The following is a 234,206-nucleotide window of genomic DNA, read 5'->3' as shown; positions in this document are numbered from 1 at the left end:
CCTTTCCCCAAGACAAAGTTGATGTTTGCCTTCCCTGAGACTCAATTTCCTCATCTCTAAAGTGGGATGACACGTAAGAACATCTTGTATATGTGAAACATGCCCTGTGCAAAAGAAGGGGAGCAGGAAGAGGGATACAGGGAGAAAAAGGGCCCTGGAAAAAGGGTCCTTGGAATGTACGGGTAGATGTTCTAAAGAATGTATCGGTCAGAGCATTAGGATAGGTCAGTGGTTCAGAAAATAATTACTGAATATATTATTTTGATTCTTAGATGTTATCTCTCACTATTTATCTCTTCTTTCAGAAGCCTAACATTCTCTTCTCAGAGGGCCAGATCGATGTGTGTTCTGTGCATTTATCTGTGCTGACCACTGCTGTGACGGAGGTGGTGGGGCGTCCATTCACAGGCTGCAGGCACAGGGACAACGTAACTGTGGAATCCTAATTAGAAAAAAGGAGTTAGGCTGGCTGGAGCAGGGGAAGGCAAAGAGAGAAAGCAAATAAGCCATAAGTTTGTCTTTCTTCATGGTCCAGAACATATAAACAAAAAGAGGAAGCAGATAAGCTATAGGTCTGCTTTTCTTTATGGCCCAGGACATGTGGCTTCCTGCGCAGATAACATACATAACTCACAAACTTCCTGCTCACTATCAAACGCCTCAATTTATCAAACACCCCAGCTGACAGAAGAATGCAAGCTAGCTCCCTACTGCCTTAGTTTTCTCAATCAGCCCAAAAACCATCCTATAAAATCTCCAGCAAGCCTTTGTTTCTTTGCAGTCGGCTCCTCTCTTGCAGGCTGCCCGTTGCCTTCTGGAAACGTATTTTCCTACTTTCTCTAATAAATCTGCCTTTACCTCCAACTGTCTTGGTAAATTATTTTACCCCTGCACCACCATCCCAGTTAGTCGACACTCCCCCGCGACGATAACCCCTCACCTTCCCAGCGGAGTCCTGCACCATGCTAACCTGGGCCCCTTGGGCATGCCTGCTTTGCACTCATGAGAAGACAGTTTTGGTCATTGTGGGAGCAGCTTGTAAAGGGCTCTTGTGACACTCCCAGCCTGGTATAAGGCACAGCAAGTGGAATTTCCTTCCATCAGCAGCTGTTTTGCAATAGCCCTGGAGGCCCATCTTGGAGAAATCTTCATTTTAGCTGACAGTGCTAGGAATTCTACCTGATGGAAAAGGAGCTTGATTTATAAACATATTCGCAATACATTTTCATATCATTTTGCTGGGTAGAGAAGGCAGAGAAGATATGTCATGCTTACACTTGGGATTGTCTCTGTTTTGGTTACCTCCTTTAGGGTTGGATGAGTGAATGCAGGAATCAATGAATGGGTGGATAATGGAATCCATGTATCCATCAGCCAGTAGTTTCCTGCAGCAGAACCACCCTGAGCACTTGTTAAAACACAGCTTATTGGCTGGACAGAGGTTCACACCTGTAATCCCAGCACTTTGAGAGGCCGAGGCAGGAGGATCTCTTGAGCCTAGGAGTTCGAGACCAGCCTAGGCAACATAGTGAGATCCCGTCTCTATAAAAATCATTTTAAAAAATAACTGGGCTCGGTGGCACTCGCCTGTAGTCCCAGCCACTCGAGAGGCTGAGGCGGGAGTATCACTTGAGCCTGGAATTCAAGGCTGCAGTGAGCTGAGATCTTACCACCGCACTCCAGCCTGGGCAAGAGCGAGACCCTGTCTCAGAAAAACACAAAAAACAAAACACAACTTGTTGGGCTCCACACCCAGTTTCTGATTCAGTCGTTGGGGGAAAGGGACGAGGCGGGGGGGGGGGGGGGCAAAAAGAATCTGCATATCTCACAAGGTGGAGGTTCATGCTGTTACTGATCAGGTACCACACCCAGAGAACCACCGGCACAAGCCATCGGATACTTAGACCACGATAACTGTGGCTGCAAATTTTCTGCCTGATCCTGCCAAATAGCTCACACACGCAGTTGAAAATAAATCCTCTGACTCAGTGTTTGGGGGGTGTTGTGGGTGGACTGCCCACTCGACCTCCCATCACTTTCCTGGGTAGTAGTGTTAGATGTGAGTGTTGGAGCACGAATGGTGGTGGGTGTGCACGCGTGTGCACACCAGCTGTACTGCTGTCCCTTTGCACACCTCTAGTGCTGACCGCTGACCTTCTCCAGGTTCTCTCTCTTTTGCTCCCCAGAGCCCTTCTGAGTCTTCTTATCCAGCGAAGAAGAGTAAGTGAACATCTAAGATCACAAGGAACCCTCTATTGTCTCCTGGGATTTGGTGCCATCTAGTGGCTAACTTGAGAATCTTTGCTCAGACTTAGAGAAACTTCTGGAAAATTAACTAAGTAGCCTGGGAAGGCAAAAACACCTACTTGTTTACCCTCTGAGAAAGGCTTCCTGAAGGGCAAGGACTGGCTCAACATGATAGGAGTCAAAATGGATTTCTTGCTCTCCTGAAAGCTGTGATAAAAATTAGAAGTCATCAAAGAATCTCAATCACATCTCACTGCATCTTCAGCTTGAATGATTTTCTAGAATTGATTTTCATTTCCTGAATGAAACGGAGTCAGGTAATACCAACTTGGTATTTGCCTCCCATCTCATTTCTCTGGGCCCCAAGCCCTGAACAGCCCAAGTATAGCAATCCAGTCCCCAAGGGGTCAGTGAAACTACAAAGAGATCTGTAGTTCACGGTACAGTTGGTACTGATAAGAGGGACATCAGGGCCTTAAAGTTATTGAGGGGTGGAATTGTTAATGACCACTGTGATCCAGACAGAAATCTAAGATATCAGCACACAATGCCACAGGAGCTCAAAATCCTCATTAAGAGGTGCGAGGTATTGTAAATATGTGGTTTGGACTTTAACAGAAAATTTAAACTACTTGTTATGGGAACAAAGGGGAGGCAATCAGGGATCATAAAGGAAGCTGCTCCTTAAAGTTGCTGTTTGGGGAACTGTGATGGGTCTCAAAACGTGGTCTTGAGACCAGCAGCATCAGCACATTCTCAAGCAACATCCCAAAACTACTGAATTGGAAACTCTAGGGATGGGGCCTAGAAATCAATGTTTAAACAACCCCTGCAGATGATTCTGATGCACATGAAATGTTTGAGAACCACTGGTTTAAGATAAGCTTTAGATGCCCTAAAATACACCTGAGAGTGTTTAGAGAATCTACTAATGAATTCATGGAGGAGACAATTTATTTCCATAACATAAACCTGCTTCTTTTTTATGTTTTGTTTTTAACACATAATTGTAAGCCTACTTCTTTTTAAACATACAAATGTGCCTTCTAGTTTGTGGTGAAATAAAAAGGATTATTTATTTGCTTTCACTTCTTTGGATTTTAGAGAATACTATCTTGGTAAGTACAGTCTCCAAAAGTAGCTCAATAGTCCTGTAGACATGGTAAGTTTTTTTAAAAAAAGAATGTACAACTTTAATATTAATCAAAAAAATACAAATTAAAATAGCAATGAGATACCATTTCTCAACTAAAAAACTGGCAAAGATCAAAAAGAATAATGTGCAACAATAAGGAGGGTATAAGGGGGAAAATAAAACACACACTCCAGGTAGAAAGATAAAGTACCAGAATCTTTCTGGTAACACAAATCAGAAGCCTTAAAAATGAGTATATCTTTGACTCAGCAATCCCATTTCTGGGATATACCTTAAAAATAATTAATGATATATGCAACAATGAACATATAAAGTGCTAAATATCGTTTATAATTTTAAAATTAAAAATCTTAATTTTGAGGGAATTGTAAAGTCAATCAGTGTGCCCATATGACAGAACATAATAAAAATCAATCAGTACAAGATTTTTTCCAGTTTTTAAAAGGAAGATTTATTTAACAAGTTTCACTTAGTACAATACATCTAAATGGAAATCACGATACAAGGAAAGATTTAAACCAAAGCCTCAGATTTTCATACAAACGACACGACCAAACTTCTAAAGTATTGGTATTACATCTTAAAATTGTCCCGTATCCTTAAAAAAAAAAAAAGTGTACACTCACGTGCCTTACAGGATATTAAACCAAAAAGCTAGAATTAACAAACATGCCAAATGTTTTCACTTTGAATCGTAGACACAGCTCCTATATTTGAGTTTTACAGAAAAGCATGTTTCTCAACATGCATCCGAAGTTTTCAATGTATTTGTGGTATAAGAGCAACATTTAACATAAGTGAAACTGCATTAACCTAAATACGCTTACTGCTTAGGTACACTCCTACAACATAACTAACTTGAGGAAAGCTAAAAATTGTTTTAACAGTTATGGTCAATACTGAACTTTGTTATTATGTCCTAGATGAATGTTTCAGTGTTCAAAATTACTGAGCTTGAAGTTTTAAAATAATCTCAACTTCCACTTTACAGTAAGCATGAATCACAAGCCTGTAATGCAAAACTGTTAAACTTAACTCGTTTTCTTAAAAAAGGAGAAAGAAAGATAAAGAAAGAGAAGCTGACCAAGAGTGATCAGAATCAATTATATTTCCCATTTACCAACCATACTGGATATACTAGACATCCCTCCCATTCTATTCAACTCCCACAAATGTACAGCTTTTATATCTGGAGTAGCTATTTAGTGCTCCTTCTCTACCTAAGCAAGGTTTGACTGATAGTCACTGGAGTTTTCCTGCAGAACTTGGTCATATCCACTCATACTGCTCTGACCACCATAACCACCTCCATAACCACCACTCAGCTGCTGGCTAGCAGGACCTCCATAACTAGACTGGTTGGATAAGCCCATCCCTCCCATCATTTGGCTACCATAAGCGCCACCACTTGCCCCTGCTGTAGAATTCAAAAAAAGTTCTACATAGCTGTGATCGTAAGCACCCCCACTTGTTCCTGCAGTAGAATTTAAGAAGAGCTCCACATATCTGTGTTGCATATTAGCTTTGTCTTTTGCCATAGCTGCCACAGCATCTTCATGAGTAGCAAATTCAACATCTGCCTCACCGGTAACTCTGCCATCGGGTCCAATTTCAATATGTACTCTCATGGGATTAAGAGGTGAGAAGAAATTATAAATATCATTCTCAGTGGCTCTGTAAGGTAACCCCCTCATGTGTACACAGTGCCCTGTGGTGCTCTGGAAACTGGACCCACCATCTCCGTATCTATGATCAGACATTCCTGAAAAACAGTAATTGAGGTCTCTTCCAAATCTATCAGACCCAAAGCCATATCCATCATTATAGCCACCATAGTCATCATAGCCTCCATACCCTCCACCATAGGCACCACGCCTCATCCTTTCAAACCCAGCTCCTCTGCCAATGCTATTATACCCTCTGCCAGCCCCCGGCCTATCATAGGGACCTGGCCGCTGCATAGCCATGAGCTTTCGAGGGGGATCATAGTGGGTTCGAACTTCGGCTCGGCTACTCTTGAAGATCTCAATGTACCTGTGCCCTATTCTTTCCTTGTGTTTCTTTAAGGCCTTCTCAGCTATCTCCTGTGAAGCAAACTGCACAAAGGCTTCCCCTGTGCTTCGCCCCTGAAAGTCCACTGGCAGTGTCATCCCATTTGGCACAATTTCCAACCCTGAAAAGAACTGAACAATCTCTTCCTTGCTACAGCCAAATGGGAGTCCTCTAAGCCGGACGAAGCCATCGTTGGCAGTATCAGGGCTATTCGGACCTGTATGCTTCAACACCCAATCCATTTCAACACTGTTAGACTTGAATACTTCAACGTATCTGTGTCCCATGGTTTCTCTGTCCTTCTTCAAAGCCAATTTCACTTCCTCTTCAGATTCAAGTTCAACAAATGCTTCACCACTTGGTCTGCCTTCTCTGGTGTAGATGAAACGAATACCTGATGTGCCATTTTGGATCTTGCAATCAGAGAAGAAGCGCATCACTTCATCGGCTGAGCAGGACCAGGGTAGGCCCCTGACCTTCACCACGAACCCCTCCCTGCCTTCCGTGCTCAGCATCATGGTGATTGTTGGGCTCTTGGTGGCAAGTTTGGCTCAACGCAATTTTGGTGTAGCTGAAAAAAAAAAAAAAATTAGAAGACCACTGTCATGGAAAAATGTTCGTGATACAGTAAGAGAAAAAAGCAAACTATTAATAGAAAATTCAATTATGCTGACAGCTTTTCTGTAAGACGTCTGTATAAACAGAAAGAGTTCACCAAATTTTTAACTCATTCATTTTTTAGCAGTTATTTATTCAATGCCTATTACGTGTTAGATACCATTAAAAATTAACAGCAATCGGCCGGGTGCGGTGGCTCACGCCTGTAATCCCAGCACTTTGGGAGGCTGAGGTGGGTGTATCACCTGAGGTCAGCAGTTCAAGACCAGCCTGGTGAACATGGTGAAACCCCGTCTCTACTAAAAATACAAAAAATTGGCTGGGCATGGTGGCAGGTGCCTGTAATCCCAGCTACTCGGGAGGCTGAGGCAGGAAAATCACTTTTATGTACCCAGGAGGTGCAGGTGAGCCAAGATCACGCCACTGCACTCCAGCCTCCGCGACCAGAGCGAAACTCCGTCTCAAAAAAAAAAAAAAATTAACAGCAACAAATCAGTGGGAGATGTCAACAAATAAAAGATGGCTATATCTGAATATATAAACATAAAAAACTTCACTAGATCAAAAGATTAAACAACAGTTAAAACACAAACAAAACACAGGTTATGTAAGTTCTTTATATAATATTCTCATTATATAAAAATGTATGCAAATCAATAAAATCAGGGAAATATTTGGGCTCCAGAGATAAATGAAAAAAAGACATTATTGGGAATTCACACATTCATTTTAGAAACATTTTTTAGTTGCCATGTCCAATATTCGGCTCTGGCATACAAGAATCAATAAGCCCAGAATGGGCTTACGGTCCTACAGGAGCACCGAATGTCATTATTAAAGATGTACATGCAAATATACATTATACTTGCCATGACCCTCTGAGTGGAGTGTAAGCATAGTATCAAAGAGGGACTAGTTGATCAGTTCTATTGGTTGGAGGCCAAATGGTTAAATGAAACAGACTAATCTGCCCAGGGATCCATAAACATTTTTTTTTCTTAATTATGATGAAGCACAAATAGGAGAGGGAAAAGCAAGAGAAAAGACTGGCAAGGCATAGATCAGATCCCAAAGACTTTGATATACAAACACTAAGCGCCTTTTAAGACTTTTAAACCGGGGAGTATGTAGGGTGACTTCACCAAAACTCTTTCAGACAGATCACCCTGGCAACAGCGTGGCGGCACTCAAACAGAAGGGGGTCGACGTGGAACTAGGGAGATTAGTTAGAACTTGTCTCATAAATATATGTTAAAGGAATCGCCTAAGGCAACAGGAGTAAAATGGAGAAAAGATATATCTACACATACCAAAAAAAGTGGAATCTGCGGGACTTGATAACAGATTAAGTATGAGAGAATACAGGTATAGGAGGATACAGGAGAGGAATCTGGGAAATGTTCAAGTTTAATCAATCTTCCAGCAAGTTAAAATCAGAACTAATCGTTATTTTTCACCCATCAAGATAATGGAAATTAAACAGCAACAGTAAATCAGTGCTATGCAGTTCACAAACTAATACACTACCAGAAGAGTGATAATTGATATAAACTATTTCCTTTTTGATAAACCCCACTATATCCTGAAAGCAATTTGATAATATGTATCACGCCTTTTGACAGCAAATACATTTCAGTTATGTGCCCTAAGGAGATGATCTGAAATTCAGACAGATTTATGGAGCTATATATTCTTTGAAAAGTACTTTATTAAGAAAACGAATATTATGCATTTAATTTTAAAAGTTACAAAAATATTTAATAACGTGAGAAATTACTTATGTTATAATTGTAAGTGACCCAAGAGCACAACTGCTTTACAATATCAACTGTGTACAAAATACATGTTCCCATACCCTTTGACACTGCTAGAATCCTTCCAGGAATCTAGTCAACAGAAATACTTACAAATGTTCCTTGCAGCACTGTTAGTAATGGCAGAAAACTGGAAACCTAAATAGCCATCTTTAGAGGAATGGCTGAATGAATTATACTTTATCCTTAAACTGGAATGCAATGCAGCCATTTAAAAAAAATCTATCTGCCTTGACCCAGAAAGATCTCCAAAATACATTAAATAAAAGAATATACATAGTATGATCCTACTTATAGTAAAAGATTGGCATGCATGTATATACGTATGTAAATAAATAAAAGAAGATCTGGAAGCAAACTTGTTTTTGAGAGAACTGAAGGGTAGGGGGGGTGAAGTGGGCTTTTCGCTTTTTACCCTATATACTTCTATACAGTTTTAATTCTTTACATTTGCTGTACTGGGATTTTTTTAAGTTAGAAAGAACATATTAGTAGTTACTCTGAGTGGGAGGTTTATGGATTTTCCATGTTATTTTTCTAATTTTTTTATGCAGCCTTAAATTTCTACAGAAATAATTACTTTTACTCCAGCAAAAAAAGTAACATAAAACAAATTAAAATGTTTGCATTTCTGGGATTTGGTATAGGAAATTTTATAAAATTTTCTAATTTTGTATGTGGATGGTTTATCTGAAATGGTCTGGGAGCACTGGGCCTCTTGGAAACAAAGTACAAAGTGTAATAACGGCCATAAAACTACACTGAGGAAACGATTTAACAAACGTTTACTGATTGCCTATTATGTGCCTAGCACACTGCATCTGCAGTGATAACAGTTTTCCTATTAACCATCCTAAGGTCTCAGTGACAGATTTACAAGTTGTTTTTTTATTTCATTTTGCAGGATTTTTTTTTTTTTTTTGCTTGCCTTATCCCTGGGATAACCCGTCCCATTTAATTCCCTGCACCGCTCTATTCCTTAAGAGCCCTTCTGTAGGGGCAGAGAGGTTCTACTTCATTACTGCGTCTCCTGGGAAGGCCATCAGGACTGCTGGCTAAAGTGGGAACCAGGACTCTTTGTGAGTTAAGAATTTGTGTATTTATATGTGTGTTATACACATTTTTTAAAAAACTGTAACGACATCAGGTTGAGCAGTCGTCTCCGGGTGGTGAATTATGTGTATTTTTAAATTTTATACTATATTGTTATTTTTCAAATGTTCGAAATTGAATATGTAGATTGTTATCAGCAGAAAAGTAAACATTATTCAAATACTCAATTCAGTAAAGTAATTTATTGGGCGCCTTTGTCAAGCACGCATTTGCCTAGATGTGACTCTACAGATAAAATTCACTTGGGGCCTCCCCCTACAGACAATCAGGCAGTGGAGACTGAGTGCCTGAATGGATAGACCAGCACTCAGACCACTATTTTCAGTATCTGTTTTTCTTAACTCAGGGCCGTGGTTTTCAAACGTTTTTCGCCTTACGGTCACCCTTAGGGGTCCCCCGAGACCGGCCCAGACAGACAGATATACAAAAACACATACACAGTCATGAGCGTCCACCATTTCCCCACCAGGCGCAGCACAGGCGGCTTCCCGGCACTGAGATGGGGGGGAGGAGGGAGAGAGCGCGAGGGGGGAGGGGAAAGCAGAGAACGAAAGAGGCGGAGGCGGCCCCCGAACCCCGCTTTGGTCTTCATCATCACCACCCCTGGGTCCCCAGTTCCCACCCACACACCAACCTCTAACGATACCGGGTAATTTTCCTCCTTCTTCCCTCAAACGGCTATAGCGAGACGGTAGACGACGACCAGAACTACTTCTGCTCACGTAAGCGAGTAATCACGTGAGCGCCTACGTCATGTGAGATCTCGGTCACGTGAGCAACTCTCGGCTTAAACTCGGGATCACTAAGGTGCCGCACTTCCTTCTGGTATGGAAATAGGGCGGGTCAATATCAAGAAAGGAAGAGGGTGATTGGTTAGCGGAACGTCTTACGTGACTGATTATTGGTCTACCTCTGGGGATAACCGTCCCAGTTGCCAGAGAAACAATAACGTCATTATTTAATAAGTCATCGGTGATTGGTCCGCCCCTGAGGTTAATCTTAAAGGCCCAGGTTACCTGCGGAAATTTATGCTGTCCGATCACCGTGACAATGCAGCTGAGGAACCCAGAACTACATCTGGGCTGCGCGCTTGCGCTTCGCTTCCTGGCCCTCGTTTCCTGGGACATCCCTGGGGCTAGAGCACTGGACAATGGATTGGCAAGGACGCCTACCATGGGCTGGCTGCACTGGGAGCGCTTCATGTGCAACCTTGACTGCCAGGAAGAGCCAGATTCCTGCATCAGGTATCAGATATTGGGTACTCCCTTCCCTTTGCTTTTCCGTGTGTTTGGGTGTGTTTGGGGAACTGGAGAGTCTCAACGGGAACAGCTGAGCCCGAGGGAGAGCTCCCCCACCCGACTCTGCTGCTGCTTTTTTATCCCCAGCAAACTGTCCCGAATCAGGACTAGCCCTAAACTTTCTGTGTGTGACCTTTCCTGGGATGGGAGTCCGGCCAGCGGCCCCTGTTTCTTTCTCTCTCTCTCTCTCTCTTTCGTTCTCCTTCTCTTTCTCTTTCTCTTCTTTCCTCTCTCTTTCTCTCCCTGCCCGGTTCTCTTTTTTCACTGCTCCTTGCAGAGCAGGGCCACCCCATAGGCAGTGTGCCCAAAGTAGCCCTGCCCGGTTCTATTCAGACCCTTCTTGTGAACTTCTGCTCTTCCTCTGCCGGGTGCTAACCGTTAGAACATCTAGGGTGGGTAGGAAGAATGGGGAGCTAAGATTTGTGCCATTTTTTCTCCTTTTGGGGTCGTGGATTTCTCGGCAGTATCTCGAGGGAGTTAGAGAGACCATAAGGTCGCTGAGATCTCTCCCACCTCGCCCATGAGCGTGGCATCAGGCTGGAAGGTTGACATGGAGGAACTTTATACATTTACACCTTTGGGTGAGGGTTGAGGCTGGATTAGATAGGTATTGAACATATCTGACCCTCACAATCCTTATCTGTAAATTGGGATTACAACCTTTTAATTTCAGGGAGCTGACAAAAAAAATCTGAAAAATAGTTCTTATCTCACACAGGTGAGCTTTCAAGGAGATAACCTATTTAAAGTACATAGCACAGCGCTTGACCATTCAATTGCGCTTACAGAGTAAATGTTCCCTAACCTGGAATCAATGGGAAAATGAATATAAATCTACAAATCTGAATGAATATGTGTATTTTTCTGGAGAGAGGATATTTACCTTTCTTCAGATTCTCAAAGGGCTCTGTGATTTAAAAAAGGTTAGGAATCACTGATAGATGTTGGTAAAAGGTGGCAGTCACAGTACATTTCTGTGTCCATAAGTTATTCCTATGAATATCTTTACAGATAAAGTCAGGATGTTGGTCAGACATCACAGAAGAAATTGGCCTTCTAAGTTTCATGTGACCCTGTGGTACAGTATGTGTGGCAATTTTGCCCATCACGGATTTTTTTTTTAGTGGTATTTGCATCTGATTGTAAAACTAATGCATGATCATTGCAAAAAATGTAGATAAAGAAGAGCAAAATGAAAATAAAGATTTCCCCCCACCGTTCCACCACCCAGAAATAATCATGGTTAAAATGTTAATATACAACCTTACACTTGTTTTCTATATAAATGAAAACATAGATTTCTTTATTTCATTATTTTCCATAAAAAATGGATCATGTTTATGTCATGTTGGCTAATGGCAAGACCCTGGCACCCAGCCTGGGCTCAAATTCTGCCTCATTGTTACTTAGCCCTGTGACATTGGGTAAATTACACTTTTTTTTTTTTTTTTTTTTTTTTTGAGACAAGGTCTCGCTCTGTCACCCGGGCTGGAGTGCAGTGGCACGATCTCGGCTCACTGCAAGCTCCGCCTCCTGGGTTCACGCCATTCTTCTGCCTCAGCCTCCCGAGTAGCTGGGACTACAGGCGCCTGCCACCACGCCTGGCTCATTTTTTTTTTTTTTTTTTTTTAGTACAGACGGGGTTTCACCATGTTAGCCAGGGTGGTCTCAATCTCCTGACCTCGTGATTCACCCGCCTCAGCCTCCCAAAGTGCTGGTGTGAGCCACCGCGCCCAGCCTTACTTTTTTTTTTGAGAGGGGGTCTCACTCTGTCACCCAGGTTGGAGTGCAGTGGCGCGATCTCTGCTCAGTGCAAACTCTACCTCCCGGGTTTAAGCAGTTCTCCTGTCGTAGTCTCCTGAGTAGCTGGGATTACAGGCACACCACCACGCCCAGCTAATTTTTGTATTTTCAGTAGAGACGGGTTTCACCATGTTGCCCAAGCTGGTCTCGAACTCCTGGCCTCAAGTGATCTGCCCGCCTTGGCCTCCCAGAGTGCTGGGATTACAGGTGTGAGCCACCGCACCCGGCCTCTTTTTTCTTTTTTAGTCTATCATACCTTGCAAATACGGTGGTTCTTCCTATGTGTTGGTTTTGATATTTATGTAATCAAACACATCAATTTTTCCTTTCTGATTTCTGACTTTGGGGTCATGCTGAGAAAGTCCTTTCCTACCTGAAGATAATACAGTATATGCATTTCTTACTAGTATTTTTGTGGATTTTTAAAATATTTAAATCTTTAGTCCATCTGAACTTTGTTCTTCTATCAGAAATGCCACATTTAATAAATAATAAGTCCCATGGTATCAGATGGCTGGAAGGACCTCTTTCTAAACTTTGTTTAATTCCATTAATCTGTGTATTCTTATTCTAATGCTAATAGTTCCACACTAGCTTCCTTTATCTTTTTTTTTTTTTTTTTTTTTTTTGTGCTGGAGTTTCGCTCTTGTTGCCCAGGCTGGAGTACAATGTCACGATCTCGGTTCACCGCAACCTCCGCCTCCCAGGTTCAAGCAATTCTCCTGCCTCATCCTCGTGAGTAGCTGGAATTACAGGCATGCACCACCGCGCCTAGCTATTTTGTATTTTTAGTAGAGATGGGGTTTCTCCATGTTGGTCAGGCTGGTCTCAAACTCCCAGCCTCAGGTGATCTGCCTGCCTCGGCCTCCCAAAATGCTGTTATTACAGGCGTGAGCCACCACGCCCAGCCTTCATCTTTTAATGAATGTACATGTATGTAATCTTTTAGGTAAACTTTTTGTAATGTTGTGCCAAGTTCCTTAAAAAGCCCTTTTGGAAGCTGGGCAGGTGGCCCACGCCTGTAATCCCAGCATTTTGGGAGTCCGAGGCAGGTGGATCACTTAAGGCCAGGAGTTCAAGACTAGCCTAGCCAAAATGCAAAACCCTGTCTCTACTAAAGATACAAAAATTAGCCGGATGCGATGGCACATGCCTGTAATCTCAGCTACTCGGGAGGCTGAGGCAGAAGAATCGCTTGAACCGGGGAGGCAGAGGTTGCAGTGAGCCAAGATGGCGCCACTGCACTCCAGCCTGGGCGACAGAGGGAGACTCCATCTCAAAAAAAAAAAAAAAGATAAAAAGGAAACCTAAGTACTCTTGGGCTTTGTTAAGGATTTTGTTAAATATACAAAGGATTGCAGGGAAAATTAACTTATTTTTAATATTGAGTATGCTTATCCAAGAGCAAAATAATATTTCTCCATTTATTCAAATCATTTAGGAGCATCATAGTTTTAACGTACGGGCCTTGCACATATCTTAAATTTATCTCTAGGCATTTTAGGTTGTTCAGTTGTTCTTGTGAATGGGATCTTTTTCTCCAAATAGGATTATTGTTGATATCTGTTGATTATGTTAACTTTGTAGTTTCTGACTTTACTGAACTGTCTTCTTAGATCTAATACTCTTTTCAATTTCATCATATATTTCTCATTCCTATTTTGTTTGGGGTTTTTAGGGCGGGAATATTAAGGGGATAACAGAGACAAAAGAAAATCTGGAAAAACAATTCATTTTACCTTACATTGCTTGTGATCACTACCACACTATTACTGGGTTGGAAAAAATTGTGAAATCCCAAGGTGCCTAATAAATAGGAGGTACCTAAGTGTTCACTTAATGAATTGTAATGATTATTGGAATTTCTCTTTCAGTGAGAAGCTCTTCATGGAGATGGCAGAGCTCATGGTCTCAGAAGGCTGGAAGGATGCAGGTTATGAGTACCTCTGCATTGATGACTGTTGGATGGCTCCCCAAAGAGATTCAGAAGGCAGACTTCAGGCAGACCCTCAGCGCTTTCCTCATGGGATTCGCCAGCTAGCTAATTATGTGAGTTTATAGATAATGTTCTTGTTCATTCAGAGGACTGTAAGCACTTCTGTACAGAAGCTTGTTTAGAAACAGCCCTCATGGCTGGGCGTGGTGGCTCACGCCTGTAATCCCAACACTTTGGGAGGCCGAGGCGGGTGGATCACCTGAGGTCAAGAGTTCGAGACCAGCCTGGCCAACATGGTGAAACCCCAACTCTATTAAAAATATAAAAAATTAGCTGGGCATGGTGGTGAACGCCTGTAACCCCAGCTACTTGGGAGGCTGAGGCAGGAGAATCGCTTGAACCCAGGAGGTGGAAGTTTCAGTGAGCTGAGATCGCGCCATTGCACTCTAGCCTGGGCAACAAAAGCGAAACTCCATCTCAAAAAAAAAAACAAGAAAAGGAAAAAAAGAAACAGCCCTCATGACACTTAGAAAGTAGAATAGCTGGCTGTTATCTGAACATTGAATTGTAAGGCTTATCAGGTGGACTTTGCATTCCATCAGCAGACAATTTTTTTTTTTTTTTTTTTTTTTTGAGATGGAGTCTCATTCTGTCTCCCAGGCTGGAGGGCAGTGGCGCGATCTCGGCTCACTGCAAGCTCCACCTCCTGGGTTCACGCCATTCTCCTGCCTCAGCCTCCCAAGTAGCTGGGACCACAGGCACCCGCCACCATGCCCAGCTAATTTTTTGTATTTTTAGTAGAGACGGGGTTTCACCGTGTTAGCAAGATGGTCTCAATCTCCTGACCTCGTGATCCGCCCACCTCGGCCTCCCAAAGTGCTGGGATTACAGGCATGAGCCACCGCGCCTAGCCTACAAATGTTTTGTAATAGCTCTTGAGGCCCATCTTGGAGTTCTCCTTTTGCTAAAACCACTGAACTCTCTAGGAGGAAAAAGGAACTTGGTTCTTGACATATGTGTGCATGTATTTCCATATAACCTTTAGGAAGCTATTGCAATGGTACTATAAACTAGAATTTCAGAAGATAGAAGGAAAATATTCTGGAGATCATTGAAGAGAAATGGAGTCCAACACTAGTTAAAGATGATGAAGACAGATTTTTTTTTTTGACGGAGTCTCACTCTGTCGCCCAGGCTGGAGTGCAGTGGCACAATCTCAGCTCACTGCAACCCTCCACCTCTTGGGTTCAAGTGATTCTCCTGCCTCAGCCTCCCAAGTAGCTGGGACTACAGGCGCACACCACCAAGCCCGGCTAATTTTTGTATTTTTAGTAGAGACAAGGTTTCACCATATTCGCCAGGCTGGTCTCGAACTCCTGACCTTGTAATCCGCCCACCTTGGCCTCCCAAAGTGCTGGGATTACAGGCATGAGCCACCATGCCCGGCCGATGAAGACAGATTTTATTCAGTACTACCACAGTAGAGGAAAGAGCCAAGTTCAATTCCAAATACAACAAAGACAGATGGAGATTTATAGCCAATGAGCAGATTGAGGGGGTCAGTGGATGGAATATTTAAGAAGACATCAAGGGTAGGGAGCTTCTTGCTAAAGGCAGACCATGTACTTAAACAAGAAGGGTGGGGGATGAGGGAAATTGATCAGATATCAATGGTGGCAGTATTGACTTAGCAGGATTCTTGCTAAGAGGTCTTGCTAGGACAGACATAGGAAGCCAAGGTGGAGGTCTAGTCGAAAAGAAGGCTCATCAGAGAAGTCTAACTAAAGTTTGGTCAAGAAGAGTCTTTGTCAAGGTAAATCTATCATTTCCCTCAAAAGGTAATTTTCAGGATCCCATCAGGAAGATTAGCATGACTGCTAGCTTTCTCCTCAGTTCTGGACTATAGCTCACATGCCTAGTTCGAACTAGCTCAGCAGAACTGGGGGATTTATTCTTTGTCTTCCAACAAACTCATCTGGATGATTTTGGGGGTTTGTGGGGAAAAGCCCCCAATACCTGGTGAAGTAACCTTGTCTCTTCCCCCAGCCTGGAATGGTTCTCTCTTTCTGCTACCTCACGATTGTGCTTCTACAATGGTGACTCTTTTCCTCCCTCTCATTTCAGGTTCACAGCAAAGGACTGAAGCTAGGGATTTATGCAGATGTTGGAAATAAAACCTGCGCAGGCTTCCCTGGGAGTTTTGGATACTACGACATTGATGCCCAGACCTTTGCTGACTGGGGAGTAGATCTGCTAAAATTTGATGGTTGTTACTGTGACAGTTTGGAAAATTTGGCAGATGGTATGTTTCATTCCAGAGATTTAGCCACAAAGGAAAGAACTTTGAGGCCATGGTAGCTGAGCCAAAGAACCAATCTTCAGAATTTTAAATACCCTGTCACAATACTGGAAATAATTATTCTCCATGTGCCAGAGCTCCCATCTCTTCTCTTTCAGTTAATTAATTAATTAATTAATTCATGTAAAATCCATGCATACCTAACCATAGCTAATATTGTGCACTTATAATTCAAGAGGGCTCTAAGAGTTAATTAGTAATTGTAACTCTCTATAACATCATTTAGGGGAGTCCAGGTTGTCAATCGGTCACAGAGAAAGAAGCATCTTCATTCCTGCCTTTCCTCAATATACACACCATCTCTGCACTACTTCCTCAGAACAATCCCAGCAGTCTGGGAGGTACTTTACACAATTTAAGCACAGAGCAACTGCCTGTCCCTGCTGCTAGTTTAAACATGAACCTTCCAGGTAGCCTCTTCTTAAAATATACAGCCCCAGCTGGGCATGATGGCTCATGCCTGTAATCCTAGCACTTTGGGAGGCTAAGGTGGGTGGATTACTTGAGGTCAGGAGTTCGAGACCACCCTGGCCAACATGGTGAAACCCCATCTCTACTAAAAATACAAAAATTAGCTGACTTTGGTGGCACATGCCTGTAATCCCAGCTACTTGGGAAGCTGAGACAGAAGAGTCACTTGAACCTGGGAAACAGAGGTTGCAGTGAGCCAAGATCGCACCACTGCACTCCAGCCTGGATGACAGAGTGAACTCCATCTCAAAAAATTAAAATAAAATAAAATAAAATAACTATATATATAGCCCCAGCTGGAAATTCATTTCTTTCCCTTATTTTACCCATTGTTTTCTCATACAGGTTATAAGTACATGTCCTTGGCCCTGAATAGGACTGGCAGAAGCATTGTGTACTCCTGTGAGTGGCCTCTTTATATGTGGCCCTTTCAAAAGGTGAGATAGTGAGCCCAGAATCCAATAGAACTGTACTGATAGATAGAACTTGACAACAAAGGAAACCAAGGTCTCCTTGAAAGTCCAATGTTACTTAATATTATCCTACCATCTCTCCCAGGTTTCAACCACTTCTCACCATCCCCACTGCTGTAATTATAGCCTAAGCTACCATCACCTGGAAAGTCATCCTTGTGTCTTCCCCTTTATTTCACCATTCATGTCCTGTCTATCAACAGTCCTTCCACCAGTATCTCTAAAATATCTCCTGAATCAGCCCACTTCCTTCCATCTTCACTACATGCACCCTGGCCTTCCAAGCTACTATCAGCTCTCCACCAGACTGCTGTGACCACCTGATCTCTCTGCTTCCACTCTGTCTCAACCCCCATCTATTTTCCAAGCAGCACTAGAGTTATCATATTAAAATGTAAATATCAGTTTTTTTTTAAAGAAAAAACCCTGAGACTTAGCAGAGTTATAAAAAATATAAATGTCATCATCAGTTCCCTGCTTAAAACCCTTAACTCGCTTCCAATTGCACTTGGAATGAAACCAAACTGCACTGATCCAGCCCTTGCCTGCCTCCCCAAAGTCCAAGGGGTCATGGCTCTTTCCCTGGCTACACTGGTTTTCTTTCTGTCCCTCAACACTGCAAGCCTATTGCTGCCCCAGGGCCTTTACACTTGCTTTTTTTCTGCCTAGAACAGTTCTTCCCCAAAGATTTTTAAAGGGCCGGGCTCCTTAACATTGAAGTCGCAGACCAAACGCCACATATGCAGACAGTTCTTCTCTAACTACTTTAAAATAGCCCTCTGTCCATTCATTCTTCATCACATTAACCTGTTTAATTTCCTTCTCAGAGCTCCACACTATTTGGAAGTATTTGTTGACTTGTTACCATGTCTCCCCACTACAGTGTAAGTTTCATGAGGGCAGGGACCTTGTCTGACTTTGACTGTATCCCTCGCATATGGTTAAGTGTTGAATAGTTATTTATGGAATGAATCCCTATTATTCCCTCATTATCTCTGCAAAATAGTCTTTTTTCTCAACATCTTAAACCTGATATCCCACCTGCCTATCTACAAACTTTTTTTTTGCGACAGAGTCTCACTGTCACCCAGGCTAGAGTGCAGTGGCGCCATCTCGGCTCACTGCAACCTCCGCCTCCCGGGTTCAAGCGATTCTCTTGCCTCAGCCTCCCAGTAGCTGGGATTATAGGCGTGCACTACCGCATCTGGGTAATTTTTGTATTTTTAGTAGAGATGGTTTCACCATGTTGGCCAGGCTTGTCTCTAACTCCTGACCTCAGATGATCCGCCTGCCTCGGCCTCCCAGAGTGCTGGGATTACAGGCATGAGCCACCGTGCCCAGCCTCTACAAACTTTTTATTCCATTAACAAACTATATGCCTAGGATTTAAGTTTTCTTAATACTTGATGGAGTCCTATGTAATTTTGCAGCTTTTAATTTTACTAAGATCATTTTAGTTCTGATTATAGAAGTAAATTAACTTTAAGGGATTTCAAGTTATATGGCCTACTTCTGAAGCAAACTTCTTACAGTGAAAATTCATTATAAGGGTTTAGACCTCCTTATGGAGACCTTCCATCTGTAAACTCAAGAGAAGGCTACAAGTGCCTCCTTTAAACTGTTTTCATCTCACAAGGATGTTAGTAGAAAGTAAACAGAAGAGTCATATCTGTTTTCACAGCCCAATTATACAGAAATCCGACAGTACTGCAATCACTGGCGAAATTTTGCTGACATTGATGATTCCTGGAAAAGTATAAAGAGTATCTTGGACTGGACATCTTTTAACCAGGAGAGAATTGTTGATGTTGCTGGACCAGGGGGTTGGAATGACCCAGATATGGTAAAAACTTGAGCCCTCCTTGTTCAAGACCCTGCAGTAGGCTTGTTTCCTATTTTGACATTCAAGGTAAATACAGGTAAAGTTCCTGAGAGGAGGCTTTATGTGAGAGTACTTAGAGCAGGATGCTGTGGAAAGTGGTTTCTCCATATGGGTCATCTAGGTAACTTTAAGAATGTTTCCTCCTCTCTTGTTTGAATTATTTCATTCTTTTTCTCAGTTAGTGATTGGCAACTTTGGCCTCAGCTGGAATCAGCAAGTAACTCAGATGGCCCTCTGGGCTATCATGGCTGCTCCTTTATTCATGTCTAATGACCTCCGACACATCAGCCCTCAAGCCAAAGCTCTCCTTCAGGATAAGGACGTAATTGCCATCAATCAGGACCCCTTGGGCAAGCAAGGGTACCAGCTTAGACAGGTAAATAAGAGTATATATTTTAAGATGGCTTTATATGCCCAATACCAACTTTGTCTTGGGCCTAAATCTATTTTTTTCCCTTGCTCTTGATGTTACTATCAGTAATAAAGCTTCGTGCTAGAAACATTACTTTATTTCCAAAATAATGCTACAGGATCATTTTAATTTTTCCTACAAGTGCTTCATAGTTCTGACATTAAGAATGAATGCCAAACTAACAGGGCCACTTATCACTAGTTGCTAAGCAATCACTTTCTTGGTTTTTCAGGGAGACAACTTTGAAGTGTGGGAACGACCTCTCTCAGGCTTAGCCTGGGCTGTAGCTATGATAAACCGGCAGGAGATTGGTGGACCTCGCTCTTATACCATCGCAGTTGCTTCCCTGGGTAAAGGAGTGGCCTGTAATCCTGCCTGCTTCATCACACAGCTCCTCCCTGTGAAAAGGAAGCTAGGGTTCTATGAATGGACTTCAAGGTTAAGAAGTCACATAAATCCCACAGGCACTGTTTTGCTTCAGCTAGAAAATACAATGCAGATGTCATTAAAAGACTTACTTTAAAATGTTTATTTTATTGCCAACTACTACTTCCTGTCCACCTTTTTCTCCATTCACTTTAAAAGCTCAAGGCTAGGTGGCTCATGCCTGTAATCCCAGCACTTTGGGAGGCTGAGACCGGCAGATCACCTGAGGTCGGAAGCTGAGGCAGGCAGATCACTTGAGGTTAGGATTTCGAGACCAGCCTGGCTAACATAGTGAAGCCCCGTCTCTACTAAAAATACAAAAATTAGCCAGGTATGGTGGCGAGCTTCTGTAGCCCCAGCTACTCAGGAGACTGAGGCAGGAGAATCACTTGAACCCGGGAAGTGGGGGGTGCAGTGAGCCAAGATCACGCCACTGCATTCCAGCCTGGGCAACAGAGCAAGACTCCATCTCAAAAAAAAAAAGTTCTATTTCCTTGAATAAAATTTTCCGAAGTTTAAACTTTAGGAATAAAACTATTAAACCCGTATTTACTCATCCAGATACCCACCCCCCTTGTTGAGATTCTCTCCCAATTATCAAAATGTGTAGCATATTTAACTACCAAGAGCTAAACATCATTAAGACTGAAATGTATTAAGGATGTATAGGCCAGGCACGGTGTCTCACGCCTGTAATCCCAACACTTTGGGAGGCCAAGTCGGGCGGATCACGAGGTCAGGAGATGGAGACCATCCTGGCCAACATGGTGAAACCCCCTCTCTACTAAAAATACAAAAATTAGCCAGGCAGGTGGCAGGCACCTGTAATCCCAGCTACTCCAGAGGCTGAGGCAGGACAATCACTTGAACCTGGGAGGCAGAGGTTGCAGTGAGCTGAGGTTGTACCAATTGCACTCCAGCCTAGGTAACGAGCAACACTCCATCTCAAAAAAAGAAAAAAAAAAAAAAAGATGTATAATTTGGAACTGTTAAGAGGCATTTTAAAGAATGGATATTTTGTCTCTTAAGATTCTTCCACCGGGGGGGGGGGGGGGGGGGGTTTGGCCAGACCTGGTGGCTCACACCTGTAATCCCAACATCTTGGGATGCTGAGATGGGAGTTTCACTGAAGGCCAGGAGTTCCAGACCAGCTGAGTAACAAAGAGAGACACCCAACACAAAAACTAAAATTAGCCAGGTATGGTAACAGGCACCTAAAGTCCCAGCTACTCAGGAGGCTGAGGCAGGTGGACCACTTGAGCCTGCAAGCTCAAAGCTGTAGCAAGCTATGATCCACACCACTGGCACTTACGAGAGGGAGACCCTGTCTCAAAAAAAAAAAAAAAAAAAAAACTCCACTGGGGGGTTTCATACACCAGAAAACCTATTCTTTGTAGTTATTTTGGTATGATAAATATATCTACTTTAAAATGTGAGGGGGAATGTCAAAATGTTTAAAAGAGTTTAAGACCAAGTCCACAGACAATGTTATATATGTTACAGTGTACTGTGTCTGGAGAACAATGCCAAAATTCTTTATTAAATTAACTGTTATAACAAAGATCTGACACTTAACTCTTAGCAAAGACATCTCATATTCACTATGAACGTGTTACTGACTTCTCCCTATTAGCCTGAAATGTGTCTACTCACATAATAACCAATAACCATCGCATAACGACAAACTGCCTCATAAGGCCCCTAGTGATTGAAGTGCCAAATTAGAAAATTGCAACATATGATGTGAACTCAACCAGTCAGCTTCAATGCAAAACAAGTAGTACCAGTAAGAGGCATAAATTTCCCCACAAGCGGAATTGTATTGATGGCTCTAGCTTATTCCCTCCCAAAAGATGAACGGCAAACAAATGAAGTGAACATAAACTCAAGATTTTATTGTCTTCATAATAAAAGATGACACTTAGAACTGGATCACTTGGCCCTGTAACAGAACAGAAAAAAGTTGTTTTGTATTTTGCCATGAACTACTGCCCCATTAAGAACATTATCTGTTCCTAAAATACTCACCATGCTGTTAAGCTGCCTCATTCTTCCTTTCCTCCTTGTAGCAAAAGACCTCACATATCTTTAGCTACAGATCTAATATTTTTAGAGGATTACCCCTGAGCTCTATGCCACAATGAATAGATGTTCACCTTTTCAAATAATAAAGCTATGAAAAAGATTGCACCTTCCACCCATAATTATATACCTTTCTCTTCTTATCTCCTCCCAGTTCAAAATGCTTGCATCTTTTAATAGCCAGCATTCTCTTAGATCTGCAGTTGGGCTCAACGCACTCAAGCCTTAGCACAATCTTCTTTGTAGTTTTAGCCTGAAAAAAAATTAAATTAAAGCCTTAATAAATAACTACAGAAGATCACTTTCTTCAAAAATGACTACTTTAAGTACTATTTAAAGCAAAGCATTGCAAATGAATAGTGGGGCAACTATTCATTTGCAATGCTTTGCTTTAAATAGTACTCAGTATACTCTTAAGCCATAGGGAGAAAATAATCTAAAAATCAGTGAATTTAAGAGAAAATGTGTAGAACTTGTGGGCTAAAAAAAATAAAGAGAAGGCTGGGCACAGTGGCTCATGCCTGTAATCCTAGCACTTTGGGAGGCCGAGGCAGGCAGATCATGAGGTCAGGAGTTCGAGACCAGCCTGACCAACATGGTGAAACCCCATCTGTACTAAAAATACAAAAAAATCAGCCGGGCATGGTGGCACGTGTCTATAATCCCAGCTGCTTAGGAGGCTGAGGCAGAAGAATCACTTGAACCCAGGAGGTGGGCGGAAGTTGCAGTGAGCAGAGATGGCACCACTGCACTCCAGCCGGAGCAACAGAGTGAGACTCCATCTCAAAAAAAATATATATATATATATATAATATATATATTATATATAAAAACATTATATAAAAATATATATAATATATATTATATATAAAAATATAAATATATATAAAGAGAAAATGTGGTAATAGCAAAGATGGCATGTCATCCAGTTGTCATCAAGTTTGAATCCAAACCCCATTCAGATCAAACATCCTAGAGCTTCCTATCAAATGGGCAACTCATCTTGCCACCCTGAACTTGTGGCCATTCAGCAGCTCTGCATAGTTCTTTAATCCCAACAGTTTGTGAGGCTGAGGCAGGATCACTTGAGCCCAGGATTTTTAGACCAGCCTGGGCAACATAGTGAGAAACCCATCTCTATAAAAGATCAATAAATTCTAAGACTACCTACAATTATGTCTAGAATTTATGTCCATTCAACTGAATTATTTAACTCAAACTACACTCCCCACTAATCCTCAACTTTTTTTATTGTTCTTTTTTTTTTTTTTTTGAGATGGAGTTTTGCTCTTGTTGCCCAGGCTGGAGTGCAATGACGTGATCTCAGCTCCTTCTCCTGGGTTCAAGCAATTCTCCTGCTTCAGCCTCCTGAGTAGCTGGGATAACAGGCGCCCACCACCACGCCCAGCTAATTTTTTCTTATTTTTATTAGAGATGGGGCTTTCATCATATTGGACAGGCTGGTCTTGATCCCCTGACCTCGGGTGATACACCCGCCTTGGCCTCCCAAAGTGCTGGGATTACAGGCGCGAGCCACCACGCACGGCCTTGATTGCTCCTTTTACCTAAACAACAGAACTATTGTTTACAAGTTTTCTATTTACCAAAAAATTGCAAACATGCTCCAGAGTTCTTATAAACCTTACCAGTTTCTCATCTTACATCAGTATGACTCATTAACAAACCAACACTGATGCCTTATTAACTCAAGTCCATACTTTTTTTCTGATTTCCTTATGTTTTCCTAATGTCCTTTTTCTGTTCTAGGACCCCACCCAGGACACCACCTAACATTTAGTCATCATGTCTCTAGACTCCTTTGGCTGTGGCAATTTCTCAGACTTTTTTGATGACCTTGACAATTTCAGCACTACTGGTCAAGTATTTTGTAAAATGCCCCTCTTGGGATTTGTTATTTTTCTCATGATTAGATAGGGTTATGCATTTTTAGGTTAAAGTGTCATTTTCATCACACCTTATCAAGGGTATATATCAACATGACTCATGACTGTTGATGTTAACCTTGATTACCTGGCTGAGGTAGTGCTTGTTAGGTTTCTCCACTGTAAAGTTTTATTGCATTTTTTCTTTGAGGTACAAACAATCCAATTACACTCTAAGTTATTTTAAAATATGTAACTAAGTTATTGACTTTAGTCACGCTGTCGTGCTATCAAATAGTTGGTCTAATTCATTCTTTTTTCTTTTTGTACCCATTAACCATCCCCACCTCCCGCCACTACCCTTCTCAGCTTCTGGTAACCATCCTTCTACTCTCTATATGACAAGTCCACTTGTTTTGATTTTTAGATCCCACAAACGAGAACATGTGATGTTTGTCTTTGTGTGCCTATTTCACTTAACATAATGATCTCCAGTTCCACCCATGTTGTAAATGACTGGATCTCATTCTTTTTATGGCACCATTGTGTATAGGTGCATTTTCTTTTTCCCTCTTTTTTTTTTTTTGAGATGGAGTCTTGCTCTGTCGCCCAGGCTGGAGTACAGTGGCGTGATCTCGGCTCACTGCAGCCTCTGCCTCCCAGGTTCCAGCGATTCTCCTGCCTCAGCCTCCCAGGTGGCTGAGATTACAGGCCCACATCACAAGCCCGGCTAATTTTTGTATTTTTACTAGAGACGGGGTTTCACTATCTTGGCCAGGCTGGTCTCGAACTCCTGACCTCAGGTGATCCACCCGCCTTGGCTTTCCAAAGTGCTAGGCACAAGCCACCGTGTCTGGCCGCGTATAGGTACATTTTATCCATTCATCCCAATGGACACTAAGGTTGCTTCTAAATCTTAGCTATTATAAACAGTGCTACAACAAACATAGGAGTGCAGATATCTCTTTGATATACCGATTTTCTTCTGGGTATATACCCAGCAGTGGGATTGTTGGATCATATGGTAGCTCAATTTTTAAATACTCAATTTCTTAATAAGCTTGCCCCTTTAGCCAGAGTTCTGCTTCTGCTAGTTTGCAGTTCTTAATAGGCCAAAACCTAGTTAGAACCTCTGTCTTCTAAACAAGTTATCCGAATGTGAAAAGGTATAAAAAAAGCATTCTTTTTGCCACCCTGAGATCAAACCACTTACTGCATCCAAATGAGCACTAAAGTCATTCCTTAATACTTTCTGGAGCTAAACTGCACAAGAAGCGAAGTGCCAAAAGAAATGCTGTGTTGGAGAGAATGCTCCATTCCAATCGTGCTAATTACTTCAAGAGTTAGCCAAATCACCTAAGGTTTGAGAGTAAACAGAAACTCGCTCAGCCTGAGAATGCAGAATTCAGGAGGCTAGCAGAAAGGCCTAAATGGCTATTCTATAAGAGTTTTAAGACTTCACGAGAACAGGTAGTTGACTGCAGGTTTCTGTGATGAGAAACAACAGAACAATTCTTAGTGCAACCAACAAGCGAGGATTCAAACATATTGACAGATAAGGAACAAGGCAAATGAAAGGATTTACGAGTGTACTCACACTTCAGTTCTTAGGAAAGCAGGGCACATTCCTCAATTTTTTGCCTCTTCAGAAGGGAAAGGATAAAAAATCGTAAACACTGAAATAGTGCAGTATTGTGGACCAGTCAGACATGAGTTGCATTCCCAGCTCCATCACCTACTAGATATATCAGTGCAGTGAAAACTTCGCTAAACTAACGCTATACCTATATCATGAAGTGTGTGGACTAGAGACAAGTGCATATCCTTACGGCAATTAACTGGGAAACGTCAAATAGTAACTACCACTCACCTTTTTCCGGAAAATCGGCTTAGTTTGCCCACCATAGCCACTCTGCTTCCTGTCATAACGCCGCTTTCCTGGGAAAACGAATTGGTATTTGTTATAAAATACTGAAGATCAGCAAGTAAGTCTTACAGGTTTTATCTTAATTTCGCAGCAGAAATATTAACGCTCAAGCCAGACGTGGAGGGAAAGAGACCCGGACTCGTATGTTATTCTACAACACAAATGTCACATTAACACCAAATTATGCGGAATCCATCTTACCCTGGGCGTACAGAGAATCCTTGCCCTTCTTGTACTGTGTCACTTTATGGGGTTGGTGCTTGCCACACTTCTTACAGAAAGTCCGGCGGGTTTTAGGAACGTTAACCTAGTAAAGAAACAGTTCAGAACGTGCAATGTTATTTGACCACAATGGCACAACGCCCTACCTTACCCAGCTAAAGCTGAGGCACTCCAGGACTCCTCATTACTTGCTACCTCTGACCACAGGGTGGGCCAGCCCCATGTGCTTCAAGCAGAGCTTCCTCCCTCCGTCGAGCCCCAAAGAGGGAAGAGACCTTATTAACTCCACCCCCGGCTAACTCTACCTCTTTGAACCCATCACTTCAATTCCTGGCCCCGTAGCCCGGTCCCTTTAGGGTTGATCCCGGCAAGATTGGGTTGCTCTAGTATATCGAGTCCACACAGGAGCCTGGACCCATCCCGGCATAGCACGGGCGACGAAGGGGGGGGAAGATTAAGCTGGATGTTACTCGGCCCCCACCAGCAAGTCCTACCATGCTTGCGTGAGCGCTATCGGCACGGAAAGAAAGAAACCGCGCGGCAAACGGAAGTATATAGGAGGTTCCCGATCGCACTTCCTCATGGGAGTCGGTAGGAGCAATCATAGAGTGTAAGGCTCAGCGCAGCGCCCTCGGGCGGCTGAGAGGACTCAGTTCGGAGCCGCGGGCGGGAGCTTAAGGAAGGACTCCGCCTAAAGCGTGGTCAACTCACCCCGACTTCCTCCCGCCCCGCAGCTTTCAACGTTTCGTCACTTTATCTCTTTTGGTGGACGCTGCTACGTAGTGGCGTTCAGTGAAGGGAGCAGTGTTTTTCCCAGATACTCTGGCCTCCCCGTCCCCGAGGGAAGCCAGGACTAGGGTCGAATGAAGGGGTCCTCCACCTCCACGTTCCATTCCTGTTCCACCTCAAGGTCACTGGGAACACCTTTCGCAGCAAACTGCTAATTCAATGAAGACCTGGAGGGAGCCAATTGTTCCAGTTCATCTATCACATGGCCAGTTGGTCCATTCAACAAATGGTTATTGGATGCCCATTATGTGGCAGGCACTGTTCCGGGGGAGGGGTACAGTAATCTAATAGGCTTATAAATGTACAATTATGAACTAAGTACTTTGAAGAAAAGGAACAATGATTGGCATTAAAGCAGCACCCTTCTGTTGAGGGAGTAAGTCAGCAGCTCTAGGTTCTGAAAAGTGACAATGAAATTGTTTGGCTCCTGTAATAGCAATCATCAAGCCTAAAAGTAGAAAGTACCTAGCGGCTCTTCCCTTCCTTGCAAACCTGGCAGAAGGCATGTACTAGGTCTCAAGAGAGTCCAGCATAGAAAGACTTCAGGGTGCTAAACATTTTAAATAGATTGTGTCATACAATTCTCACAATAATTCTAGAAGACAGCTGGTACTATTATTCTCATTTTACAGATTAAGAAATTGAGGCTGTAGGATGTTAAACGATTTGCCCAATGTCAACGGTATTTAGTGAATCTAGGATACAAACCCAAGTAGACTGACTCTAGAGCCCGCGTTCCTTTAACATTATAAAATATTGCTGTTGTGGCCTGGTAATTATAATAGCTAAAAAAATTATGGCGCACTTACTATATGCCAGGCATTCTCCTAACCACCTTACATACTACCCCTTTTAATCCTGACAGCAACCCCAGGAGGTATATACCAGTATTAGTATTTAACAGGTGAGGAAACTGAGGCACAAGAGATGTTAAGTTTACTTACCTGAAGTCACACAGGTTGTTATTTTTTTGTGGAGCTGGAATTTGATCCTAGGTAGTCTAACACTATAGCCTTGCACTTAACCACTACATCATACAAAGGAAGCAGGGGCATCTGCAGTGTAGAGGATGGTGAGGAGACAGAATTGGGCTGAGACACAGGAGGAGGTGGCAGTGGAATAGGGGCTGAAGAACCGTGAGAGTCTGGGGTATCTTGCTTGCACAACCCTCCAGGAACACGCGTGGGACCTGAGCTGACACTCTGATCACCCCCTTTTTTGTTGGGTGGTCTCTGGGAATGAGATAATAAATATATTACCACTACCTGCTACATTTCCTGAAAATTTCTTTGCCAAACTTCCAGCATTTTCTTTTTCTTTCCAGATTCTTAAGCAATCTCACCGGCCTTTAGGGGTTTATGTTAGTAACATGGAAATATGAAGACCGTGAACATGACCCCTCTTCATTTAATCAACCTTAGTTCTTTCTATCATACCTGGTGTTATGTGGCTTTGTGGGGGTTTTGCTTGTTTTTGTTTACTTAAAAATATTTAATTGACAAAAATTGTTTATATTCAAGGTGTACAACATGATGATTTGATATGTGTATACACTGTGTAATGATTACCACAGTCAAATTGATTAACACATCTATCATCCATTACCATCCATAGTTACCATGGGGGTGGTGAGGACACTTAAAATCTGCTCTCTTATCAAATTTCAATAATACAGTATTATTAACTATGGTCACTATATTGCACATTAGATCCCCAGAGCTTATACATCCTATAAGTGAAAGTTTGTACACCAATGCTGACACTGAGGTGGGAGGATCGCTTGAGCTGTTCTCTGTTTTGGACATGCTCCTGCTCATTAATTTCCCCTAAGACGAGGCACTCAGAACTGAATGCAGGACTCTAGGTGTGGTCTGGCTTTGCAGAGTAAGTGGCATGTTACCTTCCTCTGTCTAGATATTTTACTTCCGTAAGGAAGCCTCAATTTCACCTTGGCTTTTCTGGAAGCCATGTTAACTGATGACATGCCTTTTGATTACTATCAGCAAAAACCCCTGAACCATTTTCACAAATGCTACTGCTACTCCACTTTCTCCTGGAGTCATTTGAAGTTCAAATTTGGGGCCCAATTATGAGACATCACCTTTAGCCCCGGTAAAATACACTTTGTGGAATTTGGCTTCTCACACCAGATAATCAAGATCTTTTTGGGAACTAATTGCCTTCTTCTGTCATCCAGTCTAGCACACAGAGCCTTGCACCATTCATAGACTAACCGGGCTACTTTTTATATTTTCCTCAAAGATCATCAATAAAAATGCTGAACAGGATAGCACCAAGAATAGAACCTTATATTGCATTGGGAATCTCTTCAGGTGACACTCAGCTGTTTATTTGCACTATCTGAGTACAGTCTTTCTGTCAGTATGGATGAGTGTGCTAGGGGAGTGGTCATGGGCAGAGGGTAAAGAAAAGCCTACGTCTACTTGCTCTTTTCCCTTGTGCTCCTCTCTCTCTCTTGTTTAGCTCTCCCATTGGATGCCTATCACCTCCCAGTCCCCACCCCAAGATGGATCTTGAGAAAGGACAGGGCATGTGACAACAAGTGGCATAAGACTGAAGAAAAGAGGCTGGGCACGGTGGCTCACGCCTGTAATCCCAGCACTTTGGGAAGCCGAGGCGGGTGGATCACGAGGTCAGGAGATCGAGACCATCCTGGCTAACATGGTGAAACCCCGTCTCTACTAAAAATACAAAAAATTAGCCAGGCGTGGTGGCAGGCACCTGTAGTCCCAACTACTCAGGAGACTGAGGCAGGAGAATGGCGTGAACCCGGGAGGTGGAGCTTGCAGTGAGCCGAGATCATGTCACTGCACTCCAGCCTGGGCGACAGGGCAAGACTCCGTCTCAAAAAAAAAAAAAAAAAACTGAAGAAAAGAGGAGGGAAGATGAATGCCTGTGGCCAACCCTCAGCCAGGTGAGTGGAACAGCTATTGGGGGTGACTAGCGAAAGGATAGACGTTGTCAATAAAGTAAGGCAATCATACAACACATGCTGTCCATCTGTCTTGTGCAAATGTGAGTATCAACCACTCTATCATCAGTCTACAAATACTTTAAATGTTTTTATTTAAAGTCCTGTTGATGGCTGGGAGAGGTGGCTCACTCCTGTAATCCCTGCATTTTGGGAGGCCAAGGCAGGAGTATCGCTTGAGCCCAGGAGTTTGAGACCAGCCTGGGCAACATAGTGAAACCCCATCTCTACAAAAAGTAGAAAAATTAGCCCAGCACAGTGATGTGTGCCTATAGTCCCAGGTACTAGGGAGACTGAGGTGAGAGGATCACTTGAGCCCAGGAGGTGGAGGCTGCAGTGAGCCATGATCACGCCACTGCACTCCAACCTGGGCTTCAGAGCAAGACCCTGTCTCAAAAAAAAAAAAAAGGTCCCAGGGCCTGTTGGGGCTTGGGGGTGAGGGGAGGGATCTTAGAGGATGGGTCAATAGGTGCAGCAAATCACCATGGCACACATATACCTATGTAACAAACTTGCACCTTCTGCACATATACCCCATTTTTTTTGTTTGCTTGTTTGTTTGTTTTTAGACAAAATAAAGAAAAAAAAATAAGGTCCTGTTGACTTAAAACTTCGGATGAAATTGTAGTGGGACCTGTGATCTGTTTCTACATTAGGATACAGTGCCTTGGGGCAAGGAAATATGGCAGTGCCCGAGGTGTCAAGGTGGGCAGGCAGATCAGTCAGCAGGGGCTCCACCATCATGGTCTGTATTCAATACTGGCTGCATTTCCTAGGAGAATCCCTGGGAGGATCATTGCAGTTGGAGCATAATGTAGGGGGCCCCTGAGAAAACCTCCAGGCTTCAAGTGACATACCTAGTCTGCTTTACCGGTTTACAGGACTCAAGAGAGAGGTGGACATTGAGAGTTAATCCCTGAGGCCGAATCTTAAATGGAGAAAGTCAACATCCACAGAAAATGGGGAAGGGCACAAGTATTTCTGTGGGCTTATATTCCGACATTTTTATCTGTAGGGGAAAAATGCTTTCTTAGAAAATGACTCAGCAGGGGGAAGTCTTGTCTCTACCTCTGTCTGGTTTTGTCCTTTGGGGTCCCTTCACTATCAAGTTCAACTGTGTGTCCCTGAGACTCCTCTGCCCTGGAGGACAGGAAACTCGAAAAACGCTCTTCCTGGCCAGTCTCTTTGCTCTGTGTCTGCCAGCCCCCAGCATCTCTCCTCTTTCCTGTAAGCCCCTCTCCCTGTGCTGACTGTCTTCATAGTACTTTAGGTATGTTGTCCCTTTACCTCTGAGAGGATAGCTTGATGACCTGTCTGCTCAGGCCAGCCCCATCTAGAGTCTCAGTGGCCCCAGTCATGTTGAGAAAGGTTCTTTCAAAGATAGACTCAAGATAGTAGTGTCAGAGGTCCCAAGCAAATGAAGGGCGGGGACAGTTGAGGGGGTGGAATAGGGACGGCAGCAGGGAACCAGATAGCATGCTGCTGAGAAGAAAAAAAGACATTGGTTTAGGTCAGGAAGCAAAAAAAGGGAACTGAGTGGCTGTGAAAGGGTGGGGTTTGCTCAGACTGTCCTTCCTCTCTGGACTGTAAGAATATGTCTCCAGGGCCAGTGTCTGCTGCGATCGAGTCCCACCTTCCAAGTCCTGGCATCTCAATGCATCTGGGAAGCTACCTGCATTAAGTCAGGACTGAGGTGGGTCTGGGGTATGGCAGGGGCTGGGCAGCAGCAGCAATGTACCTTGCTTGGGACCCCTAAAAACCAAAGAGACAGCATGGCTGGTGCCATTTATCAGCTAGTGGAGGAGGCTGACGGAGGGTGGGAGTGTCATCAGCACAAGGCCCTGGCAGTCCCTTCTGGTGATTAGAGAGGCCGAAAGGGTCCTTTCCGACAAGTGCTGAGGGTGGGCGGAACAGGAAGAGAAAAATGTGACATGAGGTGACCATCCGAACAGGTAGCAAATGTTAGAAAGGGGTACCTCTGGCAAACTTAGTGGAAAAGTAATATTGCAGGGAGCAGTCAGATAAAAACAAGCCCTTCTGTCAAACAGTGCTTGAAGACTCAATAGGGATACATGGGTCAATGAAGCCCTTAGAAAAAGAAATACTAAGAGGCAGATTATCTGAGAACATGGTAAAAGCTCACGCTCCACGTTATGAAGTTGACCTTTGTGAGCTAGGGAAAGGCCTGGCTAGGCCAGGGTGTAGGCTACCTGCCTTGAGCTGTACCAGGCCAAATGTCGCCAGGGTCAGAGCTGGCTTATTAAAGGACTGTGTGGAAGCTGTGCCAACCTCGTGGTAACAATGGGTAAAAGACTGGGCCAGGAGAAAGCAGCCTCTGCCTCAGCCCAGACAGTGCAGCCAACCCTTGAGGTTGTGGCAAAGGTTTCTCCTCTTACCATTGCCCTCCATGTGCATGGCTTGCTTTTCTCTTGTTTTCATTATTTCTCCTTTCCTTTCCTCCTCTCCAACCTCCTCCTCTTCCCACTCATCCTCCTTTCTCTACCTATATCCCCTCTTCATTATACCCTCCTCTATTCTGTTGATTACCAGACCCTGACATACAGTTAGCACTTAACAAATAACTGCCGAATTGCATTGACTTTTTCTTGCTCCTTTCTTCCCCCGCTCTTTTCCCTTTTCCTTTCCCTTTCCATTTCCTCCTCCCTGCCTGCCTAGTACCTTCCCCATAAGGTGGTTGTGAGCAGTAAATGTGCAAATACATGTAAAGCTTTTAAAACAGGGCCTGGCAATAGTAAGTGCTGGATCTCAGTATTTGCTATAATTTTTACTCTGCCTCAGACCTGCCAATGTCCCCCAGAGGGCCTACCTAGAGCAAATAATACGACATTTAGAATAAAAGTGATTGGTGACCCCAATCAAGACATCCTTGGATAAGTTTCCCAGACTCCAGCCTCTCTGGAGCCTCAGGTATTTGATAAAACAATGTCACTTTCCAAATAAGCCACAAAATGCGAATACTCATGGCAACCTAAAGCATTATACCCAAACAGTGTCCCTTAGGGCTTGTCCTGTCTATTCTGACTCCTTTTATATTCAAACTATTTAAACTGCTTGCTTGTGTTGAAGTCCAAATTTCCATTGTATATGGCTATTGATGTTTTTGTTTGGAATTTTTTTTTTTTTTTTTTTTTTTTGGACACGGAGTTTCACTCTTGCTGCCCAGGCTGGAGTGCAATGGCACGATCTCGGGATCTCAGCTCACCGCAACCTCTGCCTCCCGGGTTCAAGCAATTCTCCTGCCTCAGCCTCCCAAGTAGCTAGGATTACAGGCATGTGCCACCACGCCCAGCTAACTTTGTATTTCTAGTAGAGACGGGGTTTCTCCATGTTGGTCAGGCTGGTCTCGAACTCCCAACCTCAGGTGATCTGCCTGCCTGGGCCTCCCAAAGTGCTAGGATTACAGGCGTGAGCCACCGCACCCACCCTGGAATTCTTTGTAAACTCCTTATGGTGCGAACTAATGTAACTTTCCATCCAGTTATGGGGGATTGGTGCAATTTTAAATTATCACTATGATTTGCTATTTCCATTCGAGCAAATTTCCTATAGAGTTTCCTTTCAGTGGACTAGACCCATATCAGGAAGTGACTTAGGTATAAAGGGAAGATACAGCTTTCGAAAACCAAAGTTTGGGTGTTCTCCAAAGAGTTATCGGATACCCCCTTCTACCCCCACAATGATCTGATTGCTGAGATCTGATTGCTAACTACTGAAAATAAGGAAGAACTAGAATTTTCAGTGACACAGTGCTCAGCAAGAAGCTAGAAAAGAGGCCTTGACATATTTGACTCCAAAGCTACTTGGTTATGCATGAAGCCATCTGGGGAGGGGAAGGAGGAGGGACAACTCCTCTGAGGACCCTGAAACAATTGGGCCACGTGTGACTTTCAGTTTCTATGGAGATTCATGTGCAGTGGCTGAGGGCAATGTGAGAGCATTGGAAACCCAGAAGCTTTAATACCAGGCTCTTCTCTCCGCTCTTAGAAAGTTCTCACAAGATGTCTTTAGGATTATATTGGTTATTTGAATCTCAAGGAGAAGCTCCTCTCACTGCCCTACCTCCCTGAACTGAAAACAAACTGTAGTCTGTTAGCTCACCCTAGAAGAAGGAAATTCTAGAGTCAAGAGAAGTTAAGTTTTAGACAAGCTGGAAGTTGGAATATACTGGAGTTTAAGATCATTGACTCAATGAAAAAAAAAACAGATTTGTCTGCGGTAAAACCAGAGTTTTAAAAATGATTAGAAATGGACCAGAAAAGAGATAAGGATAATGAGAAAGGGGGCTCTCTAAAACTATTTGGAACTGAAATTGGGACAATGTTTCTGGAAACTATTTTGGCAGTATGTATCAAAATGCAAAATGCACATACTTTTTTGACTCTGGAAATGATGCTTGTATAGAGATCCTAATAACATGGGAAAATAATTAGGAATAATGTTAAATAAGAACATTAGATATTTTTTTGGAAAAAGGTACCTTGAACAGATGGATGGATGAATATATACATACATACATACATACATACATAGATGTTATGAAAAATAGGTAAATTGAATCTGTAAATGACCTTGGGCAGTATGGCCATTTGTGCACATGTACCCTAAAACTTAAAGTATAATAATAAAAAAAAAAGAAACTAAACAACAACAACAAAAAAAGAAAAATAGGTAAATTAACTGAATGTGCAATATGATCTCAAATATTATAAGAAACACACACAGAAAAAAATGGAAGGAATATGCCGATATATTAATGCCTCTGGATGAGTTTATGAATGATTTTTTCTTTTTTATATCCCTGTACTTGACATATTTTCTACAATAAGCATGTTTTATTTTACTATATTTTGTTTTATTTTGAGATGGGGGTCTCCCTATGTTTCTCAGGCTGACCTTGAACTCTTGGGCTCAAGCAATCCTCCAATATCAGCCTCCTGAGTAGCTGGGACTACAGGTGCACACCACTGCACCCAGCTGCGTGTGTCATTTTGATATCGATGGAAAAAATAAATAAAATGTTTAAGCCAAGGAAAACAAAAACTAGGTTGAAAAAGAAGGCCAAAAGGGGACACAAGCCCAGAGTGAAAGACAGACACCCCAGCAGTCACCCTCAGAGCAGAGGGAGAATATTGAAAGTATTACCACCAATCTGATCTGGCACTGACTATAAACTTGCAGATTGGCTCTCTGGCTCTCCTTCCATCATCAGTTGGCCAGAATATATTGTCGCTAATGCAAGACAAAAAGAGATGATGAATCACAGAGACCTAGAAGTTTCCAAAACCACAGAAGAAAAATGTAAAATGCTAAAAACATAAGGCCAGGCGCGGTGGCTCAAGCCTGTAATCCCAGCATTTTGGGAGGCCGAGGCAGGCGTCATGGTGTGCGGCTGTAGTCCCAGCTACTCAGGAGGCTGAGGCACGAGAATTGCTTGAAACTGGGAGGTAGCAATTGCAGTGAGCCAAGATTGCGCTACTGTACTGAAGCCTGGATGACAGAGCGAGAATCTGTCTCAAAAATAAATAAATAAATAAATAAATAAATAAAACATGAACTGCTGTGGAAGAACCAGAGAGCCCTAAGGCCTCCTGTAAATGACTACAGCAGGATAGTTTCCCTGGTCAGCATGCAGCCAGAAAATCGAGTTTGGCTTGATGCCTTCATCACAAATTTGGTCCCCTGTAGCCTTGACTATGAAGCTTATCATAAAATAATTAGGTTTCACTGGGGCCCGAACAAAAGCATCTTGGGAATTTAACAAGATTAAAGGTTGCTTTGTTGCTGTGGGTATGATTTTTTTTTTCTTTTTTCTTTTTTTTTTTGAGACGGAGTCTCACTCTGTCACCCAGGCTGGAGTGCAGTGGCACGATCTCGGCTCACTGCAGCCTCCACCTCCTGGGTTCAAGCAATTCTCCTGCCTCAGCCTCCTGAGTAACTGGGATTACAGGTGCGCGCCACCACGCCAGGCTAATTTTTGTATTTTTAGTAGAGACGGGGTTTCTCCATGTTGGTCAGGCTGGCTGCTCTCAAACTCCTGACCTTGCCATCCACCTGCCTCAGCCTCCCAAAGTGCTGGGATTACAGGCATGAGCTACCGCACCTGGCCATATGTAAATTTTAAACATGTAAACCAGTACTGTATATCTTTTATAGATATTTACATCTGTAATAATAATATGAAAACGTACCTAGGAATGATAAACACCAAATTCAAGATATTGGTAATCTCTAAGGAGGGAGAAGACTAAAATTTTGGAGTACATAAAGGGGTCTTGATTATATACATCGTATTTCAGTTCTTAACATGTTCTCTTCTGGTCCCAAGGCCAAGGAATTCTCAACTGAAATCTCAGTTAGAACGTGAAGGATGCTTCTTGGGACTGGGAAGAGATTTTCCGTAGGCCAAATTTAACCTCCCACTAGAGATAGTTGATAATTCTACCACATTTCATAGTGAAGCATCAGGAAGACAGGACTGAAAAGGCAAGAAGGAATGATGCAAAGTGCATAGTCCAAAAGATAAGCTGGACCTAGGTTTGCCACTTTGTCTAAGTAACTGAGAATTCATTCTGAGATCAAAAAATCAAAATAATGTTCACAGCAGCATTGTTTATCATTGAAAGCAAACAACCTAAATGTCCATCAACAGGAGAATGAATAAATAAATTGGAATGTATTCATCATATAGAATATTTTATGCATATAAAAATGAATTAAAACATATGAAGTAGAACTAGCTAGATAAATAAATCCTAACATATTATATTGAGGGGAAAAAAGCAAGTTGCTGGAGAATGTGTACCATATATATATATATATATAAATTTTCTTTTTTTTTTTTTTTTTTTTTTTTTGCGACCGAGTTTCACTCTTGTTGCCCAGGCTGGAGTGCAATGGCAAGATCTCGGCTCACTGCAACCTCTGCCTCCCGGGTTCAAGGGATTCTCCCGCCTCAGCCTCCTGAGTAGCTGGGAGAGTAGCGTTGGCCCAGCTAGTTTTTGTATTTTTAGTAGAGACAGGGTTTCTCCATGTTGGTCAGGCTGGCTGCTCTCAAACTCCTAACCTTGCCATCCACCCGCCTCAGCCTCCCAAAGTGCTGGGATTACAGGCGTGAGCTACCGCACCTGGCCATATGTAAATTTTAAACATGTAAACCAATACTATATATCTTTTATAGATACTTACATCTGTAATAATAATATGAAAACGTACCTAGGAATGATAAACACCAAACTCAAGATATTGGTAATGTCTATGGAGGGAGAAGACTAAGATTTTGGAGTACATAAAGGGGTCTTGATTATATAGATTGTATTTTAGTTCTCAACACGTGAGGCAATATGGCACAATTTTAGGATTTTGTAGAGCTAAGTGGTGAGTCCAAGATTGTAATGTTATAGTCCCTGTACTTTCTATTTGAAATATTTCATAATATAAAACAAAGTATATTTGAGGCCAGGTGCAGCAGCTCATGCCTGTAATCCCCACACTTTGGAAGGCTGAGACAAGAAGATCACTTGCATCCAGGAGTTTGAGACTAGCCTAGGCAACAAAGTGAGACCCGTGTCTCTACAAAAAAAATAAAAATTAGCTGGGTGTGGTAGTGCACACCTGTAGTCCCAGCTACTTGAGAGGCTGAGGCAGGAGGATCGCTTGAGCCCAGGAGGTGGAGGCTGCAGTGAGTGGTGATCTTGCCACTGCACTCCATCCTGGGTGACAGAGTGAGACCCTGTCTCAAAAAAATAGAAGGTATATTTGATCAAAGTTTTATATTCACAGTAAGCAATAAGAACCCTAGGGACAGAGAAGGGTGGATGTTCCACCTAAACACTGTGCTTTCGTTCCATCAACAATGAAACATCCAGGAAAGGAAACAACAAGTGACTCTAGAAATTCACTAGTTAGACAGAATCTCCTTGGGAATGATTTAAAGAGGGAAAATGTAAGAAAACCTGGCAAGACTAAGAAGAGTCCTCAAGTGCAAAAAAAGTATAGTTGACAGTTAACAGAGACAGATCATCCTTACCAGCCTGGAGGAATATTGCAGAGGAAAGAGCTTAGGATCTTGAATACTCTCTTATCTCCTGTATTTACCACCATTTCCTCTCTTGCTGAACATTCCTAGAAAATGGAGAGGAGTTTGTCACAGCTGCTGTTTGATGATAGCCATGGAGAATGACAGGGGCCCCAAGGCAGATGGCATCAACCTCATCAAAGACCAAAAAACAAATAAACAAACAAAAATCCCTCTGGTAGGCAATGAAACACCACAAAAAAAGCAAGGGCTATAGATGATATACCAAGAGCTACAGATGGATGAGGTTGGACAAGTCACATAACCTCTGTGAGTGTCAGTTTCCTCATCTGTTTGTTGTGAGGAATAAATGAAATAATGCCTGTAAAATGCCTGTCAGGTAGGAGTCACTGAAAGGAACAGAAGTTCCATTCCATCCCCCTAAGGAAAGACAGGGAATGGCCAGAATCTTCCTAGCCAATTGAGTAGTGCTTTCAAGGAGAAATCAAGAGAAAACACTACTTCTTGGATATTTTGGCTAAGTAGTCATTTGAAGTACAGTTGACTGGTTATTTTATTTTAAGTCGTATCTCATAGACTCTTCCCATTCATAGGCTGGCTGTGTAGTTTTCTGAATTTTGCTCTGGTATTCTTCTTCTTCTTCTTCTTTTTTTTTTTTTTTTTTTTTGAAACTCCAGGCTGGAGTGCAGTGTCACGATCTTGGCTCACTGCAACCTCTGCCTCCCGGGTTCAAGCGATTCTCCTGCCTCAGCCTCCTGAGTTGCTGGGACTACAGGCGCCTGTCACCACGCCCAGCTAATTTTTTGTATTTTTAATAGAGATGGGATTTCACCATGTTGGCCAGGCTGGTCTCTAACTCCTGACCTCAAGTGATCCGCCAGCCTCAGCCTCCCAAAGTGCTGGGATTACGGGCGTGAGCCACTGCGCCTGGCCTTATTATTCTTAATAGTATTTTATCTTATGAGCGAAGATAAGAGCCCAAGATGGTTTAGTTTACTGATTCTGCAAGTGCTATTTCTATTAATTCCTTGGCATACTGCAGTTTGTATGATGGCTGAACTCTTGTTAATAAGCTTCGTCTTTCTGAATTCTGTTGCTCCATAGGGAGCTGGGAGGCTGCAAAAGGTGGCCCTGTAAAAATCTTTGCATTTATAATTTAATAAAGGGAACATTGTAACACTGGAACTCCATATTTTAAATGAAGAGCTCTGTGTCTATTTTTTCTCCTCCCCCATTTCTTTCTTTCTATAAACAACAGTGGTGTGTGTGTGTGTGTGTGTGTGTGTGTGTGTTTGAGACATTCAGGTCACTTCCATTTCCACCCTTCACCCTGAGTGGAGCTCAGGGTCAGCCATCATTGTGCATATTTTGTGGTCAAACCGACTCTGTAGGCTACTGAAATTGTTTAAAAAAAATTGGGGCCTTTACTGGCCAGGCACGGTGGCTCATACCTGTAATTCCAGCACTTTGGGAGGCCAAGGTAGGCAGGTCACCTGAGGTCAGGAGTTCAAGACCAGCCTGGCCAACATGGGGAAACCCCACCTCTACTAAAAATACAAAAATTAGCCAGGTGTGGTGGCACACGCCTGTAATCCCGGCTACTTGGGAGGCCAAGGCAGGAGAATTGCTTGAACCCAGGAGATGGAGGTTGCAGTGAGCCAAGATCGTGCCACTGCACTCCAGCCTGGGCAACAAAGCAAGATTCTGTCTCAAAAAAAAAAAAAATGGGGCCTTTCACAATAAGTACCCACAGAAGCTTTACCCTCTAACTACTTTTTAACTCAGAGCTGTGTGTTACACACCAACCTTCTGGAGGACTCAAAAATGGATCCCTTTCCTTTCACATTATTAAGTGATGGACCAGTGGCACCTAAGGAAGAGCTACCACATTTTCAGGCTGTGTGAGTCTGGACTGGATCACAAGAAATAGGAGAAAAGCAGTCAAAGAAGGTGGTACCAAATCATGGCAATTCTGGTAGACCTCTAGCTCAATGATCTAGAGGTGGAGGCCATTTCACCTTTTGCTCAGAGGGGCGATGGCTAGTGAGAGACTTGCTTACTTCCTCATAGTCAGAGCAGCACTAAACCCTGCCCAAACACAGATACTTGAGAGAGAGGAAGACTTCCTCTTGTACAAACTGGATTTGTTCTAAAACAGAAAAAGAGTAGAGGCAGCTTCCAGAAGGACCTGTCTTATAGGAAGTAAGAGCAGGGGACAAGAATGAAACAGATGGTGGGTCTAAGCAGGGAATGTATCCACCAAGAGCCTGCAACAAAACTAAAGATAAAATGTTGCCTGCGATTTATTCGGCTAAGAGAAGTACACCAGACGTGGTTTGTTGGGATGCTTCTGACCCCATTTACTGGTCATGGTACTCAATTTATTTAGGGTTTTATTTTTTATCCTGTAATTTGAGTCTTTGATTGTGAAGAGGTACTTAATTATAATTTGCCACAAGAATAATTGTGGTATGATTACAGGGATCTCAATGAGTTGGTAGTTCCTGAGAATAGAGTAGTATTATTTGGTTACCACTACTCCTGAGTAAATGCATAATTGTAATGTTAAAATGAACCTCTTTGAGTTTAGAGCTAAAACTGAGTGTTGGGAAGGGCTGATTGTAAACTCATCAATTTGTCACTCCAGTGAGAGACCATTTAAACCAGGGAGTCAGGGTGTGTGGCAGGGTGGAGGGAAAGGTTTGCACTCTTGCCCAATTTTTCTCAAAATCTAATTTACAAAATATTGAATTAATCCACCTCCAGAAGATAGTGGCATACACATGGTAGATAAGTGGCAAAGCGATCTTCCAGAACACCCCTGGTGTTCCTTTGACCTATTTTCGTCTCCCCAGCATGAGAATAGAACCTCCTACACCACAGGAAAGAGCAAAATAACAGTGTGGATAGCCCCCAGGCTTTGATAAAATTCACTCCCTTGCTTTCCTAGTGTGAGCAATAATCTGCTTAAAAAGTAGAAAAAAACTGCTGGCTTTATTCATTCTGCTTCCACGGTGCCACCAAAAGCATAAGGAGTTTACTTAAAAATAGACAAATTCCCACTCCCACCCCCCCACCAGAGGAAAAATCCCTACCACTAATTAAACTTGAGTGGAGGGCTGGTGGTTTTTTCGTTACTTACTTAGTGTTTTTTTGTTGTTGTTTTTGATTTTGTTTTTTGAGACGGAGTTTTGCTCTTGTTGCCCCGACTGGAGTATAATGGCACAATCTCGGCTCACTGCAACCTCCGCCTCCTGGGTTCAAGCGATTCTCCTGCCTCAGCCTCCCAAGTAGCTGGGATTACAGGCATCCACCACTATGCCCGGCTAATTTTTGTATTTTTAGTAGAGACGGGGTTTTGCCATGTTGGCCAGGTTGGTCTTGAACTGTTGACCTCAGGTGATCTGCCAGCCTCGGCCTCCCAAAGTGCTGGGATTACAGATGTGAGCCACCGCGCAGGCCTAGTGTTCTATTTTTATGACAGCATTTGTTTTCACTTTATCTTTCCAACGAAAGTTCGGAATTAGTAATAATATTACACTGTGCATAAACTGTAAGTGAATAACTGATATGAAGTGTTGCTTGGTGTGAATAAAAAAGCCAGTGGTGACTTTGGGAACTTTATTTGTCTTTCTGTGTTTCAGTTACCTAAATTGAATCCTTCTGGAGTATTGTAGGTTTGGGGAGGCTAAATAAGTTGTGTTTCATAAATGAACAGAGGTGGCATCTATATCAGTAAGACAGTTGCATCACTTTTGCATGATGCTGTCTAAAAGAACTAATTTAAGCTAAATGGGGAAAAGGTCAGAAAACAACAACTACCCCCCCCCCCCCACCAAAACCCACCAAAAAAAAATTATGTTTTCAACTTTAGAACAAAGCTTCTATCCTTTGTAGCTCAGTCAGTGGGTGTGGGCAAAATCAGTTGGGCAGCAGTTAGTGTGTGTCCAGAACTGCAGGTGCAGCCTCCATATCCTTATTAGTTCCCTTGGTTACAGACCCCAGTGGGACAATGTTTGAAAAATTATATTCACCGTCTAGGAAATTGGGAACTGAAAGTCCGATATCTGCCTCAGTGGAGTTCTGGCACCTGCATTATCCCTTCTGGGTATATCAAGATCAACAGCTGCACAGATACTTTTGCTTTTCACAGATTCTACACATATCATATAAAGGTGAATAGTGTAAAGCTACCTCTACACCTTACCAAGCACACAGGTGCGTGCCATTTAACATCTAGAGCATTCCATTGCCTTATACAAGAACTCAGTTTATATGAGCTCACAACATCGAACCAATCCCCCCCCTAATTCAGTGTGCATCCATTATACCTGAAACCTGACAGAGCTGGGGGCTGTGGGAGGAGGTTGGTAGGAAGAAATTATTTTGTGAGCTGTGCACATTTTTGTTCCATTTGAAACTAGGTAGCTAGGCTGAGGGGGAACCAAGAGGGATGAGGATTAATGTCCTGGGTCCTCAGGAACTTTCATTATCAACAGCACACAGGTGAACTCCAGAAAGAAGAAGCTATGGCCGCAGTGATTCTGGAGAGCATCTTTCTGAAGCGATCCCAACAGAAAAAGAAAACATCACCTCTAAACTTCAAGAAGCGCCTGTTTCTCTTGACCGTGCACAAACTCTCCTACTATGAGTATGACTTTGAACGTGGGGTAAGTTTCTCGACTATGAAACCTGAGTTTCAAGATATCAAGGACTTGGCCTTAGATCTTTCTTGGGGAAGAGGTAAATTTTCGTTGGTAGGAGGAGGGGAGTAGAATGGACCTAAGTTCTTTCAAATTCAGCAAAATATTTCCTAGCCTATAACTAGCTAAAGCCGGAAAGTCAAAGGTCCTAAGAAGCCACAAGGAAAATATTACCATGGAATCTTGGAATTGATGAGCACTCATTAAATGATTGTTGAGAATGAAATCGAAGAGTTGGAAATTGCTTCCTTACTTCCTATGAGGAAGGTACATACAGTCATTCACTCTTCCATGGTATTTGCCCTCCATTTGGTAGTCACAGATTTATAGATCTGGAAGGATTTTTTTTTCTTCCCCCACATGACAGGTCCTGATGTAGCCTGTGGGTGCCACCTCACTTTGTTGAATGATTAGATAACAAAATCTAATCATCTGGTTGCTTAATCCCTCTTAATCTTTCTCCGTTTTCTTCCTCATTCTATTTCTCAGAGAAGAGGCAGTAAGAAGGGTTCAATAGATGTTGAGAAGATCACTTGTGTTGAAACAGTGGTTCCTGAAAAAAATCCTCCTCCAGAAAGACAGATTCCGGTAAGAAGAGACCAATGTCTGAGATGGGGAACAGCAGATTTGAAGAAATTTGCAACATTTAAATTCTCTGTAAATAGACTGGTGATGCTGTGCAACGTGGAACACGGTCAAGTTTCCTTTAAAAATTCTTCACTCTACCATATTGGTTATAAAGAATCTTAGCTTCTTTCCTTCATATTCAGAACATCTCACTAAACGTGGAAAATGTGTTAACACAAACTTTTAAATGATGCTATATCTAGTTTTCAAACTGGTCAGAGATCATTGGTTTTATTCCCTCAGTTCTCTCAGGATCAGATTTAGAGGCTTAAGTAAGTCTGAATGCCATAATCCTAGGGCTCTGAGTCACATGATATCCTTTAATACCTTACTATTTATTATCTTCTCACTTTCCAGAGTGAGAGACATAAAACCTACTGATTTTTGAGTTCACTTTTAAAAAATATATATCAATTTCAGTATTTTCTTTTTTTCTTTTTTTTTTCTTTTTTTAGACAGAGTCTCGCTCTGTTGCCCAGGCTGGAATGCATTGGTGCCATCTTGGCTCACTGCAACCTTCACCTCCCGGGTTCAAGCGATTCTCATGCCTCAGCCTCCCAAGTAGCTGGGATTACAGGTGTGCACCACCATGCCTGGCTAATTTTTCATATTTTTTTAGTAAAGACGGGGTTTCACCATGTTGGCCAGGCTGGTCTTGAACTCCTGGCCTCAAGTGATCCGCCTGTCTCAGCCTCCCAAAGTGCAGAGATTACAGGCGTGAGCCACCCACTGGGTCTGACCATTTTCAGTATTTTCTTGATCACAGGAGAATTGCGTATTTATTACAGAAACTCTGGAATATATAAAAAATACAAAAAGATTAAAATGATGCATAATCCTGTTACCCAGTTAAAACAACTATTAACATATTGGTGTACATAGACTTACAGATGTTTTTCTTCACTAAGAACACATACGCATACACTTATATATATGTTATATATTTAAAACATAGACTCATAGTACACATCTTGCTTTGTAACGTACTTTTTCAATGTAACGATATGTGGGAAACTTTTCCCCATGACAATAGATATTCTTTAATAACATGATTTTAATGACTGTATGGTATTCCCTATTATGGATGTATTGTAATTTGTTTAATCTCCCATTATTACACATTCAGTTTGTCTACAAGTACTTGATAGTATAAACCATGTTGAGAGGAACAATCTTGCATACATCTTTCTGTACTTTTTTTATTCTTTTCCTTATGATAATTTCCTAGAAGTAAAATTTTGTTCTTCTCTTTAAGAAAATCTGTGCACTTTGGTTATTTTTATCTTTTTATTTCATTTTCTAGAAGTGGAATTGAATTTCATACACACCTACAAGCTATGTATGAGAGTGCCTGTTTCTGTACATTTTTTCCAACACTAGATATTTTGTTATTTTTATTATTATTATTATTTTCTGAGATGGATTCTCGCTGTGTCGCCCAGGCTGGAGTGCAGTGGTGCGATCTCTGCTCACTGTAACCTCTGCCTCCGGTTCAAGTGATTCTCCTGCTCCAGCCTCCTGAGTAGCTGGGACTACAGGCGCCCACCACCACACCCTGCTAATTTTTGTATTTTTAGTAGAGATGGGGTTTCACCAGGTTGGTCAGGCTGATCTCAAACTCCTGACCTCAAGTGATCCTCCCACCTCGGCCTCCCAAAGTGCTGGGATTACAGGCGTGAGCCACTGTGCCCAGCCCAACACTAGATATTTTAAATATTAGTTAATTTGACAGCCAAGAAAAATAGCATTTCAGGTGGGGCGCGGTGGCTCACGCCTGTAATCCCAGCATTTTGGGAGGCCAAGGCAGGCGGATCATGAGCAGGAGTTTGAGACCAGCCTGACCAACATGGTGAAACCCCGTCTCTACTAAAAATACAAAAATTAGCTGGGCATGGTGGCGCGAGCCTGTAATCCCAGCTACTCAGGAGGCTGAGGCAGAAGATTCCCTTGAACCCAGGAGGTGGAGGTTGCAGTGAGCCGAGATCGCACCACTGCACGTCCAGGCTGGACGACAGAGCAAGACTCCATCTCAAAAAAAAAAAAAATAGCATTTTATTGCTAACTTATTTTGCAATTTCTTTTACTCATAAAGTTGGTCTACTGCTCATTTATATTTTATTTGTGAATTACCCATTAATTTCTGGTCCATTTTTTACATTGAGATGTTTACCTCATTTCTAATACTTTTAAAGAGATCTTGATATAAGAACATTTATCCTTTAACGGTAAAGTATGTTGAAAATGTTCTTCAGTTTATCCTTTATCTTTCAATTTTGTTTATGATGCTTTTTGCCATATAGGGATTTAAAGTCTATGTCATCAAATTAGTTCAGGTTTTTCTTAATAGTTCTAAGTTTCATCATTATATTAGAAAAAGCTTGCCTCCCACAGGATTATATAAATAATTGCTTATATTTACTCTCAGTCATTCATAGTTTCATTTTTTATATTAAGCTCTTGAATCCATCTGGAATTTTCTTTGGTGTATGGTGTAGCATAGCTACCTAACTCCTCTCCTCCCCACAACGTTAGTGGTTAAATATTTGTCCCAACAACAATTTTTTAGAAACCTCCATTTTCCCAATGATTTGAAATACCTGAGTCTCTCTTGACTGGGTATGTGTTGGGTCATATTGGATATGTGTCCCTATTGGCCTATAGAAAGTAATCACTAAGAATCAGCCTTGTCTGTGTAGGAGAAACTTCTGAAGCCACAGCAAAAGGCTTCTAGTACCTAAGGAAATTCAGAAAAGAGCAATGCATCAACCAATAACCATTTTTTCTTATTTCATTACAGAGAAGAGGTGAAGAGTCCAGTGAAATGGAGCAAATTTCAATCATTGAAAGGTTCCCTTATCCCTTCCAGGTGAGTTATTTTCTCTCACCAAATCTTGAAAGGCCCCTATAACACAATTAGAAGGGGTGGTGGGGTGCAGGGCAGACGGAAGGCTACGAGGACCCAGTGAATAGAAGTTGAGGTGGACAAGGATGCTGAACCAAGAAATGAGACTGGCATGGGCTAAGAATGTTTGCTTTTCTATTTACCTAATCTAACATAGTTTCTTTTAGTCTCCATACCTCAAAAAGAATACATAGCAGCACCAATTCTATCATAGTGTGTCTTGTCTATGATAACTGCATTGAGAAAGATGCTCTGCTTGTTGAGTGAGCATTTCACTTCCTTCTGGTTCTGACTATCTATCTAATAGTGGTCATGTGGGTTGAAAAGATAGAAAAGGGGAGTAGTATTAGGAAGTTCAGTATGAGGAAGACTTATTAGACTTACGCATAAACCTAAATTCTGTTGTAATCTGGAAGAGTTGAAGTGCCACATATGCATCTGTTTAGGAGAGCAAGAACTACAAATTTGGTCTTCAGTTTGGCTTGCTTACATCCTGAGAACTCTGTAGGCCACATGTCGTGAATATAGCAGCCTCTGCAACAGTGAAAGCCAGAAAAGGAAGTGGAAAGTCTCAGGGGAGGGGGCTTTCTGTCATGGATTTATGAGCACAGCAAGACTAACAAGCAAAAAGAAAAATGTAAAAGGATCTTGTTCATGTCCCTGACTATATCGAAGTTACGAAACCTTTGAAAGAGGGGTATTTCAGACACAGTTTTTACTACCAATGTCTTTCAACAAGATGACATTGTTTGGCTGCACTAGTGAACAATGCTGAACAGCAGATAATTTTAAATTAATTTATATTTGACTTTAGAATTTATTATGTGATGTCTATAAACTCTGTGAGGGTTGGAACCACATCTTATATATTTCATGCATCTTCGTAACACCTAGCATGATGCCTTGTACATGGTTAAAAAAATACTATTTGACTTGATGATATTGCTTATTGTATACCTTACCCTTTTTGAAGTAGGTTTGTAGTTCCAAATTTGATTTATTTTGGCTAATATTGGTGAGGGGAGGCCACTAGGTAGTGGAGGTGGAGGTAATTAGCCATGAATTAAAATTTTACTCCATATTATCCAAGTGAATAACCCATATGTACTAATCAAGACTTAATTTATATAGATTATCACTTCAATTCTCTTCTATACAAAGTCAGAATTAAATAATAAGATAAAATACCCTTTGTTGGATAAACAAAAATGTTATCTCCAGCAAGGGCAGACGGAGACCTTATAAAATAAGTTTATGCATGAATTGAAGCACAAGTCAGGAGGACCTAAGAGTATGAAAAATTCTAAGAGCTTTTAAACGCTACATTCCTAGATATGAAGAGTTCAGGAATCCTTCAGATAGTTCACATAACCTGAACACCACTGCTGACTGAAGATTCTGCCTTTCTTTGTTTTCTACAATAAATATACAAATTGTCCCCTAAGATTAGTACCTTCAAGGTCTTTCTCCTTTTTTCTGAATCCTAACTGCTGAAGTCTGTGTTTTCATCGACCCAGGTTGTGTATGATGAAGGGCCTCTCTACGTCTTCTCCCCAACTGAAGAACTAAGGAAGCGGTGGATTCACCAGCTCAAAAACGGTGAGAATTATTTGGAAAATAAATGTTTCCAAAGAAAGAAGGAAAGGAAGGAAGAGGCGATAGACGGGAGGAAAAGGAAAGAAGGAAGAGAGAAACGAGAAAGAAAGAGAAAGGAGAAACGTAGAGAGAAAAGAAGAAAAAAATGGATAGAAGGGGAGAAAAGAAAGAGAGAGGGAGGGGAGGAGGGAGACAAGGAAGGAAGGAAGCAAGGAAAGAAGGAAGGGGATGAGGGAGGAAAGAAAGACAAATAACAAAGAAACAAAGGAAAGTTTGTATTTTGTTTCAATATTAGTAATACAATTGAGCCTAGTATTCCATCATATGAATAAAAGATAAAATATTAGACTAAGAGTTTCCCAGTTCTATCACTATCTCTCTAGTGCAATTTTGTAATTTTAGGCACCTCCATTTCTCTATTTATTAAAAAAAGTCCCATTTTTTGCACTGAATACAAGGGTGGTGTGGCATTCAATGGTTATGCAATATTTAGAATCCTAAGTATAAAATACCTAGCTCCAAAAAATTAAATAGATGATGTATGAGAGTGCTTGAAGTCAGAGTCAGAGAACCTGGTTTCAAGCCCTCTTTTACCACTTACAAACTGGGTGATTTCTGGCAAGAAGGCCAACAAGCTTCTTTGATGCTCAGTTTCTTCTTCTCAAAGGAGAATAATGGTAATTCATGCCACATCTACCTCTGGGGTTGTTGTAAGGATCAAATGAAGTAATAATACATGTAAAAGCACATGGAAAACTGTAAATCACTGTATACGAAAGCACTGTACATCTCTTTGTTGTGGATAAATATTTCCCAAGGAAATATTTCATATTCCTTGCTTTGTGAGGACCTAAACTTGAACAGTTTCAGCATTTCACATCAACCATACAGTGTGTTCAGATAAACTTGACTGTAAATGCTTGCAGCACAGGATGCATGCACACATATTTGTGTGTATATATAGCCACATGTCAAGTGACTGAGAGATTAACTGGTTGAGTTGACATCAGGAAAGGCTGCCTAGAGAAACAGGAAGGATGGCAGACTGATAATGGTATGGTTGGGTTATTGCATGACAGCCCTTTGTCTTAATAAACATTTAGATTCTGATACTCACTGGATGGCTATACCAGCCTTGTACACTCCCTTGAATGCAAGTTTGGTTGGTCAAAATTATATTAGCCAAGTCTTTCAAACTGAAAGGGAACGGGAGGAACGAAGATGAAGGATCATCTATTCAATTATTGCTATGTGCCAGACATTGAGCTAAATACCTTGTATATATTATCTCATTTAATTTTCACAACAACCTTGGCCTAAAAACAACAACAATGATAACTAACACTTAATGAGCACTTACTATGTAGCAGGCTCTGTCCCAAGTGCTTCAAATGTATTACTTATTTGATCTTTGCAGTAGCCTTAAGAAGTATGTATTATTCCTCTATTTACAGATGAGGAAACTGAAGCTCAAAGATGTTATGTAACTTGCTCATGGGCACACAGTGAATGGTGGAGCCTGGATTCTTATCACATCCCTGTGTCTGTATGACTCCAAAGCCCAAGCTCATTGCATAGTTTTGCGCTGCTTGGTTTCCAAGTCCAGAAATTTCACATGAAGTTGGTTGCAAAATATTCTATAGTAAAGCTATGTTGAATATTACAAATAGGTGATATCCTGCAATACACAGTTCAGTTCTTGACATATTTTAAAATAAGGGGTCTGCTTTAGCCCTGGGGCTACAAAATGAGCAAACTCTTTAATACTGCTTATTGTGATACAGGCTCTTCTTTAAGTTCTTTACATATATTAACTTTGTATTAACCATATGAGGCAGTTATCTTGTCATCCCCATTTTACAGATAAGAAAGCTGAGGTACAGAGAGGTTAAGTAACTTGCCCAAAGGCCCTCGGTTAGTAAATGGCAGGCTCAGGCTTTGAATTCAGGCCCCAGACTCCATGTCCTGAACCAATATACTATCTCCAGCCACAGAAATATTTGCAGAGACTGGGATAAGAGCTCTGCAGGACATGTATACTTGTACTTCTTTAGTTCTCTCCACAATGCCTCATACAGCGCCTTGCACACAGAAAGGGATCAATAGTTGTGTTAACTGATTTATCTGTGGGAATAAACAACCATCACCAGCTTGGGCTCCACATCGATAAATGGCTAGGTTTTAGTCTGGAAATGGGGGAATGCAAGGCAGACTAGCTGAAGGAGAAATAAGGGAGAAACTGGCATGCTCAAGTTGGTCACTTCTTTACACTTCATATACTAATTTCAAAACCAGTCATAGTTTAGTCCAACAAATATTTATTTATTTATTTATTTTGAGATGGAGTTTCGCTCTTGTCACCCAGGCTGGAGTGCAATGGCACGATCTCAGCTCACTGCAACCTCCGCCTCGCGAGTTCAAGCGATTCTCCCGCCTCAGCCTCCCGAGTAGTTGGGATGACAGGCGCCTGCCACCATGCCCAGCTAATTTTTGTATTTTTAGTAGCGACAGGGTTTCACCACGATGGCCAGGCTCGTCTCAAACTCCTGACCTCAGGTGATCCACCCGCCTCTGCCTCCCAAAGTGCTGGGATTAAAGCATGAGCCGCCACACCTGGCCCAACAAATATTTATTGAATGTCCACTATATTTAAGGGTGAGTAATGACCGAAGATAAGGATATCCAGCTTGTGAGCTTGTGAGCTTTCTTTTTTTTCTTTTTTTTTTTTTCTTGATATGGAGTATCACTCTATTGCCCAGGCTGGAGGAGAGTGACGTGATGTTGGCTCACTGCAACCGCCGCCTCCTAGGTTCAAGCAATTCTCCTCCCTCAGCCTCCCGAGTAGCTGGGGACTACAGGCGTGCACCATCATGCCCAGCTAATTTTTGTATCTTTGGTAGAGACAGGGTTTCATCATGTTGGCCAGGCTGGTCTTGAACTCCTGACCTCAGGTGATCCACCTGCCTCGGCCTCCCAATGTGCTGGGATTACAGGCGTGAGCCACTATGCCCAGCCGAGCTTGGTTTCCTAACTCAGATGTTAACCTTACAATCTTGATTATGTGCTGCTTTTAAGGTTCATTAGCTAAGTAAATTCACAACAGACTAAAAATAAAGCCAAAATAAATAAACAGAAACACCATCACTTCAGCTGGGTCATCAGTGTGATCAGGGAGTGTGGCTAGGCACAACTTGGCCTTCTCTTCCCTTATATTTCACCAAAGGCATTTTTTTCCCAGTAGTTCCACCTGGGTATAGTCTTGTTGAACCGTCCCGGGCTAACAACAAGAGCCAAAAAGTAGGCACCTTCCGACAAATACCATGATTGCTGGGAGATTTAGGTGCAAGTCCTAACAATCCCAGGACAGTCCCAGGTGCTGCCAATGTCAATAGTGAGTTACCCTAGGAGCCACAAAATAATGATATTATTCCACTCTTTTTGTTTTTTTCTTGTTTGTTTTTATGTTTTTATTATCCTACTCTTGGGTAAAATGCACGAATAAGAAATCATTGACATGAAAAGGGGACCTCATGAGAATACTGGTTACCTTTGCAGGGATATTGACTGAAGAGGCATGAGGTGCTGGATCTCAAGGAGGTTAAGTGGGTGTGGAAAAATATGGTTTGCTGTACACATTAAATCTGTGCACTTTATTATATGTAAATTATACCTCAATTTTATTTATTTATTTTTATTTATTTTGAGAGAGAGAGTCTTGCTCTATCATGCAGGCTGGAGTGCAGTGTCACAATCTTGGCTCACTGCAAACTCTGCCTCCTGCGTTCAAGCGATTCTCCTGCCTCAGCCTCCCGAGTAGCTGGGATTACAGGCACTCACCACCACACCCAGCTAATTTTTGTATTTTTGGTAGAGACGGGATTTCACCATGTTAGCCAGGCTGGTCTCAAATGCCTGACCTCAAGTGATCTGCCCACCTCAGCCTCCCAAGGCATGAGCCACTGCACCAGGCCTATACCTCAATTTTAAAAGCATAGCCTCAGATACCTCATATCCAGCTGCCACATTTTCTCAATGGTGCTTGCCATGCAAAGGTTGTATTCTTGTGGGCTTAGCCACAGACTATCTCTTTCCATTTCCTTAAATATGGCAGTGGGCCCTTCTATGTTCCAGCACCACAAATATTTGCCTATACTTATTCTTGAATCTTTGGTCAAGCTCAATAGAACCTATCCTAATTGCAAATTCAAAAGTAGGCAAATGACCTGACCTCGCCAAAATGAATAAGAGAATAGCATTGGCAAATCTCCTACAAACAGTATGGAAAGGAATGATTCATGTATGCCTGAAACAGAATTTTAGACATTAACCTCATAAATATGGATAGAAAAGACCAGCCCATCAAGTGCTTGGAGAATATGTACTAACCATTAGTGCTTCCCAATAGGGGAATGTGCATTGGTGAAGCAAGCAGTCTCCCCCAGCCCTCCCACTTGGACACCCTGCTTTTGCAATCCTGTCCTAAGTAGCTGGAAATACCAGCTTTGGATTAGCCAACAAAAGAAGGGGTGTCATCTTCAAGGGACCTCTTAAGAGGCAGACATTATTTGAGAATGTAGGGAGGTTTCTTAATGAGTGTGCTAGGGGTGGGGAAGACAAGAAGCCTTATTTCCCCTCATTATCGTATTAGCAAGCGTAGTTTATTAGAGTGGCTAATTGTCGATTAGGTATTCTTTGGCATGTCTACTGGTGCCCAGCCCTGCAGAAGACAGAGCAAACTTGAGGGTCTTCAAATCCCTAGGTGACAGGGAGTGGCATGGGGGGGAGGGGCCAGAGTGTGGATGTGGTAGGAGTAATCAATCCTGGCAGGGAGGAGTATCAATGACATTGTTCACAACTACCAGTGCTCAGTAATAACAAAAGGCAGACAGACTTTGGGTCGGTTTTATTATTGTTTTAAAATTCCCTCTAGGGGCTGGGCGTGGTGGCTCATGCCTGTAATCCCAACACTTTGAGGGGCGACGGGTGGTGGGGGGGGGGGCGGGTGAATCACGAGGTCAGAAGTTCAAGACCATCCTGGCCAATATGGTGAAACCACGTCTCTGCTAAACACACAAAAATTAGCCGGGCTTGGTGGCACGTGCCTGTAGTCCCAGCTACTCGGGAGGCTGAGGCAGAAGAATCGCTTGAACCCAGGAGGTGGAGGTTACAGTGAGCCGAGGTCGCACCACTGCACTCTAGCCTGGGCAACAGAGCGAGACACTGTCTCAAAAAAAAAAAAATTCCCTCTATGCAATGCAGTCCCTTATAACCTGCACTCTATCTGAACAGCTCCCACCATTCTGTCCTTGGTACGTTGGTGAAGAGGAGTGCTGAAAAAGTCAGGGTGAGGGTGGGTAGGGGAGAATGGTTTGAAGTTTTCAAATCTATGTGGAGAAAAGTACCAAAATGGCTCTTAAAAAAAAAAAAAAGAACTTTTGTTCATTTGCCTGCAAAATGCACCAGCTACTAGAAGCTTTTAGGCTTTCCCGCAAAGCCTTAAGTGAGTGAAGTGTGACTAGCAAGCCCTTAAGGATTTGAGTTGTTTCTTTTTCTTTTTTCTTTTCTTTTTTTTTTTTTTTTTTTTTTTTTTTGAGTTGGAGTTTCATTCCTGTTGGCCAGGCTGGAGCACAATGGCGCCGCGCCATCCCAGTTCACTGCGACCTCCGCCTCCTGGGTTCAAGTGATTCTCCTGTCTCAGCCTCCCGAGTAGCAAGGATTATAGGTGCATGCCACCACGCCCAGCTAATTTTTGTATTTTTAGTAGAGACGGGGTTTCATCATATTGGTCAGGCTGGTCTTGAACTCCTCACCTCAGGTGATCCACCTGCCTCTGCCTCCCAAAGTGCTGGGATTACAGGTGTGAGCCACCACACCCAGCTGGATTTTAGTTGTTTTCTACAGTGGAAGGTTTTGTTTTGTTTTTGTCTTTTTTAAAAAAAGTTATGCCAGCCACTGGACCTGGTGGTGAGTGCTTGTAGTCCCAGGTATTTGGGAAGCTGAGGTGGGAGGACTGCTTGAGTCCAGGAATTCAAGGCCTGCCTGGGAAACACAGGAAGACCCCATCTCCAATAATAATAATAGTAATAATAATAATAATAATGTTGTGCGGGATTCTTCTTAGCTGTAAATGCTGAAATGTGTATGTTCTCAAATGTGCGTGTTCCTGGACCAGCCTGGGTCTTTGCTCTAGTGTTTGCTGCTATCAGTTATTTCAATTGTCTTTGCTTGTCTCAGTTATCTGACACTATGAACCCTGGATGACTTTTCTTTTTTTTTTTTTTCTTGAGACAGAGTCTCACGCTGTCACCCAGGCTGGAGTGCAGTGGCGCGATCTCGGCTCACTGCAACCTCCGCCAGCCAGGTTCAAGCGATTCTCTTGCCTCAGCCTCCTGAGTAGCTGGGATTACAGGCACGCTGTAATTTTTGTACTTTTAGTGGAGACGGGGTTTCACCATCTTGGCCAGGCTGGTCTTGAACTCCTGACCTCATGCTCCACCCACCTCGGCCTCCCAAAGTGCTGGGATTACATGCGTGAGCCACCTTGTCTGGCCGACTTTTCTAATTGACTTCATGTTAAGGTTTTTGATATGCCATAGTATTATAAACACCAATACTAATTCCTCCTCTCTGCATCCACTCTATTCTTTGCAAAATACTTTTACTCTGCGAGATCTTTTGGGCCTCACAACTCCATGAGGGAAATGAAGCTGCTGTGTTACCTCTGGCAATGAGCTCAGTCTACCTCAGTGGCCCTAGGAAGATTCAAATCATGTTGATTCTAGAGGCAAAGTCACCTTCATTTGCCCTTGAGATCAGCTCTGTTGACTATTCTATACAGAAAGCCTCATGCAGAAGTTCTCACTAAGGCTAATTATCCCTAAAAGATCACTCAAGGAACTGAGAAATCAGTATTAAAAGCTGGGGAGATTGGCTTGGGCACACTGTTTCCCTTATCTGGGAAACAAGCACCATGATGAACACCTGCCTTACAGGAAGATTGTAATGGCTACTGGGAAAACATAGATAACATATTTCTGTTATTGGGCTCTCAAGCCATCAGATAGTCTTATCATCACAGACCACTAAAGAAAACTGCACAGGAACTGTCTGGGACCAGGGCACAGTCAGGCAGGCCAGTCATGTGAGCCAACTGGTCCTGTGATCTGCTCTCCTTCAGGGTGGCCAAGGAGGGGGCAGTTGCTTGAAGTCCACCACTAAGCTCAAAGAGGAAAACATGCAAATGGTGGCTTCTCCTCCATGTCAGTTGTGACCTCTCTCTTCTTTCCTGCTACAGTAATCCGGTACAACAGTGATCTGGTTCAGAAATACCACCCTTGCTTCTGGATCGATGGGCAGTATCTCTGCTGCTCTCAGACAGCCAAAAATGCTATGGGCTGCCAAATTTTGGAGAACAGGAATGGAAGTAAGCAATCTGATCGATATAATTTCTTTCTCCTTTGACTGTTTCCATCACTCTCCCAAGGGTCTGTCAAGCCCAGGGTCATAGCATAAGGTTGTACACTTTGGGTGCTAAACAAAGGGTCCTGGGGGAGGGAGGAGGTACATGGGGGCTGAAATCCAGCTGGTAATCTGCTCTCCGAGCTATGTGACCTGGCATGCCTAGCTACTTTTTCTAACTTGCCTAAAGTCACTCAATATGGACGGCAAAGTCCCTGACCAAATCTGTCCTTGGTCCCTTTCCTAAAGTGCATTCCATATCATCACTGGCTTCTTGTTTCGCAGGCTTAAAACCTGGGAGTTCTCACCGGAAGACAAAAAAGCCTCTTCCCCCAACGCCTGAGGAGGACCAGGTATACAGGGAAACTGGGTGCTGCCACTGCTTAAATGGAAATTTATAGTCAAACCCTAAGAACACACTAGAGTCTTAGAATCACCCTGGGACTTGGCAGTGTTAATTGGTATTCTTGCTAAGATGGGGGATTTGTTCTTCTAATTAGGATTTCCTCCTCAATGGAAAGATAGAAGGCTCTCAGCAACCATGTAATCCAATCACCTGTTTAGAACAAAACCTGATTTTTTTAATGGAAAGTTTTTGTTGTTGTTTTGTTTTGTTTTTGTTTCTGTTTTTGTTTTGAGACGGAGTCTCGCTCTGTCGCCCAGGCTTGAGTGTAATGGCATGATCTCGGCTCACTGCAACCTCCGCCTCCCAGGTTCAAGTGATTCTCCTGTCTCAGCCTCCTGAGTAGCTGGGATTACAGGCATGCATCACCACGCCCAGCTAATTTTTGCATTTTTAGTAGAGACGGGGGTGTCACCATGTTGTTCAGGCTGGTCTCGAACCCGCCTCGGCCTCCTAAAGTGCTGGGATTACAGGCGTGAGCCACCGTGCCCAGCTGGAAAGTATTTTCAAACATACAGTAAAGTTAGAAGAATTTAACACTTAACACCAACATACTCAACACTTAGCACTAACACCACCTATCACTAACACTTTAGAAGTTTTTTTTTTTTTTTTTTTTGGTTCCTTCTTGAGGTCTAGAAAGCCCTTTCTCACATATTGTAAGTAAGTAGAGCAGGTATTATTATACTCATTTTACAAAGAAGGAAACCAAGGTTCTGAGCCACTTAGTAGATTCACGTACAAGTTTAGTGCCAAGCCAGTTTCCTGACCTTAGCTATAAATGGTTTTTGTCTAGTGAGCTTTAAAAATAGTAATATTTGGGTCCCATTCCTGACAGTTTGATTTTGATGTAATTGGTCTGTGAGGAAACTGACTAGGTATTGGAATTGGTTTTTTGTTTTTTGTGGGTTTTTTTTTTGAGACAGTCTCACTCTGTCACCCAGGCTGGAGTGCAGTGGCGTGGTCTTGGCTCACTACAACCTCCGCCTCCTGGGTTCAAGTTATTCTCCTGCCTCTGCCTCCTGAGTAGCTGGGGCTATACGCACACACTACCATGCCCAGCTGATTTTTGCATTTTCAGTAGAGATGGGGTTTCGTCATGTTGGCCAGGCTGGTCTCGAACTCCTGGCCTCAACTGATCCGCCCGCCTTGGCCTCCGAAAGTACATTGGAATTTAAAAGTTCCATACATGGTCTTTATATGTGTGCAAGGCTGAGAACTCCTGCACTGGTGCTTAAAAATGGTTGTTGAATGACTGCTGAGTAATATTTTAGTATGCCTGATTTGGGTGTCTTGAGTAAGCCAGCGAGTTGGGAGAGAAGAGAAGAGTGCTTGGTATCTTGACAAACCCTCCTACCTTTTCTCCTAACTACATAGATCTTGAAAAAGCCACTACCGCCTGAGCCAGCAGCAGCACCAGTCTCCACAAGTGAGCTGAAAAAGGTTGTGGCCCTTTATGATTACATGCCAATGAATGCAAATGATCTACAGCTGCGGAAGGGTGATGAATATTTTATCTTGGAGGAAAGCAACTTACCTTGGTGGAGAGCACGAGATAAAAATGGGTGAGTCCACACCAGCCCTTCCTGAGCCTGGTGCCTGCCCACTCCCTACACATGAAAAGTGCTGTGGCATAATTCCCCTGATCAGCATCCTCCTCAGAGACTGTTCTTCCCACACCAGACTGAACATGCTCTCCCTCCAAGTACTTCCCAGCGTGCAGCTCCCTATACATGGCCTCTGCCACATCTCTGAGCCTCTGTTGTTGGGCACATATAACCAATGCAACATGTGCAGAAGCTCTGCACCTCACTGGCTCACTGCCTAACCATGCATCAGAGACGTGATTGTCTTTGAGGGAGGTGCATGATACATATACCTCCATTTGAGATTTGTTCTGAGCTCAGGGATGTGGGCACATGAATCTGTCTCCTGGAGGATGGGGAGGTGCTGGATGAACTGCCACATTGTTTCCTTCACAGGCAGGAAGGCTACATCCCTAGTAACTATGTCACTGAAGCAGAAGACTCCATAGAAATGTATGAGTAAGTATGTTTATGTCAGTCCACAATCTTCCAGGAGGAACTCTCTCTCTCTCTCTCTATATATATATATATATTTATATATATATATAACACACACAAGTGTATATATGTATACATATGTATACATACACTGGTGTATATATAGGTATATTATGTATACATATGTATACATACACAAGTGTGTATGTATATATACACTTTTTTCTACTTTCAACATATTTTTTATTTCAAGATATATATTAAAATTAGTACCATCTGAATCAAATGATGCCACCACCTCAAATTAGTGTATCTGTCTTACCTTTACCCCCCAAACACCCTCCACTTATGAGAGCTGGAGAGGTCACCATGCCCTCAAATCCAGAAGAATCACACTCAAAGAAAAAGGAGTTGACAACCTGATGAAAGAATTAAAATGTCAAACTGCTACTGTTGTCCTTTCCTCCCTAATCATGGAAGTGGATTGTTCTCAAGTGCCCTAGTCCCTGATCTCTTCCCTGCAACTCCCTGCTGCTTGCCTTTGCCTGCTACTCTCCATTTCCACGAATCTTCAATGCCAACCTGGGTTTGGGAAAGGGATACAGTGTGCTATGCACATGACAGATGTTCAGTAAATAGGGTTTGAGTGAGTTGACTGAATCACCGACATGGACAAGCCCTGGAGGGTGCTGTAACCTCCAATCTGCTTATGACCAGGAGCCACTCAAGCAGCACTCTCCCTTCACAGGTGGTATTCCAAACACATGACTCGGAGTCAGGCTGAGCAACTGCTAAAGCAAGAGGTAAGTGTGGAACCACTAGCACACAGCATTCTCCTTGCATAAGTGAGGATCTTGAACCGAGGGCCTGTTCTGCCCCCTACCTTTGTGCAAGGCAGTGTCAAAGCTGCCATCGTCTGGGGTCCCAATTACACCATTTTTTTTGTTTTTGTTTTTCTGAGACGGACTCTCGGTCTGTCACCCAGGCTGGAGTGCAGTGGCGTGATCTGGGCTCACTGCAACCTCCGCCTTCTGGGTTCAAGTAATTCTCCTACCTCAGCCTCCCAAGTAGCTGGGATTACAGGCACATGCCACCACGCCCAACTAATTTTTGTATTTTTAGCAGAGACGGGGTTTCACCATGTTGGCCAGGCTGGTCTCGAACTCCTGACCTCAGGTGATCCGCCCACCTCGGCCTCCCAAAATGCTGGGATTACAGGCATGAGCCACCATGCCCGGCCTGCACCTTTTAATATTAAAAGCAATGAGGCTGTAGCTCAAGCGTGGAACTTGGCAGTAAAATCAGGGGTTGTTCTATTTTCTCTCTCAAGTTTGGGCAGGTGGGATGCAGGTGTGAGCACCACTTCCTCCTACAGACAGCTTCTTTTTCGTTGTTTCAGGGGAAAGAAGGAGGTTTCATTGTCAGAGACTCCAGCAAAGCTGGCAAATATACAGTGTCTGTGTTTGCTAAATCCACAGGGTGAGTGCTACTATTCCAAGGCCCTGAGGACAAAGAACAGGGGTACCCTCCTAATAGCTCCTTGATGCTGTGCCTGTCCCACTTCCTCTGTCTCTGAAACTCAAAACTCATCTCACTTCACTTCCTGGGTTCTGTTGACCTTTGTGCCCAAGTTACTGACTAAGCATCCACTTCTTCAGGGACCCTCAAGGGGTGATACGTCATTATGTTGTGTGTTCCACACCTCAGAGTCAGTATTACCTGGCTGAGAAGCACCTTTTCAGCACCATCCCTGAGCTCATTAACTACCATCAGCACAACTCTGCAGGTGAGTACCAGGGGCAACTGAGAAGGGAGTTACAGACACCAGGATAAGCAATGCAGGACAAGGTGATAAGAGGAAGAATCCGCCTCACAGGACAGTGTGAATTCACTGTGAAAGGAAATCCCTGTGATACTGGGTAGAAGCTGGTAAAGAGGTGGTCAGAGGCAGACCTACACCCAACAGGGACTGACTATTTGGTGATTGATGTTCAGTGTTAAGAGAAGACACAAAAGAGTCTGGTGACTGATTCATCAGCAAGTATTCATTGAGTTCCTACTGGGTACTCAGCGATTTCCTCAGTTCTAGAGGAGAACACGGGAACATTCTGAGTCGAGGTCCTTGTCCTCAAAGAACATACAGGTTAGACAACATCAGAAGAAAGTTTCTAAGCACTGTAAAATTTCTAAAAACTGAGACGTTAGTGAGGCCATGGATATGGGGGAACAGCTTCATCAAGAAGGTAGGATGTGAGCTAAGCCTGGGCTGGGAGGTGGGAATATATTCAGTTAGGCAGTGTATTTCAATTAGTATTTTCTCTTTTGTGTCCCTGAAAAGTATTTTGTGAGAGGAGAAACCTCTGGAAATATGTGGCTTCATGGAGGTCTTCTGGGATTGAAAATGTACTAGAAAGATACACACCGGAAGTGTGAGGCTTTAAGTGAGGATGTGTGAGGCATCCCACCTCCTACACCACACCAACAGCATGACCTCTCTCTCTGTTTCAGGACTCATATCCAGGCTCAAATATCCAGTGTCTCAACAAAACAAGAATGCACCTTCCACTGCAGGCCTGGGATACGGTAACTCCTTATTTCTCTGGGGTAGGGTGGACTGGCCAGTTGCAAAAACTACCTTTGCTGGCCTTGCCTTAGGGAGTGTCCTTGAGGTACACTGTTCTGCAGCAGCTGCCTCAAGGACGCTCAAGACAGATCCAAGCAAAAGTTATTCACTGATTTTCTTCCTCTAGTGGCTACTACTGGGACTGCAACAACATAGATTCATAAAGGGCTTTGTCGTTGTCTTGGGTCTTTTTGTCTTTTATTTTTAATAGTGGGAAAATTTTCAGTACTATCCCTGAGTTCATTAACTACCATCACTAACATAATCATAAAGGGATTTGGGGAGGTTGCTTAGTCTATCTTCTTGCCTTATGGCCACCTTGAACCTAAAATTCCCAGATTCCTCTAACCAATGAATCCCCTGTTTCTGAGATTGACTTAAGCAAAGACAGATTAGTACTTCTAAAAATTTCCCTTTTACTAGTTTTCCTATTTCTACCCCAGTAGGGATTTTTGTCTATTGTAAGAATTATACATTCATGACCCCAAAGAATCACACCAAGACTTTATTGTTAGGATCATGGGAAATTGATCCAAAGGACCTGACCTTCTTGAAGGAGCTGGGGACTGGACAATTTGGGGTAGTGAAGTATGGGAAATGGAGAGGCCAGTATGACGTGGCCATCAAGATGATCAAAGAAGGCTCCATGTCTGAAGATGAATTCATTGAAGAAGCCAAAGTCATGATGTGAGTTATAGCCCAAACTCAACTCTCAATCTATTTGCTGGAGTCTAGGAATTCACACAACAACCCACTGAGGCTTAAAGATGACTTACAGTAAGAGAGGTTTGGGACGAGGGACTGAAGTTTACCTTTAACTGGCGGTAGTCCTAAGTGCTAAGATAATAGTTTCTGTGCCTTAGATATTGGTTGAGAATAGTGGTGATCATGGGTGTGTACCATCTCAGTAGCATTTGGGGGTAGATGTAGAAAATTAAACTTTCAAGAGAAGGATTCTAATTTAGCCTTAGCGTTCTTTCATTCCTGGACTTGTTTCTTTTTCAATTGATGGGCTCCAAATTCCTGCTTACTTCCACATTTTAAGCACTTTTGAGATTTAGGGTGGGAAAGAGGAAAATAAACTTGCTGGTGTGACCCCTTATCTGATGCTCTACTCCTAGGTCAGCCCCTTCCTCCCCAGCCCCTTTATTGCTAGTATGCAGAGCCAAAAGGGGAAGACTAGTTCCTTGCCTTTCCTGTAGGAATCTTTCCCATGAGAAGCTGGTGCAGTTGTATGGCGTCTGCACCAAGCAGCGCCCCATCTTCATCATCACTGAGTACATGGCCAATGGCTGCCTCCTGAACTACCTGAGGGAGATGCGCCACCGCTTCCAGACTCAGCAGCTGCTAGAGATGTGCAAGGATGTCTGTGAAGCCATGGAATACCTGGAGTCAAAGCAGTTCCTTCACCGAGACCTGGTGGGACCTTAGAAGGATTGGCCTAGGACCAAGGGCTGATGGGGTGGAAGTAGCAGTGGAAGATATATCATACATGGTTGAGGGGGGCTGCTGGTGCCATCATTTCAATTTTATCTAGAAAATACTATAAGTTAGGCGTGCCTCTGCCCCAGTGCTGAGCCCATCAAATATCTCCAGCCTCAGCTCCATGAAGTCTGCCGTGGTGGGAATCAGAGCAGTCACTCACTCCCAACCCCCTACCACCCACAAGAAAATGGTGGGGTCTTTCAGTGGCCATTCTGGATTTCGAACAGAAGGGACTGTGCTTCCCAATGGGACTGCTCCTGGCATGGGGCCATCATTTGGTTCCTTCAGAGTCACATACTGGGGCCTGTGGATGCATTTGGCCCACATGTGTGGGGTTTTTTTTATGTTATATAATAATTAGCAAACCCTTAAAAAGAAACATTTCGCTTAAATAAAAAAAAAAACCCTGGAATTTCCAGCTTCTCTTGAAAATCTACACCGTCTGGAAATACCAGGTCCACATTCTCACGAACCGCCTCCTTTCCTCTAGGCATGTACTCTCCATTTCCTGCAATCTCCATCCACTTCACTTCACTCTTATTTAACTTGCCTGGCCCCTGTAAGCATCAGAGTTTGTGCCCCTGTTTCTTTCAGTCAGGCCAAGGCTCAAATTGTCCTAGTCTCACTGGCAGAAAAGCAGAAAGCAAAACAAACTTACTTCTCATTCTCCCTTCTTTGTTTTTTGTTTGTTTTGAGATGGAGTCTCGCTGTGTTGCCCAGGCTAGAGTGCAATGGCACCATCTCGGCTCACTGCAAACTCCGCCTCCCAGATTCAAGCAATTCTCCTGCCTCAGCCTCCCAAGTAGCTGGGATCACAGGCGCCCAACACCACGCCCAGCTAATTTTCGTATTTTTAGTAGACGGGGTATCGCCATGTTGGCCAGGCTGGTCTTGAACTCCTGACCTCAGGTGATCCACCCACCTCGGCCTCCCAAAGTGTTGGGATTACAGGTGTGAGCCACTGCACCCAGACTCTCGCTTAATTCTTTCAGCATATCAGTGAGGGAATGGGGTGGTGTGGAATTGCCCATGAGAATGCAATCGTTCTGTATGTCCTCAGTGCTTTACCTAGGACTACACAGCAGGTTGCTTTCCACGTGGTGGAAATGAATCAAAATTTCTTGGTGGCATCAACAGATTCCTATTAGGTGGGAAGGTGTCTGTAGTCGAAGGAGATGAAGCTTCCCTGGCTTCATTCTACTGGTCAGCAGAAGCTTTGTACCTTTAACCTCTGTGCTGGGGACGGAGTCTCACTGGTCTCTGTTTGCACTACAGGCAGCTCGAAACTGTTTGGTAAACGATCAAGGAGTTGTTAAAGTATCTGATTTCGGCCTGTCCAGGTGAGTGTGCCTTTTTCATCTTTCCCTCCAGAAGTAAAAATAGCACAGTATCAAACATGGGTAGGTGTTATAGTTTTAATCCTCTCCTTTTCTTTTTTTTCTCATTCTAGCGTTTTCTGCCGATCTTTCTATTCTTTTTCTTCCTCTGAGTTATTTAAGTCACCTCTTTCATCCTTTTGTTTTATTGTCATATCCCTTTCCTTCCTTTCTCCCTTTATCTCTACCTCCTCTTTTTTAAATCTATTTCCCCAATACCTTATCTTGATCTATTAATCCTGATGACTTTACTCCATTCCTCCTTCTTTCTTAATCAGTCTAATTCCCAGTGACAACTGCAGATAAAAGGAAGGGAAGGAGAAGAGCAGAGAAAGGAAAGGTGGACAGAGAAGAGGAAGGGAGTACCTACTAGATCTTATTTCACTTCATCCTTCTTGTAACAATATTGTCAATCAGGAAAGCTCAATCAGACACAAAAACAGGAAATTCGTTAAAAGTAACGTTTGTAGAAGATACTAGTTGAGGAGGAGAGACTTTTGAGAAAGCCTGTGTGTGTTTGTGACACTCTTGTGACCGTGCCAAGAAAACGTAAGCAAATACCAAGCCTCCAAATCCTAATGCAACAAGTCCTGAATCCCTTGCAGGTATGTCCTGGATGATGAATACACAAGCTCAGTAGGCTCCAAATTTCCAGTCCGGTGGTCCCCACCGGAAGTCCTGATGTATAGCAAGTTCAGCAGCAAATCTGACATTTGGGCTTTTGGTAAGTGGATAAGATTACACAGATTATACAGCTCAAAGGATAAGAAATGCAATGGGAAAATTCACACTTTGCAACCTCCACAGAGAGATTGTTCTTGCTTTCATTCTTCCAATCCTTGGGGAGTGCTTACTGTGTGTCAGCCACCACAGGGGTTTCTGAGGATGAAAACTAAACTGGACATGATCTCTGCCTTTTTAGAACTTAAACCATGTTAAGGAAAACAATTCATTCAGTTTTCAACAGCTTCTGAATACTGATTATGTACCAGGCACTCTGCCAGACCCTATAACTACAAAGACAAATAAGATGCTGTCTCTCTTCTAGAGGAGTTAATAGTCTAGTACGACCTTGATCTCCATCTAGTGTGGTCAGTACTATAGCAGAAATTTGGGCAAAATATAAAAAGCACAGAGCAGGGAACCAACTGATTCTAATCTTTGAGGTTGATCTAGGAAGACTAGGACCCCTGCTATCCAAAAAGACTGCAAACCAATTTAATAATTTTTTTCATCTTCTAGGGGTTTTGATGTGGGAAATTTACTCCCTGGGGAAGATGCCATATGAGAGATTTACTAACAGTGAGACTGCTGAACACATTGCCCAAGGCCTACGTCTCTACAGGCCTCATCTGGCTTCAGAGAAGGTATATACCATCATGTACAGTTGTTGGCATGAGGTAAGTGCTTTATTAGGATCTCTTAAATTATTTCCTTGAATCTACTTGCCCATTTAGCTGGCCATTCAGCCACCACAGACCGATAGCTGCACATATTCTTTTTTTTCCTTTTTTTTTTTTTTTTTAATTTGAAACAAGGTCTCGCTCTTTCACCCAGGTTGGAGTACAGTGGCGCGATCTTGGCTTACTGCAACCTTCGCCTCCCAGATTCAAGCGATTCTCATGTCTCAGCCTCCCAAGTAGCTGGGATTATAGGCGTGCACCACCACACCAAGCTAATTTTTTTTTTTTTTTTTTTTTTTGGTGACACAGTCTTGCTCTGTCACCCAGGCTGGAGTGCAGTGGCACGATTTTGGCTCACTGCAACCTCTGCCTCCTGAGTTCAAGTGATTCTCCTGCCTTAGCCTCCCGAGTAGCTGGGACTACAGGCACATGCCACCGTGCCCAGCTAATTTTTGCATTTTTAGTAGAGACAGCATTTCACCATGTTGGCCAGGCAGGTCTTGAACTCCTGACCTCAGGTGATCCACCCACCTCAGCCTTCCAAAGTGCTGGGATTACAGGCATGAGCCACTGAGCCTGGCCAATTTTGTATTTTTAGTAGAGATGGCATTTCGCCATGTTGACCAGGCTGATCTCGAACTCCTGGCCTCAAGTGATCCGCCCACCTCGGCCTTCCAAAATGCTGGGATTAGAGGCATCTACCACCACGCCAGGCCTTGCACACATTCTCTGACCTTGGCCTGCAACTTGATCATCTGATGGCCAGAGGCTTTCCCAGGCCCACTCCAATTCTCACTAGAGTGTCATTAGTACACTCCAATGCCAGCTCAGCTTTAGGGAGTGAGGTGTTGTGGGGCCATGTCATCTAGCATAAGCAGGCAGCCAGAGGCACTCAGACAAGTGAATGGGCATTACAAAAGAAAAGTATTGAAAGTTTGTTCATTCCTTTGTGTGTCATTGGCCCTTCCTTCTACTTTATTAGCTGCCAACCGTTTCTGGCTGAGGTCCTAAATGAGATTTTTTTTTTTTTTTTTTTTTGAGACCGAGTCTTTCTCTGTCACCCAGGCTGGAGTGCAGTGGCGTGATCTCAGCTCACTGCAAGCCCCGCCTCCCAGGTTCACAGCATTCTCCTGCCTCAGCCTCTCAAGTAGCTGGGACTACAGGGGCCCGCCACCACGCCCGGCTAATTTTTTGTATTTTTAGTAGAGACAGGGTTTCACCGTGTTAGCCAAGATGGTCTCGATCTCCTGACCTTGTGATCCTCCCGCCTCTGCCTCCCAAAGTGCTGGGATTACAGGCATGAGCCACAGCGCCCGGCTAAATGAGATTTTTTTTAAAACCTACTGCTTGAAAGGGAACTAAAACAGGTAGTGGGTTTTTTTGTTTGCTTTGTTTTGTTTTGCTTTTTAATATGGTGCATCGTGGGGTATGTGGGTAGGTGTGGTATTTTGGAAATAAGGAAATCTGTCCTACTACTATTAAACTGCTTTGCTCCTCTTACCTCGAGTTCTTCCCAAGATGCCTTCTCTACTTTTCAGTAGATCCTTGGCAACCTAAATTTCTAGTAGGAAATAAATGCTCAACTCTTCAGAGTGTCCAACAAGTGCATATGTGAATCTGGAGCCTTCTTGGCGAGGTGAAAAGTGGGTATCTGGATCCGAGCATGGCTGGTTTCCCTCAAACAAATGACAGATCACAGAGAAAGTGCAGAAAGGGAGGACTCCTTCTTTCTTCTGTGTGATGCAGGATTAAGGGTGATTGGCTATGCTCCCTCCCAGTCAGGACCTTCTTACTCTGCTAATTAAAAATGATTTCAGACAGGTACTTTATCCACAGCCTGTTTAAAGGAGTGGTCAAAATTGGATGCATATCAGAAACCCTAAGGAGCTCTTAAAAATGCAGATTACTGGCTGGGCATGGTGGCTCATGCCTGTAATCCCAGCAGTTTGGGAGGCCAAGGCAAGCGGATCACGTGGTCAGGAGATCTAGACCATTCTGGCCAACATGGTGAAACCCTGTCTCTACTAAAAATACAAAAATTAACCAGGCGTGGTGGTGTGTGCCTGTAATCTCAGCTACTCAGGAGGCTGAGGCAGGAGAATGACTTGAACCCAGGAGGCAGAGGTTGCAGTGAGCCGAGATCCTGCCACTGCACTCTGGCCTGAGTGACAGAGCGAGACTGTGTCACAAAAAAAAAAAAAAAAAAAAAAAATTCAGATAACTGGGCCTTTTCTCCAGAAATTCTGATTAGCTATGCCTGAAGTGGAACCCAGAAATCTCTTTTTAAACTTCCCAGGAAATTCTGATACTCAGCTAAGTTTAAGAATCACTGAGTCAAGGAATCAAGAAATTGATGACCATTGGTTCTAACAGATTGAGAGCATTCTGGCATGAATGTTCCCTGAACCACTAAATACCAAATACCTTGGGGGCTTATGGGCCACGGCCATCAAAAAGAACCTTAGTTGTAGGCCGGGCGCAGTGGCTCACGCCTGTAATCCCAGCACTTTGGGAGGCTGAGGCGGGGGAATCACCTGAGGTCAGGAGTTCGAGACTAGTCTGACCAACATGGTGAAACCCGGTGTCTACTAAAAATACGAAAATTAGCTGGGCGTGATGGCGTGCACCTGTAATCCCAGCTACCTGGGAGGCTGAGGCAGGAAAATCGCTTGAACCTGGGAGGTGGCAGTGAGCTAAGCTCACACCACTGCACTCCAGCCTGGACAACAGGGTGAGACTCTGTCTCAAAAAGAAAAGAAAAAAAAAAAACCTTAGTCTTTTTGTTACCAGTGGTTAAAAAAAAAAAAAAAAAAAAAGGTCCCAGGTACTCAGAATCCCTGCTCAGTGATACAGCCTGTGGTTTTGAAATATTAATCACTAAAAATTATCACATGGGATTTCTGTTCTGCCAACCACTTGAACTTGTTTGGTAGCCATTTTTCACTTGAGGATCCAAAATAAGAATGTGTTGTATACAGTTACATAATGAACTTGCCCTCAATTTTGATCAGTGTGATTGTCAGTTTAATTTGCAAATTGTTCTTATCACACTAATAACCTGAGTTACTGAAGATGAAAAGTGCACAAAGACTTTATGGAGAGCTGCTATTTTCTTTTTTTTTTTCCTTTTGTAATCGACAGGGCATGCTACTGGGCATAGAGCATATATTTAATAAACATTTGCTGCTTACTCATTGCATTTCCCTTGAATTCTGGATTCTAGCCACTCTAACACTTTACTTTTTCTTTGGTTTTAGAAAGCAGATGAGCGTCCCACTTTCAAAATTCTTCTGAGCAATATTCTAGATGTCATGGATGAAGAATCCTGAGCTCGCCAATAAGCTTCTTGGTTCTACTTCTCTTCTCCACAAGCCCCAATTTCACTTTCTCAGAGGAAATCCCAAGCTTAGGAGCCCTGGAGCCTTTGTGCTCCCACTCAATACAAAAAGGCCCCTCTCGACATCTGAGAATGCACCTCTTCTTTGATTCCCTGGGATAGTGGCTTCTGAGCAAAGGCCAAGAAATTATTGTGCCTGAAACTTCCCGAGAGAATTAAGACAGACTGAATTTGCGATGAAAATATTTTTTAGGAGGGAGGATGTAAATAGCCGCACAAAGGGGTCCAACAGCTCTTTTGAGTAGGCATTTGGTAGAGCTTGGGTGTGTGTGTGTGGGGTGGACCGAATTTGGCAAGAATGAAATGGTGTCATAAAGATGGGAGGGGAGGGTGTTTTGATAAAATAAAATTACTAGAAAGCTTGAAAGTCTTTGGTATCTCTATCAATCATGCAGCCTCCCTGAAGCGCCCTATCTCAGTATTCCAGAAAGCTGCTGTGTGGCATTAGTTTGGCATATTCCTACACTGAGAACTCGACAGGATCCTCCGGGTTTAAGCCCTCTTGTTAACTCCTGCCTCTGAATCAAAGATGCATTAAGCCAAAACAGTGCCTGTCACAGCACGCATGCAATGTTATTTGAATGAATCTGAAAGTTGGGCAAAAACTGCCATAGCCTCATTTCCCTACGTCGGGAGAGGAAAACTCCATCAAAAAACGAAAGCCAGGGGCCCAGGATAGCCAACTAATCGACCCAGTCAACTAACTGACCCAGTGGACAACTCTGGTAGCTCAGAAAACGCGGGCTAATTTGGAAGTGGACAGGGGCGGAGCTGTGGGGCCAGCACGGAATGGATCACGTGGTCTGAAGTAACTTCCTTTTCTCCTTTCTTTTCTTTTTGGAGTAACATCTCAACGGCACCTCGGCTCTGGGCTGTAAGCCCTGCGATCTCAAGGCGCAAGGCTGGGCGCAACGGCAGGGTTGCGGGGTTACGGGATTGCGGGGTCCGGGGAGTGGAACCCGCCGACTCCGGGAACGAAGCACCGGCGCCAAGGCGTGGGAAGCGGCGGGGTGGAGTTGGGCGCCTGCCTCGCGCCGACGCAGTGCACTCACGGGGGCGGTCCCAGAGGCAGCGAGCTGTGGTTCCGGTTCCGTCGCGGAGACACGTGAAGGTCGGTGCGGAGTTCGTCTCTGCAAGCGTGGTTGCCCTGGGATGGATTCCTCCTCCTCTTCCTCCGCGGCGGGTTTGGGTGCAGTGGACCCGCAGTTGCAGCATTTCATCGAGGTAGAGACTCAAAAGCAGCGCTTCCAGCAGCTGGTGCACCAGATGACTGAACTTTGTTGGGTGAGGAGCCTGGGGCTGGGACCTGAACACTGTACCTACTTTCCCTCTGTCCTTGTACCGCGGGACTCGCGACAACGTCGGGGATTCGGGGGTGGGGGGCGGGCACCTGGCAGCAACCCTTGATTTTCTCAGGTTCCTGTGGCCTAGCCGGATGGGAGAAGGGTGACTCCGCTTCTCTGGGGACTATCATTCCGGACCTCGGCTTTGTTGGTGCAGAGGACTGGGTATCAAAGAAGACTTATGCCACTGGACACCCAGCACTTTCAGGCACCCGAGGTTGAAGCTGCCTAGTGCTGGTCACCAAGACTGATCGGAGCCCCTAGTACTGGGATTTTATTTTTGGCAGCCCGAGTCCCAGAGAGTCAGTGAATCAGTGAATCTGCTATTCCTGGACTCCTCGGGATTTACCTTCATTACCCAGTTCTAACCCTCTCCGCTGAAAAATGAGTGGCTCCAGCCCACTAACTATAAAAGTGGTGTAATCTCTTCCAACGTACATACTTATTTGCTTTCTTGTTGGATTGTTGTGTAATACCAAGCCGTTTCGGGTCTGAAGGTTGAGGAATTGAGCCTGCCCTGTGAGGGGACTTTGGCAAAAGGGTGGAAGGCATTTGCAGCTTGCCAACAACGTGTTCTGCTTGCCAAGGACAGATCTCCCTTAATGTACACAATTCACAGAATTCAGAGGCCAAGGATAATTTTCCTTGGAATTAGAGGGTCTGAGGCTTGTGTACATGGCAGAGAATAATGAACGAAATTTTTGAACCACTTAACTTGAACTATATACAGCCATTGGTTTCCATAGGCCCTTTCCCATAAACTTACAGTATTGCTGGACTATGACACCTACCAGATGCTTACTTAACTCTGGTCTGCCTTGGACCAGAGTGCTTTGATTCTTTTTTAAAAATATCTGTGATTCGTTACTTTGGGGCTAGGAGGGCGTGTGGTTAAGTACTATTGCAAGAATCTGTAAGCTGCCTGGCGCGGTGGCTCATGCGTGTAATCCCAGCACTTTGGGAGGCGGGTGGATCACTTGAGGTCAGGAGTTCGAGACCAGTCTGGGCAACACGGCGAAGCCCTGTCTCTACTAAAAATAGAAAAAATTAGCTGGGCGGGGTGGCACCCGCCTGTAATCCCAGCTACTCAGGAAGCTGAGGCACGAGAATGGCTTGAACCTGGCGGAGGTTACAGTGAGATCATGCCACTGCACTCCAGCCTGGGTGACAGAGCCAGACTCTGTCTCAAAAAAAAAAGAAAAGAAAAGAAAGGAAAAAAAACTGTAAGCTATGATGAACCCTTTAGGAAAATGCATTCAATTTTCCATTCATCATGACAGGATTCAAGAATCTCTAGCTTAAGTAGACAAGGTTATAGAATCTCAAGTCATATATTTTTTTCTTCTTTGGTAGGTTTTAGGGTACTTTGCTGAAATGATTTATCCTTTCACCCTTTTATTCTGTAGTTAACTTAAAGGCATTTAGTTCAAACAGCATTGTGGAGTTAAAACCAAATTCATCGAAAGGTTACTTCACTTGTATTTTGCCATTTTCTTGCTCTGGAATATCCCAGCTCTGCCATTTTCTGGCCCTATGATTTTGCGCAAAGTATCTCTGTGCCACAGTTTTCCTCTTTGTAAAATGAGGATTTATAATAGTATCTATTCCATAGTATTGTTGTAAGAATTTAATGTAAGGCTAGAGAACATTGCTATATACTTGGTCAGCTGCCAAATGTGAACTATCAGTAACATATCAGATATTATTTTTAGGTAAAGTTTTTTTTTCTCTAAGCAACAAAAAGGGACCCCTGCCCCCAACCGTCTTTTTCTTTCCAAGTTCCCTTTGTGATTCTGTATCTTGTCCTGAGCAGGAGAAGTGCATGGACAAGCCTGGGCCAAAGTTGGACAGTCGGGCTGAGGCCTGTTTTGTGAACTGCGTTGAGCGCTTCATTGATACAAGCCAGTTCATCTTGAATCGACTGGAACAGACCCAGAAATCCAAGCCAGTTTTCTCAGAAAGCCTTTCTGACTGATCTCAGCATTACCTCTTTGGAAAAGGAAGGTAGTTCAAGAAATGAAGAGCTGTTGATGGGATGATTGAAGAAACAGCTATGAGAGGATTGGCTCCCATCTTTTGTTACTCTTGGGACATCCTGTCATCTGAGAATGAACAAAGACCAATTTTTTGTGTGTGAAGCTTAAGGGTCATATGTTTGCTTGTATTTTTTAATGCTAATCTTGTGAAAATAATTGACAGGTGAAGGAAAACTCTATTTAGATGCATATTACTGTACATGGGACTATGCTTTTCTCAAAGCCCCATTAACTGCTTCGTATAATTTTGATAGTGGGACCACATACGTAAAAATCTCTCATTTGTGTGGAGTCATTTCTGATTTCAGGGGAGATCCTTGTGTTTATCAGAAAGGGCAGAAGTAGGGGAAGAATAATTTGGTATCCTTATCTAGTGTTTGATTGTCAATGCTGGAGAAAAATATCTGTAAGAGTGTTTATACAGTACACTTCAGTTATCTTGATGATCTCCCTTTCCTATATGATGATTTGCTTAAATATCCATATTAAGTAAGTCTCAAGGTAGGGTAGGCAGCCTGAGAGTCTAGAGGCCTTTAGTTATAAAGGAATCTAGCCAGTGAACATAATTCTTATTACTAGACTGCCACAAGGAAGAAATTAACTTACCCTGTATATCAGGGTACAAAAAAATCAGTGATGTGCCTAAATAAGTTATAAAGATTTAGGCCAATCAGAAGCTAACAGCAGTTTCAGGTAGAGGTGCATGCCTAATGTTAATTAGTGTAGATTCCATTTACTGCATTCTTTTGATCACTGAAATAAAAGCTATATAAGATTCAACTCTGTGATTGAGAAGGCATCCTATTGCAGTTATTATCTGCAACCCGGAGAGATTTAGCATGGGCTGATTCCAAGGTTAAAATGTAGTCAGTCAGTCTGGGTACCTGCTCTGTGTAAGGTACAGCACAGTATTCCAGGGGTTCCTGACCTTTTTGAGAAAAAAGAGAACCTAGAGATGAGATGGGGAGGGAAGCGGTTATGTGCTGGCAGTCAAGTCCGTGAGTATAGTAGAGGTTGTATTGACTGGATTCTCCTCTTATTTCAAATCCTTGTAGACTGGAGTATAGACCTAAAATGGACCTACTTGTTGGGAGCCTCTAGTGCAAATCCATGAAATCTGGGGAAATGAACATCTCTAAAAGCTTCAAGTTCCTGTTTAGATTTTCCCCATAAACGTGCTAGAAGGACTTTTTTTTTTTTTTTTTTTGGACTGAGTCTCGCTCTGTCGCCCAGGCTGGAGTGCAGCGGCGGGATCTTGGCTCACTGCAACCTCCACCTCCCGGGTTCAAGTGATTCTCCTGCCTCAGCCTCCTGAGTAGCTGGGATTACAGGCGCACGCCACCATGCCTGGCTAATTTTTGTACTTTTAGTAGAGACGGGGTTTCACCATGTTGGTCAGGCTGGTCTCGAACTCCTGACCTCATAATCTGCCCACCTTGGCCTCCCAAAGTGCTGGGATTACAGGCGTGAGCCACCGCGCCCAGCTGGAATTTTTTTTAAATCATTATGAAAACACAGTTAAACATTTAAGTTCATACTCTGTGCCGTTGTTTTTAGTGACAGGATTTCAGCAGTGCACAGAAACAGTCCCTGCCCTTGAGGAGCTTGTGGTCTAGTTAGGGGAGGTAGACAATAAACACATAAATATGTCAATGTAATAAGTGCCATGGAGAAATAGCAGAGTAAGGGTGTTAGGGAATATTTATGGAGTGTGATTATTTTATTTTATATAAGATGGTTTGAGAAGGCCTCCTTGGGAAGGTGGCATTCCAACAGAGACCTGAATGAACTAAGCAACCAAACCTTGTGGGTGTTGCCGGGCACGGTGGCTCACGCCTGTAATCCCAGCACTTTGGGAGGCTGAGGCAGGCAGATCACGAGGTCAGAAGATCAAGACCATCCTGGCTAACATGGTGAAACCCCGTCTCTGCTAAGAATACAAAAAAAAAAAATGAGCTGGGCGTGGTGGCAGGCGCCTATAGTCCCAGCCACTTGGGAGGCTGAGGCAGGAGAATGGCGTGAAACCGGGAGGCAGAGCTTGCAGTGAGCCGAGATTGTGCCACTGCACTCCAGCCTGGGTGACAGAGCAAGACTCCGTCTCAAAACAAACAAACAAACAAAAAAACCCCACAAAACCTTGTGGGTGTCTGAGACAAGAACATTTCAGGCAGGAGTAACAGTAAGTCCAAAGGCCCCAAGGTAGGAACTGCATGCATGATGCCATGGAGAACAGTCAAGAGGTCATTATAGCTGGAGTAAAGTGAGTGAAAGAGAATGGTAAGAAATAAGGTTGGAGAGACCGGGTGCGGTGGGCTCATGCCTGTAATCCCAGCACTTTGGGAGGCCGAGATGGATGGATCACCTGAGGTCAGGAGTTCAAGACCAGCCTGGCCAACATGGTGAAACCCTGTCTCTGCAAAAAATACAAAAATTAGCCAGGTGTGGTGGCAGGTGCCTGTAATCCCAGCTACTTGGGAAGCTGAGGCAGGAGAAACACTTGAAACCAGGAGGCAGAGATTGCAGTGAGCTGCTCCAGCCTGGGTGAGAGAGTGAGACTCCATCTCAAAAAATAATAATAATAATAATAAGGTTGGAGAAAAACGCATGCAATGGATCAGGGTGAGGGGTGTGTGTGCACTGATTATGTGGGGCCTTGTAGGCCATGGCAAGGACTTGGGCTTTTACTAAGCAAGGTGGGAAGCCATTTGAGGGATTTTAACAGATGAATGATGTAACATAATTTTAGGAGGGTCTGGCTGCTCTTTGGGCAACATCACATGGTGAAGAAGTTGTAACAGTAGCAGTAGTAGTAAGAATAATGGCATTTTGAAATCCAGGAAAATGAGACTTTAAAATGCATATACCTTGTAACTATATGTCCCCGTTGACTTTTTTTTCCCTACAACATTTAATGTGAGGCCAGGCACGGTGGCTCACATCTATAATCTCAGTACTTTGGGAGGCTGAAGTGGGAGGATTGCTTGAGCCCAGGAGTTTGAGACCAGCCTAGGCAACATGCCAAGACCCCATCTCTACAAAAAATACAAAAATTAGCTGGGCATGGTGGCACATACCTGTAGTCCCAGATACATGGGAGGCTGAGGTGAGAGGATCACCTGAGCCTGTGGAGGTCGAGGCTGCAGTGACCCATGATCACGCTACTGCACTCCAGCCTGGGTGACAGTGAGACCGTGCCTCAAAAATAAAAAGAAAATGTGTTCTTAAAACCTCAAGTCATAGGAACGGTTCTTTAGTCTTTTCCTTATTATTATATTTATTATGTTATTTATTACTATATTATTTAGGTTTTTTTTTTTTTTGAGACGGAGTCCCACTCTGTCTCCGAGCCAGTGGCACGATCTCGGCTCACTGCAATCTCTGCCTCCTGGGTTCAAGCGATTCTTCTGCCTTAGCCTCCCGAGTAGCTGGGATTACAGGCACACACCACCACACCCAGCTAATTTTTGTATTTTTAATAGAGACGGGGTTTCACCATGTTGGCCAGGATGGTCTTGATCTCCTGACCTCGTGATCCACCTGCCTTGGCCTCCCAAAGTGCTGGGATTACAGGCGTGAGCCACCGCGCCCCACCTTATTTAGTATTAAAGTGTTCTCATTACTTGTACACACAAATTTAAATGTCTTAGCTTTACAGTATTGCTTGCTCAGCGAATATATATCATGAGAAAGGTCTGTCAGATTCATACAGTAAACTTGAGCACCAATTATGTGTTTTGACACTACTGGGCACAAAGACAATGGAAAAGAAAAGGTGTAACAAATCCCCTGTCTGAGATTAATAAGTCCCAAGGCAACAATTTGGGCTTTTGTTTGTTTTGTCAATCTGAGAAATGCATTTTCAGAACCTTGATAGGTGGTACTGTTAGCCCTGATGACATTCAAAGTCCTCATTTCAAATATCCAAGGTAGAAAATTCAAAACTCAGTTGTAAAACAAAAGAATTGGATTAGCAGACCCTTTTCATGAAATGAAATCTTACTTAGAAGCCTGATATGTAAAGCAGAAAAGCCAAGCTACTCTGGTGGTTAGTATCTGGAAGCCTTCCTACTGTTGTGTTGTCACCCACCTGCACTGCCAGTGATGCCTAAGGCTCGTCTTCAAGCTTCCAGGTTTTACCAAGCACACTCTGAAAGTGAGTCTATGTACGATCATTAGGGATAACAGAAGGAAATCAAGCAAAAACTTGCTCTTTATTTACAATAAACTCCATAAGGAATTTGAATTCTAAAGTTAACAAATCAATGAACTCCATGTAAAATAGTCTTTACATGGAATAATGGAAAACAATCGATGGTCCTTTTCTTAAAAACCAATTTTTCCCCATTGTAATACCTTTTTTTTTTTTTTAAAGATGAGATCTCGCTCTGTTTCCAAGGCTGGAGTGCAGTCATTTCCATGTAGTATGTACTTTTCCTGACTACTGCCATGACTCACTTGCCATTTTCAAGGAATAGCAGCCCACTGACTCAAATGTTAATCTGCTTTGGCAACACCCTCACAGACACACCCAGGATCAATACTTTGTATCCTTCAATCCAATCAGGTTGACACTCATTATTAACCATCACAAACTTCTTTATAAATTGATATGGAATGAGCTCCAATACATATTGTTAAATTTAAAAAGCAAGATTAAAGACTACCATTTGTGTAAAAAGGGGGGGGGATTAAAATATATGTACGCATATTTGCTTGAATAAGCATTAATTAACTCGTGAAGGATACTGTTAATATTGATTGCCTCTGGGGAAAAGAACTGGGTGGTTGGGGAGTAGGGGTGGGAGACTTTTTGCCATGTCTTTTTGCCATCTTTTCTTTATGCCTTTTGAGTTTTGAATCATGTGAATGAATGACCTATTCAGAGAAATACATATTATTTTTAAAAATAACAAAATTTCTCTCCATTTCAGCACTATAAACTCTGTACTAAAAAGTGGGGATGTGTGATAGAAACCACTTTTAGGAATAAAAAACTTATATTTCAACTACAGTACTTTCAGATATCCCCTAGTCTCAAATAGATTTTTTCTTTTTTTAACTTTTGTAAATTATTTTATTTCTTCCGTGATGATTTAAATGGACTTTTTTTCTTTTTTTTTTTGAGACGGAGTTTTGCTCTTGTTGCCCAGGCTGGAGTGCAATGGCGTGATCTCGGCTCACTGCAACCTCTGTCTTCCGGGTTCATGCGATTCTCCTGCCTCAGCCTCCCGAGTAACTGGGATTACAGGCATGAGCCACCATGCCCGGCCTGACTATCTTCAAACAAGTACAAATATTTCATAAATAATATCTGGCCATTTCTAGCCAATTGAGTAATTTGTTGCACAATAAGCCACCTCACATCTTTCAGCAAGAAATACATTAAATTTGAATAGTAAAGACATTACACAATGAATTAGGACACTTTTAAAATTTGTTTTAATTTTTATTAGGGGGAGGGGACAGCACACTTCTACTTAATGAAGAGAAACATTTTTACAGTCCAGAGGTCTTTTATGTTTTTGCACCTATTAAGCTTGAATTCATAGGGGATAGGTTCCAGCAGCCCAGACTCCTTTCCATTGGTTCTCACAAAGTACACTTCTCTGGGTGGAGCAGCCTGGCACTTGAGTTGAACCCAGGTACCACTCTTTTTGGCTTCCTTCTTTTTCTGATCATTTTCCCTCATGCGTTTCAGGAAGCTATCTTGGCTCTTAGAGAGCTTAATGTACTCAATCCGCACATTAATTTTCTTGGCAAGAATCTTGCCCTTAGCTTCTTTGTTTACAACAATGCCAACAGCATGCTGGTTAACAGTGTAGACACAGTTTTGCCATGGTAACACTTATGGGACATTCCTTTTTGAATAGTACGCATTCCCTCGATGTCTCTACATGTGTGTGTATATATATATTTTTTCTCTATATATAGAATATAAATAGATATAGAAATATATATAGTCCATAATGAATACATATTTTTCTCTATATATAGAAAAGATATATATATATATATATATATATTTTTTTTTTTTTTTTTGAGACGGAGTCTCACTCTGTTGTCCAGGCTGGAGTGCAGTGGTGAGATCTCGGCTCACTGCAACTTCCACCTCCCAGGTTCCAGTGATTCTCCTGCCTCAGCCTCCTGAATAGCTGGGACTACAGGCACACACCACCACGCCCAGCTAATAATATCGTCTTTCTTATAGATTTGTGTGTACATGGCCAAAGGAACAACTCGGTGTTTTCTTTTTTTGAGACAGAGTCTTGCTCTGTTGCCCAGGCTGGAGTGCAGTGGCGTGATCTTGGCTCACTGCAACCTCTACCTCCTGGGTTCAAGTGATTCTCCTGCCTCAGCCTCCCGAGTAGTTGGGATTACAGGCATCTGCCACCACGCCCAGCTAATTTTTGCATTTTTAGTAGAGATGGGGTTTTGCCATGTTGGCCAGGCTGGTCTCGAACTCCTAACCTCAAGTGATCCTCCCACCTCAGCCGTTTTCTGAAAGGCCTAGAGAACATCTATCGGGTGCCTCGCCTCTTACCCTTTGTGTTAGTCATTTTCGCAAATTACTGAAAGATGGCAGTTCCGGCCAAAAGGAAGCTCTTTTTTAAAAAAAGAATTATACTTCCCACACAACACTGGCATATCAAATAGGTTATTTACATCTAAGGACCTCTAGCAGGGCTGGGAATAGGGTAGGGTGAATGAGGCGCTTGTTTCATGTGCAAAATTTAAGGGGGTACCAAAAAATTCAGTTATCAAGAGGAATAATTTTTTGTTTGTTTGGTTGTTTTTTTGTTTTGTTTGTTTTTTGAGACGGAGTCTCGCTCTGTCGCCCAGGCTGGGATGCAGTGGCACGTTCTCAGCTCACTGCAAGCTCTGCCTCCCGGGTTCACGCCATTCTCCTGCCTCAGCCTCCCGAGTAGCTGGGATTACAGGCACCCACCACCACGCCTGGCTAATTTTTTTGTATTTTTTAGTAGAGACGGGGTTTCACCGTGTTGGCCAGGATGGTCTCAATCTCCTGACCTCGTGATCCGCCCACCTCGTCCTCCCAAAGTGCTGGAATTACAGGCGTAAGTCACCACGCCTGGCCTGAGGAAAGATGTTTTAAGGAAATATTTTAAAAATCAAATTAATGCAAAAGTCCATAATGAACAAAATATCAATATTTTTAATAAAGACAGGACCAGTAACAGTGCCATACTGAACCAACCATATTGGAGCCTGAGGCAAAAGGCAAAATACAAGTTCCATATACAGGCTTTTATGTATTCTTGAATAGTTAACTTTTTCCCGGAACATTACAGGAGTTGAAAAAATATTGAAAAATAGATAAATTATAACTCACAGCAATTAAGTTTAAAACATGTTATTTACACCAAAACTAGAATTTATTAAATTCTACTTTCTTGGCTTTAGTGGAAGCAAACCTATTGAAATTTTTTTTTCTTTTTCTTGAGATGGAGTCTTGCTCAGTTGCCCAGGCTGGAGTGCAGTGGTGTGATCTCGGCTCACTGCAACCTCCGCCTCCCTGGTTCATGCCATTCTCCTGCCTCAGCCTCCCGAGTTGCTGGGACTACAGGCACGTGCCACCACACCTAGCTAATTTTTTTATTTTTTAGTAGAGATGGGGTTTCACCATATTGGCCAGGCTGGTCTTGAACTCCTGACATTATGATCCGCCCACTTCGGCTTCCCAAAGTGCTGGGATTACAGGCATGAGCCACCGAGCCCAGCCAGGAAATATTTTCATTAAAATCAGAAGCTTGGATCCTTTCAGACTGGCCAATACAGTTCCTACAATTGTGATTTTTATGAGGTGAAACCATCTGGAGCTGAGAATTTTTCTTTTTTGAAACGGAGTCTCGCTCTGTCGCCCAGGCTGGAGTGCAGTGGCGCGATCTCGGCTCACTGCAAGCTCCGCCTCCTGGGTTCACGCCATTCTCCTGCCTCAGCCTTCTGAGTAGCTGGGACTACAGGCGCCCGCCACCACGCCCGGCTAATTTTTTGTATTTTTAGTAGAGACGGGGTTTCACCGTGTTAGCCAGGATGGTCTCGATCTCCTGACCTCGTGATCCGCCCGCCTCCGCCTCCCAAAGTGCTGGGATTACAGGCGTGAGCCACCGCGCCTGGCTGAGAATTTTTTTATTTCTAAAAATCAAACAGAGCCTCTAAGAGAGAAAACCCAAAGCAAAACAATCATGGATCTAAATCAGCAAGGGCTGGAAGGTGGTGATAACTGCACAAAATTGAAGAGTTGGGATCTTGTTATACAGAAACAACCAGCTATGCCTTGGGATCAAAATCCAGAACAATCAAATGGAAATTACAGTGAAGATGAACAAAAGGGAAAGCAGAAATGGAGAGAAGGAGGAGAAGCAGGCGGAAAGAGAGAGGGAGAAAAAGAAGAAAATGAAAAGGAGCTGGAAGATGAACAGGAAAATAAAAAAGGGAAAGGGAAAATGAGAAACAATATCCCAAGAAAAGATTAGTCAGCAAATCCCTCATGGACACTCTGGGCAAAGCTGAAGTTAAACAGGTGCCCCACAATACAAGAGAGTTTATCACTCTCATTTGAATTTGGCATGACAGATAAACAGATAAGTCAACGGTTTTGTAAAAAGAGGAAGAAATGTTAATAAAGAAATGTCTAAGAGAAAGCATAAGAAAAAACATAAGAGATGCGGGGCGGGGGAGCGGGTCTCTCTGAGTTGCCAAGGCTGGTCTCAAACTCCTGCCCTCGAGGGATCTTCTTCCCACCTTGGCCTTCAGAAGTGCTGTGATTGCAAGCATGAGCCATTGTGCCTGGCTAAGACGTTTTTTCTTTTTCCTTTTTTTTTTTTTTTTTCTGAGACGGAGTCTCGCTCTGCCTCCCAGGCTGGAGTGCAGTGGTGCGGTCTCAGCTGGCTGCAGCCTCTGCCTCCCAGGTTTAAGCGGTTCTCCTGCCTCAGCCTCCTGAGTCTAGATAAGAAGTTTTATATGACACCATTCTCTGAAAGGATAAACAAGGACATATTGACAATTGTTAATTCCGTGGGGTAGAACTAAACGAGGGGAGTGCAAAGGAGTTTCTAAATATCCTATTTTTACACTACTGTGGTTTTTAAGTTTTTATAATGGATGTTAATTGATTTTATTTCAGAAAAAAATCAATAAAGAAATTACCAACCTCCGGAAGTGTTTTGAGACTGAAAGGGAAATCCATTGTAGAAGTTAATGGGTTCAGTGCATTCTGCAACTTGTCAGTATATCTCTAAACATCCCTTCCAGGCCGGGCGCGGTGGCTCACGGCTATAATCCCACCACTTTGGGAGGCCGAGGCTGGAAGATAACTCGAGGCCAGGAGTTCAAGACCAGCCTGACCAACATGGTGAAACCCCATCTCTACTAAAAATACAAAATTAGCTGGGCATGGTAGCCCATGCCTGTAATCCCAGCTACTGGAGAGGCTGAAGCAGGAGAATTGCTTGTGCTGGGAGGCGGAGGTTGCAGTGAGCTGAGATCATGCCATTGCACTCCAACCTGGACGACAAAAGAGAAACTCTGTCTCTAAATAAATAAATAAACATCCCCTCAAAAAAAAAAAAATCAGAAGCTTGGCTGGGCACGGTGGCTTATGTGTATAATCCCAGCACTTTGGGAGGCCGAAGTGGGCGGATCACTTGAGGTCAGGAGTTCGAGACCAGCCTGGCCAACATGGTGAAACCCCAACTTTACTAAAAATACAAATAATTAGCCGGGGGTGGTGGCACATGCTTGTAATCCTAGCTGCTCGGGAGTCTAAGACAGGAGAATCGCTTGAACCTGGGAGGCGGAGGTTGCAAAGCCGAGATGGCCCTATTGCAGTCCAGCCTGGGCGACAAGAGTGATACTCCGTCTCAAATAAATAATAAATAAATAAAAATCACAAGCTTAGGTCTAATATATAGAATTTGGGGGAAGTTCTAGTAATCTGGTGCAATGTAAATGCGAGGCAGACATCGGAGAATCTCTAGAAATGAGGACCACAAGGTAGACATGGACTACATAGTTACGCCACGCTAAGGAGTTTAGATTTTATTTTGAAGGTGATGGGGAACCTCTCAAATATTTTAAGCACCTAATTCCAGAAGATTACAATCATGTGAGCACTGAAGTCAAAAAGGACAAGACTGGAGTAGAGACTTAGTCGATTTCTAAGGTAGAAATGTAATTCCAAGACAGACAGACTAGGTTCTGAATATGAGGAGTAAGAGGAAACAAAAGAGGATGACCACTCAAGACTTACCATAAACAATCTGCTCTTTATCCATATTACATTACATCTTCTTCCTGACATGTGTGAAAGGAAATAAGTTAGTCTCTCTTTTCTAAGAAGCATGCCAAGCACCTTTTATTTGTGGGGCAGAGTTCACCATAAAAAGTTGAGAACCGCTGGGCACGGTGGCTCACACCTGTAATCTCAGCACTTTGGGAGGCTGAGGCGGGTGGATCACGAGGTCAGGAGATCGAGACCATCTTAGCTAACACACGGTGAAACCCCGTCTGTACTAAAAATACAAGAAAATTAGCCGGCCGTGGTGGTGAGGGCTTGTAGTCCCAGCTACTTTGGAGGCTGAGGCAGGAGAATGGCGTGAACCCGGGAGGCGGAGCTTGCAGTCAGCCGAGATCGTGCCACCGCACTCCAGCCTGGTCTACAGAGTGAAACTCCGTTTCAAAAAAAAACAAAAACAAAAACAAAAAAAAACAAAACTTGAGAACCATTAATCTTATCAAGATTTTCATACCCATCCAGAATACACATGCACATGTGTAAGATGTATCCTTCTCCTCACCCCCACTACAGTCCATTTCAAGAAAGTCTTCTTTTAAGAAACTGGCAAGAAAACTGGTATTCTGCCAAATATGCCAAGATTCATATATAGATAGAGAGGTTCCCCATCACCTTCAAAATAAAATCTAAACTCCTTAGCGTGGCATAATTATGTAGTCCATGTCTACCTTGTGATTCTCATCTCTAGAGATTTTTCAATGTCTACCTTGCATTTAAGTTGCACCAGATTACTAGAACTTCTCCCAAATTATTCTACATAAATATGAATGTATATATTCATATTATATATAGTGACTGGCAGGTCAACTGTTTTGTTTACTTTTTTAGGCAAGCCAAAATATTTAAAGATAAAATAGGGCAGAAAAAAATCCATTTACCTTCTTCTATGAAAGAAAGGAGGATGTCCTTCTAAATAAAAATTCTTTAAGAATTCAATCTAATATTGGCATTTAAGCCAATGCTGCTTGCCATCCTAAAATTATTTTCCTTTTAAAATAATCTTTGATGTCCATTTCCAGTAATATGGTAGCCAAAATAACCTGAATGAAAGTCCTCCCACACTACAAAACACTTAGAAATACCAAATACAATATAAAATCCTTTTAAATGTATAGCTGAACTTGCAAGTAAGTAAAGGAAATCCCCAGGGGTCAAAACAAAGTGGAAAAACCCAAAACCAGAGCATTGGGTAGGAGTTAAAATGTCAGTTGTTCCACTAGGGGTGGGGGTGGGGTGGGGTGCAGGTTGCTTGGTTATCTCATTAAATAAGGTGTTCAGGTTTTTTTGTTTGTTTTTTGTTTTTTTTCCCATAGGTTATCGGGGAACAGGTGGTATTTGGTTACATGAGTAAGTTCTTTAGTGGTTCATTTGTGAGATTTTGGTGCACCCATCACCCGGGCAGTATACACTGAACCCAATTTGTAGTATTTTATACCTCACCCCCTTCCCACCCTTTACCCCTGAGTCTCCAAAGTCCATTGTGTCATTCTTATGCCTTTGCATCCTCATAGCTTAGCTCCCACTTATGAGTGAGAACATACAAGGTTTGGTTTTCCATTCCTGAGTTACTTCACTTTGAATAATAGTCTCCAATCCCATCCAGGTCGCTGTGAATGCCATTAATTCATTCCTTTTTATGGGTGGGTAGTATTCCATTGTATAGATATACCACGGTTAATTTATCCACTGGTTGATTGATGGGCATTTGGGTTGGTTCCACGTTTTTGCAATTGCAAATTGTGCTACTATAAACGTGTGTGCAATTATCTTCTTCGTATAACGACTTCTTTTCCTCTGGGTAGATACCCAGTAGTGGGATTGCTGGATCAAATGGCAGTTCTACTTTCAGATCTTCAAGGAATCTCCACACTGTTTTCCATAGTGGCCGTACTTGTTTACATTCCCACCAGCACGTAAAAATGTTCCCTGTTCACTGCATCCACACCAACATCTACTGTTTTTTGATTTTTTGATTATGGCCATTCTTGCAGGAGTAAGGTAGTATTGCATTGCAGTTTTGATTTGCATTTCCCCAATCATTGGTGATGTTGAGCATTTTTTCATATGCATTTGTATATCTTCTTTTGAGAATTGTCTTTTCATGTCCTTAGCCCACTTTTTGATGGAATTGTTTGTTTTTATCTTGCTGATTTGTTTGAGTTCATTGTAGATTCTGGATATTAGTCCTTTGTCATATGTATAGATTGTGAAGCTTTTCTCCCACTCTGTGGGTTCTCTTTACACTGCTGACTGTTCCTTTTTTCGTGCAAAAGCTCTTTAGTTTAAGTCCCAGCTATTTATCTTTGTTTTTATTGCATTTGCGTTTGGGTTCTTGGTCATGAAGTTCTTGCCTAAGCCAATGTCTAGAAGGGTTTTTCTAATGTTATCTTCTAGAATTTTAATAGTTTCAGGTCTTAGATTTAAGTCCTTAATCCATCTTGAGTTGATTTTTGTATAAGGTGAGAGATGAAGATTCAGTTTCATTCTCTGACATGTGGCTAGCCAATTATCCCAGCATCATTTGTTGAAAAGGGTGTCCTTTCTCCACTTTATGTTTTTGTTTGCTTTGTTGAAGATCAGTTGGATGTAAGTATTTGGGTTTGTTTCCGGGTTCTCTATTCTGTCCCATTCATCTATGTGCCTATTTTTATACCAGTACCATGCTGTTTGTCTGACTATGGCCTTATAGTATAGCTTGGAATCAGGTAATCTGATGCCTCCAGATTTGTTCTTTTTGCTTAGTTTTGCTTTGGCTATGTGGGCTCTTTTTTGGTTCCATATGAATTTTAGAATTGTTTTTTCTAATTCTGTGATGAATGATCATGGTATTTTGATGGGAATTGCATTGAATTTGTAGATTGCTTTTGGAAGGATGGTCATTTTCACAATATTGATTCTACCCATCCGTGAGCATGGGATGTGTTTCTATTTGCTTGTGTCATCTATGCTTTCTTTCAGCAGTGTTTTGTAGTTTTCCTTGTAGAGGTCTTTCACCTCCTTGGTTAGGTCTATTCCTAAGTATTTTATCTTTTTTGCAGCTATTGTAAAAGGGGTTGAGTTCTTGATTTGATTCTCAGCTTGGTCGCTGTTGGTATATAGAAGAGCTACTGATGTGTGTACATTAATTTTTTATCTGGAAACTTTGCTGTACTCTTTTATCAGTTCTAGGAGCTTTCTGGAGGAGTCTTTAGGATTTTCTAGGTAAACAATCACATCATCCACAAACAGTGACAGTTTGACTTCCTCTTTACCAATTGGATGCCCTTTATTTCTTTCTCTTGTCTGACTGCTCTGGTTAGAACTTCCAGTACTATGTTGAAGAGGAGTAGTGAGAGTGGGCATCCTTGTCTTGTTCCAGTTCTCAGAGGGAATGCTTTCACCTTTTCCCCACTCAGTATTATGTTGGCTGTGGGTTTGTCATAGATGGCTTTTATTACATTGAGGTATGTCCTTTGTATGTCGATTTTGCTGAGAGTTTTAATCATAAAGGGATGCTGGATTTTGTCAAATGCTTTTTCCGCATCTATTGAGATGATCATGTGATTTTTGTTTTTAATTCTGCTTATGTGGTGTATCACATGTATTAACTTGCATATGTTAAACCACTCCTGCATCCCTGGTATGAAACCAACTTGACCATGGTGGATTATCTTTATTTTTTTCTTCTTTTTGAGACAGTTTTGCTCTTGTTGTCCGGGCTGGAGTGCAATGGTGTGATCTTGGCTCACCGCCACCTCTGCCACCTGGGTTCAAGCAATTCTCCTGCCTCAGCCTCCCGAGTAGCTGGGATTACAGGCATGCGCCACAACGCCCAGCTAATTTTGTATTTTTGGTAGAGATGGGGTTTCTCCATGTTGGTCAGGCTGGTCTCGAACTCCTGAACTCAGGTGATCGGCCGGCCCTGGACTCCCAAAGTGCTGGGAATTACAGGAGTGAGCCACCATGCCTGGCCCCTGGATTATCTTTTTGATATATTGTTGGATTTGGTTACTTGTATTTTGTTAAGGACTTCAGCATCTATGTTCATTAGGGATATTGGTCTGTAGTTTTGTTTTTTGGTTATGTGCTTTCCTGCTTTTGGTATTAGAATGATAGTGGCTTCATAGAATGATTTAGGGAGGGTTTCCTCTTCCTCTATCTTGTGGAATAGTGTCAATACAATTCTTCTTTGAATGTCTGGTAGAATTCTGCTGTGAATCTGTTTGGTCCTGGACTTTTGTTTTTTGTTGGTAATTTTTTTTTTTTTTTTTGAGACAGAGGCTCGCTCTGTCACCCAGGCTGGAGTGCAGTGGTGCGATCTCAGCTTACTGCAACCTCTGCCTCCTGGGTTCAAGAGATTCTCCTGCCTCAGCCTCCTGAGTAGCTGGGATTACAGGCGCGTACCACCACACCTGGCTAATTTTTTTGAATTTTTAGTAGAGACGGGGTTTCACCATATTGGTCAGGCTGGTCTTGAACTCCTGACCTCGTGATCCACCCGCCTTGGTCTTCAAAGTATATGCTGGGATTACAGGCGTGAGCCACCACGCCTGGCCCTTTTTTGTTTTTTGAGATGGAGTTTCACTCTTTTTGCCCAGGCTGAAGTGCACTGGCGCAATCTCAGCTCACTGCAACCTCCGCCTCCAGGGTTTAAGCAATTCTCCTGCCTCAGCCTCCTAAGTAGCTGGGATTACAGGCACCCGCCACCATGCCCAGCTAATGTTTTTGTATTTTTACTAGAGATGGGGTTTCACCATGTTTGGCCAGGCTGGTCTTGAACTCCTGACCTCAGGTGATCCATCTGCCTCGGCCTCCCAAAGTGCTGGGATTACAGGTGTGAGCCACCACGCCCAGCCCTTTTCTTGGTAATTTTTAAATTACCATATCAGTCTCACTGCTGGTTATTGGTTTGTTCAGAGCATCTAATGCTTCCTGATTTAAGCTAGGAGGGTTGTATCTTCCCAGAAATTTTTCCATCTCTTCTAGATTTTCTAGTTTAAGCATGTAAGGTGTTCATAGTAGCCTTGAATTATCTTTTGTATTTCTGTGGTGTCAGTTGCACTATCTTCCCTTTGGTTTCTTATTGAGCTTGTTTGGATTTTCTCCCTTCTTTTCTTGGTTAATCTTGCTAATGATCTATCAATTTTATTTATCTTTTCAAAGAACCAGCTTTTTGTTTCATTTATCTTTTGTATTTTTTTGTTTATTTGTTTCAATTTCATTTAGTTCTGCTCTGATCTTCGTTATTTCCTTTCTTCTGCTGGGTTTGGGTTTGGTTTGTTCTTGTTTCTCTAGTTCCTTGAGGTGTGACCTTAGATTGTCTGTCTGTGCTCTTTCAGACTTTGTGATGTAGGCTTTTAGGGCTATGAACTTTCCTCTTAGCACCGCCTTTGCTGAATCCCAGAGGTTTTGATAGGCTGTGTCACTATTGTCATTCAGTTAGAAGAATTTTTTAATTTCCATCTTGATTTCATTTTTGACCCAATAATTATTCAGGAACAGGTTATTTAATTTCGATGTATTTGCATAGTTCTGAAGCTTCCTTTTGGAGTTGATTTCCAGTTTTATTCCACTGTGGTCTGAGAGAGTGCTTGATATAATTTCATTTTCCTTAAATTTATTGAGGCTTGCTTTGTAGCCTATGATATGGTCTGTCTTGGAGAAAGTTCCATGCACTGTTGAATAGAATATATATTCTGAGGTTGTTGGATGGAATGTTCTGTAAGTATCTGTTAAGTCCATTTGTTCCAGGGTATAGTTTAAATCCGTTGTTTCTTTGTTTACTTTCTGTCTTGATGACCTGTCTAGTGCTGTCAGTGGAGTATTGAAGTCCCCCACTATTATCGTGTTGAGGTCTATCTCATTTCTTAGGTCTATTAGTAATTGTTTTATAAATTTGGGAGTTCCAGTGTTAGTCCTTATATGTTTAGGATTGTGATATTTGCCTGTTGAACAAGGCCTTTTACTGTTACATAATGTCCCTCTTTGTCTTTTTTAGTTGCTGTTGCTTTAAAGTTTGTTTTGTCTGATATAAGAATAGCTACTCCTGGCCAGGCACCGTGGCTCACGCCTGTAATCCCAGCACTTTGGGAGGCTGAGGTGGGTGGATCACAAGGTCAGGAGTTCAAGACCAGCCTGGCCAATATGGTGAAACCCCGTCTCTACTAAAAGTACAAAAAGTAGCTGGGCATGGTGGTAAGTGCCTGTAGTCCCAGCTACTCAGGAGGCTGAGGCAGGAGAATAGCTTGAATCCAGGAGGCGGAGGTTGCAGTGAGCTGAGATCGCACCACTGCACTCCAGCCTGGGTGACAGAGTGAGACTCCATCTCAAAAAACAAAAACAAAAACAATAGCTGCTCCTGCTCGCTTTTCATGTCCATTTGCATGAAATATATTTTTCCACCTGTTTACCTTAAGTTTATATGAGTTCTTACGTGTTAGGTGAGTCTCTTGAAGGCAGCAGATAGTTGGTTGGTGAATTCTTTTTTTTTTTTTTGTTTAATGGAATCCTTATCCATTCTGCAATTCTGTATCTTTTAAGTGGAGCATTAAGTCTATTTACATTCAATGTTAGTACAGAGATGTGAGGTACCATTCCATTCATCATGCTATTTGTTGCCTGTATAGCTTGTTTTTTTCTTTTTGTTTTTAATTTTTTTTTTTTTTTAAGACAGAGTTTCGCTCTTGTTGCCCAGGCTGGAGTGCAATGGCATCTTGGCTCACTGCAACCTCCGCCTCCCAGGTTTAAGTGATTCTCCTGCCTCAGTCTCCCAAGTAGCTAGGATTACAGGCAAATGCCACCATGCCCAGCTAATTTTTGTATTTTTAGTAGAGATGGGGTTTCACCATCTTGGCCAGGATGGTCTCAAACTCCTGACCTCGTGATTCACCCTCCTCACCCTCCCAAAGTGCTAGGATTACAAGTGTGAGTCACCGCACCCAGCCTGTATTTTTGTTTTATTGGTCCTATGAGATTTATGCTTTAAAAAGTTTCTGTTTTGATGTGTTTCCAGGATTTGTTTCAATATTTAGAGCTCCTTTTAGCAGTTCTTGTAGTGGTGGCTTGGTAGTGGCAAATTCTCTCAGCATTTGTCTGTCTAAAAAAAAACCTATCTTTCCTTCATATATGAAGCTCAGTTTCACTTGATACAAGATTCTTAGCCGGGCACAGTGGCTCACGCCTGTAATCCCAGCACTTTGGGAGGCTGAGGCAGGTGGATCACCTGAGGTCAGGAGTTTGAGACCAGCATGACCAACACGGAGAAACCCCGTCTCTACTAAAAATACAAAATTAGTTGGGCATGGTGGTGTATGCCTGTAATCCCAGCTTCTCGGGAGGCTGAAGCAGGAGAATCGTTTGAACCTGGGAGGCTGAGGTTGCAATGAGCCAAGATAGTGCCATTGCACTCCAGCCTGGGCAACAAGAGTGAAACTCCGTCTCAAAAAAAAAAAAAAAAAAAAGATTCTTAGCTGATAATTGTTTTGTTCGAGGAGGCTGAATATAGGGCCTCAGTCCCTTCTAGCTTGCAGGATTTCTGCTGATAAATCTGCTGTTAATCTGATAGATTTTCCTTTATAGGTTACCTGGTACTTTTGTCTCACAGCTCTTAAGATTCTTTCCTTCATCTTAACTTTAGATAAGCTGATGACAATGTGCCTAGGTGATGATCTTCTGGCAATGAATTTCCCAGATATTCTTTGTGCTTCTTGTATTTGGATGTCTAAGTTTCTAGAAAGGCTGGGGAAGTTTTCCTCGATAATTCTCCCAAATATGTTTTCCAAACTTTTAGATTTCTCTTCTTCCCCAGGAACACCAATTATTCTTAGGTTTGGTCATTTAACATAATCCCACACTTCTTGGAGGCTTTGTTCATATTTTTTTATTCTTTTTTCTTTGTCTTTGTTGGATTGGGTTAATTCGAATACCTTGTCTCTGAGCTCTGAATTTCTTTCTTCTACTTGTTCGATTCTATGGCTGAGACTTTCCAGAGCATTTTGCATTGCTATAAGTGTGTCCATTGTTTCCTGAAGCTTTGATTGTTTTTTACTTATGCTGTCTATTTCATTAAAGATTCCTCTCTTTGCTTTTTTTTTTTTTTTTTTTTTGAGATGGAGTTTCACTCTTCTTGCCCAGGCTGGAGTGCAATGGCGCTATCTCGGCTCACTGCAACCTCCACCTCCCGGATTCAAGCAATTCTCCTGCCTCAGCCTCCTGAGTAGTGGGACTACAGGCATGCACCAACACACCTGGCTAATTTTGTATTTTTAGTAGAGATGGGGTTTCTCCATGTTGGTCAGGCTGGTCTTGAAGTTCTGACCTCAGGTGATCCGCCCGCCTTGGCCTCCCAAAGTGCTGGGATTACAGGCATGAGCCACCGCGCCCGGGCTTCTCTTCACTTCTTGTATCATTTTTTTATTTCCTTTTTTTTTTTTTTTTTTTTTTTGAGATGGAGTCTCACTCTGTCGCCCAGGCTGGAGTGCAGTGGCGCAATCTTGGCTCACTGCAACCTCCACCTCCCAGGTTCAAGCTATTCTCCTGCCTCAGCCTCCCGAGTAGCTGGGACTAAAGGTGCGTGCCACCACACCCGGCTAATTTTTTTGTATTTTTAGTAGAGACGAGGTTTCACTGTGTTAGCCAGGATGGTCTCGATCTCCTGACCTCATGATCCACCCGCCTCAGCCTCCCAAAGTGCTGGGATTACAGGCATGAGCCACTGTGCCTGGCCAATTTTTTTATTTCCTTACATTGGGCTTCACCTTTCTCTGGTGCCTCCTTGAGTAGCTTAATTACTAACCTCCCGAATTCTTTTTCAGGTAAATCAAGGATTTCTTCTTGGTTTGGATCCATTGCTGGTGAGCTAGTGTGATCTTTTGGGGGTGTTAAGGAACCTTGTTTTTTCATATTACCGGAGTCAGTTTTCTGGTTCCTTCTCATTTGGGTAGGCTCTGTCAGAGGGAAGGTCCAGGGCTGAAGGCTGTTGTTCAGATCCTTTTGTCCCATGGCATGTTCCCTTGATGTAATACTCTCCCCCTTTTCCTGTGGATGTGGCTCCCTAAGAGCCGAGCTGTAGTGATTGTTACAGCTTTTCTGGATCTAGCCACCCAGCAAGTCTACCAGGCTCCAGGTTGGTACTGGGGGTAGTCTGCACAGAGTCCTGTGATGTGAACCGTCTATGGGTCTCTCAGCTGTGGAAACCAGCACCTGTTCTGGTGGAGATGGAAAGGGGGTGAAATGGACTCTGTTAAGGTTCTTAGCTTTGGTGGTTTAATGCACTATTTTTGTGCTGGTTGGCCTCCTGCTGGGAGGTGGCGCTTTCCAGAGAGCATCAGCTGTGATAGTATGGGGAGGAACAGGTGGTGGGCAGGGCCCTAGAACTCCCAAGAGTATATGCCCTTTGTCTTCAGTTACCAGGGTGGGTAGGGTAGGACCATTGGGTTGGGGCAGGGCTAGGTGTGTCTGAGCTCAGAGTCTCCTTGGGCGGGTTTTGCTGCAGCTGCTGTGGGGGATGGGGGTGAGGCTCCCAGATCAATGGAGTTATGATCCTAGAAGGATTATGGATGTCTCTACTGTGTTGTGCAGGTTGTCAGAAAAGTGAAGGAAAGCCAGCAGTCACAGGCCTCACGCAGCTCCCACAGAATCCAAAGGGCTGGTCTCACTCCCACTGTACCCCCACCCCCACCCCACCAACAGCACTGAGTCTGTTTCCAGACAGCGAGTGAGCAGGGCTGAGAACTTGCCCCAGGCTACCCACCTCCCAGCTGTGAAAGCAAGTATGGCTTTCCTTCTTCCCCCACCTGTGGAGTCTGCACACCAGATTCATGCCCCACCCCCCGCCAAGTTCTGGCCAGAAGACTTCTCGATCAGTTCAAACTGTTTTTTTGTTGTTTGTTTGTTTGTTTGTTTGTTTGTTTGTTTGTTTGTTTTTGAGACGGAGTTTTGCTCAGTCGCCCAGGCTGGAGTGCAGTGGCATGATCTCGGCTCACTGCAACCTCCGCTTCCCCAGTTCAAGTGATTCTCCTGCCTCAACCTCCCGAGTAGCTGGGATTACAGGCATGCGCCGCCACCACGCCTGGCTAATTTTTGTATTTTTAGTAGAGACGAGGTTTCACCATGTTGGCCAGGCTGGTCTCGAACTCCTGACGTCAGTTGATCCACCCTCCTCGCCCTCCCAAAGTGCTAGGATTACAGACGTGAGCCACTGCGCCCAGCCTCAGTTCAAATTGTTACAAAGTTCGGCTGGAGATTTCTTTCTCCCTGTGACCTTTTCCAAGTGCCTCTGGCCGCCCTACCAAAGGACCCCTGTAAGGCCAGGCAGAAATGGTTTGCTAGGGGACCCAGTGAGCTCACAGGGCTTTTCCCGCTCTTTCCTCTACTCCTGTATTTCGCTCAGTATCTAAATTGACTCAGCTCCAGGTAAGGTCAGAATCTTCTCCCATAACCTAGGCCTTCAATTTCCCCAGTGGGGGTGTGTGTTCAGGGGCAGACGATCTCCCTTTCCCACTTCCACAATTTGGGCACTCACAGTATTTGGTGTGCCTCCTGGGTCCTGCAAGAGCAGTCTGCTTCCTTCAGAGGGTCTGTGGGTTCTCTTGGGTTTCCTGATTTATTCCTGCAGTCGTTCTGGAGCAAAAATTCATGATGCGAGCCTCCACATGCTGCTCTGTTCGTCGAAGTTGGAGCTGCAATCTAGTCTTGCCTCCCGTCTGCCATGATCCACCTTCTTCTTCTTTGTTTTTATATGGAACACTTCACGGATTTGTGCATTATCCTTGTGCAGGGACCATGCTAATCTTCTCTGCATCATTCTAATTCCAGTACATGTGCTGCTGAAGCGAGCACACGTGCTTAGGTTCTGATGGCCTGTAGAGGCAGGAGACAGAGCCTTGGGCCTAAGTAAGGCAGGAGGTTGGAACTGAAACACCTGTAGGAAGTTGGGAGTTTCAAAGGACTACACCTTCAATAAGGTTGAACTAGACAAAAATTCATTCACTAGCATAGGAAGACAACCTGGGCTGTAAGAAGGTAGAAAACAGGGTCTCCCTCTGAGGCCTGCTTTCACATGGGTTTGGGATTCAAAATTTATAACTCCTACACTGTCCAGGAACCCTCCACACTAAAAAATGAGTACAAAGTGTATACTCACTTAAGAGTATAACTATTGTTATTCCTACCAAGCAGAAGCAACATAAAACAGCTCTAGAGAGGCATATCCCTCACAAGATCCCCACAAGTAAAGCTGCACTGAACACAATTTAAAATAAAAAATTACAAAACACATGAAAAAACACCACACCATAATCAAATGTCTGAAGACACAACACATAGAATTAGACCCCGAAATATGCAATCTAATACACACTATAAAATTGCTTAAAATGATTAAAGATATAATTGAAAATGTAAGAAAAGAACAAGACATTATTTTATTTTTACAGATTTGAGGATACAAATGCAGCTTTGTTACATGGATATATTGTGTAGTGGTGAAGTTTGGGCTTTAAAGTGTAACCATCACTCAAATCATATACATAGAACCCATTAGGTAATCTTTTTTTTTTTTTTTTTTTGAGACAGAGTTTCGCTCTTGGTGCCCAGGCTGGAGTGTAGTGGCGCCATCTTGGCTCACTGCAATCTCTGCCTCTTGGGTTCAAGCGATTCTCCTGTCTCAGCCTCACGAGTAGCTGGTATTACAGGCGTGTGCCACCAAGCCCAGCTAATTTTTCGTATTTTTAGTAGAGACGGGGTTTCATCATGTTGGCCAGGCTGGTCTCAAACTGATGAATTCAGGTGATCCACCCGCCTTGGCCTCCCAAAGTGCTGGGATTACAGGCGTGAGCCACTGTGCCTGACCCATTAGGTAATTTTTTATCCCTTACACCTCTTGCACCTCCCACCTTTCTGGGTCTACAATGTCTATTATTCCACTCCAGTACACTATTTTTAAAAGGCCAGGTAGTATTGAAAAAGAACTCTAGACATGAAAAAAAGTTTTAAATTTAAGAACTCAATGGACATGTTAAACCACAGGTTGGGCACAATTAAAGAGAAAAGTGGTAACTGGAAAAATAGATATATAGAATGCAACACAGAGAGATTAAGAAATAAAAAATATGAAAAGAGGTAAAGAAACATGCAGGACAAATTTTAAAAGTAATATTCAAAGAAGTAATGACTGAGGGTATTCTAGAACTGATTATTTAAAAATGTGAATTCTCGGGCCGGGCGCAGTGGCTCACGCCTGTAATCCCAGCACTTTGGGAGGCCGAGGCAGGTGGATCACCAGGTCAGCAGTTCAAGACCAGCCTGGCCAAGATGGTGAAACCCTGTCTCTACTAAAAATACAAAAAAATGAGCCAGGTGTGGTGGCAGGCACCTGTAATCCCAGCTACTCGGGAGGCTGAGGCAGGAGAATTGCTTGAACCCGGGCGGCAGAGGTTGCAGTGAGCTGAGATCGCGCCACTGCACTCCAGCCTGGGTGACAGACTGCAACTCCGTCTCAAGAAAAAAAAAAATTAAAATTAAAAAAATAATAAAAATGTGAATTCTCAAATTCAGAAACTATGAGTCCTGAGCAAGATAAATACAACTAAATTCACATTTAGACCATTTTATTGAATCTTTAGAACATCAAAACGAATGATCCTGGAGATAATACTTAACATTTTCTATGTGCCAGGATTGTTCTAAACACTGTACCCAAGAGATAATCATTTTAATATATTGGTATATTTTCTTCCAGTGTTTTATCGATGCATGTATATGCACAATACAAAAATTCAAAACAAAATCAGAATAATCCTATACATAAAAACTTGTATTCTTTTTTTTTGCTCAACATTTTACCATAAGCATTTTCCTATGTTATTAAGCAGCAGCAATAGCTGCAATAACAGCGTAAATGACAACTAACATTTTAGTGTTGCTGTCAGGAGTACGGGTTTTGAAATCAAACTTTCTGGGTTTGAGTCCCAGTTCACCACTTACTAGCCATGTGGCATTGCACAAGTGACTCATCCTCTCTCTGATTCCATGTCCTCAGTAGTAAAAACCTACATCCTGGGGTTATTGTGAGTTACTATTTACTTTTTTTTTTTTTTTTTTTTGAGACAGAGTTTCGCTTTCGTCGCCCAGGCTGGAGTACAATGGTGCAATCTCGGCTCACTGCAACCTCCGCCTGCCAGGTTCAAGCGATTCTCCTGCCTCAGCCTCCCCAGTAGCTGGGATTACAGGCGCTCACCACTACACGCAGCTAATTTTTGTCTTTTTAGTAGAGACGGGGTTTCACCATGTTGGCCAGGCTGGTCTCGAACTCCTGACCTCAAGTGATCCACCCGCCTCAGCCTCCCAAAGTGCTGGGATTACAGGCGTGAGCCACTGCGCCCCAAGCCTTGTGAGTTCCTGTTTACTAAGCTATCTGCTGGGCACTGTGCTAAACACATGAATAATGCTATTAAAAAAAAAAAAAAAAACCAGGGGGTTAGAAACTGCTCTTGGTCCTATTTTTATAGATGAGAAAAGTGGGGCTTAGAAAGACTCTTAGGTGATTTGCCCAAAATCATATGGCCAATGATGGAGCTTTGACTTGAATTCAGATCTATCCCCAAAACCTATGCTCTCGATTGTTGTGCTACACTGTTCTTCCATATCATTTTATTTTATTTTATTTTATTTTATTTTATTTTATTTTATTTATTTATTTATTTAGAGACGGAGTCTCTCTCTGTCACCCAGGCTGGAGTGCAGTGGCACGATCTCGGCTCACTACAACCTCCGCCTCTCGGGATCAAGCAATTCTCCTGCCTCAGCCTCCCGAGTAGCTGGGATTACAGGCATGTGCCACCACACCCAGCTAATTTTTGTATTTTTTTAGTAGAGATGGGGTTTCACCATGTTGGTCAGGCTGGTCTCGAACTCCTGACCTCATGATCCGCCTGCCTTGGCCTCCTAAAGTGCTGGGATTACAAGTGTGAGCCACCGCGCCCAGCCTCTTCCATATCATTTTAAAGGCTTCATAGTATGTACAAATCATAAAGTTCACCATAATATTCCTCAAATGTTGCACATTTAGATCCTTTCCATTTATTTCCTATGACAAATAACCTGGTAAAGCACATCTTTGCCCATAAAATATTGTGTGCACTTCAGATAAACCCTTTTAGGGGAGTTACCCTGAAGTGGACTTACTAAGTAAAGAAAGTATGACATTTTAAGGGTCTTAATATATGTTAGCAAACTGCTTTTCAGAAAGGTTAAAACCATTTACATACTCACTGGCAGTGTATGAGAGCAAAGTTGAGTTTTTTATTTTTATTTATTTTTATTTTTTGAGATGGAGTCTCACTCTGTCGCCCAGGCTGGAGTGCAGTGGCGCGCTCTTGGCTCACTGCAACCTCTGCTTGCCAGATTCAAGCGATTCTCCTGCCTCAGCCTCCCGAGTAGCTGGGACTACAGGCGTGCGCCACCATGCCTGGCCAATTTTTTGTATTTTTAGTGAAGACCGGGTTTCACCATGCTGGCCAGGCTGGTCTGGATCTCCTGACCTCGTGATCCACCTGCCTTGGCCTCCCAAAGTGCTGGGATTACGGGCGTGAGCCACTGCGCCTGGTATGTCATTTCTATATGTTGGTAACGTTTCAAGTACTCTCTTCTAGCTACTTTGAAATATACAATATATTGTTGCTAACTCTAGTGACCCTACTCTGTTATGGAACGTTAGAATGTATTTCTTCTAACTGTATGACTGGATCCATTAACCAACCTTTTTTTATCACCCCCCTCCCACCCACACACCCTTTCCAGCCTCTGGTGTCTATGATTCTCTTCTCTATTTCTATGAGGTCAACTTTTTTCGTTTCCAACATATGAGTGAGAATATGTAGTATTTGTCTTTCTGTGCCTGGCTTATTTAATATAATGACATCTAGTTAGTTCCATTTATGTTGCTACAAATGACATGATTTCATTCTTTTTTATAGCTGAATAGTATCCCACTGTGTATATATACCACATTTTCTTCTTCTTTTTTTTTTTTTTCTTAGAGATGGGATCTTGTGATGTTGCCCAGGCTAGAGTGCAGTGGCACAATCATGTCTTCAATATCCCACTTTCAGCATTGGACAGATTTTCCAGACAGAAAAATCAACAAAGAAATGTCAGACTTAATCTGCACTATAGAAAAAGTGAATCTAATAGATATTTACGGAACATTTCATCCAACAGCTGCAAAATACACATTCTTCTCCTAGCACATGGATCATTCTCAAGGACAACCATATGTTAGGTCACAAAGCAAGTCTTAAAACATTTTTAAACATTGAAATAGCATCAAGCATCTTCTCTGACCACAATGGAATAAAACTAGAAATCAATAACAAGAGGGATTTTAGAAACTATACAAACACATGGAAATTAAACAGTATGCTCCTGAATGACAAGTGGGTCAATGAAGAAATTAAAAAGAAAATTGAAAAATTTCTTGAAACAAATGATAATGGAAACACAACATACCAAAACCTATGGGATACAGCAAAAGCAGTAGTGAGAGGGAAGTTTATAGCTATAAGCACCTACATCAAAAAAGAAGAAAAACTTCAAATAAATAATCTAACCATGAATCTTATAGAACTAGAGAACTAAGAGCAAACAAAATCCAAAGTTACTAGAAGAAAATGAATAATATAGATCAGAGCAGAAATAAAATAAAAATGAAGAAAACAATACAAAAGATCAATGAAAGGAAAAGTTGGTTTTTTAAAAATAAACAAAATTGACAAACCCTTAGCCAGAACAATGAGGGTAAAAACCAAAGAAGACCCAAATAAATAAAATCAGAGATGAAAAGGGAGACATTACAACTGATACTGCAGAAACCCAGAGGATCATTAGTGGCTACTATGAGCCAATAAATTGGAAAATCTAGAAGAAATGGATACATTTCTAGACATATATAATCTACAAGGATTGAACCAGGAAGAAATCTAAAACCTGAACAGACGAACAACAAGTAATGAGATCGACGGCTTAATAAAAAGTTTCCCAGCAAAGAAAAGCCCAGGACCTAATGGCTTCATTAACGACTTCTACCAAACATTAAAAGAAGAAGTAATACCAGTTCTACTCAAACCATTCCAAAAGAAGAGGAGGAGGGAATACTTCCAGTCTCATTCTACAAGGCTAGTATTAACCTTGATACCAAAATTAGACAAAACACATTAAAAAAAAAAAAAGAAAACTACAAGCCAATTTCTTTGATGAATATGGATGCAAACATCCTGAACAAAATACTAGCAAACTGAATTCAACAACACATTAAAAAGGTCATTCATCCTGACCAAGTGGGATTTATCCCTGGGATGCAAGTTTGATTAGACATACACAGATCAATCAATATGATTCATCATATCAACACAATGGAGGATAAAAAATGATGTGGGTGGGCATGGTGGCTCACGCATGTAATCCCAGCACTTTGGGAGGCCGAGGCAGGCGGATCACGAGGTCAGGAGATCGAGACCACGGTGAAACCCCGTCTCTACTAAAAATACAAAAAATTAGCTGGGCGTGGTGGCGGGCGCCTGTAGTCCCAGCTACTCAGGAGGCTGAGGCAGGAGAATGGCATGAACCCGGGAAGCGGAGCTTGCAGTGAGCTGAGATCATGCCACTGCACTCCAGACTGGGCGACAGAGTGAGACTCCGTCTCAAAAAAAAACAAAAACAAAAACAAAAACAAAAATTAGCCAGGTGTGGTGGCACACATCTGTAATCCCAGCTACTCAGGAGTCTGAGGCAGGAGAATCACTTGAAGCTGGGAGGCAAAGGTTGCAGTGAGCTGAGATTACGCCACTGCACTCCAAACTGGGCAACAGAGCAAGACTCCATCTCAAAAGAAATAAAAACAAAAACAAAATAACACCATATGATGATTTCAATTGATGCTGAAAAAGCATTTGATAAAATTCAACATTTCTTCATGCTAAAAACCCTAAAAAAACTGGATATAGAAGGAACATACCTCAACGTAATAAAGATGTTATATGACAGACCCATGGCTATTATTATACTGAATGGGGAAAAACTGAAAGCCTTTCCTCTAAGATGTGGAACACAACAAGGACGCCCACTGTCACCATTGTTGTTCAACATAGTACTGGAAGTCCTAGCTAGAGCAATCAAAGAAGAGAAAGATATAAAGGGCATCCAAATTGGAACGGAAGAAATCCAATTATCCTTGTTTGCAGATAATATGATCTTATATTTGGAAAAACCTAAAGACTCCACCAAAAAACCATTAGAACTGATAAACAAATTCAGTAAGGTTGCAGGATACAAAATTAACATACAAGAATCAGTAGCATTTCTATAAGCCAACAGTGAACAATCTGAAAAAGCAATCAAGAAAGCAATTCCATTTACAATAGCTACAGAAAAAAAAAAAAAACCCCACCTAGGAATTAACCAAAGACGTGAAAGATCTCTACAATTAAAACTATTGGGCTGGTAAAAAGTAATTGCAGTTTTTGCCATTACTTGTTTTTTGTTTGTTTTTTTGAGACAGAGTCTTGCTCTGTCACCCAGGCTGGAGTGCAGTGGTACGATCTCGGTTCATTGCAATCTCTGCCTCCTGGGTTCAAGCGATTCTCCTGCCTCAGCCTCCCAAGTAGCTGGGATTACAGGTGCATGCCACCATGCCCGGCTAATTTTTGTATTATTAGAGATGGGTTTCACCATGTTGGCCAGGCTGGTCTTAAACTCCTGACGTCAAGTGATCCACCTGCCTCGGCCTCCCAAAGTGCTGGGATTACAAGCATGAGCCACTGCGCCCAACTGCCATTACTTTTAATGGCAAAAACTGCAATTACTTTTGCACCAACCTAATATAAAACATTGATGCAAGAACTTGAAGAAGACACAAAAAAATGAAAAGATATTCCATGTTCATGAACTGGTAGAATAAATGTTGTTAAAATGTCAATACTGGCTGGACACGGTGGCTCATGCCTGTAATCCCAGCACTTTGGGAGGCCGAGACAGATGGATCACCTGAGGTCAGGAGTTCGAAACCAGCCTGACCAATATGATGAAACCCCCATCCCTACTAAAAATACAAAAATTGGCCAGGCATGGTGGCACATACCTGTAATCTCAGCTACTCAGGAGGCTGAGGCAGGAGAATCACTTGAACCCGGGAGATGGAGGTTGCGATGAGCTGAGATTGTGCCATTGCACTCCAGCCTGGGCAACAAGAGCGAAACTCCATCTAAAAAATAAAAATAAAAATAAAAGTCAATACTATCCAAAGCAATCTACAGATTCAATGCAATCCCTATCTAAATACCAATGACATTCACAGAAATAGAAAAAAAATCCTAAAATTTTTATGCAACCACAAACGACCCAGAATAGCCAAAACCATACCCAGCAAAAAGAACAAAACTGGAGGAATTACATTACCTGACTTCAAATTATACTACAGAGCTATAGTAACCAAAACAGCATGGTACTGGCATAAAAACAGACATGTAGACCAATGGAACAGCATAGAGTAACAAATCCATACATACATGGAGAAACAAATCCATACATCTACAGGAAACTCATTTTCAACAAAGTTGCCAAGAAAATAGGCTGGGGAAAAGACAGTCTCTTCAATAAATAGTGCTGGGAAAACTGGATATTCATAAGCAGAAAAAATGAAATTAGGTCCCTATCTGTCACCATCTACAAAAATCAAATCAAAATGGATTAAAGACTTAAATCCAATCCCTCAAACCATGAAAATACTACAAGAAAACACTGGGGAAACTCTCCAGGATGTTGGTCTGGGCAAAGATTTCTTGAGTAACCCACAAGCACAGTCCAAAGCAAAATGGACAACTGATTTAAAAAGCTTCTGCACAGGAAAGGAAACAATCGACAAAGTGAAGAGACAACCCACAGGTGGGAGAAAATATTTGCAAAGTACTCATCTGACAAGGGATTAATAACCAGAACATGTAAGGAGTTCAAACAACTCTATAAGAAAAAAAAACTAATAATCCAATTAAAAATGGGCCAAATATCTGAATAGACGTTTATCACAAGAAGACATACCAATGGCAAACAGGTTTATGAAAAGGTCATTGATCATCAGAGAAATGCAAATCAAAACTATATTGAGATACCAGCCCTGTGCAGTGGCTCACACCTGTAATCCTAGCACTTTGGGAGGCTGAGGCGGGTGGCTCACCTGAGGTCAGGAGTTCGAGACCAGCCTGGCCAACATGGTGAACTTCGTCTCTACTAAAAATACAAAAAACTAGCCGGGTGTGGTGACACATACCTGTAAGCCCAGCTACTCGGGAGGCTGAGACAGGAGAAACACTTGAACCCGGGAGGCGGAGGTTGCAGTGAGCCGAGATTGTGCCATTGCACTCCAGCCTGGGGCACAGAGCAAGACTTCGTCTAAAAAAAAAAAAAAAAAAAGAAAGAAAAAAAGAAAAGAAAACTCCCTAAAAAACCATAATGAGATACCATCTTACCCCAGTTAAACTGGCTTTTATACAAAAGACAGGCAATAACAAATGCTGGTGAGGATGTGGCGAAAAGGGAACTCTTGTACACTGTCGGTGGGAATGTAAATTAGTACAACCACTATGGATAACAGTTTGGAGATTTCCTCAAAAAACTAAAAATAGAGCTACTATACGATCCAGCAATCCCACTTCTAAAGAAAGAAAATCAGTATATTGAACATATATCTGCATTCCCATGTTTACTGCAGCATTATTTCACAATAGCCAAGATTTGGAAGCAACCTAAATGTTAATCAGCAGATGAATAGATAAATAAAATTTGGTACATATACACAATGGACTACTATCCAGCCATAAAAAGAGTGAGATCTTGTCATTTACAACAACAAAGATGTACCTGGAGGTGATTATGTTAAGTGAAATAAGCCAGGCACAGAAAGACAAACTGCACATGTTTTCACTTATTTGCGGGAGCTAAAAATTAAAACAATTGAACTCATGGAGATACAGAGTAGAAGGATGGCCACCAGAGGCTGGGAACGGGGTGGTAGGGGAGTGGAGGGGAAATGGGGATGGTTACTGAGTACAAAAAATAGAAAGAATGAGTAAGACCTAGTATTTGATAGCACAACAGGGTGACTATAGTCAACAATAATTTAATTGTACATTTAAAAATAACTGAAAGAGTATAATTGGATTGTTTGTAACACAAAGGATAAATGCTTGAGGTGATGGGTACTCTATTTACCCTGATGGGATTATTATGCACTACATGCCTCATCAAAATTATCTCACGTACCCCATAAACATATACATCTACTATGTACGCACACACACAAAATAATGAAAATGAAAAAAAAGAAAGCAAAAAGAGAAAAAAGAGGAAGAAAAAGTTACTCTGTTTTCAGACTAGTTTTGTACTGGGGGACTCAATGCTTAGCCAGTTCGTTTACAGCTCTCCCTTGGCGTTCAGTTCCTGCTTACGTGGATCCTGATGTCAGCCAGAGGTGAAAACTTAGGTTCTTCTCGGCCCTTTTCTGAGCATGTTTCTGAGCATGAGCGCCTGGCATGCATGTGGCCTTTTTCAACTCTCTGGTATACACAGGAGCTGTTAAAATCCCTTATTTCCCCACATATTTCCTTTCCGATCTTCTTCCTTCCTTCAGTCTATTATTTGTTCTGACTGTTATCTCTTTCCCCAGGCTGCTCCAGACAATATTGTGCCTTCAAATACTTTCAGCAAAAGCTACCTGCTTCTGAGAATGCTCCAAGTTGGGTGAAATGAGGCAGGTCCTTGCACCAGTTCTTGAGAGAACCACTAGTCAGGTTGAAGCATAAAATCACATTTGGAAATAAGGTCTGCATTGCTCCCTCCAGCACTATAAAGTTATACCAGGAGTGTGGGATGCTACCTTCATGGCTGCTGCTGATCTAAAGCAGGGAGTTGGCAAGCAGGTGATTAAAAACACCAGAGCATTCTTTTACTGCAATGTAGCTGCTTCTTTCTTCATTAAGCTTTCCCTTGCTTGTTGTAAGTTTTCGACTAAATTCCGGAGTTCTGCAAAAATTGACAGTCTTTGCCAGCTTGTTGTTTGATTTTGGAGGGATGGAGCCCTGGGGTTTCCTGTTTTGCCATTTTCCATGACATCATGAACAAGTATAGTTGTCATAAGCTTTTGATTAGTTTCCAGAGCTCTGATAAAGTTGATTTTGACACTGTTTGCTGGATTATTTTCCGCTTTTGTGAAGGGATAGAGTTTTGGAGTTCCCTACTCTGTCATTTTTGCTAATGTTACTTAAATTCAGGTATCTTTATTAGGGAAAATTGTCCATTTCAGTATTTTACTCCAACAGGGAGTCATTGCTGGAAGAAGACAATGTCTGACCACTCTGGCTTCTACAATGGTCTAGTTATAACTCTCAGATCCAGCAATTTCATTGGCAGAAGCTTTACCTTACAGAAGATGGGCCTTATTAAAACCATAAGCAGTAGCTCCATTAAAACAGGTACAACAATGTCTAAATTTTTTTTTTTTTTGAGACGGAGTTTCACTCTTGTTGCCCAGGCTGGAGTGCAATGGCTCGATCTCCACTCACTGCAACCTCCGCCTCCTGGGTTCAAGCAATTCTCCTGCCTCAGCCTCCCGGGTAGCTGGGATTACAGACGTGCACCACCACACCCGGCTAATTTTGTATTTTTAGTAGAGACGGGATTTCACCATGTTGGCCAGGCTGGTTTTGAACTCCTGACCTCAAATGATCCACCCGTCTTGGTCTCCCAAAGTGCTGGGATTACAGGTGTGAGCCACTGTGCCCAGCCAACAATGTCTAAATTTTTAAAAGGTTGATTATTTAGCTTTTATTCTCTTCCTCTTGCTTTCTTTTTTTCCCACTAGCACATTTTCTTCCTTGCACTTTTCTGTTTTTTTTTTTTTTTGAGATGGAGTCTTGCTCTGTTGCCCAGGCTGGAGTGCAATGGCGCGATCTTGGCTCACTGCAACCTCTGCCTCCCGGGCTCAAGTGATTCTCCTGCCTCAGCTTCCTGAGTAGCTGGGATTACAGGTATGCACCACCATGCCTGGCTAATTTTTGTATTTTTAGTAGAGACGGGTTTCACCATGTTGGCCAGGCTGGTCTCGAACTCCTGACCTCGTGATCTGCCCTCCTCGGCCTCTCAAAGTGTTGGGATTACAGGCATGAGCCACCGCACCTGGCCTCTGTATTTTTTTAAACATTTTATAGTCAACATGCATTTAAATTTTATAAAAAGACATGTAAATATCTTGTTTTATAAGTGGAATAAAATATTTATGAATGTAATAAGAAACAATTCAAGCTCCTTACTACAGCTTATGAAGAACAGTTAAATTTTTAAATTATCTTTTCCCCTGAAGAAAAATATAAATAGTTGTAGTTTTACTTTATTATATTACAGTATTCTAGAATTGATAGATTACTACTTTTTATCCCTTTCTTTAGTTCACAGTGGTGACGGATACCTGAAGAAATGATTCTTGTGGGCTAGATTCATATTCAGCAAGTGTTCTTCACTTTACAACCTATTGGAATTACATTTAACCCAATGCTAATTTAAAAATAAGTTTGTGTTGAGAAGCCAGCAGAACAATATTTTAAAAACTTCTTTTTTTCATGGATCACGGTCAGGTTTAGAATAAGTCAACAAGCATTCAGAGTTTCTCCTTTTCCAGAATATATTCAATAAAATTTCATTTTTTCCCATACACAGACAGAGTCACATAAGCCTAGACACATATTTACTTACTTTTCTTTCTTTCTTTTTTTTTTTTTTTTGAGACAGAGTGTCACTCTGTCTCCCAGGCTGGAGTGCTGTGGCGCAATCTTGACTCACTGCAAACTCCGCTTTTCTATAATAAAAAAATTATCAAGAGTATATCCCGGGCTGGGCATGGTGGTGGCTCTAGAATTGATAGATTACTACTATTACTATAATCCCAGCACTTTGGGGGACTGAAGTGGGAGGATCCCTTGAACTCAGGAGTTCAAGACCAGCCTAGGCAACATAGCAAGACCCCCATCCCTACAAAAATTTTAAAACTAGCCAGCTGTGGTGGCATGCACCTCTAGTCCCAACTACTCTGGAGACTGAGGTGGGAGGATCACTGGGGCCCAGGAGGTAAAGGCTGCAGTGAGCTGCAATGACATAACTGCACTCCAACCTGGGTGACAGAATGAGACTCTGCCTCAGGGAAAAAAAAAAAAATTATTTCTCCATACATTGGTCAGCATGATTTTTCAGAAAACACAAATCAGATCATGTTACTATCCTGCTTCAAACCCTCCAATGAGAAACATATCTTGTTCATGGATTGGAAGATTCAGCAGAGTAAGATGTCAATTCTCACCAAATTGATATAGCGGGGATCCTATCAAGATCCCCACAAGAGGCTGGGTGCGGTGGCTCACTCCTGTAATCCCAGCACTTTGGGAGGCCAAGGCAGGTGGATTACCTGAGGTTGTGAGTTCGAGACCAGCCTGGACAACATGGTGAAATTCCGTCTCTACTAAAATACAAAAATTAGCCAGGCATGGTGGTGTGCACCTGTAATCCCAGCTACTCGGGAGGCTGAGGCAGGGGAATCACTTGAACCCGGGAGGTGGAGGTTGCGGTGAGCCGAGATTGTGCCACTGCACTTCAGCCTGGGCAACAGAGGGAGACTCTGTCTTTAAAAAAATCGTCACAAGACATTTTATTTTAGTTTTATTTTTATTTATTATTTATTTTTATTTATTTATTTATTTTGAGATGGATTCTCGCTCTGTCACCCAGGCTGGAGTGCAACGGCTCACTCGGCTCACTGCAAGCTCTGACTCCTGGGTTTACACCATTCTCCTGCCTCAGCCTCCCGAGTAGCTGAGACTACAGGCGCCTGCCAACATGCCCGGCTAATTTTTTTTTTTTTTTTTTGTATTTTTAGTAGAGACGGGGTTTCACCATGTTAGCCAGGATGGTCTCTATCTCCTGACCTCATGATCCGCCCGCCTTGGCCTCCCAAAGTGCTGGGATTACAGGTATGAGCCACCACGCCCTGCCTATTTTTATTTTTTTGGGACGGATTTTTGCTCTTGTTGCCCAGGCTGGAGTGCAATGGTGCAATCGCGGCTCATTGCAACCTCCACCTCCCATGTTCAAGAGATTCTCCTGCCTCAGCCTCCTGAGTAGCTGGGATTACAGGCATGCACCACAACTCTCGGCTAATTTTTGTATTTTTAGTAGAGATGGGGTTTCTCCATGTTGGTCAGGCTGGTCTCGAACTCCCGACCTCAGGTGAGCCACCCGCCTCAACCCCCCAAAGTGCTGGGATTACAGGCGTGAGTCACCTTGCCCGGCCAAGATATTTTATTAATACAGACAAGATCGTTCTAAAAATCATAAGGAAAGGCAAAGGAATTAGAATAGCAAAAACAATTTTGCAAAGGAAGAGAAAAGTGGGAGGAATCAATATACTTAATTTCAAGACATTAGAGAACTACAGTAATCAAGACTCTGTGGTAGTAGTGGAAAGGCAGACAGACAGATAAGAAGAACAGAATGGACAACCCAGAAGCAGACCCACATAAATATGTCCAACTGATTTTGATGAAGGCACAAAAGAACTCAAATGGTACTGGAGCAATTGGACAAAATGGCAAAAATGAACCTTGACTTAGACCTCACACCTTATACAAAAATTAACTCAAAGTGGATCACAGACTCAAATTTATAATATAAAAGTATAAATTTAGGCCGGGCACGGTGGCTCACTCCTGTAATCCCAGCACTTTGGGAGGCCAAGGTGGGCGGATCACCTGAGGTCAGGAGTTCAAGAACAGCCTGACCAATATGATGAAACCCTGTCTCTACTAAAAATACAAAAATTAGCCAGGCATGGTGGCATGTGCCTGTAATCCCAGCTACTCGGGAGGCTGAGACAGGAGAATTGCTTGAACCCAGGAGGTGGAGATTGCAGTGAGCCAAGATCACACCATTGCACTCCAGCCTGGGCAACAAGAGCAAAACTCCATCTCAAAAAAAAAAAAAAAGTGTAAAACTTTTAGGAAAAAATACAAGAAAGTCTTCAGGATCTAGGGTTAGGCCAAGAGTTCTCAGATATGACACGATCCATATAAGGAAAAATTGATTAATTGGGCCTCATGAAGATTTAAAACTTTTGCTCTTTGATAGAGCCTGCTAAGAGGATGAAAAGACAAGCTACGGACTAGGAGAAAATATTTCCAAACGATATAACTGTCGAAAAATTTAGAATATATATATATAATCTCGAAACTCAACAGCAAAAAAAAATCCATTTAGAAAATTGGCAAAAGACATGAACAGAAATGTACCAAAGAAGATAGACAGATGGGCTGAGCGTGGTGGCTCACGCCTGAAATCCCAGCACTTTGAGAGGCCAAGGCGGTCAGATCACGAGGTGAGGAGTTCAAGACCAGCCTGGCCAACATTGGGAAATCCCATCTCTACTAAAAATACAAAAAAATTACCCAGGCGTGGTGGTGGGCACCTGTAATCCCAGCTACTCAGGAGGCTGAAGCAAGAGAATCGCTTGAACCTGGGAGGCAGAGGTTGCAGTGAGCCAAGATCACGCCATTGCACTCCAGCCTGGGCGACAAAGCGAGACTCCATTTCAACAAAACAAAACAAAAAAACAAAAAAAGAAGATAGATTGCAAATAAACAGACGAAAAGATGTGCAACATCATCAGCCATTAGGAAAATGCAAATTTTTAAAAGATATCCACAAGATATCACTACATACCTATCAGAATGGCTTAAAATAAAAAATAGTGAATACATCAAATGTTGGCGATGATGCAAAGAAACTTGAAAGGAGCATAAAATGGTACAAACACTCCAGAAAACTGCTTGGCAGTTTATTAAAAAACTAACCATGCTATTACTATATAACCCAGAAATCACACACTTGGGAATTTATGCCAAACAAATGAAACTGATGTGCACACAAAAACCTGTACACAAATGCTCATCGCAACTTTATTCATAACAACCAAAGACGAGAAACAACTCAAATGTCCATAAGAGGTGAATGGTTAAATAAAACTACTCAGGCATAAGGCTAGGTGTAGTGGCTCATGCCTGTAATCCCAGCACTTTGGGAGGCCGAGGAGGGTGGATCACTTGAGGTCAGGAGTTTGAGACCAGCCTGGCCAACATGGCAAAACCCCATCTCTACCAAAAATAAAAAAAAAATCAGCTGGGCATGGTGGCACACACCTGTAGTCCCAGCTACTTGGGAGGCTGAGGTGGGAAGATCGCTTGAGCCTGGGAGGCAGAGGTTACAGTGAGCCAAGATCGTGCCACTGCACTCCAGCCTGGGCAACAGAGCAAGACTGTCTCCAAATAAATACATAAATAAATAAATAAAAGAAGAGTATATTCCTGTCTCTGCCCTTTAATCTGATCAGTTTCTGTCTAAGCAAACTTTCTTTCTTTCTTTTTTTTTTTTTGAGATGGAGTCTCACTCTGTCGCCCAGGCTGGAGTGCAGTGGCATGATTTTGGTTCACTGCAAACTCCGCCTCCCTGGGTTCAGTGATTCTCCTGCCTCAGCCTCCCAGGTGGCTGGGATTACAGGCCACGTTACCATGCCTGGCCAATTTTTGTATTTTTAGTAGAAACGGGGTTTTGCCATATTGGCCAGGCTGGTCTCGAACTCCTGACCTTGTGATCTGCCCGCCTCAGCCTCCCAAGGTGCTGGGATTACAGGCGTGAGCCACTGCGCCCAGCCTGTCTAAGCAAACCTAACTTTAGCTTCTGTTGCTTGACCTGGAGTTACAGTTGAATCTCACAACTCAAGGCTATACTATAGGGAAGCAACTTTCCTAGGAAAATGATCCAAATAAGTGAGGCATTCTGGGAACAAATAACAGAAAGAGATAAGGATAAAGTTGATGTCAGACCCTAGAAATTGGGACTGTTTGTGAGACTTTCAATATAGGCCTGTCATTTTGGTCTTTTGTTCTGGCAGAAGCAGCACTTTCTTAATCATAGTAAAATAGAAATGAAATGCTTATCTGCTACTCATTTCTCTAGGAAACATGATAGATTTGCTCCTTATTTTTACCAGTCATTTGTGCTATTTCTTCTATTTTGATTAGTGGGTCATAAACTATTAGTAACTATCAATCTAAAAAATCTTTTAGTCTTTTCTCACTAGAATAATGATACAAATTACTAGAGAATCAGAACTATCCTGCTTTATAGCTGCTGTGGATTTATTTAATCCAAAAAAAAAAAGATAGGGCTCAACTGAAATCTGGTAGAAGTTCAGAGTTTACATAACACAAGTGTGTGTCTAAGAGCTTTTGATTCTTTACATGGGCTGGACTTTAAAAACTGCAGTATATGTTAAAAAAAAAAACAGTACACAGACACTAAGTTTTGTTTATAGTCACATCACCTTGCTTGACCATGAACTTTGTGTCATGTATGCAGTGGAAATTGGAGAAGCCGCCCTTTTCGTAGCCTGTGCCTTTGCCCTGGCAACACTGGTAACAACTCTGAGTGTACTGAGTGTATTATTCAGGTAAACAGAATTAAGATGCTTTATTTGGACTGTCTGTAAATATCAGCATCATTTTTACTCTATTCTCCTCCATTCTTATTTTTAATTCTCATACCCCCAAATGAGTTCTGGCTGATAGTATTTTACCTCTGCTGAGGATGATCTTTTATTTCCCTTATCTCTTTTATTTAGGAGAAATTTTAATTTTTAGAGTTTAAATTTAAAAATTAAAATTTTAATTTTAATTTTTAGAAGATATTATATATTTCAGTAAATATTCTTCCATGTATAAAACCCACCAACTATAACATTGCTTGATTTGTCACTTCTGCAATAATTTTTCTTTAGTTTAATAAGGCGCTTCTTTCTAGGAGCTCCTTGGTAGAATTAAAATAACTGTCTTTTTTTTTTTTGAGACAGTGTCTAGCTCTGTTGCTGTTGCCCAGGCAGGAGTGCAGTGGCACGATCTCGGCTCACTGCAACCTCTGCCTCCCGAGTTCAAGGATCCTCCTGCCTCAGCCCCCCAGTAGCTGGGATTACAGGCATGCGCCACCACACCTGGCTAATTTTTGTATTTTTCGTAGAGACGGGTTTTTGCCATGTTGGCCAGGCTGGTCTCAAACTCCTGACGTCAGGTGATCCACCTGCCTGGGCCTCCCAAAGTGCTGGGATTACAGGCATGAGCCACCACACCTGGCCCAATAACTCATTTTATCCCTATTGAAACACTAGAAAAATTCTACATGGTACAAGAACATTGAGTGAATCTGGTCATTTTCATCATTTTTCAAAGAATTGCCTAGCCTATGTCTGGAGAAGGAATTCTAGGTTTATTTACCTTTCCTCTGTTTTCCCACAGTTCCATTCTATCTTCTTACTTTTTGAATGAACAATTGAATGTGCATGGTAAGATCGTAAGTGCATCTTAAGTGTCCTGGGCTCTATGTAATGATGATCTACGTCCAACAGGGGGAACAGATGTCTACCTTGTCACAGATGGCTGAGAAATGGAAAAATCCAGGTACTAATTGAACTAAATAGGACATAATTTTTATTTTAAAATGATATTTTTTCTATTTGAAAAAGTAATTACATTTATTGCCAAGTGTTAACAAAATACATGATTCAGCAATTGGTTTACCGGCAGTGAAAAAAGCTACAATATTGGAGCTCTACCTACTTAATTTTTAATTTTTATTTTTAAATTTTTATTTTTATTATTTTAAATTTTTAATTGACCCATAATAATTGTACATATTTACAGGGTACAGGGTGATATTTTGATACATGTATACAATGTGTAATGATCAAATCAGGGTACTTAACATATCTATCACCTCAAACATTTACCATTTCTTTGTGTTGTGAACGTTCAAAATCCTCTCTTGTAGCTACTGGAAAGTATACAATAAATTATTGTTAGCTACAGTCAACCTACTGTGCAATAGAAAACCAGAACTTATTTCTCCTCTCTAACTGTAATTTTGTATTGGTTAACCAACCTCTCCCCATGCCCCTTGCCCCCTCCTCTTCTCAGGTTTTAGTAACCATTATTCTATTCTCTGCTTCTAATGAGATCAATATTTTTAGCTCTCACACATGAGTGAGAACATGTGATATTTATCTTTCTGTGACTGAGACTGCTTTCTTTCTTTTTTTTTTTGAGACAGAGTTTCGCTCTTGTCGCCCAGGCTGGAGTGCAATGGCATGATCTCAGCTCACAGCAACCTCCACCTCCCGGGTTCAAGTGATTCTCCTGCCTCAGCCTCTAGAGTAGCTGGAATTACAGGCATGCACCCCCACGCCTGACTAATTTTTGTATTTTTAGTAGAGACGGGGTTTCACCGTATTGACCAGGCTGGTCTTGACCTCCTGACCTCACCAGCCTCAGCCTCCCAAAGTGCTGGGATTACAGGCGTGAGCCACCACGCCGGGTCTGTTTTTTTTTTGAGTGACTTATTTCACTTAAAGTAATGCTCCCCAGGAGCATCCTTTTTGCCATTAATGACAATATTTCATTCATTTTTATGGCTGAATGGTATGCCATTTGTTATATACCACATTTTAATTTTTATTTTAAAATCACTTCATAACAAGTTAGACTATAACCAAGCATGGTTTATTCCAGTAATATAAGGGTGGTTAGACATAAGAAAATCTATCAGTATAACCCATTATATCACCAAATTAAAGGAGAAAGCCCTATGACTATATAAATAAATAATTTAAATAAATTTGATAAAAATTTAGCAGGAATTCCTAATAAAAATTCTAAGAAATTTTTTGTTTTGTTTTGTTTTGAGATAGAGTCTTGCTCTATCACCCAGGCTGGAAGGCAGTGGCACGATCTCAACTCACTGCAACCTCCGCCTGCCAGGTTCAAGCAATTCTTCTGCCTCAGCCTCCTGAGTAGCTGGGACTACAGGTACACGCCACCACACCTGGCTAATTTTTGTATTTTTAGTAGAGACAGATTTCACTACATTGGCCAGGCTGGTCTCGAACTCCTGACCCTGTGATCCGCCCACCTCAGCCTCCCAAAGTTCTGGGATTACAGGTGTGAGCCACCACGCCCGGCCTTTAAGAAAAATTTTAAAAACCTACCTAAATATCATGGTTTATTTACCAAAATGCAACAGCAAATAGTAGCAAAAGACTACAAGACTAAGTAGCAAATGACTAAAATAATTTTAATGAAAAGTAGGACTATACAAATACATGTATTATTGTCATTATTATTTAACATTACTTTAGATATTCTAGAGCTGTACTGTTCAATATGGTAGCTACTAGCCACATGTGGCTGTCTACATTTAAATAAATTGAAATTACATTGAAAAAATTAGCTCTTCAGTCTCCCTAGCCCCATTTCTTTTTCTTTTTTCTTTCTTTCTTTCTCTTTTTTTTGAGATGGAGTCTTGCTCTATCGCCCAGGCTGCAATGCAGTCATGCAATTTTGGCTCACTGCAAACTCCGCCTTCTGGATTCCAGTGATTCTGGTGACTCAGCCACCCATGTAGCTGGGATTACATGCACGTGCCACCAAACCCAGCTAATTTTTGTATTTTTAGTAGAGACCGGGTTTCACCATGTTGGCCAGGCTGGTCTTGAACTCCTGACCTCAGATGATCTGCCCGCCTCGGCCTCCCAAAGTGCTGGGATTACAGGCGTGAGCCACCGCACCTGGCCCCCTAACCACATTTCAAGTGCCCCATAACAACACATGGTCAGTGGCTACTAAAATGGACAGTGCAACTATAGAACTTTTCCATCATCACAGGAAATTCTATTACATAATGCTATTCTAGAGAATGAAGTAAGATAGAAAAAACGTATATATAGTGGGGAAAAATGAGATTAAATTTTCTATCTCTTTTCACTCATGTGTGCTTGTATACATAGAAAACCCAAGGGACAGTCACCAAAATGGTGGAGTAGAAGCAATCTGGCTTCATTCTCCCCCACATAAAATTAAAAACAACTATTCAGTGCCAAGATTGTTACTAGCAATATCCCATAACTCAAAACTGAGACTGTGTCAATCTCTGGGGCCACAAAGAATTGAAAAACTGTGACTAGAAGGTAAGAGAAACAGACACCTCTATCTGCGACACCTCTTTCCCCAGCTGCCAGGCACCTTGCAGAAAAGTCTGCCTGGACTCATGGTTTCTACACTGGAAAAAGTGAGATTGAGGTGGACAGCCAGCTCTTTTACTATCTTGGGTTCCTTTGTAGGAAAGCCATTCCTGCTCAACCCATGGGAAGCATCATGAGTGTCTGGAAGGAGAAAAACCCCTGAGGGCAGCTAGGGACGAACAGTGGAGGTGTGGCTAGGACCCCATTGCAGGGAAACTCAGGAGCTGCTCTTTATCTCAGCCAAAGGAGATGCCAGATCAGAGAGGCAGTTCAGCAGCATCATGCTGTAGGAGGCACGCTCCAAGGGTCCTCTGGCCACTAACCTTAACCAACCTTCCCACACAGGCAGGATATTCCCTTTGGGACCCCCAGCCCCCCAATGTGGGGCAATGCTCGGAACTTTTGTGAGAACTACGGCAAATCTTGGCTAACTAGTGCCAAAAAGGAAACAGCAATATGGGATTAAGGGGACTCAACAAGCAAATTACACAGAACTTCTAATCAGACATACTCAAGAAGGACCAAACCAAGCCGGAGAGCGAAGACTGGAATAAATAACTAATCCTTCAATGTGAAGCCATAGACATATACTCATAAGAAGCAACAGCAAATGGGAACCATGATCTTCCCAAATGAACAAAGTAATAAGCCAGTGACCAATCCCAACAAGACAATGATACATGAGCTTTCAGATCAATAATTCAAAATAACAGTTTTGAGGAAATTCAGGGAACTCTAAGATAACACAGAAAATCAATTCAGTAATTTTTATAAGAGAAATTTAACAAAGAGCTTGAAATAATAAAATAAGTCAAACAGAAATCCTGGTACTAAGAAATACATTAACCAACTAAATTTCCAAATAGCCTATCTTCAAGCTCACTGACTCTTTCTTCTGCGTGATCAATTCTGTTGTTAACCTCAGAAAGCAAATCTAAGAGACACTGGCCTTAAAGAGGGAACTGGGAAAGAGCAAGGGCTAGAAATCTTATTAAAAAAAAATAAGCACAGAAAACTCTCCAAACCTAGATAAAGATATAAATATCCAGGTATAGGAAGGCCAACATCACCAAACAGATTCAACGCAAATAAAACTGTACCAAGGTATATAATAAACTCTCAAAGGTAAAGGACAAAGAGAGGGTCCTAAAAGCGGCAAGAGAAAAGAAGCAAATAATGGGCCAGGAACGGTGGCTCATGCCTGTAATCCCAGCACTTTGGGAGGCCAAGGTGGGAGGATCACTTGAGGTCAGGGGTTAGAAACCAGCCTGGGCAACATGGTGAAACCCTGTCTCTACTAAAAATATAACAGTTATCCAGGTGTGGTGGTGCACACCTGTAATCCTGGATACTTGGGAGGCTGAGGCAGGAGAATTGCTTGAACGGGGAGGTGGAGGTTGCAGTGAGCCGAGATCATGCCACTGCACTTCAGCCTGGGCCACAGAGCAAAACTCCATCTCAAAAAAAAAAAAAAAAGAAGAAGAAGAAGAAGAAGAAGAAGCAAATAATGTATAAAGGGGCTCCCATTTGTCTGGCAACAGAATTCTCAGCAGAAACCATATAGATCAGGAGGCAGTGGGGTGACATATTCAAAGTGCTAGAGGAAGAAACTGCCAAATGAGAATACTGTACCCAGCAAAGCTTTATCTCCTTCAAACATGAAGGAGAGAGAAAAAATTTCCCAAACAAAAACCAAGGGAATTCATCACAACAAGACCTGTCTTATAAAAAATGCTAAAGGCATTTCTTCTATCTGAAAGAAAAGGATGCTAACATGCCATAAGAAAATATTGGAAGGCATAAAATTCACTGGTAAAAGTAAGTAGACAGACAAACTCAGCATACTTTAATACTGTAATTGTGATGTGTAAACCACTCAGATCTCTAGTATGAAAACTAAAAGACAAGGCTATCAAAAATAATAATAACCATAGCAAGTTTATAGTAGATGGGCAACGTAAAAACATGTAAATTGGCTGGGTATGGTGGCTCATGCCTGTAATCCCAGCACTTTGGGAGGCTGAGGCGGGCAGATCACTTGAGGCCAGGAGTTCGAGACCAGCCTGGCCAACATGGCGAAACCCTGTATCTACTAAAAACATAAAAATTAGCCGTGCTGGTGGAACATGCCTGTAATCCCAGCTACTTGGGAGGCTGAGGCATGAGAATCACTTGAACCTGGGAGGCAGAGGTTGCAGCGAATCAAGATCCTGCCACTGCATTCCAGCCTGGGCAACAGAGTGAGACTCTGTCTCAAAAAAATAAATACATAAAATAAAAATAATAAGATGTAAATTGAGCCAATAAAACACCAACAAGGAAAAGCCCAGAACCCGATGGCTTCATTGCTGAATTCTACTGAACTTTAAAAGAGGAACTAGGTCAGGCATGGTGGCTCACATCTGTAATCCCAGCACTTTGGGAGACCGAGGTGGGCAGATCATGAGGTCAGGAGATCGAGACCATCCTGGCTAACACAGTGAAACCCTGTCTCTAATAAAAATACAAAAAATTAGCCAGGCGTGGTGGCGGGTGCCTGTAGTCCCAGCTACCCGGGAGGCTGAGGCAGGAGAATGGCATGAACCCGGAAGGCGGAGCTTGCAATGAGCCAAGATCACCCCACTGCACTCCAGCCTGGGTGACAGTGTGAGACTCCGTCAAAAAAAACCGAAAAACAAAAAACTAATATCAGTTCTTCTCAAACCCTTCCAGGAAACTGAAGAGAAGAAAAATTCTTCAAAACTCATTTGGAAGAATCTATTAGGCCAGCATTACCCTGCTACCAAAACCAGACAAGGACACAACAAAAAAGAAAGCTGTAGACCAATATCCATGATGAGCATAGATGCAATAATCCCTAACAAAATACTAGTAAACCAATCCCAGGAGCACATTTAAAATATCATTCACCATGATTGGGATTTATCCCAAGGATGCAAGGATGTTTCAGTGTATGCAAATCAATAAATGTGATACAGCACATCAACAGAATGAAGGACAAAAATCATTTTATCACCTCAATAAACTCAGTAAAACACATTTGATAAAATTCAACATCCCTTCATGATAAAAAGTCTCAACAAGTTAGGTACAGAAGGAATGTACAGCAGCACAACAAAGGCCATATATGACAAACCTACAGCCAGCATCAGACTAGCAATCCCACTTACAATAAATCCCATTTACAATAAATACAAAAAGAGGGAACAGTTGGAAGCTTTTACTTTCAGATCTAGGACAAGACAGGCATACCCACTTTCACCAGTTTTATTTAATGTAATGCTGGAAGTCTAAGCCAGAGTAATTCAGCAAACAAAAGAAATAAAGAGAATCCAAATTGGAAATTAAGGAAGACAAATTGTCCTGTTTGCAGACAACACGATCTTATATGGAGAAAACCCTAAAAGCTCCAGCAAAAAAACTGCTAGAACTGATGAACAAATTCAGTAAAGTTGCAGAATACAAAATCAACATATAAAAATCAGTAGTGCCGGGCACGGTGGCTCACGCCTGTAATCCCAGCACTTTGGGAGGCCAAGGCCGGCGGATCATGAGGTCAGGAGATTGAGACCATCCTGGCTAACATGGTGAAACCCCGTCTCTACTAAAAATACAAAAAATTAGCTGGGCGTGGTGGCAGGCACCTGTAGTCCCAGCTACTGGGGAGGCTGAGGCAGGAGAATCACTTGAACCCAGGAGGCGGAGCTTGCAGTGAGCCACGATCGTGCCACTGCACTCCAGCCTGGGCAACAAAGCAAGACTCCATCTCAAAAAAAAAAAAATCAGTAGTGACTCTATACACCCCAACAATGAACTAGTGGAAAAAGAAAGCAAAAAAAGCAATCCTGTTTACAATAAATAGAAAAAATACCTAGGAATGGCCAGGCACAGTGGCTCACGCCTGTAATCCCAGCATTTTGGGAGGCTGAGGCGGGCAGATCATGAGGTCAGGAGTTCGAGACCAGCCTGGCTAATATGTTGAAATCCTGTCTCTACTAAAAATACAAAAATTAGCTGGACATGGTGGCGGGCACCTGTAATCCCAGCTACTCGGGAGGCTGAGGCAGCAAATTGCTTGAACCTGGGAGGTGGAGGTTGCAGTGACCCAAGGTCATGCCACTGCACTCCAGCCTGGGTGATGGAGCAAAACTTGGTCAAAAAAAAAAAAACCTAGGAATGTATTTAAATGAGGTAAAAGATCAAGATGAAAAAGTTATAAAACACTAATGAAAGAAATTGAAGAGGACAAAAAACAATAGAAAGACTTTCATGTTCATGGATTGGAAGAATCAACATTTTGAAAAAGTAATCTATTACCAAAAGTTCTCTATACATTCAATGCAATCACAATCAAAACACTAATGACATTATTCATAGAAATATTTTTTAAATCTTAAAATTTGTATGGAGTCACAAAAGATTCTGAGTAGTCAAAGTAATTCTGAGCAAAAAGAACAAAGCTGAAGGCACCACACTACCTGACTTCAAAATATACTACAAAGCTATAGTGACCAAAACAACATGGTACTGGCATAAAAACAGACACATAGACCAATGGAGGAGAATAGAGAATGCAGATATAAACCCATGTATTTACAGCCAACTAATTTTTGACAAAGGTGCCAAGAACATTCATTGGGGGAAGTGACAGTCTACGAAATAAATGGTGCTGGGAAAACTGGATATCCATATACAGAAAAATGAAACTATACCCCTATATCTCACCATATATAAAAATCAACTCAAAATGGATTAAAGACTTACGTGTAAGACCTGAAACTATGAAACGACTAAAGGAAAACATAGAGGAAATACTTGAGGACATTGGTCTGGGCAAAGATTTTATGGCTAACGCCTCCCAAGCACACACAACAAAAGCAAAAATAGAGTAGTGGGATTACATAAGAAAGAAAGAAAATTAACTCAAAATGGATTAAAGACCTAAATGTAAGACCTTAAACTATAAAACTCTTAGAAGAAAACATAGGGGAAAAGCTTCATGACATTGGATTTGACAATGATTTCTTGGATATAACAACAAAGGCACAGGCAACAAAAGAAATAGTAGATAAATTGGACTTCACCAAAACTAAAAACTTTTGTGTACCAAAGGATGCTATCTAGCTGGGATTACAGGTGCCCATGACCACGCCTGGCTAATTTTTTTTTTTTTTGTATTTTCAGTAGAGATGGGGTTTCACCAGGTTGCCCAGGCTGGTCTCAAACTCCTGACCTCAAGTGATCAGCCTGCCTTGGCCTTCCAAAGTGCAGGGATTACACCACGCCCAGCCAGAATATATGAAGAACTCTTACAACTCAAGAACAACACAAAGTAGAACCCAACTAACCTAATTAATAAATGGGCAATAAAGTTGCAGAATACAAAATCAACACACAAAAATCAGTAGTAACTATACACTCCAATAATGAACTAGTGGAAAAAGAAAGTAAAAAAGCAAACCCATCTACAGTAACTAAAAAAATACCTAGGAGTATATTGAAATTGAATAGATGTTTCTATTCAATATTTCATGTGCTAATTGGCCATTTGTATCTCTTCCTTGGAGTAATAAAATAGGCATTTCTCCAAGGAAGAGATACAAATGGCCAATTCGCACATGAAAAAGATGCTCAATATCATTAGCCATCAGGGACATGGAAAGCAAAACTACAATGAGATACTACTACATACCCATTAAGATGGCTATTACTTTTTAAAAGTGGAAATTAACAAGTGTTGGCAGGGACATGGAGAAATTGAAGCCTTTGTGCACTGTTGGTGAGAATGTAAAATCGTACAGCCACTGTGCAAAACAGTTTGGTAGTTCTTCAAATAGCTAAACATGGAACTATGGTGTGATCTAACAATTCCACTTCTAGGTGTCTTCTTAAAAGAATTGCAAGCAGGGACTCAAACAGATATTTTTGCACCAATATTCATAGAAGCATTCATCGCAATAGTTAAAAGTTACAAACAACCCAATGTCCATAGGCAGATGAATGGATAAACAAAATGTGATATATCCATACAATGGAATATTATTTAGTCTTTAAAAGGAATGAAATTATAATACATGCTACAATATGGATGAACCTTGAGAACATTATGCTAAGCAAATGAAGCCAGATACAAAAGGGCTGATACAGTCATCCCTCGATATGCGTGGGGGATTGGTTCTAGGCCCCCCAGACAGGTACCAAAATCCACAGATGCTCAAGTCCCTTATATAAAATGGCATAGTATTTGCATATAACCTGAACACATCCTCCTATATAAGTTAAATCATTTCTAGATTACTTATAATACCTAATTACAATGTAAATATTATGTAAATAGATATTATATTGTATTGTTTAGGGAATAATGACAAAAAAGTCTGTACATATTCAATGCAGATGCAACCATCCATTTTTTTTTCAAATATTTTCAAACCACAATTGGTTGAAACTATGGACACAGAATCCAAGGATACAGAGGGCCACTGTACCGCATGAGTCCACTTATATGAGGTACCTATAATAGGCAAATTCATAGAGACAGAAAGTAGAAGTTAGCAGGGGCTCAGGAGGGGAGGGTAGAAAGGAGACTAACTGTAAATCTAATTATGCGGGAGAGATCTGAATATGTAGACATAGGTAGTATTGAGAATCAAATGAAACTGGGCTTAAATAAATTATTGGCTCTGCCCTTTATTAGGTGTGTGACATGGGTCGAGTTAATTAACTTTTTAATTTTAATTACATATTTTTATTTATTTATTTACAAAATTTTATTGCAAATTCTTCAGGGCTTCATAAATTTTATATCAATAAATATAGAATATCTAACTGTTAAGAGATAATACAGGGTCACTAATTTAATACTTTTTTTTTTTTGGGACAGGGTCTCACACTATCACCCAGGCTGGAGTGTAGTGGCACTATCTCAGGCCACTGAAACCTCGACCTCCCAGGCTCAAGCGATCCTCTTACCTCAGCCTCCCGATTATCTCAGCAGGCACATGCCACCATGCCTAGCTAATTTTTGTAGTTTTTTTAGAGATGGAATTTCACCATGTTGCCCAGGCTGGTCTCGAATTCCTGAGTTCAAGCGATCCATCCACCTCAGGCTCCAGAAGGGTTGGGACTATAGGGATAAGCCACCTGGCCCAGCTAATTTGGTAAATTTACCAGGAATCGGGATCCAGTATTCAGACTCACAACTTTAAAACTCGATCTTGTCAGTTCCCCTTGTTAGCAAACTCACAAGGTATACCAATAGATAAACTAGAATGACAATTTTAGATACTCAAGTATCTAGAAAGAATACTTAAACACCTTATTTCAGGCACATCGTTTTATAGTTTTGAAGTATCAAGGAGGCTGATGTTACTTGTAAAGTTAGTAGTTAGCAAAGAAATGTGGATTGTCTTAAGCAAAATCTAATCCAGACTTTTGTGAGACACAGCAGACAGTACCTGTTTTTCTAGAAAAAGTTGTTCACATCTCCCAGTTTCAGACTCTCTCTCCTAGAGAGTGCAGGATATAAAAAGTCAATTCTTTTTGACTCCTCCTTTGCCCATGCTCCAAGGAAATTAGATATACAACGGCTTTCAATCCTGGCTACACATTGGAATAATGTGAAATCTGAAATTTAAAAACATACCTAGAGCAATACCCATGCCTCACCCCAAGACAACTGAATCAGAGTCTCTGAAAAGATAGGAACTTTACATCTGCATTTTTAAAAAAGCTTCCCAAAAGATTCTGATGCATAGTAAGCATCAAAAATAAAATGGACTTCTTATTACATATCCATTTTTTGTTGATTTTATGTTGAGTTCTTGTCTCTCCTATATTACGTACATAATACACTTAAATAAAATATAGTTTAGGCATATACATAGATCTGAGAAGAAAAATCACACTCTAGGCTTAACTGCTAATACATAATATTAAGAAAAATTGTAGGTTATTTTATATTTAAAAGTATATTGAAATAATTAGAAGTTTAGAGTCTGTGTATAAAACCAAAATCTAATACCTAGAAAACAGAATTTTGATTATTATAAATAACTGATCAAATTTATCCACAATTTACATGTTTCTTTTTAATTCATGTATAATCGTAGTACATATTTTGGGGGATACGTGTGATATTTGATACCTGTCTACAATGTGTAATGATCAAATCAGGGTAATTGGGATATCCATCACCTGAAACATTTTTACCTTTTCTTTGTATTGGGAATATTACAGTTCTTCTATTCTAGCTATTTAGAAATATACAATGAGTTATTGTTTAGTATAATTTCCCTAATGTGCTACTGAATACTAGAACTTATTACTTTTACTGAACTGTATTTTTATACCCCTTAATCAACTTCTCTTCATTCTCCCCTCCTAGCCTCTGGTCATCACCATTTTATTCTCTACCTCCATGAGATCTACTTTTTTAGCTCCCACAGATGAGTGAGAACATGCAGTATTTGTCTATGTCTGGCTTATTTCACTTAACATAATGGCCTCCAGTTCCATCCATGTTGCAGCAAATGACGGGATTTCACCCTTTTTATGGCTGAACAATAGTCCATTGTGTATATATACCGCATTTCACATTTTCTTTTTCTTTTTCTTTTTCTTTTTCTTTTTTTTGAGACGGAGTCTCGCTCTGTCACCCAGGCTGGAGTGCAGTGGTGTGATCTCGGCTAACTGCAACCTCCGCTTCCCAGGTTCAAGCAATTCTCCTGCCTCAGCTTCCTGAGTAGCTGGGACTACAGGCGTGCACCACCACGCCCAACTAATATTTGTATTTTTAGTAGAGATGGGGTTTCGCTATGTTGGCCAGGATGGTCTTGATCTCTTGGCCTCGTGACCTGCCCGCCTCGGCCTCGTGACCTGCCCGCCTCAGCCTCATGATCCACCGGCCTCAGCTTCCCGAAGTGCTGGGATTACAGGCGTGAGCTACCGCACCTGGCCTATAAGCTGCATTTTCTTTCTCTATTCATTCGTTGATGAACACTTAGGTTGATTCCATATCTTGGTTATTGTGAATAGTGCTGCAATAAACTTGGGAGTGTAGATCTCCTTGATATACTGATTTCCTCTCTTTTGGATATATACCTATACCTAGTGATGGGATTGCTGGGCCAAATGACAGTTCTAGTTTTAGTTTCTTATTTATTTATTTATTTATTTATTTATTTATTTATTTATTTATTTATTTATGTAGAGATGGTGTCTCAGTATGTTGCCCAGGCTGGTCTTGAACTCCTGGGCTCAGGTGATCCTCCCGCTTGGCCTCCCAAAGTGCTGGGATTACCGGTGTGAGCCACCATCCTGGCCTATTTTTAGTTTCTTGAGGAACCTCCATACTGTTTTCCATAATGACTGTACTACTTTATATTCCTACCAACAGTACACAAGGGTTCCCCTTTATCTGCATCCCTGTCAGCATTTGTTTTTTTTTTTTTTTGTCTTTTTGATAATAGCTATTCTAACGGATGAGATGATATCTCATTGTGGTTTTGATTTGCACTTCCCTAATGATTAGTAATGTTGAGCATTTTTTCATGTATCTGTTGGTCATTTGTATCTATTCTTTTGAGACCTATTTAGGTCTTTGCCCATTTAAAAATCAGATTAACTGTTTATTTTTATTTAATTATTTTTTGTGCTATTGAGTTGTTTGAGTTCCTTATATAGTCTGGTTATTAATCCCTTGTTACATAGATAGTTTGCAAATATTTTCTCCCATTCTGTGGGTTGTCTCTTCACTTTGCTGTTTGTTTCCTTTGCTGTACGGAAGCTTTTTACCTTGATGTGATCCCATTTGTCTATCTTTGCTTTTGTCACCCATGCTTTTGAGGTCTTAAAAAAAAAATTTGCCCAGTCCAACGTCCTGGAGAGTTTCCCTAATATTGTCTTTTAGTAGTTTCATAGTGTGAGGTCTTACATTTAAGTCTTGGATACATTTTGAGTTGATTTTTGTATATGATGAAAGATAGGGCTAATTAACCTTTTAAAATCTCAGTTTGCTAATCTGAAAACAAAAATCAATAAACAGAATCATAATCATACCAAACTCAGAGGGCAATTGTGAGGGTTAAATGAATAACATACGAAGCACTAGCAAAGAGTCTAGCACATAAACACTCAGTGAATGTTAGCTATTAATGACCTTAGGACAATTCCCGATACCTAATAAACTTCTATTGAAGGAACACATGCAACTGCATATTTGCTATAATGATGAAACTGAAGCGTAGTTAGGGAGGGGGAAGAGTGCTTTATAGGGAAAGGCATGCAAAAGAACTTATTAAAAAGAAACTGCAGCATGACAGACTAGAACCCGGAAACACACTCTCTGTGTACTTGATAATGATAGTATGTATAGGACAGTTTTTTCTGTATTTGTACATCATGTTGCTTCTTGGATCACCTCTCCTCTACCAAAGAGAAACCATAATTCATATCCTTTCCTTTCCTCCACTTTATATTTCCCCGTTTCCTTAAGAAGGGGCTGGAACTCTGGCAATAATGAAAAAGTTACATATGTGTATGCTCTAACTAGATTGTAAATTTCTGAAGGATAATTTTTGCCTCCTTCCCATGAAACACTTAACCATATTTTAAGCATTTAATAAATGTTTCAAATCCGATCTGGCACACTAAATTCTCAATTAACATTTGTTGGATGATTGAATTTATAAGTGAGCAGTTATTGTGTTCCCCTCCTCTACCCACAGAGATGCTCCCTGAGACACTTTTGTCAGGAGTACTATTTCCTCTCCCTCTCCCTCTCCCTCTCCCTCTCCCTCTCCCTCTCCCTCTCCCTCTCCCTCTCCCTCTCCCTCTCCCTCTCCCTCTCCTCCCTCTCCTCCCTCTCCCTCTCCCTCGTTCTTCTTTTTTTTGACAGAGTCTCGCTCTGTCACCCAGGCTGGAATGCAGTGGCGCGATCTTGGCTCATGGCAACCTCCGCCTCCCGGATTCAAGCGATTCTCGTGCGTCAACCTCCCTAGTAGCTGGGATTACAGGCACGCGCCACCACGCCCGGCTAATTTTTGTATTTTTAGTAGAGACGGGGGATTCTCACCGTGTTGGTCAGGCTGCTCTGGAACTCCTGACCTGAGGTGATCCACCTGCCTCAGCCTCCCAAAGTGCTGGGATTACAGGCGTGAGCTACTGTGCCCAGCCAGGAGTACTATTTTCATTTACCTAACATGTATATATCTGATTCTTTTTGAAAAGGCTTTGAGCAGCTTTTAGTGTTATTTACTGCATGAGACAAAAAATAATTAGGGAAATGGGAGAGAACATAGTTACTTAAGATAAAACTCAACATATGCCAGTAAGGCTTAGTTATTACAGGTTGGTTGCAAATTTGGTTCTGAGCTTCCTAGCAGCCATCATAAACTTAATTATATAATTCACACTGTCCTTACAAGTCAAAACAATTACTCAGCTATTTCAGTTACCAAAAACAGAATTTTCATTTCCGTTTTCATGAAAGGATTTTTTTGTATAATTAATGCCTTCAAGAATATTGTATGGTAAATGTAAAACTGGTCTCGTTGGCCTGTTTTCTTGCATAACCCCTGATGTAGCCCCATGGCACAATGCCAAAATGAAGGTTAGCAGATGGATTCTAAAAGGGATCAAAGCAATTTTGTCTTGGTCTGAAGCTCTGATAATCTAGTTTAATTGAATGAAAAAAAATCATGTCCCAAAAGAAAATGATTGTAGAATAGTCTTCCGAAAATATTTATTCCCTGCGATTAAGTTTGGGTGAGTGTTAGGCAGTGGAGACGTGGCTGCTACAATCTTGAACCGGCAGCGGCAATGTCGTTAACAGTATTACGTCTTAAAGACGTAAAAGAAACCTTTTACATTTACGAAGGTTCTGGAACCCTCCAGGTCACATGACTACACAGGAAGCCATTTTACAACCCCAACGAGGTGGGCTATGGAGTGCCCCGAGGGACAGCTCCCCATTTCTTCAGAAAATGATTCAACACCAACAGTTTCAACATCGGAAGTAACTAGCCAACAAGAACCCCAAATTCCTGTCGACCGTGGGTCTGAAACCACCTATGAAAGCAGCGCCGACATTGCTGGCGACCAAGGCACCCAGATTCCTGCCGACCAGGACGCTCAAGCAGATGCGGACAGCAGCGCCCAGGCTGCTGCCCAGGCCCCAGAAAACTTCCAGGAAGGGAAAGGTAGGTGGCTTTTTAAGCTTGTTCCCCCAGCCGAGGACCTTCTTTCAAAGAAACAAACTGCTTTTAGTTCGATTCAAAATTTGTTTGAATTGCGGCCCCCTTGAGGAGCAATGGGCGACGTAACCTGTGTCCCTCTCCAGAGGATGTAAAATGTTGACTCTGTTGAGGAGAGGGGAGCAACTGATTGTGTTAGAGGGCTTTGGGCACAGATTCTAGTTGTTCAGTGGGTTTGCACGGCGGCGTGTTTGTCACTAGGCGAGGTCACCGTGCCTAGGGACAAACCGTCCGACCTAATGGAGTCAAGGAGCAACCAAAAGCGAGCAACTCGTTTTTTTTTTTTTTTTTTTTTTTTTTTTTTTGACGGAGTTTCGCTCTTGTTGCCCAGGCTGGAGTGCAGTGGCGCGATCTCGGCTCACTATAACCTCCGCCTCTTGGGTTCAAGAGATTCTCCTGCCTCAGCTGCCCGAGTAGCTGAGATTACAGGCGCCTGCCATCATGCCTGGCTAATTATTATTATTATTATTTTTATTTTTTTTAATAGAGATGGGGTTTCAACATGTTGGCCAGGCTGATCTCGAACTCCTGACCTCAGGTGATCCACCCGTCTCGGCCTCCCAAAGTGCTGGGATTACAGGCATGAGCCACCGCGCCTGGCCCAACTCGCCTCTTAGGAGTATCACTGTCTCCTGGTAAAAATCTTCTGGCGCCCTGAAGGTTGCCCCTGTGTAAAGGTAATTTTTTTTTTTTTCGGACAGAGTCTCACTCTGTCGCCAGGCTAGAGTGCAGTGGCGCAATCTCGACTCACTGCAATCTCCACCTCCCGGGTTCAAGCGATTCTCCTACCTCAGCCTACTGAGTAGCTGGGACTACAGGCGCGCGCAACCACGCCCAGCTAATTTTTGTATTTTTAGTAGAGACGGGGGTTTCATCATGTTGGCCAGGATGGTCTCGATCTTTTGACCTTAAGATCTGCCCGCCTTGGCCTCCCAAAGTACTGGGATTACAGTCGTGAGCCACCGCGCCCGGCCAAGGTAACTTGTTTTGAAGCCTCGGTCTTGCTTCGCGAGGTCCCTGAGCGGTCGCGTCCCCCTCAGCCCTCCCCTCGGCGCTCCCCTCGGCGCTCCCCTCGGCGCTCCCCTCGGCGCTCCGCGCCTTTCGAGCCTTCCCGCCCAGCACGCGGTGAGCCGGCCACTGCCTCGAAGTCGTGCTCCAGTCCGCTGGGCAGTGCGGCCGCGGAGGCGTGGCGAGGCGGGGAGGGGCCGGCGCGCGCCGCTCTTACTGTCCAGGCGCCGGCAGCCCAGCGTTCGCCTGTACGTTCCACGCGGGAGCCCACGCGCGGTTCGTCCGGAACCCACAGACCAGAGGCGCAGGTCCCAGCCTTTTCGGTGTCCGCGCCAGTTCCCGGAGGAGCGGGTGAGTCGGGCGGCCGACCGGGCGGCCGGGACCGGGTCAGCGCCCTGCCAGTGTGCACCCCGCCGCGGTGCACCCCGCAGCCCTCCCCAGCCCGCCTGCACAGCGAGGCGCGAAGGCTGGGACCCGTTGCGACCTGTTGGGCCTCGCGAGAAGTTTTCAAGGGAAAGTGGATCAAAGCCTAGGGGTCAAACTTTCCCTTTGAAAGCTTAGTGCCCCGGGGATAAGGATGGAGGTCAGTCTCTTAAACTGCAGCCGGCGACTGCGAACTTGAAAAAACACCCATTTAGGCGTGTACTGACTTGCATGGCCTGGAGCATGCTGCCAGGCGCCCTCCAGCCAATTATAATTCCAATTGTAATTCTGCTAAAGCGAGATGGAACTAGAGGTGAATGGTAGTAAGGGGTCCTGTTAATTTAATCAGGCATCAAAGAGTGCTTGCTGGAAAAAAGTGGATGCTTTTTCTTAAAGTGAATACCGTACAACTAGTTTTTTAGGTAAATGCAAGTAAATTTAAAAAATAATTAAAACCCAGTTCAACCAGGATTGTCTAACTTCTCTCCCACCAGACTTTTTATTAGGTCTGTTTATCAAACAACTACATTGAAATAGTTTCAGTTCTTACATTCTTTCTTCCATAAAAGAGGAATTACCAAAAAGGCTTGGAAATGAACAAAATGCCCCAGTTTTAGTTCTGCTGAGAAATCTAAAAGTTACTACTGATCTGATAAAATCTTGCTTAGCAGCTAGTTCTTCAAATAATCTGTTCCTGCTCCCAGCCTTAATTGTTACTATGTTCTATTAGGGAATGTGCTCAGCCCCCAGATTTTTTATTTATTTCGATCAACTCTCTTCTTGCATTTACATTTCTCTTTTGTATTTATATATGCATATATATACATATATATCTGTATGAAACAAGAAGAGAAGAAATTACAATCACAAATAATGCATCTTTCCCTCTCCCATCCTGGGTGTCTGCTTTTCTACTGCTGACTTTTTTTGTTTTGTTTTGTTTTGTTTTTGAGAAGGAGTCTCACTCTGTCACCCAAACTGGGGTGGCGCCATCTCGGCTCATTGCAGCCTCCATCTCCTGGGTTCAAGCAATTCTCCTGCCTCAGTCTCCCAACTAGCTGGGATTACAGGCACCCACCACTACGCCCAGCTAATTTTTGTATCTTTAGTAGAGATGGGGTTTCACTATGTTGGCCAGGCTGGTCTGGAACTCCTGACCTCAGGTGATCCACCTACCTCAGCCTCCCAAAGTGCTGAGATTACAGGTGTGAGCCACAGCGCCCAGCTGTCTTTCCACCTTTGAGAAAAATCTTCCTCAGAAGTGTGGGCCTGGCTGGGCACAGTGGCTCATGCCTGTAATCCCAACACTTTGGGAGGCCAAGGCGGGTGGATCACCTTAGGTCAGGAGCTCGAGACCAGCCTGGCCAACATGGTGAAACCCTGTCTCTACTAAATATACAAAAAAAAAAAAAAAAAATTTAGCCGGATGTGGTGGCAGGTACCTGTAATGCCAGCTACTCAGGAGGCTGAGATAGGAGAATCACTTGAACCCGGGCAGCGGAGGTTGCAGTGAGCTGAGATCGTGCCATTGCACTCCAGCCTGGGCAACAAGAGCAAAACTCTGTCTCAAAAAAAAAAAACAAACAAACAAAAGTGTGGGCCCTAATACCCAAAATGCAGGGCTCTACAAATACATCCCAAATACATGGAAAATAAGATTAGAAATAAAGTCTTGGTTCATTGTAAGAACATAAAATTGAAAAACAAATAATGAAAAAAATAAAAAATAATAAAATAAAAACTTGGGATCCAGCAATCCCACGTCTAGATGTATATCCTAAAAACTTGAGATCAGTGTGTCAAAGAGATATCTGCACACACATGCTCACTGCACATTACAATAGCTAAGTTATGAAATCAATCTAGGTATCCAACAAGTGAATGGATAAATATGTGGTATGTGTACCCAACTGAATACTATTCAGCCTTTAAAAAGAAGGAAATTGTCATTTGCAACAACGTGGATGAATCTGGAGGATATTATATTAAGTGAAATAAGCCAGGCAGAAAAAGACAAAAATCACATATTCTCACTTATATGTGGAATCTAAAATAATTGAACTCATAGAAGCAGAGAGTAGTGTTGGTTATTACAGGCTGGAGTAGGGGGAGGGGCATTGAGGAGATGTTGATCAAAGAACAGAAAATTTCAGTTAGGCTGGTCCGATAGTAGTGGGATATTATCACAACTTATTAACATTAATGCCACTAAAGTTGGTATACAATCTCCCACTGCCAAATTTGGCTTTTAAAATTAAAAAAAAAATGAAAGTTGCAGTTAGGGGGAATAACTGATAAGTATTTAAGGTGATGGATGTGCTCATTAGGTTGATTCAGTCATTTCACACTATATCATAACATCATTGTGTACCCCATAATTATATATGATTATAATTTGTCAAAAAAAGATTAACTTGGAAGAAAGTATTCACTTCACCAAAGGTATATATATATATATTTTAAATAAAAAGATCCATCTTAGGAGTTCTTTTAAATAGCTTTTGGGGGCATTCGAAGTAAGTGGTGATTGTGAGGATTATATGAAATGATAGACCTAATGCACTCAATGTAGTACTGGGCATACAGAATGCACACAATAAAGGGTAGTAATGAATGAAAGGGTAGTAATGAATAAATCAAATCTGATTTTATGTTCTCCATAAAACTCCATCTCAAAAAGAAAAAAAAAAGAGACTCCGTCTCAAAAAAAAAAAAAAAAAAAGAACTGGACTTCATGCTGGGCGCGGTGGCTCAGGCCTGTAATCCCAGCACTTTGGGAGGCTGAGGTGGGCGGATCACTTGGGGTCAGGATCTTAAGACCAGCCTAGCCAACATGGTGAAATCCTGTCTCTACTAAAAAATACAAAAATTAGCCAGGTGTGGTGGTGCATGCCTGTAGTCCCAACTACTTGGGAGACTGAGGCAGGAGAATGGCTTGAACCTGGGAGGCGGAGGTTGCAGTGAGCCGAGATCGCACCACTGCACTCCAGCCTGGGCAACAGAGCAAGACTCTGTCTTGAAAAAAAAAAAAAAAAAAGAACTGGACTCCTAACTTTTCCCCAGGGTAGCTCAAAGCTGTTGTTGCTGGCTCTAGAGTCATAAAAAACTGCCTGGTCTCCCATGGACTGCTTAATTTCTACTAATCCATTAATGTAGGTGAAATATTGAAAATCAAGCCCTTGTTTACTTCAGATCATCACAGAACATTTCTGCAAGTGGTTTCTAGGCGAATTTCAGCTTTTGGTTTGCATTCTTCCCTACAGAGGTTATATAGTTTGCTTAGGTAGCCACCAACGTGTTGTTGAATTGTAGTCTTTTACCTGAGAGTCTAAGAATATGATTAAGAAGACGAAATCATGTTTCATAACAGCTCTTATTTCATTTGTTCATCAAATTACATCATGTAATTTGGATTAACTTTGGAAAATCTACACATATTGGAGAGGAGCTAAGGTAACGTCTAGAAATAATTAAGTTATGTCAAATAAGGTATTGTCTAACTGTACACACATCATTCTAGTGAGGATTATGGGCAAGATCTTGTATAATTTAGCCAGTACTACCAGAAGTGGTCAGGAGAGGGAGCAAGAGGAGTTTTTAGTGACTTGGTTTTCTTTTTGCTTTCATGAACTCAAAATCAAGACATGAGTGAAAGCCAGGATGAAGTTCCTGATGAAGTTGAGAACCAGTTTATATTGCGTCTGCCTCTGGTAAGAACTTGTATCTCAGAACAAATATCTTCATAATTATAGTTTAATTATAATTATAGTTCTACTTGGATACTGTAACATTTCTATTTCAGGTAGGCTATAAAAACTTAGAACATTTGTTTCCCAGGAATCATGTTCTGTTAAGCAGTCCTATCATAGCGTGTACTTTTTTGGCAGCATTTTTTCCTCCTGTACAATACCACCTATCATGCAGGTTGATTTCCTGGCAAAACAGCTGTGACAATGATGGACCCATTCACTTACCACCAATACTAACAGCCTGTTCCCTGGACAGCCAAGATACGACTCCTCTGAAATCCTTTCTGTCACCTCAAAAGGGGCAGTGAGAAGGGCCAGCATTATTCACCACCATGCAAGACTTTTAAAGCTCATCTCAACAAGTATTTGGCTCTCTTCCCCCACACTGATACCTGTATTCAAGCAATTACTTAGTCTAGGCAGCTATATTAAGGATGGGGTTCAGAAACCTATTTCCCTAATTAGGGTTACTTAATATACCAAGCAAACTGCAACTAGGTAAGCCTTTCTTTAGCAACTACAACAGAAGGGTAGCAGTGAGAGGCAGGACTGTAGAGCTAGGAGAAAGCATTAACTATAGCTACTAAGAGACAATTATGAGTTTAGAGTCAGCTTCATCCTAACTTGACTTATACAGTGCACAGTATCTCATGGTACATGGTCTTGTTAGTAACATTTGGGAGGTGTAAAGTTTTATTTAAGGGAGAGCTTTCTTTGATATATCTATTCTGTTAGCTGCCAAGTAGATGTTTAGTTCTTCTGATTTTTCAATTCACCTCCTCTTTAGGAACATGCTTGTACTGTCAGGAACCTAGCACGTTCTCAAAGTGTCAAGATGAAGGATAAACTAAAAATTGACTTATTGCGTAAGTAGTTAATATCCATTCACTATCCATTGAACAATAATTTATTAAGGGATTGCTATGTGCCAGACACTGTACTTGGTACTAAGGATGTGAAAAATGATAGAATATGGTCTCTGACTTGATGGACTCATGCTTTAGAGAGGCTTAAGTCCTCTTCTTTTAAGAGGAAAGGAAGTAGGAATATTGCACCTCGAGTTGAGTGATTATCATAGTGTGTTTAAGGAAACTTGGGGGTCAACTGTGGGGTTTTTATACTGCTGGTAGTCTCCCATATACAAACTTTATGATTTCTGAACATCCAAGGGAATGACAAATGGATATGCCATTCTTTGTTTATAAAGGTGACATGTATTTCTTTCTTTCTTTCTTTCTTTCTTTTTTTTTGAGATGGAGTCTCGCTCTGTCGCCCAGGCTGGAGTGCAGTGGTGCAATTTTGGTTCACTGCAACCTCTACCTCCTGGGTTCAAGTGATTCTTCTGCCTCAGCCTCCCAAGTAGCTGGGATTACAGGCACATGCCACCATGCCTGGCTAATTTTTGTATTTTTAGTAGAGACAGGGTTTCATCATGTTGGTCAGGCTAATCTCAAACTCCTGACCTCGTGATCCGCCTGCCTTGGCCTCCCAAAGTGCTGGGATTACAGGCGTGAGCCACCGTGCCTGGCCAGTGACATATATTTTTCTTTTAAATAATATTTGTTATATTGGCAAATCGTACATCCAATAAAGGGGTTAATATCCAAATATATAAGGAACTCAAACAACTCAATAGCAAGAAAACAAATAACCTGATTTTAAAATGGGCAAAGGATCTGAACAGATATTTCTCAAAAGAAGACATACAAGTAGCCAAAAGGTTCATGAAAAAATGCTCAGCATCACTAATCATTAGGGGAATGCAAATTAAAACAACAGCGAGATATCACCTCATACCTGTTAGAATGGCTTTTATTAAAAAAAAAAAAAAAAGAACAATAACAACTATTAATGAGGATGAGGAGAAAAGGGAACCTTTGTACCCTATTGGTGGTAATGTAAATTAATACAGCCTTTTTTTTTTTTTTTGAGATGGGGTCTTGCTGTGTCACCCAGGCTGGAGTGCAGTGGCGCGATCTTGGCTCACTGCAACCTCCACCTCCTGGGTTCAAGCAATTCTGCTGCCTCAGCCTTCCGAGTAGCTGGGACTACAGGCATGCGCCACCACACCTGGCTAATTTTTTTGTATTTTTGGTAGAGATGGGGTTTCACCATGTTGATCAGGCTGGTCTTGAACTCCTGACCTCGAGTGATCCACCCACCTCAGCCTCCCAAAGTGCTGGGATTACAGGCGTGAGCTACTGTGCCTGGCCTACAGCCATTATTTTTTTTAAATGGTATGGAGGTTCCTCAGAAAACTAAAAATAGAACAATCATGTGATCCAGCAACCCCACTTCTGTGAATATATTCACAGAAGGAATTGATATCAACATGTTGAAGGCATATCTCTCTGCACTCCCATATTCATTGTAGCATTATTCACAATAGCCAAGATATGGAATCAACCTAAGTGTAAATGTGATACGTATACACAATGCTATACTACTCAGCCTTTTAAAAAGAACAAAATTCTGTCATTTGGGACACCATGGATGAATCTAGAGGCCATTTGCACCAAAAGCATGTGTAAATAAATAAGTAAATAAGTAAATAAATAAATGTTTCCACACAAGCTTATCTGCCTAAAAATCACACAACCAAAAATAGATAAATAAATTTTGCTAGTTTTTTTTTTTTAATACAGAGAAGCATATAAAGGAGAAAACAAAAAGTGGCTCATAATCTCACCAGTTAGTTAACACTTACTGACATTTTTTTAAAAAGATAATATAAGTTCATAGTTAGAAAATTCAAATAAAACAGGCTGGGCGTGATGGCTCATGCCTGTAATCCCGGCTCTTTGGGAGGCTGAGGCGGGCGGATCACTTGAGGTCAGGAGTTCCAGACCAGCCTGGCCAACACGGCGAAACCCCGTCTCTACTAAAAATGCAAAAATTAGCCGGGCATGGTGGTGCACACCTGTAATCCTAGCTATTTGGGAGGCTGAGGCACGATAATTGCTTGAACCCAGGGGGCGGAGGTTGCAGTGAGCAGAGATTGTGCCACTGCACTCCAGCCTGGGTGCCAGAGTGAGACTCCTTCTCAAAGAAAAATAAAAAAATCAAATGAAAAAGAAAAGTTCGAAAGGAGAAATAAAACTCTTCTTCCTTATGGTGCCCCAACCTCAATACCACAGATAACTGATACTGTTTCTTGTTACTTCCTTATTGACAAAACTCTTATGCATAATACTAGAATTGAAACAATCTCTCTATTTTTAGAGTTAATTCACACAAAATGATAAACATTGTTTTGTATCTTTCTTTTTTCACATAATACTAGAAGATTATACCTGAATCCTCTTGTGTCAAAAGACATTTATGTTTGGGACATCTGAGCAGCAATATTCAGAGTTTAGTATATGGCTGTTGTATAGAATTTTTTCTTTATGAAGCTAATTAGAGATTTAACTTGAGATTTATTAGCACCATTCTAGGGTCAGTCAACCCTTCCCTCACCCAGCCCTTTGAAAACACACATGTACAATGACACGATTGAATGCTTCTAAAAAAAAAAAAAAGGAATTGGTTTTAATGAATGGAATTTGCTTTTCAGGATGAGAATGAAACATTTATTGCTTCACCCATATTTAGTTCACATCCATTAACAAGAAACTTAGCTACTTTTGCACAAGTGACGTAAACTAGGAAAAAAGAGCTCCATATACTTTCCATTTCTTTTCTTTAGGAAGCTATTAATTGTGTACACAATTCTAGCATTATGAGAGATAGTAGGTTTCTTGGAAAGACTAATCTGTCCCACATAAGTCTTCATTATTCAAACCTTAGGAAGTTTAAGAGTTCACTGGGAAGATATCAACTTTAATCTTTACTTCTCTTCAGCTGATGGGCGCCATGCAGTTGTTGAAGTAGAAGATGTCCCACTAGCTGCTAAGCTGGTTGACTTGCCTTGTGTTATTGAAAGCCTGAGAACGCTTGATAAAAAAACCTTTTATAAAACAGCAGACATTTCTCAGGTATGGACTAGTTTTCTTTACTAGCCTCACATCCTTCAAGGAATTCTTTTCTCTTCCTATTTTTCTTTCTTTCAGTACTCCTTTCCACTTGGTGAATGGCTGCTTGGCATTTCTAATTTCCAGATCGACTGCACAGGAATGAAATGTCATGTTCTTGTGTGGTGTTTGATCCTTAGCTTTCAGTATTTTATTTTGACCAAATAGCCTATAGAGAGTCCCATTTGCCACTTATAGTGACTTTTCATTAATTGAAACATATGAGCCGCTGGGATCTTCTGAACTTTGTATTAAAACAGTATGTTGTTAACTCTGGAGGTTTAAGTTGGTTCTTATTCATCATCTCTGCTGTTGATTTCTTATTTCCTCTCTAAATCAAAATGCTGAGATAGGCCAGACACAATGGCTCATGCCTATAATCCCTACACTTTGGGAGGCTGAGGCGGGAGGATCACCTGAGCCCAGGAGTTTGAGACCAACCTGGTCAACATAGTGAGACCTCATTTCTACAAAAACAAGATTAGCCAGGTGTGGTGGCACACACCTGTAGTCCCAGCTATTCTAGAGATTGAGGTGGGAGGATCACTTGAGCCCAGGAGGTCGAGGGTGCAGTGAGCCATGATCACGTACCACTGCACTCCAGCCTGTATGACAGAGCAAGACTTTGTCTAAAAACAAAACAAAAAACCTAAGCTAAGTTCCAAGATCTGTTTCCAATATATTCCCTCTGTAGTGGTAAACACTCTCGTGGAAAAAAAAAAAAACAAAGCACCTTCAGAGTTCATATGTAGTGTTGCTGGTGGCTGGTGGTGGGGAGGAGAGAGAGAGAGACTGCAAAAATGAGAGAATATAAATGTACATTACGAAATACTTGGTTTTCTGGAAATGGCAAGTATCAGTCTCTTCTGTGCATTTCTAGTGGTAAGAATGATTATGATTGCTAACCCAAAATTCGTGGCCATAGTCAACTTCTTTGTCTTTGTTAAATGTAGATGCTTGTGTGCACTGCTGATCGTGATATCCACCTTTCTCCAGAAGAACCAGCTGCCTCTACTGATCCTAATATAGTCAGGAAAAAAGAAAGGGGGAGAGAGAAAAAATGTGTCTGGAAGCATGGCAGTAAGTCACCAGCCCCTTGCTCATTCCTGCTGACTAAAATTTATTTGCTGAATCCTAATTCCTTGTGAAACAGGGACGTCTTACCACACTTAGGTGTTTGGTTCATTAGGTTCTCAGACACTCTTTAAGAGGAGTCACGTCAGCTGGGCGCAGTGGCTCATGCTTGTAATCCCAGCACTTTGGGAGGCCGAGGCGGGTGGATCACCTGAGGTCAGGAGTTTGAGACCAGCTTGGCCAACATGGTGAAACTCTGTCTTTACTAAAAATACAAAAATTAGTTGGGTGTGGTGGCGGGCACCTGTAATCCCAGCTACTCGGGAGGCTGAGGCAGGAGAATCGCTTGAACCTAGGAGGAGGTGGTTGCAGTAAGCTGAGCTCGCACCACTGCACTCCAGCCTGGGCAACAGAGTGGGACTCGATCTCAAAAAAAAAAAAAAGGAGTTATGTCATGAGCCTTTGGTTTATAGCATGATCTTTGTCTTTATCAAATTCAGCTATGTGACTACCATCAGTCATATAACGTTTCACTGTGTTGTATTTATTTTAGTTACGCCACCACTTAAGAATGTCAGAAAGAAAAGGTTCCGGAAAACACAAAAAAAGGTTAGTTACATGCTATTTGTGTGTCTGCCGGGCCGATTAGAAGAGGATCATGGGCCAGAAGGAAAGAGAAAAAGTCAGTTGGGAATTAATTTGTTAATTCATTTATATGTTCAATAAACATTTGTTGAATGTGAACTAAATGCCAGGCACTGTATGCTAGCAGTAGGGAATATAGCAGTGAATAAAAAGACCTGATCCTTGAGGTTATAGGCTAGTCATTTGGGGTCTGGAAGAATCATACATTTGAAACTTCTGTTAATGTTTTCAGTTTTCTATTGCAAGATCTAGTTTTAAAGTGAACCCATCCAGAACCTGAAAATTGGGAATTGTGGTTATATTCCTAATGTTATTTCAGGCTTGTAGAATCTTGGGCAAACTACAGGAGTATTGTGGCTTGGCTTCTTCTTTTGTTTAAAATTAAACATGTTATTTTGAAATAATTGTAAATTCATATACAGTTGTAAGAAATAAAAGAGAGATATCGTGTACCCTTTTGCCATTTTCCCCATTTTGCAAAACTATAGTACAATACCACAAACAGGTAATTGACATGATTAGAATTCTGCAATCTTATTCCAATTTCTCCAGTTTTACTTGTACTCGTGTATTTTTGTGCATGTGTTTAGTTCTATGCAGTTTTATCCCATGTGTAAGTTCATGTATCTGTCTACACAGTCAAAATACAAAACAGTTTCATCACCACAAGGATCCCTCATTTTGCTTTTATATAACCATGCCCACTTCCCTTCCACCTCACACCCCAGTCTCTGACACTTGGTAATCACTAATCTGATCTCTATCTCTGTAATTTTGTCTTTTCAAAAATTTAATATTAGACACTTGGTAATCACTAATCTGATCTCTATCTCCGTAATTTTGTCATTTCAAAAATTTAATATTAATGGAATTGTATATTATATAACATCAGAGACTAGCTTATTTTTTCATTCAGCATAATTCACTTAAGATCCATATAAGTTTTTATAGCATCAATAGTTTATTTTTTATTGCTGAGTAGTATTCCATGGTATGAATGTAACACATTACATAACTGTTCTCCCTTTGAAGGACATCTGGGTTGTTTACAGGTTTTGACTATTACAAATAAAGCTGTGAACAGGTTTTTGTGTGAATATAAGTATTCATTTCTTTGGAATAAATGTCCAGGAGTATAATTGCTGGGTCATATGGTAGTCACATGTTTAGTTTTGTAAGAAATGACCTGTTTTCCAGAGTGACTGTACCATTTTATATTCCTGCCAATAATGTATGAATGATCCAGTTTCTCCACCTCCTCACCAGCATTAGGTGTTGTCACTATTTTTCATTTTAGCCATTCTGATAGGTGTGTAGTGATCCCATTGTAGTATTAATTTACATTTCCCTGATGGTTAACGGGGTTGAGCATCTCATGTGCCATCTGTTCCACTTCAGCGAAATGTCTGCTCATGCCTTTTGCCTATTTTCTAAATTGATTTTTTACTATTGAATTTTGAGAGTTCTTTTTATATTTTAAATACTACCAGTGTTTTATCAGATATGTAGTTTGCAAATATATTCTCCCAGTCTGTAAGCTTGTCTTTCCATCCTCTTCGTAGGGTCTTTCAGAGAGCTAAAGTTTTTAGTTTTGATGAAGTACAATATATTGATTTTTTTGAAAACGATCTTGCTTTTTATAGTAAATCTAAGAACTCTTTGCCTAGCCCAGATCCTGAAGATTTTCTCCTGCTTTTTTTTTTTTTACATCTTTTTAAGCCTGATGCCCATTTTCGACTTAATTTTTGTAAAAGCTATGAGGTTTAGTTCAAGGTTTTTTGTTGTTGTTGTTGTTTTGTTTTTGTTTGTTTGTTTTTGCTTTTTTTGCCAAAGGATGTCTAATTGCTCTCGCACTATTTGTTGAAAAGGCTATCCTTCCTCTGTTGTATTGCTTTTGCACCTTTGCGAAATATCAGTTGGGCTTGGTTTTATGGGTCTGTTTCTGGGTTCTCCATTCTCTTCCACTGATCCATCTGTCAGTCCCTCCACCAATATCACAGTGTCGCTATATAATTGGTCCTGAAATTAGAAGTCTGATTGCTCTGACTTTACTTTTCTTTGTCAATATCGTTTAGCCATTCTAGAGTCCATATCTTTATTTATTTATTTATTTATTTTTTGAGATGGAGTCTCGCTCTGTTGCCCAGGCTGGAGTGCAATGGCACGATCTCTGCTCACTGCAGCCTCCGCCTCCCGGGTTCAAGCGACTCTCATGCCTCAGCCTCCCAAGTAGCCAGTATTACAGGCATGGGCCACCATGCCCGGCTAATTTTTGTATTTTTAGTAGAGACGGGTTTCACCATGTTGGCCAGGCTGGTCTCAAACTCCTGACCTCACGTGATCCGCCCGCCTTGGCCTCCCAAAGTGCTGAGATTACAGGCATGAGCCACCACGACTGGCCAAAAGCCTGTATCTTTTAATATAAATTTGAGAATAAGCTTGTCTATAACTATAGAAAACCTTGCTAGAATTTTGGCAGGAATTACATTAAACTTATAGATCAATTTGGGGAGAACTGACATTTTTACTATGTTGAGTCTTCCAATCCATGAACACAGTTGCCTTGGCTTTTATACTCTGTAAATCAACATTTATTGAGTGCCTACTAAATGTAAAACTAAGTTAAGGATAGTTGTAGAGCTCTTTAAGCTTTACTGAAATATAGGTATCATAATATAACTTGTTTATTGTGTTTTATTTCATAGGTCCCTGATGTCAAAGAAATGGAAAAAAGCAGCTTTACTGAGGTAGAGCAATCATAATATAACTTCATTTTTACCCTTAATGTGTTTTATTTAATAGCTCATTAGTTTCAAATGAATCAAATAAACCACAGAAGCTACTTTTGAGCCTTCCTTCTCACCTCTAACCCTCATTCTAAACACATACACTGGGTTTGATTCACTGAAAAATGAATTCATTGTTTGATGTTTGATAACTGCTAGAGGAAAAGATACAATTTGGCCAGTGACCCCGTGTATTCTAATCTGCTCTTTTTATTCTGATATTTATTTCAAAAGCCATTCCTTGGGAGCCAGAGTTCACTTTTAACAGCAGTTGTTTGCAATTGCTTATTCCCCATCAAAATCCTAATTTCTATTTGTGGCACAACAAATTGGTTGCTGTGGAGATAATTATGTAAAACTGGATTCAAGGGAGAACATGCAGCTAAGATCCAGTTTTTGTAGGAACGTCGCTAATAGTAAAGATGTGGGGAAGTGAAATCTGGGAATTTGGATCTTTAAACCAAATTATTTCTAAATAACTAATAAGGAATTATAGTTCTTTGCCAATATAAATCAGGACAAATAATTTATAACTGAGACCTAAGGGTTGCACCTCTGAGAGAGGGCTTTACCATAGAGCTGCAGATTGAAAAGATTAAATGTCTCAAGTAATTTGTTTAATTAGGAAAAAAGTAAGTTTACTGTACAAAATTCTAGACCCTGGCTAAAGATTCCTTTATAAATAGCACTACTTAAAGTAGAAATTTGGTTGGATCAGAATTTAAAGAGGCCTAACATTGGAATTCATTGGTACGTAGGAGGGCACTCCTGCAACACACAGGGTGTTAAATGACAGTATTGGTATCCCCCTCTAATCCCCAACTTTGCTTCAGTACATTGAATCTCCAGATGTGGAAAATGAAGTAAAGAGACTGCTGCGTTCGGATGCTGAAGCCGTAAGTACCCGTATCCTTTATACAAATATTTTCTGCATAGTCTGTTCTGCCCCATTTGTACATGCTGACGAAGCCTCACCTCTGGTGTTTGTGTGCCAGTCTTGATGTGTAGAACTTAAGATTCTTTGAAATGTTCTAGCTAGGAACAGTAAATTCATGTAATAGAAAATTATTTATTGTGTAATTCAATATAAGGCACTTCTCCAAACTAGGGATTCCGATACAAATGGCCTAAAGTTGGACTAAATTAAATAGCACTGTTAGCCAAAGAGCCCCTTCCCTTTCAGCTGTGTCTTTTTGTTTCCTTCTGTGTTTTCCTTGACTACCCACTCCTTTCAGGTTGGGAAGTCATTGCTGAAGATGGAACCAAGGAAATAGAAAGTCAAGGCTCCATCCCAGGATTTGTGATATCCTCGGGAATGAGCAGCCACAAGCAGGGTCATACCTCGTCAGGTACTTTAGTAAAGGCAAAGCAGGAGTTTCAGATAGGGCAGGTATTGACTGGGTATCAGATCATTTTCCATAAATTCATAGGCCAATCCAAAAAAAAAAACCCAGAAAAAAAGGATGGTTTTGTCCTTCCCTCTTTTTTTTTTTTTTTTTCAGATGGAGTCTTGCTCTGTCACCCAGGCTGGAGTGCAGTGGCGTGATCTCGGCTCACTACAACCTCTGCCTCATGAGTTCAAGTGATTCTCCTGCCTCGGCCTCCCAAGTAGCTGGGATTACGGGTGTTCACCACCATGCCCAGCTAATTTTTGTATTTTTAGTAGCGTCGGGGTTTCACCATGTTGACCAGGCTGGTCTTGAATTCCAGACCTCAAGTGATCTGCCTGCCTCGGCCTCCCAAAGTGCTTGAATTACAGGCATGAGCCACTGTGCCCGGCCTTTTTTTTTTTTTTTTTTTTTTGAGACAGAGTCTCGCTCTGTCGCCCAGACTGGAGTGTAGTGGTGCGATCTCGGCTCACTGCAACCTCTGCCTCCCAGGTTCAAGTAGTTCTTGTGCCTCAGCCTCCCAAGTAGCTGGGATTACAGGCATGTACCACCACACCAAGCTAATTTTTCTTTTTTTCTTTTTCTTTTTTTTTTTTTTTCTGTAAGTAGAGATGGGGTTTTGCCATGTTGGCCAGGCTGGTCTCCAACTCCTGGCTTCAAGTGTTCTGCCCGCGTTGGCCTCCCAAAGTGCTGGGATTACAGGCATGAGCCACCACACCCAGCCCTTCTTCCCTCTTATTGGTCTCTTGGCAGTTTAGGGGTTTTAGATTGGTGTTCTAATCTCCCATCCACCCCTGGTATTTTAACTTCCTATGACCCTTAGAGTCTCTAAATATCTTGATCATTCACTACATGAATGAATGTTACAGTGTTTTGCATTTGCTGTCCTTGTTTTATAAAGGGAATAATCTTCCTGCATGAAAAAATGATTTATAAAATTCACTGGTTGCCTGGGGAATGTGAAAGTAAGGAGTATAATTATATCTGGAGTATGAGTCATTTGCAGAGTTTTAGATAGTTCACCTTCTTCTTGCTTAAAACTAGTAGAATATGATATGCTTCGGGAGATGTTCAGTGATTCTAGAAGTAATGATGATGATGAGGATGAGGATGATGAAGATGAGGATGAGGATGAGGATGAGGATGAAGATGAAGACAAAGAAGAGGAGGAGGAAGATTGTTCTGAAGAGTATCTGGAAAGGCAGCTGCAGGCCGAGTTTATTGAATCTGGCCAGTATAGGGCAAATGAAGGTACCAGTTCAATAGGTAAGTCAGAAAAAACAAAGGGATGGGACCAGGGTGGGTGGCAGTGCTAACAGTTGACTCTAAGCATACATTAGACTCAAAGCTAAGCTCAAGAAGTTATCGCTTCGATGTGTAGTAGAGTTTTACTTGATTTGGATCTTGGTCCATTCATTTAGGCTATATTTAATATATAAAGTTCTATGTTTCTCTATTAGTCATGGAAATTCAGAAGCAGATTGAGAAAAAGGAGAAAAAGCTCCGTGAGATTCAGAATAAAGCACAAAGACAGAAGGATCTCATCATGAAAGTGGAAAACCTGACACTCAAGGTAAATTCTTGGCTGGCGTAAAGAAATCCTGATATCTTACTTTCAGTTATCTTGCCTTTGTGTTTCCACTTATGTTATCTCTGTGCAGGGTTCTTGTTCATTCATGAACCTAAACAGCCTCTTAGAAACTCCTAATAAAAGACAACCCTGTTTCCTTTTACCTGAGTAATTTTGATCATCTAATATAAGCATTTTGGGGAAGGGACTAGGTGATATGAGATAAAAATTGCCAATATTGAGCATTTGCTATGTAAAAGGCACATAAAGGGCTAAGAATTGTGTACACATATTATCACATTTTATCCTCACATCCTTGAAACATAAATACTGTCACCACTCCCATTTTATAGATAAAGAATGGAAACTCAAAGAGGTTAAGTAACTTGCCAGGGATCACAGTAAATGATCCCTGAGTAAGGGATCTTTTAGTAGAGATGAAACCTCATCTCTACTAAAAATACAAAAATTAGCCAGGCCTGGTGGCATGCTCCTGTAATCCCAGCTACCCAGGAGGCTGAGACATGAGAATCACTTGAGCCTGGGAGGCGGAGGTTGCATGAGCCAAGATTGTGCCACTGCACTCCAGCCTGGGTGACAGAGGAAGATTCCACCTCAAAAACAAAAACAAAAACAATTATTTGCCAAACTCCTTGCCTCCCTTGGATTTTTTTTTCCTTTGAGACTCAGTGTTTGTCATTTATACAATTTATTTTTCAGAATCATTTTCAGTCTGTGCTGGAGCAGCTTGAGTTACAGGAAAAACAAAAAAATGAGAAGGTAAGAAGTATGTTTTCAAATTAACCAGAAAACATTTGATACAGAGAATCCCCCACTTCAATTCCAATATCATTGTTGGCTGTTCCTCTCATAGGAATAGTGGTAGCCAAATCTTCTAAATGAAGGTAGCAGGGTGGAACAAGATCTTTGTGAAAATTCACTCATTCAACAGATATTGAATGCCTATGAAGTGAAAAGCACTGGATGTATGGTGTTGAATAAGACAAATGCAATACAGTAAATCCTCAGTGTCATTGATAGGTTCTTGGAAACTGTAACTTTAAGCAAAATAATGTATATATAATGAAACCAATTTTACTATAGGCTAATTGATATAAAGAAGAATTAAGTTCCTATAGCATATTTCTGGTCACAAAAACATCACCAAACTTCTAAATAAAAACCAAAATGCTTCTAATATTAAACATTGAAATAAATGTGAGCTATACATACATGAGAAAGACTGATAAAAACAAGTAAGACAATTATGTACCCAGTGATTCCAGTTCAGGGTCTCAGATGGCCAGAGCCTATCCCAGCAGCTCAGGGCACAAGGTAGGAACCAGCCTTGGATAGGATGGCATCCCATTGCAGGGCACACTCACACCCACACTCACACCCACACCCACACTCACTCAGACTGGGACAATTCAGACAAACCAATTCACCTAATGTGTACAGGGAAGTGATTTTATTTTTCTCATCAACATTATAATGAGGCCAGGAGTGGTGGCTCATGCCTGTAACCCCAGCATTTTGGGAGGCCGACGCAAGAGGATTGCTTTAGCTCAGGAGTTTGAGACCAATCTGAGCAACATGGTGAAACGCTGACTGTACAAAAAATTAGCCGGTTATGGTGGCATAAGCCTGTAGTCTCAGCTAGTCAGGACGCTAAGGTGGGAGGATTGCTTGAGCCCAGGAGGTTGAGGCTGCAGTGAGCCATGATCACACCACTGCACTCCAGCTTGGGCAACAAAGTGAGCCCCTGTCTCAAAAAAAAAAAAAAAATATATATATATATAATGAAATGACATTGAACTAACAATGTTATTTGGAGACCTTTTGCATGTCATTTTGCTTAAAGTTGCAGTTTCTAAGAACCTATTGATGACATTAAGTGAGGACTTACTGTAACAAAATGACACTGAACAAAACGATGTTATTCAAGGACCTGCTGTACTTGTCCTCATGGAGCTGTCTAGCAGGGGAGATTGACAATAAACAAATTATACAAATATAAAGTTACAAATTGTGAAGAAGTGCTATGAAGGAAAAAAGTCAGTGGTACTATTAGAATAAAGAGTCTTGAATTAATTGGGGGATCATGATAGACCTCTCCTAGGAGGTGCTATTGAAGCTGAGACCAGAAGGATTAAGTCCAGGCAAAGAGTGGGATGAAGAGCCTCTTAGGTGGAGCATATGCAAGGTCTCATGCTCAGAAAGAACTTGGCTTCTTTGAGGACCTTTGGAGTATTTAAAGCCAGGAAGAGAATGGCTTAAGATAAGGTTGGAGAAGTAGGCAGAGACCATAGTGTATGGTTCCTTGAAGGCCATGATAAGGAGGATGGGTTTGGCCTTAAGTGTAATATGAAGTCCTTGAAGAATTTTAGATAGGAAAATCACATCTAATCTAAACTTTTTTTTTTTAAACGGAGTCTTGCTCTGTCGCCCAGGCTGGAGTGCAGTGGCACAATCTAGGCTCACTGCAACATCCGCCTCTCAGGTTCAAGCGATTGTCCTCCCTCAGCCTCCCAAGTAACTGGGACTACAGGCACGTGCCACCATGCCCGGCTAATTTTTTGTATTTTTAGTAGAGACAGGGTTTCACCGTGTTAGCCAGGATGGTCTTGATCTCCTGACCTCGTGATCCACCTGCCTCGGCCTCCCAAAGTGTTGGGATTACAGGCGTGAGCCACCACGTCTGGCCTAATTTAAACTTTTAAAAGGTTACTCTGATTATTATCTGGAGAATGGGTTGGAAGAAGGTGAGAGTAGAAGCAAAGAGGCTGGTTGGGGGGCTTTGTGGTACTCTAATTTTTAACAGAGGATGGTAACTTGGACTAAGGTAGTAGCAATGGAGATTGAAAGAATATAGATTTTTAAACTGCAATAAAAATGTTTTTATAACAGATGTAATTCATAAACCATACAATGTCACCCGTTTAGGCTGGGTGTGGTGGTGCATGCCTGTAATCCTAGCGCTTTGGGAGGCCAAAGTGGGCAGATGGCTTCAGCCCAGGAGTTTGAGACCAGCCTGGGCAACATGGTGAAACCCCGTCTCTCCAAAAATTAGCCAGGCATGGTGGTGTATGCCTGTAGTCCCAGCTGCTCGGGAGGCTGAGGTGGGAGGATTGCTTGAGCCTGGGAGGCAGAGGTTGCAGTGAGCAGAGATCCCACCACTGCACTCCAGCCTGGGTGACAGAGTGAGACTGCCTCAAACCCCGTCCTCCCCACCCCCCACAAGTCACCCATTTAAACTATACAATTCAGTGGCTTTTAGCATATTCAGAGTTGTACAACCACCACTGCAGTCAATTTTAGAATAGTTTCATCACTCCAAAAAGAAACCCTGTATCCATTGGTAGTCACTCCCCATTTCTCCAGAACCTCTCCCCTGCCCAGCACTAGGCAACCACTCATCTAGTTTCTACTAATCTACTGCCTATTCTAGTTATTTCATACAAGTGAAATCATATAATACATGGTGTTTTGAGTCAGGCTCCTCTCATTTAGCATATTTTCAGGGTTCATCCATGTTATGGCATGTATCAGTACTTTTTTCCATTTAAGACTGACTAATACTCCATTGGATCAATATACCACATTTTGTTTATTCATTCATCTGCTGATGGACATTTGGGTTGCTTTCACTTTTGGCTATTATGAATAATGCTGCAATGAATATTGATATATTAGAGAATATACTTTAAAGGTAGAATTGACAGGAGTTGGGTCAATTACTGGGTGTTGAGGGACAAGGAATCATTAAGGATGTATGTATTTCTAACTTGAACGACAACTGTATTTTTCAAAGCCACAAGAGAGTGTACAGGGCGAAGAGAGCAGAAGGCAATATAGGCTAAATGAGGGTCAAGTAGCTGTATAGAAAATGTGTGCTGACTCTAACCTTATACTGTTAAGGGTTACAATTTTAAAGAGACTGGAGTTGGTATTATGAGGATGGGCTTAGCATGGTGCTCTTGAAGTACAGGCACTACTCCCCACCCCCATCCCCACAAGGCTAGCGGAATTTTTATGTTCTATATATTCCATTCCTCTCAGCAAATCACTTATCCAAGTACTGCTTAGTACTGCTTTAAAACAATCAGATGAACAGTTAATGCCAGGATTGTTTTAGTACCCACCAAACATCTTTGTTTTCATCAATGTAAGTACAGTTGTATGCTGCGTAACAACATTTTGGCCAATGACAGACTGCATATATGATGGTAGTCCCATAAGATTATAATGGAGCTAAGAAATTCCTGTCACCTGGTGACACTGTGGCCATCATAACATAGCAGCACAATTACTTAATTTTTAAATTATTTTAGTATAGCCTAAGTATATAGTGTTTATATAGTCTTCAGTAGTGCACAGTAATATCCTAGGCCTTCACATTCACTCACCACTCACTCACTGACTCACCCAGAGCAACTTCTAGTCCTGCAAGCTCTATTCATAGTAAGTGCCCTATACAAGTGTACCATTTTTAATTTTTTATATTGTATTTTTAGTTTACCTTTTCTATGTTTAGATACACAAATACTTAACATTGTGCTACAATTGCCTACAGTATTCAGTATAGTAATATGCTGTACAGGTTTGTAACCTAGGAACGATAGACTATACTATGTAGCCTAGGTGTGTAGTAAGCTATACTATCTAGGTTGGTGTAAGTATGTTCTATCATGTTCGCATCATGACAAAATTGCCTAAGGATGCATTTCTTAGAACATATCCCCATTGTTAAGTAACACATGACTATATTTAGTATTGAGGAGCAGCATAGAAATGTAGCTGTAAACTTTATTTACTCAGAGTCCCTTATGTTAGTTCGTTTATCCAAATTAGATTTAGTAGGTGTCTACTTTAAGCTAGGCTCTGCAGGGAGCTATGATATGCTTATGATGTAGTCTCTGTCTTCATTTGGGGAGAAATTGGCAAGAGGGGTAGGGACTTAAAGGAATGACAGATTGTCCATGGATATTAAAGAAGACTTCATGGAGAAGATGGTGTTTGACTGGGGCCTTAAAATATAGGTAGGGTTTTAATAAGGAGATAGGGAAAGGAGTGCATTCCATGAGAAAGCAGCATGCACACTGGCTCAGAGGTGGTGATGCCAGGGTGAACAGTTTAGATTTTTGGTGTAGGTCATAATGAGCCTTCAAAGCTTTTTTACCTGGGGAGTAACTCAGGAAGATTTTTCTGCCAGAAGTATATAGGAGAAATTGGAGTGGGGACAGCCTGGAGCTTCAAAGGTGCAAGTGGTAGAAGCAAACAGAGCTTAACAATTGATTGGATTTACAGGGCAAAAAGGGGAACAAAGATGAGTCCAAAGCCTGGGCAACTGGGAAATGATGTGCCATTAACGGAAAATAGGATAACAAAAAGTGGATTTGGAGGGGTATGTGGAGAAGTGCTTTTGAAAATGGGAAATTGGAGAGAGGCCCATACACAGAAATGATCATTGAAGCTGTGGGGCTAGTTGAGTTAGCCTGGTTGATTGTTCAGCAAGAAGTCTGAACCTAAGGAAAAACCTATCTTTAGGGGGTGGTGGGAAGAGAAAGAGCCTGCAAAGGAGAAAGAACTGGATCAGTCAGTGGTTGTAATCATGGTCAATCAGGGGTCACTCAGCAACTGAGTGAGAAGAGCCTCTAAGTTACTGCGGACAGCAATTATTGTGGCTTGGTAGGTGATGTGCAGCATAGGATTGTTTTATAATGTTCCTTTCATTTCACAGACTAAAAATTCATTCTGGTATGGAGTGTCCTGAAATGAATAATATTCAAAAACAACCTTTGTTGTAAAGATGGCATACATCTCTGAATGTTATTGGTCACTTTACCATTTCAAGTTAAAAAAAAATTAAATCCTATACCACAAAATGTTCAGGGCTTCTAACTTAGAAAGCATTAAGTAGAACATCATCAGGCTCCTGATTGGTCAGGGCTCTGGCTCAGTTTCTAAGTATCTCCTAATGTGGTAAGAAGCAGTTGGTAAGACTCAGTCTAAGACCCATTGTGTTCATTGGGACAAGAGAGTGTCCCAACTGTTTTATCATCTGACTCTTAGAATATGGCTACAGAGATCCCATCTCCTTTGCCCCTACAGTGAGCTGTGACCTCTGTATATTCTTCACAGAAGCACAAATTCTTAACAGCAAACATATTGTTTTTTTTTAAAGCCTATTGAATTTTAAAGCTTGATATGGTTTGTCTGTGTCCCCACCCAAATCTCATCTTTAATTCCCACGTGTTGTGGGAGGTACCTGGTGGGAGGTAATTGAATCATGGGGGCAGGTCTTTCCCATGCTGTTCTCGTGATAGTGAATAAGTCTCACGAGATCTGATGGTTTTAAAAAGGGGAGTTTCCCTGCATAAGCTCTCCTCTCTTTGCCTGCTGCCATCCATGTAAGATATGACTTGCTCCTCCTTGCCTTCCACCATGATTGTGAGACCTCCAGCCATGTGGAACTGTAAGTCCATTAAACCTCTTTTTCTTCCCAAACTCAGGTATATCTTTATCAGCAGTGTGAAAACTGACTAATACAAAGCTTCTCTTCATAAATTGGGCATAATAAAGGACATCATCATGGCCACAGCAGTATGCATGCATTCTTGACTGTGGCCAGTATTCTCTGGAACATTGCAAGACTAAGATAACCTTATAAATGCCAAATAACAGTAGTTCTTTTTGGTTCATTTAAGTAAATTCTAGATCAAGTAATGGGACCTCAAATTTCAAATGAATTTTTCATGTCTTTCTACCTCTCCCTACAGCTCATTTCCCTACAGGAACAGTTGCAGCGTTTTCTGAAGAAGTGAGGAGAGCCATTGGCGTGGCCCACAAACCTTGGATTCACCATCCAGACTGCAGATTGGATGAAACTGTGCATGTTTTTGTCCCTTCAGTTGCCTTATGTTGAATCAGTTATATTTATCTGTACCTTCTTTGCTACTTAAAATATGATCACAGTTTGTAGTCATGTAGAAAAGGCCAGTATAAAAATGTAGTAGACTTAGAGACCCCACTCGACCATGAGACTTTCTCTTTGTCAATTTGGGAATTATTATTATTAATTTAGAAATGGGGTCTTGTTATGTTGCCCAGGCTGAATTCAGACTCCTGGGCTTTAGGGATCCTCCCGCCTCAGCCTCCTGAGTAGCTGGGACTACAGTTGTGCACCACCACACCAAACAAGAATTGATTATATTGCTTCTGTGCTATGGTACCAGCAGATGATTCAGCCATGCTTCCAAAGGGAGTCTAGCCTAGAGGCCGTACAGCTGTTTGGTTTGCATATGTTTTAGTTTTTCTTTTGGTTTTTAGTATTTCCTAAAACATAGGGGAAAAAACGAGGTCATTTCTACTAAGCACTAGGACCTGCCATAGTGAGTTTAAGTGCCTACCTTGCAGCAGTTAATACTAGATTGTGTTCTGTCTCTGTTCAGGTAACAGGACTGCATTCCTGCTCAAGGATGATTTCTTGCTGCTGCTTATGTTCTGTTGTTTTTAGGATGGAGCTGGTTGTTATTCACCAACTAAGGGAACAGTTAGAGCAGAGATGAAGAAATTATGAACTGTTATCCTTATTCTGAGCCTTCTCCTCCTAACCCTCATCAGTTAAGGTTAGGAAGAACAAGATGCAATAATGCCTATGAAGACTTCTTTAACAATCTTGTTTGGGTTTTTTTCTAGGTATATTATTAGTGTTTTATGGTCTACGTTCTTTAAGCAATAAATAAATTGTTCATTTTAAATGGATTGTTGTCAATTTATTAAACCATCCCCCATGATGAGTGTACTCATATCCAAATGGAAACAAGAAGAAAAGCAATAAGCTCTATATCTTAGTTCATTTGGGCTGCTGTAACAAAAATACCATAGACTGGGTAAATATAAACAACAGAAATTTATTGCTTATAGCTCTGGAGGCTTGGAAGTCTAAGATCAAGATGCCAGCAGCTTTGGCATCTGGTGAGGGGTTTGTCTGCTTCCTAGCGTCTTCGGGGTGCATCCTCACATGACGGCAGGGCAAACAAACTCCCTCAGGCCTCTTTTAAAAGGGCGCTAATTCCATTCGTAAGGGTGGAGCCCTCATTACCTAATCACCTCCCAAAAACCCTACCTCTTAATACTAACACATTACTGATTATATCCTAACATATGAATTTTGGGGGACACATTCGGACCATAGCACTCTGATTAGAAAATGGCAGAAGATGCTATTAGCCTTGGGGCATCCTTCCAGAGTTCTTAGGGTAACTCCTAATGAACTAAGCAAATAAAATCCCAATGCTGTATTGTTAAGGTGAGAAGATTTGCTCCAAATCCCAATGCTATATGGTTAATACGAGATGGAGCGGGTGGGGGGGGGGGGTGGTTAGAGAAGTGATACAAATGGCAGCTCCAATATTTGGGTTGAATTACCATGCTGTAGTGGAACTCACACAAGGATGGAACTTGCCTTGGGCAAGCCCCTATGGTTCTTTTTTTTGTTTGTTTTGAAATGGAGTCTTGCTCTGTCGCCCAGGCTGGAGTGCAGTGGTGCGATTTTGGCTCACTGCAACCTCCGCCTCCCGGGTTCAAGTGATTCTCCTGCCTCAGCCTCCCAAGTAGCAAGGATTACAGGCAGCTGCCACCATGCCTGGCTAATTTTTGTATTTTCAGTAGAGACAGGGTTTCACTATGTTGGCCAGGCTGGTCTCGAACTCCTGACCTCAGGTGATCCACCTGCCTTGGCCTCCCAAAGTGCCGGGATTACAGGCGTGAGCCATCACGCCTGCCCGACCCTACGCTTCTTAGAGCCTCTATTTTCTCATTGTAAATAATGGGTGACAATGCTTACCACCAAGAGGCATCTGGGGGTTTTCTGGAAGTAGCCCAGCTAGCCCCGGGTCTGATCCCAATTGACAAAGTCAGTGCTGCTTTAAGAAATATAATCCTAAGTTCTCCGTGCCACTTTTAGTGCTCCTACTCCAAGTCAAAGTTAAGCCATGGGCAAAGGAGAGGTCATGTATGAACAGGGCTTGTGAAGTTGGGATGGAGACGGCAGGAATGCTGGGGGAAATGCAAGGGAAAAAGTAGGACTAAGGGAGATAGGCATGTTAAAGGCAAACAAAATGGAGCCCAGATTAGGAGAGAAGTTCGAGGATTGCTTGAAAACCAAGATGATATTTTAAAAAGATTGTTTTTTTCAGAAACCCGTAACTTAAAAGATGAGAATAAGGAGAAAGAATGAGGGAAATAAGTTGAGTGTCAGAGGTAGAAGGTGGGGGAAGAAGCAGAGTTTGAAAAGAAGATAGGCCTTTCCAGATAAAGGCAGGCAGGGGACTGATAGAAAGTACCCTGGGGTCATGCTGGAGAGACAGGCCAGGGAGTGTGGCACATGTGCCACAGCGGGCATCCAGGAGTGGAAGAGGTAGAAGAGCCCTCATACAGCCTCTGTCTGATACTGCAGCCTGAGAACAGTCAGAGCTCTGCTGAGAGGCGGGTGGTAGGGAAGACAACACAACAGGAAGGGGCAAGGGCAAGCTAGTGTGTTTGCGATGCCCCTCCATCTCCTCTGCTACCACTTCTCAATGTAACCCAGGGGGGCTGCTTCACCACTGCCCTCCAGTCACCCAAAGCTATTGCCGTTCTGACTTTCCACCCCACCCCAACATACGCATGCACACATTCACTCTGACACCTCAGAAAGTTTTCCTTTGCTATAGCTCAGTGATTTTGACTTCTGTATGCTACAGACTTGTGCTGTTCAATATGGTATCCACTAGGCACATGTGGTTTTTGAGCACCACATGACTAGCCTGAGTTGAGATGTGCAGTAAGTGTAAAATAAACACTGGATTTCTATAAAGGAACTGCTCTGTGCCCGCATCCTGATGACCTTACACTATCCACATAGGCCACGCAGGCCAGGCTCAACTGCAGGCTGACTCAGGTCCTGGCATAACACCCTGTGATCCTCCCGGAACACAGGAAGACAGGCAGTCTTGTGAGAATTTGCTACAAGAGCGTTTCTCAGTCATCTCCCTATCTTGAGGGAGGTTGCCATGAGACAGCTTGTCACCTGCCTCCCTCGTTCCAGTTAAGTATAGGGCTTTCTGCCTGCTTCCCACTCCAGAGGGTACAGTTGCAGGCCATAAAACTGCTTAGCTGCAGTGTGGCATTGGCTCCACAGTACCAGGGGGTCCTACCATTCATGTTGCCTGTCATCTAGCCCCTTTTGTTGTCCTGTTATATTGTTTTGTGGGACGAGGGATGCAGGGAGCTGATACCATTGCTGATCTTGCTTTTTCTGTCTCTATAAGGAATAAACTGTCTGGATCTGTCTGGATCTCATGTGTGTGTGTGTGTGTGTGTGTGTGTTTCCCCCAGCTGAATGTGTCAGCTTGCTTGACATTTCCAAAGACTTGGTTAAAAATATATTTTAAAATCTCATTAATAATTGTTTTATACTATTACATGTTGAAAGGGTAATATTGTGGATATATTGGGTTAATTATTAAAATTAATTCCATCTATTTTTATTTTTGTAATATGGCTGCTATAAAATTTAAAATTACATATGTGGCTTGCATTATTTTATACTGGACAGTGTTGCTATAGTTTGGTGAGAGGCTGAGGCAGGAGAATTGCTTGAATCCAGGAGGCAGAGGTTGCAGTAAGCTGAGATTGCACAACTGCACTGTAGCCTGGGTGACAGAGTGAGACTCCGTCTCAAAAAAAAAAAAAAGAAAAAGAAAAGAAAAGACGGACTGACAGGGTTTTACTTATTGACAGGATATATATATACACACAGGATATATATATATCTATCTAGATGGATATATATATATATATATAGATGGACATATATATATATACACACACACATACACATGCTATATATATATTACCGATATATATATAATCTCCTTAATATAAAAAGAAAAGAAAAGAAAAAGAAAAAGAGGGACTGACAGGGTTTTACTTATTGACAGGATATATATATATACACACAGGATATATATATATATATATATATATATGGATATATATATACATACACATACTATATATATATTACGGATATACACACACACACACACACTATATATATAGTGTGTGTGTGTGTGTGTGTGTATCCGTAATCTCAGAATAAAAGGTAGACCTTTAAACCAAATAAATATAATTTTATGAAAACTCAATGCATTGTCCTGACTTTTCTTACAATGCTTCAGGCTGGTGAAAAACCCTCAGATTGGGGAGGATGAAATTTAGAAACCATTGCTACATACAGCTCATCTCATAAGGCGCTAACTAGCTAATCTGGGGAGGGTTGGGAGGATGTTGAGAGGTGATTAATCCGGGTAACAGTGGCAGATGAGCCCAATAGGGAGGTCTTTTTGTGTCCCACAGGTATTGGACTCATCTGATAGCCTTATGTTTTACAGTACTTCTGTGGCTTCTTGGTCTACCCTCTCTTCCCACCCCCAAATAAGGGAAAGATATGAAATATCAGACTCAGAGAGTATAACCAGAGGAACCAAAGTAAACAAGTACAAATTTATTCTTTTCAAAGCAGAATTCAAGGGAAAGGGGGAAAGCACCACAGTGAGTGGCAATCAAAGTTAACCAATTTGTTCCCAACCCTGTCCCTTTGTCCCCTAGACTTCCATGCCACCCTTGTCACCTCCCCCAAATCCTTTCCCCAATTTTCATCCTGTGACCAGTTCTTGCAGCCAGCAAGCAGCATACCAGACTTCGGTCAGGCCTCAATACTGCCATAGGGGACAGCAAGGGCATTCAGCAGGCCCCCTCTCAAATGTGGCAACTGTGGGAGAAGATGGACTCTGCGAGCTGAGCCCTGGCCTTGAGCCTTTCCTTCTCCCACAGCCATTGGTGTTAAAAGAGTAAGAAGTAGCTAAAGTGTTCCTTGTTCCTATGGGAACCACCCAGCTGAAGAATTAAGTCTCCACAGCCTCAGGACAACGCCCCCAGTTTTTTTCCCAGAACTGTTCGAGTTAAGGCAGCTACTTTCTTGCTTATCTGTCATCTATGTGAAGGGAAATTGGATGGGATTTTTGGCCTTGAAATAGTGCCACAGACCATGACTCTGCCACTGAGAATGTGAGTTCAAATGCTGGATATAGAGCCCAAATCTCAAGCACACACATCAGGAAGCACAGATATTCCTTAAAATGAATCTGGAGGGAAAACATCTCCTAGGATTGGCCTCTTCCTGGCCTCAGGGTTTCTCATTTCTGTGTCCTGCCAACCCATTTCCTGGAGCACCAGAAACTCAAACAGATTTCTCTGTAGGGAAATAGTTCCCAACCTTGGACCTTGAAGAAAATGAGCACTTGAAAGTCTTGATTCTAGCCTTTCTAATCTGGAGGGAAGGGCACATGTCCTCCCTAGGGAAGCATAGCACAGCCTGATGTCCTCCAGCTAGTCAGCCTTCCGTGACAATGCCCAATCAATGTGAATCCACTCTGCTGTCACTGGAAGCAGAGGTATCCTCATAATGGCTTTTTGGCCTCTATCAAATTCTGTCAAGAAGAAATCACCTCTCAGTCCTAACTGTTCTCTGATACTATTTGACAACAACCCCAGCAAATGCTCACATTCCTTATCATTGATGCTAATCCCACAGTCAGAAGGTTTTCTTTAGGCTATCAATCTAGCAACTCCCTTCACCATCCTTCCAGTGTAGGGCTATAAACCACACAGTGCCATGCACAATACCCTTAGAAGACTAATACACAACAAGATGTCTAACAACATACAACACATTTTGGTAAATCCAACCCCAAGTTGGATTCATAGTACCCAAGGATCCATTTACCTTACTGTGGGAAAATTCCCCACACATACTGCAGTGACTGTCCCTGGACCCTTGAACAATATACTCACCTTAGGCATTAAGGTAAACACAGGACCACAAAATGTCAGTGACCCCTTAGTGAGAATTCAACTCTTGACCTGCTGCTTCAGTCCACCTACAACGCAAATCCTACATAACAAGATCTACATCTTTTCTACCATGCCTGGCCCACTGCAGTTGCCACAGGCCCTCAGCAGCCCAAGAGCTCTCAGGTGGGGTGGGGATAACAGAAAAGATTTTCCAGGACTTTCCTGGTAAAAAATTGCTCCATAACATGTACCCGCCTAAGGCTTAGGCAGGCATATGCCTCCAAGTCCTTGAGCCCTCCGTCCCACATTCCCACCCACAATCTAGGCTTCTACAAATACGCTCCCACTCTGACTGATGCCCAGGTTCTATGATTGATGCCTGCCTACCACCTGCTCAACCATCTATCCAGATACCCAGTTATCCTGCCCAGAGACCTCATGAACACTAAGGCAGATGTTATGCTGTGAAGTCTGACACCCTGGACCTGTGACTTAGTGGTGGAGGAGGCAACCCTAAGCTTCTGGACCCAAGCCGCTGCCCTGCCTCCCCTACTGCAGATCAAACTAGGTTCCTAGCAGTTCTACCCACTGGCCCACTGCTGGATTATAATACAACACCCCAACCGTCACTCCCTCCTGATTGTGGTGGCAACTGTTGCTTTCTTTAGCCCTGAGTGAGACCATAAGAGCTGGAAAGGACCAGAGAATGTTCTCTGTGTCTTAGCTGGCAAAGGCTAATAAAGGCCTGTTTGTCCTTTTCTGCATGGGGTGAGCAGAGCTTGGGTTTGCTCTATTTTGGCACCTGAACCATTTAGGGGAGCCCAGGAAAATTCACCCAAGGCCCAGGTCTCAAGGGAACAAGATTTGGAATGAGTGAAGAGAACAGTGACTCTTCCTGTTAGATTCTCTGTGACCACAGGTTTCTGTTGCTTTGGTCTTGAGGACAGCCCACCCCAAACATCAATGGAGAGAGATATCCTAGGGGAGCAGCCAGGATACATCTATCTTTCCAACCAGAGGCTGGGGCTAACAAAGAGCAAGGCAGAACATTAATACTTCAAGAGGTATTAGAATTTAATGTGTGAGTGAGGCCAGGAGAGCACTGATGTACAGTAGATATGTAGAATAGATATGTATGTATATAAACTTAGGCAAATGAAGTCAACTGCAGGGCTCTAGGTTATAAAGCTCCTCTTGGGAGAAAGTTGCCTAAGTGGGCTCTGAATCTATTCAACATTCCCAAGCCCACTCCCCCACCCCTACTATCTATTCTGAACAGTTTCTGGATAAAGAGATCATGGTATATGTCGCCTAGGAAGAGTTAGTTCAGTTTGAGGATTGGATTCACCTTCCAGAGTTAGAAATAACAATTTTAGGCACAGGACGGCCTTGCTGTTGTTGTCTGGGTGGAAAATGGCCAGCTTCCTGATTTGTGGCCTGTGGCTCCTATGGAGGGGCCACTGCACACAGTGGCCAGTTGCAAATGCCTTATGATTAGCTGGGGACAATCAGCCACCTCACCTGATTCAGCCTGAGAGCTAGAAGGGTCACAGCCTGGAAGGGTGTTGGATGGCAGTCATACTACTCCAGACTTGAGGTGGGCTTCCTCTTCCTCACCCAAGGAAAGCAACACTCCCTTGCTCAGCAAGCTGCCACTGTGTCCTCAGGTCTGTGAGGACAGACTCAGAGGAGCAAAGGGTGGCTTCAGCCGGGTTTCCAGAGCAACTCGCAACTCAGTGGGTCTCTCAAAATGCTGAGGACTTTAAGAAATAGGAAGATGTGGGGCAAAAAAAAAAAAAAATCTAAACCCATAAGTATGGATTTAATGCTTCCAAATATAACGTAGAAGAACCAGAATGAACTGTTCTCCCCTTAAGGAAGGTCTGTCAGGGACCGAGGCTAAAGAAAATGAAGATATTTGAGGAGAAACCAATACCTAGGTAGCATTAGGACGGTTAGCAATCTGTCCTGGAGCTGAAGTAATAGAACACACACTGCCCAGACTTTTTCAGGGGCACTTGGGGTGGGGAAGGTGTCTCGGGGATACCCTTTTGCCTCCCTGAGTTGCGCCAGAGAGTAGGGGTAAACCCTGTGGATTCATAATGCTGGATGGAACCTTGGGGTAATTAGGCTTCTCTCTCTCCATAATTCCACAGAGAAGGAAGAGGGGCCAACATGTATCACTTAGCTCTACAAGGCAGCTTCTCTGCTCCCCATCTGAATGGCCAAGTGATATTTGCCTGGGCTGCAACAGAAAGGTACTTAAAGGGCTGACCTCGAACTTGAAGATTAAAGGGAACATTTCTAGAGTCAGAAGAATCATGCCTCCCCTTCCCCCATCACTGCCCGCATCCACCTTACATACCACCAGATCCCTGCTGCTGCCCAGAGCCCAAATAATACTAGTTGAGGAATGTGGGGCCAGTGGAAACTGGAAAGGTTGGGTGAAGGCTGAGGAAAGGCTTTGATCGGAACCAGGAGAGGATTATGAACTATAGGATGGGGATCTGGCTCTATCAAGAGGCCAGCAGGGTGTTGGCAGTCACATCAGAACTTCGCACACTGGGGAAGGCATGACGGAGTTTCTCCATGATGTCCTCCAAGCACAGGCTGACATCCTGGCTCTTTGACCCCACATCATCTGGGTTAAAAAACAGAGATTTGAGAAGAGAACTAGAGACTCCTTTATGAGGCCAAGGGGCCAGATAGAATTCTGCCAGCTGAAGGGCAGACCTGCCCGCAGCATTTGCATCTTCCCAGCACAATGCCTAATACATAGGTTGTGCTCAATGTACATTTATTTGTGGAATAAGCATATGAATTAATCAATCAGTAAACCAATCATCCCTGACCCTAAGCACAAAGCCAAGAGGAGAAACCAGTCCCAGCCCCGCAAAGCCTTGGGCAGGAAATCGAGGGCAGGACAAAGCCATGGAGAAAGGGGCTGGGAAGGGCCAGGGGAACTCACCTGCAGCCTCGGTGTCTGGAGTAGTCTGTCCCTTCTCCCGGGGGTGACTGCCTTCTGACTGCTGTGGAGAGGAAGCTAGGGACGAGCCTGCAGAGCCACTGCCATCTGATTCGGTGGGTGGCTAGCAAGAGGTAAGGCATGACTTAAGTGGATTTGCCTTCCTAACCTTACTTTGACAGACTCCTGAGCTTAGAAGGGACCTGAGAGACTTCATACCATCCCTTTACCCTTAGACTTTAAGAAGCTTTTGGTATTACCTAAAACAGTGGCTTCCACTTTTAGGAAACTTCTTAGAATATTGAATTACCCATTACCTTCTTCCTTTAACATGTGTCAAAGGCTCCCAGTTCTTATAAGAATGGCACTGTAGGCTGGGCGCGGTGGCTCACGCCTGTAATCCCAGCACTTTGGGAGGCTGACGCAGGCGGATCACCTGAGGTCAGGAGTTCAAGACCAGCCTAACCAACATGGAGAAACCCCGTCTCCACTAAAAATACAAAATTAGCCGGGCATGGTGACCCATGCCTGTAATCCCAGCTACTTGGGAGGCTGAGGCAGGAGAATCGCTTGAACCCGGAAGGCGGAGGTTGCAGTGAGCTGAGATCAAGCCATTACACTCCAGCCTGGGCAACAAGAGCCAAACTCTGTCTTGAAAATTAATTAATTAATTAATTAATTAATTAAAGAATGGCATTGTACCTAAAGGTCTCTTGCTGTCATTTCAGCTATAATTAAGCTATTTAGAACACAATTCTCTCTGGAAATGTAGAGTTTCACACCTGATCCTTGGTTCATGACATAGCATATGTTAGAAACCTCCAGGAATCCATAGAGGCCATTCCTTGGAGGATCTGGGGAAGAGGCAGAAGAGTGGTATTTTCCATTACATATAATGACAATAATAGGTAACATTTATGAAGTGTGTACTAAATTCCTGGCATCATGCTAAATTCCATAAATGCGTTATCTCCTTTTATGTTCACCACAATTCTATGAAGTTGGTACTGTTACCATCTCTGTTGTACAGATGAGGAAACTGGGGCTTAGAGAGGTTAACTAACTGTCCAAACACCCCACAGTCAATTGGCAGAGCCACATGCAAACCCAGAGCTGCCTGACTCCAGAGCCTTACCACAGCATACACATTGCCTCTCAGAGATGAAAGGTGCAAAAAGTAACAAGAAACACCCTTAGATAGCACTAATCTTTCTCTTGCCAAACTTGTCCAAACCCACTTCTTTCTAGCAAATACCATACTAGCAAAATCAATGTTTTAGATGATTTTTGAAGTTTGTTCTTTTAGTATGGGATTCCAATGGGCTGTGAAGAAATAAGCCCTCAGAAGTCTTCTCTCTGCCCCAGGCCCCACAGTGGCTGGAGAGTGACACACAGGGTGGCATGGAAGGTAGGTGGAAGAGAGTTGGCTGAAGATGTGACCATACCAGTCTCTTCTTTCCCCCGCCCCCCACCAACCGCAGGCCCAGTTCTCTTCAGGAAGTTACCTGACAGCCACTGCCAAGGAGCTCTCTCTTGTGTCTTCTTTGCCACAGCCCTCAGCTCCCCAGCCCTTCCCCTGGGCTCAGAGGCCGCCCTGGCTCTCTTCCTGTCTCCAGCCTCACCTGCAGGAGAAGCTCCCTCAGACGCTGCAGCTGGGACTCTAGCTGCTTGTTGTGATCTTCGAGGATCTGCATGCGCGTCTCCAGGCGGCTCTTATGTTGCCGAAGGATACGGGCTTCGGCCAGAAGCTCCTCATTGCGGTGGTCTGGTGCTGCCTCAGTGGAGCCGTCAGCCAGACTGGGTGCCTCAGCTGCCTCCTCATGCTGCCACTTCAGGCGCCTCAGCTCTCCCTGGAGAATCCTGCCATGGAGAGAGACACCAAGACCTATGGCTCTAACAGGGCTCTGACTGTCCAGGTTTCAGATGTCCCCTCAGGCCTAGGTGTGAACAATCCCTGTGCTCTTCCACCCCACCTCACCCCCACCCCCACCCCCACCCCCAGCTGTGCTCTTGCTTGAGTGGCCACATCCACTTCCTCTCCAGCACGTATGTCATTTACTCTGCCATCCTGAGACCTCAGAGCAGAGAAAGTTGACATTTTGTGTAAGAAATGTCTCAGGGCTTTGATGTGCTGCTTTAGGGATTAATTCTGACCTTAAAATCAGGCAGAAACACAGTCTGCAAATAAAGGAAGCATTAGGGCCACTGACTCACCTACTCCATTTTTAGATGTTTAGATTCCAAGGGAAAACATAACATAAACAAGAGACCACCTGTCTTGCCTCTTCTCTCCACAATCCTCCTCTTTGGCCCACTTTGAACACCCAGGCTGGGTCATCAAAAAAACAAATTCCAAACAGGTGGCCTACTTTTGGGGATATCACTTTTGGCTTTGCTCGTTTTTTCTTTATTTACAACAGAACAGTCACTCTCAGCCCAGTGTTTCCCAGGGCCTGCGGACTGCTGCTCAAAGGCAGTGTTTCTCAAATGATTCATGGCAAAAATCCAGGTTTTTTTTTTTTTCACTCTGTTGTGGACCAGTATGTGGTCCCAATGCACATGACTAGTACATAGCTCACACCACGTAATTCATCACACAAGTTCAACAACACTTAAACTGGTCTCTACCCTATTCAATGAGATGAGCCTACTAATTTGGTGCTTGAATATCACAGCAATGTCAAATTGCTGTAAAAGTTTCTAAAAGCTTACTCTCTTTTTTTTTTTATCTTGCCTTGGACTGGTCACAAACTGGCCCTGGTCTGCTCTCCAAACTCTGAGTAGCACTGTTCTAAAGACTTGCTACTCCAAGTGTGGTCTGTGGAACAGCAGTATGGGCATCCACTGGGAGCTAGTGAGAAATGCAAAAACTCAGGCCCCACCACCCAGACCTGTGACTTAGAATTTGTATTTTACCAAGCTTCCCAAGTGACTATCTTATGCACTACTGTTTGCAAAGCACTGCTCTAAGGGGTACTATGAATTCTACTTCATGCCCCATAAGTGGCTTGGACCCTCCTTAGGTACCTGCTGCCACCTTTACTTTATGGAAAGTCATGTCTTCCCTGTATTCTTCTTCACCATCCCTATTCCAGACCTCCAACGCTCTATGTAGTGTCATTGTCCTCTGGAATACTTTTACTAGGTGATACACATTTCTTTCCACTTCCAACATTGAAAGGCCTCTGAGGGCAGGAACATGTCATACCCTCTTCCTGTTTTCTCTATGCATTCTCTCTGCTTGCATCTCGTGTGTTCTTCGAAAAATTTGGGTTACATTAAAAGGATTCAGGCCGGGCACAGTGGCTCATGCCTGTAATCCCAGCACTTTGGGAAGCCGGGGTGAGCAGATCACTTGAGGTCAGGAGTTCAAGACCAGCCTGGCCAACATGGTGAAACCCCGTCTCTACTAAAAATACAAAAAAAAAAAAAAAATTAGCCAGGCATGGTGGTGCATGCCTGTAGTCCCAGCTACTTGGAAGGCTAAGGCATGAGAATCGTTTGAACTCAGGAGCCACAGGTTGCAGTGAGCCGAGATCATGACACTGCACTCCAGCCTGGGCAACAGAGTGAGACTCTGTCTCAAAAAAAAAAAAAATTTAAAAGTTTTCAAATAATTATTATAATAGCTAGCATTTATTGAACCCTTACTACAAGCCAGGCACTGAGCCAAACACATTATATGCCTGATCTCATTTGGTCTTCACAAGTGACCCTAGGAGGCAGGTTTGATGATCATCATCCCCGTTTTACAGATAAGGAAATAGAGGATTACAGAATATAAGTAACTTGCTCAAGGTCAGACAGCTAGGATGTAGAAGTGCCTGGACTTAAATTCAATCTGTCTGCCTCAAGAACCCACACAGATTTCTGCTATCATCACACCCACCGGTTCTCATCTTCCAAGTGGGCCAGGATCTTCTGTAGCTCCCCTTTGCTTTCTGTGGCCACACTGCATGGAGCCTGCTGTCCAAAGGCTGGCTCCCGGTCTGTGATGGGGCTGGAGTGCCGCAGCAGGTACTGGTCCTCATCTCTGCATGGGTGTGGGGAAAGCAGAGTAGGTGGCCAGTTGTTGAACAGAGAAACAACTCAGCTCTCAGCTCAGGCCCCAGGAAATGCATGCTGGAGGATTCACTTCTAAGTCACATCGAGAGGGAAAGGACATATACTGAGGCTTGAGAGGGATGAAAGTGTTCAAAGGAGGCAGAGGCTGTGGTTGGGGGTATTGAGAGAGTGTTTTCAGGATGCAGGTATCTGGGTTCTACTTACAGCCCACCCCCCTCCCCGGGAAACAACGAGCAAATCATTTCCCTTTCTGTGCTGTTCCCCGACTCTACCCTCCTTTGTTTCCTCTTCCTCTAGAGGGATCTGGGTCCCAGTCAGGGCAGATTGATCCATGTAGCCAGAAGCTCCTAGGACCTCTGAGCAGGGTGGGGACCTCCCTAGAGACACAAGGCCCCTTCTCTGGGCTGTCATACCAGGGAGTTCCCTTGGCTATAGTTCAGCCAAGTCCCTGATGTCTCCCAGGGTTAGTGTAGCACTAGATAGGGCTTTGGCATCTTGAGCACAAGATAATGGCTCCTTTCTGCAACTTCAGATGAGGAGGGCATATTCTTCGTTCCTCAAAGTTGTGTATAGAAGGATGGGATCTTGCAACACGAAGGGACTTGGAAAGATGGCAGAGAGCTAGTACATCACTCATTTCCTAGGTTGATTGATAGAGGGAAGACTGCCTTTCTTACTGAACACCGTGCCCAGAAAGCAGCCTTCCTTCCTTAGGGAGCTAAGGATCCTAACCACCACACACCCCCATTCCCTGGAGGATATACCCTTCCCAAACAGTGGCACAAAGATCTCAAGGAGAACTATTTCTGGCAAATAAGCAGCTGTGGAAACTCACATGCTGTCATCTGGGGACAAGCTGTCATTAAAGAAGGAGCAATTTTGACTTTCCATCTCAGCAAGCCTAGGAATAAAGAGCAGAGGCAGGAGAGAAAACAGGATGTGGGGCCTGCTTCCATCTCAAGGACTTTAATCTCACAACAGGATCATTGGCTTTGAGAGCTGCCCCAACTACTCCTAAGTATTGGGCCTTGCTGGCTGCTGCACACCCCACTGTGCACATCCCCTGGCCCTGACTCCATTCTCCTTGCCCCGACTGAAGATCCTTTCCCCTCAGACTTCCTACAACAGCTCCCACCCACCTCCCGCAAACCTGGTGGTACCTGCTGGCAAAATGCTCAATTCGGGAGTGTGTGTCGGCGTGTGGCAACATCGGGGAAGAAGCCGGCCTAGAAGAAAGCAGCAAAGACTCGGAGGACCAAAGACTAGGCAGCCTGTTTCCTCCTCCCTCTCCTGCTCCCTACATTATGGACATGGGCAAGAGCTGATGGGAACAAAATACAAAGACTGGATTCCAGTCTACTTCTCAGGCCAGAGTGCAGGTCAGGCCCAAGCTGAACTGCCCTATCACTAGTGGGATTTACCTTGGAACATTCTCCTAGCCCACTCGGGACTCAGCCCCTTCACAGCATACGATCGGGCTCAGTGAGGCTGCCCACAGCCCCTGCTCAGCCACCAGTACTCACGTCTCACTGTAGTCAGCCTCCAGCACTGATTGCACAGGCAGATAACCTCGCTGAGGGTGTTTGCTGAAATAATGCTTGGAGCGGAATTTGTTCTTTAAGGTTGTGGCAAAGTCCCTCATGTTCTCACTGGATGTGGTCTGAGGAGGAGACAGGGCAGAGGAACTTACCCTAATGGCTTCCAGATATACTGGGCAGGTGTGGCTGCTCTGCTAGAGCAGACAGCCTGCTGGGTAATCCACTCTTGCTCATGCCCACCATACCCTGCTCCTAGAAGAAGGTCTGGGAGGATATATGCCAAACTCAACACTGGTTGCCTCTGGGAAGTTGAACTGGAGGGGTGGGGGCCAGGGTGAGGAGACAGGAGGACTTTCATTTTATACTTAAAAAAAATTAATTGTCTCAGTTCCTCTAAAAGCAAAAATAATAATAATAATTAATTTTGTAGAGACAGGGGTCTCACTGTGTTACCAAGGCTGGTCTTGAACTCCTGGGCTCAAGAAATCCTCCTACCTCGGCCTCTCAAAGTGTTGGGATTACAGGTGTGAGCCATGGCACCCAGCCTTTTTTTTATACTTTAAACGCTTTTATATGATTCGAATATTTTATAATGAGCATATGTTTGTTAATTTTTAAAATAGCTTTTCTATGAATTCTAAGGATGTAGAGGATGAGCAGGTGGTAGAGGATTATCAGTCTACCAGATCCAGCCAGTTTTCCATGTATGACTTTTCTAATGTTTTCTTTAAAATGCTAATAAACGAAAAGTAAAGGGCATGGTCCCTGTTCCCACCAGGCCACACGTTTCTGTGCCAACAGGATTTGAAGAGATGAAAGCTTGGACAGATGGATTGTGGGGAAACAGGTTGAAAAATAGGAGACACTAGCTACTTGGGAGGCTGAGGCAGGAGAATCGCTCGAACCTCAGAGGCAGAGGTTGCAGTGAGCCAAGATCACACCATTGCACTCCAGCCTGGGTAAGAGTGAGACTCTGTCTCAAAAAAAAAAAAAAAGGTGAAAGTAAAATTAAAAAAAAAATTCTAAAAAAAAAAAGAAAAATAGGAGACAGAATAGGGGAGAGAGAGCAGTGGTGGGAGCTGGGGATATGATCAGGGCTTTGGGAGCATCTGCGGGGACAGAAAAGGATAAAGATGAGTAGGGAGCAGAGTCAGTGCTGGAAGCTAAGCATGGAGCTGTGGGTTTTAAACACAGCACAGGAGCAACTCTGTGGCTGGAGTTCAGGGATGCTGACTGAACTGGGCTAAGGCAGGTATGGAGGACATGGTTACCAGGGAAAACCAAGTGGAGTTTGGGGGTCCAGGTAAAGGACATACCTTTCTTTTTTCCCTCCAAGGGATGAATAATTAATTTGAGCATAAGCTTTGGTACTGACTAGAAGGGGTAGAAATAATGACAAAGCATCAGGGAAAGACTGAGCAACCCAGTACAGAAGCAATATAGGAAGCTAGCCAGGAAAAACTCAAGTGAGCAATGGAAGGCGAATCACCTGGAACTGCCTTGCTCTCTCTGTTTTAGTTTGTTTGTTTGTTTGTTTTGCTTTGTTTTGTTTTTCCTGAGACTTTTCTCTGCAGTAAAACAGTGAGTGCCCTTTAAATGGCTGAGAGTGTCCTGGGCCAGCTGTGGCCAGGCCTGGTGAGGGAGAAGCTCTGCTGGAAGAATAGAGAGGCCTGAATTTCCCAAACCAGTGAATCACCAGAGCTCCTTGGAGAATGCTCCCCACAAGAGAGCAGAAAACAATGAGCCAATGCTGGGCAAAGTGGATCAAGGCCTAGTACCTGAGAGCTGCCTAACCCTCCCACCCAGCCTGGAGGCTTCATACCGGTGTGTAATACTCCATGATGGGGTAGTGCAGCTTATTGCCTTTGCTGGCCCTGCCTGTCAAGAAGCAGGTCTGGCAGATGTCAACGTTGAATTGCTTCAGACTCCGGTACCTTGGGGGAGAGGAGATGTAGTAGGAAAAAGAGTCCAGCGTGCCACAGTGACCTCCCCGCTGTTCCCCTAACATTAAAATATACACACACAGTAGAAGGGGATGAATGAGGCATGGAGCCATAACATGCCCAACCTCGTATACATAGCAGTGGCTGAGTTCTCAATAGATGAATAACTTTATTCTAGAGACCATAAATCTCTGTGAAATCACAAGGCCAGATTCCCAGGAAGTGTGGGAAATAGCATTGTCTCACCACCTTTGTTTAAGGGAGATGGGAGGGAAGCAGGGGTAAATATCTCATCATATCAAATGGCCTTCTAAACAAGGATGGCCCAAACAGGTCCAGGCTCCCAGGGACCACTACCTACCCTGGAGAAATTACACTTCCAATATGAAGGCAGTTCTTTCTACTAGCCTTGGCTAAGTTGGCTAAAAGTTATTTCCAAAGGTTGTTCATAATAATATACCTATTATTGCAGAATAAAGAATAGCCCTTCAGATCTACTTCCAAAGCTTGGCTGAACTGCCCAACCTTGTAGCATAGGACAGTGAAATGCCTAGACTTAGAGGAGTCATATGATCCAATATCTAGTCTAGATCTACCACTAACTAGCTGTGTGCCTAATTTGCTCATCTTACGAAAAGCAGGGTGATGACAGGGAGAGTTGTGGGTTAGTGTTTTACAAAGGTAAAAAGTTGAGTGTTTTATGATGAAAGTCCAATCCAGGATAGTGGTTACCTTTGTTGGGGAAGGAGGGAAATATAATCAAGGAGACCTCAGATGTATTGCAATAATGTTTTATTCCTTAAGTTGGTCACGGGTATATACTGTGGTGTGCTGATGCCAGCTCATACCAGCTCACGACAGTTGGCTGTTAAAATTTCAGGGGTTTTCTAAGCCAGTTGTTAAATCTAGCCATTATTAAATTATATAAACTCACAATTAAATAAATTATATTACAAACAAAGGTAATAAATACTCAAAACTCATTACTTCCTAATTACTTTGCTACTCTCTATGTTCTTGAGGTTACTTAACATCTATTGTATCTGCATGGTTGACATACTATATAAATGGTGTGCAACTGAGGATCTGTTTCTGACTCTGCTCAGAGACCTCCTGTAAATAGCCTGATGTCATTCACAGTGGGAGTATATACATCACAGAAATTAGCAAATGCTACAGATCGGGTTTCCTTTTTTCTTTCTAGAGAGTAGGTTGTGAACCATTTGCTGGCATACCATTTAGTACATAGGTGCTCTTACACCTATGTTCTTCTATACATTTTTGTAGGTCTGTAATACTTTATAATACAACTAAAACAAAATATTTCCTCACTTCCCATTTAAAAACAATTAAACATTCTGCAATATAAAGGATTATAACAGTATATAATAATGTACAATAGACTAGCTGTAATTATATAATAATTAGGTGACACTTTATTTTATAATATCTGAGTTATATGTCACATGACATATTTATTATTATCATCCCAGCAGGTATTGTTTTCCCTACCTGAACCCCTTGATGGGGCACTGCCTACAGATAGAGCACTTGGTCTGATGCTTCACTTGCTCAGCAATGGTGACCCGATGCAGAACAGCCAGCCACACCATGGACTGGGGCTCCAGGTTGACCCACTCCAGGAACTGGGATGCTTCAATGACTGGCTTCCCGGTGCTCTACGGAAACAAGAAGACCAATGGGAATGACTGAGGCCCAAAGTGTCTTATCCCTAGAATGGCAGCCCTCAGAGGGGCAGGAGAACCAGCAGGGGCTGGGTTGGCCTGTTCTCCAGAGATGTTCACGTTCTGCCCTGTGCTAGTTGAGCTGACACCCTCCCTAACAGGACTATGATTCTAGAGCCCAGAGAACCCTCTGCCCTGTTGTTCCATCCCAATAAACTCCCTTGCATCTGCGTACTTCAGATCAAAAGCCTAGCTCGTAGTCCTCCTTCCCTTCTTCCCACCCTTCCTGCAACCTTCCTTCCCTCCCCCACTCCCCAGTTCCATACTCACAAAACGGAAGCAACTACGGACACTGGGCTCCACATTGCTGCCCCCAAAGGCTGCCACTTCACCCAGCTGACGGGGCACCTGAATGGCCTCATGAAGCAGGACACCAAGGTGGCGCTGGTCACACTGGCTGCCTGAGTTGGCCACTTGGCTGAAGAGGTCTGCTGGCCCCACCGTCAAGAATGGCCAACCCCGACACAGGAATGGCCGGAGAATGGTGAGGAGAAAGGGCAGAAAAGGAAAATAGGGAAAGAGCACAGACTGAGCTAATGACTTTTCAAACTGGACTACATAGAGGTCTATCCCTGACCTTCTAGTAGCCGAGTTCTAAAAAGAGCATTCTCTGAGTTCAGAGAGAAAAATCAGGCCAACACAAAGAGATAATATCAGGGGGAGGGGGAGACAGAGAGAGAAAGAGTGAGAGAGAGTGAAAGCAAGAGAGAGAGAGGTTGAGTGCACTGTGTGTAAGAGCAGTGCCAGACACAGATATGATACTGTTGGGAAAACAGATTCTTCCAGAAGCAGGATGATGGGGTACGGGCTCAGGGGCACCTGAACATGAGTCACAGTCAGGCTGCCATACCATCTCTCCTGTTTATGTAGTCTGACACTGCAGTAATCTCTCAATTGTCCACACAAATGGAAGGAAACACTGGCATGCATAATCCAAAAAGAGAAGCTAATTCAAAACATCTGATCATCTAAAAATTATCTCTAAGTCATTGTGGAATCTACTATGATACTTATCTTTGTATATGGGTTATTTAAGCCCTTCTAGGACTGTTCCCTTCCACATCCCAATTCAGCCTTAGCAAACCTCCTCCAGAGGTTATTCTCTGTCTGCTTCATACCTTGATTAAGGCTTAGAAAATACACAGAAATAGAAGGCAGAGAGCCTAGGTTCGAGTTCTGGGTCCATTACTGCCTAGTTGTAGAATGATAGGTAAGTCATGAACCTCTCTATGCTGCAGTTTCCTTACTTTTTAAAATTAGAGATGGAGTCTCACTATGTTGTCTAGGCTGGACTTGAACTTCTGGGCTCAAGTGATCCTCCCACCTCGGCCTCCCAAAGTGCTGGGATTACATGCATGAGCCACCATGCCCAGCCCAGTTTCCTTACTTTTAAATTGATGATAAATAATCACTGTTCATCCCATTGCAAGGAAATACATAATATCATAGCCATGAACATGTTTGGAAACGTTCTCTTCCCTGTAAAGTTTTTCCAGACTGCTGTCATCTGTCTCTTTTCTGTCATATGATATAGGATATATTTTTGGCCATTTGGATTATTCTCATCAGTACTTTCTAAAAAATGCTTTCTGTGTACTTCCATCTCCTCCTCTGGACTGTAAATCACTGGAAGCAGGGACCACGTCTAATTTAACTTAGCACTCACCCCATTTAGCAGTCACACATTAGGACTCAACAACTAATCATGCTGCTACTGAGAAGTTCAAAATGCTGAACACAAGATGGAGGACAGAGGGGAACGCAAAGGTACTATAAGCCAAAGATGTGAAAAACTACAGAAGAACATAGTGTCCGCCTCCCAGATATTGGGTATTATTGTGCCCTGCCTGTGTATATAAGAAGTCTCTAGTGACATGGCTTGAGCTTCAGACTGGAAGAGGGTTAAGCCTGATAGGCCACAGGGGAATGCAACTAGAACATCAGGGCCCTGGGTACCTCAAAATGCCAACATAGATCCTGACTAAGTACTTCCATCAGTTCAGAAGGAATGAAGCCCGTTGGAGTGACACTGGGAATAGTAATAGGCCTTAGGCCCATCTTGTCCTTTGGCTGTCATGTGTTCTTTGCAACAGTGTGAACCAAGGAGCATCATAAGGTAGCATCATAAGCCCAAGTAGCCCTCTGCTGAGTCACAAGATGTACTTTCTGCTTATCTTACACCCTTCCTCCTCCCAGCAACACCTCTCCCTCTATCCAACACCACTCCACACTTTGGAGTTATACTCACACTGAAGTTTTTCCTTCACTTCCGTGCCACACAAGCATGCAATGCCAGTCTTAAAAGACAATGCCCGCATCTTTCCGCTGCGACCACTAGGTTTAAAAGAAGAGACTGAGAATATGAATGTATGTAAAGGGTTAACATCTTGGCAATCATTTCCCTCACAAAGTTGATCCCAGCAGGGCCCTGTTCCAACCATGCCCCAAGCTGAGCTGGGTCCAAGTCTACTATGGGAGCAACACCTTCCCACCAGGCCCACTTGAGATATCCCATTGAATTTTATCCTGGAGCCTTCCAGAGCTGAAAGCCCTTACCTATCAAAAACATTGAGGAGCCAATTGAGGCTCATGTCCACACAGAGTGGCACGTTGACCAGGATGCCTCTTTCCTCCTCCAAACGTTCATATAAGGCAGTCAGGCAGTGAATGACCTCTACCACATCCATCACGTGCTCACTGGCCTGCAGATCATGCTCATTGAAGATTTCCAGGGCTGTGGTTAAAGTTACCAGGTCCACTGGTAAGGAAAGAAGAGAAGAGAAAAAAAATATAGCCAAAAGTAGAACCCCAGGGATTAAATAAGGAGATAAAGCCACCAGCATCACCAAATTTGACTCAATCTCCAGATCAACCATTTGCAAATATGATACAAGCTTGTCCTTTACTAAGACCCTCATCCAAGGAGGCAGAAGGCAGCAAAATGTTCCTCAAATTAACCCAACATGTTTTTATATCCAATGTTCTTTGACATCAGTTTCAAAAAGATGATGGGACATGAGTAAACTCAACTCCTATGTTGTACTAACTCCCAAGGGATCAAATCCCATTTTAAGTTTCTGTCTTTGCATGAGTTTCAATTGCAAATAGGTTCATCTGTAAGTTTTGTTCTGAGAACCTAGACACCAGCAATGAAGGCTCAGGTATGGTTGGGGAAATGTGACACACATCAAGAGGACATCTTAATTACCCCCAAATGCTGGCTCAGCCTAGCCAGACATGCCTGAGCCAGGAAGTCTGAATGAACAGTGTCTCCGAGAAAGGCCAGAAGGCATATTATATCTGCCGCCACACTGTTCCCTAACCACTGGTATTTGCTTCAACAGTTTTGCTGCTACATCCAATAACCCCAAGATGGCAAATCATGGGTTGCAGTACTTTCTGTCACAAAGCAGTTGCTTGATTATACATACTGAGCATGGGAAAAGGGTCAAGGAGGAGCATAACAGTGGGGTTAATTTGGAAACACGTCTGGGGCCTAGCGAGAGTGGAAGGGAACTGGGAAGAGCAGAAGTTGACAGCTAGTATATTGCAGGCTTTGGAGAGTTTCCACCAAGCCAATCAACAACCTTTGCCAAGGTGGGAGGAAAATGAGAAACAGCAGACAGATGAGGAACAGGAGAGGGGTGGTGAACGTCATAGGGAAGTACAACAGGAGACGTACAGCGCAGGGCTTTCTGGACTCTGCGGAGTTTCATGGCAGTGCGATAAGCTGAGAACTTAATGTTGTTCAGATCAGCTGCAAAGAATGGAGAGAGACCCACTCAGATCAGAAAAATTCAAGTTAAAGCCGCAACAAGATACCATTTTACACCCACCAGACTGGCAACAAATAGATGTCTGACAATAGCAAGTGTCAACAAGAGTGGGGATGAATGAGAACTGCCAGTGAAAGTGTGAACTGACACAATCATCTTTGAAAACAACTTGGTATCACCTAGTAAAATGGAACAGTCACATATCCCACCACCCAGCCAGCTATATATCCCAGAGCAGTGACTTGCAAGTGCTTTTTGATCAAGACTTACAGCATGAAATTCATTTTATAGCATACATGTGTATATGTAAAAATAACTAAATCAAACATTTCAGGAAGCAATTCCTTACTAGATTGGATAGAGTGAAAACAACAAAATTAATATCAACTATGACTCTTGCTAAGGATCTGTTGCATATTAATATTTCCTGGTCTATTTCAACTTTTTAAATGTTTGTCACAACACACTGAAATGATGTTATGACCTGCAGACTGAAAAACATGCCCCAGAGAAATCTTTGCACACATGTACTGGAAGACACATACAAGAAACTCCTCAGCAGCACTGTCCTCATTAGCTTAAAACAAGAAATGACCCACGTGTCTGTCAACAGCAGAAACTGTGCTATATACAATGGAACATTCTATAGTGGTAAAAAAGAATGAACTGTAGTCACATGCATCAGCATGGATAAAATGTGCAACAAACATAATGATGAGTCTCTCACAGTAGGCAAAGATAAGGCACGCAAGAGTTACGCTCATCACAGCCTGGACAGTCTTTTAAAGCAAATCAGACTTCACATCTGTAAGAATAATGCACTAATCCGGTGATAAAATGGTCCAGAGGGGAATGTAGAGCCTCCAGTTGAGAAAGGTGCGAGGGTAAAGGAAGGCAGGCTGTTGGAGAAACGATGAGGCACTCATTCCCTCTCCCACCTGCTTATTGACTGCGATTCTCTTCTATTCTTTTTAAAATCACTTTATTGAGTTATAGTTGACATATAAAAAGCTTTACAGATTCAATGTCTACAAGTTGATGAGTTTGGAGACAAGTATGCATCTATGAATCCACCACCCCAATCTATGCCATTAGTACATCCATCACTTCCAAAAAGTTCCAACTACCCTCTTTATTGTTTTTTTCTGTAAGAACACTTAACATAAGATCTACCTTTTTAGCAAATTTTTAACGATACAATCCAGTATTGTTCACTATAGGTAATATGCTGCACCGTAGATCTCCAGGACTTATCCATCTTGTATAATTGAAACTTCTTTGTACTCTTGACCAGTATCTCCCCATTTTCCCCTCCCCTCAGCCACTGGCAGCCACCATTCTACTCTCTGCTTCTATGAGTCTGTCTATTTTAGATTCCTTACATACATGAGATCATATAGTATTTGCCTTTTGTTTCTGGCTTATTATTTCACTTAGCACAATGTCCTCCAGGTTCATCCACATTGTTTCAAATGGCAGTATTTCCTTCTTTCTAAAGGCTGAATATTCCATTACATGGCTATACCACATTTTCTTTATCCATTCATCTGTAGATGGACATTATAGGACAAAGGCAGCTGTGTATATGCCCACCCTATACAGGAAGCCCACATTCTTACCTAGGGTTTGGTATAACTCTGTCATCTTGGGATGGTCCCAGCATGTGGTCTGAGCCTGGTGGCTACAAACAATAGCATCAATAGCACCAGCATCTATACCACCCACCCACCCCCACACTCAGGTGTGCACACCACTCAGTGACAGGTTGGATGCAAGAAGCTGCAGGATTCGAGGGTAAACCCAAGATGCCAAAGCCCAAGGGTTCACCTTTACCCAAGCAGAATCTTGAGATCTTGAGATGAGTAGGAGAAAAACCGAACTGGATGGAGGAATCCCAACAGACAGAGTGACAAGGACAGGTAGCAAAAAGGCAGGAGAGGGAGGGGGTGGGCAGGTGACTGACCCGCTTCTGATTCAGATGGTCACTCACTTGATGTAGTAGGGAACTTTATTGGGTGAAATTGCTCTTTCCCAGGGAACCTGGACAGAGGCTGGTAAAAGAGAAGAGAAAGAGAAAAAAAGCTGGCCACTAATGCTCTTAAGGCCCCCAGCTACTCCCTTGCTCTATTCTCCCAAAGAGGTGGTCAAGCCCAAAAGGGGATGTCTGAATTTCATTGCCAGCTCTTAACAGCCTCTGAGGGTGGGACAAAGAGTTCTAATGAACACGCTTCTCTCCCTGATGTTAGGGCAAGGCAAGGAGAAGAGGTTGTCACCGATATTCTAACATACCAGAGATGTGGCAAGGGCATGAACAGGAATACTTGGCCTTGGCCACCCTGACAATCTTCTCCCTGAGCAGACTGCCATTTCTACCCATCAGCTGCAGGCAGCTGGATTACTCTTGCGGATATGAAGTAGACTCCACTTTCCTCTTAGGGCTCAAAGCTCTTCCCCTAGAAGGTCAAGCTTCTCAGTCCTGTGGGACTGTGGGTAATGGTACTGCCCATTTCTCTCTCTCTCATGAGGAACTCTGGAAACTCATGCCTCTCTCTGTCTGTGTCTATCTTTTGGACCTTCCAGGAATGGCTCAGTTTACATGGTCAGCTTGCTCACTGCAGTTTTCCTCGGTACAAGATTCCTCCACCTGCAGGTATAGCTGTATGCCAATGATTATAATAGCAACAATTTTAACCACAGTTAACATTTACTGAGCTCCTACTATGTGCCAGATATTATGCTCATTGCTTTGTGTGCATATCTCATTTTTCTGTCTGTATATTCTCACCATCTCCACTGCTACCAGCCCCCTAGCCTGGGCCACCATAATCCCTCACTTGGATTATTGCAATGTACCTCCAAATAGGCCTCCCTGTTCCCACTCTTGCTCCCCAGTAGTCTCTTCTCAACACCCTGACTCTGTTGAAACATGAGGCAGATCATGCCATCCCTTGGCTCAAACCCTGCCAATGGTTCTCCATTGTACTGAGAATAAAATCTGAAGTTCCTCCCATTGCCTACAAGGCCTTACATGCTCCGGCCTCCCCTACTCCCCCACACTTTGCTCTCCTTACTGTTTCTTGGACACATCCTTACCTTAAAGGTGTGGAATATGCTGTTCCCTCTGCCTGGTATGCTCTTCCCTCAGCTATCATCCACACGGTTCATCCCTTCATCTACTTTAGACCTCTGCTCAATTGCCACCTTCTCAGTGAGGCCTCTGCTAACCACCCTGTTCAAAATTGCAACACCTCCATGCTTAAGTCCAGCACTCCCTATCCACGCCTTCCCTGCTTTTTTTCCATAGCCCTTGTCACCAAGTAACCTTATATATATTTTACTTATTTGTTTGTGGTCTGGTTTCCCCAGCTAGAATATAAGCTGTCTAACGATTTCTGTGTGTTTTGTTTACTGATGCAGCCCCAGTGCCTAGAGCAGTATCTGGCCCACAGAAGGCCCTCAATAAATATTGTTGAAAAAATAAAGTCATTTAATTCCCATAACCTGATGAGCTAGGTAATATTTTTCCTTCCTTTTACAGATGGGAAAATTGAGGTTCAGAAAGAGTAAGCTATTTTTTTTTTGAGCCTGCACAGTTATTAGGTTGAGGTGCTGTGCCTCAGACCCAGATCTCTCCGATGTGAGAGATCGTTTTTTTTTTTTTTTTTTTTTGAGACGGAGTTTCATCCTTATCGCCCAGGCTGCAACCTCCACCTCCTGGGTTCAAGCAATTCTCCTGCCTCAGCCTTCCGAGTAGCTGGGATTACAGGCACCCGCCACCATGCCCAGCTAATTTTTGTATTTTTAGTAGAGACGGAGTTTTGCATGTTGGCCAGGCTGGTCTCGAACTCTTGACCTCAGGTGATCCGCCCACCTCAGCCTCCCAAAGTGTTGGGATTACAGGCGTGAGCCACCACGCCCAGCCGAGAGACTGTTCTTTTAACCACTATACCACACTGTTTTATCCTTACTGCTTCTCGGATGTCAAGGTATACTGGGCTCCCACCAGGGCCCCAGGGGATAACAATAGACTCTCCAGGAAGATGGCTGAGGTTCTGCTAAGTGGAGTCCAGTTTGGTTCACGTACAGGAGAGAAAGTGCTGTGACCCAGGCCCAAAGTCCCGGTGGGCATCCTGGAGCTGCTTAAGCCTCTCACTAACTGACGCCTATGGAAAGAACAGGGTGAGGTCAGTAGATTCATTCCAGCTATTTAGAGTGGGATCCCCAGGTGCCTCTGGGAATCTTTATGAGCTTCCTCAGGGACTGGCTTTTCTCTGGTTCCAGCCTCTCCCACCGTCACCCAACTCCTAGCCATCCCCCAGAACTCCCAAAGGTCACAGCGGAGCATCCCTAATTCCAGGCCACAGTCACCCTTCCCCTGCCCCTGTCTACCCTGAGTGCCCAAATCCAGAAAGACCCCTCTTATTCATTTTAATCATTCCCTGCAGCTTAGAGGTTGAAAAGCCCATTCCCTAGCTCCACATTCTCCACTCCTCTTTTCCCATGCAGATCCTATTTCCACACCCCTGAAGAAGTTTCCCCCAAGCCTAGTTATATGGAGGCACCTCCCCATGGTTCACTCCAGGCTGCTCTTCTACCTGTAGTTGTTTCCATCGGACGTTGATCTGTTCCAGGGCCTGGGAATTCTCCATTGACAAGTGCACATCAGAAATGGCAAGTTGGTGGGCCAGATCATTCACCAACTTTACTCCATCTTTCATGGGGGAGAATTCTTCTTTGAACAGCTGGAGAGCCAGGACCCAAGTGCCACAGCAGACAGAGTGGGAAAGAAGAAACATTAGTCATTCACCTCTACTCTTCCCTCTTCACCCAGAGGTTTTGTTTCAATAACACAGCCTAGTGCTTGCCTATTAGGGCAACCAGACTAAGGTGTGGTATCCTCTTCCTCTCATCCTCAGAAAACACCAGGAAAAGAGAAGAAAGTAGAAAAACAGAAGAGACTCCAGCCAAACCAGCCCCAAATCTAGCACATAAACTGACAGCAACTCAGTTGTAGTTCAGGCCAACAATGGAGTCTCAGCAGCAGAAATATTGTCAGGGTCTGGAGAGAGTGTCAGGTCTCAGGGTAGACTGTAGTCAGGGGAGGGGGCTTGCATACCTTAATAGCCTGGATGTGCTCTGGGAGTGAATCAATGAAGAGATCTCCAATGGGCTCCCAAGTGGCTCGGACTCCCTCAGCTTGGCTCAGAGTAGTGCTTAGTTCCTCCATCGCCCCTTGAATCTCCAAGAGCTGCTCCAGAGTCCGCTCAATGTGACGGTGCTGGTCCACACAGCGGGCTGTCAGCTTCTCCCACAGTTCACTGGCCACCGTCGCCTGCTTCCATACAAAGCGGCTGAGATTCTGGATCCGCTGTTTCGGGGAGGTATCTGCAAGAGGAGGCAGGAAGCCAGGTTAGGCCAACCAGGCAGGGTCAGCTCAAAGAAAGAGACAGAAACAGCCCTTTATAAAATGTGTGTGTATGTGTGTGTGCACATGTGGGCATGTTTGTGCATATATTCATACACACACAAATACATATTTTTCCATGGTTGAGCCCTTTAATACAGTCACGTTTTTTTAAAAAAAGACTGTTTATTTTTAAATCATTGTAGAGTCATAGGCAGTTATAAGTAATAACACAGAGATTTCATGTACCCTTTACCCAGTTTCCCCAAATGACAACATCTTGCAAAACTACAGTATAATATCACAATCAGGATATTGACATTGACATAATCTGCCAATTTTGTCCAAGTTTCCCCAGTTTTACTTGTATTCGTGTGTGTGTGTGTGTGTGTGTGTACACGTGTGTTTAGTTCTATGTGATTTTATCACATGCGTTGGTTTACATGTCCGCCACCACAGTCAAGAGACCATATTGTGTTTTTCCACTTACTATATCATGAGGATTTCCTCATATTTTAAAACAGTAGGAAATGAAAAAGTAAGACATTATAAAAGGTATAGTGAGGCAAGTCATCTAGAGCCCTATTCATACGACCCTGGAATGTGATTTTGCATTAGTTTCTGTTGCCCACTTCCAGCCAAAGGGAGGCATTTTATGAAGGCTCAGCCCAGGAGAAGTTGGTATAATGTGTCTGGCTTTTCCACCTAGGCTCCTAATCTGTAGATTTCTTCTTCCTCCCTCAGATCTCTCCTCAGAAGATCCAGAGCCCCATAGCCCCAGGCTAACTAGAATTGTGCTGCTCTTTCTAGAGCTTGTCCTATCTGAGGCCCATCGGGCATCAAATTAAGTACTAGCCCTCCCATTGAAGGGCCAGAAATAAACTGAGAAGGGCATATGGCATTGACAGAGGGCTCAATTCATGAAGGGTCCTTTCAGGCTATTCACAATCCATCTCAGAGGGTTGAGGATTCTTTTTGGAGAAGAGGGCTTGCTGGACCACCACTCAGATCTAGTCACCATGAGTCCCATCCCACTGCCTTATTTGAATTTAGACCAGAGTGGCCCTCTCTATCAAGGGAAGGGGCTAGAAGTTATTGGAGTCAGTATCAAAGAGTCACAGTCGGCTGGGCACAGTGGCTTACACCTGTAATCCCAACACTTCAGGAGGCCAAGGCAGGCCGATCACTTGAGCCCAAGAGTTCAAGACCAGCCTGGCCAACATGGCGAGACCTGGTCTCTTCAAAAAACACAAAAATTAGCTGGGTGTGGTATCATGTGCCTGTAGTCCCAGCTACTCAGGATGCTGAGGCTGAGGCTGGAGGATAGCTTGGGCCTGGGAGGTCAAGGCTGCAATAAGCTGTGATCACGCCACTGCATTCCAGCTACTCAGGATGCTGAGGCTGAGGCTGGAGGATAGCTTGGGCCTGGGAGGTCAAGGCTGCAATAAGCTGTGATCACGCCACTGCACTCCAGCCTGGGTTACGAAGTGAGAGGCTGTCTCAAAAACAAAGACTAAACACAAAAAAATTCCAAAGAGTCATAGTCAATTTGCCTTTCAAAGGCAATCATCACCTAACTTTTTAGATTTTATAAAGGTTTATTATTTGCTGGTTTGCATGTCCCTCGATGTTGGAATAAAGCAGTATTTTTAAATTATGATTATTTTACTTTGTTATTTTATTGTATATTATTTATTTTTAGAGTCAGGGTCTTGCTCTGTTGCCCAGGCTGGAATGCAGTGGAGCAATCATAGCTCATTGCAGCCTCGAACTTCTGGGCTCAAGTGATCCTCCCATTTCAGCCTCTCAAGTAGCTAGGACTACAGGCACACACCACAAAACCTAGCTAATTAAAAAAAAAATTTTGGGCCAGGCATGGTGGCTCATGCCTGTAATCCCAGCACTTTGGGAGGCCGAGGTGGGTGGATCACGAGGTCAGGAGATTGAGACCATCCTGGCTACCACAGTGAAACCCCGTCTCTACTAAAAATACAAAAAATTAGCCAGGCGTGGTGGCAGGTGCCTATAGTCCCAGCTACTTGGGAGGCTGAGGCAGGAGAATGGCATGAACCCAGGAGGCGGAGCTTGCAGTGAGCCAAGATCACACCACTGCACTTCAGCCTGGGTGACAGAGCGAGACTCCGTCCCCCCTCAAAAAAAATTGTAGAGATGGGGGTCTCACTATGTTGCCCAGGCTAGTCTTGAATTTCTGGGCACAAGTGATCTTCTTGCCTCAGCCTCCCAAAGTGCTGGAATTACAGACATGAGCCACTGTGCCCAGCCAGCACTATGTTTTTAAAGGACATACTGGTACTTTTATTCATTGAGTCAGTTCAATTCATTTGAGTGGTTTTTTGTTTTTTTCCACATCTCATTAAATGGCCACACATGCTGCTCCAAAGAGCCACATACAGCTTTGGGTCACACAACTGTTGACCCCTGCTCCAGGCTATATTCTCTTTTCTTTTTTTCCTGCAGTAGGAATCTTGCTTCCCCCCAACTTTGGATGGACTCCTGGGGGAAACTATCCTCCTAGATAACAGATAAGAAAATGAATTTGGGGAAGGCAGGAGGGTGTTTGTTCAGCAGTACATGGCTCAAGAAGAAGTGGGAAAAACAGAAGACCACCTACCTTTGCTCTCAGAATGAGGCTCCTCTAACTCCTCAAATGGGTGCTGGGACAGGAAGGCCTGAGCTGACTCCAGCACAGAATAGATGTAGGGGCCCCGAGACTTGACTTCTTCCATAAAGGCCTATAAAGTTTAGCAATATGGTCAACAGGAAAGGAAAGTTTTTCAATCACTTTACATTCCATCCTGCAATTGACAACCTTTCTTCTTCTCAGTGTGTCTTGATTCTTTGGCATTATCAGGTATCTTTGAACTACCTAGACAAAAAGACGTGCAATCCTCCTGATAGACAGAAAAATAACTCTGACACTGGAAAGTCTGTTTAGTATGAAATTTGTCTGTCTATGCCACAGGATAGAGAAAAATGTGGGGATCTTTATTCTCCAGAAGACTCAGAAAGCTTCCTGTAAGGGTCTTATGGAAATCAAAACCAAGATAGGCAGGATTTATATTAAAATTATAATTAAATTTTTGGTTGAAATATATACGGGATACACAAACTAAAACTGTACATCTTGATGTAACCAGTACTGAGATCAAGAAACAGAATATCAGCATCCCAGGTGGGCCCCCCTAGTCACTATCTCACCTTCATGCCCCACCCCTCCCTCCCCTCCCACAAAGGTGACCACAATTTTTACTTGTAAAACCACTGATTAGTTTTGCCTATTTTTAAACTTTGTATAAGTGGAATCATACAGTATGTACTCTTTTTGTATCCGGCTTTTTTTCACTCAACATATTGTCTGTCTGTAAGATTCACCCATGCTGTGGCACGTGGTTATAGTTTATTTTATTGCTGTATTATATTTCATTCTGTAGTCATTTTAAGAAGTATTTTAACTACAGCAGTAATATATATCACAGAAATATTAGAAATTTCAGAAAGATATGAAGAAAATTAAGAACTCCAATTTTACTACCTAGAGTTAACCATTGTTAACATTTTGATATAGTTCCTTCCTATGCTGTTATATGTATGTAAACATCACACTCATCTATATACATTTTTATACAATTGAGATCCACTTGCACTTAGTTTTGTATCCTGTGTTTTTTCACTTAGCATTATATTATGTTCATTTCCCCATGTTCCCATTAAAAATCATGGCAGTATTTTAAGGGAGGCTAGAATTTGATGGGAGGGGTAGAAAGAAAATATTTGACTTAGGCTGTGGCATGCTAGCCACAGACTAATAGGACTGCATACAGCCTCCTATTCATTTAGGTGTCTCAGCAGAGCTGGGTGTCTTTCAGGGTACTGCAGAAGGGATTCCTCCCCAGCTGAGAGGCTACACACCACGGCTTCTCTGATTCTAACCTACCGCATGTGTCTCCTTCTCCTGTTGCACCAGGGCCACATCCCCTTGTAGGGGCAGCTGAGCTGACAACTCCTCATCCTTTTGGCTGAGCCAGTCAATAATCTCTTGAAGAGGGAGCTGAAGCTTTCCACTGTGGTCTGAGAAGGCCTCTAGGCGAGCGCTGCACACAATGGGTAAAACCAGTGATGTTCAGTCTTCTTTTTAAGTGGCAAAACATTTTTTTTTCCAAACTAAGTTATATGGAACTTTAATATAGAAAACAAATTCAGGAGGAGCTTTTCTGGTTCAAGTGGGAGGAGGCCTGGAGTCCTCCCTCTTACCCACCCAAAGAGGGTCCCAAGGCACCTCCACATGGAGCACAGTACTAAAACCAGTAGGCAGAACCATGGGTGTGGAGGCATCCCAAACTTGAATGGCTTAAAATGTCACTTTGTGGATCTCAGTTACCTCAGTTGCATGCCAAACATCAGGCTGGGAAGGGTAGGAAACTGAGCAAGGGCATTAGAGGTGACAGCTGTCTGGTTCCCCTCTTGCCCTGGTAGAATTCAAGTCATGCCAAACTGCTCAACCATAGAGGCTGTTCCGAACTGCCCTCTGAGCAGGAGAGGATTCAGTAAGTGGAAAGGGCAAGTTGGGTGGTTGAGTATAGGCATGCACATGTGCAAGGATGCATACGAATATAACAGCCCTTGGGACCCAAAGGAACATTGGCTAGAGGTCTGAGATATGGAAACAGAAAAATCTGTACTGTATAATTATCTCTGTCTGCCCTGCTACCCCGCTGCCCTCCAAATGAACCATGGTAGGAAGCTGGAGGCTGGCCAAGGATATGTGCAGCCATCAAGCCATTCCCCTTGGCTGACAATAATAACTATCTTTATTCATTGCCCCCCCTCCCACCACCACCTAGGCCAAGATCTTTACCTAAATTATTGCTTCAACTAATTCTTACAAAGACCTTATTAAGTAGGCATTCCTATTGCCCAGAAAGGGTAAGTAGGTTCCCAAAGGTCACACAGTTAAGTCATTGATAGAGCGATGATTTGAACTCAGGTTTACCTGACTCCAAAGCCTGCATTCTTTCAACTTATCCACAATGCCTCACCCCTAACAAAGCCCATCAGAAGCCAGAAGCTTGGACTTTGATGATAGAGGGTGGAGAAAAAAAGTGGCAGGCATGCACAGACAGCTAGGGAAAGCCGATCAACTGAGAAAAAAATTGACTTCAGGCTCTTACAGAGCTACCCTTAGTTTGGGGAGAAATAGGTGGGCTGAAAACTTATGGATAGAACGTAAAAGGATGGGGAAGCGAACAGATGAGACCTACCAAGATATAGGACAGCTATGAGAGGAAGAGGAGAAGGGAGCAATCATCCCCTTCATTTATACCTCGGCATTTTTAAGTTTAGAAAGCATTTCCACATCTGATTTGAATTCCAATGACCACACTGTGAGGTAGTTAGAACAGGTATTATTCCTCCACTCATTTTTTGTCCTTATAAAAAACAAATGGAAGCTAACATTTCGAGAACTCAAACAAGGTATTCAGGGTGACACAACTACTTAAAACTGAGGCTCAGATCCAAGTCTCCTGACTTCTAAAGCAAGGCTCTTTCCCCAGTGCCAGTGTAGGAAAGGGAGAAGCAGGTGGGCTAAGGAAAGGGGGATGCACAGGCTGAGAGGAGAAGGACAGGATGCAGCAGCAAAAGGAGCCCAACACCATCTAAGCCAATTCCCTAAGGCACCTGTTTCTTACCGGAGGTTGTGAGACTTCTTTTTTATTTCATTCCAACACAGATTCATGGCTGGTGGTTCCAGGGGTCCAGAGGCACCAACAGACCCGTTCAACAGCTTTAGGCTTAGGCAGGGAACCCCAGCACCATCTTGAGGTGGTGCAGGGCTGGTGACAGCAGCTCTAACCTGGACAGAAACACAAACATCCTGTGATCCTTGGATTGTGCCACACCCTGGTCTGCACCAAGCCAAGGGTGAGACAAGTGTGAACAAGGGGAGAGAAGGGCTGCTGCCAGGGTCCAGAAATGCTATTCTCTGTGTGTTCAGGGACTGAGATGAAGAAAGACCCTGTGGTCCTGTTCATTGCCAGGTCTTCTCTTGGTACAGGTCAGTTACATAGAACTGCTGCCTACTATTATTGTTACTCATGATTATAAATTTTGGACCTAGGGAAAGGTTACCATTCCCAAGCTGGGCCCCCACCCCTCAGGACCACTGCCCAGATGGGGTCTTGGAAGTACCTGCATTAGGTAAGAAGCTGCACAGAATTGCCCAAATTCTGGGCAACCATACCATTGCAGGTAAGCTGTTGGCTCATACTTCAGGGTCCTACAGTTTACCCAACCTTCTAGAAAAGCAAGCTGAGGAGTTTCTCCATAAAGATTTATAGAGGGAGTAGACTGGCAAGAGAGAACTATCAGTGGTCCACGTCTTACTTCCCATATGAACCTTGGCTTTGATGTGTCCACCACAGTCAGGAAGCCTGGACACAGTCTTCAAGAGAACTGCTCATAAAGATGAGCAGAGGACTCTGACCAGAGTTGATGGCCAAGAGGACAAGCCATGGAGCCTGCCAAAGTCTAGTCTTGAGCCCTCAGGCACATAGTCTATTGCTTGCTCTCCTGGGCACTGGTAAGGCCCTATGGGGGTAATTGTGGGGTTTGGGGGAATGGTGGTTATCCCGGATAGCCCTAAGGAAGGTAGCTACCTATAGAACAGTGTCAGAACTGCCCAGCCAGGGGGCAGGAGCAGGCAGAGGGAAGGGGAATTGGAGGAGGAAATCAGCCTGGGCTGCTCTACCCCAGACTAGGGAGACCCACACCTGCCTACCTGCTTGTCTACATGCTTGCCTTCATTTGGAAAGAAAATGGCCCTGCTAGTCAGTGGCCAAGACTCTTGTAGTCTCCCCTTGCCCCCAACCATACTTCTTCCCCACACAAGACTCTCCAGGCAATTTAGGAAACCAATCATCCCATTAAAACCATAGCTCACAGCCACACTGAGAAAGGGAAGTGAGGAAGCAGTCAAGCTATGAGAAAAGCTCAGCACTCAGCCAGCCTGCAGCCCCAGGAGCTGACCCTACCTGTGCTGCCTGGGGAGTCCATAGCAGGATCCAGCAGCTCCATGATCATCCCTCACCAGGAATCCAGACCTAGTGTCTGGTGAGCCACAGACAGGCAGAATCCTGACAGGCTCTGAGCAAGCCCTCTCAGGGAGGCAGGAGGGGCTGAGCCAGGCCAGGAGGCAGGGGTCACCCTGTTTGTTTACTGACCCCCCAGGAATCTGGAGGGGGCGGCTATGTCAGGGCCTGGCTGGTGAATCAGAGCTTTGTCTCTGGAGAATTCCGGTTCACTCCCAACTGGGCCTGCCACACCAGGGCCAGGATGGCCCTCTCAGGCTGGCAAGGATGGCGGGAGTGGGACTGGGCATTCCATGGTGCTGAGGAGGGACATGCAGAGGGCAGCTTCTGTTGATTTATTTTCCCTTTCCATGGAAGACACAAAGGGCTCACTCTGCCTCTAGGCCCACCCCTCCCCTGAGGTGGAGGATAAGATCAGACCACTTTGGTGACAAGCTTCTGGTAAGCAATTTCCCTAAGACATAAGAGGATGGGCTTGGAAAATAAGCCTTGTCTTCAACTAAGTAAGCCTCCTCAGAGACAGTGAGGAAGGTTTGTGGCACATCTGGGGACAGAGCCATGGGATGGCAGCATCGGGAAGCAGGCACAGCAGAATACCTCTAAATGTGATTATCCTTGGGTGAGTGCAGAGGCCAGGAGATTCGTCAAGAGTCTACTGTGAAAATGGAGGGGTGCTCTGCCCTGCCTTTGAGAGGCAGAGAGGAGTGGAGGGAGAGCCATAGCCCTCAGACCTCTCGCTGTACCCTGAGGCCAAAGGGAAATGGATAGTTAGTGGGCATCCTGTTGAACTTTCACAGGGGAGGGAAAGGGGTCACTGGGACCCAGCAGTTCCATGTAGGCAGCCATTGCCAGGGAGGCTCCTGTGTCCTGCCTGTGCTACCCTGGGTGGGGGCAGGGGAAGGCCCTTTCCTGTAAGCCACTGGCCTGAGGGGTGGGGCCCCTCCTGGAAGTGGCCACTCTTCTCCTTTTCCAGCAGACTTGTCTGGGGAAAGGTTAACATTCCCAAGCTGGGCCCCCATCCCTCAGCACTGAGGGAAAACACATCGTTTTTACCAAAAAGGGTTCTGTTCCCATCCTTATTTATCTCCCACAGAGTCTTCTGGGCTTTACAACAGTTCCACATTGTTTCCATGCTGAGGCCCACCTACAGGAATAGTTGGAACAGCTGCCTGACTCTTTCTGGGGTTCTGGGGTGGAGCCACCCAGGGTGGCTGGGGGATGGCAGGGGATGGCAGGCCAAGAGCAGGGAGTCGTTCTAGCTCTGGGCCGTATCTTCACTCGTGCTGGGTCCTCTGCACTGGGAATGTCCAGAGTTAGAAAAAGCCCCTTGTGACCCAGCCACAACCAAGCTGTCCTGGCTCTGAGGGGAGCACCCACGATGAGCTGGGCTCCACCCATGTTAGCTTTGCATTCCCTGCAGACTTCTTGGTTTCCCAAATCCCCACCCAGCTGCCATACTATTCTCCATCACCCTGCTCTCCCTCTCCTACTTCCCGGTATACTCTCAAGTCACACCTAGCAGAGCCAGGCACACAATAGGCACATTTCTTTCTCCTTCCCTATCAATTACCTTCTACTTCTGGCTTTTGTAGCCAGGATATTTGCTTCTTGCACCCCACTCCCCTCAAGGCTCTCTATCCATCCCCTGAATCTGTGAGAAAAAGGTTGCAGGAAAGGAAGAGAAACTGGATCGTGGCAGAAGAGAGAAGTTGCCCATGCTATTGGCAATCACAAAATGAAGCCCTCAGGTTTCCCTGCCTACATGGTGATGCTTGGAGGGGGTAGACAATCAATGAACAGGGTAAGCCTTTTGGAAGGGCTCAGTTTTCTCAATCCCTCGACCGTGTGAAAGTCCCACTCCGGGGAAGGGGTAGGTTAATAGGGGAGTCTATGTTGACCCTCGCTTTGAGAATATGTTCGAGGCAGTTAATTTCTTTCTAGCTGGATGTGGGGAAAATAGCTCAGGGGGACCTGACTCTAATGCCTCTCTGGACCTTGACTTTCCTTCATTACTGCCCCCAAAACAGGCTCTCCAGCATCCACATTCTCCATCCCCACTTCCTTTCTTCCTCCCTTCCTCCTTCCTGTATATTCGGCCGCTGCCTGCCTCCAAGCAGTGACTCAGCACTGCAGCCCATCTGTGAGGCTCCAGGAGACATAGCACTTTCTCACACCCCCATAGTCTCTGGACCCCAAAGCATTGTAGGGCAACCAAAGTGTGCTTATGCGTCTCCCTTCTCCAGTCAACTTTCCCTAGACCTCCCTCATTGTCGGGAAAGGGGGCTGCCCTCTCTACTGTCTCACACACATCCTCTACCTGCCTACCAACATACACAGGCGGACACATACACCACCACCATCACACTACTACAGGAGCAGAGAGGACAGGCAGATATGGAGCTCATGGAATTCTAAGTGGGGATGAGCCAGGAGCTATGAAAAAGGCTAGGAACTTGAGAGGAAAAGCCGATGGCAGGAGAGAGACACCTGTGGAAAATGGAAGGCATGCCACAGAGAAGCGAAGCCAAAGGAAGGACCTGCCTAGTCCTAGACCATGCCCTGAAGGATCATATTCTTCTAGGACATTCCTGGACCTGTAACTCTTAGAAGGTTAACATGGAACCAGCCCCCCTCAGCTGCAGTGGGCCCTCTGAGCTGCCCAGCCCAACACCCTTCCTTTCCTTATGCCCCCCAATAAAAGACATAATGGGTAATAAAGGATGGGCCCAATATATTCCCCATGCTATCCAAGGGGTTGCATGTATATAGAGAGTGCCCCTGAACCTTAGGAAGCGTGGGTACCCCAAGGACACACAGATCCTGTGTCCACTCTTTCTCCACAGGTCTTTCTTTTACTATCAGACTCTTACCTGAGGGTGGGGGCAGGTGCTTCGGAGGCTGCTGCTATGATGGAACTGGTCAGCTGCCTGCCAATCATGACATCGTGGGAGGGTGTAAGGGCATCCCTGCATGACCATAGGTTGCATAAAAACCAAGGCTCATGGGGGGGGTGAGGATAGGCAGTGCACCAACTATTGATCATTAAGCACCTGGAAAAGCAATACAGAGAGATTTCAAGTCAAGACCTAGAAAAGCCTATGAATCAAGCATCTACCCAGAGGTGCCTTGACCAGATATACAAATAAGTATTCAAAACTTACTGACCTACCCAGGCCACCATGTACCATAAAATACTTTATTTAATTATTGACCAAGGAAGCATTTATTGTTTACCTATAGTGCTTTGTGCTACAGACATAAAGATAACTGCTGAGATCTCAAAGCCTAAGGGTGGAGGTGGGCAAGATGGGTAGGGGAGGCAGTCATGTATGCTGATAATTATAATAAAATGCTTACATAGCAAATGCTAAAATCAAGAGTTTACCAAAAGGCTAAGGGAGCACAGAGTGGGGAACAGCTAACTCTGAGAATATGCACGTATTTCAGAAAGAGCACACCTGAGATGAGTCTCAAAAGATAAGTAGATATTTGCTTGTGCAGAGGAGAAAGGAAGAATGGCATTCCCAGCAGACAGATCCACCTGTGCAAAGGTGGATGTCATAAAAAGGCCTAGCATGTTCAGAGGACAATGGGATCGGTATGGTTAGAGTTAAAGAGGCACAGAGATGAAAAAGACATGGGGGCTTCCCCTGAGGAGTATCACATACAGAGAGAACAAATGTGGAGAAAATAATGGCCATAAAGTGTTATTTGAGGTCATAATGGAAGTGTTTATGGGATGAAGTGAAGAGACAGATAAGGGAATCGTGAGTTCTATCTGGTCATGTCAAGAAAAGTCTCCCTAGAGGAAATGTGCTTGAGGTGAGTCATGAAAGAGAAACAGATTTGTCATTAGGCAGTGAAGGTTAAAAAAAATACAAACATGAAAATTAAATATATGGTGTGTTCCGTGTGACCAGAGTACAAGGTAGGTGCCTTGTTGTGTGCAGCAGGAGATGAGGCTGTGGCCACATTGGGCCATGCCTTGAATGAGAAGCAGAGGATTGTAGGCTTTATCTTGTAGACAATGGGGAGGCACTGAAGATTTTAAGCAGGGAGTGACATAATGAGATTTGCATTTTATTTTATTTATTTATTTATTTATTTTAGACGGAGTCTCGCTCTTGTTGCCCAGGCTGGAGTGCAGTGGCGCGATCTCAGCTCACTGCAACCTCTGTCTCCCAGGTTCAAGCGATTCTCCTGCCTCAGCCTCCTGAGTAGCTGGGATTACAGGTGCCTGCCACCATGCCCCACTAATTTTTTGTATTTTTAGTAGAGATGGGGTTTCGTCATGTTGGCCAGGCTGGTCTCGAACTCCTGACCTCAGGTGATCCACCCGCCTCGGTGCTGGATTACAGTGCTGGGATTACAGGCATGAGCCACTGTGCCTGGCCGAGATTTGCATTTTAGAAAGAGCCCCCTGCCTTCCTTGTAGAGTGATTCTCCAAAAGGAAGAACCTGTTGAGAAGCTGTTAGAATAGGCAGGCAGTTGCAGTGAGGATGAAGCAGACAGCATGACTCTGAGGTACACTGGAGAGGTAAAATACACTGGGCTTGATGATCAATTGGATGTGAACAGTAAGGGAGGAGAAGGAGTCAAAGGTTTCTAATTTGGGAGCTGAGTGGATAATGTTGCCAACAGCAAGAGAAGGAAGACAGGAGAAAGAGTAAATTTGCTGTGGTAGGGAATAGGGGCAGTGTTGCATAATAAGCTATGCTTGAGACATATTCAGCTTTAGATGTAAAGAGCTAAGCTTAGTAAAGGAGAAATATGGGGACAAAGTTTAGATGTACAAACCAATTGATGGTTTAGAGAATGTAAACAAATGTGATGAGAATGGGTGGCAAAGATGATGCTTGCAAATAATAAGGTGATCTCTTTTAGTGTGGGGCAAAGACACACAATCCCTGATTCAAAGGGCCGGAACTGAGCATCTTTTATTCATGATGCAGATAATTAAATAACCACCATTTTTAGACTCTATTCCAGTGGTTCACAATGTTTTAGATATAAGGGGCCCTTCTTAAGACTAAAAAAAAAAATCTCACTTCACCCACTCTCACCCACAATAGTAGCTGTACTTTTAGAACTTACCGAGTGAGAAAAACATTTACGCATTTAAAGATATGTGGACTCCTTGCATTAAGTACCCACCCCTCCTCCTCAGGAGACCATAGTCCAAAGAATGGAGATTATTACAAATCACAAGGGCACAAGAGGTTGTGGTCTAAAGGGTACTTTGTTGTAGTCAAAGTCCCTATAGATTATACAGCTATGTAGCTACTCATCCCCAAAGAATGACTGAAAATATGGCTCCTCAGTGATCAGACACCACAAAAGCATTAGTCACTTAGATTAAAAAATGAAGTACTGCTATGGATGTGTTATAAGCATAAAGGCTACAAGAGGCTTGCTTTCAGACCTCTTTTTATGTTAACATTTTTATTTTTGCTGATTATAGAAGTAATACATGTTCTTTATAGAAAAACTGGGAAATACAAAAAATAATAAGGATGAAAATAAAAATAATCTGTAATATTACCAGAGATAATCATTACTAACAGCTATGAACTTTAGTTTTTCTCTGAAAAATATATACATACACTTTTAAAATAAAATCGCCATCACATGCTATCATTTCGTAGCCTGCATTTTTCACTTGCCATTATATCATGGTCATTTTAGAATGTCATTAACTATTCCCTTAAAACATGATTTTTTTTTTGAGACAGGGTCTCTCACTTTGTCACCCAGGCTGGAGTGCACTGGCGTGATCTTGGCTCACTGCAACCTCCCAGGCTCAAGCGATCTTCCTGCCTCAGTACCCCCAGGTAGCTGGGACTACAGGTGTGCACCACAATGCCTGGATAATTTTTTGTATTTTTGGTAGAGATGGGGTTTTGTCATGTTGCCAGGCTGGTCTCAAACTCCTGAGCTCAAGTGATCAGCCTGCCTCAGCCTCGCAAAGTGTTTATATTACAGGTGTGAGCCACCACGCCCAGCCTAAAACATGATTTTTAACAGCTGCATAGGAAGTACAGCACTGTGATTGAGGCCATGGGCACTGGCATCAGACAGACCTAGAGTCAAATCCACACTATTCAACCTATTAGCAGTGTGGTCCAGGACAAGTTAACCTCTCTGAGCCTCAGTGTCCTCATCTGCAAAATGGGGATAAATAATGATAGCATCCTCAAAGAATTATTCTAATAATTAAAGTTAATAATTTAAATAACTTAGCACAGTGTCTGGCAACAATACACAACTCAATAAGTGTTAGCTATCGTCATTGTATAGTATCCCACTGAATGGATACACCATAGTTTAACAATCAGACATATGTTTATAGTTCTTCTTTTTTATAAATCAAAGTGCAGTGAACAACCTTGTGCATATTTGTGATTCTTTCCATAGGATAATTGCCTATAAGGGAGAATCCCTGGATCAAAGCGTTTATGATACATATGTCTAAACTGCCCTAGAAAAAGTTATATCATTTTACACTACTACTAGCAATGTATGAGAGTGCCAGTTTCCCAGCACACTTGCCCACAGTATGTATTCTTACTTTATTTGCCAACTTTGTGAGTGAAAATGGCATTTTGAGGATTACTTTGCATTTCCTTAATTGCTAAAGATATTTAGCTTTTCCTCCACACTTTTAGTGGTCGTTTGTATCTCTTCTTTCATCAACTATCTCTTTTCTTCTCTTTTGAGATTCATTTCTCTCCAGATTATAAGATTCTTTCTTATTCCTCTACTGACCTGATGCTAGGTTAAGGCTTCACAAAACAAAACTAAGATAAACCCAGGAGTCAGAGAATTCAGACCTTCTAATCCTAACACAGGCAGAAAAGGAATAGATTTCTTCCGGTCCTAAAATGACTATCCTCTGCTCTTTTTAGACTTTGTCCCTGACTGTGACCTCAAGTCATATTGCCTCTCTAGGCCTTAGTTTGCTAATGTATCAAATATTAATGTTTAAGGGTTGCTAAGCACCAAACACTATCATTCTCTGTATTCATACAGCATGCCTTTGTAGTCTGTTGTGCTGTCTTTCATGATCCTCAGTACAACCTAGTAAAGTTGTCCCAGTCAGAATTAAGATCCCACTTTACAGATGAAGATGCTGAGACACAAGTGAACCAGGGCCTCCTGATTCCTGGGTGAGTACTCTTTGTTATACACAAAGATTCTTCTGCCCCTATCTAGCTCCATCCTATCTCAAATCACCATCTGCACATACTGATTTTTTTCCTATTCCTCTTTTTAATTTGCAAAGGCTATGAGAGATTGAAGATGAATCAGACTTGGTCCCCAACTGGTCAAATGTACGAAACAAGACATATAAACAAAACAAAACAAAAAGGATAATTTTAGCGGGGAAAATTATTCATACCATACGTGGGTGCTGTGGTTTGAATATCTGTCCCCAATGTGACAGTATTGAGAGCTGGGGCCTTTAAGAGGTGATGAGGGCTTTGCCCTCATGAATGGATTAATCCACTCATGGATTAATGAATTAATAAGTTATCATGAGAGGAGAATTCATGGCTTTATAAAAAGAGGAAGAGAGATCTGAACTAGCACACTAAGCCCTCTAGCCATGTGATACTCCGTGCCATCTTGGGATGCTTCAGAGAGTTTCTGCCAGCAAGAAGACTCTCACCAGATGCAGCCCCTCGAACTTGGACTTCTCAGCTTCCATAACTGTAAGAAATAAATTCCTTTTCTTATAAATTACTCAGTTTCAGGTATTCTGTTATAAGCAACAGAAAATGGACTGAGACAGCAGGACACAGAAATTATGCTATAAGAGGTCACAGAGGAGGAAGTGTTCACTTCTAGTTGGAGGGATCTGGGATGTATTTATGGAAAAGAAGCTTTCGAGCTAAGGTGAAAGAGAAGATTTTGACATATGCAGGTGTGGAGGATGCTTTTTGGGTGGCAATAAGCCTTCCCTGCCCTCCCCTAGGGATCCTGCTGGATACCAAACTGTGGCTTTTTGCTAGTACAAATACTCTTCCTGGTTCTAAAAGCCATACACAGGCTGTTTGAGGAGGATTCAGTGGGAAGGCATTGTTTCTCTTGAGCAGAGATAAAAAGCTTCAAAAACACAGGGGAGATATTAGGATTTCAGCATGAAAGCAAGATTGTTGGCTCATGGAGGACAAAACCCACACCTGATATTTATTCATATCCCACATATTTTTAACACAGTGCTAGGCACCCATAAACTGGAGATGTATAGGAACATATGTTACTTAAATTTGTGTGGAATAATGTACAATGTTAGCATTTGAAACAAGTACAATAATAAGTACAATGTCAGCATTTGAAACAAGGCTTGAAATGGCAAAAAAAAATTGCAAAAACTTAAACGTCTATCCCTAGGGGACTAATTAAATAATGGTGTATCCATACAATGGAATTCTATACAGCTACTTAAAAAATAATTAAGAACTCTTTATATGCCAATACAAAATGATCTCTTATGATATACCTTAAGTAAAAAGAAAACAAGAGAAAAATCAAGGTGGTGGTTAGTCTACATTTGTATACTAAAAATATGTGCTTATAGATGCAAAAAAATATCTTTGGAAGTATACAAAAGAGCCTGTTACCATTGGAGAAGGGAACTGAGCAGTAAAAATTCTCCCCATGTCTTTGGGATTTCTACTATTCCTGCCCTTTTCAAAATGAGAAATATACCTATAAAAGTACATAAAGCATATATGTAAAGTATATTAAATTATTATAAAGTAAATTAATATAATCACTTCTCAGGTTGAGAAACAGAATTATTCCCTACACCACATAAGCCCCATGTTGCCAATAGGAGATAAAATTTTTTACTAAATATCATTTTGTACTTTTTGAATTTTGACCCATGTGAACACATTACCTATTTAATAACAGCTAATTCTTCACCCCCTCTCTGCTCCCCAGCAAAATACAAGGAGGTCACCATCTATTTTATGGAAAGACTGGTGTGCCAGCTTTTCCATAGTCAAATAAATAATAACTGCATTCTGTGTTTTATATATATTAACTAAGCAGTCTACATACATTAACTCATTTAATCCTTACAACAACCCTATAAAGTAGTTACTATTGCTATCCTTATTGTGTGGATGAGAAAATGGGGGCACAGAGATGGTAAGTAACTTGTTCAGAGTCATATTGTGAATACATCGTGAAGAGCTGGGATTTGTACCCAGGCAGTTGTGTCTCAGAATACAAGTTATTTATCATTATGCTATTCTGCCTCTGTAAATTCTAGAACCCAGGCTCTGAGGCATTGTAATCACTGATACCTGGCAAGTGTATCCATACAATGGATACAATGGAGACAATTTTTGGCTATGGACCACCAGGTGCGAGCCCAAGCATTGACTCAGTTATGCCACTACCCAGGCAAAGACACAAGCAATTAAAAACAGACAAGATGCAGTGAGTCTAAGGTCTGGGGCAGCACCAGGCTGGCAAACCATGAAAAGCACGTAAGTGACCTTTACAGGACATCTGAGAAGTGAAATTCTGGTCAAGTCTCCTATTTTAAGCTCAGAGCCTCCCCAATGCCTAGAGCTCAATAAATTTTTTTTTCAATAAATAAGCTCTTTCCACCTAGAAACCAGAGAAATCTAAGAGCCTATGTTACAAAAAGACCTCCAGAAGTGGACAAAGATGTCTGCTGCAGTATTGTTTGCAATAGCAAAAATCTGCATTCACTCAAATGTCCACCAGCGGGGGACTGGTGAGTAGACTACGTCTGAGACATATCACAGCATTATTGTCTGGGGCATAGGCTCTGAACCAGGATGCTCTGGCTTGCACCTTGGCCACTTATTGGCACAGATATGGACAAGCTCCCCAACCTTACGTGCTCCAGTCCCCACATCTGTGAAACAGGGATAACAAAAAGACCTACCTCTTAGCTTTGTTGAGAGGAGTTAATTCATAGTTTCTGGCATTTAGTAAATATTCAAATGTTATCTATTACGATAGCCACTCACACGACGGAATATTATGTAGCTGTTAAAAAGAAAGAGGTAGATCTATATGCACTGATTTGGACAGATTTCAAAATTATATATTTTAGGCCAAAGAAAACAAATGTCAGAATAGCATGTTTAGTGGAACTCGAATTTTGTAAAAACATTTTTAAAAAATCTACTGTGTGTATGTGCAGAAAGGAAGCCTGGACATCCGGTTTTTTTGTTTGTTTGTTTGTTTTTTTTGAGACGGAGTCTCGCTCTGTCGCCCAGGCTAGAGTGCAGCTGGAGTGCAGTGGCATGATCTCGGCTCACTGCAACCTCCGCCTCCTGGGTTCAAGTGATTATCTTGCCTCAGCCTCCCAGCCGAGACTGTGCCACTGCACTCTAGCCTGGGTGACATAGCGAGACTCCATCTCAAAAAAAAAAAAAAAAAAAGCAAACATTTATTATTCTTGGGAGAAAAAATTCAAGAGATAGGGAAGACTTCTAAGATGTAGAGGTTCTATAAAGAACAGGGCAATGGGAAGGCGACCCCCTTCCCATGGGCTACAGAATCCTCTCCCCAATCCAAGGTAACACTGTGTAACTGCCTTTTCTCTCATACCACTGGCTTTCTACCTGACAGCATGGCAGTAGGAGAGAAGATACACATTTCACTGGTAACAAACTTTGTTATAGTTCCTAAAATAATTCCTGCAATGCACCCAAAAAACCAAGGTTCTGCTTCAGATGTACCAGATTTAATGAATAAATCATAGAAACTCAGATTTTCAAGCTAGAAAGGACCTTTGAGATCATCTAGGCCAATCCCCTCATTTAGAAATGAAAACAAGGAAACGTATTCCTGAGAAGTTTAGCTGTCAAGCAATTTTGAGAAATAAAATTTATTATCCAATTAAAAAATCAGAGGTGCATCCCCATGGGAGAAAACTCTAAGAGCCAATTAATGCAATAAACCTGAAACCTTTATACACTGATGGTGGGAGTGTAAGTTAGTAAACTATTTTGCACAGTGATTTGACAATATCTCCCAAAGGTGACAATGCACATAACCTGTAAGGGGACAATTCCACCCAGATATTTATCCAGTAGAAATTGTCACCTAAGAATAGCTACACAAGAATGATCACAGTACCTCTGTGATTGCTCAAAACTAGAAATAGCCTAAATGTCCATCAACAGCAGAATAAAGTGTGGTATAGTCATTACAGGAGTATACAATAGCGAAAAAAATGAGTAAACTAGAGACCCGTGTTACAACATGGATGCTTTTCACAAATATAACATTGAATAGAAAAAATAAGTTTCAAGCCAAGTGCAGTGGCTCATGGCTGTAATCCCAACACCTTGGGAGGCTGAGGCAGGAGGACTACATGAGGCCAGGAGTTTGAGATCAGCCTGGACAACATAGCAGGACCCTGTCTCTATGAAGGAAAAAAAATTAGCTGGGCATGTTGGTGCCACCTGGGGGGTGGTGAGGCTGGAGGATTGCTCCAGCCCAGGAGCTCGAGACTGCAGTGAGCTATGATCACACCACTTCACTCCAGCCTGGATAACAGTGCAAGATCTTGTCTCTTGGCGGGGAAAAAAAAGAAAAGAGAAATCACGTTGCAGAAGAATATGTATGACACACCACTGATATAAACTTTTAAAACATATAAAGCAGTAGTATATGTTGTTTAAAAATATATACATGTGTAGTAAAAGTATATAAATCAATGCATGGGAATAATAAACACCAAATCCAGGATAGTGGTTACTTTGGAAGGAAAGAGAGAACTTTAATCATGGAGAATAGACAGAAGGTTTCACCTCTACTGGTAATGTTTCTTTATTAAGCTGGGCAGTGAATAACCTGATTTTCACCATATTATTTTTATACCTTTTTGAATGAACAAAGATATTTCATAACACATTGTTTAAAAGAATGCAACAAAGCCCATGCTGAAAAGAAAGTTGACAATTTTTGCATATAGCAAAATACTAGAAGAAATGTATTAAATGTAAATATTGCACTCAAAATTAAAGATTATTCCTTAAATCTGCTTTATTTTCCTGGAACTAGTTTCACAGGAGGAGACCTGCTAGAGAAGCAGCAGTTGGGTACAGTGGGCTGGGGAGTCAGGAGATAATCCCAGATTCTCATCAGCTATGGGAAGGAAAACAATATGATTAACCTCTTGGGTTTTTCATGTTTAGAAATGCATTGTTGGACTAGATTATTTTACAAGTGTTATCCATGTGACGATTTCTTCCAGTTTTTTATTTTTTTATTTTTTATTTTATTATTTTTTTTAGCAGCAGTTCCCCAGACTGTATCTGCAAGAGGCAAAAAGTGTTTTCCATACAGAAAAGTGTTCCCTGGTCAAACCAGTCTGGGATGTACTGGGTTAAACAAAATTAAACAGATTCATTTACAGCAGTACTTCTCAGAGTCTTTAATATGCGTTACATACACTGTGACTCTCCAAAATGAGAATTCGGTTAAGAAGCATTTCCAAAAATGTATTGAACTGCAGAATACACACACATGCATGCACACACACACACACACACCCAACACTTATTTTAAAACAGAATCTATTAACGTTCTCTCAGGATGGGGCTCTATAGAACATTGGTTTGGTAAATGCTATCCTAGAAGGATTTATCTCACTTGCTATTTTTGTTGCTGATGCATGTTTAGAATCCTTCATAAGGGAGGAATGCCATTTCATAGTATAATTTCCACTGAATGGGTTTCCTCTGAGTGTGTATCCCTGAGAAGTTTAGAAGGCTATCTTCTTGGCCTTCATTAGTGAGACCCCATCCTAGCTGGCATGGTGGCAGATCCAACATCAGAAACTTCTGAGCATCTATAGTTAGAAGGGCTGAATCGCAGATGTGCTCTCCGCATCTGGCTCAGGGCCTTTGCTAAATTCATTGCTTCAAGCTATGCTCCCCTCCTTTATGGTGGACTTGAAGGGTAATCTGACCTGGAGCACAGAGCTACTTAGCTGAGGCTGAATGCCTAGAAGTACAAATCTCACAGAAAGAGGAGTTCTTTCCATGTGCCTTCATCCCCCAGCAATGGTTTACAGAAAGCAAGACTACAGGACAGAGGCCTGCCAACCCAAAGACAGAGGGGCTTGGTCTTCTTTCAGAAACAGGACACAACACTGCCACTTCCAACACTGCCTTTTCACGGAGGTTTCCTTAGAAGGCCCTGAGATTCTCTGGGATCATCTCCCCTCGCAAACCTTAGAAGGAAAATCTCCTGAGGCTTGTGGTTCCCACAGGCCTTTTAAAAGGTGATTTACCTGAGGGCCTTTCATCTAGAAACAAGGATTCTTTGGAAAAGTCAGGAATTAAGATGAACTAGACATAGAGCTTTTTTAAGGCTTTTGTTCTTTTGACAATCAAAAAGAAAACATTTTTAAAAAGTATGTTCTTTTCCAGACAGCATGCACCATGCTTTCAATGGAAGCAGGCAGCAGCTGCTGCTGACGTTCTCCTCTACCCCACTCCACCCCACCCCATCCCAGCCTTGCCACCTGCTTAGACCCAACACCTGTGAGGCCTGGCTCGACCTGCCTACCAAAGGAAGGATAAACATTAACTACCCATATAGTCTCAGGCCCACTTACTAGGCTGGGGCACTTGGTCTGATGCTGGGAAAGGCGGTGAGAGCAGAAGGTGATAGGGTGTTGGACTCCAAGAGAAGCAAGCCCTATTTGAAACCACTCCAAGCTGTGCTTTCAAGAGTGGAAAGATGCCTCCTGATTACAGGGTGTAGAAAGGAAACCAGGGGAGAAGATAAGGGGGAAAAATGTCACAGGAAAAACAACAGAGCCAGGAAGTAAATACAGAGATGAGAGGAGCCCTGCAGCTCCAGGCTCTTAGGTCAGAGCCTGGTTTACTTCAGCAAAGAACTCCTGTGTCCTGTCTGCTGGCCAAAATACTCATTTGTTCAGGGAACCTGCTCCAAGGTCCCATGTTTCCTCTCTCCTCCCTTGTTAGCCAATGCTTTCCACACACCTTTGCTTCCCTCCTGCCAAGAAGTATACCCTTGGACAAAAAGCATGCTATTGAGAACCTAAAATAAATAAATGCCCCTCTTTTCTCAAAGAAGCAAACTGTGTACCTCCTTCTTATTCATTTTTAGACCTTAGTTGCTCAAATCGGCTTGAGTTTCTATTCTTGGGCATCTTTTTTTTTTTTCTTTATGAATCTAAATGGTGACTACTTTATTGTGGGCATTTTTAAATGCAAGTTTTCCCCTAAAGGCACATGCAAGCAGACCGCAGGCAGGCACACGTACACACACACACACACACACACACACATGCACACACACACTCATTTTCCCTCTCTCCCCTCACCCCTCGCCCGCCACACAGTACCTCTGGAGCTTCCCCTCCCTCAGTCGCTTCCCCTCAGCTAGCTGAACAAGGCCAAGGCTTGGAAATAATTTTTCTGTGGCCTACCTTCTGATTCCGTCAGGTCTGAGAAGCAGGCGGCAGCTGTAAGCTGGGAGGCTGGGGCTGGGCTGCCTCTGTGAATCAGCAAAGAAGTCCCTGAGACAGGGATGCCGACAGCTGCTGTATGCACACTCTCCCTCTGTCTCTCCCACTTCCCTGTCTTCCTTCTTCTCCTCCTCCTCCCCTCTCAGAGCTGCTCTGTGTTGCTATGCAATCATATCACCAGGACTAACAGCATCATTCCGACCTCAGGCAAAAATACCCTTGACTGGGCAAACGCAGGAAGAGCAAGGACAGTTTTGTAAAACTACCAGAGATGTGGCGGCTCTTGGAGATGTTAATTCATTAGAAGCAGAGGAGGAAAGCGGAAGAGCCTGAGAAGCAGAGGGGGAGAGAAGGAGACAAGGAGAGGGGGAAGAGGGAGAGAGGGAGAGAGGGGGAGAGGGGGAGAGGGGAAGAGGGGGAGAGGCTTCCACTGGGGAGGAGGAGACAAAAGAGCCCTGGAGATCAATCAGGCTGCTAAGCGAGCAGCCTGGACCCCAACTTACACCGATCTAGCCCACAGACAAAACCAACTTTGGAGCCAGCAGCTGGCAGGGGCCCCTCGGTAGCCAGTCCAGGATTCCGCTTCTGTGTTGAGGGTTGAAACACTGTGATCTGGAATCATCACTGGTACTCAAGGTACAGTTTTGGGCTCAGGACAGTCTGCCAGTCACCCCTAAGTCTCATCTTCACACCCTCTTAGATCTCACATGTAGAAAAAGCCTCAACAAATTGGGGAAACAAAATGGATCTTGAATAATTCAGGAAAATACAGCTCCTCCATGACTCCCCTCAATGACTACTACCCCAGGCACCTTCCTGCTTTTGTCCATACCAGCCCTTACTCTTTTAACTGTCACGCTTGTTAAAGAGAAGAGGGTATGAGCTCCAAACACCCTCAGAGACCTGGGAGAAGCCACTGGCAGGATAGATAAGATTATATCCCTTTACCAAGTGCCCAGCACACAGTAGGTTACTTAATAAATATATGTTGAACGAGTAAATTGAATGAATAGGTGGATGAATGGCAGTCAGAAAGTCCCCATCCTCATCCTCCTACACAAACATACGAAGATTTAAAGCCCCAGCAGTCCCAGGCCACGGCAAAGGATAAAAGCAGCTTTCTTCTTTCCTCCCTCCATCTCTGGGAACAGGGTGTATATGGAGAGAGACAAAGACTGGTTGGGAGTGGGTTGCTTAAGTTCACTGATTTGCCTCTAAAAATTTTATAAGCTCTGATGGCACTGGAACTTAGAAAATACTTCCTAGGGTTGGGCGTGGTGGCTCACGCCTATATAATCCCACACTTTGGGAGGCCGAGGCAGGCGGATCACAAGGTCAGGAGTTCGAGACCAGCCTGACCAACATGGTGAAACCCCCGTCTTTACTAAAAAAATACAAAAATTAGCTGGGTGTGGTGGTGTGCGCCTGGAATCCCAGCTACTCAGGAGGCTGAGGCAGGAGAATCGCTTGAACCTGGGAGGTGGAGGTTGCAGTGAGCCAAGATCGCACCACTGCACCCAACCTGGGTAACAGAGCAAGACTCTGTCTCAAAAAAAAAAAAGAAAGAAAGAAAGAAAATACTTCCTAGGACTAGTATTTACATAGGATCTAGGACTAGTGTTTACAAAGTGTCTAAAGGACCCGGAATTACTGTTTTATTTAGTTCCATTTTAAAATTATTATGTGATTTTTTATGAAGTATTTTTATTATTTATTTTTAATTGACAAATAATAATTGTATATATTTATGGGCTCCAGTGTGATGTTTTGATCTATGTATACTATGCAGAAAAATTCAGCCCAGCCAATTAACATATTCATCATCCCACCAACTTATCATTTTTTTTGTAGCAAGAACATTAGAAATCTATTCTTTTAGCAATTTTGATATATATAATACATCATTAATAACTGTGGTCATCATGATGATCATTACTATTATTGAAAACCTTCAGCTAGAAAATAGTGTGTATATATATGTTTTCTTTTGAGGTGAGATTTTAAAAACTTAAGTTGCTAGCTTCAGCAAAAGGCTAGAAATATGGCCTGATCTCCTCTTCAAAATAAGCGACATAGGAACCAATTGCCCCTGTCATCAAGCTTTCAGAGCTGTGTAAGTAGCCCTTCCTATCTGGTCCAAATAGCAAAAGGCAGGCCCCCATGCAGGTGCAGAAAAGGCCTTTGATTTCTGAAGGGGCTTTTGAAAACACATCTGGCTTCTCAACCTACACATCCGCAACAGAACATTTCTCAGCTACCTAGCCTAGCCCAGGCCTGACCCTGTCTCGCCCTCCATCCTAGCCGTGGAAGCTTACAGGGTTTGTCAATACCATCCATCCAGAACCAGGGACCTCAGAGTCCTTTACAACTGACTTGGAATGAGTTGGAGTGGAGAGCTGGCTAGAAGAAAGACCAGAGGGAACATTGTGAGAAATAGTTTGGGAAGGCACACACAGAACAACTGTTGACGGACATATACAAAACACATGGGAACCTGACTCACTACTAACCCTCGGCACCAGGCTACCACATGCCCAACAAGAACATAGGCTAGACTCAACTATTTTCGGAGGAGGCCAAAGAAAGATAAAAGTAGGTCGGGCCACAAGCTTTGACTTTAGTTTCACCTTGGTAACTGGCAGAAGGATGTTCAAGGCTCACCCTGGTATCACTGCACAGGACTTTGCTAGGGTATTTCAGATAGGGAGAAAGCATGTATAAAAGCACAAAGGTTAGAGCACACAGCCTGCTGAGGAACTGCACGTCCTAGTTAAGTATGGTTAACTTAAGACAGGGATATGGGTGGGAAAGGGGAGAAGGTGGCAGGAGATGAAGCTATGGAAGCACATGGGATCAGCCCATGGGGGCACTGGAGTACCATGCTAAGGATCATTTAAAATGTTTAAGCAGGCAAGTGGCATGATCAGGTTTATGTTTTAGAAATATCGCTCCAGTGGTTTTCATTCAAAGAACCATTACTGAGTGTCTACTACATTCCACATTCTGTGCTAGACCCCAGGGGCACAGAGAAGACTGGAAGACTGCCTTCAAGTTGCTCATAGCCTAATGGGTGAGACAGTTAATTAAAAACAAATACAATAGAGTGATAAGTGAAACGAAGGATGAATCTGAGGGGGGAAAGGCTGGAAGCCTGGGTGCCTGATAGGAAGCAGTTGCAGTACTCATCTGATAAGGGCCTGAGGTGGAGCAGTTGGTAGTGAGGGTGGAAAAAACGGACAACTCGGTTTTATATTGGAAGAGTGGGCCTCGTCCCCAAATGGATCTTCTTCATACTGGCCTTTCCTTGTATTGATTCTTCCTAGTCTGCCTACTTGCTGCATTGCTAAAGGAGAAATAAACTGTATTTTTGTCCTTTGTGGGTGAGAGAGGTGGTATAGCTTATTCTCATTGCTGTTTTGCCATTCCGCAGCCTTATTTGCTGGTCCCTGACCATGTTTACCAAAACAACTACTTCTGTTCATTTCTACCAGCCACCCAATCCCGGCCACCTACCTCAGCAAATAACTTCCATTCTCCTGCTTTACTGAAAAGGTGGATGTTATCCCTGCAAACTTCTCTATCTCAGAATGTCTTCCAGTCTTTCCCTCCTACCGTCTCCAGACAAAACGAAATCACTTATTACCTCCCTAAGGTCAACGCCTCTTCCCATGACCTCAGGCCATTTTCTCTGTATCTCCTCTGGGAACTTCTTATACATTGTTTCCTCTCTTGCTTTCCTCTGCAATCTTTTTTTTTTTTTTTTAATTATACTTTAAGTTTTAGGGTACATGTGCACATTGTGCAGGTTAGTTACATATGTATACATGTGCCATGCTGGTGCGCTGCACCCACTAACTCGTCATCTAGCATTAGGTATATCTCCCAATGCTATCCCTCCCCCCTCCCCCCACCCCACAACAGTCCCCAGAGTGTGATATTCCCCTTCCTGTGTCCATGTGATCTCATTGTTCAATTCCCAGCTATGAGTGAGAATATGCGGTGTTTGGTTTTTTGTTCTTGCGATAGTTTACTGAGAATGATGGTTTCCAATTTCATCCATGTCCCTACAAAGGACATGAACTCATCATTTTTTATGGCTGCATAGTATTCCATGGTGTATATGTGCCACATTTTCTTAATCCAGTCTATCATTGTTGGACATTTGGGTTGGTTCCAAGTCTTTGCTATTGTGAATAATGCCGCAATAAACATACGTGTGCATGTGTCTTTATAGCAGCATGATTTATAGTCCTTTGGGTATATACCCAGTAATGGGATGGCTGGGTCAAATGGTATTTCTAGTTCTAGATCCCTGAGGAATCGCCACACTGACTTCCACAATGGTTGAACTAGTTTACAGTCCCACCAACAGTGTAAAAGTGTTCCTATTTCTCCACATCCTCTCCAGCACCTGTTGTTTCCTGACTTTTTAATGATTGCCATTCTAACTGGTGTGAGATGATATCTCATAGTGGTTTTGATTTGCATTTCTCTGATGGCCAGTGATGATGAGCATTTTTTCATGTGTTTTTTGGCTGCATAAATGTCTTCTTTTGAGAAGTGTCTGTTCATATCCTTCGCCCACTTTTTGATGGGGTTGTTTTTTTTCTTGTAAATTTGTTTGAGTTCATTGTAGATTCTGGATATTAGCCCTTTGTCAGATGAGTAGGTTGCGAAAATTTTCTCCCATGTTGTAGGTTGCCTGTTCACTCTGATGGTAGTTTCTTTTGCTGTGCAGAAGCTCTTTAGTTTAATTAGATCCCATTTGTCAATTTTGTCTTTTGTTGCCATTGCTTTTGGTGTTTTGGACATGAAGTCCTTGCCCACACCTATGTCCTGAATGGTAATGCCTAGGTTTTCTTCTAGGGTTTTTATGGTTTTAGGTCTAACGTTTAAATCTTTAGTCCATCTTGAATTGATTTTTGTATAAGGTGTAAGGAAGGGATCCAGTTTCAGCTTTCTACATATGGCTAGCCAGTTTTCCCAGCACCATTTATTAAATAGGGAATCCTTTCCCCATTGCTTGTTTTTCTCAGGTTTGTCAAAGATCAGATAGTTGTAGGTATGTGGTGTTATTTCTGAGGGCTCTGTTCTGTTCCATTGATCTATATCTCTGTTTTGGTACCAGTACCATGCTGTTTTTGTTACTGTAGCCTTGTGGTATAGTTTGAAGTCAGGTAGTGTGATGCCTCCAGCTTTGTTCTTTTGGCTTAGGATTGACTTGGCAATGCGGGCTCTTTTTTGGTTCCATATGAACTTTAAAGTAGTTTTTTCCAATTCTGTGAAGAAAGTCATTGGTAGCTTGATGGGGATGGCATTGAATCTGTTTGGTTGCCTCCCTTTCCCTGCTGTCGAAAAACATGCGAGGAGCAGGAAGTATGTTGACTCCGATGAGCTGGGAAGTGGGAAGAATGTTTCCCCACTATAGAAAGACCCACCCCCTTGGGCCGGGCACAGTGGCTTACATCTGTAATCCCAGCACTTTGGTGGGCTGAGGCAGGAGGATTTCTTGAGCTCAGGAGTTTGAGACCAGCCTGGGCAATATAGTGAGGCCTCGTCTCCAAACAAATAAAGTTTTTTAAAAAAGAAAGTCCCATCTCACGTACACACACACAACCAGTTTAAGATTATGTTATGGACAAACTGGAGAAAGTTTAGAGGGAAGCAGCATCATCAGGGCAAAGAATACCCAGGTTTCAGTAAGGTTGGAAAGTAAAAAATATCCCTCAGAAAATGCAGAATAATAATAAATCTTTGCCAGCTATTATTTGCAGAATATCTTCTGCCATATTATTTGATTTACACAGCAGAGATTGCTTCCAATGAATTGAGGTTCCATGCAGAAAAACCAAAAGGGTTAGAAGAACAGATAGAGGCAAATGTCTCAGGACAAACAAGATTAATATGAATTCAGATGAGAGAATGAGTCAGAGAGTAGGAGGGAGGGATTTTCACCATGTATGATATAGATGCAGGAGGCTTGGAGATAAGTTGAAGGAACAGGTTAAGTTGGAGGAACAGGTTAAAAATGTAGGGGCACAATGTCAAAAAGGCTGGAATTCGTCATTGGAGTTGATAAGGAATAATGCAAAGCCATAACAGACTAAGGGTTAAAGAATCAGTATTGTCCCAGTCAATGGTCTGAGCACTCTCTGTTGCTTTTGTTGAACATCTGAAAATGTGGAACTCATTTTACACACTTGGTTACCTCCCACCCTCTTCTGCTGTTCTTCAAGCTTCTGCTAAACCAGACCCAGCAGCTGGGATGTTATATAACATAACTTCTATTTATGTTTTCAAATATATTCCATTTAGGCCAAAACCATTCAAGCTACGGTTAAAGTGGTATAGTGGAAAGAATGTTGAATTAGGAGTCAAAAGACAAAGGTTCTAATCCCAATTTTGCTACAAAATTGTCACTGACATTTTTGAGCTTTGATTGTTCCTTCACCAGATAGGAGATAATAGCTGTCTGCCCTGTTTACTTCACTCATTTGGATTGAGACTCAAATGGGATAATGGATGTGAATATATACTGAAACTATAAAGTGTTATTCAAATGTAAGAGATTATTATTTCTATTGCTTCAAGGTCCTGGTGGTTTTCCTATATGCAAAGGACATACATCCTAGAGTAGACTATAACAGCTAAGGACGTCGTGCCAGGAATGTAATTAGCTCCCTGTTTCCATGCTAGATCAGATACTATATTTCTTTAAGTAGACATACCAACCACACAATTCAGGTTTATTCACTATCTTTCACATTATCAACCTTCCTATCCTCCTTTCAGCCCAGACTGCTAGACATATGCACATTCACTAGCAACCTTTCACATATGAGCTTCCAAGAAAACATATACAATTCAATAAGAACTACTGATTTTCCGCTGGGCACGGTGGCTCACGCCTGTAATCCCAGCACTTTGGGAGGCTGAGGTGGATCACCTGAGGTTGGGAGTTCAAGACCAGCCTGGCCAACGTGGTGAAACTCCATCTCTATTGAAAACACAAAAATTAGCCAGGCATGGTGGCAGTTGCCTGTAATCCCAGCTACTTGGGAGGCTGAGGCAGGAGAATCACTTAAACCCGGGAGGCGGAGGCTGCAGTGAGCCAAGACCACGCCATTGCACTCCAGCCTGGGCAAAAAGAGCAAAACTCCATCTCAAAAAAAAAAAAAAAACTACTGATTTTCTAGGTTAAAGAGAACTGCTATTGATTTGTACTTTCATTGTGTTTAGGATACTGAGGCAAAATGGTCACTCACTTCTTGCTTGTAACTTGGATTGAGAGGGGAAGGGAACTAACATTTTTGAGACTGTATTCTGTGCCAAGTAGTGTACCTGTGTGCCAGTGTTACCTCCTGCAATGCTCACAATGATTCAGTGAGGTAAGGGTTATTATTTCCAACTTTACAGACAAGGAGACTACAGCTCAGAGATGTTAAAAGTAACTTGTCCAAATTCAAAAAGCTAATAAAAAAATGCAAGCTGGGATTCAATCCCAAATCCACCTGACTCCAAAGCTGATACTCTTCCCACATCTCTCCTACTTTTAGGCAGGGCCACAGTATTACAAATAGGACACATCCTAGAACTTACCATTTCATAATTCTAGGTGCACTTGAAAGCACATATTGGCATATATGGGTGGCAAGCACCTTGACCACCAACTGGTAGAAACCCATTTCAGGGATGCCTTTAAACCCTGAAGTTGCTTCAGAATCTAAAGCAACCCTGGGCCTAAACAACAAGAGCTGTCTGTTTTATATCTAGTAGCCAGCTCTATCTGTCTCACAAAAGAAAGGCAGGTATTTATTTGCTTGGTAGAGGCAAAGTGACAATTTCAAGGTGAGACTCTGTCAGTGATAAAAGGATGCCTCATACAGGACAATAACCAGTCAAACTTGGAGCTACCATATTGCCCCCTCCTTAGATCCAATCTTAAATTCGATCTCACAGGAGTCAGTGGAGTTAGTAGGTACCTACTTGGTATAATTTGAGGAGGACTGAAATGCTATCACTAATAAAAATGACTTCCCCTGCTGGCCCCACCATGGTGCCTGCAATTCCCTATTAATCATTTCCTTCAAGTTAAAGCATCTGTCAAAATGAAAGTGCTATCTTCAGTTACTATACGTTATACTCATTAGTTTGTCTCTTTCGTTCTAATCACCAGACAGGCATGGGATAGAGGGCAAATGATTTTGAAGGGGAAGGCAAAGAAGGAGAGATTCAATATGATGTATGATGCACAGCTAGAGTACAACAGGGCTAGGGTAAGACATTTTAAAACCCCAAGAACGATGGCTGGGTGTGGTGGCTCACACCTGTAATCCCAGCACTTTGGGAGGCCGAGGCAGGCAGATCACGAGGTTAGGAGTTCGAGACCAGCCTGGCCAACATAGTGAAACCCCGTCTCAATTGAAAATACAAAAAATAGCTGGGCACGGTGGTGCACACCTGTAGTCCCAGCTACTCAAGAGGCTGAGGCAGGAGAATCACTTGAACCCGGGAGGTGGAGGTTGTGGTGAGCCAAGGTCGCACCACTGCACTCCAGCCTGGGCAACAGAGCGAGACTCCATCTAAAAAAAAAAAAAAAAAAAAAGGAAAAACAAACAAACAAAAAACCCCAAGAATGAAAGAGACAGATAATGGTACAAACCCTAAGTGCCCATAAATAATTTAAGATATAAATAATACTAACCTATAAAATAAGCATGAGAGAATTCAACAAAATCTGAACTTTTTCATAATTACAACTGCAATTCTTTCTTATTTTCATACGGTTCACTTTTTAAAAGTGCACAATTCAGCCAGGTGTGGTATAATCTGAGCACCTTGGGAAGCTAAGGCAGGAGGATTGCTTGAGCCTGGGAGTTCAAGACCAGCCTGGGTAACACAGTGAGACTATGTCTCTACTGAAAAATATTTAAAAATTAGCCAGGTATGGTGGCTCGTGCCTTTAGTCCCAGCTACTCGGGAGGCTGCATGAGGAGGACCATTTGGGTTCAGGAGTTCCAGGTTGCAGTGAGCTACGATTGCACCACTGCACTTCAGCCTGGGTGATAGAGTGAAACTCTGTCTCAAACTAAAAACTCCATACCCATTATCAGTTGCCCCCAATATCCCCCAAGTCCCTTCTCAGGCCTAGGCAGCCACTAATCTACCTTCTGTCTCTATAGAGTTTCCTATTCTGGCCATTCTACACAAATGACATCAAACAACATGTGGTCTTTTGTGTCTGGATTCTTTCACGTAGCATATTATCATCAAGCTTCACTACATCATTCCTATGTATGGCTGAATAATATTCCATTGTATAAATATACCACATTTTATTTATCCATCCATCAATTGATGGACATTTAGGTGTTTCCACTCTTTGGCTATTATGAATATTATTGCTATGAACATTTGTGTACAAGTTTATTGTATGAATATATGTTTTCAATTCTTTTAAGTACATACCTAGGAATAGAATTGCTGTGTTATATGATAACTCTGCATTTAACTTTTTGAGGAACTGCCAGACCGTTCATCAAAGTGGCATCTCCACCAGCAATGTACAAGGGTTCCCATCTCTGCATATTCTTGCCAATACTTGTCTTTTTTAGTATAGCCATCCTAGAAGTTATAAAGTAGTATCTCATTGTGTTACCAAACAATGAGATATATCCAATACTCAAATCTTTAAAAAAAATCTTTAATGCCTCTATTTAGCTGGTTTCCTAAGCATGTGCTTAATCTACCTATTATTAGGCCATCAAGGACGGGGATCAGTCAAATTAATTAGGTTCCTGGGGTTGGAAAGCACATAAGGGAGGGCCTGCTCAGTGTAAAACATTTCCAACACCAAAGCAAGATTCAAAAATGACTAACTCACAATCTCTGTCTAATAGGGGAGGCAGACACCTCCTCAAACAACTATTAAACAAAGTGGAATGAGAAAAGTGCTATAATAAGGCAGTGGAAGTGCAGAGGGGTGTTAAGGCATGCAATTCTTCCAAAGTACAGTGTTAAGCAGCCCCAAACATCACCAAAGCAGCCTAGATCCTTACCCCTATGCAGCTACCACATTAAGCCAGAGTTTTCTTGGAAACAGCTATAAGAGCAGGGAATAGGGCTCTTGGAGATATACTGTGCTGGACCTGAGAGGTATATTTGTCATTTTCTCATTTCAATGACTATTCATACTTACTACCCACTGAGTAACCTTTCAGGCCTGGCCTCATTATTTTTAGTCTTATATCAATTTGTAGGACTGTACTGAAGAATAGCGGTAAAGTGCTTTGTAATTCTACGGTGTGTTATAAATAATAATCTCTCATTGCAACCATCTTACCAATAATAAGCAAATCCTACTCCAGCAGTTCCACATTGTCCCCTCTCCAATCTACTATTTTACCTGAATCATTCCCATTACACTTCTTTGTATCAGAACACTCCAGTTTCTGGAGATAATGGTTACAATCAGCTAAACCTTCGGAGAGCCTTTGTAGTCTTAGAAGCAGTTTGATTCAGTATTTTGCTTCAGAAATAGAAAGCAAGCCAGGGAGATTGCTCCCACTTCATAAATGGAGACAATGAGGTACATAGAGATTAAGTGACCCAATAGTTTAAAAGGAAATATTACCAGACTGAAGTTCTGTGTGTCCTCCCTATCTTACCCTCACTCTACCCACAAGAAAACTTTAGCTATTAAGGTTGTGGGTTTCGGATGCCTACTCCCCAGGTCCCAAGCCTTTCTCCTAAGAGTAGCTAAGAGTAAGCAGGCTGCCAGAGCACAGCTAACTCATATTCAACAGACCAGAGAAGGCAATTTCACTTTTGAACTGCTCTCTACTTTCCTGAAGTGGGACTCAATTGTGCTTGAAAATGCAAGCACAACCTAATTGCCCTCAACCATCTGTCTAAACTTTCCTCAGAGCAATGGGCCAAAAACACGTGACCCTGCCTAAGGGAGGCCTTGGGGAAGCCCTTTGGAAATTAGAGCCCTCTAATCATTTATTTATTCAAATATTTATTGAGTACATACTCATTTTAATACCTAAGAGTGGTACTAGCATAGTGGTTACCAGCATGGGATCTGAAGGCTGACTGCCTAGGCTCAAATCCTGATGCTACTATCTGCTTATTGATTTTAGTTTCCCTCTTGGTAAAATGAAAAGACTAAAATTGCCAGAGGGTAGGTATGAGGATTAAATGAGATGCATATGCGAAGTGCCTAGCACATTGCCTGGCACATGGTAAGTATTCAATAAATGTTAGCTAGTATTGTTATTCATGCTGAATCAGAGCAAACCTGTCAGGGATCAATGAACAATACATAATAGATAATGGAGTAAAATTTTAGGGACCTTCCACCAGTTTCATGGGCCCATTGCTGAAAGCGTTCTGGGGAAGAAGCATGTGCTAAGAAGAGCAGTAGAGAAAGTGTTGTGATTCAAGGAGGTAAAGTAGAAATTACACTTGGATGCCAGAGAATGACTTGTTGCATTACTGAAGTTTCAGAAGAATATAAATGCCAAAGAGGACACTATTGCATATCAATGCATTCCATTCTAGAGGAAAAGATTCCTGCTAACAAGCCCAGTCCTTAGCACCAATGTTTTCCATCACACTATAAAGCACAGAATTAAGGCAGTGATTCTTAGGTGCAAAGCCCAGAACCTAACAAATTACCCCCAATTTCTCCCAGCAACCCTATTTCTGGAATTAGCTCTGTGAGTTGGGGTACTTCAACTGACCCCAAGAAAAGGAAATAGTGGCCGGGCACGGTGGCTCACGCCTGTAATCTCAGCACTTTGGGAGGCCGAGGCAGGTGGATCACCTGAGGTCAGAAGTTCAAGACCAGCCTGGCCAACATGGTGAGCCCTCGTCTCTACTAAAAGTACAAAAAATTAGCCGGGCGTGGTGGCACGTGCCTGTGATCCCAGCTACTTGGGAGGCTGAGGCAGGAGAATCACTTGAACCTGGGACGTGGAAGTGGAGGTTGCAGTGAGCCGAGATCATGCCACTGCACTCCAGCCTGGGTGACAGAACAAGACTTTGTCTCAAAAAAAAAAAAAAAAAAAAAGGAAATGATGTCAGAGAGAAAAGCCTACTGATGAGCCTATTGAGAGGATTAATTTAGGACTACCTTGAGGGTCTTGGGGGTCTCCTGCTGGGGCAAGGCTCAAAAGAAATAGGGAGGGTGGGAAGTGACAGTGAGACTCTGTTTTGACTATACTAATGACTATCAAGCAGGGATCTTTAACCTCATTCCTGGCTTTCATGTTTATTTAGTGTCTATTCTGTACACAGCAGTGCCAAACATTGTAAGGGATACAAAAGAAGCAACAAATAAGCTTCCAAACTGTGATTAAATTGACGTGGGAAAAATATTCTGTATTTTCTGCCCATAACTTAATTCCAGATTGGAGAATACAATGTAACAGCTGCACGAATTGCTTTTATTTTACATACAGCACTTAGATTTAGGGCCTCTTGAACTCAATTCACAAACTGACATAAAACCATGTGTGAGTACTTCTGTTTGTTATAGGATTGCAGCCAGAACTGTATAAAATTCTCTGTTTATATTCTTTGCTGCACTGGTCTCTCGTTGGACTGGTATTCCATTGTCTTTAAACAGTAACTAATCCACTGAAATATTTCTGGTCCTTCCAGGGATCCCAAGGACATATACACAGTGGGTTAACACCATCAGCCATTCCTGTATCAGCTCTGCTGTTTTCTCTCAAATCCCTTTGCCATTTGAAGGTTTTGTTTTTGTTTTCTGCTCTCAATGGGCTGAACCTCAGAAACAGTGGGCTGGTGAACAACCATTTGTGAACAATCTAATTGTGAGAGAAGCAGGACAATGGCAGACTGAGCAGAATGAACCCTAAGCATCAACAAGCTATGAACCCATGTATCGGTACACTCTCCAGATTCCTCAGAGTTCCACACACCTCCCACTTAGGGTAAGAAGGCTCACAGTGAGGGGGAGGTATGAGGCAGAGGCAAGTACTTTTCTATGATTATTTTTCTTTTCTGCAAGACACGCTCAGAGTTCTCCTTTGATAGTGTGGGATGGGTTAGGTGTAGTTCATCTTGAAAGCAAAAAGACAGCCTCTTTCACCCATGTGAATCTGATTATACTTCCTGACTCCCACAGAGACGAACCAAGCACCCACGCTGTCTAGTCTTTTCTTCTGTCCAAGCTAGCCAAAAGATATCCTCTTACTGAAAGCTTGCAGCTACTGCTATTACTATTACTACTGCTTTTTATCACTGTTTCCTGCTCTTGGAAAACCTCAGCCTGATAGCGCAGGAACTGAGAAATTAATTCTAACCTCAAAAGGGGATAGCGTCTGTGAGACTTGCAAGAGGGGCTGATATCCGCCAGTCACTAGGCAGAGAAGAGCATTCCAGGCTGAGCAAACAGCATGAGCAAGTGTGCAGAGGTATGCAAGTGCATTGTTCTCATATTCAAGTTCAGGAAAGTTAATAGTCTAGTGGGGCTACAGGGAAGGCCATCAGAGCAGTGAGAGTGATGCCAAAGAAACTGGAACAAGGTAGAGTGGGGCAGATTTGTGAAGCACATTGAATGCCATGTTAAGGGAATTAAACTTTCTTTTTTAGGCAATGAGGCATTCTAAGCAGATGAAACACAATTCAATTCACGTTTACAGAGAACTCTGGCAGGAGTATGGACGTTTGATTGGCAGAGATAAGGAGACTATTTAGGAGGCTCTAGCAAGGGTCTAGATAAGAAATCAGAACCACATCTAGGGTAGTGGTAGTGGGTACTAAAAGGTGGCAGGTTTGAAAAACACTAAGAAATAGTAGTATGTAGCTTAAAAAAAAACCTAGCTCTCTGGAAAAGCCAGGAAAATAGACTTCACTAGGAACAAAATTGGCCAGCACCCTGATTTTGCACTTTCCAGCCTCCAGAACTGTGTGGAAATAAATTTTGTTGTTTAAGCCACCCAGTCTGTGGTATTTTGTTATGGCAGCCTGAGCACACTAATACACATAGTATAAGATCATTAAATAGTTGCTGAATGAATATTCAAGTGTTAGGACTGATCCTAACATTTGTATTGGAATTAGTATTTTTTTAGAGATAAGATCTATTAAGACATAATGAGAAAATAGAACTAAGAAGAGGCACCACGTGACAGATCGTTGGTGATGGATTTTTCTCTGATGTAAGCTTTGCTCTGTGAGGCTAGTGAGGGGTTTCTTGCCAGGGTTTACAACAGTATCACTAGCCAAAATATCTTTCCCTGAAGATATCATATTCTTCCTCCTCCATTCTTGATTTACTTATGACATTAGAAATGCAATGGGAGGGCCAGGCACGGTGGCTCACACCTGTAATCCCAGCACTTTGGGAGGCCGAGGCAGGCGGATCACTTGAGGTCAGGAGTTCGAGACCAGCCTAGCCAATATGGTGAGACCACATTTCTACTAAAAATACAAAAATCAGCTGGGCGTGGTGGTATGCGCCTGTAGGCCCAGCTACTCGGGAGGCTGAGGCAGGAGGATCGCTTGAACCTGGAAGATGGAGGTTGCAGTGAGCTGAGATTGAGCTACTGCACTCCAGCCTGGGTGACAAAGCAAGACTCTGTCTCAAAAAAGAAAAGAAAAGAAATGCAGTGGGAGGCTGGGCACAGGGGTTCACGACTGTAATTCTAGCACTTTGGGAAGCTGAGGTGGGGGAATTGCTTGAGGCCAGGAGTTGAAGATCAGCCTGGCCAACACGGTGAAACCTCATCTCTACTAAAAATAAATAAATAAATAAATAAATAAATAAATAAATAAATAAATAAAATTAGCTGGGCATGGTGGTGGGCACCTGTAATCCCAGTCACTCAGGAGGCTGAGTCAAGAGAATCACTTGAACCTGGGAGGCAGAGGTTGCAGTGAGCCAAGATCATGCCACTGAACTCCATCCTGGGCAACAGAGCGAGACTCCGTCTCAATTAAAAAAAAAAAAGAAATGCAATGGGAGAGTTAGAAAGGTATTTATTAACTAAACAAATGTGCATTGAGTATCTACTGTGCTATACAATATGCCAATTATCTTATTTATTTTTTACCATAAGGCTTAGAGGCACTTCATATTACTCTCATTTTCAAATAAATAAATTGAGACTGATTGAGGCTAAGTAATTTGCTCAAGGTCATCTTGTAAGTGGTATCCCACCTTTAAACTCATGTCTGACTTTTTAAAAAAATGATCTTTTCCCCTTTCTTACCCCTACCAACCAGCAGGGTGCGTTCTCTACTCAATATATCTCTTGGCTTCTGCTTATTTCCACACAGGGGTACTGTGCTGATTGCTCTACATGCATTCTCTGAATTCATTCTCATGACAACCCTAGGCATCTAGCGCAGTTTCTGGCAAATAATAAGTATTCAATAAATACTTTTTAAAAGATTAACTGTGTAACAATAATAGTAACTAACATTTATTTTGTCTTCTATGGGTCAGCATCCATTCTAAACACTTCACATACATTAACTCATTTAATTTCAACAACACAAAGAGGTAGTGACCATTATTATCAATTTTAGAGATGCTTACCAATTATAACTTTTTAGTGCTTTTGGCTCTAATGGGTGTCAGTTGCTGGCAGGAGTTGTAGTGATAGCAATAGTATTTTCAGCCGTAATCAAGGTGGTAATACTTGGGTAGATCTAGACTGATTGTGATAATGTCTCTAACAGTGCAACAAAAGTTACAAGCTTGTGGGCTCTACCTCAGGACTATTACTTTCTGATTTTTGGGTATCACTCTTCTTCCTTTTGTCCCACTCCCTTTCTCCCTTTCACTATGCCATGTATCCGAAATCTCTGTAACTAATTTTATTTCAATAGTTTTTGGTTACATGGGTGAGTTATTTAATGGTGAATTCTGGGATTTCAGTGCACCCGTCACCCAAGCAGTATACATTGTACCCAATATGTAACCAATTATTTTAAGAGTTTGGGTCTCCCTCTGTCACCCAGGCTGGAGTGCAATGGCATGATCACAGCTCACTGTAGCCTCAAACCCCTGGGCTCAAGCTATCCTCCCACCTCAGCCTCCCGAGTAGCTGGGACTACAGGCATGCACCACCACTCCTGGCTAATTTTTAAAAATGTTTTTGTAGAGACAGGGTCTCGCTATGTTGCCTAGGCTGGTGTCAAACTCCTGGCCTTAGGCAATCCTTCTGCCTCTGTACAAAAATGCTAGGATTACAGGTAAACCATCGTGCCCAGCCAGTAACTCTTTTTTTTTTTTTTTTTTTTTGAGACAGTGTCTCACTTTGTCACCCGGGCTGGAGTGCAGTGGCACAATCTCGGCTCACTGCAACCTCCGCCTCCTGGGTTCAAGCGATTCTCCTGCCTCAGCCTCCCGAGTAGCTGGAATTACAGGTGCATGCCACCACGCCCAGCTAGTTTTTGTATTTTTAGTAGAGATGGGGTTTCATGATGTTGGTCAGGCTGGTCTCGAATTCCTGATCTTAGGTGATCTGCCTGCCTCGGCCTCCCAGAATGCTGGGATTACAGTCGTGAGCCACTGCGCCCGGCCAACTAATTCTTTTTATTAAATTCCCTTTTTGGAACACCAAGAGTAGTTTCTCTTTACCTAGCTGGACTTTGAATAAGACCTAAAAGAACTTAAAGATGAAACTACTGATTCTCTATTGACAATCTTTGAGAAACAGTGACGATTACCAGAATAGCAACAGAGGGTTGAAAACAACAAAGCATTGTACTTTTTCAAAGCTTTGGGTTTTTTTGTTTGTTTGTTTTTGTTTTTGTTTTTTTGGAGACAGAGTCTCACTCTGTCACCCATGCTGGAGTGCAGTGGCATGATCTTGGCTCACTGCAACCTCCACCTCCCAGGTTCAAGCGATTCTTGTGCCTCAGCTTCCTGAGTAGCTGGGATTACATGCATGTGCCACACACCCGGATAACTTTTTGTATTTTTAGTAGAGACAAGGTCTCACTATGTTGGCCAGGCTTGTCTCAAACTCCTGAGCTCAAGTGACCCCCCAACCTCAGGCTCCCAAAGTGCTGGGATTACAGATGTGAGCCACTGTGCCCGGCCTTTTAACCTTTTATATTGTAAAGAATAACACATACTGAAAAGTGAGCACACAAATATATAACTCAATGGTTTACCAGGAATCAAACAGCCATGTAACCAGCACCCAGGTCATGAAAAAGAACATCTCCAGCAGCCCAGAATCCCCCTGCCAACCACTAAGGCCTTTCTCTTCCACTTAAGTAATCATTAACATGCCTTTTAGGAGAATCATGCCCTTTTTTTATATATATATAGCTTTTCCACCTAAACATGCATCCCTGAACATTAGTGGCTTATTTTTTTTTTAATTTGAGACAGGGTCTTGCTTTGTTGCCCAGGCATGAACCAATATGCCCTGACTTAGTTCTGCTGTTTTTTGAACTTTCACATATACGCAATCAAGATACATTCTTCTGTGTCTGGCTTCTTTCACTCAACATTATATCGCTGAGATTCACCCATTCCTATGCAAGAAATTATTCATACATTTTATTGCTGTATAATATTCCATTGTATGAACAAACATGGCTGCTCAACAAGGTCTGATCTGAGGCTATATTTTAAAAGTAGATAACATCAGGCACAATACCAATTAATTAGATGACTTGTTGAGGATGACCAAGATAGTAAAGATCTAGTTGCTTACACTAGAAAAAGAGAAGGCTTGGGGCAAAGAGGAAAAAAAGTCACAGCTATTTTAAAATTTTTAAAGAGCTATTATGTAGAAGAGGAATTGAAACTATTCTCTGCACTTTCAGAGGGCAGAATCAGAACCAATAGGGAGATAGCATAAATAAGTATATTTTGGCCATCTTGTTTAGTATATTCTTGTCCTTACCATCCCATAAAGTTGGAGATAATCTGGTCAGATAGGCATGCTGTAGCAGCACTAAATATAGATAAACTAAAATGATCTGCATGACTAGCAGCCTGAGCCAAGGCTTCCAAACACAATAAAACGATTCTAGAAATAATCCTTAGCATTCTCTGCATGCTTTCCTTTGAGAGAAACTTTTCAGCTGGAGCAAGCAGAGGCAAATCGGTAGGCTAGGAACTGTAGTAGATACTGACTAGTGCCAAGAGAACTAAAAATGTGGAGACCTCTGAATTGAAAAATCAGGATGCCATTTGAGTTTCACACTAATCTTAAAAATCATTCCCTATACCAGATCATGTTGGGAATCTTTCTAACAAAAAGGTGACCTTGAATATATAGTCTGAGAAAAAAGAGAGCAGAAATTTCTTAGAGCTTGTGTGTGTGTGTGCACATGCATGTTGCGCATGTGCATGCTTTTTGCCTTAGGGAGTTATAAAGTTCAAACCAGATAAAGTAAATATAAACACTTCATAAACTCTTAGGTGCATTAAACTAGAAGATGAACTTAAAGAAAAAAACAAAGTGTCAAAGAACTCAGAAGAATCAGCCTAAAGTTCGAAACCAGGGTTTAGGCTGAATGATTTTTCAGAAATGAAGTTCCTCAAAATTTCCTAATGAAATTCTTGAACAGAATTAAAGACATAAGGAGAATCCACCTCTAGAGAGGGAGTTAATTTTGTGCATAATGAATAAACGCTAAAGGGTATAACATTAGACTGAGAGCCTCGGGTCAAAATTTTGCTAAGAAAATAGTCTCTTCTAGTCTACTACCTCTTTAAATACACTGGAAGAGGTTTTCCTTCTATAGGCCCATCAAAGCACTAAATGGGTTGCTTTAGTGGTAATTGCAGAAATGGCTGATAACCAAAGTGGGTTTTGCTAACGTTTCTTCCCCTAATCTAAGTGTACTGAAGAAAAAGGTATGGAACCTAGTGTTAATAGTGAATGGTAGGATAAAAAAAAGCTCTCCTAGAGCTTTCAAATTCATCTTAAGATTTGGTGGTGAATTTGTAATAATATGAGTACACTGATTTTAATTATCCCTCTTTCCATTTACTGTCAGCCATAATATGATGCTTCATTGTGCTTACGAGCTGGGGGGAATGAAGACTTAAAAAAGGACACAATATTTAAGAAAAATTCATGTCTAACAGAAAAAGTAGATGTGGTTGGATGGGGTTTTTTTTCAAGGTTGGAGAAAATGAAAACACAGTAAAAATTTTTAAATATTATTAAATAGCTGCATAAGATAGAAAATTACAAAATATTGCTTTAATTTTAAAAAATCTAAATAAATAGATTAATATATTATGCTTATTGGTTAGAAAACTCATTATTTTAATGTTAATTTTACCCAAATTGATATATAGGTTAAACACAATCTCAAAAGTAATACCAGCACGCTCTTTTTTCTGGAAATCAACAAGATGATTGGCCTGATTTAATCATTCCACATTGCATACATATACCAAAACAACACATTATACCCCATAAATGTATACCTTATGATTTGTCAATTAAAAATAATATCAATACAATTTAAATTTATAGGGAAACACAAAGGTCCTAGAAAAACCAATCTGAAAACAACAACAGCCGGGCGCAGTGGCTCACACCTGTAATCCCAGCACTTTGGGAGGCCGAGGCATGTGGATCACGAGGTCAGGAGATCGAGACCATCCTGGCTAACATGGTGAAACCCCGTCTCTACTAAAAATACAAACAATTAGCCGGGCGTGGTGGCGGGCACCTGTAGTCCCAGCTACTCGGGAGGCTGAGGCAGGAGAATGGCATGAACCTGCGAGGCGGAGCTTGCAGTGAGCTGAGATTGCGCCACTGCACTCCAGACTGGGCGACAGAGCAAGACTCTGTCTCAAAACAACAACAACAACAACAACAAAGCTGGAGGGCTTACCCTATTAGGTATCAAGACTTGTTATAATGCTACAGTGATTAAGACCATATGGTATTTATGCAATGATAGTCAAATAGACCAATGGAGCACTATATAGAATATAGAAAGAGAACCACCCATATCCAGTCATCAGATGTATGGTGAAGGCACCATTACAATTCAGTGGGAAAGGGTTAGAGTTTTTTTTTTTTTAATAGTGATGGGTTAACTGGATATCTATATAGAAAAAAATGAACTATCTCAAACCACACACAAAAATTAATTTGAGATGGGTAATAGATCTAAATGATCTAGAACAACAGAGGTTGGCAAACATTTTCCGTAAAAGGCCAGATAGTAAATATTTTAGGCTTTGTGGCTCGTATGGTCTTTGTCACACTGACTTTGATGCTGAAGTGTGAAAGCAACCATAGACGATACATAAATGAATGGATGTAGCTATGATTCAGTAAAACATTATCTGGGCCACATTTGACCTTTGGGATGTAGTTTGTCAACTCCTGTTCTAGCAAAACACATAGAAGAGTATCTTCTTGATCTTAGGGATAGGCAAGGATTTTTAAAGTAGGGCATCAAAAGTACTAACTATATAAGAAATGATAAATTGGACTTAATTAAAATTAAGAACTTCTGGTCAAATGATATCATTAAGAATACGAAAATTCAAGCCATAGACTGGGAGATTTCTGAAATACATATGACTAAGGACTTGTAGTTAGAATATGTAAAGAACTGGGCCAGGTGTGGTGGCTCATACCTGCAGCCCCAGCACTTTGGGAAGCTGAGACGGAAGGATCACTTGAGGCCGGGAGTTCAAGACCAACCTGGGAAACATAGCAAGACCCCATCTCTACAAAAAAAAAGTAAAAAAAAAAAAAAAGCCAAGTGTGGTGGCACACGCCTGTAGCCCCAGCTACTCAAGAGGCTGAGGCAGGAAGATCACTTGAGCTCAGGAGTTTCAGGCTGCAGTGAACTACGTTTGCACCATTACACTCCAGCTTGGGCAACAGAGTGATATTTCGTCTCTAAAAAATAAAAAATAAAAATATAGAAATCTTACAAAACAATAGAAAGACAAAAACTCAGTAATAAAATAGGTAAAATACCTGAACAGGCATTTTACGAAAGAAGATATCCATATGGTCAATAAACCTATGAAGAGATGCTTACCATCATTAATCATCAGGAAAATGCAAACTAAAATGACATTGTGATACTACCATACATCCAACATAATGGTTAAATTAGACAGACAAAATCAAGTGCCAATGAAGATATAGAGCTATTGAGACTGTCATACATTGCTGGTGGTGATGTAAATAAACACATAATCACTTTGGCAGTTATTACAAAAGCCAAACATACATTTCATTCTATGACGAAGAAATTCCACTCCTGCATATGAACTCAACCAAAATGAGTGTTTATATTCTATGAAAGGTATGTACAAGACTGTTCATATCCATTTTGTTCATAATTCAAAAACTGGAAACTCAAATGTATTTATACTCTAGAATGAATAAACCAATTGTGGTAAATTGACACAATGGAATTAGTACATAGCAGCTAAAAAAAAGAAGAAACTACTAGAATGTGCAATGACATGGATAAATCTCAAGAAAACAATGTTGGCTGGGTGTGGTGACTCACGCCTGTAATTCCAGCACTTTGGGAGGCCAAGGCAGGCAGATCACCTAAGGTCAGGAGTTCGAGACCAGCCTGCCCAACATGGCTAAACCCCATCTCTACTAAAAATACAAAAAATTAGCCAGGCTTGGTGGCACGTGCCTATAATCCCAGCTACTCGAGAGGCTGAGGCAGGAGAATCGCTTGAACCTGGGAGGCAGAGGTTGCAGTGAGCCAAGATCGCACCACTGCACTCCAGCCTGGGCAACAGAGTAAGACTCTCTCAAAAAAAAAAAAAGGAAAGAAAGAAAAAGAAAATAATGTTGAGCAAAAGTCAAATACATAAGTACATAGTTTGATTCCATTTAAATGAAGTTTTAAAACAGGTAATAAACCTATGGTGATACAAGTTAAAACGGTGGTTACCTTCGAGAGTATCAAGTGGGAAGGGGCATGAAGAAGTCTTCTGAGGTACTGGAAATGGTTCTACATCTTGATCTGGGTGGTAGGTAGTTAAATGATTGTGTGTGTGTATGTGTGTGAGAGAGAAAGAGATGTGTGTGTGAGGGAGACAGAGAGAGAGAGAATTAAGTGAGCTACGCTTGAAATCTGTGAACTTTTACTGTAGAAAAGAAAAAAAAATTTATTAGCTAAGCACAGTGGCACATGCCTGTAGTCCCAGTTACTTGGGAGGCTGAGGCAGAAAGATTGCTTAAGCCCAAGAGTGAAAGAGCAGCCTGGACAATATAACAAGACTTTATCTCAAAAAAAAAAAAAAAAAAAAAAAAGAAAGAAAGAAAAGAAAAGAAGAAAAATATTTAAAAAGACAATATCAATTTAAAAAAGAAAAAAAAATGGTCAATGGTCCCACTGAACACTTCAAGAAAAAAGTATGTTATCCCAGCATTCAAATTAGATAAGTAAAATAATTGCTTCTCTCTCAAATTGATTAAATCTTCCTCTAAACAGATTATTTTGCTTTTCTTTTGCTTAGATTTTTTGCTTTGGATGTGGTATCCAAGTATAATAAAGCAGAAGAGAGAATTTTCTTCCTACTCCCAGATATTAGTTTATGCCATACAGACATCATATATTCTTCAGAAGATTTGCTCTGACCCAATTCAGGATACTTTGTTTTTGGCAAATAATCTGAGTAAAAAATGCCATTCCTCACTCTGTGATTGTGTGTATATTTATAGTTTTTAATTTCCCTGGGAGTACTCATACCCAGTTTGAAAAGCACGCCTTTAAACAGCCAATCTAGTCACAATGGCTAATTGACAGGAAAAGCCTTGAAGTGCTCAAAGGGATCATTGATCCTTTTATTTCGCAATGAGCAAAGAGATCCTTAGAGCTAATTAAATTATGATCCTAATATTCTTCCCTTTCATTATTAGCAGTATTTGGCCTTGAGTTTTTTCCTGGAGCATGTGTACTCAATTAGGGGTGAGGGAAACACATGTTTTATAAAACAAAAGTGGTCATTATTCTCTGCTCCAATAAGAGTGTGTTTTATCTTTTATCATTAAAAGAGGAATCAGTATTTTTACCAGGAGTTTTCAAATACATTTTTCTTTGAAGAAAGTTCTGGTGTGTTTCAATTGTTTTAAACTAAGATTAAGCTCAGGGCAATAATTTAAAACGTTTAAATTACATATAGTGATTAGTTTTAATTTTTAGTGTGGGAAAGTGGTAATTGAAGACAACATTAATTTGGTAATGTTAAAGCATTAAGTGGAGAACAACCTTTCAATTTTCCTCACCCTGGTGTGATTTATTATATTATAGCCCATACTTGCAGTATCTATATTATCTGCTTCAAGGTATTAGATCTTATGATACTAATAATCTTAAAAAGGAGATATTTTTCTTAAGAGAGTACCAGGCACCAGGTGTGGTGGCTCACGTCTGTAATCCCAGCACTTTGGGAGGCCAAGGGGGGCAGATCACCTGAGGTTGGGAGTTCGAGAATAGGGAAGCCCCGTCTCTAATAAAAATACAAAAATTAGCTGGGTGTGATGGCGCGTGCCTGTAATCCCAGCTACTTGGGAGGCAGAGGCAGGAGAATCACTTGAACCCGGGAGGTGGAGGTTGCAGTGACCCGAGATTGTACCACTGCACTCCAGCCTGGGAGACAGAGCGAGACTCCATCTCAAAAAAAAAAAAATAAAGAGACTGGATGCAGTGGCTCACGCCTGTAATCCCAGCACTTTGGGAGGCCAAGGCGGGCGGATCAGGAGGTCAGGAGTTCGAGACCAGCCTGGCCAACATGGTGAAACCCCATCTCTACTAAAAATACAAAAATTAGCCAGGCGTGGTGGCGGGCACCTGTAATCCCAGCTACTCAGGAGGCTGAGGCAGGAGAATCACTTGAACCCGGGAGGTGTAGGTTGCAGTGAGCCGAGATCGCGCCACTGCACTCCAGCCTGAGTGACAGAGCGAGACTCCATCTCAAAAAAAAAAAAAAAGAAAGAGTACAAGGAGCAGCTTGTAATACCATATGATTTTATTCTCAAAATGGTGTAATGAAAAAAACCCATAGACTCTGGTGTTAGTAGATCTGAAAGGCAGACCTGACTCCATTATGAATGACTTTGTGTGAATTATTCAATATTTCAGAGCTTATAGTTTCTTCAACTGTAAAATGAGACTATTATAATAATGCCTGCCACACTGAAGAATCTGGATGAAAGGCATCCACACAATATCTTAGAATGTGAACTGGATATAATGTATGACAATATTTTTTTTTAGACAGGGTCTCACTCTGTCACTCAGGCTGGAGTGCAGTGGCATGATCATGGCTCACTGTAGCCTCAACTTCCCAGGCTCAAGCAACCCTCCCTCGTCAGCCTTCTGAGTAGCTGGGACTATAGGTGTGTGCCACCATACCCTGGTAATTTTTTAATTTTTTGTACAGATAGGGTTTCGCTACGTTGCCTACGCTGGTTTTGAACTCCTGGGCTCAAGTGATCCTCTCACCTCAGCTCCCCAAAGCGTTGGGATTACAGGCAAGAGCCAGTGCACCCAGCTTGATACTATTTTTAAAATTCCAGTACAATTAGGCTGACAAAGGTTTAGGTTTGGGGTTTAAAAATCTAAAAATACTAAATAGTAAAAAATGCAGTATAAAGATTTTAATAATGGTCGTGGTAATCTAAGACTGACAGAACCAGTATTTTAATGGAAAAAAAGGTTACTTTTCAATTCCTAGAAATAAGTATTTCATTACTGAGAGAATAAGTGTATATCTGTTTGGGAAGAAGGGAGTGCACAGAAAGAAGAGATTATAGGTAAGCCTCTATATTCTATTTTTAATTTTTTAATTATTTATTTATTTATTTTTTGAGATGGAGTCTCGCTCTGTCACCCAGGCTGGAGTACAGTGGCGCGATCTCGGCTCACTGCAACCTCTACCTCCCAGGTTCAAGCGATTCTCCTGCCTCAGCCTCCCGAGTAGCTGGGATTACAGGCACACACCACCACGCCTGGCTAATTTTTGTATTTTTAGTAGAGACGGGGTTTCACCATGTTGGCCAGGCTGGTCTGGAACTCCTGACCTCAGGTGATCTGCCCACCTTGGCCTCCCAACATGCTGGAATTACAGGCGTGAGCCACTGTGCCTAGCCTAAGCCTCTATATTCTAATCCACTTGTTGTAGGGCACTGATATGGGCACCCAAATATAGCTTTAAAATATAAGCAGAATGACAGACAATAGTATATATGAAATATTCTTACCAAAAGATAAGATCTACTCTAATTAAACCTGTAGGGAAAAAAGGGACAAAGGAGCATGTTAAACAATATCATGAGAATAGAATGAGCAAACTCTAGAATGTGGGAAACTTAGGAAGACAAACACCCAGTTTCTTCAACAAAAAAATTGCAAAAATAAAAAGGAACAAGGAGAACCTATAGATTAAATGAGGCATTAAAGACATATCAAGCAAATGTAATCTGGGGACCATTTAAAATACCTGAATCAAACAAATGGTTATAAAAATACTTTGAGACAATCAGGGAAACATAAAATAGACATATATCAAGGCAGTATTGTTAATGTTTTTAGATATAATTATATTAACAAGCTTTTTAAAAGAATTATTGAGACAATATTAGTGAAAATGGAAGAGTAACGGCCCCCCAAATTCAGTCCTCCGTAAAATTTTTTTGAAGCCAAAACTAGTCAGGATCAACATTTTCAGAACTCTGGAAATTAACCAAAGGCTTGCAGCAACCTGGGGAATGTATTTTAAAGAAAAACACCTGAATCTCTGTAAGAAAAGTGAGCTTTACGTCATTTTAATTTGTCCTAGTTCCATCTCCCACTCTCTAGCTCTGCAGTAGCCTTAAAAAATTACAGTCCACATTTATGAAGAAAACCAGCAGCCTGTCTGACACGTGAGGGAGCAGAAAGAGGTGGGAGCTTATTCAAAGCCTCATTCCTAAACAACTGTCATTGTTACATATGTCTGGTGGTTCCCTGGAAAATACCACTTGCTCAGAGATAACACAGTGCAAAAAGCCTTCTCCAGGGGGAGTATTTGCCAAAAACAAATACAGGCAAGTGATTTAGCTTTGCAGCTGCCTAAGGCTGTGAATAACAGTTAAGGTACACAATAGACTAATAAAAAATCTTAAACAGAAAAATTGGGGAAGAATATCTCTATAAGCACTTTGAAAACCTCCTACATTTTTCAGAAGATCTAGAAGGGCATAAGCATGCATAGGACTGTAAACATGCTCTGGAAAGACTCAAGAAGGCCCCACACTGTCATGTTTGGCTGACCTTGAGCCTTTGCACAATCAGGAAGTGAAAGCTAAGGCATAGTTGTTAATGGCCTGGGTGATTGTTGAAAGTACACCCCAACATTCACACGGAGTTCTTTGACAAAGACTAGGAGATTTGCTGGTTCTGGGCATTTAAGAAGCTCTGTCCAATCATGAACTAATCTCTAAAATAGCTGAGTAGAGAATTCAGTGGTCACATATGACAAAGAATACAGACTAGTTCAGAGAAGTCACTAAAACAACTACCCACCCACATTAGTAAAAACAAGTCAAAACAACAATAAACCTTGGTAAAGAGAGAGCATCTGATTTCCAAAGTTGCCACATCAGATTATTCAAAAGTCTAGTTTTCAACAAAAAATGATGAGTGATACAAATAAATAAGAAAGTATGGCTGGGCATGGTGGCTCATGCCTGTAATCTCAGCACTTTGGGAGGCAAAGGGGGGCAGATCACTTGAGGCCAGGAGTTTGAGATCAGCCAGCTCAACATGGTGAAACCCCATCTCTACTAAAAATATAAAAGTTAGTCAGGTGTGGTGGTGCATGCCTGTGGTCCCAGCTACTTGGGAGGATGAGGTGGAAGGATCGTTTAAACCCAGGAGATTGACGCTGTTGTGAGCCGAGATTGCACCACTGCACTCCAGCCTGGATGACAGAGTAAGACTCTGTCTCAAAAATTAATAATAAAATAAAATACAGTATAAACGTATTTTTTGTTTATAACACTTTTTCTCTCCTTATTTAAAAGGCAACTGCATAAAACAAGATTTATAAATCTGTGTTAAAAGGCACCCAATGTATATACATATAATTTGTGGTAACAACAGCATAAAGGAGGGTTAGGATGGAGCTACTAAAGAACAAAATCTTCATATACTATTGAAATCAAGTTACTGTTCGTCCAAATTAGATTGTTATAAGTTAAAAATGCTAATTGTAATACTCAGGGCAATCACTAAAAATAATTTTTAAAAACACAGTAAGTGAAATAACAAGGGAATTAGGATGTACACTAGAAAATATCTATGTTCTATACGAGTTTTGTTTTTGTTTTGCTTTTGTTTGTTTGTTTGTTTTGAGACGGAGTCTCACTCTGTCACCCAGGCTGGAGTGCAGTGGCACGATCTTGGCTCACTGCAACCTCAGCCTCCCAGGTCCTGGTTCAAGCAATTCTCGTGCCTCAGCCTCCAGAGCAGGTGGGATTACAGGCACCCACCACCGTGCCCAGCTAATTTTTGTATTTTTAGTAGAGACGGAGTTTCGCCATGTTGGCCAGGCTGGTTTTGAACTCCTGACCTCAGGTGATCCACCCGCCTCGGCCTCCCAAAATGCTGGGATAACAGGTGTGAGCCACCGCAGCTGGCACTATATGAGATTTTAAAAGCATTATCCAACTATATGCTGTCTATAACAAAAAAACTTTAGATCCAAAGATACAAATAAGTAGAAAGAGAATAAAATATGTGTATATATATATATATATATATTTTTTTTTTTTTTTTGAGACTCTGTTGTCCAGGCTGGAGTGCAGTGGTACAATCTTGGCTTACTGCAACCTCTGCCTCCCAGGTTCAAGTGATTCTCTGGTCTCAGCCTCCCGAGTAGCTGGGATTACAGGCACACGCCACCAAGCCTGGCTAATTTTTGTAATTTTAGTAGAGACGGGGTTTCACCATGTTGGCCAGGCTGGTCTTGAACTCCTGACCTCAAGTGATCTGCCCACCTCAGCCTCCCAAAGTGCCTGGATTACAGGCGTGAGCCACAGCCCCTGGCCAAAACCAAGATTTCTTTATGCAAACTAACCAAAAGAGAGTTGGAGTGGCTATACTAATATCAGAGAAAACAAACTTTATGATAAAAGTTGTTACTAGAGACAAAAAAAGGAGTGTGTGTATGGGTGAATCCATCAAGAAGATGTAACATTTACAAATATATATGCATCTAACAATAGAGCTCCAAAATACAGGAAAAAATCCTGACAAAATGGAAAAGAGAATTATATGATTCAATCACAAGAGGTGGATACCTCAATACCCAACTTCAAATAATGTGGGACTTGAACAACAAAATAAACCAGACAGAAATAACAAATATTTATAGAATACTCTATCCAACAGAAAAATACAAATTCTTCTCAAGTGCACATAAAACATTCTTCAGAATAGACAATATATTGTGACATAAAACAAGCTGCAATAAATTTTAAAGGATTGAAGTCATACAAAGTATGTTTTTGGACAAGAATGGAATGAAATTAGATATAAAAGAAGAAAATTTGGAAAAGTAACAAATATGTGGAAATTAAACAACACACTCCTAAATAATCAATGAATCAAATAAAAAGAAAATTACAACAAATAAGAAAATGTTATGAGTTACATCAAAACTAAAACATAACATAATAAAACTTTTGCAATGCATAATTTTTATAGCTACAAAATCCTATATTAAAAAATATCTTAAATCAATAATATAAACTTATACCCTAAGATACTAGAACAAGAAAAGCAAATTAAACCCAAAGCAAGAAGAGAAAGCAAATAATAGAGATTAAAGCAGAAGTAAATGGAATAGAGAATGAAAAATGATGGAGAAAAATCAATAAAACCAAAGGCTGTTTCTTTGAAAACATCAACAACATTGATAAACATTTAGCTAGACTAAACAAGAAGGACAAAAAACACAAATAACTAAATTCAGGAATAAAAGAGGGTACATACTACCAACCTTACAGAAATAAAAATGATTACTTAGGAATACTATGAACAATTATATGTCAATAAATTAGATAACATACATAAAATGGAAAAATTCTGACTGATATCAGCAAGACAGCCAACTAGAGTCAACCTGGCACTCATTCCCCTCACAAAAGGAACCAAAACAACAAATGGACAACTATATTTCAACAGGAGTGACTGAGAAAGTACACTGGAAAGCAACAGGGGAGAGCAAAATCCCTGTGGAGCATGGAAGCACAGAACAGCACCACAGAGAGGGAAACAAGGCGCTCTGCCTCTGCTACACACTGTCTCCTCCACCAGAATTACATCAAATACAGGGAGACGACTTCTTACAGGGAAAAAGTAAACTAGAGGCTCCCACCTGTCCCCATTGCCACCACAGATGCCAGCAGTCCTTGCTATACATCTGACAAGGGATTAATATCTAGAATACTAAGAAACTTAACTCAGGAGCAAAAAAAAATCAAACAACCCAATTAAAAAATAGGCAAAAGACCTTAACAGGCACTTTTCAAAAGAAGACATGCAAATGGCCAACTTATATATGAAAAAATGCTCAACATCACTAATCATCAAGGAAATGCAAATGAAAACCCCAACAAAATACCACTTCACTCCAGTTAGAATAGCTATTATCAAAACACAAAACAAAATGGTTGTTGGCAAGGATGTAGAGAAAGGAAAACACTTATATACTGTTGGTGGGATTGTAAATCAGTACAGCCATTATAGAAAATAGTATAGAGGTTCCTCAAAATATTAAAAATAGAACTTCCATATGATCCAGAAGTCCCATTACCAGGTATCATTCAAAAGACATAAAAACAATATGTTGCAGAGATCTCTGCACTCCCATGTTTATTTATATTAGCCAAGATATGGAGTTAATCTAATCTCCAACAATGGATAAAAAATGTGGTATATATATACAATGTGTGAATATAAATATATACACACACACAAATGTGGTGTATGTATATATATAATACACACACACAATGGAATACTATCCAGCTATAAAAAAGAATGAAATCCTGTCATGTACAACAACATGGATGAGCCTTGAGAACATCATGTTAAGTGAAATAAGCCAGACACAGAAAGACAAATAACACCTGATCTCCCTCATATGTGGAATCCATTTTTTTAAAAGGCTGATGTCAAACGGTCGCTTCTATCCTGGGCCGGCCGGGCAGGGGTGGTGGTTGCGGCGGCAGCTCGGGCTCCCAGCGCGCTGGGCCTCTGCACCGCCCCCGCCTCCTCCCGCCGCGGGCAGCGGCCTCCCCGGGCGCCCAGTGGCGGTGGAGTCGGGGGAGAGGGAAATTCCACCGGCCGCCTTGTGCCAGAGATAAAAGCGGGCTGCCGGCCCCATTGTCTGACGGAGCTCCCTCCCTGCTTTTTGTTATCGCCTCGCCGCCCCGCCCCTCCGCAGCTCTGGAGGCTCCTCCCGCTCTGGGTCCGCGGCCGCCCTGGCTTTCCTCGCCCTCCGCCCCGGCCAGGCCCGGGCCTCGCGCCCGCCGTGGAGAAGACAGAGCTGATCCAGAAGGCCAAGCTGGCCGAGCGCTACGACGACATGGCCACCTGCATGAAGGCCGGGACCAAGCAGGGCGCCGAGCTGTCCAAGGAGGAGCGCAACCTGCTTTCCGTGGCCTACAAGAACGTGGTCGGGGCCGCAGGTCCGCCTGGGGCGTCATCTGGAGCATGGAGCAGAATACCTACACCTCCGACAAGAAGTTGCAGCTGATTAAGGACTATCATACAGTTGCTTTGAGACAACCTAACGCTTTGGACATCAGACAGTGCAGGAGAAGAATGTGATGTTGCAGAAGGGGCTGAAATCTAAATCCATACAGTGTGTCATCCTTCTTTACTTCAAGAAGCCTTTTTACACATCTCCATTCCTTATTCCACTTGGATTTCCTATAGCAAAGAAACCCATTCATGTCTATGGAATCAACTGTTCATAGGCTTTTCACACGCAGCTTTGGGAAAACTTCATCCCTTGATCTGTGTTTGTCTTGGCCTTCCTGGTGTGCAGTTACTGCTGTAGAAAAGTATTAATAGCTTCATTTTATATAAACATAAGTAATTTCCAAACACTTATACAGGACTAAAAATGTATCTGGTATTTAAGTAATCTGAACCAGTCCTGCAAGTGACTGTATTACTGTGAAGATATGAAAATGTTGTTAATTACAGTTTGAAGAGTGTTCTACATAACTTAATTTCTACATTCCCTCCCTTACTCTTCGGGGGTTTCCTTCCAATAAGCAACTTTTCCATGCTCTTAATGTATTCCTTTTTAGTAGGAATCCAGAAATATTAGATTGAATGGAAAAGCACTTGCCATCTCTGACTGGGAGTCACAAATTGAAATGCCTCCTGTGTCACATAAGGAGGTCATATATATCTGTGGCAACAAGGAGTTTCCTTATTCACTCTTTATTTGTTGCTGTTTAAGTTGACAACCTCCCTTCCCAATAAAAATTCACTTACACCTCCCAAAAAAACAACTGATACCATAGAAGCATAAAGTAGAATGATGGTTACCAGAGATTGAGAAGGGGAGGGAAGAGAAGGGAAGATAAGGAGAGATTGGTCAATGAATATAAAGTTACAATTAGTAGGAATACTTTCCGGTGTTCTATTGTATAGTAGGGTGACAATGGTTAACAATAAGGTATTGCATATTACAAAATAGCTAGAAGAGAGGCTTTTGAATGTTCTCACCACAGAGAAATGATTGACTGTATGAGGTGATGGATATGCTAAACACCCTGATTTGATCAGTATTAGTATATATATAGAAACATCAAATTGTACCCTGTAAATATGTACAGTAATAAACTGTCAATTAAAACTACGAAATCACCAAATTATAATAAAATAAAATAAAATGAAAAAATATCAGCCAGGTGCTGTAATCCCAGCACTTTGGGAGGCTAAGGCAGGCGGATCATGAGGTCAGGAGTTCGAGACTAGCCTGGCCAACATAGTGAAACACCGCCCCTCCTCCCCCCATCTCTACTAACAATACAAAAATTAACTGGGCATGGTGGCGCGCATCTGTAGTCCCAGCTACTTGGGAGACTGTTGGGAGAAAAACAGTGTTGGGAGAGAAGCTGAGGCAGGGCTTGCATGTCTGCTAGACTTGCTGACTCCTTGCTTCGGGCACTCCCATTATCTCAAGTAGCCATGTGCTTCTCATTCACTTGATACACTGTTTCCTTTCAACCCCCTCATCCTCACCACCTGTTTCTTTGTTTGAGCACCAATAAATTGTGTGGGCTCCCAGAGCTTGGGGCCTTCGCAGCCTCCCCACTTGCGATGGCTCCCTGGTCTCACTTTCTCTCTCAAACTTTTTCTCATTCCTTTGACTCCACCAGACTTTGTCGCCCCCATGACCTGGTGTTGGGTCTGATGACCCCAACATTCCTGGCTGCCCAACGTGGGGCAACAAAGACCCCGGTGAAGGAATGCTAGAGCATGTGAAAGCAGAGGACACATCGTCAGAGGACACCCAAGGATGTGTAAAAGATGTCCTAAAAGAAGCTCAGTGGAAAAGCTGAGCACTCGGAAGAACCAGGGTAACAATGAGACAAAGTGAAAGCAGACATTCTGTTTATTTAAATTTCTTAAGGGATTTATTACAAAGAGGGGGAGTGAAAGTTAGTACTCAGAATTTGTTATCACTCTTTAGTATAGTAAAGCAGTTTTGCCCGTGGTTTCCTGAACAAGGGACTATGGAGTTGGATGAATGGGAGAGAATTGGAAGAGATTTTAAAAAGGCATATAAAGAGGGAGCAGAAATTCCAGTTTCCATTTGGTCAGTGTGGGTGCTAATAAAGGCAGCTCTTGAGCCATTTCAAACAGATGATGAGGCAAATTCAGATGAGGAAGAGGAGGGCGAGTGTAAAAATCTAACTTCAGATTCTGAGTGTGAGGAACAGCTACTGGAGGAGATTAAAGAAAAGAAAGGAAAACTAAAATAGTATGTTTTACTAGCCCGTCGGCTCCACCTGCTGAATTAACTGAATGGTCACCTCCTCTCTCTCCCCTTAATGGGCAAGAAAATAAATTAGCTGAAAAACTTATTGCTCCTGTAGTTGCACCATTGAAACCTGAAGCAATTGGCAGTGCTATACAAAATTCTATTCAAAAAGCTAGAGCTGAGGGAGACCTTGAAGCATGGCAATTTCCCATTACTATAATCCAGCAGGGAGGAAAGAATATAGCTAATTGGGCCACTTTTCCTTTTAAGTTACTAAAGGAATTTAAACAAGCCATTAGTCAATATGGACCGAACTCTTCTTTTGTGCAAACTTTATTAAAAAATATGGCTCTTGATAATAGATTAATACCATATGATTCAGATACTTTGACACAATCTGTTCTCATTCCATCTCAGTACTTGCAGTTTAAAACCTGGTGGGCTGATGAAGCTCAAACTCAGGCAAGGGAAAACACACAAGCACAGCCACCTGTGCCTGTTTCCTTTGAACAGTTAATGGGAGTTGGCCCTAATTGGGGTCGATTACAGAATCAAGCAGTAATAGAGGATGTTGCCATTGTTCAGCTGGCTTTGTGTGCTTACGGGCATGGGAAAGGATACATGTTACAGGGGAAAAATATCCTTCTTTCAGTTCTGTCTGACAAGAACCTAAAGAACCATATACTGGTTTTATTGCTTGGCTCCAAGAGGCTATGTATAAAGCCATAACTGATAAAACGGCTCAGGATGTTGTAATACAGCTTCTTGCATACGATAATGCTAATGCAGAGTGTCAAAGTGCTATTAGACCCGAGAGGGAAGGCTCATTTAGCTGAATATATTAAGGCTTGCGATGGCATTGCAGATAACTTACATAAGGCTACTCTTTTAGCTCAGGCTATGGCTGGATTAAGAATAGGAAAGAATATGCCCTGTTTCTCAGGCTCTTGCTTTAATTGTCGGCAATTTCGACACACAAGAGAGGAATGTAGAAAAGGAAATCAAAGGGCAAAAATTAGTACCATCAATCAACAGAAAAGTCCCGGTGTATGTCCCCGGTGTAAGAAAGGCAATCACTGGGAAAGTCAGTGTCATTCTAAATTTAGTCAAGATGGACATCCTCTTTCAGGAAACAGTAAGAGAGACCCACCTCGAGCCCCTCAACAAACCGAGGCATAACTGGCACAGCCAGTGCCCTTACAAATGTACAACTGTCCCCCGCCTCAGCAGGCAGTGCTGCTGTAGACCTCTACAGCACAATTCCCCTCTCCTTACTTCCTGGGGAGCCACCAAAGAAGGTCCCCACGGGAGTTAGGGGACCCTTACCCTCAGGAACAGTCGGTCTATTACTTGGAAGGTCTAGTCTAAATTTAAAAGGTGTTACTGTACATACGGGAATAATTGACTCTGATTATACCGGAGAAATTCAATTAGTTATTAGTTCCTCGACTCCACAGTCTGCCTCCCCAGGAGAAAGAATTGCTGTTGTTGCTGTTACCTTACATAAAACTAGGAAGCAGCACAGTGAAAAGAACAGGAGGCTTTGGTAGTACTAATCCAGCAGGAAGACTGTGTATTGGGTTAATCAAGTGTCTGACAAAAGACCTATTTGCACAGTAACTATTCAGGGAAAAGATTTTGAAAGACTAGTAGATACTGGAGCTGATGTCTCTATTATTGCTATAAATCAATGACCCCGGCACTGGCCTAAGCAAAAGGCATCCATTGTTATTGTTGGAGTAGGAGCTGCGTCATAAGTTTTTCAAAGTTCTTTGATTTTACCATGTCAAGGGCCTGATGGTTAGGAAGGGATAATCCAACCTATCATTACACCTATTCCTGTTAATTTATGGGGTAGAGACTTATTGCAATAATGGGATGCTGAAATATCTATTCCTACGGATCAATATAGTAATAATAGTAGACAAATGATGAAAAATATGGGATATTGCCTGGGAAAAGGACTAGAAAAAGATAAAATTGGCCAATCAGAAACTTTAGAATTAAAAGGGAAAACAGATTGGACCGGATTGGGTGTCATTTTTAGGAGCGGCCATCGTTGAGCCTCTGGCTCCCATTCCTCTTGTTTGGCTAACTGCCAAACTGGTTTGGGTGCAGCAATGGCCACAGAAACAGGAAAAACTGGAGGCTTTAAAAGAACTGGTGCAGGAACCATTGCAAAAGGGACATATAGAGCCTACTTTCTCCCCTTGGAATTCTCCTGTATTTGTCATTAAGAAAAAATCAGGGAAATGGAGAATGTTAACAGATTTAAAGGCTGTTAATGCTCTGAGTCAACCCATAGGTGCACTACAACCAGGGCTGCCCTCCCCAACAATGATCCCAAAATACTGGCCTCTCATAGTGATAGATCTAAAGGAATGCTTTTTTAGCATTCCTTTAGCTGCCCAAGATTATGAAAAATTTGCTTTTATTGTTCCCGCCATAAATAATAAAGAACCAGCGGACAAATACCATTGGAAAGTACTGCCACAAGGCATGCTAAATAGCCCAACTGTTTGTCAAACTTATGTCAGGAAAGCTATTAAGCCAGTTAGAGAACAGTTTAAAAAATGTTATATCATCCATTACATAGATGATATTCTGTGTGCAGCTGAAACTAGGGAAGAATTGATGTTGTGCTACAAGCAGTTAGAAAAGTCTGTAAATGCGGCAGGGTTAGTTATAGCCCCCGATAAAATCCAAACTTCTACTCCCTTTCAATATCTAGGAATGAAGGTAGAGCAAAGTGCTATTAAGCCTCAAAAGGTTCAAATTCGAAGAGAGAATTTAGAAACCTTAAATGATTTCCAAAAATTATTAGGAGACATTAATTGGATTCATCCAACTTTAGGCATTCCTACCTATGCTATGTCTCACCTCTTTTCTGCTTTATGAGGTGATTCTAACCTTAAAAGTAAACGCTCCCTGTCCAAAGAAGCATTGGAGGAACTTCAGTTAATTGAGGAAAAAATTCAGCAAGCACAAGTAGAACAGATTAATCCAATACAGCCATTACAGTTTTTAGTTTTTCCTACTAAGCATTCACCTACAGGAGTTATAGTTCAACAGGATGATCTGGTTAAGTGGCTTTTTCTACCTCACAATACAACCAAAACACTCACTCTGTACTTAGATCAAATTGCTGTGCTAGTAGGACAAGCGCAGCTGCGCTCAACAAAGTTAATGGGATATGATCCAAATAAGATTATAGTTCCATTAACAAAACAACAAATTCAACAAGCCTATATTAATTCCCAAGAATGGCAAGTTAATTTGGCTGGTTTTGTTGGCATTCTTGATAATCATTATCCTAAGTCTAAAACCTTCCAGTTTCTAAAATTAACATCCTGGATGTTGCCTTCTATTACTCAAAAAGCCCCTATTGAAGGGACCATTACTGTTTTTACTGATGGATCTAGTAATGGAAAAGCCTCATTTGC

General features: G+C 42.4%; 8 protein-coding genes and 1 non-coding gene across 24 annotated transcripts; 5 read left to right on the top strand and 4 right to left on the bottom strand.

Moving 5' to 3' along the window:
- Positions 1–3,828: 3,828 nt before the first annotated feature.
- On the bottom strand, positions 3,829–9,851 carry HNRNPH2 (heterogeneous nuclear ribonucleoprotein H2). 2 transcript variants are annotated; one of them, XM_004064513.3, is made up of 2 exons: positions 9,635–9,851; positions 3,829–6,026 (listed from the first exon to the last, which is right to left on the bottom strand). In XM_004064513.3, exon 2 carries the CDS (start codon positions 5,971–5,973, stop codon positions 4,624–4,626), a length of 1,350 nt encoding a protein of 449 aa, XP_004064561.1. In that variant the 5' UTR covers positions 5,974–6,026; positions 9,635–9,851; the 3' UTR covers positions 3,829–4,623. The 2 variants fall into 2 exon arrangements, with proteins under 2 accessions (XP_004064561.1, XP_018874759.1); XM_019019214.2 differs by having other exon boundaries at positions 9,647–9,829.
- On the top strand, positions 9,808–20,165 carry GLA (galactosidase alpha). Of its 2 annotated transcripts, XM_055376578.2 has the most exons (8): positions 9,964–10,243; positions 12,733–12,856; positions 13,976–14,150; positions 16,162–16,339; positions 17,213–17,304; positions 19,022–19,183; positions 19,401–19,598; positions 19,867–20,165. In XM_055376578.2, the coding sequence occupies exons 1-8, from the start codon at positions 10,051–10,053 to the stop codon at positions 20,155–20,157; spliced, it is 1,413 nt and encodes a 470-aa protein (XP_055232553.1). In that variant the 5' UTR covers positions 9,964–10,050; the 3' UTR covers positions 20,158–20,165. The 2 variants fall into 2 exon arrangements, with proteins under 2 accessions (XP_030861762.1, XP_055232553.1); XM_031005902.3 differs by lacking the exon at positions 12,733–12,856 and having other exon boundaries at positions 9,808–10,244.
- A 1,769-nt stretch (positions 20,166–21,934) lies between these two features.
- RPL36A (ribosomal protein L36a) lies at positions 21,935–26,808 on the bottom strand. The gene is made up of 5 exons (XM_004064516.4): positions 26,669–26,808; positions 26,154–26,259; positions 25,896–25,963; positions 22,273–22,395; positions 21,935–22,002 (listed from the first exon to the last, which is right to left on the bottom strand). The coding sequence occupies exons 1-5, from the start codon at positions 26,777–26,779 to the stop codon at positions 21,982–21,984; spliced, it is 429 nt and encodes a 142-aa protein (XP_004064564.1). The 5' UTR covers positions 26,780–26,808; the 3' UTR covers positions 21,935–21,981.
- A 4,710-nt stretch (positions 26,809–31,518) lies between these two features.
- Positions 31,519–68,375, top strand: BTK (Bruton tyrosine kinase). The gene is made up of 19 exons (XM_019019211.4): positions 31,519–31,648; positions 42,511–42,681; positions 43,204–43,302; positions 46,139–46,207; positions 47,761–47,842; positions 55,134–55,262; positions 55,583–55,650; positions 57,078–57,265; positions 57,683–57,745; positions 58,473–58,527; positions 59,124–59,203; positions 59,383–59,510; positions 60,233–60,307; positions 60,863–61,034; positions 61,550–61,766; positions 63,108–63,172; positions 63,814–63,932; positions 64,451–64,608; positions 67,869–68,375. The coding sequence occupies exons 2-19, from the start codon at positions 42,541–42,543 to the stop codon at positions 67,938–67,940; spliced, it is 1,980 nt and encodes a 659-aa protein (XP_018874756.1). The 5' UTR covers positions 31,519–31,648; positions 42,511–42,540; the 3' UTR covers positions 67,941–68,375.
- Positions 68,376–68,820: 445 nt separating this feature from the next.
- TIMM8A (translocase of inner mitochondrial membrane 8A) lies at positions 68,821–76,401 on the top strand. Of its 2 annotated transcripts, none has more exons than XM_004064518.5 (2): positions 68,821–69,292; positions 69,425–76,401. In XM_004064518.5, exons 1-2 carry the CDS (start codon positions 69,161–69,163, stop codon positions 69,437–69,439), a joined length of 147 nt encoding a protein of 48 aa, XP_004064566.1. In that variant the 5' UTR covers positions 68,821–69,160; the 3' UTR covers positions 69,440–76,401. The 2 variants fall into 2 exon arrangements, with proteins under 2 accessions (XP_004064566.1, XP_004064565.1); XM_004064517.5 differs by having other exon boundaries at positions 68,829–69,292; positions 71,165–76,401.
- A 2,176-nt stretch (positions 76,402–78,577) lies between these two features.
- Positions 78,578–228,038, bottom strand: DRP2 (dystrophin related protein 2). 8 transcript variants are annotated; one of them, XM_019019563.4, is made up of 25 exons: positions 197,709–198,684; positions 193,176–193,279; positions 186,114–186,293; positions 181,846–182,009; positions 180,093–180,249; positions 178,770–178,890; positions 175,850–176,118; positions 175,329–175,475; positions 174,818–174,896; positions 172,724–172,784; positions 172,353–172,414; positions 170,640–170,714; positions 169,514–169,715; positions 169,206–169,291; positions 167,228–167,385; positions 166,725–166,891; positions 165,092–165,203; positions 163,255–163,391; positions 162,892–162,957; positions 162,567–162,632; positions 161,556–161,699; positions 159,289–159,526; positions 157,670–157,790; positions 81,658–81,701; positions 78,578–80,382 (listed from the first exon to the last, which is right to left on the bottom strand). In XM_019019563.4, the coding sequence occupies exons 3-25, from the start codon at positions 186,228–186,230 to the stop codon at positions 80,338–80,340; spliced, it is 2,838 nt and encodes a 945-aa protein (XP_018875108.1). In that variant the 5' UTR covers positions 186,231–186,293; positions 193,176–193,279; positions 197,709–198,684; the 3' UTR covers positions 78,578–80,337. The 8 variants fall into 8 exon arrangements, with proteins under 8 accessions (XP_018875108.1, XP_055232550.1, XP_004064556.1 ...); XM_055376575.2 differs by lacking the exon at positions 157,670–157,790; XM_004064508.5 differs by lacking the exons at positions 78,578–80,382; positions 81,658–81,701 and adding an exon at positions 153,247–157,342 and having other exon boundaries at positions 197,709–198,683.
- LOC115932480 (U6 spliceosomal RNA) lies at positions 92,414–92,520 on the bottom strand. Its single transcript, XR_004068758.1, has one exon. It is a non-coding gene; the product is annotated as a U6 spliceosomal RNA (small nuclear RNA).
- TAF7L (TATA-box binding protein associated factor 7 like) lies at positions 123,042–149,565 on the top strand. 6 transcript variants are annotated; one of them, XM_019019564.4, is made up of 13 exons: positions 123,042–125,088; positions 130,216–130,283; positions 131,110–131,188; positions 134,166–134,299; positions 135,289–135,415; positions 135,963–136,018; positions 138,760–138,801; positions 139,674–139,746; positions 140,076–140,189; positions 141,273–141,494; positions 141,689–141,801; positions 142,519–142,578; positions 148,581–149,565. In XM_019019564.4, the coding sequence occupies exons 1-13, from the start codon at positions 124,833–124,835 to the stop codon at positions 148,623–148,625; spliced, it is 1,389 nt and encodes a 462-aa protein (XP_018875109.1). In that variant the 5' UTR covers positions 123,042–124,832; the 3' UTR covers positions 148,626–149,565. The 6 variants fall into 6 exon arrangements, with proteins under 6 accessions (XP_018875109.1, XP_004064558.1, XP_018875110.1 ...); XM_004064510.5 differs by having other exon boundaries at positions 124,383–125,088; positions 141,276–141,494; XM_019019566.4 differs by lacking the exon at positions 123,042–125,088 and adding an exon at positions 126,030–126,501.
- Positions 226,998–229,638, top strand: LOC129529830 (uncharacterized). Its single transcript, XM_055375815.2, has 2 exons — positions 226,998–227,114; positions 227,926–229,638. Exons 1-2 carry the CDS (start codon positions 226,998–227,000, stop codon positions 228,514–228,516), a joined length of 708 nt encoding a protein of 235 aa, XP_055231790.1. The 3' UTR covers positions 228,517–229,638.
- The last annotated feature ends 4,568 nt before the right edge of the window (positions 229,639–234,206 follow it).

Source organism: Gorilla gorilla, chromosome X (assembly GCF_029281585.2).
Source record: "Gorilla gorilla gorilla isolate KB3781 chromosome X, NHGRI_mGorGor1-v2.1_pri, whole genome shotgun sequence".
In the NCBI taxonomy this organism is placed as follows: Eukaryota; Metazoa; Chordata; class Mammalia; order Primates; family Hominidae; genus Gorilla; species Gorilla gorilla.
This window is presented reverse-complemented; position numbering and strand designations above follow the sequence as displayed.

What these genes read in the sequence shown, in the direction of transcription:
- HNRNPH2 (XM_004064513.3), bottom strand. Translation starts at nt 5,973, where the DNA reads ATGATGCTGAGCACGGAAGGCAGGGAGGGGTTCGTGGTGAAGGTCAGG.
- GLA (XM_055376578.2), top strand. Translation starts at nt 10,051, where the DNA reads ATGCAGCTGAGGAACCCAGAACTACATCTGGGCTGCGCGCTTGCGCTT. An exon ending in GTGAGTAGCTGGAATTACAG is followed by an intron (nt 12,857 to 13,975) that starts GCATGCACCACC and finishes TTTCTCTTTCAG; the next exon opens with TGAGAAGCTCTTCATGGAGA. An exon ending in AAGGGTACCAGCTTAGACAG is followed by an intron (nt 19,599 to 19,866) that starts GTAAATAAGAGT and finishes TTGGTTTTTCAG; the next exon opens with GGAGACAACTTTGAAGTGTG.
- RPL36A (XM_004064516.4), bottom strand. Translation starts at nt 26,779, where the DNA reads ATGATTGCTCCTACCGACTCCCATGAGGAAGTGCGATCGGGAACCTCC. An exon ending in GGATTCTCTGTACGCCCAGG is followed by an intron (nt 25,964 to 26,153) that starts GTAAGATGGATT and finishes TCGTTTTCCCAG; the next exon opens with GAAAGCGGCGTTATGACAGG. An exon ending in GAGGAGATAAGAAGAGAAAG is followed by an intron (nt 22,003 to 22,272) that starts GTATATAATTAT and finishes GTTCTGTTACAG; the next exon opens with GGCCAAGTGATCCAGTTCTA.
- BTK (XM_019019211.4), top strand. Translation starts at nt 42,541, where the DNA reads ATGGCCGCAGTGATTCTGGAGAGCATCTTTCTGAAGCGATCCCAACAG. An exon ending in CCATCAGCACAACTCTGCAG is followed by an intron (nt 59,511 to 60,232) that starts GTGAGTACCAGG and finishes TCTCTGTTTCAG; the next exon opens with GACTCATATCCAGGCTCAAA. An exon ending in CACTGCAGGCCTGGGATACG is followed by an intron (nt 60,308 to 60,862) that starts GTAACTCCTTAT and finishes CTTTATTGTTAG; the next exon opens with GATCATGGGAAATTGATCCA.
- TIMM8A (XM_004064517.5), top strand. Translation starts at nt 69,161, where the DNA reads ATGGATTCCTCCTCCTCTTCCTCCGCGGCGGGTTTGGGTGCAGTGGAC. An exon ending in AGATGACTGAACTTTGTTGG is followed by an intron (nt 69,293 to 71,164) that starts GTGAGGAGCCTG and finishes TGTCCTGAGCAG; the next exon opens with GAGAAGTGCATGGACAAGCC.
- TAF7L (XM_019019564.4), top strand. Translation starts at nt 124,833, where the DNA reads ATGGAGTGCCCCGAGGGACAGCTCCCCATTTCTTCAGAAAATGATTCA. An exon ending in TTATATTGCGTCTGCCTCTG is followed by an intron (nt 130,284 to 131,109) that starts GTAAGAACTTGT and finishes CCTCCTCTTTAG; the next exon opens with GAACATGCTTGTACTGTCAG. An exon ending in TCCGGAAAACACAAAAAAAG is followed by an intron (nt 136,019 to 138,759) that starts GTTAGTTACATG and finishes TTTATTTCATAG; the next exon opens with GTCCCTGATGTCAAAGAAAT.
- DRP2 (XM_031006068.2), bottom strand. Translation starts at nt 186,230, where the DNA reads ATGCAACCTATGGTCATGCAGGGATGCCCTTACACCCTCCCACGATGT. An exon ending in AGTCCAGAAAGCCCTGCGCT is followed by an intron (nt 169,716 to 170,639) that starts GTACGTCTCCTG and finishes TTTCCTTACCAG; the next exon opens with TGGACCTGGTAACTTTAACC. An exon ending in CACTTGGAAGATGAGAACCG is followed by an intron (nt 159,527 to 161,555) that starts GTGGGTGTGATG and finishes TCTCCATGGCAG; the next exon opens with GATTCTCCAGGGAGAGCTGA.
- LOC129529830 (XM_055375815.2), top strand. Translation starts at nt 226,998, where the DNA reads ATGGAAGCACAGAACAGCACCACAGAGAGGGAAACAAGGCGCTCTGCC. An exon ending in CGACTTCTTACAGGGAAAAA is followed by an intron (nt 227,115 to 227,925) that starts GTAAACTAGAGG and finishes TTTTTTTAAAAG; the next exon opens with GCTGATGTCAAACGGTCGCT.